Raw genomic sequence first — 288,358 nt, 5'->3', positions numbered from 1 at the left:
AAGGGTCACACGAGTAAAGTGTCCACATACTGGACGAGCTGCACATGGCAGGAAGCGGCACGTGGCAGACAGGACACACACAGTAAAAACATGATTTTCCACACACGGATAGAAGCAAGTAACAGTACTCATTGGGATGCACAGTCTGTCGTAAACTCACTCCTGTCCTCTATACCTTGAAGGAGCAAGAAAGAGTAATCCAAAAACAGTTCGATGTTTTTGAATAAACTGAGATGAGAAGAGTTTCTTGGAGTTTTCTCACAAGCACTCAGAAATTTCCTCACAGGACTCCATTCTTGGACAGTGTTCCTAGAAAAGAACAATTTGATTTCTCCATGTCCTCTGACCAAAGCATGTGGTGTTTTCTGCGATATGGTCTCGCCATGAAGCTCCGGTGCACCACCCACATCAGTTTTCAGTCAACAGCTACAGTACGAACATCATCGTAAGGAGGCAGTGTCTCAAATTAATATCAGCACCACTCGTTGAAGATGCTTTCTTTTTCCACTCTATAGTTTTGGCTAATGACAATGTAGCTTTGGACACACCTGGACTCCACGGCCTCGAGCCTGAAGAGAAACAGGTGCAGGACCGTCCAATGAGGCAATGAACCCAGGCTAAAATCTCAACACTAAAAAGCCAATATATACCTAAGGAAAGTAGTGAAGGCCAACTATGGACCCTTAGAATCCTGAGCTACAGGTTGAGGTGAAAGTAGCCCAGGTATAAGCATGAACCTAAAGATGCAGAAACTCAAATAAGAGGCGTTTCCTGGTCTAACATGGACCACTGTCCTGCCAAGGCCCAATGCAGAACAGAAGTGTGCCTGGGGACAAATTCTGCAGTGAAAGAGGCCTGCACAAAAATAAATAAATAAATAAATAAATAAATAAATAAATAAATAAATAAATAAATAAATAAATAAATAAATAAAATAAAATGAAATAAAAACTAAAAAATTGAGTGCACTAAAAGTGGACGCAAAAGAAGCCCAGACCCAAATCAGGAATACATTGGGTCCTGGGCCAATCCCTGACCATGAAAACAACCAACTAACCAAACCACCAAACCACCAAACAAACAAACAAACAACCCAGCATCACAAAGCCCCCAGACTTGAGCTTTGTTTCAAAGGTTACCAAACTGGTCAGCTTTGCCAGCTCCCTCTATCCCTGATAGGTGCGAAGGACTCAGGGTCTTCTTTGTAACGTGTTCCTTGTAATAGGATGGATCATTCTACCGACCTGTGCGGCTGGTGTGACAATGGTCAGATGGAATGCAGACGCAGACGAGGCAACCCGAACAGCCTGGCAGTGAAAGTGTTAATTTTGAGAAAAGAGAGAGAAAGAAGGAGGAAGCAAACTGAGTGGGGCTTCAAAACGTTGACTCCAAGTGTCAAGGGTTGAAAAGGAAACCCCACATAAAGCCAGGCCAGAGCCCAAAGGAGCCTCCAGAGAGTGCCAAGGGGGTGGGGGGGTCGGTGGAGAGGGGGCCCAAGAGAGCACTGGTGTGGTGGGGCAGGTACCCACGTGGCACTCTCCACAGGGTAAGAGCTACGGGAAGTGCACAGAAGGCCGGCCCGGTGGGCTACTGGGCCAGATGGGGACCGGGCAGGGAGGAGGAGGCGTGTCTTGATGTGTGCCTGGGGGCATTCCTTGTTCCACCAGACAAGGACTGCAAGGCAGAGTCCAGGGGAGAGGGGGCGAGCAGGGCAGGCAGCGGGTATGTGTCGAGCAGGGTGGGCTGAGGAGCTTGAGAGCAAGGGAGGAAGGGGACGTTGCTGCGCGCGCGTGTGCAAGTTGTGAAGAAGCAGTGTGAGTGAGCATAGGGTTTGTTGTCGTTGGGTGGGCAGATGGTGCAGCCCAGGGAGATGGGTGCTGTAAAAGAGAATGAAGGGAGAGGGCTGATGAGGTTGCCAAGAGGGGTAGGGTAAGGCAGGGGGCGAAAAATGTGTAGTCCAGGCTGGCCTCGAACTCATGATCCTCCTGCGTCTGCCTCCTTCAGCAAATCCTACCGGTGCGCGCCACCACAACCGGCAGCAGGAACCGCCGACACGAACCTAATCGAAGCTGCCCAGCGATGACGTGTACACACACGACACGCCCACACGACACGCCCACAGGTCCGCAAGCCGCCACACCTGCTTCCCACCCGGGACTCACTCGCCACACGACACGCTCCCCAAACCACGGCGGCCTTCACAGAACACACACACAATCGCCGCCCGCCCTTCACACACACACGCACGCGCATCGACGCACACACGCACACTCACACGACCGCCCCTCCCTCGGTCCCCTCTCCACTCCCCGACTTGCCCCGATCTCCGCCGCGCGCCCGACCCCTGGCGGTCGCGACGGGAACGGACGCTCCCTGCGGACCAGAGCCCCGGCTCACCCACTCGCCGACCCACCCACTCCCAGGCCGGCCTGCTGCCTGCCCGGAGCTCGCCCACCTCCCTTCTCTGGGCTCCTAAAGCACGCTCCCGCCCGACCCGCTGACACCCAGCCCGCTCGCCCATCGCCCGTCTCTACTCGCTTCTCTTCCCGCTCCTGCCCTGTCGCCATCCATACTCGCTTGGGAGCCAACCTCCGGGGAGTGATCAGAAGCAGCTTCTTCTCCACCCAGCTCAAGCTCTCCCTGACACTTCTCCACACCTCCCCCAGAGAGCCCGGGGCTCAGCGGACGCACCCCGTCCCCCCCTGTAGGTTTCCTGGCCACCCGTGGGTTCGGGATCCACACGCGTCGGGGAGTGGCTGCATGGCAGCGTGGGTGCTGGGAGGTGATGGGGGTGGTCTCGGGTCAGTGCCCTGGACCTGGATTCTTGCCTGCTGGCGACAGACAGGTGAGCAGGCAGCTGGGGACACCCTACGGGGGACACCGCTCACTCTCCCACACTCCCTTCCCCACAGTTCCTCCTGAGGACTCTCTCCCCTTAGATGTCCCCGGGGCAGCAGGAGGTGTGCGCTAGGGGATGTGGGGGACCAGACAGGGGAAGGCCGCCTGACCGGCCCAAGGCCCGAGCTCCCAAACACAAGTCAGGGACTTTCACCACCAACCACTTTGGTAACCTGCTCCAGTGGTGCTCTTCACAGCGGCCTGCTGCTCCTGCCCCTCTGCTATCCTGCAGGCTTCGGGTGCCTTTAAGTGTGTTAACACCCTTCCTGCTCCCCGCATTGGAGTCCTGCTTCCTGCTTCCCGCTCCCTGCCTTGCACTCTTGTAGGCCCGGTCATTTTCACCGAGGACTCCCTCAGTCCTCCCAGCTGTTGCAGATCCGTTAGGATGGTACAAGATCCTCCAGTCCTCTCCTGGTTTCTTCCGGCCACCTCCTCTTCCACGGAGGCTGGGCCACTTTTCTCCTCCAAGCAGCTGGTCAAACAAGTTTCTTCCAGAGTCGGGTCCATCGGAAGGCTTGAGAGCGTCTGGACCCTCTCTCCCTTGGAGACAGCCTCTACCCTGGACGCCCAGCCGTGCATGCCCTCTGGAGAGGTGGCAGAGGCCACTAGACAGAGGGAGAGGGACAGGTCTGCTCCCAGCTGGGAACCCGTGAACAGGAAGGCAGTGTTGGATGAAGCCAGCTCCTAGCTGACTGGATCTTGCCAGGGACGATTCAGTTCCATCCCAGAGGCTTAGGGTAAGGAGAGGTCCTAGTGGAGGGATTGGCTCCTCAGAGTCCAGGTGGGAAATGGTCACATACACACAAACAACACACATATACAACATACACACAGACACACACACTCACACACCTGGAGTGTGTGCCAAGTGCCTGATGCTTTCTGAGGCACGACCCTGTCAGGCTTGAATTATGTTTATTTGAGTCAAACTCCCTGTGACCTGTGTTGGGAAAGCCAGGCAGAAGAAAACCAGAGATGCGTGGGTGGGGACCAGTACCTTCCCACTCTCATCGTCACTACGGAGAAAGCTGGCAAACTAGTCCTGAAATGTTGAAGGATGGGTGGACGCATGGATGCACGGATGGATAGATGCATGGATGGATAGTTGCATGGAGGTATGATTGCATGGCGGGAGGGAGGGATACATGCCTCGATGGGTGGGTGAGTGGGTGAGGACCAGGTGGAAGTAACTAACACAGGAGGAGGTGTGATCAGATGAGAGACCAGAGTCCTGACTCCCTACAACTGGCAGTCTTTGCAGTCCACTTAGGGGCCTCTGACGGTCATGGTGGGCAGACTGCCAAAGACTGGGGTGCTGGCTCCTGGCCCTGGAGACTGGCTGGTGTCAATGTGGTCCTTTGGCTGGCCCAGGACATCCAGAAGGGGAAGAAAGAGCTGCAGAGCTGATGGATGTCTCAGGCCATCGTTCTCTGAGCAGGAGCAGGAGAAGGAAGAGGCATGACGGGGGGTGGAGGGGGGGGGGTGATGGACCCATCCTCTCACCCCTAAACCATCACCTCACCTTCTCTTCCTTTGCTCTTCCTTTTACCTATACCCCACTCCCTCCTCCCCCATCTCCTGATCCCTAGCCATCAAGTCCTGCCTCCCCACACACCTCCTCTACTCCAGTTCTTCTGTTGCGTCTTTCCCTTATTCGTCTCTCATTTTTAGTCACTGGCTTCTTTGGATTGGCTGTGGTTTTGACTCAAGGTCTCATTGCGTGCTGTCTGTGGGTCTGGATCTTGTTGCAAGGCTGTGCAGACAGATCTGGAATGGAGTTTTAGTTGATTCTCCCCGCCCCCTGCCAGCCCCCCACCACCACCTCCCCCACCTCCCCACCCCACCCCCACCCCACCCCCTCAGCCTCTGCCTCCTGTGCAGGAGGATGGTAGGTGTGAAGACATCACCACACCGGCTCTGCTTTCTCTCCTTGGTGAATCTCTCTGTCTCTCCCTCTCTGCTGTTTCTTTCTTCTGGTTCCTGACTTTCCTTGTCCTTTTGTTTTCTTTTCTTGCCCAAATGGTCGTGTCAACCAGTCCAGGGTGTCCTCAATCAAAGTCGGTGGTTTAGGGGCTGTCAAAATACTTAGAGGTAGTGAGCAAAGGAAACACCTTGCCAAGGATGTCTCGCCTAGGATAAGGTGCTCTGCATGCGCTTCTGTGGAGACACAGCTTGGATCTTGGTGGTGAAAGTCCCTGACTTGTGTTTGGGAGCTCGGGCCTTTCCCCTGTCTGGTCCCCCACATCCCCTAGCGCACACAACCTGCTGCCCCGGGGACATCTAAGGGGAGAGAGTCCTCAGGAGGAACTGTGGGGAAGGGAGTGTGGGAGAGTGAGCGGTGTCCCCCGTAGGGTGTCCCCAGCTGCCTGCTCACCTGTCTGTCGCCAGCAGGCAAGAATCCAGGTCCAGGGCACTGACCCGAGACCACCCCCATCACCTCCCAGCACCCACGCTGCCATGCAGCCACTCCCCTACGCATGCCGATCCCGAACCCACGGGTGGCCAGGAAACCTACAGGTGGGGACGGGGTGCGTCCGCTGAGCCCCGGGCTCTCTGGGGGAGGTGTGGAGAAGTGTCAGGGAGAGCTTGAGCTGGGTGGAGAAGAAGCTGCTGCTGATCACTCCCCGGAGGTTGGCTCCCAAGCGAGTATGGATGGCGACAGGGCAGGAGCGGGAAGAGAAGCGAGTAGAGACGGGCGATGGGCGAGCGGGCTGGGTGTCAGCGGGTCGGGCGGGAGCGTGCTTTAGGAGCCCAGAGAAGGGAGGTGGGCGAGCTCCGGGCAGGCAGCAGGCGGGCCTGGGAGTGGGTGGGTCGGCGAGTGGGTGAGCCGGGGCTCTGGTCCGCAGGGAGCGTCCGTTCCCGTCGCGACCGCCAGGGGTCGGGCGCGCGGCGGAGATCGGGGCAAGTTGGGGAGTCGTAAAGGGACAGAGGGAGTTGGAACCTGAGAGAGAGGCTGTGTGCAGACATTGATGGGGACTGTGAGTGTGTGTGTGTGTGTGTGTGTGTGTGTGTGTGTGTGTGTTCCGGGAAAGGCCTTGGGGACAGGGATGATCCATCTATGTAGCTGTATGGAAGCACTCATTCCTGCTGGGTCAGGTTTTTCAGGTGTGACCAGTTGTTAGAGGATAGCCCACATCCCTGTAAGTAATTCCCTAATAGACTCATTGGTTCCCCCAGAGTGAACCTTGGTGGGCTCGTGCCTCAGTTTTTCTTTGGGACTTTAAGAGAAAGTGGCTTACATCTCCCCAGAGAATGAATTGTAGCAACACCCTCCCTTGCACAGGTTAGACATCGCTGCCCTGATTGCTGCCCTGATTGCTGCACTTGGATACACAAGGATCAGTGTTACAAAACAACTATTCTAGATTGGGAGGAAATGCTGCCCTGATTGCTGCACTTGGATACGCAAGGACCAGTGTTATAAAACAACTATTCTAGATTGGGAGGAAATGCTCCAGGGAGTGGGGTAGATGGTAGATGCAGCGATAGTGTGTTTGCAGGTCTTAGAGGCTTGGAGTGGTTTGCTGTAAGCCAGTGCACTTCCTTGGATTTGGTTTACCTCCTGTGTGATTATTTCTTGAAGGTTAGCCCTTGGAACAGTGCTCTTTCATGAGCTTCTAACAGAGTCCCCTAAAGCAGAGGCTGCTCTGTCTAGCTGGAATTTATCATGATAGGGGAACTGTTGTGTGCAACAAGAGGGGAAACTTCCTCTCCTTGAGTCCAGAGGCTCCTACCTGGTTCCTCAGAGGTCTTCAAAAGACTTTATCTTACAAATAAAGAAATCTTTTTCCTCTACATGTGCGTGCTCATTTTGCTGAGAATGAAATCCATATCTACAATTGAGTTTTTATATGTGTATATATGTGTGTGCAGGTGTACAAGTGTGTGCATGTGTGTAGAGGGGGAGATCAACCTGAAGAGTTGTTCCTGCCTCCACCTCCCAGCACTAGGATTATAAGTGAACACGACCATGTCTTGTTTTTTGTTTGTTTGTTTTGTTTCTGTTCTTGTTATTTGGAGTTCTGGAGATCAAAATGAGTTCTCAGATTGTAATAGCAAATATATACTAACTGAGCTATCTCCCCAGGTCTTACTACTAGATACTTTTGTTTGTTTGTCTGTCTGTGTTTGTTTTTGTTTTTTTTGAGACAAGATTTCTCTTTGTAATAGCCCTGGTTGTCCTGGAACCCACTCTGTAGACCAGGCTGGCCTAGAATCCCAGACATCCCCCTGCCTCTGCCTCCTGAATGCTGGGATTAAAGGTGTGTGCCATCACTGCCTGGCTTGTTACTAGATTCTTAAAGGACTCTGGTTTTCATAGAGCTAGGTCCCTATTGCCCATCATGTCACCACCACACTGATCAAAAATGTGTGTACCTTATCTGAGCTGGAAACTGGGCAGCTGCTTTTAAAAATACTGAGTTTCTGTAGCCCAGTCAGCAAAGTGCTGCCCTAGCATGTGAAAGGCATTTGGTTCAATCATCAGCACTAGTAAAACCAGACTTGGAGGCACATGCATGCAATCCTGCACTTGGATCAGAAATTCCTCTGTACAGTAAGTTCAAGGCCAGCAGATGTTCACCAAAATCTGCCTGCCTTTCTTTACAGAACACTCTGAATCTTACAAGTGTTCAACCAGAATCTGGAGTTTCAAAACGATTCTTTCAGTTCTTGCCCTCAATAATTCCCTCAATTGAGAGACCTAGAGCTCCTTAACCAATCATTTTCCGCAACATATCAAAGCACAGGTTTGTAAAAGATCCCCTCTCTTTTCTGTTCCCTTCAAAATAACAAGCTAGGGCCAGGGCCAGTTAGCACTTTGAAGGCGTCTTTCTGAAAGCTAGTAGTTCTTTTTGTTGTTGTTGTTTAGTTCTTTTTGTTGTTGTTGTTTAGTTCTTTTTGTTGTTGTTGTTTTGTTTGGTTTTTCGAGATAGGATTTCTCTGTGTAGTTTTGGTGCCTGTCCTGGATCTCGGCTCTGTAGACCAGGCTGGCCTTGAACTCACAGAGATCCCCCTGGCTCTGCCTCCGGAGTGCTGGGATTAAAGGCGTGCGCCACCATCACCCAGCTAGCTAGTAGTTCTTAACATCTTTTAAACACCCTTAAACTCAGGTTGCAGAGATGGCTCAACAGTTAAGAGTGCATCTTGTTCTTTTAGAGGATCGAAGTTTCCCAACACCCACGTTAGGTGGTTCATAACTGCCTGTAACTTCGGCTCCAGGGGATCTGACACCCTCTTCAAGTGCCCAAAAGCACTGCACTCGTGCGCACAGATATGCACATAATTTAATGACAAAATGCTTTTCAGTCCTCAGCATCCAAAAAAAGAAAGCAAACAAAAGTCATTGCTCTTTGGGATTCTGATGAAGATGATGTTTCTACTTGTCCACACTCACATATGTCCAGACATTAATTTTGAGGGTTTGGTTCACAGACCCCAGACTACAGAAACTTATCTTCTCCTTCCACTTTTTTTCTATGTTCTGTTGTCCCATTTTTGGAGCTGCCCTTAAGATGTAAGGCCTCCAAAATTGCCCTTCCCCCTTCGCACCAGGCATTAAAATCTGTAGTCCTCTAGACAACACTTCCCACAATAGAAAACACATACAGTGCATTTGACTACAGATATTTGAGAAGTGAAAGTCATGCACATTTAAAATTGAGCCAGGATGCTGAGCCGTGGTGGCGCACACCTTTAATCCTAGCACTCCGGAGGCAGAGCCAGGTGGATCTCTGTGAGTTCAAGGCCAGCCTGGTTTACAGAGCGAGATCCAGGACAGGCACCAAAACTACACAGAGAAACCCTGCCTCAAAAAACCAAAAACAACAACAAAAAAAAAAGTTCAGTGAGTAGACAAAATAAATGAATAGAATAAAATCACACCAGGCTCACAACTGTGGGTAAAGTATACAGAAACAAAGTACAGCATAATGAAGATCAAAAATGTGAAGTAGTGGGCTGGTGAGACTACTTAGTGGGATAAGGTACTTAGCCTGATCACCTAAGTTTGATGCTTAGAAGCTACATGGTAGGAGAAAATTGATGCCTTCAGGTTGTCCGCTGGCCTCCATATGCACTCTATGGCATGTTTGCATGGACACACAAGTAAAGTAAGGGGAAAGAGTGAGGTAGTGGTTACCAGAAACTGGGAAAGGAGGAGATAAGGTTGGTGTGATGGCTATCCTTGGTTGTCAACTTGACTATATCTGGAATGAACTATAATCCAGAAATGGAGGGCACACCTGTGATCTGGATCTTGAGGCAGGAAGACAACATGGCATTGATTTGGATGTTGAGATGAGGTGACACAAGCCTTTAATCCTGACCTTGAGACAGGAAGGCACACTTTTAATCTGGGCCACACCTTCTGCTGGAAGCCTATCTAAGCACAATGGAAGAAGGAAGGCTTCATTCTTCACCTGCCTGTCTTCACTCTGGCAGCTCATCCAATCCTTCACTGGCATTGGGACCTACTTCTTTGGGATTTCAGCATCTACAGAAGACCAGCTGGGACACCCAGCCTCATGGGACTGAGCAACTACTAGAGTCTTGGACTTTCCATTCACAGCTAACCATTGTTTGACTGCAGCCTTTAAGTCATGCCAATAAATTCCCTTTGCATATATATAGAAAGATTAATTCCATAAATTCTCTGACTCTAGAGAACCCTAACTAATATGATTGGTTAATGTGTAAGAGTTCAATAAGGGGGCTACATATGAACTCCGGAGTGTGGCCTAGTTAACGATCTGCTATTGTAACTAGAGGAGAAGAAAATGTTTGAGGAGATAGCTGTCTGCTTACTCTAGTGTGGTGATTGCACAAGGTACACATGAGTTGAAATGCCACAGCGTATCCTGTAAATGTGGACTTACTATGTGTTGACTAAAGCACACAGTGTAATGTATTAGGACAGTGTCTCTCTCATCTTTTTCTGTCTGCATTCCTCTACGAGACAGTGCGGTGCTGTTCATGAGAAACCTTTTCTCTTGCAGCCAACTAGACTACAGACACTCGAAGCAGCTGCGTGTGAATCTGGGCATGGTGCAACATCACAGAGACTAGATTTGATTTGCATGGGATTCCCAAACTTAAAATGACCCTGAGAAGAGACTGAGCAACAAGACCCTCCACACACGCCTTCTGCCCCGTTGGGCTGCCCACTCCTTCAAGGTGCTTCCCAGTGTGGACAAAGAACGCAGCAGCTTCCGGTATTTTCTGCCACTGCTTCCAAGTTAGTGGAGCCTCCCCTTCCCAAAGCTTGGCTTCCCAAGATGGCATTTATTACTTGGCAAAGGCCACCCCCTTTCCCAGAAACACTGGACTTGAGGGGGGCTGCTCTTCCACGATGGTCTGGCTTAGCCTCAGAGGCAGCTCCAAGCTCTGGCAGGGTTGGTAGTGGTGAGCAGCACCTGGGCTATGAGGCGAGACCACAGAACAGCCCTCGGGCTGAAACAAGGGTGCCTTATGAGATCTTTTCTTCTTCAAAGTCCTTCTGTCACCTCTGTACTGGTTTCTTTCTGTTCAGACCTCTTGCCTCATTCTTCGGTCCCAGAAGCTCTTGTGGGTAAGATTTGCACATGCCATTTCCCATGCATGGTGGTGAGAGGAAGGGCAGGAAGGAAGCAGCCTCACTTCCGGCCCGGTTTGGGCCCCTCCTTTGCTGTCACTCAAACTAGTTGCCTTTCTGGGTCTCACTTCCGTTGTGTGTAAAACAGAAGAAGCTCGCAGAGGTCCAGATGATTTCAGGAAGCTGTCACTGTCACCCCTGGGCCACTGTGCTCACTCTGTTTGCTGGCTTTTTGCTTGTGCATCTGACTTATTTATACAAAAATTCAGCCAGAAAGCTCCTTTGCTCTATGGCTGTCCCTCAGCATCACCTCCCTGTTCTTCTTTTGTCAATGGGTGAGACACTTAACACTGTTGAGGCTGGAGGGTCTGACAGGGAACACACTTCAGGAGCCAACAGAGGTCTAAGGTTGCCTACCCCCATTCCACCCTCTGTTAGGATATTGTATGAGGGAGGTCCTGGTGGGTAGAGCCGAGGTGCCCCACGGCGGGTGAGAGACAGAGACGCCATGCAGACAGCGCTCAGTGAAGTTTTATTTGGTGGGGGGAGAGAGAGAGGAGAGAGAAAGAGAGAAAGAAAGAGATAGGGAGGGAGAAGGGCGAGGGGAGGGGGGATTCGAGGGTGCTCACCTTGTGGGAGGGAAGCAGAAGAGAGGGAGAGAGAGAGAGAGAGAGAGAGAGAGAGAGAGAGAGAGAGAGAGAGAGAGAGAGAGAAATGGATGGAGTTTTTCCTTAGAGAGTTTTATGTCTGGACACAGGGTGACATCAAGGGGCGGGGTCAGAATATTAATACTCTCAGCATACCTTGGGCTCTAAAAAACATATCATTGTAAACAAAGTCAAAGACTATTGGTTAAAAGCATTTCCTGGGCTGGCAAGATGGTTTAACAAGCAGAGGTGCTTGCTCCCTGGGACCCACACTGCAGAAAGAGAGACCCAGCTCTTCCTAGTTGTCTTCTGGCCTCCATGCAAGTGTTGTGGTACATGTGTACCCACACAGACAAAAGATACACATGAATAAATAAATGTAATAAAATAAAATAATAATGATAAAAAACACTTTCTACTTCTGTTGGCTCACTCCATAATCCCAGCACTTGGGAGGCTGTGGTAGGAGGATTACCATTAGTTTGAGGCCAGCCTAGGCTATATAGTGAATTGGAGGTCAGCCTGGAGAGTGGGAACCCATCTCAAAAAAATAAATGTGCGTTTCATTTGTACCAAATGCTATGCCCAGATTGCGGGGACCCCCAAAAGGCTACCACAGAGACTGAATCCCATATGTAAAAGCAAAGAGCCTTTATTTTCAAGCTTGGAGCTTGGACTCTCTGTGTCCAATATGGCGGTAAGAGCAGAGAGCCCCGAGCCCAGGCAGGGTGGGGTTTCTATCAGAGCAGAGGTTGGGGTGAGGGGATTTCCAGGGTTCAGGACCCTGATTGGCTGACATTTGTCTAGGTAGGGGTATCTGTAAAAGGGAAATAGGTGTGTGCTAGGCTCAAGGACATCTGGTGATCTTATCTAATCTTTCTAAGGGTTGGAACATTTTGGGATGTCTGATACTTCCCCTTAGATGCTGGCCCACCCCTGGGTGGGGTCAGCTTATGGCTTTTCCTATAACCAAGTGTCGCCAGTAAGCCTGTCACAGAAGCTGTGTCTGGGGCTCTAGGCCCGTCATGGCAGTTTTGTGGTCAAGCTGTTTTGCCGCTCCCCCACCTACCCCCACCCCTCCCCCCCTCCCCCCCACAACAAACCAATTTTTCATCTCTTCAAATAAACATTTAAAAAGGTAAATGGAGAGCAGTTCTGTGTTTGAATGGCGCCTCAGATCTGTAAGCTCAGTGCTACTCAGCATTTTAGAGGCAGAATGATGGTTAGTTAGAGGCTCGCCTGCCTTAACAGAGAATTTCAGTCCACTCAGAGCTACATAGACCCCATTTTGAAAATCAAATAGAGGGGTAGAGAGATGGATCCGTGGTTAAAAGCATTTGCTGCTCTTGCATAGGACCTGGGTTCAGCTCCCAGGACTCACAACCACCTGTTACTCCTATCCTGGATGATCCAGTGGCCAATTCTGGCCTCTAAGGGTGCCAGGCACACACACTGCACACAGACGTACATGGAGGCAAAACATTCAACACCGCCAAGAATGTCTGCGTTATTATATGTCACAAAATGTTACATTTTAAAGAGACTTTTCAGTTGGTGCTGGCTTGGTAAGCAGCCATTCCAAGTTCTGTCCTTTACCTAGAAAGCATACTAACTCCCTAAGATAATCTATCATCTCACAATTTTATCCCATCCTCTAACTCACGTCCTTTTGAAGAAAACAATTGTATCGATACAACTTCCTACTGGCCGGGCGGTGGTGGCGCACGCCTTTAATCCCAGCACTCGGGAGGCAGAGCCAGGCGGATCTCTGTGAGTTCGAGGCCAGCCTGGGCTACCAAGTGAGTCCCAGGAAAGGCGCAAAGCTACACAGAGAAACCCTGTCTCAAAAAACCAAAAAAAAAAAAAAAAACAACAACAAAAAAAAAACAAAAACAACTTCCTACTGTACCTTGGTGTTGTCTTTACCTTAGCTAGTTTATTTTTGGAGTGGGGTTGCTGAAGCTCTAATTCAGGTCTCAACACAAGCTAGGAGAGTTAACACTGAATTGTATCTCAGCCCTGTTTTTTTTTTTTAAGAGTGCAGGCCTGCAACATGTGGCCCCAGCTGGCTTTGAATCCCTGGGCTTAAACAGACTTGGACCACCGCAGCAGGCTTCCCTGTAAAGCCCCACACAGAAAGCACGGTGGCAGGAAATCACACTATTTATGGGTTACTTGAGGGTAGAGGTTGTTTCCTTTGTGTATTCCTTGCCAAAGTGCTTGCCAATAGCAACCAGTGAATATCTGTTGACAATCTCCTTGTTAAAACTGGTGTTTATGCTTCCACGTAAACACTAGAGAAGGGGGAAGAGCTCTGGGTTAAGGCGTGGACACTTCTACCTTCTGAATTCAGGTCCTCAGACATTAAAAAAGATGGATGGCTGAACCAGAAAGCCCCTGAATACACAAATGCTCACACATTACATAACCATTTGGAAAGAGTGGTATCCAACAGCCTGTACTTAGGAAGTCATCAAAGCAGAAGAATTCACCAATCCTGCTGCCGTTTTTAACACCCCCAGCAGCTTGGAATCTTGCTGATGTTCAGCTTGAAGATCTGATGATCACATGAGTTTTTATACTGAGTTTTTGTATTAATTTTTTTGCTTTGATTTTGCATTTTGAAACCGAGCCTCAAGCAGCACGGGCTGGCCTCAAACTGGCCTTGAATTGATGTTCATGCCTTTGGGCTTTTTCATGTTTATGAGTTTATGTGTCTATATATTTCTGTATACCATGTGTGTGTCAGATACCTGCAGAAGCCATTAAACAGGTGTGAGCTGCCATGTGGGTGCTGGGAATTGAACCTGGGTCCTCTGGAAGAGCAGCCAGTGCTCTTAACCACTGAGCCATCTCTCTAGCTTCCCCTCTGTACATGTCCTTTAACATGGTAATCTCATTGTGATGTCTAGATTGACTTGGAACTTCTAGACTCAAGAGAACCTCTCTTCTCAGCTTCCCTAGCGCCTGGGACTACAGACCCATACACCACTGTACCTGCTACCAACCTAGACTCTACTTATAGTTGGCAATATGGGTACTTAGGAGAGAAACCATTCATTAGTTTCTTTATGGAATATTCCTTTACACTATCTGAATATGTGTCGCTGTGATTGGTTGAATAAAGAAGCTGACTGGCCAATAGCTGGACAGGATAAGGTTAGCAGGACAGCTAAACACAGAATGCTGGGAAGAAGAAGGAGGGGAGAGTCAGAGGAGTCGTGATGAGACACAGAGAGAAGCGAGATGGACATACTGAGAAAAGATACCAAGCCACATGGCAGAGTGTAGATACAAATAATGGTTAATTGAAAATGTGTTACCTAGTAACAAGCCTGAACTATTTGTAATTAATATCAAGCCTCTGTGTGGTTACTTGGGAGCAACTTGCAGGATAGAAACTTTCACCTACGCTTTTTTTTTTTTTTTTTTCATGTCAGAGACCAGAAAGATGGCTCAGGGGGCAAAAGCATTTGTGCTGCAAGCCTTGCAGGTTGAGTTCCATCTCTGGAACCCACAGAAATGTGGAAGGAGAGAACTGTGAAACCTCAGTAAAACTCCCCCCACTCTATCCCCTACAGACAAAGAGAAGCTTAAACCAGGATTCCTAAGTGTAGATAAGAACTTAGACCCCTTTTTCCCAGGTGGCTGTATCTGCTACAGGGACTTTGATTCGACCAAAAGACGGAAAAAGGGAGGCGGGTTGAAATAAATTATATGGTCTGTGCTTTTAAGAACTAGCCTCACAAAGAAAGGGGAGTGCTCCTTTCAACCTCCCTGCTGTGTGTGAGAGATTTCGAGCCTCCCTGCTGAGCCTCCCTGCCGAGGCTTGTAAACTTAGAATACACCTCACTTTTGCATTCTGTACCTAAAGTCTCCAGTGGCAGCTCTGGGGACTCGATCTGGGCATAACACAGGCCAGTTTGGGCTATAGAGATCCTGTCTCAAAACCAAATGGGATGGGAATATGGTGGCACATGCCTTTAATCTCAGCACTGGAGATAAAAGACCCAGACACAGTTTCCCCAGAAACCCAAAAGAGCTGAGGAAAGAGATATCTTAAAAATAAACAAAACTGAGTCAGTTCCCCCTTCCTGGAGAGGGTGAAGTCAGGTGTTTTCAAAAGAACAAAGTCAGGATTTCTGATGGTAACCGATTAACCACGAGATGCCCCTCTCCGGAGATAATATGACCAGACCCCGGAGATGGGTTGTAAAACTCCTGACAGGGCAAACAGATAAGCTAAAATAAGACAAAGTCCAGGCCCGGGAAAAACTGGACCAATCAAGGATGGACCTGTACTAGCCTCCTCCCCTCTAAGAAATTTTATGGGTTTTGCCTATAAAAACTAACTTCCCCAAGAAAGAGTAACTCCTCCCTGCCTCACTGCCAGTGAGTTGAGTTCCCTGTCATGACTTGTAGCAGAATAAACCTTGCTTTTGCATTCTGGTACGCTCGTCCTCGGTGGTCTCTCTGGGGGTCACGATCTGGGCACAACAAGAACCAACTCCTCACTGTTGTCCACATACATGCCATGGCACACCCTCCTCCATAACAGTAAGTTTAAAAATAAAATAAATAAAAATAAACACTCCCAGGGACTAGTGACATGGTAAAATGGCCGATGGGTAAAAACACTTCCTGTGCAAACCTAGGGACTTGGATTTGATCTCCAGGACCCTCAGGGAAAGAAGAGAACCAACTCCTGAAAGTGGTCATCTGATTTTCACTGTGTGCCCATACACACACACACACACACACACACACACACACACACACTTTAAAAGTACAAACACAAGGGCTGGAGAGATGGCTCAGAAGTTAAGAGCACTGGCTGCTCTTCCAAAGGTCTTGAGTTCAAATCCCAGCAACCATGTGGAGGCTCACAACCATCTGTAATGAGATCTGGTGCCCTCTTCTGGCCTGCAGGGATACATGCAGGCAGAATACTGTATACATAATAAATAAATAAACCTTAAAAAAAAAGTACAAACACAAATGAGCAGCTCAGGACACTGTAAGGCTAATGACATGAACACAGTTGTGTATCCAGCATTGAAGACATACTCAAATTAAAAAATAATGTGTGGCATGCTAAGTTTACCAAAGAAAGGGAAGAAGGGTCCTTTTTTTGTTTCCAGAATGGAGGAGTCAACAAAAGAATCTGGCTCCGTGAGATTGTGATTCAAGGAGAACTCTTTCAGTTAGGGCCAGAGCAGGTACACTCAGCAAGGCACCATCATAGACACAGGGGAGAATCAAAGTGGGAGATCATCAGAAGAAGTGCGCTCTGATGTGACTGGAAGTCCTTTTGATGTCTCTAACAGCACCAGCATCAATGCCTGGCATAAAGACCTCTTCCCAGGAACCAGACCTCAAATCTAGCAGGAGCTTTCATGGCATTGCTGTTGGGCACATTAGCAGTGGGACAGCCGAATGAGTGGAAAGTCATAGTCAAAGTGACATGTTACTAATTCCTTCAAAAGCATTGGGCCTTGAATAAAAACCAAACTCTTTATTTGCTTTGCTGAACTTACCTGTATTTAGATTTGGGTAAAGACAATCGCTCTAGTCATTTTCCCGATCTTCTCAGGAAGTTGCATGGCCGTCAGGTTCGTGTTTTGCATGTTTTCTAAATTACTCAACTTGAAATATTAACTGAATAGAGGTGACATTGTGTTTCAACAACAGTAAGGAAGTCTTTGCCGTTGTCTTGAACTCATGGTAGGCGACACCTTATGCACAAAGAGAACGAACACGAAACAAGACAGTTTTGTAGTGAAGGGCAGTCTGGAAAACGATACTGCTCTGCCTCAGCTTCCTCATCTATAAAACAGAGACAAGGGGCTGGAGAGATGGTTCGGTCAATGGGGTGCTTGCTGCAGAAGCATCAGGACCTGATTTGGAGTCCCAGCACACCCCCATCCACATATATACACACAAACAGGCATGCTGGGCATGGTGGCACAGGTCTTAGATCCCAGCGCTTGGGAGGCAGAAGCAGGCAGAGCTCTGAGATTGAGACAACCTGGCCTACATAGACTCTGTCTCAAAAAGGGGGTCGGGGAGGCAAGATTTGAGGGCTGAAGAGATAGTTCAGTAGTTAAAAACATTTGCTGCTTTTGCAGAGGGCCAGGGTTCGAGTCCCAGCACCAATATCAGAGCTTACAACCACCTGTAACTCCAGTTTCAGGGAATCTGGCCTCCTCAGACTCCAGGCACAAAACGAATTTGGTGCACATACATACATGCAAGCATATAATCACACACATTTTAAAAATTTGTTAACACAAAAACAAAACAAAAAGCAAGTGTCCAGGAGATGAACGCACATGTGTGAACACATAGCACACAAATACACAAAACCAGAGATAATCACAAGATAATAGCAATACTATAGTTATCACCAGTAAGAAATGCCACGTTTGTTAAATGTTAAACAGCACACGTCATTGAATAACAGGTGCATTGAATAGCCAATGTGTTCTACCTGTCAAAATACTTACCTTGGACAAGCTATTCTTATGAATATGTAGCCATGGGCTGTGTATATTTACAATCAAGTGAAATGCTCACAAAATACTTTTTGGTTTTCTGTATTGCTAGTACATTTCCCCCGTGACAATCGCCTTGCTTTTCAAACTCTCTGCAGTCCACTGGGACACAGACAGCTGAGGCTAATGAAGACAGGTTGGCAAGTGCATTCTTGCCAAAAAAACAAGATGATCGAGAACCACGGCCCATGCGTGTGTGTGTGTTAGTGTGTGTGTGTGTGTGTATGTGTGTGTGTGTGTGTGTGTGTGTGTGATTTTTTATATGGAGAAGCCTTTCAAAACAGAAGCATCCCAGGTACGGTTAAGCAAAGGCTGCATTCTTGTAAAAGTATGGGTTGAATCCAACACTTGAAATTTCACCCAGTATCTGGAGATAGGGAATGTGGATAGGATTAGTTGGACGTGTGGTGGGGGGAGGAGGGGATAGGGTCTTCAACACGGCTACAATGAAGGTGTCATCTTGAGACACATGTGGGGAAAGCTCAGCTGTCAAGTTCACACACATGGTTGTTGGCATACTTACAGTCTTGATGGCTGGACACACAGTTCCTGGTTTCTCTGTGGTGCTGCTCACTACGTGGCAGCCGGTTTTCTCCAAAGCAAAGGGGTGGGGGAGGAAAGCGCAGAGGGAGGGGAGAGAGTCCTTAGAAATGAGTCAATACAAGTTCAGGCCACACACCGGAGAAGGGACTCCAAAAGAGCATGAGTAATGAATAACAGGAGGCAGGATTGTGACATAATGCTTTGAAATGACAAGTGTTTCAGCAAGATCTCTCTTAGTGTCTCCAGTATATACATGTAAGTATGAATATGGTGGCTTTTAAACTGCTCATCTTTTTGAAAGGGCATTACATCTTTTTCTTTCTTTTCTTTCTTTCTTTCTTTCTTTCTTTCTTTCTTTCTTTCTTTCTTTCTTTCTTTCTTTCTTTCTTTCTTTCGGAGCTGAGGACCGAACCCAGGGCCTTGCACTTGCTAGGCAAGCGCTCTACCACTGAGCTAAATTCCCCAACCCCACATCTTTTTCTATGATATAGATTTTCTTTGGAAAGTTTATTAACATTGAAATATGGTCTTAACCATTGCCACTCTTTGGCTTGAGTTATGGGTTGAAGTTGCATATGCAAACCTTAATCCTAGTCCATTTCCTTCACAGTTGAGTTTATCTCTGATGGACACTTTGGCATCTAGTCAGATACTGAAGCAACTGTAATATTTATACCATTAAACAAAGTTCTCCTTTTGAAGTAGAGAGAACCTTTCTAGGATGCCAACTATTTTGGAATTTGGAAACTTTCCCTCTCAATGTTTTAAATTCAGTGTCTAACTTAAGGATTAATAGTTCTACAAGGTTGAGTGACCAAGCTCTGTTTTCAGAGGTCTCAGCAGCCTCAAATGCCCCCCAGGTTAAGAAAATCCTTATCAAAATCTGTCAGTGTTAAGATGGAGGTAGGGGGTGGTGCATGCCTTTTATCCCAGTACTTGGGAGGGAGAGGCAGGTGGATCTCTGAGTTCGAGGCCAGCCTGGTCTACAGAGTGAGTTCCAGGACAGCCAGGACTACACAGAGAAACTCTGTCTCGAAAAAAAAAAAAGAAAGCCAGTGTGCATCAGTTTGGATCAGCTGTTATAATTGGTTAGAGTTTCCATTCAGATACCATCAGCAGGGCCTGCCACACTGTCTTTCTTCATTAACAAATACACTTGACACTATGATTGAAATGTATATGTCCTTTATTATCAATTTGCTTTTGCAACCTTGGAAGGGGCTTCCCCCCCTTCCAATCTTCACTAAACCTTGACAGATTTTAATTAATTAATTAAGCTTTGTTGAGGTGGAACTGAACCATGACATAGGTGCTAGGAACTGAATCCAAGTCCTCTATAAGAGTAGCCAGTTCTCTTAACTTCTGAGCCATTACAGCAAACTCTTTTGCCTTTAAAAAATTGTATCTAGCCGGGCAGTGGTAGCGCACATCTTTAATTCCAGCACTCTGGAGGCAGAGCCAGGCAGATCTCTGTGAGTTCAAGGCCAGCCTGGTCTAAAGAGCGAGCTCTAAGACAGGCACCAAAACTACACAGAGAAACCCTGTCTCGAAAAAAAAAAAAAAAAAAAAAAAAAGGTTTTATCTAGTGCCTAGCTGAGTGTGAAAATAAATTGGTGAAGGCACTTGCCACTAAGCCTGATGATCTAAATTCTATCCACATCATGGAAACAGAACCAGCCCTCCCAAGTGTCCTCTGTCTACACTCCAGCAAAGCCATGTGTACACCCACACAGATACACACAACCACACCAAGTAAAGTAATGTAATTGTAAAACTAGAGGCTACAGAGATGGCTCAGTGTTGCAGGTGGGTATATACGCAGGAGGCAAAGGCAAGCAGATCTCTGCCGGTTGGAAGGTTAGCTTGGTCTACATAGTGAGTTCCAGGACAGCCAGAGCTACACTGAGCCAGGGTTATATGGAGAGAGACACTGTCTCAAAGGAGAGAGAGAGAGAGAGATCGAGATCTATGTAAACACTGTTAATATTTTTTTGTATTATCTTTGAGATTCCCCCCCCCCCCATCCATACACAAGTATATGTCAAAAAAAATTTTTTTTTTTGATTTTTCGAGACAGGGTTTCTCTGTGTAGCTTTGCTACCTTTCTTGGATCTCGCTCTGTAGACCAGACTGGTCTCGACTCAAAAAGATCCACCTGCCTCTGCCTCCCAAGTGCTGGGATTAAAGGCATGTGCCACCACCGCCCTGTGTCAAAATAATTTTTAAGGGGGCAAATGTTAAATGCTTATACAGAGAGTTTAAGGTTAGCCTAGGCTGTGTAAGGATTGTCTGTCTAAAAAATCCAAACTGGAGCAAACCAAATCCAGGCAGTGCATCAGGCACATAATCTTATGCTATCAGTATCTGGGAAGGGTAGCTTCTGCTATAAGGGCTTCCCCCTGTGAGGTTCCTGCCCGGCTCCATTTTTAAGGCAGGAGCCATTATGCTGTATTGTTAAAAATAAGTTTCTATTTACTGAGTTGCTCTGTTTCCTGGAACCTGACCTTCTCCAACCTTGGCTTGTTTTTGTGAATACCCTTACCCTCCCTGACCCTCCCTGACCCTCCCTGAATCCTCCTTAATCACTTGGTGACCACATGATGGCTTTTTTTGTTTTTTGTTTGTTTTTCCGTATTTCTTTATTGACCCATTGTCTCTCTTCCGTAAAACTACTTGTGATTTTGCTCCTTAAAAGGGGCCCAAGGAATGGATTCAAGGTTGTTCTCTTTAACCCAATTTAGGAGGCAGTCACTGGCCAGCTCTTTGGTGCACCCCAGTAAAAAAATCAAGCTTGCTTCAAATTTGGCTCAAATTCTGGTAGTGGTCTTATTCTACAGGAGTGGTGGGATTGACACCTTCCTCCATAATAATTGCTTACAATGGAAATTCACTGCTGTTTAACAGAAATTAATATACTTTTTAATAAGTTCAAAGCTAACTAAAACATAATGATTTATTTTTGCATACCGTTTTTTTTCTTTCCAAATACTTTGAGGGTTGATACGTGTGTGTCAATCTTGCCAAAAAAATACTTATAAGCAAGTGGTCTATTTTAAAAGTTTTCTATTGACCTCAATTGCTGTCCACAAAAGCTCAAGTTAGTCGAACAGGGGTGTGGGGGGAGACAATGTTAAACAGCTTAACAATAACCCACAACCTTCGGACCAACTAGTTACTATAGCATGTTTCTGAGTATTTATAGTCCAATTCTAAGATCTTTTATAAGTAAGGAGATTTTTCAGGATGGTATGGCACAACCATTAAAAATAAAATACATAAAATTACCACACTAAATTCAACGAAAATGAAACAAAATTATACTCTCACAAGTAAGGACTTTGAGAATTAGGTTAATCACCAAGCTGTTTTGCATTTCATTTTTTACAAATGCATTGTGGGTAGAACCTAGCTAAATATGAAAGTAAACCCGGAGGCTGTGGGCGGCCACGAGGGCTGCGAGAGTCAGAGTCCTGCTGGGAACTCTCGCCCGGCCCCAATAGGTAGGGCAAAGCGAGGACACTGAGTCAAGAGCCTGCTCTGACGGGAAACGTGGGGCGGGAGGCAGAGCCACTGAGAGCTGGAAGTGTCCCGAGGTCCCACGGCGTGGTGGTGAGGGAGCCTGGCCTTTGGGGGCGGGGCCTGCGTGTCACCGGCGAGCGGGGTCCACGCCTGGTCTGCGAGGGTGGAGGATGAGTCAGGTCAGCAGGTGTCGCCAGCAAGGCTCCGAGCTTCCTCTCGGTTATTTCAGATGCCTTCTGCAAGGTTCTGCGCCTGCAAAATCCCCTTTATGAAGGGTTTTCCCTTTTAAATCACCCCTTATATTACTCATGGCTTCTCCACCCACTGTAGAACTGAGAAAGTGACTTTTCGAAATTTTAAATATTTATAACAAGAGTCCAAGGACAAAGGGAGAGACTACCTACACTGAAGAGTTATTTACGCACATAAACACTGCCACTGTAACACAAAGTTATATTCCATAAAGAGAGGGCGTTTCCCCTGAAGGTGTGGGATGGACCTGGGTGGTTTTGTCACCTACAAATTAAGCCTTGAAGTTAAAATATGAAACAAAGCTCACACTCAAGCCCTTGACGGTGTCCGACTTTCTAAATTCTTTCTCAGAATGTGTTTGCCTTTTTTGTTGGTTTTTGTTTGTTTATTTAATTCCTTTAGAACTGTGGGGCTGGGAAAGTGGCTCAGAGGTAGGGCACGTGCCTAGCATATATGAGTCTTGGAGTCCCTAGTCATTGAACACACACACACACACACACACACACACACACACACACACCCCTGGGGGGGGGATTTTGTTAAGAGTTCTTCCACTGATTCAAAATAAAGTGGTTTATTGAAAATATTTCTTAGGGTTTTCCTAGTGGGTTGATGTTCTTCCTGTGAAGGCAAGGCCATCGAGTTTTTTCAGAAAAAAAGACCCAGGGGTCTTCCTAAGTCTCTACTGTAATGAATGGGGACACTTTGGAAATGGGTCATTAGGGATGAGCTGGTAATTTCAGAAATATGAATAAAACCCTAAATTTAAATTAACATTAAAAAGTTGCCCTAGATAAGATGGCAGCGCAGGGGCTAGAGATCCCTCCACCACGGCAGTTGCTTGCTGCTCTTGCAGAGAACCGAAGTTCAGTTCCCATCAAGCAGCTTATAAGCACTTGTAACACCAGCTCCAGAGGACTCCCTCCTCTGGCCCCCAAAGACCTGCCCTCACTTGCACATATCCACAGAGACACATACACATAATTACAAATAGAAAAAATAAAACCATTGGCTGCTCTTCCAGAGGACCCAGATTCAATTCCCAGCCGCTCACCACTGTCTGTAACTCCAGTTCCAGGAGATCCACCGCCCTCCTCTGGCTGCCTCAGGCATTGCATACATGTGGTACCCAGACATACATGCAGGCAAAACACCCCCACACATAAAATGATAAAAGGTTTTTTGTTTTTTAAATTTAAATGGTGGGACCAAGAGAGGGATTTCTGAAAACTAAGATAGCTGACTCAATGATTTTTAAAACTTAATTTAGCAAAAATATTAGGAATATTGTCAAATGCTTTGTCTTATTTTCTTTTTAAAAAGTTTTGTTTTATCTATTTATGTGTATATGAGTGGGTGGCATACCCTTGGGTGTAGAGGCCATAAGAGGACATGAGATCCCTCAGAACTTGAGTTAAAGGCGTTTTGTGGGATATCTGACTTCTTATGTGGGTGCTGGGATCCAAACTCTGATCTTCGTAACTGTATCCACTGTGTCCTCTCACCAGCCCCTAGATCCTATATTTTAAAGATATGACAGCTTTATAACTGTGGGGATTTTGTCAAATAACTAAAATGGGAATTTAATATTAATCATAGTAGTTTATAACTTACTATTAACGTATACATTTCTTCATATTATCTCTGTAAGTTCCAGGCCAGCCAGGTCTACAGAGTGAGACCCTGTCTCAAAAGACCCGACAACAACCACACTGTAGATTCAATATTATGTGGCCTTAAAATGTTCTTCATATACATGGGTGTTTGCCTACATGTATTTATGTGTACCATACATAAGTCTGGTGACTACAACATAGCTTTGAATTCCCTGAAACTGGAGTCACAGATGGGTGTGAGCTGCCACATGGGTGCTGGGAATTGAACCGGGTCCTCTGGAAGGGCAGCCAGTGATCTTAACCACTGAGTCATCTCCCCAGTTCCTCCCTTACTGCTTTTTAACTTTGGAACAGCAGAAGGCATCCAAGCTCTTTGTCACAATGTTACAGGAATGGCCTCTAGCCTGGTTCTAATAATGCTCCCCTACAAAATCTCTCCAACTGGGCTTCCATCATCTACATTGCTCTAAGCTCTACTATCTTTCAAGCTCCTACCAGGATGGCCCTTGGGGCTCAGATTAATGTTCGGTTAAACTGCCTTTTCTAGTCCAAAGTTCCAAAGTCTTCCACCACATTCCTTAAAAAAAAAAAAAAAAAGTCAGGTTCTTCACAGTAACATCCTGCTCCCGGTACCTACTTCTGTATCAGTTACTACAGTTGCTGTGATAAAACTCTTGACCAAGACAACCTATTTGGGTTTATGGTTCCAGAGCGGTAATAGTCTATCAGAGTGGGGGAAGAAGCATGGTAGCAAGCAGCAGGCATGGCTGCTGGAACAGGAACAAAAGCTTACAAATAAACAAACAAAATGACCGAAAAATAGAATGGCAGCAAAAAACAAACAACAATAAATAAACAACAACAAATAAGTAAATAAGGTAAAACCAAATTTTTTTTTAAAGTTTTTATTTTATGTATATGACTGTTGCCTGTTTGTGTGTCTATGAACCACATGTGTGCCTGGTACCTGGAGACCAGAAGAGGATGTTGGATCCCCTGGAACTGGAGTTACAGACAGTTGTGAGCTGCCATGTGGGTGCTGGGAACTGAACCCGGGTCCTCAAGAGCAGCCAGTGCTCTTAACTGCTGAACCATCTCTCCGGTTTCTGATTTCTGCCAACTTTTGTAATAAAAGATATAATCAAGGGTCATGAGACTGAAGGGTTCCCAACGTCCTCTTCAGATATAAATTGGATTTTGTCTCATTCTACATGAAAATATATCAAAAAGTCGTAGGGAGCAGGACAGGATTAGGGACCTGGAATAACTGGTTAAGAAGTGGTTCTGAAGACTTGGGGACCTTTGGTTCTCTGAACTGCTTACAGCCTGGGACTTAGGACCTTACAGAACTCATCACATTACATATTCTAGCAGTGGCTTGCAGAGACGTTCTGAAGGGAGTACAGATGACTCTGTAAGTATATACTTTTAGAGGAACATAACACAATTTGTTTTCTAGCCCCAAACCCTGAAAATAATTAGGCAGGAGTTCAGACAAGTGCTAAAAGGAAGTTGTTTCTGCTGAATCTAAGTGGCTTGAAAAAAAAAATCAATTTCATTCTAATCCAACGATTCTTCCTGATTTATTGAATAGTAAAGTAAATGACCTTGTCAGCATTAAAAGTAAACAAGGCAAAAATTCAATGCAACCTTCCAAAGTCAAATACAACAAAACAAAATTAGGAGACAATCTTTAGGAATGCTGGAGTGAGCAATGTGACCTTGCTCTTTGGAATTCTTATTTGGTCTGATTTGCAGTTCTAACATATGTCTGACTTGTCTGGGGCCTCTTCTACTTTGGCCTCTTTTGTCCCGGCCCAGCTGGCTGGCTGCCTTCCCTGGGATCTGAGAAAGACTTACCCACCCAAGTGTGGGTCAGGGTTCAGTTTTGTCAGCACATAGAAGGTAGAGTTCATCAAGAAAGTGGAGGGGGGAGTGGAGAAGCAAAAGCTGGGTATGGTGGTGCACGCCTTTAATCCCAGCACTTAGGAGGCAGAGGCAGGTGGATCTTATGAGCAGCCTTATCTGTCCCAGGCCAGCCAGGGCTGAGACACACACACACACACACACACACACACACACACACACACAGAGACAGAGACACAGAGACACAGAGAGTGAACTAGATGCTCTATGCAAGTCTCAGTGGGAGTTTGAGGCAAGAAGGATGTGATTTGAAATCTAGCTTGGGCTGCATAGAGAAATTCTGTCTCCAAAAATGAAAAAAAAAAAAAAAAGGAAGTAGACACCATTCATAATCTCATTTTTTAAAGCCATGGTATGGTGTCTTGTTTTGTTTTTTCTTGTTGTGGATTGTTAATCCCAAAGATAGGAGGAGAAAGACCACTGACCCAAATCATCATGGCCAAATTAATTAAAGCAAGCAGTTAATTCAAGCAAGCTCTTTTGCTCGCATACACAGGCTGCCTCCCACTAAGTTAGGGTTTGAGAGGTCAGCATTGGACATGAGAAAGACAGGCTTTTATAGCTCAGGGGTAGGTGGTTTCCAAATGGGGGATTAGGTGGGCAAAATAGGCAGAATTACAGAACATAAACATAACAAATTAGCCCCTCCAGACATGACGGCAAGGTGTCAAAACAAGGTGGTAGTAGGTGGTCATGTAACCATTTGAAACAAAGGCAGGGTTACATGATGGTTCTAAACAACCTTTTGAAATAAACCCATGGTTGCCGTTCCTGGAACAGGCAGTACAGAACCATTTGTAGTTAAGGTCACAGGTGGGGCACAGCCCAGTCCTTGAGAAACAGAGGCTTAATCGTAAACAGGAATGAACCTAGTTTGTCTTTGCCATAAGATGGCTTTTAAGCCTAAAATGGAGGCAGGCTGGTTCTTCAGGAAGATGATTTAAATGCCATCTTCAGGAATAATAACGTGACAATGGTAACTTCGGATACGCCAGAGAAGAACCATGGCAGGAAGCCCACTGGAGATGTCGTAATGACCACTGGGCAAAAAGGTGATGGCAGCAGTGACTAAAAAGAGAAAAAGTGGGGCCGGAGAGAAGGCTCAGCAGTAAGAGTATGTCCTGCTCTTCCTGAGGACCTGAGTTCAGTTCCAGGCATCCCTACCAAGTGGTTCACACCCTCGGGTAACTCCAGCCCCAGTGGGAAATCCAACACCTCTGACTCCCACAGATGAACACACACAAACACATAATTAAAAATAATAAAAATTAGAAACAAAGGCAAGGGCTGGGGAGATGGCTCAGTGGTTAGGAGCACTGGCTGCTCTTCCAGAGGGCCCGGGTCTGATGCCCATCTCAGCACCCACACGGCGGCTCAGAAGCATCTGTAACTCTCCTTCCAGGGATCTGATGTTCTCTTCTGGCCTCTGCAAGCCCCATGTAACATGTAGTGCAGACAGACATGCAAACAAAACACCCGCACACATAAAGTATCAATAAATAAATCTTTAAAATAAACCAATAAATAAAATGAGAAAAAGTATGTGTGAAGCAACTGGAGATGAGGAATCAGTAAATCTTACGAATTTAGATGTGGAAGGAAGAAAAGATGAAAAGTGAACGGTGATGTGGAGCTCTGCTGAATGGCGGAGGGTATGTTATTCATTTCACCACAATTTATGGAGTACCTACCATCTTCACGGCACTTAGGGACTAGTTAGGGGAGACAGACTAAAAAGTCAAATAAAGACCATTCATTGTCTGTTAGGTGGCTAAGAGTTGTAGGGAAAGTTCACCGAGGATGTGTGTGTGTGAGTGAGTGTGTATGTGTGTGTGTGTGCACGTGTGTTCGAACATGTGCTATGAGTTGAACCCAAGATTTTATGCATGCTAATCTAGACCTCTACCACGGAACTACATCCCTAGGAAGAAGTCTTTTTAATTTAATTAAAAATAATTTTTTCTGAGACAGTCGCACACCAGGCTTCAGAGGGGAATTTTAAATAAGGAAATGGCTGGTAGTGGCACGTGACAGTCAGGTGGGTGTCTGTGAGTTCAAAGCCAGCCTGGTATATATAGAGTTCCAGGACAGCCAAGACTATATATATATATATATATATATATATATATATATATATATATAGAGAGAGAGAGAGAGAGAGAGAGAGAGAGAGAGAGAGAGAGAGACACCGTGTTTCAACAAAACAAAACAAAACAAAACAAAACAAAACAACAAAACCCAATAATCATAAATAGAGAAGTAGGGCTGGAGATGGCTCAGTGGTTAAGAGCACAGACTGCTCTTCCAGAGGTCCTGAGTTCAAATCCCAGCAACCACATGGTGGCTCGCAACCCACCTGTAATAAGAGCTGGTGCCCTCTTCTGGCCTGCAAGGACACATGCAGACAGAACACTGTATGTATAATAATAAAATCTGAAAATAAATCACGAAAACCCTGCCTAGCCATTGGCCAATCAGCTTTTTATTAACAATGAGAGCAATACATATTTATAGTGTACCAAGATTATTCCACAGCAAAGTAATCTACTGGGGACCTATCCTGAGCAACTGATAATTCTTGTTAAGTGGGGTGACATCCCAAAGGAGGTTGAATTTGAAGTTCTGCTGGCCACTGTTCAGACATGGTTAAGCTCTGCAGGCTTTGCCCGCACACAGAATTGTTGAAGCCATGGTTAACTTCATTTGAAATTCTACAGGATAGAGACCTCACAAACAGGGTAACTTCAAGGAACAAAGCCATACAGCTACACATTGGTAAGTTTTCACAATTCTACAATCTGCAAATATGTATTCATAGTCATTCTTTGCTTTATATACAGATTGTTTTGAATTATTATTGCTTTAATATCAGAAATCTTTGCCTGGCATTTTGTATGTCACTTTTAATATCTAAGGATGATAGCTGTAGGAAAGAATATACAGTCAGATGCCATATATCTTTTAAAAACCTACACATGTTCACTGAAAGATGACTTCTTAGTGGTGGTAAGTACCAGGACAGAGGGAGATCACAGAGTATTTTTTACCTGTAGAGTTGTATATTCTGCATTATTTGAATTTTTACAATAAGCATAGATTGCTTTGTAATAAAAAAGATATATTAATATTCAGAACTGAAGTTGATGACATTGACAAGAAAAAATAGTATTTCAAAGCACATGAGAGCAGTCTGGTGACAGAGTCATCCATCACTGTTGATTCCTGCTTGTGTGTGTGTGTGTGTGTGTGTGTGTGTGTGTGTGTGTGTGTGTGTGTGTGTATGTGCTGCAGCATTGTTTGGATGGGGAAAGATCTACTACCCCTTGAAAGTCCATCACCAGCAAGAGAAGGGGTGACTGAGGGGTGCTTACATAGGTGAGGAAAATCTTGTAGAAGATGCTTGATGGAATTGGGCATGGTGGGGCATGCCCATGGGACTCAGGAAACAGACTGAGTTCACCATGGTCTACATAGCAAGTTCCAGGCCAGCGAGGGCTACATAGTGAAATCCCAACTTAACCACAACACCAAGGAAAGACGGAAGATAGCCATGCAGCTGGAGGCTGTGCTTTGTGCCGCGGTTAAGAACATCACGGTCAGGAAGTACAGCTCAGTGGTAGATGTATACTCTGTGCATGAGGCCCTGGGTCCACTCCCTAGGATGACCAGAAAAAGAAGGTTATGTTTAGGTTCACAAATCATGACTGCTGGTCAAAATGGGAACAGGAACTGCTGAAGTATGTTTTACTCTCGGAAGTGGCGTTCTCACACTGGAGTGCTCATTGTGCCCCTCCCCTGAGTAAGTAGGTCTTCTGAGACCATTCACAGTCAAAGGTAAGCTTTGCTTTTCTTTCTGGGTGAATGCTTTAATAAATATTCAATAAAAATGAGTTACTGGAAAATGAAATGAAGACAAAATCAAAACCCCAAACTACAAGAGCCTGGACATAGTAGTATGTGACCAACATTTGGGAGGCAGAAGCAGAGGCAGGAGGATCTCTGTAAGTTCAATGCCAGGTAGGGCTATGTAATCAAGATTCTGTCTCAAAACTCTACCTCCCCCAATAAAAACCTGACCAAACAAACAAAGCACTTTGGAGGTGGAGGCAGGAGGATCATACAAAGTAGTTTGAAATTGGGAGGAGAGAGATGCTTTTGCTTGTCCTCGCTGGTGAGAGGGATGCTGCCAGCTTCTAGTGCTTATGGTGTATCTCAGTGTTGGTGATGCTCCTTTGGCAGAAGGGAAGATTTTCGGACCTTTGTCCACAGACTGCACTTTGGGAAGACTGAGCTAAACATGCTATATTGAACTCTGACCCAATAAGGTTACCAGGAAAATCACAATCAGATTTTCAAATGTTTTGAGTTTTGAGGTTTCTCTCTATATAAACAATACAGTAGAAGAAGAGGGCGAAGGAGCTTCAAGACACAACTAAAGGACAGGTGTGGTGGCACAGGCTTTTAATCTCAGCACATAGGCAGGCTGATCTCGGTGAGTTTGGTGCCACTCTGGTCTCTATAGAGTTCCAGGTTAGACAGGGCTAGCTACATAGCAAGATTCTATTTCAAGAACAAAACAACACAACAAAAACCACCAGCAAAACCCACTACCACCACCACTATCACCAAAAAAACCCAAACAAACAAAAAAGATGCAATCACAGGAAACATCAGCCAGGCTGGGCGGTGGTGCAGACTTTTCATCTCCGCATTCAGGAGGCTAAGGCAAAGGGATTTCAAGGCTTCCTAGGGCTGAGTAAGAGGAAGCTGTCTCCAAAACAACAAACAAAAACCTATGAAACTTTGTTTCAAAAAGAAGAACAACAAGAAACAAACAAACAAACAAAACCCTAGCCCGAGAGATGTTTCAGTGATTAACTGTATTGCTGTTCTTCCAGGGAACGCAAGTTTGGTTTCCAGCACCCAGGTCAGGTGGTTCAGAACCAGCTGAGACTCTAGCTCCAGGGAACCCGACACCCTCTTCTGGCTTCTGAGGCTACATACCCACATGCAGATACATACACATATACACATAATTTGAAATAATAAAAATTAAATTTACTCTCTGTGGTGATTTGAAGGAAAATGACCCCCAAAGGGAGTGGCACTATTGGGAGGTGTGGCTTTGTTGGAGTGGGTGTGGCCTTGGAGGAATTGTGTCACTGAGGAGGCATATTTTGAGTCTTGAGTCTCATATATGTTCAATATATGCTCATATATGCTCCAGCGTTGCTCAGTGTGATACACAGACCACTTCCTGTTGCCTGCAATACGTAAGTCCAGCCCCAGCAAGCAGCAGGACTTGGCAGCTTCAGCCGCGTGGTTCTGGCTTTAGAGTTAAGGATAGAAGAAACGGGTTATAGAATTTGCCTCTGAGCCTAAGCAAAGCTGCTGAGGCCAGGCATGTGTGAGGGTGTTGGCATTCTGGCCCGACCCTTGGGGACCTAGCCTGTGTCCTGACATAAATCCTCCTTTAAGGAAAAACCCCTCCCTTCTTCCTCTTCCCCTTCCTCCCTTTCTTGCCTCGAGGTGTGCACGCCTCCTCTTTCCCTCCCTTTCTCGTTCTTCCTCTCTCTCTCGTTCCCTTTCCCTCCCCCACTCTCTATCTCTCTGTTGTAATAAACTTCTACGTGGATGCCGGGCCTGGGGTGTGAGGAACTTTCCACTGTGCCACGCCACCAGCCGCTGCGTCTGCGTGGTGTGTCTCCCTCACCCACCGGGACACCTATGATGGAGTTTCTGGTCCCCCGAGGGGGTCCTGTTCTCAGAGTTGGGCCACACCCCAACTCACCCCTTTCTCCTGTTCCCATTTCACCCTGGGACCTTTCCCTTGTCACTTCCTTGCCTTCCCAGGAGGCAGCCTTAACCGCTTTATACAAACTTGTTTTGTTTTTACCCACGGAATGGCTGTTTTGTTTTGGTTTCTTTACTGAACCCGTATTTGATGCTAGAAGAGCTTCAATCAAAATCATTGTTTTTAAGGCTACTTATTGTAGACTGTTAGAGAACATAAGTAAATAGTCATCTTATAAATACTCAAGTTCTCTAATTGTAGTCATGCTAAGTACTGATGTAACTAATTACAGGGATAAGCTTTACTTAGTCCCTTGCATATGTTTTCAGGGTTGAGCTTAAAACAAGTAACTAGAAACAGAGTTTGTCTATTCAGATATACCCGGACAGCCCTCAAATACTTCGGAGATCTGCAGAATATGGCACTTAAAATGTTTAATTAAAAAGCTTTCGTGCCGGGCGGTGGTGGCGCACACCTTTAATCTCAGCACTCGGGAGGCAGAGGCAGGCAGATCTCTGTGAGTTCGAGGCCAGCCTGGTCTACAAAGTGAGTTCCAGGAAAGGCGCAAAGCTACACAGGAAACCCTGTCTCTTGGCAACACCTTTGTTTCCTCCAAAGAAGATGGCTGGGCACAGAAGAATCTCTGCTGGGGGATGTCTTTCTGTATGCTGTGAATATGTGTGGCTCCCACTGGATAATAAATAAAGCTGCACTGGCCTATGGCAGGGCAGGATAAGGTCAGGCATACATTCAAACTGAAGACAAGAGGAAGGAGGGTAGAGTCGAAGAGACAAATGCCAGCCCGCTGCCAAAGGAGCAACAAGATGTCAGCAGACCGGTAACACCTTGGCCACGTGCCAACAGATAGATTAATAGAAATGGGTTGAGTTAAGTCATAAGAGCTAGCTAGCAAGAAGCCTGACCCATAGGCCATACAGTTTTTAAATAATATAAGCCTCTGTGTGTTTACTTGGGACCAAGCAGCTGTGGGGTGTGGGTGGGAGAGATTCATCCCGACTGCAGGGCCAGGCAGGACTGGAGAAACTTCTGGCTACAAAGTTTCCTCCACCCGGAACTTGCTCCAGAGTGGCAGCACCAGCCACTGAGATGGTCGTGGAAGAGGCTCCACTGTTGCTAGGGCCTTCTTCAGACCACGGACAGCAGGACTCTGGGAACCCATTGCCTCACTTCTGCCTAGACAAGACAGGCTGGTCCTTCCCACAAGTTCCTACCCCACAACTGTCAGATCTTCTGAGGCCTGGCAGTTCCAGGCCTGGCAGCTGAAGACTGATGTTGTTTTCTTGAGACCTCTGCCCTCAACGACCATGGAGGACCCTTTGGTGGCCGTCTGGGTAGCCAGTAGGTAAGTCTCTGTCACTTTCAATTGCTAACTCAGGTAAAATGTATCCCTCTCAGATCTCTGATGCCATTTGACGACCAGGCTTTGCTTCAACTGCCTTCTCAGTTCTCTGTGTAAAATTCACAGCTTCATTCTCTTAGGGCTAATATTGCTATCAGTATCTCCTGGTGAATTAGATAAAAAGAAACAACTTTAAAGTTTGCTTATATGAGCCGGGCGGTGGTGGCGCACGCCTTTAATCCCAGCACTCAGGAGGCAGAGCCAGGCGGATCTCTGTGAGTTCGAGGCCAGCCTGGGCTACCAAGTGAGTTCCAGGAAAGGCGCAAAGCTACACAGAGAAACCCTGTCTCGAAAAACCAAAAAAAAAAAAAAAAAAAAAAAAAGTTTGCTTATATGAAGATAGGAAAGTGGTCTCACTTCTGTTCACTTACTTATCTTTCTCAGACCTGATGATGTTTGCCAGGTTTTTGTTTTGTTTTTTGTTTTTTTGTTTTTTGTTTTTTTTATTTTTTATTTTTCGAGACAGCGTTTCTCTGTATAGTTTTGGTGCCTCGCCTGGATCTCGCTCTGTAGCCCAGGCTGGCCTCGAACTCACAGAGATCCGCCTGCCTCTGTCTCCCCAGTGCTGGGATTTCTACCCGGTGATGTTTGCCAGTTTTAACAGCTCTCTCCCCCAACTCCAAGGTTTCTGTGGATTTTACTGGTCCCAGCTTTTAGAGACAGGTTAGCATTAGAGAGGGTATGGAAGCCTCCCTCCTCCTTCTTTACTCACCCAACCACTTCCATTCAGTAAATTTCCTCTGGTTGTAGATTTAAAGATGTGTTTCACTGGGCTGAAACCAGGCCCTAAAAAATGTTCATACCTTTTATCCCAAAGCCATAGCCTTTTGCTAGGACACCAAGATATAAATCTGTTCCAGTTGTTTTACACACGTACAGGTTCCTGCATACGTTCACCCCTCCTGCCAAACTTGTGCCAAGACCAACCCTCAGGGGCGCTCCAGGTACGTCAGCCCCTGAACGAGCTCCAAGGATGCCAACCACCAACCGAGGATGCCAACTGGGATGGACGCATCCCCACCTCCAGAGAAACAGCAGATGTGATGGCTCCTGTACTCCTAAAGAACACATCATCCCTCAGTTCACTGCTGGTGCCACCTCTCCAGGCTCAAGCGGACACCTGCCCAGCAACCAGAACCTGGTTTCCAAGATGTCCCAATAAAGGGCATATCTGCTCTCGTGTCTCACTCATTCGCCCTTGCCTCTTCTGTACAACCAGGGAACTTCTCTGTCCCATTCTTTCTGGCAGTTATCACTCTTCCCATGGCTAGCCATGCTCATGAGGCCAATGATTGTGGTGATATTTTATTTGTGCTGAAATGTGGTGATATTTTATTTGTGCTTTGATAAATAAAGCTTGCCTGGAGATCAGGGGGAAAAGGCCAGCCATTTTAAGTAAATAAAGTCAGGCAGGGTTTCTGTGTGTTCAAGGCCACACTAGGGAACAGAGTCAAGTATGGTGACACATGCCTTTAATCCCCAGTACCAACCATAGAGACCTGGAGGTCTGTACAGACAGGCAGTGACAAGGAAGTGAGGTAGCTGGGCTAAGAGCCAATGAGAAAAGCAAGGCATATAAAGGCATAAGTAGACAGGAAGTAGCTCGCATTTGGAAGCTGCAGGGTTGGTGAGGTAAGGTTGGCTGTTGGCTCTCCCTATTTCCCTGATCTCTAAGGCTTTCACCCCTATATTTGGCTCCGTGTTTTTTATTGAATGAGACCATTCAGAAATTCGTCTACAAATGGTAACGATCTATTTTTTTCTACTAGCAACCTGCCTTCTCAGCTCCCTTAAGAAACAGATGCCTGAGGTCTCCACACCTGAGATATCATGACTCCATGATACAGCCAACTGAATGCTTCTTCACTCACACCTCCTGCCATGCATAATCCTGACTCCCACTTTGCCCCTTGTCAGCAGGAAGCAGTCTTGAGAATTCAGTGCCCTTATCCTCCAACTTGCTATCCATAACTCACCTTTTTATAATAATCAAAACTGAGGAACCTTGGCATGCTGACCCACCCCTTGGGGACCTGCCCTGCATCCTGACATAAATCCTCCTTTAAGGAAAAACCTCTCCCTTCTTCCTCTTCCCCTTTCTCACCATGAGGTGTGCCTGCCTCCTCTTTCCCTCTTTCTCCCCCTCTCTCTTTCCTCCTCTCTCCCTCTTTCCCTCTCTTTCTCTCTATCTCTCTATTATAATAAACTCTCCATGTGGATGCTGTGGATGCATGGTATGAATGACTTTCCACATGCCACAGCCTACTGCCAAGTCTGCATGGTGTGTCTCCCTCACCCTTGGGGCACCTTGGCCCAACCCACCAAGGCCTCCCATGCACTGTGTCTTTACAAGGGGCTTCCCTGGATGGAGGCCTAGAGAAGCAATGAAGTTGAAGCCTGGATTGCCTTGGAGACCCTAAGATGTTGGAGATGCTAGAGCCATGGGATACCTGCTGAGGAGAGCTGCTAATAGGGAGTGGAAGCAGCCCAAGAGAAAGAGGTGTGTTGGAGTCAACAAAGCTGAAAGGAGCTGGAGATCCGAAGAGTGTTTTGAAATGAGACGTGGAGATGCAGAGTTTGGAGTTTTCCCAGTTTGGTTTTGGTCCAGTATTTCTTCGTTATGCTCCCTTCCCTACATTTTGGAATGGTAATGTATATCCTGTGCCATTATATGTTGGAAATATGTGATCTGTTTTGTTTTTAATTTTTATTTTATAGGGGATTACAGTTAAAAGATTGTATGAGTCTCAGAAGAGACTTTGGACTTTGAAACAAGTTTGAGACTGTTATAGATTATGGGGACTTTTGAAGTTGGACTGAATGTGTTTTTGCATTCTGATATGGCTACAAGTCTTTGGGGGCCAGGTAGTGGAATGTGGTGGTTTGAAGGAAAATGGCCCCCGAAGGGAATGGCACTATTAAGAGGTGTGGCCTTGTTGGAGGAACTGTGTCACTGTGGAGGCAATCTTTGTGGTCTCATACATACTCAAGGTTTGTTCACTGTGATAGACATACCACTTTCTGACGCCTGCAAGATGTAGGACTCTCAGCTACCTCTCCAGCACCATGTCTGCCTGCATGTTGCCATGTCCCACCATGATGATATGGAATGACCCTCTAAACTGTAAGTGAGCCACCTCCAATGAAATGTTTTCCTTATAAGAGTTGCCGGCAGTCATGGTGTCTCTTCACAGTGATAGAAACTTTAAATAAGACACCCCCTGCCACCCAAAAGACCCTCAAAACTGAGTATGGTAATGTTTGTCTGTAATTCCAGCTCTTCAGAAGTGAAGGCTGCAGGGGCTAAAGTTTAAGGTCTGGAAAGAAAGAAAGAAAGAAAGAAAGAAAGAAAGAAAGAAAGAAAGAAAGAAAGAAAGAAAGAAAGAAAGAAAGAAAGAAATGTAAACATAGGCATGACAGTATCTTATTGAAGTCTGACTTGGTCCCTGCCTGAATCCTTTTTTTCTATTTCTTCCTTCCTTCCTTCTTTCCTTCCTTTCTCTCTCTCTCTCTCTCTCTTCCTCTCTCTCCCTCTCTCTCCCTCCCTCTCTTTTTCTTTCTTTCTTCATTCACTCATTTTCTTGTTTCTATTTTTAACTCAGCTACTTTCCCCTTGCTTGTATGGCAAGCATTACCAACTAAGCCATCTCCCGAACCCTGCAAGCTGTCTGTTTTGTGGGATTGCAAAGCTGAAAGGCAGAACTTGGCTCCTATCTACTCATGGATGAAAATGATCAGGAAGAGGGAAGAAACAATTCTGAAGAAGCATCTAGCGCAACTGAAGAGACAACCACATCAGGCTTTCACAGGAATGACTGAGAGAGATCCTGCACAGCAAATCTCAATGCTATGTTAAGTCATTACTGTCCAGAAAGCTTTTACCCTTCTGCTCCAATCTTGCATGGTAAGGTCCCTGTATCTGGTGCTACAGACCTCCCCCCAAAGAATCACAGCATAGACCCCTGAAGCTGGGAGTGGAGCTTCCATGCTTCTCCCCAGACATCAGAGATGACAATCTGAGGAGAAAGGAGCATGAGGCAGGGGAGCTGGGGCAGACCCCTCTATCGGGGAAGCAAGCCCTTTGTTAGTTGGCAACTAGAGGGGACCATGTGGACGGCATGTGGACGCACCAATATTGAAGAAACACTCCATCACGTCACAAGCCTTTCATTCTTGAGATTACTTCCCTTTCTTCCATCACTGGCATGTGTGAGTCATGATCTCAAGCTCCCTGAGGGGATCCTGAGTGATTCTGAAATTCTGAGGCAAACCGTGAGAGGCTGGCTGTACTTGCATTCTGAGTAAGCGGCAGGTGCCAGGGAGCCAGCTGCCCGGAGGCTGGGGCCAAAGAGCATCCTTAGACAATACAGAAGCTGAAAAGTTTCTGTGCCCAAGGGAGGGAGGGAGGAGGGGAAGGGATGTATAAACAATACACTGCTTGGCTGCTGGTAGCTAGCTGCCTGAGGGGAGAACTCTGCTCTAATTCAGAATGACTTCACCTCCGCTCCTGTGTGACTCACTCCGGCAGCTTTACTGCTCCCAGCTGAAGGACTGGAGAGAGATTGGCTGTTGGTCACTGGTCATCTCCTGTACCTGAGGCGTGGGCAGACCTCAGGTAAACGAAGAGAATGAGAACAATTTCTCTCCTACACACTCACAGCCAAGATGGCCAGATAAACTATAAGCAAAAAATTCCCACAGATGGGGCCAAGTGCTATGACAAACTTTTTATCGAGGATGTGGGAACAGAGAGCGAAGTTGCTACTTCTGCCTTGGGAACAAAGACATGGTCTTTAGTTTCCTGTGGCTCCTGATCCTGATGCTCCATGTTGGGTACTCAGCACTCAGTCACAATGGCTGCTGTTAGGCCCTGATCAGGTAGCAGACACATTCTCAGCTTTTGTCTTTCCGACGCCTTCATTCATATTATCTGGTTACTACTGTGTCCGACTGCATGGTCTTAACCATGAGTGTTGAGCTCTGCTAAGTTTCCTCACAATACACTATAAAAATACCTTTTTGCCCAGTGAGTGCCTTGTACCACAACTAACCTATATCTTATACAGTGTGCCATTCATTTCTAGAAGTAATTCATTCACATAAATGTTCCTGTGATCATTAAAGTTTCACACTAGTCGTATTTGGAGGAGGAATCTAGCATACAAATCCAGTTTCAAGCAAACAATCCTAACACTTACCTGTGACAACATATGCGATTTCTTCCACTGTTCGAAGAAAACGATGTATGATGAACACCGCCTATCTCTGAGCACTCCTCTCCACCCCCACATTAGTTTTACTTTTTTTCCCTTGTTAAATCTGGCTACAAGCTAGGAGTGTATGCCTGTAATCCCAGCTACCTAGGAAGGCCAAAACAGGAGAATGACAAGTTCAAGACCAGCCTGGCTGACGAAAGTGAATTCTTATCTCAAAATAAGAAATAAAAAGGGGGTGGGAGTGGATGTCACTCAGTGGTAGTTTACTTGCCTAGAATGTTCAAGCCTTGGGTTTAAGATCCACTTCTGGGGGGGAAGGAGGGGGGAACTCTCTCTTTCTAGAGTTGGATTCTTTGCAAATGAGCCCTGTGACTCAGATTTGCCTGACTATGTATTTGGGGGGACTTTAATAAAAAGCTAGTCAAAACAGGATCTTTAAAGTCGTACAACTGAAAGTACAAAAGGCACAACTTAGCCTTTGATGGTTGGATGAGACTTTCTAGTCACTGGCTTCATAATCCATAAGCATCAAAGTGAAGGACACAGTGGTGACGTGATTTGCAGGCGACATTTCTGGGTCTCAGAAATGCATTAAGTTTAATGGAATGTAGCATTTTCTTTAATTCAGAATGGGAAAATATAAAGCATCGCTTTTGCATCAGAATCAGTGTAATTCTCTGAAAGAACCCCTGGGAAAAAGTATTCTAAACGCATTGCATCATTTTATAGACGAAAGCCATCAGAGTGCAACTGGTGTGTGACAGGCCAGGCCCCTTAACCACCCAGGCTCAGCTACCTTAGCCACAAAAAGATGGACAAGGGTGTGTGGACCTGTGAGTCCTTTCCCACCCCAAATACACTATAGGAGTCTAATAAGTGTTTTAAGTGAGTAAAGGTTCTGCCCAGGAAGACTGGTTTGCCAGAAATTCCACAGATGGTCAGCTACTGCTCTTTATAGACAATAGGTTTAGATAAAAATTCTGAGCATAAAAAAACAAACAAAAAACCAAAAAAAAAAAAAAAACAAGCCAGAGATTAATTAACAAAACACCTAAAAAACAAAAAACAAAAAACACTCCATATTAAAACCAAGTCAAAGCCGGGCAGTGGTGGCACACGCCTTTAATCCCAGCACTCGGGAGGCAGAGTCAGGCGGATCTCTGTGAGTTCGAGGCCAGCCTGGGCTACCAAGTGAGTTCCAGGAAAGGCGCAAAGCTACACAGAGAAACCCTGTCTCGAGGGAAAAAAACAAAACAAAACAAAACAAAAAAAACCAAGCCAAACCTCTAAGTAGTGCATTTCATTTTATTTTTAAATTAATTTATTTTTTTGACACTGATGATTGTGTGTGTGTGTGTGTGTGTGTGTGTGTGTGTATTCCATCATACCTGTATGAAGGTCAGAATGGGCACCAACTAGTGAGTGTCAGTTTTCTCCTTCTGTCACGAGGGTCCCAAGGGCTGAACTCAGGTCATCAGCTTGGTGGTAAGTACTTTCACTTGCTGAGCCATTTTGCTGGCCCAGCAGTAAGTTTTAAGTATCTATCCATCCACTTTTAAAATCATAGATTAGTTTTATTTTTCTTACACATTTATTTAGCTTGTTTTTCTGGCATAACCAGATAGTCACTGAAGGAATGCCAATTCCCAATTTTTATTACTACACAGACTTTCCTTTTTCCAAAATGGAGAGTTATTCACAGCAGGGTGTGGTTGGCATCTCGTACTTATTCCAGTGTTCAGGAAGCCAACACAGGAGGATGGCTGAAGATTTGAGACCATTCTGAGCAACATAGTGAGTGACAGACCAAGGAGGATTACATAGTTAGACCCTGTCTCAAAACAAATAGTCCCCTAACTAAACAACAGTAACAAACAAAACAGCAACCACTCATTACTACCCCATTTTATGGATGGAATTGTCTTCTCTAGATGGCTCGTTGAAGTCCTAACGTCCAGTATCTGTGATTGTGATAGTGTCTTTAAGGGGATAATGATTAGGTTGAACACTAATCCAATATGACTGGTGTCCTCATAAAAAGAGGAATAAAAACAGAGAGAAGAATGCCACCTGCAGACAGATTGAAATAAGATACCACAAGCCAAGGACCACTTGAGGTGACCAGTCACTGAAAGGGCAGGAAGGGTACTCCCCTTAAAGGCTTCAGGGAGATCATGGGCCTCACATGACTCTGGCTTAGACTTCTAGACTCCAGAACTGTGAGAGAATAAACTTTTGTCAATCCACATAGTATTTTTCTTTGCTGTTCTTGTTTTATTTGTTTGTTTGTTTTTTGCTTTTGTTTTTGAGACAGGGTCTCAAAATCATGTAGCCCCGAATGACCTGGAATATGCTGTGTAGACCAGGCTGATGCTGAACTAGCTGCAACCTTTCCTGACTCTGCCTCTTGTGTGCTGGCGTTATAGGCATGCACTACAATTCTTAGCCAAAATGTGATTCTTTATTACAGCAAAATTAAACCACTGCTCATGTTCTTGTGGTTGACTGGGCTTCACTGAGTCAGTTTCACTCAGAATATCTCAGACGATGGGTGCGGCTGATTTAGTCTGAGTTTGGACTGCATGTTGAAGACATTGCCCTATGGCTGCCATTCAGTGCTAGTTGGCTGGAACATCATCTGGAGGTGCAGACTAGAACATGGCCTCTCCATAGAGAGTGCATTTTTCTTTCTTTCTTTCTTTTTTTTTTTTTTTTGTTTTTTGTTTTTTCGAGACAGGGTTTCTCTGTGTAGTTTTGGTGCCTGTCCTGGAACTCACTTTGTAGACCAGGCTGGCCTCGAACTCACAGAGATCTGCCTGCCGAGTGCTGGGATTAAAGGCATGCGCCACCACCGCCCGGCTAGAGTGCATTTTTCAAAGCTTAAAAATGCTGGAAGATCCTAGACGTGGTGATGTAAACCTTTAATCTCAGTACTTGAGAGGCAGAGGCAGGTAGATCTCTGGGTGTTCAAGGCCAGCCGGGTCTACACAATGAGTTCAGGACAATCAGGGCTACACAGTGAGACTCATGTCTCAAAAAATTCTGGAAGAATGACTCTTGACCATTATCAAGAGGCAGGGAGGAGAGCTTTCAGGACCTGAAGGCCCTAGGTGGAAACTGGTGCTACATTATTAGCTCTGTTGTATTCTACTCAGTCAAGCCTACAGGGAGGTCTTGGTGCAGCAAAGGATATGGATTGGGATTATGACTGCAGTACGCATTCTATCACAGTGGATCTCACCTGTGGGTCTCAATCCCTTCAAGGAGTCACCTAAGACCATCAGAAAACACAGGTGTTTACATTAAGATTCATAAGAGTAACAAAATTATAGTTATGAAGTAGTAACAAAAATAATGTTGTATGCTTGGTGGTCACCACAACATGAGGAACTGTATTAAAGGGTCACAGCATTAGGAAGGTTGAGAACCACTGCTCTAGCACATTGATTCCCTATGGATCTACTAGAAGCAATGTAGCTCACTTTAAGCTCAACTATTAGCAACTTAGGGACACTGAGATATTCTTCCCTCTGAGAGTAACAAGGTTAAGTTGTAGAAAACATTATTCTTTCTTTAGAATACTTAGTGATATGTTGGGAGCTAGGAAAGCTACTGAGGCCCCCAAAGTTTCTAATTTTTAAATTAAATTGAATTTTATTTTATTTGTGTGTGTGTCTGTTTGTCTTTCTGTCTGTCTGTGTCTATATGATGGGGAGGGTGCCATGGTGAGCATGTGGAGCTCACAGGAGAACTTTATGGAGTTGGTTCTTCTACCTTTATGTAGGTTTCAGCGATCCAACTCAGATCACCAGGCTTGTGCGGCAAGTACCTTTAGCTACTGAGCCATCTCAGTGGCCCCCAAATTTCTAGATCACAGGGCAGGTCTTCATCGGTCTAGGGTTGTAAGATGACTTGCTAAACGGTCTTATTAATAAAAAACCCAGAGCCAGATATTGGGGCGAAAACCGAGAGATCAGAGGAACAGGACAAGCCACAGCCAACCTCACCTTAGTGACTCCTCAGCCTCCAAAGAGACCTACTTCCTGTATACCCACACCTATATGCCTTTCTGTCCCTGCCATCTCACTTCCTCTCTCTGCCCAGCTACATCACTTCCTCTTTCTGCCCAGCTATGTCACCTCTTGTCTGTCTGTAGACTTCCAGACCTCCATGGTTAGTGTTGGATAAAGGAGTGTGCCATCCCCACCTAGCTCTGTTCCCAGTGTGGCCTTGAACTCACAGAGATCTGGATGGATCTCTGCCTCCTAAATGCTAGGATTAAAGCATATACTATCACTGCCTGACCTCTATGTTTACTATAGTGGCTGGCTTTTTCCTCTGATCCTCAGATAAGCTTTATTGGGGTACACAGATAAAATATCACCACATGGGGTTATAACTCAGGAGACTGAGGGAGACATGGCCTCTCCTCTCGGTTTGGAACCATTTATTTCAAATGCTGCACTGAGTCTGATGATGCCCAGGCGTTAGTAGGTTTCCTAGTGAGGCTCTCTGAGATCCTCTCCTGTATTTTGACACATTGCCAGAGGACATGTAGGTGACACCTCTGATCTCTGGGGATTTTGTCATGGCGGCAGTGTTGCTGCTGCTGCTGCTGGTGGTGGTGGTGATTGGGCTGCCCTCTTAAAGTCTTGCCCCCGAAGTCTTACCAAGCATATGTACCAAAGCTATCGATAACTCTTGCTAGCGCTAATCTCATGGATGCAGTGCATTAGGAAACAACCACAAGTGCAGGCATGTGGGAGACTGAATGAGGTCTCCTTAACTGTTTATCTTTGGGAGCCTTTTGACCTCCTCTATACAAAGGCCTTCACTGTGTCTCTCATGTGGTCTTCTCTTTAGATCTTCTGAGTGCTCTTGCAGCCCCTCATCTGGGGTGAGCAGAATTTGTGGGTTGATGAAAAGGTGAGAATGAAAGAAAACTCAAGAAGGAGCACTAAATCCCAGATATGGTAGTAGTGTCGCCAAGTGGATCAGAGGGCATGCAGATGCTAGCCTGGAAGAACATCCACCTAGAGACCTCTGACACTGTAAGCAAGCCCCTAGTGATGGGTTTTCTTGTATAAGAGCTGCCTTGGTCATGCCTCTCCACAGCACTGGAACAGTGACTAAGACACTGCTCTTCCAGAGTTCAGTTCCCAGGACCAGCTCACAGCTGACTGTAACTCCAGATCCAGGGTATTCAAAACCCTCTTCTGGCTCCTACAGGCACTTGCACACATTAGTGCCTATACACAAAGAGATGCACACGTATACATATAAATACAAATAAAATAAATAACAAAGGAATAAAATCATTTTTAATAAAGTGAGAACACTCAAGGAATGGAGAGATTTCAGCAGTTAAGGGCAATGGTGATGCACGCCTTTAATCTCAGCACTCAGGAGGCAGAGGCAGGCAGATTTCTGTGAGTTCGAGGCCAGCCTGGGCTACAGAGTGAGTTCCAGGACAGCCAAAGCTACACAGAGAAACCCTGTCTCAAAAACCACACCCCCTAAAAAGGCACCTGTTCAGCATCTCTTGTAGAGTTCCCAGCACCTACATAGTGGCCCACAACTGCCTGCCTGCAACCCCCGTTCCAGGGACCTTCAACCCTTGTGTAGCTTCCTTGGCAGCAGGCATGCATATGGTATACATATACACATGCAGGCACTCTCGAGTACACATAAAAATTTAGAAGAATGTTTTTAGAGTTTATGTATATGAGTGTTTTGCCTGCATGTATGTATGTATGTATATGTATGTGTGTGTGTGTGTGTGTGTGTGTGTGTGTGTGTGTATGCTACATGAATGCCCAGTGCCTATGGAGACTAGAAGAGGGCACTGGATTCCCTGGGACATAAGTTATAGACTGAGAGCCACCCTAGGGTTCTGGGAATTGAACTTTGAGCCCCCTGGAAGAGCAATACTGAGAGAGAAAAGGAGGGGAGGGAGAGAGATCTGCTTAAAAATATGGGAAGAAAACACAATAGGACGAAATTTAGGACATATTATTGAGTATCTTACCATAGTTGCCTCTATTTTTAAAAAGTGAAGTTGGGGCTGGAGAAATGACTCAGTGGTTAAGAGCATTATGCCAGATTCTATGCCCAACATTCACATGGCAGCTCACAACCATCTGTAATTCCAGTTCCAGGGGATTAGAGGCGCTCTTCTGGCCTCCCTGGGTACCAGGCATCAAAGCGGTGCACAGACATGTGCACAGGCAAAATGTTCCAACATGAAAAACATAGAAATGGAAAGGGTAAGTCCAAATCTAGGTGTGGTGACATACATTATGCCAGCATTTGGAAGATAAAGACAGGAGGATTGCTCTGAGTTCTACACCAGTCTGGATGCATGATTACATAGCAAGTACCAGGCTACCCGGGGCTATTCAGCAAGACCCTTTCTTAAAAATAAAATAAAAAACAAAAGCGAAGTCAGTTTGACAACATGAATTTTGTCGCATGAGCAATAGTATTCTATCAGTTATGTCAATTTTAAATTCCTGGTGTTGGTAGTTGTAATGTAGAACTGTAAGGAAAAACACATGAGGCAGTCTAATTTATCCAGACTGGCCTTAAACTTGCTGTGTAGCACAGGTTGGTCTTGAACTCCTAATCCTCCTGCTTCTATCTTCTGAATGCTAGGATTATAGGAATGTGTTATCATGTCCATCTGGGAAGAGTCTTTTTTTAAAGGAAAACCATACTGAGTTATTTAAAGGGCAGGAAGTTTATAAACATTTGTTAGCAAATGTTTACTTTCAATGTCCCTAGAGAAAATGTTTGTGTATACATTTATCTACCATCTATGTATCTATGTGTTATGTATGTATGTATGTATGTATGTATGTATGTATGTATGTATCTGTCTATCTATCACCTATCTATTTATCTATCTGTTTATATGTCTATCTATTGTAAACAGAGAGAGACAGAGAAACAAGAACAATGAAATCGCTACTGTGGTTAAATATTAATACTGGGGAGTCTGAGCATTCTTTATACTAGTTTGTTCATTTTTTTCTCCATCAACATTTTCCCCAAACACAAACAAAAACAAAACAGAAAGTTTAATGCATGGTATATAAGACGTGGAGCAATGGGGAGGGTTGGTAGGGTAGAGGAAGTGTCTGAATGTGTATGTATACTGACATGGGTAAGGAGCAATAACAACTCAACGGTATTAATTCCAAAGAAATTGTTAATCATGCACTCTAATTCTGTAGTTGCCTCAACTTCTCAGATGTTTTGAGAAGCGATCTCTTTGCTAGTTACAAAGACATATAATTAACTAAATCAGAACAGAAAATGAAAATATTCTGTTTTTTGTTATAGCAATTGTGAAATATATGTAAATCTGAGCTCAGAAGGAATTAATTTGACTAATGTAGATGTAAAATCAAAACTAATAGTATTATAATCCTCTTAAGGACCTGCATTTGTTCCAAATGCTCTTATCACATGTTTGTGGGGACATAGGACACAATATTACCATTAACATACTTGTTGGGGGGGATAGTAAGTCAGATGAAGGAAAGACACTGGCTGTATTATGATTGTCTTATTTAGAGAAAATTCATGAGGAAAGACAGCCATGCCAATTGTAGGGTTTGAACTGCAGATCTGGGCACCTGACCCCCAGAGCAACATTTCATTTTTTTGAATGCAAGGATATGGACAGAGCATGTGGTCCTGATTTGTATCAGGGAACTGGAGGCTTATAGATGATCCCCTGCCTCAAAGGAGACAGAGCACCCCTAATTAGTTAACATCTTATTAAAGTCTGGCACCATCTGCTCTGAGTGGACCTCATCAGGAAAACAGACAGGGCAGGTTGTTTATGTAACACATATTAATTAAATGTCTTCTATGCATACATAGAGCACAGTGCAAAATCACAGAACTGCAATGGAGAATAAAATAAATAGGGTCTATTGTACCAGGCCACTCACAGGCACTCCCATGAACCAGTTTCTCCATCTTTAAGAGGGGAACCTCCTTTCCTCATATAGTAAACGTGAGATTTAAGGAACTGATAGACATGAAGGAAGCAGTCTACCCTTGGCATATATCAGGTATCCCATAGTTGTTGAGCCCCCCACTCGCACCTCTGCCTCTCCTGCAGGGGCTTCTCCTGTTCCCCCCACCTTTGATCTGTACTTTAAATCTTGCCCACTCTTTTTTGTCAGGATAGCTCCACGGACCCCCAACCTTTGACCTTTTGCTGTTACCTTAATACAGGGGACTTAAGAACATCTGAACTTGCTCTTTACACTGGTACTAAAGCCACTCACTACAAGACAAATGTTTATTTGGTTAGGAAATCCACTATGTAGCTCTGGGTGTCCTGGAACTCACTATGTAGACCAGGCATTGACATTGAGCTGACAGAGATCCATCTGCCTTTGTTTTCTGAGTGCTGGGATTAAAGGCATGAGCCACCATATACTGCCCATATGGTTTTAATATGTAAAAGATGCTTGGGCTGCAACAGGGATTTCATTGTAGATTTTACCATGGTTGTGCTACTAAACAATGTTCAGGTTTATTAATTTTATATGTATTTGAGTCTTTGAAACGGTTAGTTCACATGCCTGGGAAAAATTCATGAAATGAAGTACATATTTAATACTAGAGTAAAGTAACTTTTACATTACTAGAATGTCAGGGTTCTGATCTAAATCTGTGTTAAAAGAAAAAGAACTCCAAGAAAGCATACATAGAAGAAAAAGAAAAGAAGAAAGGAAAAAAAAAAAAAGAAAATAGAGGCAAAGTCACTATACTTTTAAAGAGTTCAAGGGAAAATATCTACTGTTTTCACTGGGATCCAGACCTTTATGCATCCTGTGAAGCCCTGGAAAGGTTGGAGACATGTCAGGTCAGGAGAAGGTTAGGAAACTGTACGTGAGCTGGAGGGGCAGCCAGAAAGCAATGATAAGGTGCCAATGGGGTGCAATCGCAGGCAGCCAACAAGCTTTAGCTGACTGGGTCAGACAGGGAGGAAATCAGATCTTACAGCCTTTCGCTGAAACCTTAACCCAACAGAATCCAGACTCTGCTTACTATGGCCCCACTGATCTGCTAACCATATTGATGTTTTCTGTGCAAGAGCTTTTCCTGAAATCACGTTGATGGGATGGCCACTGCCTAACAGAAGGCTGCTTAAGGCTCTTCTGTCTTTTGAGTTAATTCCTCCATCTGCCCTAGGCTGAAACTCTATGCGAAATGTTTCATAATTGCTTCAGGATGATTCAGGTCTTCATGAAATCAGAACCAGTGCAAAGAGCTGAGACCAAGCAAAGACGTGCTGGAGAAGAATGTGATGATTTGAACCACAAACTTAGATTTGTTTTGGTTTTGGTTTTTTGATACAGGATTTCTCTGTGTAACAGCTCTGGCTGTCCTGGAACTCGCTTTGTAGACCAGGCTATCCTTGAACTCACAGAGATCTGCTTGCCTCTGCCTCCTGAGTGCTGGAATTAAAAGTCTGTGCCACCACCACCTGGCTTAGATTTATTTTTTTTTTAAGCATAAGGTTGCATACAATGCTGCTATACTGTTCTTTCATAATCAAAGCAGACACAGTATTCCTTCAGTTTTTTAAGTTACATTTATTTATTAAGGGTTGGGGACATAGCCTAGTGTTAGAGTACTTGCCTAGTATGTGAGAGGCTCTCAGTTCTACTCCAACACCACAAACCAAAACAAAGCTATTACTTAAGTGTGTGTGGAAAGGTTGAGGGAGTGTCTCACCAGGCCAGATACAGTATTCCATTTAGCAGATGTAACTTCCATTACCAGCAAGATCTAATCTGTCAGAAAGCATGGAGTTTGAACTTGACTTCAGAATTTTGCATTTTCAAGACAGGTTATATTTCTGAAACTCATCATATATTAACAACATCATCTGTCTTTCCACTTCATTTGATGACCCACAACACCCTAGCATAAGATTACAAATTCTTGGGAGGTGCTAAAGCCATGTAGTTACCTATGTACACTATTTTGCAATAGATGCTTGCTGTTGATAACGCTTTAAAACAGGAATTGGGGGCCAGTGGAACGGCTCAGCTGGCAAAGGTGCTGGCCACAAAATCTGTCCTCTGAGTTCAGTCCCTAGGGCCCACACGGTGGATGGAGAAAACAGACTCCTTCATTACTGACGTATGCACTGTGGTATGGGCACAAATATAAGTAAATCAATAGTAATGAAGAGTCGCTGGAGAGATGGTTCACTGTTAAGAGTGCTTGCTGCTCTTCTCAGGGACCTGAGTTCAGTTCCCAGAACCTACACTGACCAGTCACAACCGATGTCACTTCTGGCTCTCTCTTCTGACTTTCATGACTACCCGCTCACACAAATAAAATCTTTTTTGGGGTATAGGGTACAGAGAACTTTAGAAGAGGGCATTAGACCCCCTGGATTACTGAAGATTGTGAGCCTGGGTCCTCTGGGAAGGCAGCAAGTACTTTAAACCATGGGATCGTCTCTCTGTCCCAGGCAGTGGACTTTATTAATGGTATGTGGGTGAGCAGGGCTTCCTAAGTCCCTTTCTTTCTTATGGAAGTCTGGCCTGGAAGCTGTGGGGGAGATACTCAATAATGTGTTAGGGCAGAGTAGGGCAGGGAGTCCCCAGCTGCTGAGAGCCTCTCTGTTCCTCTCCTGTTCTTGCTGGGGTGGGTGGCCCAGGGTTTCTTACTTCTTAAGAGACCTTAGAGTCTGTGGACTCTGTTGCTGTAGCCAATTTTGTTGTCATACCAGGAAATTAGCTTGACAAAGTGGTCATTGAGGGCAATGCCAGTCCTTGTATCAAAGGTATCACTTAAAGGTTAAAAATCACAGGAGATAACCTGGTCCCCAGCATAGCAGTCCAGGGTGCCTTTTAGGGGGCCCTCTGACGCATGCTCCATTACCTTCTTGATGTAATTGTATTTGGCAGCTTTCTCTAGGTGGTGAGTCAATCCAGGACAGACACAGTGGAGGTAGGAGTATGGAAGGCCATGATGGTGAGCTTCACATTCAGCTCTGGGGTGACCTTACAGCCAGCAGACATGGGGATGATGTTCTGGACAGCCCCATAGCCACCACACCACAGTTTCCCAGAGGAGCCTTCTGGATGGTGTCGTGTTGTTTAGCTTTCTCTAAGATTAAAACCTTCCATGTTGGAGGGGAAGCTCATTAAAATATAAGATGTTAGAAATAAAACAACAGGACATTCTAAGCAGAGGTGAACCAGTCTATCCTGCAAGGAAGTTAAGCTCAGGGGCTGAAGTCTCTGAAACTGACCAGATGCACTAGTTCCCCATCCCCTCAAGGACTGTTGATAGACACTCTCAGATAAGCTGAGCTTCCAGGAAGAAGCAGAGACCAACTGAGTTACCTGAAAAGTACCCTCTCCAACCTGTTGAGCTACCTGCAGGCTGTGCACTGTACTCCAGGTTTGCAGCTTTCACAATCTGTCCCTCATGCAAGCTGTCCAAGTCACTTCTGCTCCTGTGACCCCTCACCCATATTTCTGTAAATAACCCCAATAAGACTCATTGGCTTGCAAAATTAGACTTTGCCAGTATTTGTACTTTGGTCTGTTGTCAGTTTCCTATCTGGAGTGAGTAGACATTTGTTCATGTCTCCCCCAAAACAGTGCTACACAATACAATGACAGCTTGGGCTGTGGTCATGACTCATTTGATGATACTCAAAGTTGTCATAGATGATCTTGGCCAGGGAAGCTAAGCAGCTGCTGGTACAGGAGGCATTGCTGATACTCTGGAGTAAGCTGTCATACTTCTCATGGATCACACCCACCACAAACATGGGAGCATCAGTAGAAGGGATAGAGATGACCCTTTCGGTTCTATCCTTCAACTAGGTCTTGGCCTTCTCCACAATAGTGAAGATACCAGTAGACTCCATGTATAATTGACACCCACATCATCCCATCTGATGTTGGTGGGATTTTTGTAAGCACTGGTGCTCGGATGGAAAGGTATCGGCAGTCCAGGTCCAAGGAATGCCCCAAAGTCACTGGAAGAGCAGGCTCTGCCCCAGGGAAAGGTTTCCCCAGTGTAAGTGTAACAGCTCTGCTCTGGCAGGGGAGGGTTTCCCCAGCAAAATTGTTACAGCTCTGCTCCCCTCCAGTCTGGCTCTGGTGAAAGTTGTTACAGCTTGGCTCTGCTCTGGCAAAAATGTTACACCTACACAACAAACCTCACTCAAGAGGTTATTTATTAAGAATCCAGGAGGGTGGAAGCAGCAACAAACTGAGCAGGGTACAGAGCTTATATAGGATTTCTGGGGAGAGAGAGGGTTGGTAGAGCTTTCCAGGGTGGTTTGAGATTAGTGGGTTTTTTTTGTGGCCTGATTCTGGTGGGATTTCGTGCTCAGAAACCTTCAGGGATTGGTGGGATTCTGCAGCCTGGCTGTGGGGCAAGCTCAGGGATTGGTGGGATTTCAAGCCCTGGTCTTGGGGTGAAGTCAGAGTCATGGTGTTTTTCCTTGGCCCAGGTCTCTGGTCTAGCTAGGCTGGGCAGGGTGTTTTCCCTTGGTCCTTTTCACTCTACAATTTTAACCCTGGAAGGTGGAGATGGCCTTCCTGTTGAGGAAAAGTTTCTCCTTCTTAGCCTTGACTGTCTCAGGTAGAAGAGGTACTGGTTCTCTCCTGCTATGAAAAAATTCATACTGAGCATATTTAGAGGATTCTTACAATATCTTGGCAATGCTTTTAAAAGATCATTACTCACTTCTGTTGTGTTTGCCTTTAAAGAGGGCGCCTCGTAGTCAGTCTCTGTGTGTGTGTGTGTGTGTGTGTGTGTGTGTGTGTGTGTGTGTGTAAGCCAGAGGTACTTAACAGTGTTTCCAGTGTTTCCTTCTTTGGTTGCTCTTAATACTCATTTACTTACTTATTTGCTTTAGGCAGGGTCTCACTAAACCTGAAGTTTAACCATTTGGCTTGGCTGGGTGATCAATAACCTTCTGGGATGTCTTTCTCTACCCCTCTCCATCTCCGTGCTGGGGCTACGGGTATCTGTGACACAGTGCCCAGCTTTCTATGTTGGTTCTGGGGAATCCTAACTCAGGTCCTTATGCTTGCACTGCAGGGATTTTACCCGTGGAGCCACGTCCCCAGCACGGAGTCTGTTTGTCAGTGTTCTTACCCTTCACTGTATGTTTTAACAGTAGTGAAATGATTTGGGGCAAAGATAATGGGAATGGAAAGATAGTCAAGTCCTGGAGGAGGGATGGAATTCTGAATTAAAAGAAAGACTACATAAAAAAATGTGTTCATGTGTTTTAGGTTCTTGTGCTGTGAGGTGACACTAGGACCAAAGTAGCTCTTATACAAGAAAGCATTAAATTGGGGCCTTGCTTCCAGTTTTAGAGGGTTAGTCCATGATAATCATGGTGAGAAGCACGTGAACATGGTGCTGGAGCAGTAGCTGAGAGTTTTATATCCTGAACCTCAGGCAGCATGGAAAGACAGACTGGGCCTGGTGTTTGAAACTTTAAAGCCCACTCCCAGTGGCACACCTCTTCCAACAAGGCCACACCTACTTCAACAAATAGTTCCACTAACTGGGGACCGAGCATTCAAGCATGTGAGCCTATGGGGGCATTCTCATTCAAACCACAATGTGGGTGAATGTGTGGGTATACGCACACACCAATGCCATGCATATAATCAGAGGACAACTTGCAGAAGTCGGTTCTTTCCTATTGTGTGGTTTCTAAAGATCAAACTGGTGTAGAAAGCCTTGGGGGCAAGTGCCTTTACCTACCAAGCCATCTTGCTGGTCCTGCATTTTATTTTTTATTTATAATTTTACTACTGAACTATATCCCTATATAGTCCTCCTGCCTCAGCCTCCTGAGTACTAGACCCAGTTTCTTTTTATTTTTATACCTCACAAGGCACAAGCACTGACCAAGTGGACTGGGTACAAGTGCTCAGCATGGACAGTGGTCATAAGTATCTTACATAGCTGCATTGATGTCCCCTTAACTGTAGATGTCCCTATGGTGCCAACATTTGTCCTTAACTCTTATCATCTGAGCTTTTTTGGCTCCAACTTGTTAGGTGCTTTGGTAAAGAAAAATCTACTGTCAAAAGAGGTAGGTCCGTCATCATGTAGGAGATACAATTGCTGAAAGCAATTTCAAAAGGCTTTAAAGAAAGTTTTAGCACTTAACGATGTTAGCCTTTTAAAAGTGTGCTGTCCCCAGGTGCTGGTGGTGGTGCACCCCTTTAATCCCAGCACTAAGGAGGCAGAGAAGGTGGATCTGTGTGAGTTCAAGGCCAGCCTGATCTACAGAGTGAGTTTCAGGATAGCCAGGGTGTTTACACAGAGAAAACCTGTCTCAAAAAAAACCCAATAATAATAATAAAAAAAAGTGCTGTTGATTGATTCTGGTCTGTTTGTTCATGAATAAGCATTGTCATTTTGTCATACTTCCTGGTAACTGGTATCTTTAGTGCTAGCTTCCATGAATTGACTGTCATTTTAATGAAATGTCAGGTCAGGTGATAAATGTTTGATTTAGTTGGAGAACCTCAAGCCTAGAGAGAAAAAGAAGTTATTGTTAGATTACCATAGTAGATAGAGAAGTTTCACATTGTGAAGGAAAGCAAATTAGATTTAGAAAGAGCAACCAGATATCCCAGTTTGACAAGCAGTGGGGTGTGTGCTGTTTGCTTCACAGTACAGTTCCTAAACTCATCCGAGTCCCTAGGAACAGCAAGTGGCCCACACCATGTTGTACATGCTCTATTATGTCCTTGTGCTTCTTGGAATTTTCATGTTTTTTTTTTTTCATATCAGATTTGCAAATTAGAAGTTCTCTCAAAATGAAGCCAAGTAAAAAGTACATGGGAAAGTGGGTTTTGTTCTGGGGTCTGTGAGAGTGACAGACTAATTCTACCAGGAGAGAGAGGGCTCTTGTTTTTTCTTAATTATACCTTCTTATATTCTATGTTTTAGAATAAATATATCTTTTGTAATCTAAAGGGTATTATTTTAAACCAGGCACGGTGGTACACTAGGGAGACAGAGGAAGGAGGATCAGGACTTCAGTAACATTCTCAGTTACATAGTGAGTTTGAGGTCAACCTTGGCTACAAGACGCATGTCTTATTTAGGATTTCTACTGCTGTGCTGAAAGATGGTGACCAACAGTAACTTGGGGAGGAAAGGGTTTATTTCACTCACTTCCATATAACAGTTCATCATCAAAAACAGGGCAGGAACTCAAACAGGGTAAGACCTGGTGGCAGGAGCTGATGTAGAGACCATGGCAGAGTGCTGCTTACTGGTTTGACCCTCCTGGCTTGCTCAGTCTGCTTTTTTACAGCACTCAAGACCATCAACCCAGGCCCCACCTACAATGGGCTGGGCCTTCCCACATCGATCACTAATTAAGAAAATGCCCGCCAGATTTGCCTACAGATATTACAAATATTACAGAGCATTTTCTCAATTGAAGTTCCTTCCTCACAGATGACTCTAGTTGTGTCAAACTGGCATAAAATCTAGCCAGAGCAAGAACTCATCTTAAAGAAACTAACAACAAAAGACTGACAAACTGGTGGGATAACTCAGGAGCTAAAAGTGCTTACATGCAAACCTGATGATCAAAGCCCAATCCCGGGACCCAAGGGAGAAGGACGGAACCACCTCCACACCTGGGGCATGTGCCCATACTTCACACACACACACACACACACACACACACACACACACACACACACACACACGGAATGGTATTTAAAATATTCATCTATAACAATTAATGAATTATATAGTTTTAATTTTCAAAATTATGGGACTACATGAATATAGCTTTTTTGTTGTTGTTGTTTTTAATTTCAAGACAAGATTTCTCTGTGTAGCCCTGGCTACCCTGGAACTCATTCTGTAGACCAGGCAGGCTGGCCTGCACTCACAGAGATCCACCTGCCTCTGCTGAGTGCTGGGATTAAAGGCATACACCACCATGGCCCAGCAAATATAGCTTTCTTGTAAAGAAGTTAGGGTAAGCCAGAAGGCACAAAGCTGAACCTTCCTCCCTGTCCCTTCCCCTTCTCTCCAGAGGGGACACTGTTTTGCATGCATATATTCACTTCTCTTATGTGTAAGTGGGACTCCCTGCCTCAGCAATGCTAGAAACTGACCTTAGGACGTTACACATGCAGGGCAAATGTTTTAACAGTGTCATACTCTCACTTCCTTCATACGGTTTCATAACTTACCTTTTCCATCTCATAGCACTCCTTGGAGCTCTCTTACTAGTATATATAATTTACCTGAGGTTTAATTAAAAAACTTAAAAAATTTAACCTTATTCACCTAATAGCATCCATTTTAATAATGGCATAACACATAGTAACAGTATAAAGTATATAAATGTGTAATAGCTGTCATACTTCACGTAACTAAAACCTGGATGATGAAGCCATTTCCTATTAATTATAAACAATCATTTGCAAATTTACATGGCTTTCTACTTCATCTAGCTCCTCTTAGAAGCTAGCTTTCACATACACACTCACAAATTTGGTGTTCTTTACATACACTTAAAAAAAAAAAATCACCATCCTCCCACTGAAGTGATTGCAAAAGTTTGTACAACATGCCTCTATAGTATTTTCTTTAGGAATCCTCAGATTTTTTTCAGAAAAGCCTAAATATCTTTTCTAATGTTCCAGGCCTTCATAAACACTGCTGCAAGATACCACATGCAGCATAATTAACTGATTTGCAAAGTCTAGTTATTCCTTTTTATCTGCCCATCACTATAGCCTAAACTATCTTGCTTAATTGGTGAATGCCATCGTGGAATTAAGGCAATGCTGATTCACTAGTATTCGTTCAGCCTTTCTGTTCTAACCTAGCCTTTACACTTAAATATGAACAAGCCAACAATATAGAAGCACTTAGCTCTGCTCATCTTTCAAATGACAACTCTTAGCTCCAATGATATTTTCTATGCAGAGGTACATGTCTATTTCAAGTACTTTTGTTGTCTTACTCATTCTAGGTCTCGTGCTTTTTCTGGAGCTGGCTAAAATGTCCTTTTTAAAAAGTTATGTATAAATATTTAACATTTTTTACTTCCAAACCCCTAACAATTTTCATTACAAGTCTTGGATTTATTTAGAAGCTCCATCTATACACCAATGGTCCCTAATGTCGTTTCCTTGATTTGTCCGCTAAAAAATGCTATCACACTTAAAGGACAGATGAAATAGTAACACAAACTTAGGGATAAGCAGTTACCTCTTGAGTTTAAATTGTTTACTGAAAAAAAAGAAGCAAGTGTAAGTTGCTGATGTATTTGGATAGAAGCATTTTTACCATGACAGGTTAAAATATTGATAATTGGTATGACTGCTAGGGTCTGTCACATTCTAGAGCACTCTGGGTAGACAAAATTTGTTTTTATTTGCATATGATTGCATTTTCTATCAATCTTATAGATTGTAGGTATACTTCTCAGCATTGAATTGTTTCAGTATACATGAAGGACTAGATGCTTTGTTGGCTAGTGGTGGTCAAGTTGGCTATATCTGGAATTAACTAAAACCTAAGAGGCTGGGCACATCTGGGATTTTTCTCTTTTCTTGTCTTTTTTTTTTTTTTTTTTCTTTTGTTTTTTTGAGACAAGGTTTCTCTATGTAGCTTTGGAGCTTGTCCTGGAACTTGCTCTGTAGACTAGACTGGCCTGGAACTCAAGAGATCCACCTGGGATTAAGGGCATGTGACACTACTGCCCCGAGGAATTTTTTTTTCTTAATTAAATCATTTGACTTTTGATGTGGATCTTTTGAAGTGGGAAGATATACCTACCTGTCTTCGCTCTACCTGGTGACAGTAGAGCCACTTCTTCAGGTTTCCTGTGTGTATTAAAGGCCAGCCAAAGACATCCAGGCTTGTGGACTGAACTACTGGATTTTTGGATTTTCCGTTGGTAGACAGCAATTGTTGGACTAGAGGGACTACAGGCTGTTAAGCCAGTCTTATAAATCTCGTGTGTGTGTGTGTGTGTGTGTGTGTGTGTGTGTGTGTGTGTGTGTATTCAGGCTATCAGTTCTGATCCTCTAGAGAACCGTGATTAATACAGACACATAACTCAATTTCTAGTGTTACAAATTCTCATTCTGAACTCCTCATTACTGAATCTGTTTTTACAGGTCTGTGGGATTTTGCCATACAGATGCATCTTATTAAAAAGTAAATTCGAAATACCTTTCACTCCGCCGCCAGAAATCCAACGGGGAAAAGTGTATACTAAACACATTTCCAATTCCTCTGGGTTGAGATGGGTTGACTCCCAAGATGGTTTCTAACCCTTCACAAATGTTGCAATCTTCCTTACGCTTCCGTGAGACAACATGGGATAAGCGATCTGAACGCGAAAGTTGTTAATAAATAACTTGAAACCTGACAAGTGCCGAGAACCATAAACATGGCTTGGAAGGCCTTTCAGGGAAATCTGAAATCACCGTCATGTCGCTTTTTTCTCCAGTCGCCGGGGCTCTAGGAGCCAGGTTCGCTCGCCAAGGCCGCCGAGGGGCCGAAAGGAACCGTACTAACTTTGTCTGCCTGGTGGTGTCAGCCACGAGGAGCGCGGCCCGCCCGGCAGGACATCCCCCGCGGGGCCCGCCACGCGTCTTCCCCTCCGTAGCGCCCACAGAGCGTGGGACCCCAGGCCCAGGACGTGCACGCCACAGGACGGCGGTTAAAACTGTTACCACCCCCGAGTTTTGAACTATTTCAAACTCGGCTCTGGCGCCCGCCCGTCCCCTCCCCCTCCCGAGAACGGCTCGGCGCCTATTCCCGCCAAGAGCTGGCCCGCCCTCCGGCCGGCTCCCGCCACCCCGACCTCCCCGCCTCCCGCTCGCAGCGGGCTTCGGTCCCGCCAAGCGCCCGGTCCCCCGCCCGCCTGCCCACGGCTTTCCTGAGAGGTAGCCCCACGTTGGCGAAAGAACAAAGACGGCGACCGGGGCGCTTCCACCCAGCAAGCCGCGTCCCTCGGAGCGAGCCCTGTCACTCGCGCACGCGCTGCCGCCGGCGAGCCTCGCGCTCGCGGGGCTGGGGCTCGCCCGGAAGGCTCCCAGCACCCGACGGGCTCTCTGATTGGGCGGGCGCCGTCTGGCCTCCGCCAATCGGGGCGGCGCTTGATTGTGCAGGGGGGGGCCAAATAAAAGCGATGGCGATTGGGCTGCCGCGTTTGGCGCTCGGTCCGGTCGCGTCTGACACCCAGTGGGACATCGAAGGCAGTGGAGTCCCGGCGGCGGCGGCGGCGGCGGCAGCGGCGCGTGGGGGCGGCGCGCGGGAGAGGCGCGGGCTGGCGCGCGGGGCGAAGGTAGCGCTGGCGATCGGCGGCGGGCAGTCAGGGATCTGGAACGCGCCCCGGGGCGGCGGCGGCGGCGGCGGCGGCGACCGCGGGACCTCCGCGCGGGTGCCCGGCCAGTCTCCGGCATCGCCCAAGCGGGGCTCACCCGGGCGCCGCTTTTGTAGGCGCGGAGGGAGGGAGGGCGGGCGACGGGAGACCTTTCCGGGGTGGGGGGTCGTGAGGTGCGGGTCGGTTCACGCGGTCCCACGAGTGGGCTGTGTGGATCCCCGGAGATGCGGGCGGGTGGGAGCCGGGGGTGGGGGCTTGTGTCCGGGAGCCCGATCCCGCCGGGCTGGGGCTGGGGCTGGGGGCGTTCCTGTGGCCGATCGCGGCCGGCAGCTCCGAGCCTCAAGCCTCCTTTGTGTGGCGGGGCGGCGCGAGCGCCCGGGTGGGACGGGACATACACACAAGTTGGTGGGACCGAGCCGAGAGTCCGTACTCAGACAAAGGACAGACTGTGTCTCGGAAGGGGAGGGGAGGACGCGACACTCGGGGCTCCCGCCGCGCGGGTGGGGGCGTGGGGAGGCGCGGCGGGAGCGCGAGTGGGCAGGGCTCGTCCCTGCCTGGCCCTTGCTGGGGGGCGACCGACTAGCGCCCGGCCCTGCGGCTTCGGGACTGCGTGCGCCGAGGAGGGAACTCCCTTAGCCCTGGGGCTGACATTTCCCCGAGAGCCGGGAGTGTCCCACCGCCTGGGGCAGCTGGTGTCCTCGCCGGGCTTTGTGCTAAGTTCGGTGGAAAAGTCGAGCTGTGCTCCCGTCTCTCGGTTGTGTTGGCGTGGAGGGCTTTCTGCCGAGTTCTCACTTCATTGTACATCCCCCCTGCACGCACCAGATCTGGGCCGCGGGGCTACTTTTTGAAAATGGGAGAAATTGAGAAAGCACGGGCTTTCGGAAAACTTGGTGAAAGCCTTGTGAGTTCCACTTTCTAAAGAATCGTTATCTTAAAAAAAAAAAAAATACGGGCCGTTTTGGCCAACTTGTGTTCGTCTGAGAATGGCGACAGGTGCTAACGAAATCAACTGTCATTTACTCAGCGATTATCCCCCAAATCTCCAGGGGTTGAATGTGGAAGAGATGATAGAACTAGATGGTCGAAATAAAATGCTCATGAGAAATGTGGGTTTAGACTGTAGAGTTGACAGTTTCTTCTTAGTGGGTCATGTTTTCCTTGAACAATAGCTTTGGTGAGTCAGAAAAGACGTTTGTTGCCTAAGAAATTCGAACGTATTCTGGTCACAATTCAATGAAACTTCCTTTGTTTATCACATAGGAGCTGTAGAATCTAAATTGACGTAGAAGTCTGTCTTTGATATTTAACATACTTTACAACAACAGTTTCAAGAAAATCGTTATCAATTTAATTTATGAATTTATGGAGTTTTAATGTCACATAAAACATTTGAAAAATATTTTAAAATACTAATGCTGTCACAGTTGAATGTAATTTATATTTCTGGCGATTTTAAAATTTATTTTCTATTACCTTTCACTAATGAACATTAGCAGTGAATTCCTATTTAGAAATAAAATATAAAGCAGTATAATTCTAAGTAATTATTCATAATTTTATTTGCAAGAACATGGAAATATTTAGGTTATAATTTAATTTCCTGTTCTTGTTCTCTCAAGTTGGAAAAGGATTGGATTCTGGTCGTAAATGAAAAGAATCCTTCCTTTTCTCTTTCGAGGTGTGTTAGAGGATGAGATATTTAAAGTCCCAGAAACAATTAGGAAAATTGCATCCTAAATTTTTATTTTGATGGGACTTGAATATATTTCTTTATTAAAAAACAAAGAAAAGAAAAGCACAGGCTCTTCTTACGGCATTGTTTTATCTGATGAAAACCTAAAGTGTGTCTGCTGACTTACAGCTTCATACAAATGGAGACAAAGAAATGCAGTGTCGAATCTCCATTGCTTCTGCTTTGTAGAGGGGAGCATCCCAGAACAGACATTCCAGGTGCTGCTTTAAGTGTTGAAACTGTAAAATAATGTTTCTATTTATATGAAAATCCCACTGATAATCTCATTCAGTATGGTGTGAGCTAGTTGTGTAGAATTTTGGTAGAAACTTGGGTGTTAGAATTACAAAATTCCACTTTGCCTGAACATGTGATTTGTTCTGTAGTTGACATTTGCTGTCCTGTACTTGCCACAGATATTTCTTAAAACCTCTTTGAGAAATTGGTAAGATTTTTGCCTTATGTTTTGGTAGGATTGAGAGTGTGTTTAGGCAGTCTACATAGTTATAGAAAAGAAAGCCACTTGTTGATTTAGTGTAGTTAGAAGGGTTCTTTTTGATACTGATTTTCTCTTGCATGGATACATGTAACCATTATCTTAGTGTTGGTCATTTAAAGGTTTTAGGCAGATTTCCCAAATCACAGAATTTTCCCAAACCCCAAATTCTTTTGCTTTAGGATGCCCTTCATACTTTGAGGTTATATGCTCAAGAAGTTTAACTTTATTTCATTCTTAGCCCTTAAATAATAAAGAAGAAAGTTGATTTGCTTTTTAAAAACCAACAAGGAAAATTTCCTCTGCCGATACAATGAATTATGGTCTAATCAGAAATGGTTTATAATTAGCTTTGAAGTCTTTATGTCAGTATAGACGGTGAAGAGTTTTTCTGTGAATTACATAGAAGTTATGGGTTGGTGAAATCTTTACAGTGGAGCATGGGTAGAAAGGAACAATACATTATTAAATCAGGAGAAAGATCCATCAGATTGTGTGCTTTATTTTGGAGAGGCCATCCCAGAGTTCCTAGGGTGTCAGGGTGTCGTCCCCCCCCCCTTTTTTTTTTTAGTTTCTCCATATAACAGTCCTGGCTGCCCTGGAACTCTTTGTAGACTAGAGATCCACCTCCCTCTGCCTCCCAAGTGCTGGGATTGAAGGCATGCACCACCACTGCCCGGCTTCCCAAGCACGCTGATGTCTCAGGGCTTTATTCATGCTTTTATTATAGCATGTATCAAATTGTTCGCTTGTTTATGTGTCACTGTATAAGTGCCTTGGGACAGAGGTTCTATCCCAGTTTTGTTTGTATGTCTAATTCCTAGGTTGGTAGTTTCCAAAGACTAGGGATTTTAATACTCAAATGAATTAAGGAGATTGGAAAGATACAGTGAAATAATTGGGCCTTTGAGTGCTGGGCTTATAGGCACATGCCACCATGCCTCACTTTTCTTTCGTTGAGATCAGGTCTTGATTTGTAGCTGTGGCTGACCTAGAATTTGAGGTCCTCCTGCTTCAGCCTCTTGAGTTTATAAATGTGTAACCACCGTGCTCTGCTTTTCCTTTTTTCTTTTTTTGAGATAGATCTTGCTGCACTGTTCAGAATGGCCTCAAACTATTGGTTGTCAATGATCTTCCTGCCTTAGCCTCCTGAGTAGCTAAGCTTATAAGCATGTGTCGCTGTGCTGTGCTTGAAGGTGGCAGGTCTTTTAACTGAAAGATATATTGTTGGAATTAATAAGTTCTTTACTGTAATAATTTCAGGTAGGTTTTGAACCTAAAACTGAAGGAAGCAGTGACAGTGTAATTATGTCACTGATTGGGTTATTCTTCACCATTCTTTTATGGTCCTAGATACTGCTGTGTGCTCTGCAACCCGCTCTTGATTCCTTCTCAATGGCAAAAGTAGAGATAAATCTAGCAGTATCTCAGAAGTTAGAGCTCATACATTTGTTTTTTCTTTTTAAAAATTTTGTTGAGCTGTCAAGATAGCTCAGTGCTTGCAGCCCAGTCTGATGATCTGAGTTTGCTTCATCCTGGACCAACATGGTGGAGAGAACTGTTTTGCAAGGTGTCCTTTGACCACCACACCATACCACACACACACACACACACACACACACACACACAATTTAAAAATTAATTTATTTGTTTGTGTGAGTACATGAGCATGCGCTCACCAGAATTGAATTTCCAATCCATTGGTGCTGGAGTTACAGGGATGCCTGGCTTTTATCTGGGTGGTGATCAGAATGCAGGTCCTCATGATTGTGTAGCAAGACTCATAACTGATGAGCCATCTCTTCAACCTAATTAGCTAATAAATTTCTAAAATGGCTACATAGTTCCATACCATAGCAGGGTATACCTCTGTGACACAAAAGTATGGCAGAAACGAAGTGAAATAAGGAATTTCTGCATAATGAACTCAGGCACTGTATAATGAAGTTTTGGTCAGTGAGACCATGTATATGAGCATAGTAGTACAAGATTATTGTTTAATGACATTGTAGCTGTTTAGTTTGTATAAGTATACTCCAAGTGTTACAAATGTATCTCTGTCATTAAGCCATTTGTGACTGTGATATTAAAGTGTCTACTATTGCTGTATTTCTTAAAAATAGTAGTGATGTGTTAATTTATTTTTAACTCATTTATCAGCAGATGACCAAACAAAATACAGATGACCAAAGCATATATACAGTAAGATATTCTGACATAAAAGGAGTGAAATTCTGATACATGCTATAAAATCTTACATGAACTTTGAGGACCTTCTGCTAAGTGAAATAAGCCAGAAACAACTTTTTGTTTACTTTTAAGATGCATTTATGTTTATTTGATGTGTTTTAGTGTTTATTTGCATGTATGTATGTGTACCATGCTTCTGCCTGGAACCCATGGAGGCCAGAAGAGGGCCTTCCTCATATCCACTGGCCCTGGAGTTACAGATGGCTTTACGAATTGCCATGTGGGTATTGGAAACAGAACACAGGTCCTCTGGAACAGCAGAAAGCTCTCTTAACTGCTAAGCCATCTCTTTGGCTCATATTTATTTTTTTACTTAATTTTTTTTTTAATTCTTAAAAATATAAGCTGGGCGTGGTGGCGCATGTCTTTATTCCCATCACTTGGAGGCAGAGGCAGGTGGATCTCTGAATTAAAGGCCATCCTAGTTTACAAATTGAATTCCAAGGTAGCTAGGGCTGTTACACAGAGAAACCCTGTCTGGAAAAAAACAAAAAACAAAACAAAACAAAGCAAAAAAGATTTAAAAATAAACAAGTAATTACATCGTTTTCCCCTTTCCTCTTTCCTCCCTCTAGTTCCTCCCATGTACCCCTCCTTGCTCTTGCTCATGGTCACTTTCTTTGTGTGTGTGTGTGTGTGTGTGTGTGTGTGTGTGTGTGTGTGTGTGTGTATTTACTTAAACATATAAACACAACCCGCTCAGTCCATTTAGTGTTATTTGTATGATTTCATTTGTTTTTGGATAACCAGTTAGGGTGCTCATCCCTGGGGAAGATTCTCTCCTACTCTCAGCATTCTTCAGTTGCCTGTAGTAATTTGTTTAGGGGTGGGGCCCTGTAAGATTTCCTCTTCCATGTTAATATGTCTATTGGCGGTGTACTTCTTCAGGCCTTATTTAGGCAGTTGTATTGTTGAGATATCATAGGTGAAGACGCTTCCTTGTCACTTCTAGGAGACAATCTCACAGCAGACTAGAGTCTTCCTGCCCCCTCTTCTGATGCCTTAGGTGCAGGAGCTGTATTGTCCATGTGTCAGTTGAGGCTGGGCACCATAGGATCACTTCTTCTCTGTACTTTGACTTGGTGTGGTTTTCTATAATGTTTTCTGTCTGTTGCCAAGAGAAGTTTCTTCAGTGAATGCTGAGACCTGTGCTTATCCCGCTAGGCTCTGGTGCAAGAGGTGCAGGACCTAGATGAGCTGCAAGGGTGACTGCATGCCTGGATGCGGCATGAGAAGGATCTCTTTTTTTGAGACAGGATTTCACACTAGAGACCTTGCTGGCCTGAAACTTGCTATATCAGCCAGACTGGTCTCAAACTTTGGATGATCTTAATGCTTCCTCCATCTGAATGCTAGTATTTGTAGGCATGCACCACTATACCAGCCTTGAGACAACTTTCTATGTGTGAGTGGGTATTTATAGAGAGCCCAGAGGTTGACATCAGATGTCTTTCTCAGTTATTTTTTCATCTTATTTTTGGATAAGATACCATACTTGAAAGAGACAGTCTTTTAAACCGTACATTATATGGAGCTCACTGCTTGAGCTAGGCTGTCTTCTAGTGTAGGGATTACAGACATTTATTGCCAAATCCAAGCTTTTTTGTTTTGTTTTGTTTAGTGTGGGTGCTGGGGATCTGGACCTGGGTCCTTATGCTTGCATGGCAAGCACTTTATTGACTGAGCGACCCTTATAACCCCCTTGAATTAACTTTTTACAAGGCTGAGTATGTAGCTCATTAGGTAGAATGCTTGCCTAGCATGCATGAAACTGGGTTGGACCCTAGCACTGCATAAAACCAGCTGTTACAGTACCGCCTTTAATTTTAGCAAATGGGGGCAGGTGGATCATAAATTCAAGGTGATTCTCAACTTCAGCTGTGTGAGAACTCATTTTCAAAACAACAGGGCCTACGGTAAGATGGCTTAATGGCTGTACAGGTGCCTACAGCCAGGACTGATGACTTGAGTTCCGTCTCGGGGACCCATGTGGCAGAAGGAGAGAATCAGCTCCCCTAAGCTGTTCTCTGACCTCTGCGTATGTACTGTGTGAATGCACATGCCCATACACATAATACGTGTACACACAAAAAAATATAAAAAATGTAATTAAAGGAAAATAAAAAAAACCCTCAAAAACTTTTAAAAGCCCTTTCAAAAAGGATTTATTTTTGTTATTTTTAATTATGTGTATGCGTGTGGGTATGTACACGTGAATGCAGGTGACCCCAGAGGCCGGAGATGTTGGATTCCCCTGGAACTGGAGCTCAGGCAGTTGGGAACTGCCTGATATTGGTGTTGGGAATTGAACTTGGGTACAGAACTTGGGTTCATGCTCTTTCTTAACTGCTGAGTCCCTTTAACAACTTTTATAGAAAACAGAACCCAAATGATCCCATTTATATGAGGTAGCTAGAATAGGCCACTTCTTAGAGACTGAGTAGAGGTTATCAGTGCTGAGAAGATAGGTAAATGAGCTACTGTTTAGTGAATAGAGTGTTTGTTCAGAATTATGAGTTAAGATAGTTTAACAGTATATTGAATATATTTAGTCAGCCTTCTAGATCTAGATTCAGTTATCTGCTTGAAAATACTACCAGAAATAATTTGTGTTGACTGTGGAACAGCCATGTTTTCTTGCTACTTTTCTCTAAGTAATACAGTGTAACAGCTGTATACATAGTGTTTGTACTATATTGGGTAGTATACATAATGCAGAGATGATCTGAAGCATATGGGATAGCTAGGTTTTGGGGTATGGGACGCTGAGGTAAGAGAATCCCTTGTTCTTGAGTTTCAGACCAGCCTGGGCAAAACAGTGAGACCCTATCTCAAATCAACAGCAGTGGGTCAGTGAAATGACTCATTTAGGTAAAGGTGCTTGCTGCCAAGTGTGACGACCTGAGTTTGATTCCTGGAGCCCATATGATGTTTCAGGTGGTTGGGAGCTGCCAGACTTGATTGCTGGGAACTGAACTCAGGCCTTTGCAAGAACAGTATACATTCTTAATATCTGAGCCTTTCCAGCCTCCAAACATCTTCTAAATATAAATGGCAACCGCTATTTTATTTGTTTAAATTTTTTTTATTATTTTTAGTTGTGCGTGTAATTGTGTATGGATATGTGCACTTGAGTGCTGGAGGAGGCCAGAGGTGAATTCTCCCGGGCTGGAGTTTTAGGCTGCTAGGAACCAGACTCAGGTCCTTCCAGTCCTCTGCGGGAATTGCTCATGCTCTGAGCCACTGAGCCATCTCTCTAGCCTCTCATCTATTTTTAAAGGTATTTTATTTGACAATTACACACACACACACACACACACACACACACACACACACACACACACGTACGTACGTGTATTTTGTTCATATTTACTCTATTACCCTCTCTTATCCCCCTCCCTTCCCTCTTCCCCAACAAGTTCCATTCCTGCCTTTGCCCCTCCCCCCTTTGAATAGCTTATTGAGCTTAATTAGGGTTGGCTGCATGGACATGCATGTGGGATTTACTGGAGCATGGACAACTTAACCAGTATCTACACAACTGAAGAAACCTTCTTTAGTAACCATTAATTTCCAATAGCTCCTCAGCTAGGGATGGAGCCTCATAAGCTCCATTTTCATTTTTTGAGACAGGGTCTCATGTAGCTCAGGCTAGCCACCTTTGAATTCAGATCCAAGTGCTGGGATCAGAGTTATTTGCCAACATGGCCAGCTACTTTATTTTATGTAGAAAATAATGACAAGGGCTGGAAAGAGAGCTAGTGAGGGTAGAGAAAGATGAACTTGGGCATTTGGACATTGGATTTTGATTTAAAGTTCTGATCTCCCTCCACTTCTTGTTTGTTTAGGGCAGCATAGGGAATCCAACCTAACTTCCTGTTTGCTGCCACTGGGCTACACACCCCAGTCTACACGTTGTTTTACGTAAGGTCTGCAAATTAAGAATATTAACTTTAAAAAAGTTGTAAAACATTGCTACCCCCTCAAGACAAAAATTATGTAAGGGAGACGGCTGTGTCCTCTTCCAGCCTAGAAGACTTGCCAATGTAGCAGCTCTGCAGAGGAAGAGTTGATGTCCTTTTCAGCACGTGCTGCCTTTGTAAAGTGGAGTGGGCTTTTAAGTGTGGCTCTCTAATCCTGTCCTCTGTTCTTCTCTGACAGACTTCAAATGAAGTGGTCACCCTTATATATCCTTTGTCTTTATTTTTATTTTTTTAAAAACTGTGCGTATGCCTTTGCTTGTGTCATGGTGTGTGTGTGGACTCAGAGAACGACTTACACAGCTGGTTCTCTCCATCCACCTCTATGCGGGTTTTGGACTCAGGTTGCCAGGTGTGTGCAGCAGGAGCCTTACTGGATGAGCCGTCATGGCGTCCCTCCCCCCAGGTGTCTTTTGAACACTTGAAGGAGAGCTTCCTTTTTGAGGTGGTGCACATTCCAAGCTTTTAGTATTGTCACATGACTTCCTAGAAAGGCATTCAGTTTTCGGTTAACAGTTACATTGTACTGAACTGTGATTTAGATACAAGGCGTGGGTGTGGAAGGTACAGTTGGAGGGGTTTTGGCAAATGTATATATACGCCAGCACTGCCACCTCATTCACAGTGCACCACTGCCGTCACCTGTCCCACAGCCCCTCAACTACTGATCAGAGTTGTTCTGCCCCGGGAATTTACATTAATAGAGTAGATAGACTGTGTTCTTTTGTGACTGGCTTCTTCCAGTATATTTATTAAAACTTAGAGCGTTCCGTTACATGAATTTTCTAGTTTTTTTTTTTTCCCCCTAGTCTATTGATGGATAAATGGGACTCTTTAGTTTTTGGCTATTAAGTAAAGTATCACGTGGTAAATACTGATTTCACTTCATAAGAGACTGCCAAGCTTTCCCAGGATGGTTGTGCCATTTATGTTGGCAGTTTCAGTTCCAGGGGAAATTGCACAGGGGCTACAGTGGCCCCAGTCCTCACTGGCTTTGCTATTGGGAGTCTTTCAATGATGGTCGTCTTGGCTGGGTCAGAGAGATGCTTCAACACTTAAGAGCACTGGCTGGAGGACCTGGTTCAATTCCCAGCACCCACGTGGCAGCTAAGAGCGATCACTAAGTCCACTCCTAGGGGATCCAGTGCCCTCTCTGGTCTCTGCAGGTGTTTCACACACAAAGTACACATACATACATGTCAGCAAAATGAGCCATAAAATTAAAAATAAATGATGGCTATCTGATACGTTAATTATCTTATAGTAATTTTGATTTTCTGAGGCAAGGTCTCACTCTGGCATAGGCTTGCCTAGAACTTACTGTAGTCCAGGTTGCCTTTAAATTTCATCCTCAAATATTTGATTGTGTTATACTATTTTCATTCTGTAAAATATCAGCCTGTTCTTTGTGACACCTAATTTTGTCCCACCAAAATATTTAGCTTTCTGTAAGAAATGCATTGCCTGCTGGGCAGTGGTGGTGCACGCCTTTAATCCGGGAGGCAGAGCCAGGTGGATCTCTCTGTGAGTTTGAGGCCAGCCTGGTCTACACAGCAAGATCCAGGACAGGCACCAAAACTACACTGAGAAAGAAAGGTATTGCCCTTCCTTCTTGTGTAATGGAGCTACCTCTGTAGGTGGTCATACCATTGTTGAGCTTAATTTTGCCATGTCTGCAGATTCAAGTAAGAAACTTGTAAAGCTAGCATTCTGGGTAATGTACAGAATAAACATTATTTATCTCCATCAGTCAATCAGTCATTCAGCCTGTCAAGTCTTCATACTTGTTTATAGGAAATACAGCTCCTATGAAGATACCCAAGGAAGCTAAGCATATGCCTTTAATCCTAGCACTGCCTCCAGGGAGGCAGAGGCAGGCGGATCTCTGAGTTTGAGGCCAGTCTGGTCTATTCTATAGAGGGAGTTCCAGGACACAAGAGAAACCCTGTCTGGAAAAACAAACAAACAAAGAAAAAAAAGAAAGATAAGGAATGAAAAGATTGCCATGAGATAATCATTTGCTTTTTTTCTGGATTATTTTACTATTTTAACATGTCAAGATGCTGTATAGTCTGTGGTTCAAAATACTTTCCATATCCCAGGGGAATTAGAAGGCTCTTCAGTTCAGAGACATGTGTTGCTCAGTTTTTCTCATTTGCAGTCCTTTCACTTAAAAAGTTCATCTTCATGGCAGAACGTAGAAAGGGGCTTTGTACATGGAGGCACTAAGGAGAGACAGGACAGGTTTACATTGGCCAGAACCCTGCAGACTTGAAAGCTCTTTTCTGTAGCAGAAACTCAAATCGTTGTATATTTATTTTTTCATTTAAAAAGTTCTTTAATCCATGACAAACATCTTCTAAAAATTGAGACGTGGTGCTTCACTGAAAAAAATCTAGTCCCCTGGCCCAGCACCATAATGCATCCACAGCTGGCTAGAAGAGTCCCTCATCTGGGCCTGTGTTCTCCTGTGGGCCACTGGGCATCTATGCTTAAAAACCCAGAGCAGTGGTCACTGGGTAACACACACCCAGGAGGCCCAGAGCAGTGGTCACTGGGTAACACACACCCAGGAGGCCCAGAGCAGTGGTCACTGGGTAACACACACCCAGGAGGCCCAAAGGCCCCCAAATTCCCAAATTCCCCAGGAGCAACTATTTCCCACCCTCCCACTGGGAAGACTCTAAGAGGTTAATCCGTCTTTATTGAAGGCCAGCCCATACTTCGTTTGTTGGATTAGCCATGTCCACCTGCCCTGGCTGAGGCTCAGACAATCATCTCCAGCTGCTGGGCATACTCCATGATCTGTTTGGCCTTCTCAATGGAGAGGATGATAGTGTCTTCTGGCTTCTTCTGCTGGCCGGCAAAGCAGTAGTAGTTGTTAGGGCCTAGGACCCAACCTCACTTCTTGGCATAGTCTGTCATCTTTTTGGGTGTGTTGAAGAAGAGGATTTGGATAGCTTCAGCAAAAAGGATCGAATCATTATTTAAATATTGCCCTTCTTCCTGAATGTAGAGTCTGTAAGGGGGATCCAGCAAATGGGATTTACATGGCCATTCTCTACCACATAGTGAATTTTGCTAACTTGTTATTTTATTATTACAAGAATTTCATTTAAGTACTCATTAGACTGTTGATTAAAGCCAGAAAGTTTTAGAGATCCCAGCCATGAAAAAAAAGGGGCAGGAGATGGATGGATAAAGAACCTAATTGACAATTCTGCAAACTTACCTAGTGATCAAGTGTATTCATAGGAACCAAACTTAAGCAAAGTGTTTCAAGTTATCTTCAGTGAGTTAAATAAAGTGTCAACAAGACAAAACATTTTATCTGTTTTAGTGCCTTTTCTTGTTTTAAACCACAAAAACCCAGAAGGCTGGAAAAGAAACAAACCAAAACTAAGTGAGATAGTTGCTGTTCTTTAAGGAGTGGGAGAGCTGCCATCCATGTCACTGAGGTCTCCTCGTGTTTGAGGTTAGAGTCTGTGGTGAAGTTTAAGTGTATGTAGTGTGTAGACATGTGAGTGTAACCATGTGCCTGTAAACGATAGAACTCATTGTTGAACCTCTACAGTGCCTACTGTAGATGAAATCCCTAAGTGAAGCACTACTCTTTAAATTGCTAAAAAACAGCACAGAACAGTGCTGGGGATATAGTTTGGTGATTTAAATATGTGCTTAGTATACACAGATCCCTGGGTTAAGTCCACAGTACCACAAACAAAACCAAAACAAAACCATGTTTCTATTTTTATTTTTTAGAAAGAAATATATGTTAAAACACTTACATACTTCTACGTGCCTGTGTTGTGCCTGTCCGTATGTACTGCATCCCATTGATGCAGGAGCCTGCAGAGGTCAGAAGAAGCATATGATCTTCTGGAACTGGAGTTACAGATGATTGTGAGCTGCCATGTGGGTGCTGGGAACTGAACCTCTGTCTTGTGCAACAGCAATGAGCATTCTTAAATGATGAGCCATCTCTCTGGCCCCTATTTGTTCATTTGTGTTTTTTTTTTTTGTTTTGTTTTTTGTTTTGTTTTGTTTTTTGAGATAGGGTCTTACTGTATAACCCTTGGCTGGCTTGGAACTTACTGTGTAGGCCAGGTATACTCAAACTGACTGATTCTCCTACCTCCCTGCCTACTGAGTGCTGGGTTTACAGACATGTTTACCATTTTTTAAAAAGATTATTTTTGATTAGATGTATGTGCATGTCTGTGTGAGGAATATATACATAAGTGATGGTGCTTGCAGAGACCAGAGGCATCATAGCCCCTGGAGCTTGTGTGCAGTTGTGAGCCACCTGACATGCATGCTGGGAACTGAACTTGGGCCCTTTGTAAGAGCAATAAGTACTGTTAACAGTTGAGCCATCTGTCCAGCCCATATGTTTACTATTTTAAAGTGTATGGTTCTGTAATGTTAAATATATTCACACTAATGTGTAACATATCTTTCGAACTTTTATCTTTTGTCCACAACCTTTGGAAAGTACTTTTTTACTTTTTGTTTCTGTGAATTTTTTGATTCATAAGTTGGTGTGAAAAGAATCGTGTTTTGGGCTGAGTTTCAAATCATTATAACTAGGCTCAAACCGTTAATTAATCAAAATTGATTACCATTACAGTCAACACATTTTTTTGCAAGCAATTTGTTTATTTGTTTGTTTGTTTTGAGACAGGGTCTAGCTATATAAGGCTGGCCTGAAGCTTAGAGATAACCCTCTGCCTCTGCCTTCTGAATGTTGAGATTAAAGGTATGTACCACCATGCCTGGAATAGAAATAAATTTCATTCTTTCTATAGTGTATAAAACAAAACAAAAAAAACCTTGTGCTCCAGTGTATGGATTATAATGCATCAGGATTAATTCCTGAGTTTTCAATAATGCATTGATGTCTCATTAAGGAAAGAAATAAAAGTACTTCTCTTCGAGTTGGTTAATCAAGAGAGTGGTTATTCTACTTCATACTGTCTTCTGTCCTCTGTCTATTGCATGAGTCTGAATCTGTACCAGCCCGAAGGGCTGTCTTGTGAATCTCTCCCTGTGTCTGTTGTATGAGCTGTGTATCTGTCCTATCAGCTGTATAGGTAGGTCTCTCCTAATGAAAAGCTTCACTCTGTATTTATTGAAATGCACAGAAAGCATCACATGGTGAAGGAATAGGATGCTTGAAAGAAATCTTTAACAGAGTTTTACAAGGGATTAAGTGACTGGCTCCAACTGACCCAGATAACAAATAACATTGCTTATCAACCAATAACTGCAAGTAGTAGCTTTCAACCTTTATGGCAGAGTTTAGGAAGTTGCTTTCAACTTCTGTATTTGCTGCTCTCAGGAAATGACATACATGTATAACTCTGGGTCAGGGGCATGGAAGAGGACATAACTTAAGATTCCAGCCATGTATTAGGTTGTAAAAGTTGATTGCATGGGAAATCCAGGGTAAGCAAGGTTGGTTGTTACATTGTTCTCTTGAAGGCAGGTAAACAGTTTGAGTACACAGTAGGCTAGCAGTCTTAAGTGACCTCAAGGTATATTATTAACTTGGGTGTGAGGTCCAGCAGAAGTTCCAGCAGTCTCTTAGGATGGAAGAGATATTTTCAGAATTGCTACACTCTGTGATTTGACAAACTTTTGGAAAATATTTCTTGCATCCTGGCTGTGGAAGTGTTTTCCCTCCAAGAAGTTGTTGAGGTACTTGGTGAAGTGGTGGTTGATGAGTGAAAGGTCAGGTGAATAAGGTGGATGAGGTAAAAGTTCATAGCCCAATTTATTCAACTTTGGAAGTTTTAGTTGTGTGATGTGCAGTCGGGTGTTGCTGTGGAGGAAAATTGGGCCCTTTCTGTTGGCCGGTGCTGGCTGCAAGGGTTGTAGGTTTGGGTGTATGTGGTTGATTTGCCGAGCACACACATCTTGGACATAAAGATTTTTTTCCAGGATTCAGAAAACTGTAGTGGATTGCACCATGACCATAACCTTTTGGGGCAAGATTGGCTTTGGGCATTACTTTGGAGCTTCTTGGTTGTTCATAATCGTCCTTTTTTTTTGCATATCACAGTCAGATGGGGAAATAGATGCATAGAGTAAGAGAGGAGAGCAGCGTTGACTTTTTCTCAGCTCATGAGGTACCCATTTACTGAATGCTTTCACCTTTGCAGTTTGTCTCAAATGCAGATGACCTTTGGCCGGTCTGCACTTAGTTCTGTGGCAGCAGTGTCTTGTGTGGTTGTAGGAGGTGCTTCAGTCATTGTTCTCAGTTGGCTTTACCAGCTTCCCAAGCCAGTCACTTCGTTCCTCATTTTCCAGGCTGCATCTCCTTTGCAAATCTTGTTGGACCTCCAGATACACTCTTGAGCAGTTACTAGGTGAAATGTGTGTTGATATTTCAAGCTGTCTTTGTTGCTTTATGACCCATTTTGAACTTGAGTAGGAAAATCTCTTGAATTTACTTTTTGTCTAATATCATTTCAAGTAGTACAAAATTAATCTAAATAGCAAGTCATCGAAAAAGACTTAAAGCAAGAAGTACACATTAAAATGATGTATAACAGAACCACATTTATTTAACAATGTGTTACAGGAACACAGGACAAATTTCAACAAGTTAAAAACTGAAATTACCTTTGCATCAACCTAACACTTTAGTTACTTTGTGTGAATGGAAATCGCTGATTATCTGTTCTCCTGTGGATTGGCTTGTTTTGCTTAGTGTAATGTCCTTGAGGTTCATCTTGTTGTAGGGTGTGTCACATTTCCTTTTTTTTTAACTGAAAAAAAATGTGATATTCTTATCATAACTGCTCCTCTCCACCCATCTGACTCCACACCTTTCTATATGTGTCTTTAGAAAGCAAACAGGCAAAAAACAACATAAAAACAAAACAAAAAACAAACAAACAAACAAAAACCCCAGAATTGTCTTTTTTAAAGGCATTTTACTATTCCATGATATACATAAACTGTGTTTTAAAATCTATTATATCATGTGCCAGTGGACATATGGGTAGTTTCTACCTTTTGGCTATTTTTAATAGTGCTGCAATGAATGTTGGACAAATTCTTCCTACTGCTCTGAATTTCTTCCCTCCTAACCCTTCTGCCTTGAACTCTGGATCCTCTTGCTTTTACCTCCCACATGCTGAGATTCCAGGCCTTTGGACTATACCTGTGTATGGTAGGAATTCCTTTGGTTATGTATTCATATGTGAGACTGTTGGGTCACAAGGTAATTCTCTCTTTAATTTTTGAGGAACTTTTCAGCACTATTTTCTATGAGTACACTATTTTATACCCCCACCTTAACACACCTCCTCCTACACAAAAGTTTCAGTTATGTAGCCCAAACTGGCCTTGAACTCAGTATGTAACCCAGGGTGACCTTAAATTTATGGTTACCCTCTTGTCTCAGCCTCCTAACTGTTGGGATTACATGTGTGCACCACTATACCTGCTAAGTATTTTGGAACCGAGTCTCCCTACTTCTCCCGTGCTCATCTTAAACTCATGATCTTCTTGCCTCCATCATCTCCAGGGTACTAGGATTGCTGGTGTGTGTTGTCATTTCCAGTTTACTTTCTGTTCTTTGAATAGTGGTCCTCCAAATGAGCATGTAAGTTTTGTTGTTTTTAGACAGGGTCTCACTGTGTAGCTCTGGAACTCAATATATATTCCGACTGACCTGGAACTGGAAGAGATATGCCTGCTTCTGCCTTCTAAGTGCTGGTGTAATACCACTGTGCCTGACTTGCTTGTTTTGATTTGCACTAGAGCTTTTCAACATCTTTTCACATGCTTTTGCTCTTCAATATTTTACTTTTTAATTTGTTGAAAATCATCCATTTTAGTGTAGAAGTAAACCTACACTTAAGTGGGGAAATGCAGTTGGAAGCTTTCCTGTGTCCCGCCTGGTCCCGCAGCTGCTCAGTCCCAAGTAAACACACAGAGGCTTATATTAATTACAAACTGTATGGCCTATGGCTCAGGCTTCTTGCTAGCTAGTTCTTTCATCTTAAATTAACCCATTTCTATTAATCTCTTGCCACGTGGCCATGGTATTACCTGTCTGCTGGCATGTTGCTCCTTGAGCGGCTGGCTGGCATCTCCCCTAATTTCCACCCTTCTCTGTCTTCAGTTTCAATGTACCTCCTAACCTTATTCTGCCTTGCCATTGGCCAAACAGCTTTATTTATCAACCAATGAGAGCAACACATTCACAGCAACACATGTACAGAAAGACATCCCACAGCAGGGAAAGTAGCATCTTATGTATATATAAAAAAAATTGTGTTGGGTGGGTGAGATAGCTCAAGTCAATAAAGTACTTTTCATAAGCATGAATACCCAAGTTTGACCCTGAGAATCCATATAAAAAAGCTGGGTGTAATGTGCATGCTTATAAAACAAGTGCTGGGGAGGCAGCCTAGCCTCATCCAGTTTCTTGTCTCAGAAAACAGGGCAGTTGGTGCCTGAGGAACTACACTCAAGGTTAACACAGGCTTGTGCATACATGCATGCACACCTGCACACACACATGTACCCGTATGAACAGGCACACACACATACATGCAGATAAAATTTGCATCTTTATAAGTTCTTTTAACTGGTCTATCATTTGGTAGCAAAAAGCTATAGTACTATTCATGAAATTCTAATTTAAGATGTATTATATTCAAATTGCTTTATAGTATATATAAGCAAAGTTAGCAAATTATTTTTATTTTTATTTATTTATTTTTTAAAAATATTTCATGTTCATGGTGTTTGCCTGCATATATTGTGTGAGGGTATCAGGTCCCCTGGAACTAGAGTTACAGACAGTTGGGAGTTGTCATGTGGGTGCTGGAAAGTGAACCTGGGTTCTCTGGAAGAGCAGTTAGTGCTGTTAACTGCTGTGCTGTCTCTCCAACCCCAGCAACTTTATTTTTAATTCCTAATGGGTTTTATAAGACATGTGGCCATCAAAAATATTTAAGAGTCAGCCAGGTGGCACATGACTTTAATCCCAGCACTTGGCAGGCAGAGGCAGGTGGATTTCTGAGTTCAAGGCCAGCTTGGTCTACAGAGCTTTCCAAGACAGCCAGGGCTACATAGAAAAATCCTGTCTTGAAACCTCTGACCCCAAACCAACAACAACAAACACAGGTATGGGAGCTGAAGAGATGACTCAGCTGTTAAGAGCACTGGCTGCTCTTCAGAGGACCCAAATTCAATTCCCAGCACCTACATGGCAGCTCACAACTGTCTGTAACTCCAGTTCTAGGGATCTGTCGTCACCATCACACAGAAATATATCAAGCAGAACACCAATGCATAAAATAAAAATAAATAAATCTTTAAAAAAGTATTTAAGAGTCAGGAAACGTGAGGGAAATAACCTTTCTAGATTGGTCAGTGAGGACTTGTAAGTGCAGAAATGCTGGTGAACAAGCATAGAGGAAGTTAATGTCAGAGTTATCCCATTTCTCCCCTTAAGTATTTCTATGTCTGTGGAGTGTTTGCCTACCAGAAAAAGAAAGCTTAAGTTATGCATAAAGATGATGCATAGTTTCCTGTTTTTTGAGAATATGGTCTCATGTAGCTGAGGCTGGTCCCGAACTCCTTGTCCTGCTTGTATGCCTTGCTAGTGCCCTTCTTGGACTGCGGCACATCGTGGGGCTGATGCTTGCCACGTTTCTTACAGAAGGTCCAGCGGGTCTTAGGTCATTCACCGTGTTTGTGGGGTGATATTGACACAGAAAAGCCAGAGTATTTTTAAAGGAAAAGACACTGAGAATATTGTAATCATGCTTCTTTTGGGTTTGGATTTGACCTTATTTAGCCTGGTATTTAGTTAAGAGCCATGGTTAGAGCTGCGAATTTAGTTGGAAAGATAAGTGTAGTTCATGTAGTTTATCTCAGTTTTCCAGTCAAGTAGAAAAAGAAACATTTATTAGGAAGAGAAAATAATAATAACTGCTGTCTTGAGTAGCAAGAACTTTAAAGAAGGTATCGGGGCCCCAGTACTAAGTATTGGAACTTAGTTTGTTTCAATTCTCTTAGTTTCCTAGCTGTTGGCAGCTGGGTGAGGAGGATCAGGAGTGTCAGTTAGGCAGAGACTTGTCTTCCATGGTGTGGGTTTGCATCTGATTTCCTTAGGAAGAATGTGGAATCCTTGGGCTTGTGTTGTCTGGTCACTGAGAGGTAGAACGCAGTGTTCTGACCACTTCATAGGGGCTTCCATCACCATGGGACAAAAAAGGAAGATGGGGAAAGCTCTTGGTGGAGAGCAGAGGTAGCTGTTCTTTGTGATGATGGTAACAGAACAGGCTTTGAAAAGCTGCCCAACATGAACTGAGATGTAATTGTATACATAAGTAGTATTGTATACATAAGCAGTATGTCAGATACCATCAGTAATTGTTAGAAAACCTAATCCAAAGTAGTTTATAGTGTGTGTTGGGGGGGGTGCGTGTATTTTTTGCTCTTATAACTGAGCAGTTATTAAAATTGATTTTGCTCTTTTCTTGGCGGTAGGGCTCAAGTGTTCTCACTAGGACAGCTCACCCAGGATCCTAAGTGTCCCTGAGAATCTTACTCCTTTTCTCTTGATTTCTTGGGAATTGGGCCATTTCTTTTCCCTTTGTTTCTTTCTTCTTCCCTCCCCTCCCCTTCCCTTTCTTTTCCTCATTTTTCTTTCCTTTCATTTCCTTTTTCCTCATTTCTTTCTGGCTTCTGCATGGAGAGTCCAGGATGTCCACTCTTCCCTTTTTTCCTTGTAGCAGAGCTAAACCTTACAAATGATGTGTTAGGAAGATGCAGGAGTACTCACTCTCAGTTTAAATTACTAATAAACCTGCATTTGTTTTTAAGTCCATTATTACTAGACACAGAGACAGTCACTGAGATTTTTATAAATGAGTAAAACCCTGTTCTTGATAGTGACAAATTTATTTACAGTGGGGGTGGTGTACAGAGAAAATTCTGATTTTAAGTGTAAATATGACAGTGGTAGAGTTTGGGAATTGTGGAGGAGTCAGTTCTTCACCTTCTGATGGACAAGAAGCTGCGAGACCAGGACGGCACCTGAAAAGAAAGTGTTACTTTCAAAGGCGTGTGGCCCGGGACTCACTCCCACCTGTGGTTTCTTCCCTCTCTGTTGCCAGTCAGCTGGGGACTAAGTGATCACTTTTGTTCTGTCTCCAGTGTGGTCTAAACTGGTCTCCTGCTCCAGAGATGGCTGGGTGGTGGCACTCGCCCGGCCACATGGTTACTCTTTCAGTTCCTCCATCCCCGCTCCTGTTTCGATATGGCTGCCAGCCTAGTCTCTTCAGAATGTGAATCACCCCACCTCTCCTTTTACTCAACACTCTGGTGTCCTATTGCTCTCAAGGTACATTTGAAAATCATACCATCTTATACAGCTAGACAGAAATGTTCTTGTAATCTCTTGAAGACACAGTGTGGTTCTAATACTCGTATAAGAAAATGTTCTAGAAAAGGACACTCACTGGTTTAGACTTCAGGTCCGGGCTCTAGTATGTGTTATATGTCTGAACTATAGCTAGTTTCCACAGTCACACATGACTGGCTCAGTCTACAGCTAAAGATAAAGTAGGAGCATTTCCTTTGCGTTTGCTGTCCTTTTCTTTTGTTCACAAAACCCTACGTGTGAATGAAAGTAGCACCAGAGGCAAAGACTCCATCACAGTATTTGGATGGAGAAGTGTGGTCTGGTGTGTGTGTGCGGGGAGAGTGATTTATCCTTATTTAACCAGGCTGGCCTCAAAGTCAGAGATCTGCCTGTCTCTGCCTCCCAGGTGTTAAGATTAAGGGCATGCACTGCACCTGACCCTCATTTGTCCTTCTTATCCTGTACATTTTCTACTCTTAGTGCTTGTGAAATGCACCTTTTCACTTTAACCTTTTGCAACTACAGTGGTCCCTGTATATCTGAGGGGACTGATTGGAGTAGCCCTTTGGATACTGAAATCCGCGGACTCCTTATATAAAATGGCGAGATGATTGACATAGCCTGTGCCTGTCTTGTATGTACGTCAGTGATCTGTGGTATACTTACAGTAACTAATACAACACAGATGCTATGTAACCAGTGGCTGCGCTGTTTGTTGTTTAGTCCTGTTTAGGGAAAGTGGCCAGAAGTTTGTGCATGTTCACCATAGAGGGGCTTGTCGTAGGCCTGGCTGTGTGGTGAGTGGACAATGCTCTAAGTGTTGGAGAGTGCCTGGGAATCTGTGGAGTGGCCGGGACTATAGCAGACTTATATGTTGTCTTCTTCTTCTTCTTCTTCTTTTTTTTTTTTAATCGAATGCATAGTACTTGATGTGTAACAAATTCAAGTTTTGCTTTGTTTCCTGTTTTCTGGAAATATTTTTTTCTTGAATGTTTTTGATCAGAGATTTGTTAAGCCCATAAATGTGAAGCCTGGATGTGAGGAATGTACCAGTTATATGTTGCTTCTATAACAGCTTTTAAAAAACGTATTTTATTTTGTATGTGTGGGTGTTTTGCCTGCATGTTATATCTGGGCACTGTTTGTGTGCCTGAAGCCTGAGGAGGCCTGAAGATAGTGTCAGATCCCTAGAAATGGAATTAAAGGTGGGTGTGAGCCGACATGTGGGGAATTGGACCTGGGTCCTCTGGGAGAGCAGCCAGTGCTCTTAATAACCAAGCCATCTCTCTAGCCCTATAATAGCTTTTTAATAACTAAAAACTTAATGTTTTTGAGATGATATACTGTGTACCCTAATAAACTTGTCTGAGGGTCAGAGGACAGAGCCAGCCACTAGATAGACAAAGAGGCCAGACAGTGATGGCACACACCTTTAATCCTATCACTCCGGAGGCAGAGATCTGTCTGGATCTCTGAGTTCCAGGCCACACTGGAAACAGAGCCAGGCAGTGGTGCACACGCCTTTAATCCCAGCACTGGGAAGCACACACCCTTTAGGGCGGAGAAAGGTATACAAGGTGTGAGGGAACAGGAGCTAAAGCAGTTCAGCTGAGACCCTTTCTGGTGGAGACTCAGGATTTCAGTCAGAGGATCTGTGGAGCTGGTGAGGTAATAGGTGGTGGCTGTGGCTTTCTCTGCCTCTCTGATCTTTCAGCTTTTACCCAATATTTGGTACTGTTTTTTTGTTTTTTTTGTTTTTTTTTTTTTTTTATTAAAAGACCATCTAAGATTCGAACAACATGTTTTACATTTTTTCCCTCTAAAAATGTGACACTTAAGGAGTAAAAACTAGCTTGTGATATAGCATATATAATTTCTGTAATGAGATCACAATTCTATAAACCCACTACTATTTAGGGTTGTAGACTGTTTATAGATAAAAATATGCTTTAAAAGATGTCATTAAATGAGTGACATTCAATGACACATTTCCAGGATTTAACCATACAGAACATACAGGCATTTTTTGTTGTGTCAGATTGCTTGGGATTAAAAGATCATATTCAACTGATGAGATAAGTGATTTTAATATGAAATCATTGCTTTTAGAATAATCATGGGCCAGACTGGGAAGAAATCTGAGAAGGGACCGGTTTGTTGGCGGAAGCGTGTAAAATCAGAGTACATGAGACTGAGACAGCTGAAGAGGTTCAGAAGAGCTGATGAAGTAAAGGTAATTTTCATCTTTTACAAAGTTGCAAATACAATTGAAAGATTCCTCCATTCCCCAAGTGAAATAGGATGACTCTGAAACGATACATTTTCAGTCAAGTTCATATTTACAGTGAAATCGATGAAGACTTGAAAGCCATGGTCCTTGATCTCTCTAATTAAAAGTACATCATGGTTGCTTGGTATAGTGGTGTGTGCCTTTAATCTCAGCACTTGGGAGGTAGAGGCAGGAGGATCAGAGTTCAAGATTGGGCTGATGAGAAGGCTCATCAGGTAAAGGCACTTGCTGCCCAGCCTGCTGACCTGATTTTGATCCTTGGCACCTTCATGGTGAAAGGAGAGAACCAATTCACACAAATCCTCTGACCTCCATCAAAGTGCTGTGGCATGTACACATCCTGGGATGCTCTTTAAGTGAATTTGAGGTCAGCATGAGATACATGAGATCCTCAAAAATGAAAAAAAAAAAAAAAAGTGTATCATGCTCATTAATGGTAACAAATATTTTAGTCTAAAATTATTTAGCCTGACTGGAAATTAGTCTTTTCAGTATACCTTTGCACTGCTTGTGTAGACTCAGGGCCCAAACACAAAGACATTTGTTTCTAAAGTCATTGTGATTTCTGAAATACAAAGTTAAACAAAGAGAGGATGGAAATAATTTCCTGTTCCCTCTCACTTACAGTGAAGTAATAGGAATGATGTTTTTGTATTTATTAGAGTGTGGGAAACTAATGTATAATAAAGTCTGTGTACACTTGAGGACATGGTCATGGTATTGGAGGATTCACTAGGTTTTAACCTGCTTTAGAGATGCTACATATTGTAACAATGGTCAATTTGTTTGTTTTTAAAAGACTATGTTTAGTTCCAATCGTCAGAAAATTTTGGAAAGAACAGAAACCTTAAACCACGAGTGGAAGCAGCGAAGGATCCAGCCTGTGCACATCGTGACTCCTGTGAGCTCCTTGCGCGGGACCAGGGAGGTTGGTCCACACAGTGTTGTCCTAATTATCCACACACTTGGCTTTTTCTTATTGGGTTGTTTCCTGCTTATTGGGAGGAAGTCACTGACGTCAGGAGGTCTGTTTCACTGCTGTTGGTTTCCGTGTGTATGAGTGGCAGCCTTCTATCACACTGTCAGCAATGCCTCTAACAGTTCATTCAGAGTGTTGAAGCCTGTGAGACTTAAAAATAACTTTGAAATCAAATCTCTAAAATGCTCGTCAGTTCAGTATTATTTAGAGCAAGGCTTTCTAACTCACAGTTGCTTTCCTCTGTCTCCTTAATATAAATTAGCCACATGGTAAGAAAGACTTCTTCTCATATTTATGAGCTTAGGAAGGTTTTTATTATGCCTTTTGTTTAAAGGCTAAGGCTTGTATGAGAATTTGAAAAATTCAGTGTTGAGATTGGTGTTTTCCACCTCATTTTCCGAGTGAGGTAGAGCTTAATCACCTTCAGACAATTTCCTATTTTCAAAGAAAAGCAAAAAATCCTATGGTAAGGATAAGGAAAGGGGGAAATGTAATTATGTTATAGTCTCAAATGAAAGTCCTATGGTAGAGTCTATAAAATGCTGCCAGCAAGATGAGGGGGATGACAAAGGTCTAAACAGGAGAGAGTCATTGTTAGGATTCAGGTGTGAGCATTCCTGTTTAGGTGCCTGTTTGATGTAGAAAGACATGGTGTCGGGTATTACATGGAAACTGAAGGGAAAACAATTGGGATAAGATTATAACATTGTAGTCAATTATGAGCGCATAAACATGGGAAACATCTATTTGTTCTAAAATAATTATCCAATGAGAATTTTAAAAATATGCCAGTGTTATAATAAACAAGCCATAATTGCTTTCGTATGAGGCTTGTGGAGGTGGTGCGACACTCAGGCTTCCAAGACTCCTGTGATGATGCAGTAGCTACATACATGATCCTAATGGTGACTTGGATTATGTTAGTGGTGGTGTGGTCTTGGTGAGAAGACATAATTTGGGAAGGCTTCTAGTTATTTATAGTTTGTTAGGTGATAACTCTTTAAAATCTGACGTATAATTTCATAAGTACGTGTTTTATACTGACACCTTCCCTATTATCTCATGCAAATGAAAGAGTAGACATTGGAGGTAATAGCGTTCATCATCTGCAGGGTAAAGGGTACTCTTCGATGCCTATGAACATTCTAAGACAGGGCTTTCAGGTAATTCTTTTGCAAGGTTTGTTTATTTAAGACTTATGTTTGAATGGGGTATGGTAGCCCACATCTGATGCAGGCAGATATCTGTGAGTTCAAGTTTAGTCAGGGCTACATAGTAAGACACCCATGTAAAAAATAATTATTTTATGTGTATGTGTTGCTTGAATTGCTAAATGGTCTTTTAATAAAAAACCCAGAGCCAGATATTGGGATAAATGCTGAAAGATCAGAGAGACAAAGGAACAAGCCACTGCCACATCTCACCTCGCCAGCTCCACGAATCCTCTGACTGAACGCCTCTGAGTCCTCAGCTGAAAGCTCTCCAGCTGAAAAGCTTCTAGTTCCTGTCTGCTCATGCCTTATATACCTTTCTCCGCCCAGCCATATTGCTTCCTTCCTAGTGCTGAGATTAAATGCGCGTGTGTGTGTGTGTGTGTGTGTGTGTGTGTGTGTGTGTGTGTGCTTCCCAAGTACTGGGAGCAAAGGCAGGAAGGAGATCTCAAGTGCTGGGATTCAAGGTGTGTGCCACTACTGCCTGGCTTCTATGTTTAATTTAGTGGCTTGTTCTGTTCTCGGATCTTTAGGCAAATTTTATTAGGGTACACAATATATCACCACATGTATGAGTGTTTGTCTGCATGTAAGTAAATGGCCTGTATGTACCCCGTGTCTGTAGAGATCAGAAGGAATCTAATCCCTGGAAGTGGAGTTAAGGCTGGTCATAAGCTGCCTTGTAAGTGCTAGAAACTGAACTCAGTTTTTCTACAAGAATAGCAAGTGCTCTTGATTACAGAGTCGTTTCATTCAGGAGTAAATTATGAGTTCTTTAATTACTTCTCTCTCTCTCTCTCTCTCTCTCTCTCTCTCTCTCTCTCTCTCTCTCTCTCTCATACACACACACACACATACACACACCCTACTGTGTCCATTTAATGTTGCTTGTAGATTATACTAAGTTTCAGATATTTTTGTTTGTTGCCAACATATTTTTATTGACTCTTTGGGGATTTCACATCATACACCCGTATCACATTTGCTTCCCAGTCCTTCCCTGCCCACTCTCATCCTTGTGACCCCGCCCCCCCATATACTCGCTGGAGCGTGTGGCCTGCCCCTTAAATAGAACTGAGTCCTTCCCTTCCTGCACCCCTGCAGAAGCCATCTGTTGTGGAGAGGGACAGTTCAGCATCCTATCTCAGTTTTTAAGAGTTCCCTTCCATGGCTTCCTGTTTAGGCTGTTACTGTTTTTGTGGGGATGGTTGGCTTGGAGGTAGGGGTTGTCACAGAAGTCTTCCATGTCCTTCCTTCTCAACTGTGCATCTGTAGGCATCAATATCACTGCCAAAGTAGCTTATTTGTTCTTTAGATCACAAACAGGGCTCAAGGTTGTAGTAGGGCCATTGACTCAGGCAAGGCCCTCAATGCAGCTGGGATTGTTTGTGGACGTCAACATGGTTTCAGGCCACAGCGTAGACCACAGACACCTGCCTGGTCTTTGGTGGCAACACAGCCATAGACATCAACAGAGACCTGGCCACAGTAAGGCCACAGACCCAGACATGGCCCTCAGCAGCAGCACAGACATCACCATGGCCTTAGGTGGCAGCACAGGCTATTCTGATCAGTATGCACCTCCCTTGCAGCAGCGTGGCCCATGGATATCAGCATGGTTTTAGGCAGTAGTGCAGGCCAGGAACCTCCACTTGGCCTTTGTGGTAACACGGGCCACAGACATCAACTTAGACCTGGCTGTAGCAGGACTTTGGACCCAGACTTGGCCCTCAGTGACAGCCTGGACACCACCACGGTCTCAGATGGCAGTGCAGGCCACAGACATAAATGGATTCAGGCCACGGCACAGGCCATGAACATCCGAATGTCATTAGATGATAACGCCGTCCTTGGACATCAAACCAGATCTTGGCCATATCAGGGCCATCGACCCATACAGGCCCTCAGCGGCATAATGGGACACGATGGTCCTTTGAGGAGGTCCACTTGGGCAGCTTGTTCCGGGGCTGAGTCTGCGTCTGCTTAAGCTCCAGGCTGCTACACATGACATGATCCACCATGGATCTCAGCCCTAGGGCTCGCACTGCTCTGCTCCTCCATCACTTCCATCACTCCCTCCCACTCTTGGGAAGGCCAAAAGAGGGCATCAGATCCCCTGGAGCTGGAGTTACAGGCTGTTGTGAGCCACCAGACACAGATCCTGAGAACTGAGCTCAGGTCCTCTGTAAGAATCATAAAGGTTTTCAATGGTTGAGTCATCTCTTTAATTCCTTTCTTCATTAAAAAAAAAAAAAAATTTCTGACTTGAAGACAGTGACTATGTTTTGCATTCATTTTGGTCTTCAGATAATCTTTTACAGAATTATCCAGCATCAAGTAATACCAAAGGATATATACCTATTGCTATCATGTAGTTGTTTATCAAAATAATTTCTAAATGACTAGCTTTGTCTTAACAACTAGAGAAACTTGAGTCTTCATTTTGTTTTAATTGTTTTTTCCTAGGTTTAGTAAACAAATTGGCATTACTCTTCATGTTCTTAGTGTAGTTCTCGTATATTTGTTATTTTTTTTCCCCACTAAAAACTATAAAATATATTTCCTTCAGTGATTTTGTTGTAGCTCTAGCTGGCCTGGAACTCACTATTGTTGACCAGACTGGCTTCCAACATGGAGCTCCATCTGCCCCTGCCTTTTGAGTGCTGGGATTAAAGGTGCATGCCACCACGCCTGCCCTTCATTATTTTGAATGTAAATTGTTTTTGCTACTGTGAATGCCTTGCTTAGATAATGCCTGTCTGCTTGGTAAATGACATGATAAGTAATTTAATAAAATAACCTGCCATGTATATTTCTAGGAGAATATGTGTTTGTAAACATCTGTGTCTCATGAGAAGAGTGAGAATTTTGGTATGCAGTTAAATGTGGGGTTGTTAGAAATAGAAATAGCATTAGTAGTTTTTATATTCATGAAGAATTTAAAAACTTTTGGCGTTTTAAATATATGTAGGTTTGTTCTTTCTAGTAATTGAGGTGATTAAAATTATTTGCTTATATTTACAGATAATTAAAACAATAGTTCTATTAAAATAATAGAACATGTAAGTGCAATTTAAACTTCTATTGAAGAAAAACTGGGTCTAGTTTACAGGTATTTAAGTACTTGATTCCATGGCTTATTGCCTTGCAATGTACTTCACTCAGGTGATTATAAAGGGAAAGCTTTAGTTATAATTTGCAAAGAAAAAAAAAATCCTGTTGTAGCTAGGCTGTTAGTGTTCTTCACTCCCAAACACTACCATTTAGCAACATCCCAGTCCTCAGATACAGTCTTAAGTTTCAATACAGTAGCATATTTCTTGTAAGTCTTGAGATTATAAGAACTCAGGATTTTAAAGCTGGTGTGGTGGTACCTGTCCTGAATCCCAGCAGAGGTGGGTTGCCTAGGACTGCTACAGTCCCTGCCAACGCGCTTCCCTGCTCTGCAGTCGGCGGCTTCTCTCTCTATGTTTCCAGCTTAGCTTGCACCCTGAAACTAGGCAAGGAAAGACCATTTGAGAGATGCCTTTATTGTGCTTGATGTTATGTCAGGGAAGACAGCACAGGAGAATGTCTCCTAGCCAACTCCCTGAGCCTGAATAGCCTGCTTATGTAGCCGAAGAAAGGGTGTTTGGATCAGTGTCAGGCATTTGTTTTGGACCAATCAGCCTGCCTCTTAGCACCAATCCCTGTCATGGAAGCTTTCATATTGTACCAGTAGTGTGTAGCCTTGTCTTTAGCTACATACAGTCCAAGTAGTCCCTTGGTTAGATGACTTGGGAAGAGTGATCCCTCTCTGGCCGAGATGAAATTGGTTGCAATTCAGTTTATTTGGGGGGTTCATCCAGGCTTGTGATGGCAAAACGTCTGGTACTATCTCAAACAGCCTTTGGGAGTGAGGGTTGCTGAAATCAGCTGAGATCCATTCGGATGAGGCCTCAGAGGCTTCCAGTTTGAGGAAACAGGATCAGCTGAGGAGTTGACGAGGTGAGGTTAGCTGTGGCTTATTCTGCTTCTCTGATCTTTCAGCGTTCACCCCAATATCTGGCTCCAGGTTTGTTTTTATTAATAAGACCTTCTAACAATTTGTGCTACAGAGGGCTATCAACTATGATCATGCTGTCGTTATTTCAAGATGTCCTAGGTGTGACTGAGGTAGCTGGCACTGGCATTAAGGGTAATTCATTAGGTTTTCTACTCAGTCCTTTTTGTTTAAGACAGTCAAGGCAGCAAAGGATTCTTCAACATTTAGGGAGTCAAATTATCTCATTCCCAGCTGGCTGCACTTTTAGGAAACACAATTTATTTGCATTTTCTGAAAGAATGCACTTACTTTTTCAATTTTATTTACATATTTATTCATTTATTTTTATGTGTGTATGTGTGGCATTTGCGAAGGTCAGAGGACAGCTTGTGGGACTCGGCCCTCCACAGTGTAGATTCTGGGGATTGAACTTTGTCTGTCAGGCTTGATGGCAGTGTTTTACCCTGAGAACGTCTTTATAGGCCCACTACTAGTGATTTTAGACAGATTTTAATCAGTGCTTACCACTTGCTTAATGCCCCAGGGAGAAATAGTCCCCTCTCATCTGCCTCACTCACACTACCTTTTTATGAAGTGTCTGTTTTCCTCTATTCTCAACACAGGACATCGCTAGTCTGATAGATACATGTTGCGTTACAGTTAGTTTGCCTTAACTCAGTGAAGCTGAATGTTTGCCTGCATGTATGTGCATCATGTGCATGCCTGTTGCTTTAGGAATCCAGAAAGGATGTGGGATTCCCTGGAACTGGAGTTACAGAGAGTTGTGAGACACCATGTGGGTGATGAGAATTGAAATCAGGTCCTCTGCAAGAGCAGTCAGTGCTCTTAACCACTGAGACATCTCTTTAGGCCCCATTTTCTTTTTTTATTTAAAAGATTTTCCCCCCCATTTTACATACCAACCACAGTTCCCCCTCCCTCCCCTCCCCCCACTTCTCCCCCACCCTATCCCCATCTACTCCTCAGAGAGGGTAAGGCCTCCCACAAGGAGTCAACAAAGTCTGTAGACCCCATTTTTTAAACTAACTTTTTTCCCTCCCTCCCTCCCTCCCTCCCTCCCTCCCTCCCTCCCTCCCTCCCTCCCTCCCTCCCTCCCTGTGTGTATGTATGTGTCTTTGTTATAAGGTATTTTTAAAATTCTATTTTATGTGTATGAGTAGTTTTTGCTTGCATGTATGTCTGTTCACCACTTGTGTGCCTGGTGCCCATGGAGGCCAGAAGAGGGTGTTGGGTTCCCTGGTCTAGAGTTATGGGTAGTTGTGAGCCATCGTGCAAGTTCTGGGAATTAAACCGGAGTCTGCTTAAAGAGCGGCCAATGCTCTTACCCACTGAGCCATCCGTCCCCCCCAGCTCCTCTGTTACTTTAGTAATTGGCTACTTTGGCATCTGGTCTAAGTTAGATTGAGGTCTTCATACAATTGGGATTAGAAATAGTAGTGTTTTTTTGTTGTTGTTGTTTTGTTTTGTTTTTGTTTTTTGTTTTTGGAGCTGAGGATCGCACCCAGGGCCTTGCGCTTGTTAGGCAAGCGCTGTACCACTGAGCTAAATCCCCAACCCATAAATTACCCATCTCTTGGTTTTCTCTTTTTGGTTTTGTATCCTAACAACCATCTAACCCATTAGGAATTTTCGTGGCATATACAGTGAGTGGAGGTGGGGTGTACTTGTTGTTTAGCTGTCTAGTTGCTTCAGCACTATTTTGACTAGTCAGTCAACAGTAGAGAGCACTTAATTATCTGTTGGCAAAATCAGCAGAAGCTGCCGACCCTGCAGGGTCTCCGTACTGGAACCCAAGTGTAGCTCACTCTGCAGTTGTGACAGCCTTGTCTGGTCATGTTTAGTGGCGCTGCTCTGCTCTGTTAGTTTTGAAACAGGTTTGCTGCCACAGCTTGTGGATAGCCTGAATCATATAATGCTCTGTTCAGGTTTGAGTGTCTTTCTTTTCGGGAGTAGTGATGGTTTAGTTTTCTGTCCACAGTGCCGTTATTGAAGTAGCTACATGAGACTGTGTGTAGACATGCTTTGATGTCTCGTCTGTCCTCTGCCCTCCACTCCTGCTTTCCTTTGTTTTGAGTGTCTTCATTTTCCCCCTGTGGTTTTGTTTTGTTTTGAGACAGGGTTCCATAGCCCAGGCTGACCTTGAACCCTTGAACTCCTTATTCTGTATCAAGTGCTGGGACTATAGTCATACACCAAGCCACCTAGATTTTTGAGTATTTTGTAGTTTATGTCTTAGGACTATGCTCTGTTTGTGATCTTCAGTGTTTTAACAAAACTGGTTTTCAGCAGAGCAGTATATAATGGAGGATATGTTTTAACCTCAGGGCCGTAGCCAAATAGACTGTCTTGGATTTTATGGTAGGATTAGGTTTGTTGGTTATGATGCCTTCATTTAGGGTCAAGCTTTTGAAGAAGGGGATGAAAGAAAGAGCATTAAGGAGTCTAATTGTATTAGTCAGGGTTCTTTAGGAACAGATCTTATATAGTGAATCTGTCTGTCTCTCTGTCTATATAGAGGGAGGATTTATTAGACTGACTTACAGCTGTTGTCCAGCTAGTCCAATGACTGTCTACCAATGGAAAGTCTTAGAATCCAGTAGTTGTTCAGTCCGTGAGGTTGGATGTCTCAGCTGGTCTTCAATTCCCAAAGAAGTAGGCTCTAATGTCAGTGAAGGAACGGACTTGCCAGCCAGAGTGAGAGCAAGCAGGCAGAGAGCAAGCTTCCTCCTTCCACGTCCTTTCTATAGGGGGCCAGCAGAAGGTGTGGCCGGATTAAAGGTGGATCTTCCCACCTTAAAAGATCCAGATTAGAAGTGGGTCTCCCCAGTTCAAATGATTTAATTAAGAAAAAAATCCCTCATAGGTATGCCCAGCCATTTGGGTTTTTGTTAATTTCAAGTGTAGTCCATTTGACACCAAGAATAGCCATCACAAGGCCACCCCTTGTCAATGTAACACACAATCATATTTCCTTATGTCATCCTTAATTTCCAAATGAAAGCAATAACTAGGTCATAATTACACCTAACATGATATAACTATCCCTCATACAAACACATTATAAATTTAGAATAGGTAGCAATGTCCCTTGAGGGACATTCTTTTAGTATCTCAAACTTAAATATGATGGCCATTGATATTCTCTTAATTGATGTTACAGTAAGTACATGCATGATAAAGAACTGGAGGAGAGAAAACACAAGTATCTTTACAAACACACTCTAAACAAATACATCAGAACTACTTGTGTAAATTATAATCCTTGTCTCTGCATCTGGTTGTGTGGCCTTAGCTGGTATTTATAACTACCTTCCTCTACTACCCATTCTGTATTTCCTCCACGCTCAGCAAGCACCTCAGCAGGTCTTGGCTCTTCTCCTGGAGGAGTGACCCATACTTTCATTCCTGAAGGGTCTGTGCCCTTTGTCATCTTGCCTGAATTAGGTTGTTGTAGTTTCCTATTTTTTATTGTGAGCCTAGCCTTTAATGGCTGAGCTATCCCTCCAGCCTGGTTGTTGTAGTTTCTAATTGACTTTAGTCATAGGGCACAGTAGCACCAAGAGATGCCCTAAAGGATCTCCGGCACTCAAGACAGAATCTTTCTTTCCTCCATTTTGGAGAAGCAATCCAGTTACCTCTTGGTAATCTGGATCAGCCGCCTCCTCTAACAATGTTATTCCTTTCTTAGCCTGTTATTCCTCCTTAGCCTCCCAAAGAGGCCAGGGAGAAGTCTGAGCTTCCAGATCAATGGAATGTTTGTTGTGTCTCCTAGCAGAACTCCCCACTCTGCCACCAGATTTCTAGGCCAGTAGAATTTAAGGTCATGGGAACAGGAAGCACAAGTTTTCCTAGTAAATCACTAGGGATGATAGTGAGTGGAACTATTTCCTTTTCCGCCCCTTGATTCCTGGAGCCATAGATCCTGACTCTGGGAGAATATGTATCATATATTGGATGCTGATTCAAAGCATATAGCATATTCTGGAGAACCTGCCTCAGCCCTCCAGGCTACTGCTACCTAATTGGTGCTCTACTGGTCTTCAAAAGGCCACTCTATCTATCAGGCCAGCTGCTTCAGGATGGTAGGGAACATGGTAAGACCAGTGGATTCCATGATCTTGGGCAACTGTTGCACTTCTGGCTATAAAGTGAGTTCCTTGGTCAGAAACAATACTATGGAATACTAAGACAGTGGATAAGGCATTCTGCAAGTCTACAGATGGTAGTTTGGGTAGAATCATTAGGTAAAGGAAAGGCAGATCCATAACTAGAATAAGTGTGTACTCCAGCAAGGACAAAGCATTGTCCTTTCCATGGAGGAAGTGGTCCAAGAGTCAGCCTGCCACCAGGTCACTGGCTGGTCATCCCGGGGAATGGTGTCATACCGGGCTCAGTGTTGGTGTCTACTGTTATCAGATCTGGCACTCAGCAGCAGTTGTAGTCAGTTGTTCAGACTTGGTGAGTAGCAAGCAGTCCATGTTGTCAAGCCCATGTACAACCTCCATCTCTGCCACCATGGCTACTTTATGTGCCCATTGGACAATGACAGAAATGGCTGGGGAAAGAGAAAGAATGTCCATAGGACGAGTCATCTTATCTACTTGATTATTGGACTCCTCCAGCTGAAGTTACCTTTTGATGAGCATTTACATGAGACACCAAGTATTTTCACACCCTTCACCCATTTGGAGAGATCTGTCTACATACTTCTTCTCCAGATCTCTTTCTTACTAATCTAATCATGCTCCTTTCAAGTCCTTGGCATTCAGCCAGTTCATTAGATACAACCCATGAATAATTGTACACTGGCCATTTCTCCTTCCAAACAAAACATGACCATGTGTATTGCCCAAAGCCCTGCCCATTGTGAAGATTTTTCCTTTGCCAATGTCCTTCAGAGTTGTCCCAGAAAGGGGTGGTAATGCTGCAGCTGTCCATTTCTGGGTGGTCCCTGCATAATGTGCAGAATTGTCAGTAAACCAGACTAGTCTTTTCCTCAGTCAGCTGATCATAGGGAATACTCCATGAGGCTATATGTGCATGCTTAGGAGCAGACAACCTAGTAATAGGAGTAGAAACCATAGGCATTTGGACGACTTCTTGAGTAGCTTGTTTGTGCCTTCAGGACCTGCTCAGGCCTGACCATGTATTTACCTTCCATTTGATAATGAATTGCTGCTGTGTACATCTACTTTATGGCTTGATGGGTCAGATAACACCCAGCTCATGATGGGCAGCTTGGGCTACACAGTAACTTGGTGGCCCATTGTCAAGTGTTCAGTTTTCACTAAAGCCTTATAGCAGGCCAAGAGCTGTCTCTCACAGGGAGAATAGTTGTCTGCAGATGATGGTAGACCCTTGCTCCAAAACCCCAAAGGTCTCATTTATAATTCACCTATAGGGGCCTGCCAAAGGCTCCAAACAACATCCACATCTGCCACTGACACTTCAGGTACCATTGGGTCTGCTGGACCATATGGTCCAAGTGGTAGAGCAGTCCGCACAGCAGCCTGGACTGTTGAAGAGCCTCCTCCTGTTCCAGCCCGCACAGCAGCCTGGACTGTTGAAGAGCCTCCTCCTGTTCCAGCCCGCACAGCAGCCTGGACTGTTGAAGAGCCTCCTCCTGTTCCAGCCCGCACAGCAGCCTGGACTGTTGAAGAGCCTCCTCCTGTTCCAGCCCGCACAGCAGCCTGGACTGTTGAAGAGCCTTCTTCTGTCCCAGGCCCCACTAAATCTAGCAGCTTTCCGAGTCACTTGGTATATGGGCCATAGTAACACACCCAAGTGGGAAATGTGCTGTCTCCAGAATCCAAACAGACCCACTAAACATTGTGCTGCTTTCTTGGTGGTGGGAGAGGCCAGGTGCAAGAACTTACCCTTCACCTTAGAAGGAATGTCTGCATGCTCCACACCAGGACTCCTAAGAATTTCACTGATGTTGTCAATGTAGTAAATCCATGTGATATTTTGCAGAAGAGGCAGACAGTCATGATCTCTTTGAACTAAGTTATGACACGGGGTTGGAGAGTTAATAGATACTTGAGGTAAAACTGTAAAGGTACTATGTCAGGGGTTGGGAGTGGGAGCACATTTTCTACTGAGATGAAGAGACTACTTCCTCAGGTGAGGTAAATCGACTCTTTGAGAGTCTGAGGATTCAAAGTTCTCTGCTTCAGTGGGATCCTCCCACACATCAGCATCCCAAGTTAATTTTATTCTTTACTAATTAGTGCCCTTAATTTTAACACTGAGGCTGGGATTTGAATTTTCTTTGCAATCTGTCAGTCGTATACTAGGGGCTTTGGTTTGATTTTCTACAACTTGAGCTCTGTGGCTGCTGGAGAGAAGATTCTCTTCCAGGGCACACTTAGAAACCTTTATTAGTGGTATTCAGCCTTCCTAATGATGACCATTTAATACCGTTCCTCATGTTGTGGTGACTCACAACCATAAAATTATTTCATTGATACTATAACTAATTTTGCTACTCTTATGAATCATAATATAAATATCTGAGATGCAGGGTATCTATGTGACTCCCAAAGGGGTCGTGAGCAATAGGTTGAGAACCACTGCTTTAGGCTGTATGTACCTCTATCTGGAGCTGGTCAGTTTTATCACCAAGTTCATTGTTTTCCTTAACTAGATTCTGAGATGCTAGAAGCTGGTTAATTTTATTATGAAGCTCATTCTTTTATTTTGTCAATTTATCCAGAGATGCTAGGGGTAGCCAACTGGCATCATCATTTTCCTTATTTCTCCACAAATTGTCTAAAGTTTTATATACAGAGTTACTGAATCCATTGCCTCTCACATTTGGTGAATCAGGATAACCAAATGCATTTGTCTCCTTAAGTTTGTAAAGTAGTTCACACTATGGGCTTTCAATACCTCCTGAGCTTTGAGGAGAGGCTTCAGTAACTAGAGAGGCCTCAGTAACTAGGTGATACTTAAAAGATTTATCCTTGTACTTCTGTTGCTCTAGAACCACTTCTGGTACTAAAATCGGGATTAGTCAGGGTTCTTTAGTGGGAGAGAACTGATAGAATGAATGAATGAATGAATCAGTCAGTCTGTCATCTGTCTGACTGTCTGCTGTCTATCTGTATGTATGTATGTATGTATGTATGTATCTATCTATCTATCTATCTATCTATCTATCTATCTATCTATCTATCTATCTACCTACCTACCTACCTACCTACCTACCTACCTATATAGAAAGGGGATTTATTAGAACGGCTTACAGGCTGTGGTCCAGCTAGTCCAAGAATCCAGTAGTTGTGTAGTCCATGAGACTAGATGTTTCAGCTGGTCTTCAGTGTACACTGGAATCCCAATGCTCTAATGCCAGTGAAGGACTTGAGAGCAAGCAGGCAAAGAATAAGTTTTCTTCTTCTATGTCCTTATATATAGGCTGTCAGCAGAAGGTGTGGCCCAGATTAAAGGTGGATCTTCCCAGTCAAAAGATCTGGATTAGAAGTGGGTCTTCCCACTTCAAATGATTTAATATAGAAAAAAATCCCTCACAGGTATGCCTGGCCATTTGGATTTTAGTTAATTCCAGATGTAGTCAAGTTGACAACCAAGAATAGCCATCACACCAATCCTCCTGAAAGGCTGCATATAATCTTATCACTCAGGAAGCGGAGGCAGGAGGATTACTATAAGGTTAAAACCAGCCTGGTCTCAGAGAATCCCATGCCAGCCAGGACTATACAAAAACCCTGTCTCAAAACAACAACACTCCCCCACCCCCACCCCACCCTGCCCCATACACACACCCTGAAATACCGTGTATGTTCCTACTAGGAATAAGTGTAAGAAGTGACATAAGATGAAAGTGAAATTCAAGATAAATAGCCTTTTGTTATTCGAGAGAGTCTCCAGTCTGTAATGGCTCTTTGACATAAATGTGTAACATCAAAAATGGAAGCAATTTACAATCTGGAATTTATTCCTTAGCTTAAATACTTGCATGAAGATGTTAGGACCATTCTTGTTTTTATTTCTGACCCTCTTCTGTCAAAGACCCTTGTTTTTCTTAAGACTGTCTCCTCCATTTCTCCTCCTCCTTCGTCCTTAAAACTGCCTATGAAACTCATGCGTGCTCTTGAGCTTCCTTAACGCGTGTTACTGACTCATTCTGGTTTTCTTCCTTCCTGTTTCACCTTAAAGTATTCTTGAATTTAAATTATGTATACTGCCCTTGCCAGAATGCCTAGCTAATTAAAAACTGGCGTTTGCCAGATGTGGTACTGTATGGCTTTAATCCTAGCACTCAAGGGCCAGAGGCAGGAAGATCTCTGAGTTCAAGGCTAGCCTGGTCTACAAAGCAAGTTCTAGGCCAGTTAGGGCCACAGTGAGATCTTATCTGAAACAAACAAACAAACAAACAAACAAACAACAAACACATCACAAAAACTTGGGTTTGCTCCCTTTCTTTCTTTAAGTCCTGAAGAAAAACGAAGGTAGTTTCAGAAATAATCTCCAGCATCTCTTTGGGTTGATAGAAGCTGATGTCTGCTCCTTGCTCTCTTCTGGGCTGATGGCCTTCCTAGAGTTGATAGTAGCTCACATTCTCTTCTGGGGAGATGGCTTTCTTGTACCTTCTTTGTTCTCATCTGGAGAACTAGAAGTATGTTTGAAAATATTGACAGTTCATTGTGTCTCGGCGTGAACTAATGAAATGAACCATCGAGTATCCAAGAATGTATGATTACACACTTGGTAGCTGGTGGTAGAACTCCCTGTATGTTTTTGAAGCTGAGCTTAACCGGCCTCAGGCTAAGGAGCACTCAGAGGTGGGATGGCTGTAGCTGTTGTCCTTTGGGATGTCCTGCCTAAAACAGGGTAGTGGTGAATTTTAAAGTCAACTTTGGTAATGCCTCTACCACAGTGCTTGGCACACAGTAGGGTGTGTTAATTTCTGTCCCGTCCCTGCAGGCCATTCACCTGCTCTCCCTCTATGATTTTCCATAACACAGTTTTTACTTGGAACCAGCCTTCTGCCAAGAGTCTCAGTTTGGTTGTGTACTCCTAACAACTACTATTTTTGGCTTGACTTCCCTCTCCAGCCACACAGTCACCTATTGTACCAGCTGGCTGATGTAAGTCTCCAACCTCAGAGGAACCTTGTTACTTAGCAGTAAGCTGTGTTTCTCTGAAAATGTGGTATCCTTCATAACTAGTTTTCTTTCTTTACCATTGTTGATGAATCATTTGTATTAATGTCTTGTGTGATCCTGAAATTGGAACTAGAATTAGAAATTTAAATTGCTAAAGTCGGCCTCCTAGAGCACAACTGAACAGGTAAGAATTCTATGGAGACTTGCAACAGTTTTTGGCCTGCTCTGAGCGATATGAGTATTTAAAGTATCGAGGGTGAAACACGTTCAAAGAAAGTAACTGGCAGTTTTGTATGATGTTCCTGTAAGTCAACACGTAAACATTTCCTTACTTGTTTTACTTGCACATGCTGTGGCATTTCAGTATCATTCATAAGGAAGAAGTATAACCATGGTTATAGCAGGTTAGTGGCTAAGGGTAGATAGGATCCAGAGGTGTGCAGAGCTCAGGTCGGCGTTCCACATAGGTGTTCTGGGAGCTCTGGCTGAACTTTCTGTTACAGATCATCAGCAAACGCAGTCTGTTGATTGCATAAACTTGTTTTGAGATACTGCGCTGAGTATTATTTTGAAGCAGAAAGGGAAAAACCATACCTTTCCCTCAGGTGCTTATGTTTCATCCCTTGAGGACTTTGGATGACTCAGAATTGAAGTGATGGGTCCTGGAATGGGTATCTGACAAAGAGATGGGACTGGAGGTGTGGTACTTTGTGCTGTAGCCCATGCCTTTCTGTTTTCTGTGCTTCTGTGAGTTCTGTTTATGGTCAACCCAGCTTTTCATTTAGTATGTCCAGAAAGTTTTCTGCAAAGCCATCATCCCCCATCTAGTGGTTGAAAAGGATATTTAACTGTCTAACTTTACGTGAAGTCTTGGAATCACGTGCTGAAACAGGTAAGTCAGAGCTGGAGAGCTAACCTGTCTCTTTAGGCTTTAAAGGGAGCTTCTGTGTAGAATTAAAGCCTCAGAAATAGGTTATCACCACCAAATATAAAACAAAAGTCAATAAAAATGGTTTTATATTTAGGACCACTGGATAGTATGTGATGCTTTATCACGTAATTATAACCACCTCCATGCCTACACTTCCCTAATGAATCAGGGTGAACACAGGAGGCTGTGTGAGGAGTAGTGGAGGAGGAGAGTGGTTGGAGAGACGCTGCTCTGACCTTGTGGGGTGTCTGTTCTGTGCAGCAGATACTGTTGCCTGCTATCATGAATTGGCCCCGTGAGCTTCTAACATAAGAACTTTAAAGAAGTCCTTTGTATCCTGCCTTCTAAATTTACTTTCTGACTAGGAAGATATAACTTCTGACCCCTGGTCTCATTTGTGGGTTGTGATGCCAAAATTATATCATAAAGTCATAACGAAAACTTTTTATGATCATATGTATAAGCAGTTACTTAGCACAGTGACTGAAACATGGTATGTGCTCAATAAATATTAGTTCCTGTTGTTTTTTAATTAGCGAATGGAGGGATGAGGCTCTGTGTATGAGGCCAGTTAGCAGGAAGAGCACATTAACAAGCCATTCATACCTTATTCACTTGACTTTGAACTTTTGGCATTTTTTTACTCTTGCCTTTTTGGAAAGCACATTAGTAGACATCACTGTCTAGTTCTTTGGAACTACGTGGTCCTTCTCTTTTGCTTCTGTTAGGAAGGGGTCATCTTTTGCAGTGAGCACTCTGGTGGTCAGAGGACCCCAGCAGCTGTGTATAGCTGAAGGCTCGGGTGGCCTGTCTGCCACTGCCCTCTCCTCATCCAGTCCTAGTCTTGCTGACTTGGAAACACACTATAGAAAACTCAGACACTGACTGTATATGCATGTGCACATGTGACTGATATGGGTTCCTTTTATTCTCTTCTATTTTTATTATTATAGATCATCAATACACATATAGGGTATTTTTGAGATGGCCATGGAGGCTTGATATTTGAGAACAGAACTCTTAAGAAAAGCTGGGCTTCTCACCAGGAAAGAAAGTAATGTGGTTATCAGAGCACAGACTTATACCATGTTTTTAGAATCAAAGTTGCAAAAATTTTAACAGTTTTAAACCAGTATATTTATTGAAGTCACTGTGATAAGAAAGCATTACATCACAGTTTAATTGGCAGTTTTTTTCCTGTGTAATACAGGAGAAATATTATGCTATGAAATCGGATAGAGTGCCTCAGTTCTGTAACAGGATTCCTATGAGATCACAGTTGGATAGTCTGTCTTGCCTTGGACAAACAGTTTCAGGAAGGAGAGACTGGCTACAACCGTTTCCTCACCCAAGCCCCTAACCCCACACCTGTAAAGGGTTATAGCTAGCTTTGCCCCTGGCAGACCCCTCAGTTTCTTCCTCTTGAGAAGCTGTCCTTCACTGTGTACACTAATAAACAGTTCTATCTTCTGGGGGTCAGATCCTGTCTCTTTCTGCCTTCTGTCTCTTTACGCTGCTTCAGAAATCTACCATGAAATCACTATCACCATAGATGATAGAAAATGGCATTTCAGTGGACTAGAAGGTGTAAGCACTCTACAGGTGAAGTATCGTGACACTGTGTAGTGGGTAGAGCAGTGTTAGGGCGGTCAGACTTGTGCTTACGTTACAGCTCTATGTATGTAGGATCTTGGGCAAACTACTTGTCCTCTCTCTACCTTAGTTTTCTCACTGCAAAGCGGGTCTTAGAATGTTGTAGTAAGAACTATGGTGAGACATTTATTGTGTTTCATGCCGTGCCTTGCATACGAACACTTAGAGATTATAGAATTGATTAGAATTTTTGCAATTGAAAATCAAATCTGTTACTTTTAATGCAGTATTTGATAATAGAATATAAAGTATGACATTTTTAAAAAAGGAAGATGAAGATAAGAAAGGTTAGACACTCATAGTGATGTCTGCCTAGGATCTTAGCATCCTCAGCACCTTGTAGGCTGAGGAAGGAGGACTGTGAGTTTGAGGACACAAACACAAAAAAAGATATAACATGCTAATCAAAAGGAAAAGTTAAAGTGTCTGGGTCTAGTTGTACACGCGTTGATCCCAGTACTCTGGAGGCAGAGGCAGGTGGATCCTTGTGAGTTCCAGGCCAGCTTGCCTGGTCTACAGAGTGAGTTCAACAACAAGAACCTGTCCTAAAAAACAAAAAGATAACATTCTTAATCTTATGATTTAAGTACATAGTTGATATATATATGCTTGTGTGGTCAGAATTTAATAAAAGCTCACTTTTTTAGAGAAAGCTTAACAGCAGCAGATCAGATTTCTGAGGCTAATAGGGATGTTGTTTTTGATTCTAACTGTTAATGGTAAGTATGAGAAAGGCTGGAGGGATTTGAAACTTGCAAAACCTGGAGAAGTTTTTTTTCATCCTTAGAGAAAAGAGGATTCTTTTTGGATTTTATGAGCCTTTCCATCTTAGGTAAAAATTCTATTTCAAGTTACTTAAGAATTCAGAATCTGTTCACAGTATGGTGACCATAGTTTAAGGTTGATCTTTTTATTTTTAAGAGGAAATTTTATTTATGTTCTATTTTAGTGTTCAGTGACCAGTGACTTGGATTTTCCAGCACAAGTCATCCCATTAAAGACCCTGAATGCAGTCGCATCGGTGCCCATAATGTATTCTTGGTCTCCCTTACAGCAGAACTTTATGGTATGTAAGTAATGTAGCTTTTGTTTGTTTGATAATGGATTTGAATAAGAAACATGGTATTTTTTTTGTTATGATGCTAAAGATAAAATATAAAGATAAAATAATTTTTAAAATCCACCAAAATGATAATCGCTTGGAGCTTTTTTTTAAAAATTAAGTTTAAAACCATTCTTTTCCTGCATTCTCCACAAGAAAAGTAGAAGTAAACACATTAACAGATGAAGTTTATAGTTCTTATTCTTTAAAAGTGCCATCAGTGGCCTGTGACCTCAGCCTGACTTTTCATTTTATTAACGGAGAGCTTGTCATCAAACAGTTTTAAGGGAAGTTAAGAGCTAGTGGCATGCCTTTATGTTTGGTTGAGGCCAGCCTGCTCTGCATAGCAAGTTCTAGGACAGCCAGAGCTACATAAGACAGAGACTTTGTCTCAAAATTAAACGGAACAACAGTGTGTGGTAATGTACACTGGGAACTACTTGCAGGATTTATAAAGCACAAGTTAGGTCATGTCTATCCAGAGAACAGTAGCCAAGCTCTGGTAATACAATGCTAATATTTAATTCTTTATGGAAATAGAATGAAGGAAGGTAGAACAAGAGAAACTGAAGAGTGTATTCTTGACTTGTATTGTTAAATAAAAATACACATTTTGGGGCTAGGGAGATGGTTCAGTCAGGCATGGTGGTATAGGCTTGACTTGTAATACCAACATTGGAGAGGTGGAGACAGGCTCCTTGCTGGCAGCCAAGCCTAGTCAGTAATCTGCAGTCCAAAATCCCAAATAACTCAAGGTGGATGGCTCCTGAGGAACAATACCTAAAGTTGGCTGTTGGCCTCTCACATACATGCTCACATGTACCCACATGAGCACGTGTACACGTGCACGCACACATACATACACATGAAAAAAAAAGAAACACACAAAACAAAATCACCATAGTTTTACTCATGTGATGTATATAATAAAATGTTGAGGATTTCTTGATGAAGTTAGAGAATTGCTGTATAGAATTGCTTGCTAGAAGTTTTTGTCTTTTTTTAAAATAGTAGACATTTGTAATTAATGACTTTTCTAACACTTCTGACAGTGGCAGTTAAAGGTAAATTTCAGTTACTCTTGGGAAGTTATGTTTACTTTTAAGGCTTTACTAAGAAATACTGTGTTTGAGAATTATTTTGGTACCTTAAATGAGGCTTCATATTTTCAGATTGGAATTGTGGAAGAATCTAATGTTTAAAGTTCCCAGAGAGTAGTTTGGATCATTTTTGGGCTTTGCTGGTCACTAACCAAAGCAAATTAGATGGCTGTTATGGCTAGCATGTGTTTTAGGAGCAAAGTTAGATGATTACCACTGAGAAGACTGAGAAGACAGAGAAGACAAATATTTAATTTTGGCTTACTTTCAAAAAAATGGACTCGCTTAATTTAGATGTGAGTTGTGCACGTAAAATGAAATGAAATGAGATGAGTGTAGATATGCTTGGATCTGAGACAGAGTGTGCAGATATGCTTGGACCTGAGAGAGAGTGTGTGGATATGCTTGGACCTGAGAGAGAGTGTGCAGATAAGCTTGGACCTGAGAGTGTGCAGATATGTTTGGATCTGAGAGAGAGTGTGTGGATATGCTTGGACCTGAACAAAAACATTTTCCTTTTATACCTCAGACTTTGTTTTGTCTCAATTTTCATTTCGTTCTTTATCTAAACTTTTGATAAACTCAAAACTTGTTATCTACTGATCATTAAAAAAAAAAAATAAATCTTCTTGTTTCTTAGTTGCCTGATGGTCACCTGTGTATCTCATGGTCTTTGCCAGTATGGTCTTTCCTGTTGATTGTTGTTATAGTCTAGTCCTAGGCTTGTAACATTTTAGTACTTGAAATATTCCCTGTGTCCTCCAGTGAATCTTAGCCAGTCTGCCCTATTTTTCAGAGTTAATTTTCTAAAACTCAAAATTTAACCAATACCTTGTTTAAGGGCTTGCACAGGCATGCCATAACTTAGTTTCTTTATACCTGCTTCAGAAGCATCCAGTCTTGTATGGTTGCTGTCATTTTTATCCTTTTGAAACTTCTCTTCTTTCTATCACTGTTGGTTTTTTGTCCTTTGTGTTCTCAAGTATTCTGGTCTCCCTACACTTTTCTTTGGCCCTTCCCAGCTATCTGTTACACTTTGATGTAGACTTACCCGTCTTGTTTACTAGCATAATCAACTTTGATGTACGACTTGTTCATCAAAGTATTGAAATATTTTCTGTTGCTATAGAATATTTTGATTTTACAAGCATAAATCCTTTTGGCATAAACTTTAGCAGGACCATTGATACTGTTTCATATCTGTATCATTATTTTTTTGTTGCTGTGATAAATTACCAAGACTAAGGCAACTTATAGAAGGAAGAATTTATTTAGGCTTGTGTTTCCAGAGGGATAAGAATCTATCATGGCAGCCAGAGGTGTGGTGGCTGGAGCAAGAAGCTGAGAGATCACATCCGCAGCTGAATCACAAAGCAGAGAGAGAGTTGAGGGGAGAGGGAGAGGGAGAGGGAGAGGGAGAGAAAGAACTCGAAGTGGAGTGAGGCTATGGAATCTTAAAAGTCTGTATCCAGTGACATGCTTCTTCAAGCAAGGCTGCACCTCCTTAACCTTCTAAAGATCACTACCAGCTGGGTACCAAGTGTTCAAATACATGAGCCTATGGAGGAGATTTCTCATTCAGACCACCACAGTATCGCCTAGAATTTTATTGGATTGAATGTCTTACTTCCTACATCATCAAATGAAGTCAATAACTCTTTACTTTTTTTGATGAGTATTTATAGTTTATTTTGATAAGTCACATTCATCAGTTCTATTACAGATGCCTCAAATTTTATTATCTGCAATAGGAATGTCTTAAACTTGCTGTCTAATGTAACCTGTAGCAGTTTCCTTTCTTAGAGGTTCTTAGGGAGGATTGCATGTGAGATTAAATATAGTTAAGAGTTTGCTCTAGAGATCTGGGGAAAGACAAGTGCTCATGGAAAATACTGTTCTTAGTTTTCTCGTTGACTTCTGTGTGGTACTGGGAATTGAGCTCAGTCTTCAGCATGCTGAACAAGTGTCTCCCGTTTAATGAGCTATATTTACAGTATTTCTCACATTGAGGGCTTAAACATTTTGTGTGTGTGTGTGTGTGTGTGTGCGTGTGTGCACATATGTACATGTATCTGTATTTGTGTAGCATGGCAAATATATGGAGGTCAGAGGACAGCTTGTGGGCAGTTAGTTCTTTCTATCACCTGAGTCTCGGGGAGGGAAATCTGGTTGTCAGGCTTGGCAGCAAGTGTCTTTACCGTCTGAGCCATCTCTGGCCCTCACAATGAGTTTTAAAAAAATATTTCAATAATTAGAATACATCTGGTTTTAATTTTTTTAACTTTTAGGTGGAAGATGAAACTGTTTTACACAACATTCCTTACATGGGGGATGAAGTGCTAGATCAGGATGGCACTTTCATTGAAGAACTAATAAAAAATTATGATGGAAAAGTGCATGGAGACAGAGGTGAGCGATGTGTATATTCTCTTGGGGGCTGTGCTAAAGACTCAAGATGCTTGGTTTCTTAAGCATAGGGTTTGTAAAAAAAATTTTTTTGTAATAAAATTAATTTTTGTGCTTGACTGTGAAGGACTAGCCTGGGCTTACAGGCCTACATTTTTAGTGTTTGTGTAGTGTTTTCATTGGAGATCTTATTTGCCACTTGGTAACCATCAGTAACTGGTTATGAGCTGTAGCAGCAACAACATGTAGATTTTATAGGATGGAGTGTGTGTATTTGGTAAGCGTTAAATAGTAAAATTAACTAGGCTTAAGGTTCTATTTATGGGATGTGTGCTTCAGAAAGCCTCCCTGCTCAAAAATGCCTTTCTTCAGGGCTGCCATAGCTCCTGAAATGGAGTCAGCAGAATCCTGGATTCAGGTTTTTGTGTACAGGAAGCTCTCTTGATGGTTTAGAGAAGGGAGATGTGGTCATATTAAGTGGAGAACAAGGTTTGAAGTAGCTGGTCAATGACATAGACTGGGAGAAGGCTAAAGATTAGGCGAATAGTGGGCCCTGGACCGTTTGGGGAGGGAGTGATTCCTGAGAAAGCAACAGGTACTAAAGATAAATGCTGTTTTCTTTGCTGGCTGTGAAATGATCTCACTGGCCTCATTTGCCCCTCATGTTACCGTGCTGTGCTGATAGGCCATGGCTGCTCTTCCAGATTAGGAAACACATACACAAACTTTTGTCTTTACACTTTCCCCTCTGTTTCTGACTGACTTTCAGAATGTGGATTTATAAATGATGAAATTTTTGTGGAATTGGTAAATGCTCTCAGTCAATATAACGATGACGACGATGATGATGATGATGGCGACGATCCTGATGAAAGAGAAGAAAAACAGAAAGAACTAGAGGACAGTCGAGATGGTATGTTGAAAACTAGTTTTTTATATGGGCCTTACATTATTCTTTAAAAAAAAAAAGTGTGGAGCCAGTGATGGCTCAGTGGTAACAGTGCTTACCATCCAGCTGATGAGTTCAGTGTGATCCCTGGGACCTACACTGTGGAAGAGAAGAACTGACTCTCCTAGGTTGCTCTCTTATCTTCACATGAGTGCACACTGTGGCATATATACACCCATACACATACATGTAATAAATGTAAAAAACACCCCATGTATGGGCAGAATGTAATCCCCTCTTTCTTTTGTTAAATGTTATATCTTAGTAGTATGATCAAATATTCTCTGCAGCATTTCATTCTCCACTGGAGCTTCTTGGTTTTCTTTGCCCAGCAGAGGAACATGATCCATTTTGGGCTTTGCTGAGCAATCATCATAATCATCTTTATCATAACATCATGTATTATGTATATTGTATGCTAACTTCATATGCACCAGCTCACTTCTCCTTCCACAGCTCTATAATGTAGGGGTTGCTGTCAGATCCATTATAGATTGGAAATGGGTTTAAGGAGGCTTAAAGGCCCAGGAACTTACTGAAGAGTGCAATATTGGGAAGAAGTAGAGGCCCGAGCTCCAAGTTCATGACCTAGGCCTGACTTCAGAGCTGTAGTATTGTGTCTGCACTTGTTACGGATTATTAGAAACCAGTCCATCCTGCTGTCCTCTACTCAACAAGCCTAGTATTAAGGCAGCATAGTAGAATTTAGGGGAGAATTGCAATTTCAAAAGGCATGTATTCTTTATAACTCACCTTAGGGGTCAACTGGATGATTGCAAAGTTCTGCCATGCTCCTGGCAGATCTGAAGATGGGTTAGTGATCATCTTGGACACAAAGCTATTAGCTGCAAATAATCAAAATTGGGGGGTTCTGTCTTCCAGCGCTCTTAAAACGCCTCCTATTTGAATTTCATGTTTGTCCTTCAAATGCTCCACAGGCTTTTCCATTAGAAGTAGGGGATATAGGGCTTGTTGGCACATGCCTGTAATCTTAGCACTTGAGAGTGAAGGCAGGAGAGTCAGAAAGAAGTTCAAGGTCAGACTCAGCTACATAGTGAGTTTTGTGCCATCTTGGAGACACTAGGCAAGCCTCCCCCACAAAACAAAACAAAAGCCCCAAGCCAGTCATAGTCAGAGACAGTAGAGGAGAAAGGCGGCCTGGCGAGATGGCTCACTGGTAAGAGTGCTTGCTGAGCAAATCCCGATGCCTTGTGTTCGATCGCTGAGTAGAAGAGCACTGACTCAAAGTCCTGACCGCGCGCACACACACACACACACACACACACACACACACACACACACACACACCATGGTGCGCACACTCACAATAATAAAGCAGTCATCAAAGGTTTGAAGTCAACCTGGTCTACTTAGTTGCAGGCCAACTAGGCCTATATATATAGTAAGAGACCTTGTCTCAAAGATTACTCCCCCAGCCTCCCCAAAAGTGAACCAAAGTTGACAGTTTCTTAGAAAATCAGCTTTGGGCCTGGCAGTGGTGGCGCACGCCTTTAATCCCAACACTGGGGAGGCAGAGCCAGGCGGATCTCTGTGAGTTCAAGGCCAGCCTGGGCTACCAAGTGAGATCCAGGAAAGGCTCCAAAGCTACACAGAGAAACCCTGTCTCAAACAAACAAAAAAATCAGCTTTGTTGAGATACTGTGATACAGAGACAATGAGATTGAAACTTGTTTCTTCCTTATCACAATTCACTGTTTAGATAAAGAAAGTTGCCCACCTCGGAAATTTCCTGCTGATAAAATTTTTGAGGCTATTTCCTCAATGTTTCCAGATAAGGGCACAGCAGAAGAACTAAAAGAAAAGTAAGTAAGTTTTTTTTTTTTTTTTTTTTTTTTTTTTTTTTTAAATATAAGGAAGTCTTGCATGTAATTCATCATCTTGGTTTATTCTGAATGGAATTGCTGTATCTGATGAACCATTCCATAGTTTACAGCTCACATGATATTTCAAGCATGATCTCTCCCTTCCCTTTCTCTCTCTTGTCCACACCCCCATTCTTGTATTGTGTGTTATAAAATAAAATGTTTATTGCATATAGAATAAGTACACATATGAGTATTCATGCATACAATAGACCCATGTACAATTTACACTAATATATTGTAGGAAACCTTTTCTAGGCACTGGTAGAGATTTTTATATTTAATTCAAGCTAATGTAATGACCTCTTCTGTGATGTACCTGAATTGTATTAATGAGCATGATTCTTGCTTTGCCATGCATAATACATGATTGGTTCTTTGTATAAGTAAAGATTGCTATGGGTTAAATCTTTCTGTTGTGTTTTAGGTAAGGTAAACATTAAAAAAAAATTAAAGCCATGGAAACCTTTTAGAAACTTTATTTTTTAAAAAGTGATTTTTCTTTTTGCTTTACTTACATTTTTTTGTTTGTTCACTTGATGTCAGATATAAAGAGCTCACTGAGCAGCAGCTCCCGGGTGCTTTGCCTCCTGAATGCACCCCAAACATAGATGGACCAAATGCTAAATCTGTTCAGAGGGAGCAGAGCTTGCATTCATTTCATACGCTTTTCTGTCGGCGATGTTTTAAGTATGACTGCTTCCTACATCGTAAGTGCAATTATTGTACGTTTTCATTTTCTATCTTTGTTGTTGAAATATGGATTAAAGCAACTTGAAAGAGTTGCCATTATCACAACTAGAATGTACTGTAGTACATTCTTGTAGTAAAGGTTGAGCAATATGTTAGAACCCTGTTCTGTTATTTTTACCTTTCTTGAGGATTCCTCTGACGTCCTTTGTATACATCTAATTCCAGTCATTGCTTCCCATTAACTTGGAGTACAGGTCAGTGACTCTTCATGAGGCTACTTTATAATGAAGTTATTATTGTGAAGGAACTCATAGCTCAGAGCAATATTGCTGATATTTCTGAACAAGTTTTATTAAGTAACAAATGGCTGAAAAGGTATTTATATAAACAAGCTCTTGCCTAGTGTTAAAATATTTCTTTTTGATCCTCTGAGTAATTGCTTCATAAGCACTTGCATTTCAACACAAGCAAAGCATAAAATATTCTTAGTATCAGTATGAAAACTTACTTTTCCCTTGACATTTCTAGGGAGTGAGGTTTCTTAGTAAACTTTCTAGGTAACTAGAATTTATTTTGTGTTTTTTGAGCCTGGGTCTCACACTCAGTATGTAGCTGAGGCTAACCTTGAACTGCTGATTATCCGGATCTACCTGCCTCTGCCTCCTGAGTGCTAAGATTAAGGTCTGTGCCCCACTTTTGGCCAGTGGTAACACTTACAGCTGTATCGTTCTCACCTATTTTAAAAGTTTGGCTTTATCTGTGTATATTTGTTGCTCCTTTCCACTTATAATTTGTTGTAATAACATGTATTTTGGCCTGGAAATATTAAAGTGAGTGTGTGTGTGTGTGTGTGTGTGTGTGTGTGTGTAAGAGAGAGAGAGAAAGAAAGAGAGAAAGAGAGAGAGGAAAAAAAAGATTGTAGTAGTATAGTTAAATGATATTAAATTAGAAGCACTTGAAATAGGTTTCTAGACTTCTAGCTCTATCTCCGCATCGGAAGTGATGCTTTGGTAGTTTTGCTAGCTTGTAAGTTGTCTTAAATTTTCCTGTCCATTAGACAGTGAGTGAATGCCTTATTTGGACCTGTCAGTGTTATCTTCAGTAAACTTGAAATGAAGTTACATTAAAAGAATAAAATAATAACATGTTCGAGTCGCGTCATCCACTGCCTCTGGCTCTAAGTCTATGTTCTTTTCCTTGACTATCCCTGAGCGGTGGAGCAGGGGTGCATGGAGATTTCCCTTTTAGGTCTGAATGTGCTTTAGTCTCTTAGTCTCTGCATCTTGACCAGTTGTGGGTCTCTATGTTAATCACATATACTACAAATAGAAGCTTCTCCGGTGACGGTTAAGAAATGCATTAACTTATGGTTATAATCATGTTATTAGGAGTTAATTTAATATTATCTCCATTTGATAAAATAATAGTATTAGGCTCTCTTCTTCCCTAGGGTCCAAGACTAGTCTAGCCACAGATTCTTGGCCCAACAATGGTGCCAGATATAGGTATCACCTTGTGAAGTGGGACTTACATCCAGTCAGAAAGTGGTTGGCTTCTCTCATGATGCTCCCGACACCACAGCAACAATGTTATGTCTTGCCATGTCAGTCCTAATAGCATCTTGCTGCATTCACAGCTGGGAAGATGGGTGATTACTTTCCCCCTGCATTAGAGTGCATAGCCCCTTCCTGCACTGTGCATGCTAGTCAGTAGGGATGAAGCTTCAGGTTAGTGCCAGCTTGATAACATCATGTTCTATGACTCAAGTATGTGGTCTCTTCAGCAGTAAGGTCTTCTCAGTAGCATTGGCAATAGCCTGTAATGTTTGAGGGCCTATGGGACCTCACTGCTCAACAACTCCAAAGGAGGTATCCTGTTCCTGGCACTTGCCTTTTTATTAGTTAGCCTGTGTTGTCTAGTAGAGGCATTGTTGCCCCATTATAGAGTAACTCTAGTTTACCTTATTTTTTGAGTCAAGATTGCACAGTCAACCTAGAGTTCACCTTTTTGTGTTCGCTGACTGTACATCAAGCCCCTGAGAACCTCCTTATCTCTGCTTCCCAAGTGCTGGGCTTTCAGATACATCCAGCCACACTAAGCCGTTGTAGAAGGGCTGAGGATCCACGCTCGGGTCCTCATCATGCCTGCATAGTATGCAGTTTACCTACTGAAGCCTTCCCCAGCCCTGAGTCAGTTCTCTTGAAATGAGTTGTTTAAAGTTTGTTTAATAATAAAAGGTCCATAAGTAGGGTTAAATTAAAAAAAAAAAAAAAAAGAATTAAATGTATCATTTGGCTTTCTCTACTTTAAGATTATAAGGCTCCCTGCTTCATGTTTTAAACTTTGCTTTCTTTCTTTCTTTCTTTCTTTCTTTCTTTCTTTCTTTCTTTCTTTCTTTCTTTCTTTCTTTATTTATTTATTTATTTTTACATTTGTTCATTTATTTTGGGGGCTGGGGGGATATGTGCGCTGTGGTGCTTCTGCGAAGGTCAGGACAAGTTTAGAAAGTCAGTTCTCTTCTCCCATGTGGGTTCTGAGGATTGAGTTCAGGTTGTCAGGCTTGATGGCAAGCTCCTTTACTAGTACACGGAGCCATCCCACCTGCCTACTTCTCCTTTTTAAAAAGGTACACTTGTATATCTTTCTGTGCAGAACTTATTCTGGTGGGAATATGGATCCAATTCCTTATCCTCATCTACAAAATTATCTAACTGTTTGGATCATTTGTGGAGAAGTTCAAGTCATTTGCGATATAGTATTTCTCTCATTGCTTATTATCAGTGTGTATTTATTTATTCATTGAGCCAGCTCCCCAGTCCCTGGGTTGGTTCTCAGTTTTAGGTACCTTTAGTGTGCCCATAAGCCTCTATTTACAACACTGGCTCAGTGATTTTGCATGTGAGCACACATGTTGGTCATGGTGTGAGTGTGGAAGTCAACGTGTTGGAGTTGGTTCTTTCCTTCCACCATGTGGGTTCTAGGGATTGACCTCGGGTCATCAGACTTGGTGATAAGTGCCCTTATCTTGCTGATCCTTTTAAGTCTATTTTAAGAGTAATTTTTTTGAGCTAAAACAAATCCAAAACACCAGAACGTGTGGTGTTACTGTCTGTAATATCAACATTATTGAGACAGAGGCAAGTTTGCTAGCCTAGGCTATATATCAAAACTTTGGTCAAAACTAAACCAAAACAACCGAAACCCAACTACCATTAAAAAGGTATGTTTGTGGGGGAACAACTTGGGAATTTAGCTCAATGGCTGAGCCTTGCCTAACGGGGTCCTGGATTGGATCCCTAATATTTGAAGGGAGAAGATAGAGAGGAGCCTTTATGGAAAAAGGTCTTTACGCACAATACCACCAAAAAACTCCAGCCAAAAATCCCACAAAGTTATGTTAATATCACTTATTTTTAGCTAAATTAAGATCAGTTTCATCTTGTGTAATTTTGAATAGTTTGTTTTAAGCATTGGCCTTTTTTTTCTCTCCCTGGAGCTGAGGACCGAACCCAGGGCCTTGTGCTTGCTAGGCAAGGGCTCCACCACTGAGCTAAATCCCCAACCCCCGCCTTTTCCATTACATGAGAAAACAACCAGTGAACACACCCTAGAATTGAATCCTAGCCATTGGGAGGTTCTCTCTAGAGTCTTAACAAGTAGAACCATTTTCAACTCCATGCTTAATAAATTGACCTTCCTCTAGAAATCAAGAAATTATGTCAGAGCTAAGTATCGTGATATACATTTGTAATTCTAGTACTCGGGAGGTGAGGCAGGAAGAGTGCCCAGAGTTTAAAGCCAGCCTGGGAAAGATACAGTCCTCCTATCTCACCCCTCCCCCACAAAACCCCTCCCTACACAGAGAAATTGTAGATGCCAGAATATTTTTTATAAAATTAGGAAGTCTGGTTTCCTTTTGCAATATTTTTTGCCTGTTGGAGATACTAAACACTCAAGTTAAATGTTTATAGTTACACTTTATGCCCATCAATCATACTTGCAAGGGGAAAATAAGGATTATGAATCATTCCAGAGTTTACCATGTTTCTACCTTTCTTGGAGGTTGGAAGAAGAGTGGAGAATACCCTGTGATAGATGGAGAAGAAGTTGTAAAAAGTAGACTACATACTTGAAAGATATTAGTGGGTTTTCCAGTGGATCTGGGGAAATGAAAAAGTACACTTTTTATAGCCACATTCAGATACTTTGTGTTTATTCTACAGCCTTCCATGCAACACCCAATACCTATAAGCGGAAGAACACGGAAACAGCTCTGGACAACAAGCCTTGTGGAGCACAGTGTTACCAGCATCTGGTGAGGTTTAGAGCTTTGTTTCTCTGGAGGGCTCATGAGAACTGTGGTGGAGGTGGTGAAGCGGCGCTAAAGCTGTCTGCACCCGTACTTACATATGGCAGGCAGTCTTCTCACCCTTGTTTCTCCTTAGCTCTGTGCTGCACAGTGTAGTCTGTTAATCTCGCATGACTCTTGGTTTATCTGTGTTATTTCTGCAGCAATGTCTCTCGGTCTTTAGGATCAAGGACTCTCTACAAAGTTTATGAGAGTATGAGGCATAGATAGCCCACGTAGACACCAGAAGCTCAGTTAATTGTGTGCAGACGTTCCTAAGCATGGACGTATCCCTTCTGGGAATGTTTTAGGCCACTTGCAGTTTGAGCTATATCATAGATCCCACAGACTTTCTTTTTTTAAGTGATAGAGATTAGGAGTAAGGGATTAGGAAAGTATGAGGCAGGAAAGTTGTTTTTTACGGGTACTATCTTATTTTTTACCATTTCCCCTCTTTGAACCAAGCCACTCCTACCTAGGAACTAAGTGGGCATATATTGCCTGTTGGATTTTGGACAGAAGATTCACTCAATGGCACCTGCAGAAGGTATCCTATTTTTAAGCAATTTGGTTTTTGTAGAGTGAAGTATAAAACTGTTGGCTCCTTTCAAACTTTTCCCTTCTATTTCCACTAAAAAAATAAAAAAATAAAAAATACAAAAAGGAATTCCTGAGCACTGTTTTATATTCTTTATAAGGCAGAACTTTATTGGCTCATCTAAAATGTCTCTGTGGTCTCTTACAAGCCATGCTCTTACCATTGTTTTATACTTTCTGAGATTGGATTGTGATACTTCAGAATGCAAAATGTAACCCTTATCTTGTTCCTAAAAGTTCTTTCATGTCTTCCTGTGGCTTTGCATCCTTCACAGGAAAAAATATTGGATGTTTTAATAGTAAGACCGGAAGGGACTAAGTCATGCATGTATATGTTTTGTGTTCTTGTATACTTAATAGTACCTTTAAAGAGATATGTATTATTTTAAACTTTGAAATAGGAAGTCTGACTTGACACACTTTAGTATGTGAGTCTTTTGATAGAGATTCTCCTTTAAGTGTACTGTATGTATATGTAGAGAACAATACCTTTATTATGCAAAATACTCTTATATTTTAACTATGTTTTAATTTAACATATTTTACAAATTCATCATGTAGAACTGTCTTGCCTGATTTTTGCATCATTAGAACAAAATATTGAACCTTTTTTATGTTTCGAAAATCTTGAAGCTATCAAAAGCAGACAGAAAGTGGTTGGGTGTGTTGATATACAAATGACTGTGCTGATGGGTACTGTGATAGATATATTCTTGAGCAACTCTGTTATGCAATGTCTTCTTATTCTAGTCCACCAAAAGAAGGGTTAGAACTTTACCCTGATGCCTCCATTTTTCATTTTCCAGGAGGGAGCTAAGGAGTTTGCCGCTGCCCTCACTGCTGAGAGGATAAAGACACCACCCAAGCGCCCAGGGGGCCGCAGAAGAGGAAGACTTCCAAATAACAGTAGCAGACCCAGCACCCCCACCATCAGTGTGCTGGAGTCCAAGGATACAGACAGTGACAGGGAAGCAGGGACTGAAACTGGGGGCGAGAACAACGATAAAGAAGAAGAGGAGAAAAAAGATGAAACTTCCAGCTCCTCTGGTAAGACACAGCCATGACTGGGCTTCGTAGGTTGAACTTTCTGAGAGTTAAGATCTTCTGATGCGTGTGTTGGGGACCAAACCCAGGTCCCCTCTGCTAGAGCAGTACGCTCTCCTAACCACAGAGCCATCTCCAGGGCCCTTACCTCCCTCCCCTTTCCCTGCTAAGATCGGAGAGTTCTCTCAGCGGCACATAGCTGAATTGTTTGTGCTCTCTCCCCACTCCACCACCTGCCATCCTCATCTGTCTGGGTTCCTGGAAGGTCTGACGCAATCTGTTCTTGCCGGTGTACCGTTCCCCGCCCATCTCTGATGGAGCGTGATGAAACTGAGATACTTGGTGTTAATCTTGAGGACCTCTGCGTAGTTTCAGTTAGGGAGAAAACAAGTACTGCTGCTGGGTGTATCGTTTAGTGACTGAGTTTTAGTTCTTTCAACTCCGTGAACAATATCATAAATGATAATAGACCCCATTTGTGTTTACTTGCTAATAAGTCTGTGTTGAAAGAAGCAGAATTTCATGGGTCCTGTGGGGGAGGATGAAGATCTTTTTGATATTGTTTCTAGCTTTACTTAATTCTAAAATACAATGTTTTTACTTAGTTCTAAAATACAGTTAAGTGCCTTCTGTTTTTCTTCAGCATATCCTGAATTTTGCTTGTTCATATTGTTTAGTAGAGTGTGTGTGTGCGCACGCGTGCGTGTGCGTGTGCATGTGTGTGTGTGTGTGTGTGTGTGTGTGCACTACTATGCCATGGTGTTGGTGTGAATGGCAGAGCACAACCTCTTGGGTGGGTGCTCACGTCCATCTTATTTGAGGTAAGGTCTTTTGGTTGTTCTCCCTGCATACACCTGTGAATTGCTGGACATTCTCCCATCTCTGTCTCATTTCCTTGTAGGAGCGCATCTGCTATGTGTCTGACTTTGATGTGGTTGAGAGGATTTGAACTCTGGTCCTTGTGATAAGAGCTTTTACCCACTGAGTCATCTCCCCAGCCCCTTAGTCGCCATTTCTTGACTAGTGCTAACATTGGTTTTGTAGAAGCAAATTCTCGGTGTCAAACACCCATAAAGATGAAGCCAAACATTGAACCTCCCGAGAACGTGGAGTGGAGTGGTGCTGAAGCCTCAATGTTTCGAGTCCTCATCGGGACTTACTATGACAATTTCTGTGCCATCGCTAGGCTGATTGGGACCAAAACATGTAGACAGGTAAGCATATGTTTTCCAAGAGATTTAAACACAGGGCTAATAGGTGCTCATTGTCCAGACTTGGAGTCGTTTGATTTCATTCTGTTCATCTTCTGAAGGGAATTTGTTTTTCTCCTTCCCTTAAGAAAATTAAATCAGGGGTTGGGGATTTAGCTCAGTGGTAGAGAGTGCTTGCCTAGCAAGCGCAAGGCCCTGGGTTCGGTCCTCAGCTCTGGAAGCAAAAAAAAAGAAAGAAAGAAAGAAAATTAAATCAGTAGTGTTTTTTAGCTGTGTTTCAGAGTTTCCCTAGTTTAGAATTCAGTTTGGATGTGGTAGCTTTAAATACATAGAATTGAAATTTTGCCAGACTCTAAATTTAGCTACGTTCCCAATGTGATGGGACAGCAGTGATTTCTCCCATGTGTCTTGCCTGTACCCTACATACCTGGCACTGTCACCAGAGAAACAAACATTTCCCCAGAATGCAAAAGCTGTTCATGTTACTCTGCCTCTGCCTCTCACCTAGGTGTATGAGTTCAGAGTCAAAGAGTCCAGTGTCATAGCACCTGTCCCCACTGAGGATGTGGACACTCCTCCGAGAAAGAAGAAAAGGAAACACCGGTAAGCCTGCTGAGGAGCTGCTGCTGTGTGGGGCAGGGCTTCTCCCATGAGCAGGAGTCAGTTTTCACTTGATTGTAAGAAAGCTTTCAAACTGCTGTCAGATGTAGGCCTACAGAAATCTCCTCCTCCTGATGGTTGCTGTTACTTTTGTGTACAGTCACTTCAGGATATTTGGCATATCAAGTCATAAAAATTTTGGTTACCACATCCATTGGATTTTGGTTGAGAAAAACATATTGCAGTACAGACTACGTAAACAGTTCCTTTACTGTTTGTTATGGAATGTTGTAAGACGTGTTCCTACTGTGCTCTCTGGGCCAGTGGTTAGAAGTGTCTTTTATTCTAGGAGCCTGGATTTTCTAAGTGTGCCATTACATTCTGATATTTAAAGTGAGCCTCATCTAAGTCTGTGGCTCTTACCTCTCACGAAGGCTTACGGTGAATAAGTGTACAGAATGCTTTTGTAAATGTAGAGCCAGGGAAACCATGATTGGATCCCCCATCCCAAACCCGCTGTTTTTAAAATGGAAAGTGTAGTTGAGTAAGTAAGGAAGCTGTTAAATTATGCTTCAAAAATTCAGTATAGGCCCATAGTGTATGTGTTGCATTGCTGTTGTAAATCATTTAAAACTTTACAGAAATTTTCCCATGGGAACATGAATTTAGGCTTTCACAGATGCTTCTGAATTTTTGGTTGAACAGTTTCTTACCATGCAGTTCAATTGGGTGGTTAATGATGCCTGAAATTATAGGGAGTGTCAGTGTCCATATAATGCAGACAAGACTAAATCGGTAGGTATGCACAAGGCCCCCTTAGTCTTATCCAGGCAATGTGGACAGGTACTTTCTTGCAGACTTCTGGGCATGGCACCGCCACCCGAGTGAGCATGTTCCAGGTCAGTGTGAGCCGACAGGTAGTGTAAGGCTCCCCGTGCCTTTCAGCACTGCTACGCTAATTGCACAGACAGGCCCGCTTAACCAGGTCTCGGGGATTTGCAGCAGGTTGGCCTTGCACCTTCACACTGAAGTCTGTTTTTCTTTTTTCGCAGGTTGTGGGCGGCGCACTGCAGAAAGATACAGCTGAAAAAGGGTCAGCATCTTCCCGTTTACCCCCATTATTAGCTAAAACTTCTTTTGTCTTCATTTGTTTTAGAGTAGGAACTGGATTGAAGTTTTGGTTATTCTGATTTAATTGACTTCTACTTAGCAAATCAATTTAAATGAAATGTGTCTGTTGCTCTCCAGTTATTGCTGTTCAGAAAGTGAAAATGAGTCGGATGGAGTGAGTTAGTGAGAAGTGGTGAAGTAACATTTTGGCAGGGGGGCTGAAATGTGAAACCAAGTTTTTAAGCACTTGGGGGCGGGAGGTGATTTTTTTTTCCACAGGAGTGTGTATTTCAGTAAAGGCAGCCAGTAAAGGATGTTCCAGAGGTAGTGGGGAAGAATGTCTTGTTAATTGTGATGATCATTTCCCATCTCCCTGGATTCATTGGCTGCGTGCTGTTATCTTTACTCAGACGGCTCCTCTAACCATGTTTACAACTATCAACCCTGTGACCATCCACGACAGCCTTGTGACAGTTCGTGCCCTTGTGTGATAGCACAAAATTTTTGTGAAAAGTTTTGTCAATGTAGTTCAGAGTGTAAGTATTTGTTGCTTTGGTGCAATTGCATGAGAACTGAATAGGCCTTTGGTCAGCAGCTGAAAAATGGTGATTTAAATGAAGACCTAGGGACTGGGATGCTCTGATGGCTGGCTTTAGGAAAGCTGCTTAGTCTCAAGTAGTCAGTGAGCGTGTATGTGCTGATGTCCTGTCAGCCTCTTGGGCAATGTGTGTATGTGTGTGTGTACACACAAGTCAGGCGAGTTGTAGTGGTGGATTGGACTTGTCTGTTTTTCTTCGGTCATTTGAATGACAGTAAAGAGGCATAGACTGTAAGGAAGGGTGCCCAAGCCTCTGTGGGCACCAGAGGAGAGAGTTAAGAGGGGTTCAGTGCTCAGAGTAAAGGAAAGTAGCAGAAGGGCAGTAGGTCTTTAGAATGACTTCACGAAGCTGTACATAGAGTTTGCATACCAGGGGATGGATGAGAAATAAACACGGCTTATTACAGTGGTTCTCAGCCCTCCTAAAGCTACGACCTTTTAATACAGCCCCTCATGTTGTGGGGACCCCCAGCATAAAATTATTTTCGTTGTTACTTCATAACTGTAATTTTGCTACTGTTATAAACCATAATGTAAATATTCTTGGAGATGAGTTTGCTGAAGGGGTTTCGACCCACAGGTTGAGAACTGCTGGCTTACTGGCATGGTCCAGGGCCATGAATACCATTCATTCCAAGACCTTCCCTCCCCTGTTTAATTTATCATAGAACTTAAATCCATATGCCATTTAACAAGTATGAAATAGACAACAACCCAGCTCTTTCTCAGTCCAGCAGCTTCATGTGTGCTGTTCCTGTTTGCTCGTCTCGACAGTGGAGTAGCAAGGGAAAGGTGGTGAGGGTTTAAATGTCATTCATGTGCTCAGCAAGACACTGGCTGCATTCCTGTAAAGGGTTGTGATAGAGTGATGATTGCTAGGTGTGATGGTGATGGTGATGAAACTTATCCCCGAAGGTCAAAACCGATTTCCTGGGTGCCGGTGCAAAGCACAGTGCAACACCAAGCAGTGTCCATGCTACCTGGCTGTCCGAGAGTGTGACCCTGACCTCTGTCTCACATGTGGAGCTGCTGACCACTGGGACAGTAAGAACGTGTCCTGCAAGAACTGCAGTATTCAGCGGGGCTCTAAAAAGGTAAATAAGTCGTGTCTGGAAACTTGTTGTTGTTTTGACAGCATCTTATGTAACCTATGCTGTCCTCAGACTCACTATGTAGCTGAGAATGAACTTGAATTTCTGATCCTCCTGCCTCTCTCTATCTTCTGAGTGCTGGACCTATGTATGTTCTTCCATGCCTGATTTTATTGGTGCTGTGGATTGAACCCAGAGCTTTGTGCATGATAAGTACTCTACCAACAACTGAACTTCATCCCCATCCTTTGGAAGATGGCTCTTTAGTCTTGGAGATTTTATCTGGGAATAACAGAAGTAAAAGGGTCCTTAAAGGTGCAGCTGGGGAAGAGAGAGATGCTCAGGTGTTGTTGGATAATGCAGGTGTCATCCACTCCCCGTCCCAGATTTAAGGTGTGGTCATTTGTTCCTCTTAAACACTCATTTTTGACTGGACTCTGACTTCTGAGCAGCTCTCAACAAGAACAGCTTACGTCTTTTGGCCACCTGTTCCTGGCATTTTTCTTTGATTTCATTCTCTTGGCCATAAGTTTAGTACGTTCTGCAGCTTCCTCCTTGTTTTTCTTAGTGTGTTGTTTCTTCAGAGCAGCACCTTGGTGTTTGTGTGTCAGGACACATGGAGGAACAAGGTGCTGAATCTTGGGTGCTGTAGTCCTCAACTTCTTACCTTTTTTGTTTAAGGACTTTCCGGCAATGTATTGTCAGGCATCATCTTTTTTTTTTTTTTTTTTTTTTTTTTTTGTAGAGCTGAGGATCGAACCCAGGGCCTTGCGCTTGCCAGGCAAGCACTCTACCACTGAGCTAAATCCCCAACCCCCGCATCATCTTTTTTAGAGAGATTGAAAAGCTTTCAGATCCTACTAGCTCTTTTGGGCTCCAACCACTGAGACACAGTATCTGTCAGTCCAGGAGTATCCTTCTCCCCTTTTTAAACAAAATAACCAAGTTGAGATCACTCAGCGTGGCATCCACAGACAGACTTGAACTTGCCCTTTCCAGTTCTCCTTTGTCTGTAACAAGAACTCCAGCTCAAGGGCAGGTGCACACTTGGCTGGGGTCAGGATACCTTGTTTCCTGGGAAACTCTGTTGTTGTTCCCACCCCTGATCCAGACCACAGAAGCCTTCCATTCTTCACTCAGAGCATCAGCAGCTACTTCTGTGGCCGTGAACTTCTCATGGAACGTACAAAGTTTGTGTTCATAGTCTATTCCAGTTAGTGTCTGACAGCTGGTGGCTGGAGAGCAGATACCCAGCTTTGTCTTGACACAGCTAACCACCTAAAAAGAGCTAGTGCACTCTCATATTTCCCATAAAATAAATGCTTTACTGGATGGCAAGATAAACCTGAAGTTCTGAGAAGTAGTCAGTAATGCTATCAGAATTGAAATAGGAATTATCTAGTATTTTAATAGTTGATTCAAACTTTCTTGTTTTATTAACACAAAGACATTGTGTCTCCTTAATGGAAACAGATGGTGCCTTCTATCAGAGTGTACAGGCCCATTCTCGTTGTGTTTGTGTGTTTGTTTGTTTGCTTAGGATCCTTTCTGTGCATAGTAAAAGATGGAATTTCCTTCAGCAAAGTTCTGGAGACTTCGTTCTTGATCTTTAGTGTCCCTGAAAAGAGCCAGGCATGTGATGCATGCTTGCAATCCCAGCCCCCTAGAGAGTGCATGAGGCGGAAGCTTATGTGTGAGCTGTATCGTAAGACTGTCTCAATGCACAAACACTCTTAAAGTCTTCAAAATGCCCCATCCAGCAGTTATGTATTAGAAGCCTGGGAATTGCACATAGGTGATTTTAAATGAGTAGCCAGGGAGTAATTACTGAGCAAAGGAAGCCTGAATGATCTGTTAGACTAGGAAGACTCAATAGCTTTCTTTAATTAATCCTTTCCATCACAATAGCTGATATTATTAGCTATCTGATATGTAGCAGGCACTGTTTGAATACTTACCCCATTTTACAGGTAAGGAAACCCAGATTCATAAGACTTGCTATGTGATGAGATGACTCAGTGGTTATAACCCAGTACTCATATGGTGGGAGTAGCTGCACCATAGCATGCCATGAATTAAACAAAAAGAATTGTAAGTACTGGAGCAAGAAACACTCTGGTGTCCTTTGTCCCCACTGTCACCACTCTGCCACTTCCCCTGCCCTGTGTGGTGATGGCACATCTCAGGAGCCGTCACATGGTTGATAGCACCCTGATATTTCCATTTTAAAGCTGTATTTATATGTATGCATGTATATATGTGCACCACATGTATGTCTGGTGCCAGCACAGTTCTGAAGAGGGTGTTGAGTTTCCTGGAACTAGAGTTAGGTTGTGAGCCACTGTGTGGGAGCTGAACCTGGGTCCTTCCCAGGAGTAGCTAGTGATCTTAACTGCTGGGTCATCCCTCCAGCCCCAGATCACCGCACTCTTCAGGATCCTCTTTGAAATCCTGCCATTCGGCTTCTCTTAGCTTTCTTTTTTCTTCCTTGGGTTTTTAAACCAACACTGTTCATAGAAGATCTGATCTGGATTAGCTGTGCAGTGATTTTCTCTTTGGGGTTTGAGATCATTTTATTTTAGGTGGCTACATATCCATTTAGGTCATCAGATCATAATGATGTTGTCTGAGTTTGCTCTGGCACATTTGTTCAGAACAAACTCTCTCCCTTAGTGTCCTGGCCCCAGATTTGCCATTGGGGGATAGATCTACCCTTCCTTCAGCTTGTTCGTAGAGTGGGCATGACGTTCATGCTGCCATGTCTCCTTGGTGACACCTTTGCCTCAGAATAGAACTCTGTGGATGTAGCTTCTACCGCCTGGGTTCACCTGGTTGTTTCCACTGACGAGTTAGCTAATTTTGTTTCTGACCAGGAAGGTGATTGGGAAATTCACCTGACAGGGGTGGATCAGAATAGGAAGAAAGAAGTTTGGATGATCTGGGAATCCCTGTAAAGGTCACAAGAAGGTTCTCCGTGAAGCGTGCTAAAGAACTGTGATGAATAGTTATCATGTCATCCAGGCAGTGGTGGTGCACACCTTTAATCCCAGCACTCAGGAGGCAGAAGCAGGCAGATCTCCAAGTTCCAGGACAGCCAGAGCAACACAGAGAAACCATGTCTCGAAAAGCAGAAAACAGTGGTCATCTTGGTCTTCTCTGTGAGATTGATGAATCATGATATTCTTCATGGTAATTTTCTATGTTATTATGAGAAATTGCTAGAAGGAAGCTTCTTTGGAGGACATGGCAGGGTCTCCAGAAAATAAAGACCAGTAAAGAACCAGAATGTGCTGAGGACCTGAGCAGGCAACAGAATGCACTTTGGGAAATAGAGGGAAAGATCCGAGGAGAGAGGTTGGAGTACTCACATTAAATTTGTTTCATCAACCAGCTGTGGTGGTATACCCATATTCGGGGGCAGCCACCCTTAGTGACACCATGTCTCAAAACCAAGGTCTGGAGAGATGGTGCCACGGGTAAGGAGCTTGCCTGTAGCCGTGAGGACATAAGTTCATACCCCAGCACCCATATTAAAAACCAGGTATAGCCATGCACTAGTAACCCCAGTGCTGGTGGGCCTGGGGTCTAATTGAAACAGCTCCAGGTTCAGTGAGAGAGATCCTGTCTCCAAAGAAGTAAGGTGGAGAGCAATAGATCCAATACCTGAAGGTGCTCCTGACCTGCACATGTGTCCACACAGGCAAACAACACACATGTGCACACACATGTATACACTACACATACACACACTGAACCGATAAATAAAAGTAAAATTTTGTGTTTCTCAGTTTTGCCACAGTGATAAATAGCTGAGAAAACACTTAAAGGAGATAAAGTTTTGGGTGCTAGCATTTCGGCACATGGGCACCGGCCTCTCTTGCTCTTGGCCTGTGCATAGTGAGGCAGAGCATCGTGAGCTAGGTAGCCATCCATGGCACACAAGATGCACATTTAAAAGACATGCTGCCAGCGACCACTTCCTCCAACCCGAACTCACCTAGTCTGCACCCTCCAATAATGAGTCCATCAAGAGACCCATCTCTTAATTAGTTCAGAGCCCTCACAATTCAGTCACCTCTAGGTGATCCGTCCACAGGCTGGGGCCCAAGCTTCCGGCACATGAACCTTTTGGATTGTGTTTGGTTGAAAGTGAGTTAGTGGGGACTGGAGGGAAGTGAAAGGGCAGTGATCTCACACACCTCCCTCACTGAGTACCCGAGACACCAGAGGCCCGGTTTGGTTTGTTTTTCCTGGAAGAGGGTATTTATCCTGAATTTTGTTTAGAAACATTAATAGTTTTCCAGACACACTTGGCAACTTCATCCCTATCAAATCCGCTTGGGCATTGAGTATTCCCCTCGGACGGCCTGAGGTTTGAGTGTGGTCATCTGTTTTCACTGTGCAGCCTGCTCGTCCCAGTCTGCCTTTGCTCTGGTCTTACGTGATTGCGCTTCTTCTCTAGCACTTACTGCTGGCACCGTCTGATGTGGCAGGCTGGGGAATCTTCATCAAAGATCCTGTGCAGAAGAATGAATTCATCTCCGAGTACTGTGGAGAGGTAAGGTGCTCCTGTGTGATCCAGTGGTCTTGTGTAGAGTAGCAGCTTGCATTACTTTGGGCAACTCCAAGTTAGAATGAATTAATACTGAACACCCCGTAGCCCGGACTTCTTTGTGTCTGTAGATGTGGTTTGTGTACTAACTAGCTAGATTGCTTTAGCTCTAGTCATGTTTGCCCTTTATTATCCGGAGGTAAGGGGTTTGGGAACAAGCGCTTTGCTGTGTGGAGTTGGTCCTACTTAATTGGCAGACGAGCTGATGGGGATCCAGAAACAACAGCATTATTAACTTGACATTTTTAGTTGTAGAGCTGAGGGGAGAGTCACCAGACAGCTTCAGAAAGTTACAGTTTGCCTTGTTTGTACTCAGCAGAAAGATGACGGAATCATCCTCTCTAGGCATATTGCTTAGGACGTAGAAATCTTTCTGATTGGAATTCTTAAAAACGTCTATTTTGGGGCTGGTGTGACAGTTCCGAGGGTAAAGACACCTGCTGCCAGGTTGATGCCTGAGTTTGGTCCCCAGGACCCACGTGGTGGAAGGAGAGAAATGACTTCCACAAGTTGTCTTTTGACCTTCACACACGGGGCACGAGTGCACAAGCACACACACACACACACACACACACACACACACACACACCCGTAATTATTAGATAAAATGTAGTCAGATTTAAAACTACTTTACTGTTGTACATTGCCAACCAGAGAAGAGAATTTGGCTTGATCCCCTCAGGAGGGACCAGCATTCTGTTGATTGGCTTTTCATGTCCTAACTGGTGTGACCACTTACTCCAAAACAGTCTCCTCCTGTGTCTTCCTCTTTCAGATCATTTCTCAGGATGAAGCGGACAGAAGAGGGAAGGTGTATGACAAGTACATGTGCAGCTTCCTGTTCAACCTGAACAACGGTATGGCCGAGCCGGCCCTTAGCTCCTTGGGGTTGGAGGGGACCTGAGTTTGGAGGTCAGCAAGATGCTGGGAAGGAGGCACCTGCCCACAGGACAGCTCCTGGGGTTTCCTATCACCAGGCCTAGGCTCAGGGCTGTGTGAGGAGACAGTGAGCACCAGGCTCTCTGTCACAGACCCCGGCTGTCAGGGCACATTGTATCTCCCACTGCTCCCTGGACTTGGCCTGAGCATTACAGCGCCCTCTTCGGTCAGCGCGTCTGACCTGGGAGGACAGGCAGCGTGTGGACAGCACCTTGTGGCCCCAGGATGTCGCCCACAGCTTGTGAGGAAAGCAGCAGCCGCCACAGCCTGGTCTGAAAACGTGTCTGCTCAGTAACCATCAGAGGGACTTTCAGCTGGGCTGGTAGAGCAGTTTTGTTTTGATTTGAATGAAAATGTTCCATAGAAATATTGTAATCTTAAATGTTAATATGCCTACTTTTTGGCAGGACTACATTTTTAAGGCATGTTTTGCTCAGCAATATATAATTGAGAAGTCATGGCATTTGAGAGCCACATTTAACAATCAAGGATTCATTTTAATCTAGAATAGCATTTTCTTCCAAATGTCATTTCATATTGAACGAAATTGAATGTTTTATTTGCTTTTAAAGTCAAATCCTGAAGAACTATTTCTAAAACCATAATAACTTTGCTCCATGATTGAAATTAGTCACTGGACTGTTTGTTTTTTCTTTTTAGATTTTGTGGTGGATGCAACCCGCAAGGGCAACAAAATTCGTTTTGCTAATCATTCAGTAAATCCAAACTGCTATGCAAAAGGTAGGCTTTTAAGTTGGAATTGCTAGTTTGATATAAAATTCCTTTTTTTTTTTTTCTTTCTTTTTTTTTTTACCAGCCAAGTGGTAACAGACTTCAGCATCTTGGGGGGTGGGGGGTGGGGGGTGGGGGGAGGGGCACTTGCTGTGTGAACGGTCAGCCTCCCATGGCCTGTCTGCATGCTCACTAGCCCCATGTTTCTCTTTCCAGTTATGATGGTTAATGGTGACCACAGGATAGGGATCTTTGCTAAGAGAGCCATCCAGACTGGTGAAGAGCTGTTTTTTGATTACAGGTTGGTAAAATACACTTTTAGTATCTACAGGCTTTCTTTTCCTGTTCTGTGGGCTGGAGGTGAAGGGTATTTGTAAGATCTTGGCAGATCTGCCATCATTGGAGGGGGCATTCTTCTAATTGGCCAGTCACTATTTGCTGTGGGCTCCAGCAGACAGTTATCCGTTCCCACTGTGTGCGTTCTTGTGTGTTAACTATACAACGCTTATTTGAAAAAAATAACAAACCCCATGCAGAAAGCTGCATTTAGCACCCTGCTGTTGATAACTGGCCGTGACCCCTGGGGCTTATTATGTCTGGAGTCACATCTGTATCCTACAGCACCCTTTCTCATTGGTACAGTATGTGTATCTTTATTGGTAGCATATTGTATCTTCATTGTTAGCATTACTCTGTGGTCACTGTGGATTCTTTCTGGCCAGGTGGGCCAAACCTAACCAAACAGTTACTTAAGTATGATCTGGTAAAGATTTCTAGTTAGAGAATTCTTTTTTTTTTTTTTTTTTTTTAAGATTTATTTATTTTTATTTTATGTGCATTGGTGTTTTGCCTACATGTATGTCTGTATCCTCTGGAACTGGAGTTACAGACGGTTGTGAGCTACCATGTAGGTGTTGGGAATTGAACCTGGGTCCTTCTGAGGAGCAGCCAATGCGCTTAACCCCCTGAGCTATCTCTCCAGCCCCTAGTTAGAGAATTCTTTTGGCCCAATATCCATCCCACTCAGAAACTTAAGTTGTGCAGATGAGGGCCTGTGTGTGCCTAGTTCTAGGGCATTGTGGTGTACAGCTGGAGAGAATTAAGTGACACCTGGGGATTGGAATAGGGTCCTCGTGGGGAGGTCACAAGTGGCTTTGTCTCATGCTTGCTCTAAGTGGGCCAGGGTTAGAGGCAAAGCTGTCCATCTTCCTTAGTGGTGGGACCCTCAAGTGCCCCTCTTGGCGCCTACTTTCTGAATCAGCACAGCCAATGGGGTTGCTCTTTGGCACTAGCCATTCTTTCTGAATCATGATTTTGCTTTTGCAGTATTAGACCCAGACGTCACAATGTGGAGTTGCCTCAGGGCAGAGTGCTGCAGAGGCACAGAGAGGGCTGGGGGGGCGGAGGGGGGATGCTTCTAACACAGGCACTTCTCATCTAGTAGGTGATCAGTGACAGATGCATGCTTCCCCTTCTTGCATGCAGCTCTGTAATGGGGTGGGGTGTGTGTTTTAGTGACATAGTTCTCTACATCAGCAGGCTTGGTTTTCCTAATACTAGACAGTAGACATTTCTTGTTTATGTTGTTTCAGATACAGCCAAGCTGATGCCCTGAAGTATGTGGGCATCGAAAGAGAAATGGAAATCCCTTGACATCTGCTACCTCTTCCCCTCCTCTCTGAAACAGCTGCCTTAGCTTCAGGAACCTTGAGTACTGTGGGCAATTTAGAAAAAGAAAATGCAGTTTGAAATTCTGAATTTGCAAAGTACTGTAACAGTAATTTATAGTAATGAGTTTAAAAATCAACTTTTTATTGCCTTCTCACCAGCTGCAAAGTGTTTTGTACCAGTGAATTTTTGCAATAATGCAGTATGGTACATTTTTCAACTTTGAATAAAGAATACTTGAACTTGTTGACTCACTTGTCATAGAGCGGCATCAACTGATTCTAGAAAGACCTCGTTCAGTGAGAAAACACAAACTTAGCTTTGCATTTCCAGTTGTCTATGAATCTTTAGTAACTAATAAACATACTGGCATAGTGGTTGCCTAGATACAGTGTTACCATTGCCTTTTCGTCTTGAGTGAACCTCACTGATGTGGGTTCTGGGCATTCAGCGAGGAAAGTAAGTCAGCAGGAGATGGGTGGAGCACATTCCAGTCAGCTTGTACCCCAGGGAAAGCTGATCAACCTCCAAATCTGCTGTCCATATGCAAAATGATTGTGGTTGGACTAGGTTATTTCTAAGAACCTATACATCTTAAATTCTATAGTTTAGACACAGTTGAAGATGCTGGCAGGCAGGCAAGTGTAATGATTTATTCCAGTACTTGGAGAGCTAAGGCAGGAAGGTCCCAGAAAAAGAGAAAACACACATAAATAAGCTGACTATAGTTTAAATCTCCAAGGGGCTTAAAACAGCCCCCTCCAAATCCCCACTGAGCTGGGGACCTGGACTTCCTTGGCAGCTGGTCACAGAGCAGTACTGTAACTGCTTGGCACCCTCCAAGGCATGCTTACGGCTTCAGTGTGGAGATGTTCACAACAGCTCAAAATCAGTCCTCTAGGTTTGTAATTTATACCAAGTTACATTTTCTAGAGTTAGATATGATTTGTATTTATAAAGGTATTTAAAAAACCCTCACTTTTACATAATACACTAAAACTCACATTGTTAATTTCCAAGATAGTTTCCGATCATATCAATTCACAAGGTGTAGCAACTTGGATCTTTGATTGATATAAATCAGGAGGGGTTTTAGTGACCATGGCTCCTCTTCATTCTCCACTTGGCACTTGCATGGATTGCCCTGGACAAAATGGGTAGCCATGGTTAGCTGCTGAGGTGGAGAACACTTTTTTTTACGCAGTTTTTTAAGATAACCCAATAGCCTTCCTTGTTCAAACAGGCAAGTGGAGCACATCTGTTCAGTATAATGTGGGACTGTTCAGGACACCCCACAGAGTGTGTGGCATCAATGGTATCTACTGACATAGCTCATCTGGCCATGGTTCTCATCTCCAGATATCAACAGCTGGAAGGAAGCGTTCAGATCGAAGTTACTGATGTGTCAGACACAGGTCATATTGGTAGAGCATTGATTTGGAGAACTTGTTATAGTCCAGGTTGGCTTGAAACTTGCTATGTAGCTAGCTGAGAATAACTGAACTCCTGAGCCTGCCACTACTACCTCCCAAGTGCAGGGACCACTTACAGGCACTCTTTTGGTTTTAAAAATCATGGTTAGAAGTCTACTTTTTAAAAAAATCTTGATTTCGTGTGTGCCTGTGTGCCACTGTGCATGCATGTTTACAAGAGTCAGTTTTCTCCTTCCACATTGTGGGTCCCTGAGCTCAAAGAGGTCATCAGGCCTGGCAGTGAGTGCCTTTACCCACTGAAAATTCTCACTGGCTCCATTTGATAAGCTTCAATTCCAGATAGAGCCAGTCAGCTTTAAGGGCATGTATGGGGGGCGGGGTATGGCACAAAGCCTGTCCCATGGGTAAACCAGTCTGCAACACCTCATCCATCCAGACTGATGACCGGGAAAAGTACCACGTCATTGCTCGCCAAATTCAAGAGACTTTATAGTTTGTGTTAGAAAGTAGTTATTTACCTAGAAGCACTCCTTGTTTTTCAATACTGAAAATCACCTTATCTCTAACCTTTACATGTCCACTAGAAGGTCTGACTTCCATTTCTGCCCAAGTACTTGACCACTGCTGTGAAGACAAGGAAATTAGGTGATTACAGTTGTTGACAGGTCATCAAGACAGTCTGGATGTGAACATTTTGAAAGAACTTAAGCATTCTGTTACTTAATTCTGACTGGAATTAATTTAAAAAAAATTGTTTTTACACTTTGCCCTTTGTTATAAATGATTCCAGTGAGGGCCATATATAGGTCTACATGGGTAGTGTTAGAAACAATTCCACACTCCCCTGGTTAGACAGGCGTTATTTGGTTTGGATACCTGCATGAACTGAACCCCTAAAGTCTCGGCTACCCTGACAGCTGTGTCAGCCTATTTGATTTTTTTTTTTAACCCCAAATCTATGTTTCTAAAAGAAAAGCAAGCATTGATGTTCAGTAAAGAATGAACACTGTAAGATGCTTGATGGTTAGATTTCAGGATCCCGCTCATTCAGTAGCCTGTTCTCATCCTTTTCTGGAGCAGGTCTTCAAGCTCCCTCAAAGGCAGTGACCTGCTATGCTGTGACCCCTTGCCTGGTGGTCTCAGGTAAGAGTAAGCGGTGGTGGCGCACGCCTTTAATCCCAGCACTCGGGAGGCAGAGGCAGGCGGATCTCTGTGAGTTCGAGGCCAGCCTGGGCTACCAAGTGAGTTCCAGGAAAAGGCGCAAAGCTACACAGAGAAACCCTGTCTCGAAAAACCAAAAAAAAAAAAAAAAAAAAAAAAAGAGTAAGCCATTTCCCCCAGCCCTGTCAGCTGGTTTCAGTTAAAAGCCCAGCTCTTTAGACCACAAGGTTCATGTGTGGTAGGGGAGAAGGGTGTGGAGGTGCAGACCTTGGCTTTTTATTCAGCCAGCCTAAATAGTAGTTTTGCATCCTGGCTGCCCTTACGCTCACTCTGACTCCCCATCCCATAAAAATCTCCATTCATGTCTAGCCCTCCAGTTTTTTGATCCACCACAATTAGCCTGGGCCATCTGTGTGACTGCGTTTGGAGCCGCGGTCCTTCTGAGCTCAGTAGGCGGTCACACAACTGAAGAGTGATTCCCATTCCTGAGAATCTTCTCGTAGCCAACAGTTCACACGCGAAGGGCGGTCGTGATGACCCTTCAGTCTCTGGCCCCCACAGCACTGGATTACAGGGACAAGTGAGACCACATCTGCCTTGTGTGCACAGGTGCTGGGATCCCAGGCTGCACAGGAAGCTGAAGCAGGCAGACCGCTGAGCTCCAGGCCAGCCAGGGCTACACACAGTGAGACCCTGGAGAGGGAGAGACAATAGCAGGATTCTAAGAATGGATAGCTGGGGGGAGTTTAGGGTAGGGGAGGTGAGAAGGGCTAGGATGCTAGTGTGGACTCTGAAATGTGTAACAGGTCCTTGTGATACTGAGGGACCCTCGAGGCCACCGTGAACTCTGTCCCTTCCACCAGATGGTAAATGACTCATGTTGGAAGAGGGGAACTGGTTTCACAAGTTCCTGAGGAATGCTGGCTTTTTGTCTAACCGCCAGAAACCCTCCTATAGTTCAGGCTGAGCTCATTTCTGGATATTTGGACTACCTTTTGGAGTTTGGGACTTAACAGATTTTTTTTTTTTTTTTTTTTCTAGACAGGGTCTCATATATATCCTTGGCTGACCTAAAACTTGCTATGTAGATCAGACTGGCCTTAGATTTAGAGATCTGCCTGCCTACTCTCTATAGCCTCAAAAGAAAGAGTATGTTACCTGTTCCTTCTCCCTTACTGTGATAAAACACCACAATCAAAAGCTGACTTAGAACAAAGCTTATTTGGGCTTATGGTTGTAGAAGAAAGAGCCCACAGGGTGGGAAGAATGGCGGCAGAGCAGGAAGTTAAATGAACACATTATAGTCATCACTGTTCACTTACCAGCAATCTAAAGTGAGGTGAAGCCCCGCCCTAACCCAGCCTACAGTCCAGTTCCAGGTACTTAAAGGCACATTTCATCCTGGTACAACCCAAGAGATCCCAGCCAAACTGCCTTGACTTACAGGGTTTCTCTGTGTAGCCCTGGCTGTCCTAGAACTCACTCTGTAGGCCAGGCTGGCCTCGAACTCAGAGATCCACCTGCCTCTGCCTCCTGAGTGCTGGGAGTAAAGGCCTGCGCCACCACCGCCTGGGCTCAAGACAAATTCTTTTTTGTTGTTGTTTTTTAATTTTCTGGAGCTAAGGACCGAACCCAGGGCCTAGCAAGCACTCTGCCACTGAGCTAAATCCCCAACCCCTCAAGACAAATTCTTAAAATGGACCCATGGTATTTACAGTGTTTGTCTCAAGACATAAAAATGAACTGTTAGAAGGATAAGCAAGCTGTGAGCACCATTCAGTTTAAAATTAGTAGGGGAGTTTTCAAATCATGTCTGGAGCTCTGGGGCCCTTTAGGGTACAGGAAGGCAGTGAGGTGGCTGGTTCGCTTGCTTTTACCTGGTTTAGATACTGAGAGTCTTAGGAAGACTGTTTATAAGTAGACACACTAAAAGGCATGGAGTGATGGGGTGTGAGAGAGCTTGCCTGTAATCCCCAGCACTAGGGAGGCAGAGGCAGGATCATGAGTTTGAGGCCAGCCTGGGATACCCAATGAGACACTATCTTAAAGTGAAGGGCTAACGATGTGGCTCAGTGGTACAGAACCTGCCCAACATAGCAAGACTGGGATCAATAAGGACAGCTGTGCCTTCTACCCCAGAAATCAAACAGGGAACTACTACTACTACTACTTGAGCTACTTGCTTAGAATTTAGCATAGGAATGGGTCAAGGGTGGCTAAGCATTGCTGACTGAGAACCCTGAAGGCATCCTTAGCATGAGAATGAAACCCAGAGGTGACAGTGACAATCCCATCCTCTGCATTCCTCTCGCCCTTCAGCCAGGAAATGGAGATTGGGGACAAAGGTCAGTGCAGTGCCTTGTGGCAGAGTCCTTGGAGGTCTGAGGATGCTCCTGAGCTGGACTGGATCTGAGGAGGATGTGAGCCTTGAACCCTGGCCTGGGCCCTCCTGGGGACACCCTGGGGTGAATATGGCAGCCTCCTTGGGAGAGCTTCACTAGGAGGGACAAGTGGGAAGGGCTGAGCACCCTCCCTGCTGACCTAGGGAGTTACCAATACTTCAGATGCGTCACTCTTTACAGATTAGAACTGTAACCAGTGAGTAAGTGCCACCTCCTGTCGCTCGTCAACCTCGGTGCTGCGGAGGCCACAGGCCCATGTTGGTTCCACTTCTGTACTCCAGTTCTTCTCTTACTAGTGGTAACACAGCCCAGTTTCTGCACCTGTCTTAGTATTTAGTCCCTGCACATCGTCGGCAGCAGCAACCTGGAGTCACGGCGCTGAGGAAGTCTCAGAAACAAGAGTCAGTGCCCAAAATAACAGGGGCCTTAAAAATTAAGATCTTAATCTTCAATCCAAAGAATGCAGCTCTTTTGGATTCCAGGAAGACACTGGGAATATACACTTGCACAATCATTAAATCTTTTATTTACATATAGAAATTGGTAAAACTTAAAACAAAACCAAATGCAACTTGTACAGAAATCCTTTAATTTTCTTTATTTTCACACATTAAAAAAATGAAACACACTATACAAATGGTTTTCATAGCAGATTACACATGGGTCCATTCAGACTCGCTCTCAAGTGCTGCCTCAGAGGACAGCTGTTAACCAGGGGCCAATGTATTGATTTAAGTGCAGTAGCATGCAGCCTCAGCATGGAAGGTTCGGTTCCCCTCTGTCCATAAGTTAGGGTAAATGGCATTGGCGTTGGTTTACTGACTGAAATGTGTCAGTCCTGAGCAGTCCGGCTGTAGCCTGAGACCAGCTGGTGGGAACTGTGGTCTCAGCTTTAAAAAGGGAGGTCCAAATGGCGGCAGGCTGGCTGCTATGAACGTGAGCTGCTTCCATTCTATTCCGTGGACTCTGCTGTGGGTCACAGACCCTTGTAGAAGGAAGGGTTAGGCCAAGTAACTGTAGGTGTCCTTCTCACCATCAACTCGTTCCAAATATTCTTTCTCGATGAGAATATCAATGCATTTCTGGACATTATTGTAGGAGAAAGAGGGAGTGAAAGGGAAAAAGAAATACAAATAACCATCAGGCCAGAGGTCTGTCTGTCACCTTCACGAGGTTACACTCCACTGAGAGCTCAGCAAGAAGCAAATCTACCTGTCTGTTTTCCTGAATGCAGTCCTTCAGGAAGGCCTGCTAAGGCGGCTGGCTGAGTACCCTGCCTCCCAAGTCTGCCCTAGACATGAAGGCGCAAGGGCTGCAGCATATCTAGGCCACAATCTGCTTTTCTAATAAAGCCTGGCTGCCTTGGGCAAGGCTCTGTGCCATCAAATGTCCGAAGCATAGGATGGATGGGGAAGCAGGACCCGAGGACATGCTAGTACTGTGTTAATAGGTCCCTCAGATATTGTGGGCCTCCTGACTGCTGAGGACTCACCACCCAGTTCCACCCTCTGAGCCTCCCCAATGGTGGAGGCTTACCCAGGTAGTTTCAGAAAAGGAAAGACCTGCTGAGAATCGCCAGCAGAAACTAGGCAAATGAGATCATTGGTACCCTAGTTACAGGGTCGTATGTTCATACAACGCAATCCCTGCACAGCAGCGGGAATGAACAGTGTAACCCAGGGTGGTCCCCTCCTACTGCCAGGCAGGTCCTCACCAGCACATCAGAGCACCCACTGCCCACTACTTCCTAGCAAGCCAAACCAGCCAAGGCTACATTATGGTTCACGAGCTGGGACAGCTAATTGCCACAGCAATGTGGGCACAGGGGAGGACACGGGACGACTTATTCCTTCTCAGGGTGTCCACTACAAAGGTTTACGACACACCTCTCTCCATAATGGTTTCAAGAAGGAAGACAGGCTGACTGTCCTTTGCTTAAGTTTCTTGTTGAGTAAACCAGTTCCCGTTTTCATCAAACAGTGAGTAACCCTTTTGCTGAGTCTTTCCTACCAAGAGAAGGATAGCTACTGCTCTAGCTCCTGTACCTTGATCACTGGGACCCGAGGTTTGAACCTGGAAGACAGCTGAGTGAGGACTTCGCCAAGTAACTGCTGGTGTTTCAGGACCTTCCTCATTTTCATGATTCTCACGATGGCGGCCTATGCAACCAAGAGGGAAAACGTGCTTAGAGCTTTACAGCTGAGCAGGAGTGTTAAAGGCAGCCTGTACACAGGCCACTTCAGCTCTACTTCCATGCACAGGGTAACAAGCACCCTACAGATCAGAGGGTGCAGGCAATCAGCTCTCTCCTCGTGTCAACCCTAACAGAACAAACATTACAATGTTTCAGCCAAGGGGCTAGAGCATGGCTCAGTGGTTAACAGCACTGGCTGCTCTTTCAGAAAACCTGGGTTTGGTTCCCAGCACCCCACAAGGAGCTCACAATGCTCTAACTCCAGTTCCTGGAGATCCCCCCCTCTTCCAGCCTCTGGGGACACTGTCATGCACATGCCCTTATATACATATAGACAAAACATGCATTTGGAATAAACCTAAGTCTTTAAAACGTGTTTTGGCCAACTATAAAGCACTACAGAATAAAGAAAAGCTCGCTCACTGAGGCCACAGACGCTCCCCACCCTCGCCCTCAACTCCACTTGTTTCTCTCAATCTGCTGGTATTTATCTGTTCCCCAATATTTAGGCAAGAAGATAAGACTATTTCCTCTGGGTACACAGGACACTTCATGCTCAGACACCAACGTCCTGGTGTCCGGCGTTGTCATCTTTGGCCATCTCTGAGCCCTGTGTCGTTCCGGCAGCACTTGCCAGTCAGCACAGACAGAGCGAGCAACACTTTCTCTAAGTGTACAGGGCAGACTCGGTTCAGTCACCTGAATCAGTAGTTTGCGGTCTTCCTCTATATTTTTGTGTGTGGTTTCTTGCTCCTGCTTCTGTTCAGTTTTCATTGGTACGTTGATATTAACCCTTAATTTCTTACTGTCAAGACAATAGAGGAAACAGGTCACTGAAAAGTCCACTTCCTCTCTTTCAACACTGTAGGTTTTGCTTCCCTGGCCTGGGGTAGAAGGTGGTTTACACTCATCTCTTCTGCATCATTTCTACCAGGCACCTGGGACTTGCCCCTCTGCCAATGCTATGTAATCACCACAGGGCTGTGACTGAAGTGACATTTGATTCCTCACTTTTGTCAAGTGTAATAACACCAAAATAATCTGACATAATGGTCTAAACATTCTATATGAGTCACTCAAGAAGACTTATTTTCAAAATAAAGAGAAAACCAAAACAGCATCACACAAAGCAACATGGAGGACCAGCAGGCGGGCAGTCACCAAGCCCTCTGAGTCCAGTTCCCCTGGCTTGGGGATAAGACCAACAGCCGTGTATTCCATTTTTCTTACTTTTTATAACCAAGATATAACTTTATTAGGGTGTCTGGCTTCAATTCCACCTCATCAACATTTGCATTTTCATCTTCCAAGACCTACAAGAAAATAGCTGTTACTAGGCACATCCCAGGGAAAGGCTTTCTTTTAGCTTAACACAAAGTACACAGACATACCAGCAACTTCGACTTCAGTAAAATCTGTAGGACTTGTGCCAAAATATCCTGCAATTAGAGAGAAAAATGGTGAGCAAGAAGGAAGACACTTCTTTCCAGTGGCTGTCCCAGAGTCAGCCCACCCCAAAGCAGAAGGCACCCAGAGAAGGTGACATGACTTGTCCTCAGAGCTTCTTTATGGCTTAGAGCACCCAATAATCAAAGGCAACAACAGTTTCCCACGAACACTGGACACAAGGTGCCTGCTTCTTCAATGAAACCTACACGAAATTACTCACGTCTTCAATATCTGAAGTTTCACAAGAAATTTCTGTGGTGCTGGGGATCAAACCCAAGGCTCTGTGTAAGCCAGGCAAGTGTTCTACTACCTCAGAACATGCAAATGAAGCACCAAAGCTACACTGCACTCATGAGCATGCTGGGGCTCAGTGGCTTTAGTGAACTCAATGCGTCTGTGACATCTCATCTGTAGGCAGCAGCTGGTCTGGTGATTCCAGCACCATCAGCCTCATGGGCACTTAGTACCTCACCTGGACTTTACCCAACACTAGGCAGAAGTTCTGCCCTATTCATAATGGCACCCATGCTGGTCTGAGGCTACGCAAGTAGCTTTGTCAGAGAAGCGGCAGCACACATGCAAATGGATAAAGTACTGACACTTGCAAAACCTTGCAGACAGAATATACTAAGTGAAATAAGGCAAGCACAGAAAGACACACACAGCTTCATTTAACTTGTATGCCATTTCCAGAGAAGAGTCCACGGAGGTTAATGGGTGTCAGGGACACAGGGCAAAGTGGGAAGGTAGAGTTGTCACTGCTAATGGTTAGGGTTCTACTCTCAAGAGATGGAAATGTTCTGGAACTGGATGTAGTGCAGGCCATATACAATTGTTTACTGACTAAACAAACAACTTAAATGGTTTATGTTACATGGAATTTCATGCTATTTGAACTGCAGGAGAATACAACTAATAGGAAGAATAGTAGAAAAATAAGTCAAAATTTAATCTCAGAAAAATCTACTTGGAAAAAAGGATAAGAGATGGTAAAATGAGAGAGAGCCAGGTGTGGTGGACACCTGTCCTCTAGCACCTGAGATGCTGGGGAGGAGGGTGATGAATTTCAGGTCCTCCTTGGCTACAGATGAGACCTTGTCTTAAAGAACTGGTTACATGAATGAAAGGGATTCACACACAGACACACACACACATACACACAGAGAGGCAGACAGACAGACAGAGTGACTGACTGACTGACTGGGTTTAAAAACAGGGCATTTCATAATGTCCTTACAATGCCCGCATAAAAGCTGGTAGGGATTTGGCTGAACTGGCTACCACCGTCACAAGTGCTAGCCACCACATCTGACTGAGTACCATCTGTTTTCTCCAAAAAACTTCCTCCCAAACTATAAATAGTCGAAAAATCATTACAGTGGCACATGGAGTTTTTTACAAGCCAGATCTTAGTGCCACCAACCCCAAGAATGTGCTGGACGCCCCTCACACTAGCGTGAAATAAGTCAGGTTAACTTTGGAGTCCCATGAACACTGCCAGGTACATAGCCTTCCCTGACACAAACCATGAGTAGTCACTGGTCTCGCTGGCACCCAAGGTCTGTCCAGAGGTCCCAATGAAGAGCCCTCTGTGGATCTGGCCTGGTCTCTGGTGCCCTGTGGTCAGACGAAGCTTACTGTTTGGGGAGTTTTGTTTTCTTTTTTCATGCAGCAAACATCTGTTAAGTCAGACACTTGTCCTCTCCTCTCTCCCCAACACCCTATGATAAAGCCATGGCGACTTGAGTAGAGAAGGGCAGGAGTACCATCTTAATCTGCGTGCTGTCCGTCAGTTGCTGTACAGTGTAGGCATCTTCTGTGTTGTACTGAAGCAGGATCGCCATCTGGAATGTGGATGCCTTCAAGGCCCCCAGAGAAAAGAGAAATGTGAAACATGGAGAAAGGCCTTCCCAGGTACAACCGACTTTCACAAAATAGTCTTCAGATGCAAAACAGAAAAGGGAATACAAAACGTCACACGGCCAGGTAATGTACAGTTTCCTTAACGTCACCTTCCAAACACTGAGAGGACTTTCAGTTTTCTCCTGAAAAGTGTCCTCTATCAAAGATAACTATATAAGCATCTCCACTCTTATTTAAATACATACCAGGTGTAAGACATTAATCACGAATTATATTTTTATGCACAGAACAAAAAAGATTTTTTTGGTACACACCATGTATATATTATGTATGTATGTATGTATGTATGTATGTATGTATGTATGTATGTGTGTTCAGGTTGATAGAGACCTCCAGACCAAGTATAATGGTTACCTGGTGTTAAGTACCTCATCAGTGTAGGGGTTGAAAAGTTAAACTAGTGAGTAGTTTGAGTCAGCCATTCTAATGTTTAACACTAAAAGGAATTTATATATTGTTACCAGCTCCCAACCGAGACCATCTCATGGTATGACATAAGCATTACTGGGAAACACACCAAGTACAGAAGTTAAAGTACAAAGAACTCAGACTGAAAGAAAAGGTCTTAACAGAAAATTTGGCTCCTGCAACATACAAGCTATGGTGGAGTGTCAGTGAAGCGGACCCCAGCCTCCTCATCTACAAGTGCAATCAGTCCCTTAGCTATCGGTATTCAGCACTCCACACTAAGGTGTCTTACCAGTGTGAGGCTGCAGAGAGCTGTGACTAGAAGTTGACAGGTGAAATGTCAGCTTTGCAACCTGTCACCAAGTGTGTCAGGCAAGGGGCATGCCAAACACCACCAAAGACACTCTTAACTCAGAACGGAGAAGAAGAAAATCGAGGTTCAGAGTAAGGAGGTAACTTGCCCGCCCCCCGGCAAAAGAATATGAGTTCAGCTCACATGAACATGACGAACATACTTGACTCCCTACACTGTGCTGTCAGAGGATGAACTACATTCCACTGCATGAGTTACCTACCTGGATTTCTATAATTTGTTTTATCATCACTTAGTCTATTACATTTACATAATAAAGTAACCCCACCCCCCAAATTTAAAAAGATGATTTTACCTGCAAAGTATATCTGTTTTTGAAGCAATTAGTGACTAGTTCCCCTTTGGACAGTTGATACAACCACGTCAGTTTTCTGCCACTGTGACGGCTGGCGTAGAAAGCTGTGAACCGCTGATAACTGCGCTCCAACTGGACAAAAGAACAGTGCTATGTGGCATCCATGGCGCTACATTCTACAGTCAGCATTTCTAAAGATGGCTCCCTGCCCCAGTGCTGAGAACAAAACCAGTGCTTACAGAGACAAGATGTCAGGGGCGACTGTCTGGTGAGTACTGGAAGGCACTGGACACGAGAACCAAAGTAGGTTTCTACTTCTAGCCCAGTAGGTACCAGAGAGCTCATTGTGCAACCAACACGATTCTCCACTTTATCAAGTAAATCAACACTGCTGCCAACGGCTGGCCAGCCTTCCGCTCCACCCCAGTCCCATCTCACATTCTCCAGGAACACTGCTTATTGCTTAGCACAGCACTGTGGTCAGCACACTAACGGCCAGGCCGTCCCCCACCCCACCCACCCAGCCGCACAGCCAGGCCCCGACTCTTACCTCTGACGGCAAGGCAAACGTGCAAGACTGCTGGAAGGGCCACGACCCGGAACTGAGGACCTGGATGCTGAAGTCCACTGGGAAGGGGACACACTGAATTACTCACAGATGTGAAAATTCTATTGTTTACACACAGGCAGCAGCCAAAATTAAAGAAACTATATTAAAAGTCTTGCTTAAATATAAAATTAAAATTTTACCATAAAGAGTTTCAACTTATCCAATTAAAATTAGTAAAAAATAGAAGCCTAACATAGTGGTGCACACTTATGATCCCAGCATCAGACAGAGGAGGACCACAAGTTCCAGGCTAGTGGGCTACACAGCCAAATGCTTGCTATCAGAAACTCTGCTGTTAAAGGTTGAAGAACAGGAAACTGCTTTCCTCTGGGGCAATAGTTTCCTACTTTACTGTCAATGCAGAGTTCCAGGCTGGTCTGTCTTGTTCAATTTCTTTTTTTCTTCCTTTTTGTTTTTGGATATGAAGTTCAGCCTGCTCAGGCAGTGTGTGGTGACCAGGAATGGTTTAACAGCCCCGAATACAAGGATCTGGAAAGCTCAGGCACAACCAACTACCTCCATCACAGCTTGTGTACCACTTAGTACTGTGAAGACAGACATATATAACCTATGAATTAGGACAATTTCATCTTCACAGACAGCTTAGATGTCTACTAGCAAAACTGTTAAGCTTAATGGTGATAGAAGTTCTGATAGGGGAAGAGTAAGATTCTCCAACTTTCATCAAAAACACGAGAGAAGAAAATAATCAGAAATGTATCCAAACTAAGGTCAAAGGAACACAAGACAAAACAAGCCCACACATCAGCAAAGCCCAAGTCAGAACACGTGACTTGGCATCATCTGGTCCCGACAAAGGCTGCCATCATACCATCCTGGGAGTCAGGAGGAGAAGCCACTTAATTTGTAAGGAGAAAACTTAGTCTTTGGAATGCTGACACCATCTACCACCCTCACCCCATATTCTGACACTTGTCTCATCCACAATGAAGAGCCCCGAAAAGTCCTTCTATGAGCACTCAATACTCACAGTCCAGGGGTTCTGAATTCGTTAGGTGCTTTTTGAACTGTTCATTCAGGTCTTTGCTTACACCAATGTCTTGAAACATTCGTTGAAGTTTGGAGGTGTACTCAAAACCACAAGCTTGCTGAAATGAACCCAGGCAACTGTCTCATTAATTTGTAGAGAAATACAAACATATAATACAATGCATATAAGGCAATTTTAGGGAATCAGAGTACAATATATCTTTAGTTGTATGAAACTACTACTAGTAACACTTAGTCATCTCTTATGGTATAAGCATATACTGATTAAAATTAGTATGTTACAAAAAGATCATTAAAAACTGAACAGTAAGTTTTCAATATGCAATAAGCATACTGCAGCATTTAAAGCGAAGTGTTCTACCGCTGCGGTAGATTATACCTAGGAAATGATTAAAACCAGCTGTAGTGACACACATCTGAGAGAACTCAGGAGGAGGTAGAGGCAACAGGATCACACATTTGAGGCTAGCCGAGGCTGTCTCAAACGCCCCTCAAACCACACCCTTCCAGGTCCCAAATAATGTTTGTCCCTTATCCTACTACCAAACTGACTCCTTCAGAATGTGCCTGAAGCTTAAACCTCTGGGCTGGAAGTGTTAGGAAATGGGCCTTTGTGAGTTCCTGCATGTAGGGCTCTTATCATGGGCTTGGTGCCTCTTTAAGAGGATGCTCCCCGTTGAGTACTCTGCCAAGTGCGGTGGTTGACTGAGCCAGGAGGGCCCTCTTCAGGAACAACAACTAATACCTGGATCTTAGACTTCTCAGTCCCCAGAATGGAGACTTTATTTCTCTGCCTAAGTTACCTGGTCCATGGTATTTTGTTTTGACAGCTTGAGCTAAGAAAGCCACTAAGGGTCCACTCAAAGCCCAAAAGGTTGAGTGTGTGGGAGGCAGGTGAGGATGAGGAAATGGTGAGCAGAGCCCAGCGGAGAAGGGCTCCCCAGATCAGAAGGCCCTGAGACGGGGTTTTGAAGGAAGGGAAGCATCGGCGTGGCTGGGAAGCAGGGCTCACACGCAAACTCCTCTGCCCGCTGACAGCAGAGACTAGTAACCCCAGCACTAAAGCCTCAGGAGTCGGCTCTCCAGGAAAAGAACAGCACCTTCAACTTGGAGATCATGCTTGCTTCGGCATCGTCACTAGCACTGTTCTGATGCACCAGTCTCTTGGCAAGCATCTTTGCATAGAACTTCTGAAACACATCTTTGTCCTCGATGTACTTGAAGACCACCATCTGGCAATGCCAGGGAGAGAGCACATTAGTGAAGTAAACTCACAGCTGACTATCTCTGGCTACCGCCAGGAGCCAAGGATTGCTTGGTTTTGGGTGGGCCTATGTACCAACCTGTACAGACAGCATAAATTCACCCCAGAATGTGTATAAGAACTGCCAACCATTCCTCAAATCCCAGTTGGTTAAACTTGACTTAGCAAGAAGCAAAGTACTAGCTAGGGCTGGAGGGATGGCTCAGTGGATTAGAGTACTTGCTGTTCTTACAGAGGACCTGAGATCTGTTCCCAGCACATGGTGCCTCCCAACCATCTGTAACTTCAGTTCTGGGGGATAGAACACCCTTCTGATCCCCTCAGACACCAGGCATACATGTAGTGCATATACATACACATATGTAGGCAAAATACTCATATGCATATAATAAAATACATCAATTTTTGACAAATTAAATAAAATAAAAAAGGAAGCAAAGTACCAACGCCAAAAGTAGCAACTCAATTTTAGGAGTAAAGCCATAAATTCAAAATCATTCGCACATCTCAGACCCCATGTAAACAGCCTTACAAAGGGCAAAGGGCAATGGGCGATGGGCGTACCCAAGAAGCACCTTACCACTTGATTGAGGGTGTCTTCCAGTTCCGCTTCTTCCGGGTTCTTGGAACTGAAATGTCAAAGAGCAGCATGTTTACAAACAGGCCAGCAGAGGTGCACACAGACCACTCTGGCACACCGGCAGGGCTACATGTGCTTTCAAGTATTGGGTGATGAGTTGTCAGACCAGCTGACGAGCAAGGGGAGGTCACTTTCCTTTCATACTGACCCCAATCATGGAAGAGAATATAAAACAGTCACAATATCTAAGACGAAAATCAACAGAAGTTAATTATATTATAAAGTTTTCCTTTAAGATAGCCCATTTAAATATCAGTGAATGAGCTTCATTCTTACAATTCCTTTCTACAATCTGTATACTTTTACTTTTAAAAATAAAAAAAGCACATATAGTTTCTGTTTAATGGCCTAATAATTAAAGATAATGAAAAGGTACAAGCCATGGGTGAAGTGTGCTTTTATCTGTGGTCATATCTTTAAAACAACTGATTAATTTCTTCTATGGATATAATTAAGCAAAGGCGAACTAAGGGTAAGTTGGTTCTTAAAAATATTTGTAGAAGGATCCTGTGTAAAATAAACTGGTTTGCCTCAACCCTAGACAAAGAACTACAGACAACTAAGGAATGCATAGAGCAGGAGAAACGGTCTTCTCCAGAACAGCATACCAGTCGGTTATCTAATCCCAAATGGTCAGCCCTAAAATTGTATACATACTCATTATACAGACTGAACAGGTTGTATCTATGTATTTAGGAACACACCACCACCACCACCACCACCAATAATAATTAAAGAAAAGAAGCCATGAATTTGAAATTCGGTGGGTGGGGGTGTAACATGGGAGGGGGTTTGGAGGAGGAAAAGGTAATTATATCATAATCTCAAAAAAAAAAAAAAAAAAAAAACCAGCCACAAAACAACTCAACTCAAACATAAAATGAGCTGGTCACCTAACAATCTCTAAAACAATGTTATGATTTGTTTTTGTTTTGAGATATCCCATGCTACCATCCAACTCATGGAAATCCTCTTGCCTTAGCCTGAGTGCTGGGATTAGAGGTGTGCACCATCCCATCCACTATGAAAAAGTGTTTAAGAGAGTTGGCCCAGAGAGCCTGGCCCCTCCTGCCTTGGCAGGTCAGGTAGCTTCTCTCTCTTCATGCTCAATGCCAACTAGACTCTGCTCACCAACACATGCTTGTTAAAGGCACACCTGAAATGTCTCTACCATTCCGTTTTAATAGCCGGAACTAACTGGTTATAGACTATTATGGGCACACCACTGTTTGTCCTGTCACACAGACTGAGTAGCTCTGTATTTAAGTCACTTAATCACCTACAACGGCCCGAGAAGCAGCATCAAGTCTTAAGAGACACCAAGAGTAAACTCCTTTTTCCAAACCAGCAGGATGGCTGAGTGAAGGTGCTTGTCACCAAGCCTGATGACCTGAGTTTGGTGCCAGTGTTTTCACATGGCAGACGAGAGAACTGATTGGGCAAAGTTGTCCTCTGACCTCCACAGATGCACCATGAAGCATAGCCCCAAAATAAACAAACAAACAAACAAACAAACAAACAAATAAATAAATAAATAAAACGTAACACAAAAATTAAAGCCCTGACTGAAATAATGTGACTAGAAGAGATAAACAATGCAGCAGGCCAGCATGACAAACACAGAAAGATAATCAAGCGCTCACGTCCCACTGGCTTTGGGAGGATGGCTTTCTGGCAAAGCTAAAACCCCAGCTATTTACAAGTAATTAATTTTTAAAAACAGAGAGCAAGTGACCTTGACTCACTGTTTGCCCAGCCTGTACTGAGCAGACAGCACAGTTCTCTAAGCACAGCGAGCTGTCGGGTGTGCTACTGCTGAGCGACCGCCACAGTCTGCGGATGCCACATGGCCTAGATTTTGCACAATTATTCTCTGGTCACTGATGAAGGTGACTTGTTAACTTAAAAAATCTGTGTATGTGTGTGTGCCTGACTGTCTGTATGAGCATTACATGCGCACAGGAGCCTACGGAGGACAAAAGAGGGCATCACATTCCCTGGAACTAGTATCATAAGTGTTTGTGAGCTGCCCAATGTGGATACTAAGAACTTAATCCAGGTCCTCTGCAGGAGCAGCAAGTGTCCTGAACAACTGAGCCATCTCTCTGGCCCTGATAGTGAGACTGACTGTCACTGTTCACACTGGCATCTGTGGGTGTTCTCTTAGCCTTAGAGTGCTGTGGGATGTTCTGTATGGCAAATGTGTTGCTCTGATTGGCTAGTAAATAAAACACTGATTGGCCAGTAGTCAGGCAGGAGGAAGTATAGGTGGGACAAGGAGAATTCTGGGAAGTGGAAGGCTGAGTCAGAGACATTGCCAGCCACCGCCATGACAAACAGCATGTGAAGATGCCGGTAAGCCACAAGCCACGTGGCAAGGTATAGATTTATAGAAATGGATTAATTTAAGATATAAGAACAGTTAGCAAGAAGCCTGCCACGGCCATACAGTTTGTAACCAATATAAGTCTCTGTGTTTACTTGGTTGGGTCTGAGCGGCTGTTGGACTGGTGGGTGAGAGAGATTTGTCCTGACTGTGGGCCAGGCAGGAAAACTCTAGCTACAAAAATTAGCTTTTAAAAATCTAATGCATTGACCCCAGAACCAGTACAGTGTGGGGTCTGTGTCCCTTGCATAGCATTTGGTGATATAACATGTGGGGCACCGAGGCAAACTTTCAACATTTTTGGACCAAAAGAAACTGTGACAGGGAGAGAAGCTGAGGGGACTAAGGCATCCTGGACAAGTAATGGGAACATACCAGAGGAGGAAGCCTTCCTGACCATACCTCCTCCATCTCTAAACACAGGTAAGAAGATCAGGAAAGTGTCAGGGAAGATATAAGGTGATGAAAAGGAAGAATGCACAGCACCAACACATGACCAGATGAAAACCAAACTTTAAAGTACAGATGGCTGGACACGGTGGCACTCTGTAAATACAGTATGTGGAAGGCTGTGGACGGGAGGACTGGCGGGAGTTTTGAGGCTAGCTTGTGCTATGTAGCAGCTCTGTCAAAAGCAAAGTTTGTAGAGCAACACATGAGCCAGACTGCAGTATTCGGTCTTCCGCTCTTCAGAAAGCCGGTGGGGCTGACGCAGGTTGCAACAGATGTGATGCATCACTGGCGGGTAAATGTTACCAAATACTGATTCCTTGTATGAAGACCGAGGTTTAAATCAGGGTACTAGGAAACACACAAAACCAAGTCAGTACCTTTTCTTCAACAAGGAGTCACAGTACCGAGCGAGCAGCTCCGGGGATTTACTGGATGACTGGGCCATTTTGGTAACTGCATTGTTGTTTATGAAGCGACCGCAAGCCTGTGTTATAGAAAAGACAGTTAGAGAAAAGGTGTCCTGTTCATACACACTGACTAGGCAGCACAGTGACACGCTCACCTTATCAAGTGCAGCCACAAAGCCGGCGTCATTGTTGAATGCTGACATCACTAGGGCGTTGTACTTTTTATGAACATCCAGAACTGTCTGCACATACATCTTGGGGTCCTTAGGTGGAGGGAAAACCAGAAACAAACAGGAATTAAAGTACATATTCTTGTGCAGCTCTAAGACATTCTACAGGTTTAATTACATCTTCAAAGACATTAATATGATCAGAAATACCTTTGGTCCCACCAATGAAGCACACAGGACATTGTGTTTATGTGTAAAACGAAATAATTCTCCAGATTAAAAATTAAATACCTTAAAAAAAAAAAACTGAGAGAGATCATGGAAGTCTTTTCTTTTTCAAAATGACAGCAGATCTGAACACAAGTAGGGGATACACAATGGCAACTGTGTGGCCAAGGCCAGGGACAAGCACTGGGAACTTCGGGGTGGGCAACAGGAACTCTTCAGACAAAAGAATGCAGTGGAGGATTAGTCCCTGGGGAGAGCATGCTCCATGCTAAAGGAGACAGGCAGTACTGGTGGAAGACAAAGGAGATGGAAGGATGGAGGAACTACACAATATCAAGTGGTTTTCAGCAGTCAGTTTGCCAGCCAAGGACCCATAACATGAGGCAGGTACTGTCTTCAGTGTCCATCTTAGATGATTAAGCTAAGTTACACTTCTTACTAAAGTAAGGGCCAGCACAGCCAGGCAAGGACTCAGGTAGATGACTCGAGTCTGACGTGTTCTCTTCAGCTTTCAGAATGGAAAAGGTCCAGCTGATGAACATATGGCAGAAAGGCTCTTGACTAGCCCTTCATAACTCAGGAGCTATAGGTGCACAGAAGTGAGATATTCTGGCAGTGCCTCTAAATTCCTGATGTGTGATTTCACTGTGGATACTTCTGAGACAGCATTTCTCTATGCAGCCCAGGCTGGGTTACAGGTGTACCACTGTGTCCAGACCCCAGTTCCTGACACACTATCTTGCACAATTCAGGAATGAGAAAACAGAAACCCTTGCATTTTTGATAAAATTTGTTTTAAATTAATAATGGGTAAAAACAGAACCCTATTATGCAATTATTCTCTATAGGTTGCAGGTGTGTATGTTTAAAAATATAATAAATGCAAAATTATCATGAAAAAATATAGTGATGATATAATTTCCCTGAGATGGAAAGATGGTCTTTACCTGATCTAATGAGATAATGTGGCCCCTGTCTCATGACAACTATTCCTGTATGTTGCACAGACGGCACAATTCTAAAGAAAGCATCCAAGAGCACCTACAAGTTAAGCATGCACACACCTTACTTCATACGGGTTTTCTTTTTTAAGCACTGCATTTTTTTCCTTTGCTTGATTCAATTTTGGTTTGTCATTAGAGACAATATTACTTTGGTAGATTCAGGTTTTACACTGCTTTCTGATCTCACATTAAATTACTACACAACATCCATATGTTCTTCCTTACAATTTCCACAGTCACTGGTTTTACAAAGAACTCTAGCCTACAGTGAGTATCCAACCACAGGAAAACGCAGTAACCACTACTGGTCCACTTAGATCCCACATGGAGGTTAGCATGCTTGCAAAGAACCAAATGAATCTCAAAACTGCCAATTTAAAGACTCAAGATTGCTTATAAAACCTGCTACTTTGGGGACTACTATGGTGATATTTTGTTTGTGGTCTAACAAATAAAGCTTGCCTGAAGATCAGAGGGCAAAACCAGCCACTAGTTAGCCATAGAGGGCAGGCAGTGGTTGGCACACGCCTTTAATCCCAGCACTAGGGAGGTTGAGACAGGAAGTGATATGGCTCAATGGAAAAAGGAATATAAGGCAGGAGAAGACAGGAGCTCAGTCCCTTTCGGTTGAGGATTTTGTAGAGGTAAGAACTAGTGGCTGGCTGCTCTGCCTCTCTGATCTTTCAGCTTTCACCCTAATATCTGACTCCCAGTTTTTATTAATAAGACCAATTAAGATTCATGCTACAGACTACCAGTCACAGAATTCATACACAGTATATTATGTCTATAAACAGTCTAGAACTTAGAGAATGACTGAGGCTTAGCAGTGGAGGGGTGACAAACTCGTTTATTGAGACGGCAGGTGACGAGCCTGCAGAGTCCTTCCCACACGCTCTCACCTCTCCCTGGGCTGACTTTTGCCTTCACCTCCCAACAGCAGCTCTCCTGCTACGTCTTGACAGACTGACTTTGGGCATCAGTACTGACTCCACATTTACTCTTCTGTGATAGGAGAATTAGAACCCTTTCTTTGGCTTTTTCCACTTCTTAAATTTTTCCCTCAGACTCAGGATTTGGAAACAAAATTTTCAGTAAAATGCCCCAAAGAAATTCCCATATAGAGATGCAAAGCTTTGCAAAGAATAAAGCAGCCTACAGACTGATTCTAGACTCTTCATAATAGAGAAGACCTAGCAGAGTATGGCTGAGGTGGTGGAACTGACAGGAACCCATAGAATAATGTGTGCCCAGAGAGCGAGCCCTGCAAAAGTGGTTTTAAGAATTTCATTATTGCCGGGCGGTGGTGGCGCACGGCTTTAATCCCAACACTCAGGAGGCAGAGGCAGGCGGATCTCTGTGAGTTCAAGGCCAGCCTGGGCTACCAAGTGAGTTCCAGGAAAGGCGCAAAGCTACACAGAGAAACCCTGTCTCGAAAAACCAAAAAAAAAAAAAAAAAAGAATTTCATTATTACCCTGTGGATGCAGGACATGCTTGAATATGGAGGAGGGCTGCCACAGCATTAGTGTGGAGCGAGATGACAACTCTTTGGGGTCAGTTCTTTCCTTCCACTGTGGGTCCTAGGGATCAAACTCAGGTCGTCAGGCCTTTGGCCTCCTTCACACCAAGCCATCGAATCAGCCCTGGTTTTTTGTTTTGTTTTGTTTTTTTGTTTGTTGAGGCAGGGTCTTTCATAGTTCAGGCTAGTCTCCTATGTACTATACAGCCAAGGGTGGCCTTGGGTTTGATCTTCCTGCCTCTGCCTCCTGAGTGGCAGAGTTACAGGTATGTGGCACCATGCCTGGCTTTGGGGAAAAATTTTAGGTTTAAAACAAAATGAACATAATAGTGGTAAGTCTGGTTCACATCCACAACAGTACACAAGAGGTTTCTTTTCCATATAAAAAAAAAAACTCCTCTCGGTTCCCAAGGGATCTTATTCAATACCCATGATATAAAAGCCGTTATGACATCCAAGACTGACAGTTCTAACATCTAAAGTCACCACCAACCTTGCACAACCTGCCATTCAGAGGCCATGTGATTCTGTAGTTCCTAAGCTAAAAATGATTACGTACACGTACACACACACACACACACACACACACACACACACACACACACACACACGCGCGCGCGCGCGCGCGTCACTGTCACTTCATCTTAGTTGTTTCGACAAAGCCTATTACTATTCTTACAGCCACTCTTACTAATTTCAATCACTTTCTACATGAAGCAATGTTCTGAGTAAAAATCTGGTCTTGTCAAGTGCATGGTTATTAGTAATAATACCCTTAGTGGCTTTCCTTGTGCCCTTAGGGCAGAGTGACATGTTTACATGCTCAGCCCCCTCTCCCTTTCCAGACTCTCCTCCAGTCCTCTGCCTTACATCTTAGACTGTGTTTGTTTACAGTCACTGAAGGGCTGTCTGGGATCTCTTTGCCTGGGTGGAAAGTGACTGGGAAGACAATCAGCAGTGACCTCTGGCCTCTACACGCATCTGTGCACACACGTGTAAACATCCCCAGTTCAAATGCACACACACACAAGTTGGACCAACACTGGTCTTCAAAAAGGCCCGAGTCAGGCACTGGGGCACACACCATAGGAGGATGACCTGGGAGGCTGAGACCAGAGAAGGCCGTACAGTAAGACTCAAGATGCCACATCTGAGAATCAGCTGTGATACTAAATACACACAATTCCTAGTGACCCAGTACTATTCAAGAATACTGTCAAGAGGTAAACTGGGATTCTATAGGTTTTTAAAGAACCATCTCTTATTCGTCCTAGGTATCAATTTGTATTCCTTCTAAACAATTCTTTCAACCTAAGCCTAGAGCCACTTTGAAGGGCAAAGTTTTCACCTGCATTTTCCATGGGCCCAGGGGCTAATGACAGCCAATTGTGACACTTGTTTCTCCGTCAGGAAGCAGTTAACCATACACTACAGGGATACATGGATCCCTCCTCAACACTGACCTTACCTCTGGATAATTTGTCTCTGGGAAGTTAAGGGGAAGAAAGTTTGCTCCCAGAAAGAAGCAAACACATCATACAAGCATCTGGGGGCAAAAAAAAAAAAAAAAAAAGTGACCCTTCTCCACAAGCACCTGGCCTTTTGAGTAACTATCTCCACAGAAATCATCTATCTCAACATAAAGCCATAGAGTTTCAGAAACACACACCCTGACCACAAACCATCAACTGCAGAGAAAGGGGCAATTTCACACAAAACTTCCTTATCAGCCACCAAACCACCCCACCCCATGAGTGTTCAGGAACACACACACACACACACACACACACACACACACACACACACACACACACACACACATACTTTTTGAGATAGGGTCTACACAGTCCTGGTTGTCCTGGAACTCACTATGCAGGCCAGGCTGGCCTTGAACTCACAGAGATCCACCCACCTCTGCCCCTTGGGTGCTGGGATTAAAGGTGTGTGCTGGGATTAAAGGTGTGTGCTACCAGCCTAGCTATATAATTAATTTTGATATTAACTAATTGGAGAAGAAAAGGGAAACAAACATGAGGCTCCACACACTACTTAGCACAAATTTATACTTTCTTAATGGACTTTTTTTCTCCGACAACAAGCAGAAATAAGATTGCGTGTGGCTTAAAGTCTAAAACAGAGACAAACATCATTACTGCAACCTCTGTTGCTCCTTTTTGCTCCAAACATTTATGTCTGGCCCATGAAAGAGCCAGCTCTAAGTTTCAGACATAATGAACAACTTCTGGGTTTGTATGTTAAGGTAGGTTCTTACTCTATAATCTAGGCTGGTCTAGAACTCACCAGGTAGCCCAGGATTGCCTTGAATTCATGGCCCATCCGACCAAGGACAGGCAGCAAGGACCAAGTCCAGTGACAGGTTTCTAACTGGCCTTGAACCAGCCAGGCCCGCTTTAGCACTGTCGGTGCACAGCACGGTTGGCATGGGAATTGAGTCTGATGTGGTATAAAGACTTCCACAACGAGATTGCTTAAGGGGGATTAAAATATTCTTTTTATTGGATAAAAAAAGAGTATCCTGGATATAAAAATGACAGCTTGGTCAAGCTAGATTAAAAAATTATTGTATATTTTTTCTCTTTTTTTGTTTCATGACAAGTATCTTTGTTCTCCTGTGGTTACAGACCTATCATTCACAAATTTAGGATAAGGGATGGCTTAGCGGCTAAAGATGTGTATGCTTTTGCAGAGGACCAGAGTTTGGTTCCCAGCACCCAAGTTGGGTGGCTCACAACAAATACTACGACCTTTAAGAGTTATGACACCTTCTTTTGGCTGCTGTGGGCACTGTACCTATGAGCACAAACCCACTTTTTGATACAGTGAAAAATACAAACACATCAACAAACAAGAAGTTAGAGAGATCACTCAGCAGCTGGCTGCCCTTCCAGAGGATCAGGGTTCAGTCCCTGCACCCACATGATGACTCACAACCATTCATAACTAACTCCAGTTCTAGGGGATCTGAGGTCCTCTCTATTGACCTTCTCAGGCATACAAACATTCAGGCAGAAACACTCATATACACTAAAACAAGACAATAAGGAAAAACGAGATTATCAATACTTAAAAAGGTGCTGGAGAGGGATGGATGTGGTTGTGCAAGCCAATAATCCCAGCACTCAGGAGGCAGAAACAAAGAGGCAGGCGGATCTCTGTAAATTCAAGGCCAGTATAGGCTACATAATGAAATTCTGTCCTTAAAGGAGAAAAAAAAAAGATGCTAGAATAATTTAAGGATTTTGTGAACTTCATCCTTTCAAAAGACCAAAATAGGTTCTCTGAGCATGTCAGTAAAATCTTAACTCTCTGTAATTACCAACAAAGATGCACTGCATACACCTGCAGTTGGCATGTGAAAATAATGGGCTCAACTGCTTTTAGCCAGGCACTACTTACATTTAAAGCAGCTTCTCCACACTTCTCAATCGCTGCAAGACCCTGATTATGAATATGTGTTTCTAGGAGTTTTTTCAATTCTCCTAGGCCATCCTGAATTCTAGATACAAGATTATACATGCGGCCCAAATCTGAAAGAAAAAAGGAGCCAATTTTATGCATGGAAACCAACTGTGCACACCTATTCTGCTCACTATATACTTATATCAAGTGAAAGATACTGTGAAACAAGAAACCATCTAGTTCTGGTGTGCTTTGTTAAAATCAATAATGGAGTCAGATCATTAGAAGTTTATTTCTCCTTTACCATGAGAATCCACTAATGTAACAATAGAGAAAAAGTACTCAAATTTTGCCTTCTAAAATCCTAATGAAATACTATTTATGTCCCAAAAGGTACTAATATATTTGTTTGAAAACAAATAAACAATATAGATACCCACTTCAACCATAAATCATGGAGGGATCCCCAAACTATTCACGTCATATACGTGCTCAATCTATGATGGTTAAAGATGGAAAATCCTAAATCCCAACAGCGATGTGACTGAACCACTAACAGTTCCCACTAGCACAGAGGAGCAATTAAGGGAAGAGAAAACAAAACAAAAACATCTTTTCACCTTTTTAAAGAAAGAATACTCAAAAGAAAAAAAACAAAAAAATCTGCCCACCATTGCCAACAAAAGTATATGGAGCAAATTCTACTCACCTTCATTCTTGTCAGCATCCAACAAATTCTGAAACTCTGTGTGGAAAATTTCCAAGTGTTTTTCGATGAGGACCTGCTCACATTTCCGTGCTAGTTCGTCTTGTGTGCTCTCATGGAGGTAAACCTGCACTCTCCGCTGCTCCTCAAGCAAACGAGCCTCAGCCTGCAGAGAATTCAATCAAATCATGCATGGTTTGATTCACTTTTAAAGAACTAGTACGTGAACAATGACAAATTTGATTCACAAATCTGCTCTAGTAAAGTATGATGAAGCAAGGGAAAAGGACTTCAGACTGGAGGGTGACTAACAACCAACAACATCAAGCCTCTGGTGTGCTCTACTCTCTCTGCAGCACAGGCACTAATCTTTTAAGTGCTCTACAAACATTATTATAATTAACAGTTCAAATGTCTTCATGTCATTTTTCTTTGGGTAAATGGTATTTCATATTTTGGAGGGAATGCCCCACATCCCTGTGACCATGAGAGAAACCTACAGGTCCTTTCCAGTATGTGGACACTCAATTAAGAAACACTACTTTGGTCTGAAAGCATCTGAAATAAAGGGTCACACCAATATAATCCTAGAAATGACCACTCAGAAATAATAATCAGCAATGAGGAAAAAAGAAAAAAGAATTAACGAACAAATAAACACTGTGGCCTTCTCTTCCAATCACTGAACATGCACCTAAAAGCCCATTCGGCCACTTGGGAATCTCAATGTCTTGGATTTCTCTCCAAGAAGAGAGGCTAACAGGCAATATAACACAACAGAAACCCACGTAAAAGACAGTATATTCTAGAATCTGTCACCAGAAACGTGATACAGAAGTCACTGAGGATGTGCTATATTATCAGAGTAAGCAAGAAATTTCAATGATAGTAGTGAATTAGTCACGTGATCTGAATAAAAAAAGACAAAAGTTGTATTTTACTCTCCAGTGACCTCTCAGATTTGGTATAACTGTGGATAAATCTGGAAAATTACCATTGGAACTGAATAAACATTCAATACTGAGAAAACAACTGACTAGGCAAAGCTTGGACCATCAAATGGGTAGTTATGAAACTACAGGAAGCAGCTAGAGCCACAACACACACTAACACACACTTGGCAGAAAGCTAAACATGCAAAGTAAACTTGAACACAGTTAACTGCATATGCATCACCCAGCCTTAACACAGAATGACCTCTATTCAACCAGACGTCTATCCAAAAAGCCAGAACGAGGGAAAAGATAAGTCACAAAGAAACATGAAAGGTTTGAAGTTAGAAATTTTTAATTTAATTTTTATTTATTTATTTATTTTTTGGTTTTTCAAGACAGGGTTTCTCTGTGTAATTTTGGGGCCTCCCGAGTACTGGCTGGGATCAAAGGCATGCACCATCATGGTCCAGCTAATTCTTAATTAAAATTCAAAATATGCTAAAAATAATTTACAGTACAGTTGATAAATATTATCCACTAAAATCCACTAAATTGTTACTGCTTCAGTTCAAACAAAAGAGCCACCCCAGCCCCAAAGCCCACAGCAGCATTCCAGTCTGTAAGTGTTCCTGGCTGGTGGGTCTGTCACTATGTACTTCAGTCTTTAATTTGTACTTGTGTTTCTTGGACTACAAAGTTCTTCTAGAACAGAGATTCCAAGTTCAGGCTCTGCTGCTGAGTGCCAGGCTTTCATTCCACCTGACACTGAGGAGCAGAAGCAGATCTACTAAGTACCACTCTTCCTGTTTTATGTTGTGCCCGGTTCTTGGAAGAACACAGGTCACCCTGGTCACCCTGGTCAGAAGGCTAGGCTTTGATGTCCTTGTGGATTCTCTCTGGGGACACTGACAGTTGATAGAGCTTCCTGCAGGGGCCAAGTGGCAGGAAACAGGAAGCAGGTCCCTAACCTGAGACTAATTTGTGGCAGCAGGTATCTTTACTGCCACCCACATCATGTACTGATCATGGAACACCACGATCATATTCAAATGACTAAGTACCCTAGAGTTCTGGAAAATGACGGTGATCAATTCCATTAGAAGCAATTCTAAGCAAAAACAAAGGGGCAGAAAATGCATAACTGAAAGGTTGGTGAGCAAATTAATGAAATAAATTGTTTTATGTGAAATAATGTTTTGGCTACATGTATGTATGCAGACTATGTACCCACAGAGGCCAGAAGAGGTTGCTGGAATCCTCAGAACTGTGGTTACAGATGGTTGTGAGCTACCATGTGGGTGCTAGAAACCAAACCCAGGTCCTCTGCAAGAGCAACACCTACTCTTTTAACTGTTGAGCAATCTCTCCAGCCCACATTATTTTTAAATAATAAAAATATTAGGAATTTAGAATATTCAAACAAGTTCATGGACAGATCAGTCTCAATCACATGAGACAGATTTTAAAGTGTTAATATGGCTTATAGCTGGTTTAGCCGTATTAAAGCCATCATCCTTGGATGGACCAGCAATTATCAAATGTTTGCACTAAAATACTCCTGACCACAGCAAAGTGAACAGAGACCCCCTGGGGACTGTGACTACCTAGCCCAAATAGGCTGTTGAAAGCAGGGTATTTCCTGACAGCTAATCTTACCTCAGTATTATTCTCCTGACATGTATGTATTCTACCTGATTGTTTTAATATAAATGTAATCTCTCCTCAAGTGACTGAGGCTGCCAACCTTTATCTCTGGTGGCTCCTGGCCTGCCCAGGCACACACTGGGGACTGAGGTACATGTGTAAGGCCACAGCCCTCCAGCGGGTTTGCTCTGCTGCACTTGTCTAGAGACCCTTTCAGTACAGACAGCTAGTACACACACACAGACAGTTTCAAATCTCTTCACATCATTTTAAAAGTAAAGCTTGCCAAGTCCCCAATATTGCCTGCTGCTATTATTCCTGTTTCACAGGCAAGGAAACTAAGGAACAGAATGGTCAAGATCACCCTTTAACCAGTTCGAGACACAAGGATGTAAGATTTCCGCTGTATGAGATAAAGTATTCATGTAGCTAAATTTATACACTGTTTGTTTTTAGAGTCTAAACTATGGATTTCCAGAACAAGATAGAAGTCATGTTTAGTATGACTTCTAAGTGGGTCAGGACTAAATCTTTAATGCTTTTAGAGAGCTTCCTAGAAGCTGGGCACAGGCTGGATTGCAAACACCCTACACACCAGACACTGTTATTCTTGAAGTGGCCAAAGTTTAAAAAAGATTTCCTTGTTTCAGTGTGCAGGAAGCACTGTCCTAAAACTTGTTTTCTTTGTGCAGCAGACATCACCACAAAGCATGAAGAAGTCTATGAAAGATAGGCTGGCACCACAGTGGTATGCAACATGGAGGAAGGTTCCATTTTAAAGACATAGTTTAAAAAAAAAAATCACTACTGGGCTGGCAAGGCGGCTAGGTAGGATAAGGGTTGTTGCTGCTAATCTTGATGACCTGAACTAGATCCCTGGTACCCATATGGTAGAAGGAAAGACCCACTCTACATGTATGCTACCATGACACACATACACCTGTCTATGTATATACATGCACACGCAGGCATATATGTGTACACGAATACACACAAAATAAATGCAAAACATTGAAAATAGGTCTCTTCAGTAAGAAATCTGTTTATAAAAACTACACTGTCACACTACAAAATTAAATAATGGCCAATACCACAATTCAAAACATGTTATGTTTCAAATACTCTTAGGGAGCGAGCCAGGTTTCAGTCACATACAAAATACAAAGAACTGCTACTATCCCACATATACAATTGAACAGTCCCACTTCAGTTGGATTTTGAGTTATCAGAAATGTGTAATTGAGTTTCAATTTCAAACTTAGAAGCCCTCTTATATCCATGGTATAAGTATACCATATGAAAATGCACTCAGAACACCACAAACTGGGCATGACTTTTCCTGTAAGTCAGAAGCAGGGTGGTTGGGCTTATATTTCCTTTCTTTAAACACAGAAGAAAAGACTTTGCAGTCCATTTCCTGCCCAAGAGAGGGCAAAGCAAGTTTTAGAATTGGTATAAACCAGACTCTTGAAATTTAGTACATGCAGGAGAGGAGTCACCAAACTCTACAGCCTGTTGGAAAATCCTGCTGCATGTTTCCTGTTTCTTTGCCAGTGCTATGACTGTGTTCGTGTTCTAACAGCAGAGCTGAACAGTGGCAGAAGAGATCATACATAGCATACAAAGCCTAAAGATATTTACTGCCTGGCACTATACAACAGAAAGCCTGTCAACTCCTGACACAGTCATTCCTCAGACCCGACATCCAGAATACCTGAATTTCCAAGAAAGAGCAAAGAAAAATCCTATTACGAGTTCATGGAAGCATCATGTAGTAAAATAATGCATGTAGGATATATGGCTCTACCAAGTCAGAATTTAGATCCTCCTTCCTAATATAATCTTGAAGACTAAGCTATAGATTCTTAGGGAATATTTAAGAGAAAAGCAGCAAAAATAAATAAATATTTAATTAAAAATCGAATCTGGGGTTATCTGCTTAATACTTTCTCATTGACAAAATTTTGAGGTCCACTAGCCAGACACACTCATTCATGATTATCAATCTGGAAAGTCCCTTGGAGAGTTCCAGGAGCTAGACCTGCTCGACACTGTGTCAGCAGTGCCAAGCCTGACCTGTGAGGAGCACCGCACTGCCAAGAACTCACTGGAGGAGCAATGACTATTTAACTTACATCTACTTTACATACTATGTTTAAGCTTACCTTTTTCATATATTCAGTAACTGGGTTCTGCTGCAAGAATTCAGTACTTTCTCTGGTATAAAATCTCTCTGTGTCAGCCAAAAATTGGGATTCAAAGGATTCTTTATACACTGTTAACGTAGGGCCCTTTGCAAATGCATCGTCTTCATTCAGCCCCAATTCCACTAGAAATAAATATGAGCTATATTTCAATTATCCCATTTTTGTTATATTTCACAGACAATACTTCGGTGTAGCATTCAGTTTAAGTTACACTTGAAAGATCAATGTGAAATGGAGGGTTGTAAGGTAACTGTTATTCACTAGTATTGAAATATGCTTGTTTCAATAAAAGAAAAACAAAACAGTAAACTCTAAGATGTATAGGAGCAAATCACTCCTACCTGGGCCACATTACCCAAGTTCAGTTAGAGAAAGTTTGTATTTCCAAAAGTGATCTACATGTTGCATTATAAACGGTCACAGAAATGCAAACCCACCTGAGCTTCAACACATCATTTAGTCAGTGTCTCAATCTCAATTTTTCAAGCTGATAGATTTTTAGTTATCATTTAGCTCAAAAACAATCACATTACATATAAGCATTTCCTCATGAAAGCAGCAAAGGAAATAATTCAATTTTTTCAATCAAAATTTCCTTAAAGTACAAAGATTAAATAACTTATGCCTTAAAAAATTACTACTTAAAAGTACCTTAACGTGGAATATTACTGAAAATATTTAAATGTTTTTCATGAATGTTAGAGAATTATCATAATTACCATGTGATATGAGAACTGAATAAAGACAAATTATTTACCATAAGATTGTACAACTCCACTAATCAGTCTCGTATTGATGGTTTCGCCATTTCTTTCTTTTTCAATCAGTTTTAAAACAGCATTTGTTACCTTTAAGAATATGGAAAAAAATATTAGGTAGACATATTGCAGGTCACAATGTATCTTACATATCCTTTAAACATTTAAAGCCATTAAATAATACAAGGTAGCAAATATTTTAGGGGTGGGTATGTACATGTGTGTACTTGCATGTGGAGACCAGAGGACAGTGTCAAGTCCTGCTCCCCAGGAGTAATCCACCTTGTTTTTTGAGACAGTCTCCCACTGCCCTGGAGCTCACTCAGGAGGCTAGGGTGGCAGTGGCAGGGAGCCCCAGGGGACCGCCTGACCTTACTCTCCAGTGCTAGGGTCACTACTGGGCATCACCACACCTGCTTTCTTCTGTGGGTGTGGGGCTCTACCCCAGGCCCTCACGCTTCCACCGCAAGCACTTGACCCACTGAGCCACATCCCCAGCTCAACAAATACTCTTGAGACAGTCCAAAGGCTTGAGAAGACAGGATAAAGGTGGGAATTTTAAAAGGAAAACCACACACATTCCACAGTAGATACCTGTTTATTCAATGGCCTGAACAAACAATCTCTCCACGTCACTAACGCAAGCTGGATGAAAAAGGAGAAAAGATGTATTAAATAACTGTATTTCCCTATGGTTCCCCCACAACTGGTCAGACAATTTGAATTCTTAATTTTACCAAAATTCCTGATTACAACTTAGTAAAAAAATCTACTACCACAATGAAATCAGAGCCACCCTGCTGTGGGATGTTCTGTATGGCAAATGTGTTGCTGATTAGTCAATAAATAAACTGATTGGCCATTGGCTAGGCAGGAAGTGTGGGCGGGACAAGGAGGAGAATAAAGCTGGGAAGTGTAAGGCTGAGTCAGAGAGACACTGCCAGCCGCCATGATGACAAACAGCATGTGAAGATGCCGGTAAGCCACGAACTACGTGGCAAGGTATAGATTAATGGAAATGGATTAATTTAAGCTGTAAGAAAAGTTAGCAAGAAGCCTGCCACGGCCATACAGTTTGTAACCAATATAAGTCTCTGTGTTTACTTGGTCGGGTCTGAGGCTGTGGGACTGGCAGGTGAGAGAGATTTGTCCTGACTGTGGGCCAGGCAGGAAAACTTCAGCTACACCACCCTCTCAAGTTAATCACTTTGCACAGATGTTTACCAGCTCACATTTTAACAGTGAAGTTGAAAAAGAACATTCTGATTTAAGGTGGGCACTTGTATCAGCTCAAAAACCAGTAGCAGATTCAACTTATCAATGTATTCCCTGGATCCAACAGTTTTCGATCAGATATACCTGATAAAAGTAATTCCAGTCACTACCATCGTTTCCTAACACATCAAGATAAATTGTAGAGAACATAAAAATCTTCCATCTTTTCTATCTAAGAGTGTGTATTTTAAATGCAGTTTCTTGTACATAAATTAAAACCTTCCATTGTACTTATGTCTTCATGTGACTATGTGTGAGACATATATTTTTGTGTGTACATGCTCACCTGTGTATCTGAGAAGGTACACACATGGATAGAGACTCAGGTATTCCTGAACCATCCATTTCCACAGCCCCTGATATATGCATTTTAACATGAGTGTATAAAAACCACGGTCCATTTTCCATTCCTAATCTTCCTACAAGTGTTATACTAAGATTAATTACTGTAAAAATGGTCTCTGAAAGAAGAAAGTTAGAATTTATACATGATTTTTAAACTGTTGGGAGAGTTATTAGAATGTTCAAACAGAATTGAAATTTATAACACTTTATTTAACACATAAACTGTCAAGAAATTAAACATAAATGCCATTATCCCCTCCCCCAATTTAGCTAGAGATAAAATTAAGTTTGTAAAAATATGTATTTTTGAAAATATTACATATAAACTTAATCTATGAAAAGTATTTTCCAAGTAGTGTCTCCAATAAAATAAAGACCATAAAAGTAATATTTAAGTTTTTTGTTTGTCTGTCGTCCCCCTCTCCTGTGTCCTACCACCACCACCATGTAGTGCTTGCTGGCTATGTGTGTAGACCAGGCTGGCCTCACAGAGATCCCCCTGCCTATGTATCCCAGAGCTGAGATTAAAGGCGCATACCACCAGGCCCAGTGTTATTAAGAGTTCTTGCCTGTGGTATGCAAAAGGTGCTGGAAGACTGAGCTTCCCTGTCTAGGAGAGAAGCAACTCTGCTCCCCTGCCCCTTCAGACAGGAGTATGGCAGCAATGAAAACACGAGGCTATGGTTATCAGCTTCTAACAGAATCCTACACTTTAAAAAACTATTTGTCCAGCCACATCCTTAGCAGACATAATGCAGTTCTGGATGATTTGTCGCTTCAAAGGAATAGAGTTCAAGAGCAAAGAAGGCCAAGAGGTAAACCAAAGAAACTTCACAACAGGTTAGCATAACCAGTCTTGGGGTCAGAACTTCTTCAACACATTAACAATGAAATCCACTTAGATTCTCTGCCTGACCTGGAAGGAAACCAACAACCTTCTCTAATTAAAAAGAGAGGAAAAGGACTTAGAAAAGAATCAAAGCCTTATAATTTGTCCTAAGTCACTGCATGATGAAGCAGACACGTGTGCTGGAGGCTCTGGGCCTAAGACAAAACCACAGGCTGCAACTGTCCCACTGAGCTTGGATACAAACTAGCAAATGACTGGAGCAGGCTCTTGAGGCAGCACACTTGGGACACAGATGGGAAGAGAATTTATGGTGGTACACTGCTTTTCCAAACAGTAGCTACACTATTTGTTGAAACAGAAAGTGAGGGTTTTGAAAGCAGATTTAAAAAGTAACAAAGGTAGCTGATTCTTGTCTAACACAGTGTCATTATGTAGGGCTGGCTGGCCTGCAACTCAAGAGATACCTGCCTGCCTCTGCCTCCCTAGTACTGGGATTAAAAGTATGTGCCACCATGTCTGGCTGAGTCTTGAGAAACATTATGTATCTTGGTGCTTTCTATTTACACTGTTTTAAATGTTGAACAAAGCACATGAAATGTGGAAAAGCAGGAATGACCTTCAGTAGTCTGTGATGTTTCTGCAGAGCATACACGTGGAACTTCAGGTCAAGCAGTTTCCAAAACGAAATCAACCAGAACCTCGTGGAGTCCCACTCTGCAATTCTGAGACAAGGGAAGCATACCAGCCATTTCTTGATGGACAGGGTTCAAAACATGTTCAATGGGATAAACATAATTTTTGAAATATATTAACGAAAAGAAAAATACAAAAACCTTAATTCAAAAAACTGAACCTAGCAAATGTGGTTAAAACCATGTAACAAACGAGGTGTGGTTTAGTCCCAGAATTTGGGAGGCAGAGACAGGCATCTGAGTTTGACGCCAGTCTGGTCTCTGTAGTGAAGTCCCACGCCAGCCAACGCTACAATGATACCTTGTTTCCAAGAACCCAACAGAAAAGCAAAAACACAGAACCTCCAGCAAAAGCCTATGTAACTACACAATAAAGTGTCACTGTGAAGTCAATCTGGGACCTGCATCTGAGCTGTTTTGGGTTTTTTGTTTTGTTTTTGTCTAATTAAATTTTCAAAAGCAAAGCAACAAAATATTACTATTATAACACAGCATCAGAATTTGACATTTTAATAAAACTGACCCCAAAAAGATTCCATCTGACAGACATCCATGAGCAGACTAATGTTTTCAACGAGTTCCCCCCAACCGTTCTAGAACAATGATTCTCCTTCACTCTGCTTACCTGGAGAAATATTTATGTTTGTCTATTTATTTATTGTGTGTGAGCATGCATGTAGAAACCAGAGAACAACCTCTGTTGTTGTTCCTCAGGAGTCATCCACCTTGTTTTTTCAGACAAGGTCTCTTATAGGCTTGTTCTTGTCCAGAATGATAAGCAGGCTGGCCAGTGAGCTCCAGGGATCTGCCTGTGCCCGCCTCCTCGGCAAGGGATTACAAATGTCAGTAACATGCTTTTTTTTCCACACAGGTTCTGGGGGATTATCTCAGGTCCTTGTGTTTCCAAGGCCAATACTTTATTGACTGAGCTATCACCCCAACTCTGTGGAACTTTTTATCTTCTTTATTCTTTTTCAGACAGGGTCTCATTTAGCACAAATTGGCCAGGAATGTTATGACTCAAATTTATGATTCTCTTGCCTCTTATTTCCCAAGTGCTGGGATTACAAGTGTGCGCAGTATAGCAGGCTGAACCCAGGACTTCAGACATACTAAGCAAGCACTTTGCTACCTGACTCCCTGCCCCTACCTGTGGCTCATCTCAAGTTTAGAAAGAGGTCTGAGAATCTGCATCTCTATCATGTTTTTGGTGATACTGATGGGGGTCAGACTCTGAGAAACCAGAGGGTCTAAAACAAAAACCTTGAACACTAACAAAAAAGAAAAAGAAAAAAATTAATTCAGGGTCCTCTGAATTCAGGGTCCTCTCTCAAACACAGAACTCTCAGCCCAAGAAAGTGTATGAGGACTCAGTCAAGAGCTTAATCCTCAGATTACCTGGTTTGGGGTTAACTGCCAGCATCTAGGATTCTAGTGCTAAACTCAAGCAGTTCTAGGCAAAGCATGATAACTGGCCAATTAACTGAAGAGACTTTAAAAGTAAACACAGAACTGTTCAACTGTCTGTTACTGCTGCAATTTCCCAGCTCTCTACTTTTCTTGCCACAACACACACACACACACACACACACACACACACACACACACACACACACACACACACACTTTTTTTTTCCTGGAGCTGAGGACCGAACCCAGGGCCTTGCAAGCACTCTACCACTGAGCTAAATCCCCAACCCCTCCACAACATATTTAAATGTTCTTATTCTTTAAAAAAAAATCTTACTGAATAGATTTCATATATTCCTTTCCGTCCTTCATCACATTCGCGGCGAACCCAATGTCTATTGAGGTAGGCACAGATTCCATTCAGCACTTTGCTGGAGAATCGGTAATCTTCCCACTGCTGAGTGTAGAACTTCAGTACACTCTCATCCATTAAGTCTTCTCCATCCTAAAAACAAGTACACTGAGGTTTGTCACATGATCAAGACAAACTCATTGAAAAGCTACTGCATCAAAATACATGAATACATATGGTTATAGATGGGTTCTTATAACTGCTGTGTATGAAAACATGCTAATATAAATTCTCACAAGAACACTAACAAGTTCTTCTTTCATTACCAAATTAAATTGGAACTTTTCATGGGTTGAATACACACATGCAGTCACAGAGTGCACCCTAAGATTTCAGAATGCAAATATAATTTTTCTTTTTTTCATGCTTTTTCTTTAGCACTGGTGACTGAACTTAGGCTTGGTCTAGTGCTAGGCAACTGTTCTACTTTTAATTAAAGCAGGGTCTCGATAAGTTGCCCAGGCTGCCCTTAAACTCAAGTGTGCAGCCCAAGTGTACACCTAGAACCTGTGATCCTCTTGAGTTGCTGGGATTATGGGTGTGTCCACCATACCCAGGGGCAATTTCTTTACCCTGTCTCCTTTTGTGCTCATATTTCCAAGGCTGGCCTTGAACTCACAATCTGGCTGATGATGACCTTGAATTTCTGTTCCTCTGCCTCCACCACCTGAAAGCTAGGATTATAGGCCAGTGCTGGAATTACAGGTATGTACTTCCAATCCTGCTTAGTTTAGTTTTTAAGCAATTTCTTCTTGTTAAGGAATCTACCTCCAAAGCATCTCTATGTGTGAAATCTTTCCAGTTTTAAAAAAAAAAATCAACCTATCTTATTAACAAATTATAATGGAAGCTAGTATACTCATTAAAAAAATATGGACAGCTTCACCAATTTGTAAACTTACAAAAATATTCATCTTAAATGTGGCATTTGTTGCATTTTTGTAACAAAAACATAATAATACAACATTTCTTCTCTAACAAAAGCTCAGGAGGAAAATAGGAAGTTATCAAAATTATTTTTACTTTAAACTCACCAATTTTTATTTGGACAAAATGAACCTGAAAGATTCTTAGGTAGTAATGACATCTGCACTGTCCTCCCCTTTAAAAACATGGCACTACCATTTATCGAGGCTGTGCTGAGTGTGCCAAGGAGGTACAGTAAAGGCCAGGAGTAGCCTAGTCTAGCTCCAGCCTCAGTGTCGTCTTCACACGGGAAGCCACAGCCCAGCAGACCTGTAGTTCTCCATGTAACAACATTCAAGTGACCCAAACATCTGTGTAAATACCTGGCCACACCCAGGCACAACCAAAGGTTTTGTTTATTTAAATATAGTGAATTTTAAAACGTAAGATGACCTATTCTAGGTGGAAAATGAAAATATGTTGCTGATGGTTAGCTACTGAAAACAGAACATACTTTGCTTACAAGGCTTTATTTGCAAAGTGCTGTGAATACAAAGGACAGGAGCTGTAGCAAGACACTTCATGTTTAAGAACATGAAAGTGGAACATTAATTATAACTTGTCAGGTAACTACAGTCTGTTAGAATAATGTTTCCACTAAGCTTGTAAAATAATTAAGAAAAAAAAACACTTTTTGCAGCATGCAGAAAATACTATATATCTTCAACATAAATTAAAAAAAAAATTAAACTGTACACACAGAAGAGAGTAGAGAGTAAAAACGCCTTCACTGATTGAAGACATCCACACCAGATGAGGGAGCTATCTGCTCACCCAATGGCTGAGAGTAAGGCAACCTACTTCCTTTGTTACGGAACAGACTACTGAAGACCAAAGGCAGAAGGCTAAGGGAAAAGATTCATCATTGCCCAATCAATGGTTTGAGCTAATGAGCTTTTAAATCACAGGCTGTAGGTAGTTGTATTGATAGCCAACCCAGTCTAGGCAGAGTGCCAATCTAAAGCAGTGAACATGACAGAGATGACAGCCATGGCAAAATCATTGCATTTAAGAAAAAACAAAACAAAGCCCTTTTACATGCTTAGTTTATCAGTGAGACATCTTACCTTGAGAAGATTTGTCAAGTAATTCTTCAAAAACTCCTTCAGTCGCTTATATAACTCCAAGCCGACAAACTGAGCTCCCCCAGGAGTCTGCCCCTTTTTTGACTTGGAAGGAGGGACTCCAGCTCCCCGGGCTTGGTTGGACTGATGCACACTAGTACAGTAGTTATAAACATGACTTGGAGAAAGTTAAGGAGATTAACACATACCATAGATGCTAACAGTGACTAACGTGAATGTATTTCCTTCTGTTTACATATATTTCTAATATATTGATCAAAACCTGCTAAAAGCTAGAGTAGAAAAAGATGTCATTCACACTAATGATAAAGTTAAAAGCCAGCAAGCCCATTCACAAGGATGTCCACAGGCCTGGAAAACATATGGATATTCTTGAAATACTGCCAAGAAAAACCCCAGACCTCTAAAGTTGCTTATCATGACTATTTTGTGGAAAGTGTCCTGAAAACTCCCAACAGGTTGGAAAGGTTGCAAATGACAAGGAAAAAATAATAATTGCATTATTTAGTTTAAGAAAAACAAAATCCAATACTAATTAAAGACAATGGCGCTTGCTACGAATAACCTCCAGAAGCATACATCTTAAAACTGACTATTTACACTGTGTATAAATAACTAAAACCTTACGATGACTCAGAAACGGGTTTACCCAAAAATACATCCTGAGAAGGAAAGCAAGGGCATGCAGTAGAGCCACCTCTTAGTACAACCACAGAGTATCGATGTCTAAAAGTGGACAAGAGCGGCAGGTCCACACACCACTGTGAACCAGAGGCATGGAAATGACAGAAACAGAAGCAAAAGGCTGAACCAGCTGCCTCTAGACATAAGCATGCCAGGACGTGGGGATGGGGAGGAGAAAGCCAGAGAACTACCTTTGTGACAACTAGTACTGTCAGACAGGGAGAGCATTAAACAGGATACACAGTCACAAAACATACTATTTTGCTGTATTTAAGAATTTACGCCGGGTGGTGGTGGTGGCACATGCCTTTAAGCCCAGCACTAAGGAGGCAGAGGCAGGTGGATCTCTGTGAGTTCCAGACCAACCTCGTCTACAGAGCAGGATCCAGGACAGGCACCAAAACTACACAGAGAAACCCTGTCTCGAAAAACAAAAACAAAAACAATTTACTATATAGATACTTTAAACATAAGTGGGTAAAAGATTATTTAATAAATGACATTAAGTCCCATGCACAGTGGGACAAACACAGGAAACAAGGTAAGGCGCTGGAGAGATGGCTCAGCTCAAGAGTCTGCCGTGCAAACCTCAGTCCCATCTCAGCACCACAAAAAAGGCCAGGGATGGTGGCACTGTAGTAGGGTAGACAGGATCGCCTCTGCGGCTTGTTAGACGGCCACTCTAGCCAAATAATGAGTTTGACACATGGTCTCAAAAACCAAGGTGGACAGTGACTGGGGGAGACAAATGACATCAACCTTTGGCCTCCAAACGTATGTGTACGTGCACCTATGAATGCACATGCATGAACACACAGATACCATATACATATATAAAATATAACGATATATATTTAATAAAATAAGTTGAACTTCAGAAAACAAACCTAACTGAGGGATTGGAAATATGTCCCAGTGGTTAAGAGCACTTGTTGCTCTTCTAGAGGACCCAAGTTCAATTCCTAGAACCCTAGTCAGGAGGTTCACAACTGCCTATAATTCCAGTTCCAGGGAATCCTGAACTTCACAGGCACCTGCAATGTGGCATACAATCACACAACCATAAATAAAAATTAAAACAAAACAAAAACTCAAGAAACAAAAAACTATGGGCTGGAGAGATTGTTCAGCCATTACTTGATTAAGAGCACTGGCAGCTTCCAGAAGACCCAGGTTTGATTCCTAGCACCCACACAGTGACTCAACCACATGTTAAATCCAGTTCCAGGGCACCAGACACACTCTTCTGGCCTGTATGGGCATGTCACATGGTACACATATACTCACTCAGGCTCATGCACGTACATATAACAAAACAGTATCTTTTGAAAAGAATGCAGACAACCCACAAAGTAGAAAATATTATAAACCATAATCTGAGAAAGGATCATAAGTAGAATAAAGAATTCCTAAAATACAGTAACAAGAGGACAAGTAATTCAATTGGACATAAGCAAAAAAGAACTAAAAGATATATTAATGGCCAATAAACACATGAAAAGATGCTTACTAACATTAACCACCAGGAGAATGCAAATCAAACCACAATGAGTTACTACTTCATGTTCATTAAGATGGCTAAAATTAAAAACAAAGTAAGGATTGGCCTGAATGGGAAGAAACAGGAGCTGCCATATATTGTTAGTAGGTGAGCAAAATGATGCAATTACTTTATAAGTCAGTTTTGCAACTATATCAACAGACACAGACACACACACAGAACTGCATTATTCATAATAGCCAAAAAACAAAATAAAACAACCCAAATGCCCACCAACCCATGTAAAGACAAAATGTGACATATATTGGAATAATTCTACTATAAAAACAAATGGAATGCTGATATATGGTAGAAAATGGAAGATATCTAAAAATACACTAAGTAGAACACAGCTAGTTATGTTATTTTTAAATCAAAAATAAAGTACAACATGACAAAAAATGAAACACAAGAATAAAGAGGAAGCATAACATTTAACAGTAGAAATAAAAAAAAAATCTAACAGGCAGTAAAACAGAAAGCTTTATGTTGCAGACAATGGGTTGATTGTACAATACTAAGTCATCCACAGACCATAACAAATCTACATGGTGACTTTTTAAACACTGGGTTCTTTTCCAAAGACCCCCCTCAAAGTTTCTTTGGCAAGGAAGCTGACAGGAACCTAAGCAGTGATCTAGGATTTTCTCTTAGAGGTCTGTTGGGGTTTCCTACTAGCAGCGGGTGGGAGACAGTGTGGTTATGTTACACAGCCAAGTTGGGTTCAGGCTCTGAAAATGACTCTACAACTCTCCCAACATCAGAGAAATGACTCGTTTTCTATGGGTTCTTTGGGCTTAATAGGAATGAAAGTCTGTAACAGGATCTTGTTGGTGGCCTCGAGGCACCTGCCTTATGCCAGGCCTGGTGAAGGATGGCCCTAGGAGAAAAGGCCTCCTCAAAGTTCATCTCCAACTACCCACACTTCACCATTACCTGAAGGGAGGAGGGGTGCAGTGTTTTCCCCACGTTCACCAGTGCTGAAGGGCCCAGGCTGCCTCAAATGGCTGATACCCACAGCATTGCATATTACTACTTCTCATGTGTACACATGGGGCATCAGCTCTTTACTTCCAATTATTACAAAACTCAAATCATTTCTATTTTCTAAAGGGAAAACCCAAATAAAGCAACAAAACTAAACACAGCTACTTTCCACCCACTTCTACCCCAACGACAAATTAAAAACGGAAACCTGAACTATTTCTATTGACATCCACTTAAAAGACTGTACTGGACGTTGCGTTAAACACACTTCCTGTTGGCCTAGCAATAAAGTGCAGCAGCAGAGGAAAGCACAGTAGCAGAGGCTTCCCTACATGCATGAGACCCTGGGTTCAATTCCTACCACAACAAACCGAACCAGCTTCCTGACTTCATCAGCGTAATATCAGACTGACAAGTCATAAAACAGCTCTTCAAGAGGTCAGCAATTACACTCAGTTCTGAAAAGAAACAGCCCACCAGAGCAAGTAATACATCTTATGGCATATTTCAAAAGCAAAGGTTACTTGCAATTGAATGTGACAAAGTACAAAATTTTTCTTATAATTTTTTAAGAATTCATCTATTTTTATTTTATGAGTATGTATGAGCGCCTGAATGTATGTCTGTGTACCAAGTCTATGCCTAGTGCTTACAGAAGACAGAAGAAGGTACTGGGTCCCTAGAACCTTCCAGGTAGTTGTGAGCCACCATGTGGCACTGGGAACCAAATCCAGATTCTTAGATCAGCCAGTGCTCTTAACCACTGAGTCATCATTCCAGAACCCGTTTTATAATGTTTAATCTCAATATATACACCATGCATCAAGTTTGGAAGGAAAGTAGTGAACATACCATATCTACACTAATAAAAAACAAAAGCAAAAAAAATCACACATTGACCACTTACATGGCAATAATTTCTGTGGAATGAGTATATCTATATCAAGAGTTATATAGGAAATATAAAAACCATTTTAAATGCATGTTTACACTGAAAACATACAAAGAAAGGAAGAGAACTGTTTAAAAACCATCTCCAACCCCAACACTGTACAAGCAGAGCCACCTGTAATCCACACAGTACAACATGCGCATTATCTGCTTCAAAAGTAGGCGAGTTCGCGCAAGGTAGTATCATATTTGACAACCTTCAGAGCATCTTCTCAGTGGTGCTGGGAATTGAAAGCAGCACTCTGGGCAGCTGGGCACAGGCTCTACTACTGAGGTACACATCCTTCCCCATTTATTACACATCTGATGACTAATATACAGATAAGACAGAGGCTGTTTTCTGTTGTTTCTTATTATCAAAATATGAAGAGCCCTGAGCACATAATTTAGATACAACTATTTCTTTAAGGTAGAGTTAAAAGTTAAAAAGCAAATAAATCGATGAGCCATCATGTATTTTTATCTCTTGAGGTGTGTTTCTAAATTTCTCTCCAAAAAGATCACAATACACCCATCTGTACTGTGGGAGCTTAGCCCACCTCTCTCCCTAATATCCCTAATACTGGCTATGAACAGTTCCTTACAACTATTTTCCACCTGACTAGATTTTCTAAACACCTCACTTTAACCCCTTATTTCTTTAGAAGTCACGAGGTTGAGTATTTTCCCATGTGTGCTAGCTACATTTCTTTACATGAACTAGTCATTCCCTTCAGAGCCTTAATTTATGTTTGCAGCACTGGGATTGAACGTGAGACCTCCCATGCCAGGCAAGTGCCACAGCATTCACTGTGCTGCATCTTCAGCTCCTTTCTGTTTACTTCACTTAAGTTGCCAAGACTGGCTTTGAACCTGCCTCTGTAGTTCAAGCAGGACTTAAACCTGTAAGGACCCTTGCCTCAGCTTCCTCAGCAACTAGAATCAGACATTCGTGGTGTAGACTTGGCTGAGTCATATTCTAAACTTTGGACAAATATAGACCAAGCAAAACAGCAGATCAGTTGATAAAGTTCTAAAAAACGTTCCTATGTTTAAGTTCATTTGATGAAAACCATGCTAGTAGGTGAGCAAAGTAAGACTCTTAAAGTACAAGATGAAACATCCAAATATATCTGTTGGTCAAAAAGGATGGAGATCATCAACAGTCCATTGTGAAAACAATCTGCTATTTATTCTGTTTGATCTGCTCTTCTGTAATTATTTTCTCCAAAGGAAAACAGAAATCTACAGTAGGCAGGCAGAAACAGGAAGCTGTCACCACCCGCAATACTCCTTCCCACCCCAAGTGCCTACAGAAGAGAATGCAAGGAAAACTGCAGATCTGAGGAGCAACAGAGCCAGCAGTGAGGAGGCAATTGCCAGGTTCTGTAGCATTAGGGACAAGCATGTGCTGCAGAAACAAGAGCTAAGCACACTGGGTAAAGGAAGCATTCCAGCCCAAATGGTACACACTCTATGCCATCACAAAACAGGTACATGTGCTTATGTTAAGACTTGCTGAGTGAGGTAAACAGTCAAGGCCGAACATGGATGAGACCCTTACAGGACTGCTGGGAAAAAGACGACTTTAGGAAAACTGGCTGAGAAAACTATTCAGTTCACAACACTGAGAGAAAACAGAAAGGGCAGAGCTTTGAGAATTCATTCATCAGGAAAAGGAAGACATCAGCACAGTACTGCCTCAAGGGATAGAGCTCAGGAGGTCTGAATGCCGCATCATGAGGCTTTCTTCCCCAAGTGCTGAATGAAAGACGACAGGAAGTGAAAACAGGAAAATCCTGGGCAAAAGCTTTGATTGCTCTACCTAATGAAACAAGATTGTGTAAACATAGTCTTCCTGTCATGCCTGGTAGGCAAGCACTCTACATCGAGCCAGCCCCCTTTCTACTTTATGACTGATGAAAGGGCTAGTTTGAAACCTACGAGTTGCTGTGCTGTTACAAACAGCTGGACAGTTAGGATGTTCTTTTGATTTCTGTATTTTAATGACCTTTTATACATGTAATATTAAGCAGACGATGAAATGCTGCTGAGGGTCTCATGAAGAAAGGCCCAATTTATGAGTGAGGAATTTTTCTCCCATGTCAAAGGCCGTTCTTGAAATGTGGCTCTGTTACTCAAGTTTTGTTTCTTGGTTGTTCCACCTACTCTAGCACTCAAAATAATTTTTACTGAGTTGACCTCTTTCTTCTGGAATGGAACTCTCCATTCCAAGTCCAGAGCAGTGGCTTCTTCTGTGAATGTGCTCTATGGATGAGTGCCTCTAGTACTTCCACTGCCTGCTGAAGTTCTCTGTAGGAAAATAAACATTGAATGCTTTTTGATCTTTTTTACATTAGAATTTTTTAAAAACTAAAAGTTTCCTGAGCCCAGCATAGGGCATTATATGTAATATCCCTAAGAAGTGAATATGAAATTTCATCACTTAATTGAAGTTCAAAAGGAAAGAAATCTATTATTTTTCATCTATCTAGAAAATACTTGATATTTCTTTAAGCATAGACAGTTTCTACTTCCTCACAGCCCTACAAAAGCAAAAATAATCTATCAGAAAAAGAACTGACCTAATTTAGTGACAAATTACATACTAAGAAATTTTGGGCTGTTGAAGTTTATACAAAAGCTTGTCAACCTGAATCTGACCTTAGAACCCACATAAAGATAGATGGGGAGAAGTACCTCCAAGTTTTCTTCGGACCTCCACATGCACACCATGGAAAGTATCCCTTCCCATATCATGCAGGCACACTCACACAAATTAAACAATCAGTTTAACAATTTCCCAATCAATTTAAACAATTTCCAGGGCCAGGCATCTATAATCCTAGCACTTGGTAAACTGAGGTAGGAGGATCAAGTTTAAGGGTAGTCTGGGCTGTAATAGTGAGTCCATTTTAAAAAGGAAAAAGTATATATATATATATTCTGCACAAATGGATCAGCAATGATGTTTCCAACCAGTCATCATGTCTTACCACTGAAATCAGCCTTTTAGTCTATTACAAGCAAGTCAGCCACAAGTCAGACCTAGCAAGCCAAATCCCATGAGACATGCTAGTCACTCATCTGGCAAAGTCTCCGTTTTCCTTAAACATACCCAACATATCTATGACTCAGCAATTTCTCTTACAGGCATCTACCCAAGAGAATGAGAGAACATATGGTCACCCAACAACTAGGACATGGTGTTCGTAACAGTGTGCCTAACAGCAAACACATGGAAATAACAAAAGGTATCACTAAAAATGAATGGATATGCACAATGCAAAATGTCCGCACAGTCATGAAGGAAATGAAGCTCTGATTAATGATGGAAGGATGAAGCTTATGATCATTCTGCTAAGAGAAAGGTACCAGACACAAAAGCTATATGCTATACAACTGTTTACAGACAAGTCTGAAATAGACAAATTCAGAAACTAGAAGCGGCGGCGGCATGTGGATTCAACTGCTAATGAGAACAAGGAGTCTTTCTGGGGTGATGAAAATATTCTAAGAGGGCTGGAAAGTTAGCTCAGTGGTTAAGTGTGCCAGCTGTGCTTCCAAAGGACCTGAGTTCAATTCCTAACACCCATAAGGCAGCTCACAGCTATCTGTTAAGTCCAGTTCCAGAGGATCTGAGACATATACATGCAGATAAAACAAAGTAAAAATTTATATATATATATATATATATATATATATATATATATATATATATATCCTAAAATTAGACACTGATAATTGCATAACTAACTATACTGAATACTGCACTGCATATTTCTAAAATAAATTAATTTTTAAGTGTATACTTCAATTAAGCTGTTACTACTTTAAATTTTCTTTTAAAGATTGTATTATTTGTATCGTGTGCCCAAGGAAGTCAGAGGAAGATGCTGGGATCCTCTGGAGCTGGAGATACAGGCTGCTTGCTGTGAGAGCTGCCCAATATGGATGCTGGGAACTGCACTCAGGTTCTCTGGAAGAGCAAAAAGTGCTCTTAACCAACCACTAAGCCATCTCTCTAGTTCCAAGCTTTAATTTTATTTTTTGAGATATGGTCTCACTGTGTGGACCTGGCTGGCTTGGAACTTGCTAGGTAGACCATGCTGGCCTCGAACTCAGAATTCAGAACTCTGAATGCTGGGATTAAAGGTGTGCATACCACATCTGGCAGCCCCGTACTTTAACCAATTATTTTATGTTTATTTTAGTGTTGGGTGGGATGGGGTGGCACACATGCCCCAGTGTACCTGTAGAGGTCAGAGGGCAACTTACAGGAGTTGGTTCTTAACTTCTACCATGTAGGATCCAGGGACGGAACTCAGGCTGTGGAGCTTGGCAGCAAGGGCCTTTATTAACTGAACCATCTTGCCAGCCCAAAATTGTTTTTTTCTTTAACTTATTTTATTTTTAATTATGGTATACACCTCTGTCTGTGTGCATGTGAGTGCGATTGCCTGAGGCGGCCAGAGAAGTCCAATTCTCTGAAGCTGGTTCTTGGTAGTTGAGAGCCACCCAACATGGGGGCTGGGGTCTGAACTCAGGTTCTCTACAAGAAGGGTATGTACTCTTAATTCTGAGGCATCTCTCCAGTGCCTCAAGCTGCTATTTTTAAAGAAATCCTACAGTAAAAATATATTTAAGTGTAAAAACACATGTATACTATACATATACATACACTTTAATTTGGATAGTTTCATTTATCTATGTTAATTTTTTTAGTATTCTAAAATTAAAATGTTTGAAATGTTTCAAAACCTATTTTGATAAGTACTGATATAACTATAGTTTTAAACTTACATCCCCATTAAATGAGCAACTGTAAAGTCCTGGAATCAGTATCAATCTGCTCTGTTAGCTGAGCATCATTCATTCATTCATTTTATTTATTTATATATTTAAGAAGGGCTTATGTAGCTTTAGCTGGCTTTGAACTTGTTATGTTGAGGATGGCCTTGAACTCCTGACCATCCTGACTCTACCATCCTGGTGGGATTACAGATCTGAGCCACCAAGCCTGGCTGGTGAGTTCTAATTTCAATTTTATATGTGTATAGAATCAAGAAACTACACATTAAGGGCTGGATAGATGGCTTAGTTGTGTACAATACTTGCAGCTCATGCAGAGGATCAGGGTTCAATTCCCAGCAGTCACTGTGGTGGCTCACCATCACCCATAATTCCAGTTCCTGGAGATCAGATGTCCTCTTGGGGCCTCCTCAAGCACCAGGGATGGATGTGGTGCACATTGCATACATGCAGGTAAGACACTCATACACAGTAAACAAAAATAAATCTTTTAAAAAAGTATAAATTTGTAGCTAGAGTTTTTCTGTCTGGCCCACTGTCAGGACAAATCTCTCTCACCTGCCAGTCCCATGGCCGCTCAGACCCAACCAAGTAAACACAGAGACTTATATTGGTTACAAACTGTATGGCCGTGGCAGGCTTCTTGCTAACTGTTCTTATATTTTAAATTAATCCATTTCTATAAATCTATACCTTGCCACGTGGCTTGTGGCTTACCGGCATCTTCACATGCTGTTTGTCATCATGGCGGCTGGCAGTGTCTCTCTGACTCAGCCTTCCACTTCCCAGAATTCTCTTCTCTGCTTGTCCCGCCTATCCTTCCTGCCTGGCTACTGGCCAATCAGTGTTTTATTTACTAACCAATCAGAGCAACATATTTGACATACAGAACATCCCACAACATAAATTTAACTGGGTCTGAATGTACTAACAGTAGGAATTATGCCTTTTATAACCTCATAACCTGTGCAAGAGACCGCATAGTCCTTCATACACGTTATGGACTGTTTGTGATAGTTAATTGTGGAGTTGCTGGGGACTCAGGATCACCTAGATGAGGAGCACCTCTGGGTGTGTGTGTGAGGAATTCTGCACGAGGATTAACCTTGGATGTGAGCAGCATCACCTCATGGCAGTAGAGCATCTCTGGACTGAAGGGACAGAGGAGCAAGTGGATCCAAGCACTCATCACCTGCTTGCTGGGCACACTGCTGCCCGCAGCTGCACACTCCTGCTACCACGAGCTCCTGTCACATCTCTCTGCTGTGATGACTGACTGTGCCTGTGAACTATCAACACACATACATCCCTTCTTCCCTTAGGCTGTTCAGTCAGAGCAGTCAGAAAAGGAGCTACTGTACTCTTAGTACTCTCGAATATTACTAAGGACCAGCCTTAATAATCTTCTTCCCAAGGGCTCAGAAGAAAGGCTACGAACGGCGGAATTGTTTTCAGGAAAAGACTCTCAGTACCCCGAGCTCTTAGTCCATTGGTTTATTCTTCTGAGTCAGTTCTCTCTCTACACAGCTTCTATTCTGCTCTCGTGCCTAGCTCCTTTCTTGCCTGACTTCTCTCTACATTTATCTGTTGTCCCCTCTAAGTTCTAACTTAATCCTCTCATCTTAGTTCTGCCCCATCTGGGTTCTCATCCATCTCGTTCTTACCCATCTTAGCTCCTCTCCCATCTCCTTCTCTCTCGTCTTGTTCTTCCCCATTTGGCTCTTCCTCATCTTCCATCTCATTCCCTCGTACTCTCTTCTAGCCCTTCAGTCTAGTTCTTCCCCATCTAGTTCATTCCTCTCTAGTTCTTACCATTCTCTTTTCTCTTCTCCATCTCATTTTTGCTCTGAAAATAAAATTGCTTTTTATCCCTTTGGCTCTTATCTCTCCAAGCTATCTCTGCTCCCACAGTTTCTGGCGGGGACCAGGGGTGGGGGGTGAGGGGTGGGGAGGAGTGTGCTCGGTCACTAGGCAATTAGCTAAGCAACTTCCGTCACAGCTAGATGTACCTATAAGTAGGAACCCTTTAGTTCTGAGTTAATTGTTAAGGGTGGATCTAAAACTAGAGATAAGACTTTGGAAAGGAGAAAGTTAAGCTTAATTAGCACATCCACCAGGTCTTCTCAAACCAATAGTCTGGATGCCTAAGTCTGTTCTTAGAGAGTACAGAGGTATCTCTGGTAAGATAATTTCGTCCATCCAGGGATGGTCCTGGCCGGACGCTGCTAATGACGATAATGACAGAAAGGCCTGCAATTAGGGATCCTGAGTGCATTGCTGCACAGAGGTTATCTAAATATTCCTTTAGTAGAGGGGAAATGGTGCCAACAAATGATGGAAAAGCTACGATAGCATATAAGAAACTCATAGCAGGAGACAGCTAATAATCAAAAGCCAAATATCAACAAGACTCCTTGAGCCTGACCTCTGGAAGGCCCTCGTCTTCTTCCAGGTATTAGCTTGTCCTAATCAGATGAAATCCCACTTCATGTATTTTTGTGGCTTGCAGCAATTACTGCATTTGTAAAACAGAACCACAATAGGCAAGTTTTTGTTCTATGTGCGCCCTTCAGAACTGTACATGGTTTTTACCTGGTAAAGGACAAATGGGAAATATTTTATGACTTTGTGCACCAGACTGTTTCTGATACAACCAAGCTACTCTCCTGTAACATGAAGGCAGTCACAATGAGCATTTAAACATGCTTAGGCCAATACTGCACACAGAACTTTCTACAATATGGTCTACTGGGAATCTCAAAATATGGCTATTATTGCTAACAACCTGAATTTTAAAATTATAGTTACTTCTTAGTGTTTACAGGTGTGGTTCTCACAGGCTCATTAATTTCAATGTTTGTTCCACAGTTGATGGAACTGTTTCTGAAGGATTGGGAGGTGTTGCCTTGTTGGAGGTGAGTCACTGGGAATGGGCTTTGGGGTATCAAAAGCTCATACCTTGCTCGCTCACCCCCAGCCCCTCTTGTGAATAAGATGTGAGCTCTCAGTTACCAACTCAGCATCATGTCTGCCTGCTACCATGCTCAGCAACATGATGGTCATGAACTCACGCTCTGAAACTGTAAGAAAGTGCCCATTAAATGTCTTCTTTTCTTTTTTCTTTTTTTCAGAGCTGAGAACCGAACCCAGGGCCTTGCGCTTACTAGGCAAGTGCTCTACCACTGAGCTAAATCCCCAACCCCAATGTTTTCTTTTCTAAGTTGCTCTGGTCGTGGCATCTCATCATGGCAGTAGAAAAGTGAAAAGCAACTAATACAACAGGGCACCTGTTGTAGGACCAACCACCAGATGGTGAAATCTACTATAAATTATGACAATGTATTTGCATATAATTCACCTGCATCCTCACATTACGCTTTAAATCATCTCTGGACTACTATACAACACCAATGCTACACAACAGTTGTTATACTGTTCAGAGAACAATGACAAAAAGGTCCACATGTTTAATAGAGAGCTTTTTTTTTTTCATATATTTTCAATCAGTAGTTGGTTGAATCTATCAACATTGAACCCTTTGATATAAAGGGAGGCTATAAAGCTGACAAGAAGCTCAGCAGGTAGAAGTATTTGCTGCCAAGCCTAAAAACCTAAGTTTGATCCCCAGACCCGGACTGTGCTGGCAGGAGAGAACTGACTCTTTCAAGCTGCCCTATGACCGCCACATGTGCACTGTACACACTCAAGTGCACACACGCACTCATATGCACAGTCTCTACTAAAAAGCAGGGGCTGGGGGAGGGAGCAGGTATGTTTCAAATCTCCAGGCACTAACCAGAACCACCTTAAATAACTAACCAAATTACCTCCACTGAAAACAGAAAGGTAAAACAACAACTTGTGATTTTGTTATAGACAAACAAGGAAGGAAATATGACATAACATTTCTAATAATTAAACTAAATAATAATAAATTAAATAAACTAAATAAATTAAATAACATACTACTACATAATCACAACTCTAGACACACCAACCACAGCTCAAGCAAGAGGATACGTGTAGAGCTCCATGTATCTGGACTTCGCCATGCTTTGTCTGGTGTACACTTGCTGAATCCCAGCTCTGAGGTCATCCCAGATCTGGTCAAGACCAATCTGCTTCAGTCCATGGGGATTCTGACTCCTGTTTGATGACATTATGAGGGATGTTCTGAAGTTGTCCAGTACAGCAACCCTTGTAAAGACACAGCTAATTCTCCATTAGTTGAAAAAAGACAGTATCATTCCAAATGTATTCACAGCAGCTCAGAAAGACTGTTCTTTAGGTGTAGAGAGTAAAATCTCATTGCAGGCAAACCTGAAAAGGAAATAAAGGAGAACTGATCAATTCTAACTTTCTGGGGTAGCTAACAGGGTAACCCGATGGACAAACAATCTCTGAGTGTCTGCAGGTACTGCAGACATTCTCGCTTTCTACATGGAAATAAATGCACTATAGGTCTGTGTGTGAAACATGTTTAGACATTTCATCCAAAATCATTTAACTATTAGTTAGTGCTCTGGAAAAAGTTGAGAAAAACAAGCAGAGACTGTTGTCATTCTTTCCCTTCTAAGGTCAAAGGTTCAAACACAGCACTGGACCTTTCTAACAGTTAGACAAACTCTAAAGGAGACACAGCAGAGAACGTGCTGAGGAAATCCCCAGAAACAAGTAGGACAAGCAATACCACCTTACTAGCTGCCTGTGAGTTTTAGGAATTCTTCACTTAGCACTTGACAGAAGAGCTAACACGGTAAGAGTGAAGGTGAAAGGACACAGGCTTTCTTCTAACAAGGGAATCTGGGAGGAATTAATTATCAAAATTCACAATGTACCTTGGATTCAGGAGTACTGGCTTTGGAGCTTAGCTCACACCTTACTAAGCTTGAACTTCCTAGCCTGCAAATGGGGGCAAATTACTTAAATTTGTAAAATTTAAGGATGATAACATATATAGAATATTTGATAGTAAATACTTACCAAGTGGTTACATATTTTTAATATGGTAATATTATAATACTATGGTTATTATTTCTAAGTGTATGGCGCTACCTCAAAACACAATCTGTGATGTTCCTGATGTTGTACTTAGTTGGTACTTCACAATGTACACATACTTTAGAATTGTTCATGCATAGCACATTAAAATGTAGAGGTTTCAAATAAGTATTTCTACATGCAAATAAAAAAAAACATTGAGTTCTTTTAATGAATGGCTTCACAAAATAAATGTCACTGAAGTAAATGGAATGAGAGATGTCAGCACAGGCTGCTACTCTCCAAATCGGAGCCTGAGATACCTCAAGTCATCGAGCACACTGTATCTCCTGATCAACATTACAAGGTTCCACACAATGCAAGGCCTGATTAAGGCCCTTGTAGGTCGTGCATATAGATTAAGTTTTTGACTACTGAAACTTCAGTTATCTCTAACATTTATAATGTGAGCTATAGGGCTGAATATTTTATGAAAGCAAACCATCCTTCCTATCCTAAAAGTATTTTATTTCATACATTCCAATGTTCAAATGTGAAATGTAATCAATACAACACAAGAGTCCTTTAATATAAAGAAAGCAACAACTCAGCAAATGTTTCCTGTACAGTTTCAATCTTTTGTTCACTTGGGGGAATCCCAGTAACACCCCGCTTGATGATATCAGCACTTGGACTGGTGCTGCCACCTCCTAGCATCAACGGCTACACTTACCTCCCCATCACTTCGTGGCTAGTTCCCCATGGGGAACTTAAATCCACTCAAACTAGAATCAACAATGCAGTTACTTCTAATTGTTCCCAGCAATGAAGGAAATTATTTTCTACCACTTGAATTATTTCTCCGTAAGTAACCCAACTCAGAAAGTGGGAAAAGCACCGTATCCACCTTTCAGGACTCTTGGAAAGACTGATACAGAGTGCTACTGATGCCCTCAAGGACACGTCCCATCAATTAATTTTGTTGTTTCCTCATCCAGTGATCACCACCATCTCTCTCAACTGGACTCTCACACATCTGTCCATCTGTACCAGGCCCTTTTCCCTTTTTAAAGCAGCGGAGCCTGAAACTGTCCTAATTCCTAATAAATGGTCAATCCCAGGACCACATGATTCCACAAGCTGTCCTCTGACATCTACACATTTGCATACACAACACATTTCCATCCCAGCATAAGCAATATGCTTCCCATATACACACTCTATGCAGTGCTTCCTGTTGTCCCCTTTTGGTATTCTGTGCTAATTTCTAGTAATTCTAGTAGTATTTATTTCTAACTGCTGCCCCCTTTTCTCTAGTTATCCACACTGACTATCTAACATTCATAACAATCAATCAGAGGTCCCCAAAGATTTCCAAGTCAGTATTTATATAATAAAGGACAACCTTATCTTACATTTTTTAATAACCCCCAGAGAGCCTCACACCAGTATGTTGTAACTAATATGGCAGAGAAATCCAAATCTGAGTCTGAAAGGAACTGTTAAACACAAGCACACTGCAGAAATGTCTGAAGGGCAGATCGAAAGCTGGTCCAGTCCACAGTGTAGGTGGACAGTTTTCTTAAGTTACAGGCACTGTGAAATAAAGAGCAGAAAGCCAACTGGGCTGACATGGTATTTGTGATCCAGGCCACAAAACCCAAGGCCAACCAAGCAGTGAACTCTGTCACGGCTTCACTGGGCTTCCTGACTGGCAGGAAAGAGGAGGGCAGGCAGGACAGGCAGCTTGTAGCTAGAGCTGACCCATATTTACTTACCTCTGAGCAGTCTCTCCACACAGGACACCTCAGCAAGTTAGGGTTGTCCACCAGACCGCTCCAATAGCCAGAAGAGGCTGAGGCTTTAGTTTGCTAGCCTGGGTCATGTGTGTGCAAATATAAGTGTGTATGTGCTTAATCGGCCTTTACAACACTCAATGCTGAATAACTGACTGTAAAACTGGAGCAGTAAAGCAAAATATTGGTATCCACAAATGACTGGCTTATTGCCACTGTTGATTTTTCAGAAATATACTATTTTACCAACTATACAACCTCTATCTTGTAACTAAGTCACCAAAAAACCTGAAAATTTCCAATTTCCTAAATCAGAACTCAGGTAGCTTTAACTAATAAGTAAAAAAAGTTTCTTATCACAATCCAGAAGGCTTGAAAACTCTCCAAAACTCACAGTTAATTTCAACAAAATCTTAACAAGACACACTTAGGAAATCAGGCTGTTTGCAAGCACTACTGGCATTACAGGATTACCAGTGACAAAGTTCCCCAAGTTGTGGAGAACACATAACCTGCAGATCTGCAGATTTAGGTTGCCAATGAGGGAAGTGATGCCAGCTAAGGCAGCTAAGGGTGGGTCCCTTACCACTTCAAGTGTTCTCTAGGAACCCCAGCCATACAGGCTCCTTCCAATTCCTGGAAGATGCACAGGTCACATACTCCTTGACAGGCAACCAAGGCACAAAAGATCACCAACCAGGGACAGAGAGAGACGGCAGAACCAGTTGTACCTTCGTACACTGGCACATGAAGCCTATGTGAATTACAACAGCTTCCTGTCTTCACCTTTGTCTTGAGAAACTAAGAAAAGGGACTGGAACACAGCAGTAAAAAGAAACAGGTCTCAGAAGAGGCTGTATACTCAAGGAGCAGGACAGTCTTCACTATGCTAGGCCGGGCGATCTCAGAGCCATCAATTAACTAAAGGTCAGAAAGCTGTTTGTGTTTCTTCAGACATCACTCCCCTGAAAACAGACCACCAAAGAACATAAATTCTTAAGATTTTTAAGTGCATTTCTACTCAAAGGCAGAATCCATAAACCTTAAGGTAACAACTATGTCCTCATCTCAATGTTCCCTTAAGCACTCCAAAATGACATTTCTGCCTTCAGTTCTATAAACTGCGACTAAATATACTTAGCAGATGCTGTTGCTGAAGCCAAAGCTGAGAAGTGTTAAAGTGAGATGATTCAAATCAGGGTTGTAACAGGAACACAAGAATTAGAGATTTTCAAGAAAAGACTGTAACTGCTTTGGTTAGGTTGATTGTTGCTGAAAAACAAAAAGAAAAAAACTAGCAAGACAAAATGTTATGGCACTTTCTAAAAATAAAGCCACCAGTTAATGAAAAGTATATCAACAATCTGCGTTTAAATTAAACTAAGATTAAATTTGCTGTTCTAGTTTGGTCACTTATTGTGCATTCTTGGGTGTGGTGTACACACGTGTGTGCATGAAGGCCAGAGGTCGATGTGGGATGTCTTCCTTAACTGCTCTCCACCATACACGCTGAGGCAGGCGGTGTCTGTCACTTAAACCCAGATTGCCAGTACAGCTAGTCTAGCGAGCCAGCTTGCTCTGAGGATCATGACTCTGTCTTCCGGTGCTGGAAATATAGGTGGACCACAGGATCCTCCCTCCAGTGTTTACCTGGGAGCAAGACTCTCAATTCTGGTCCTTACATCTATGTGATAAGTGATTTACCCAGTGAACCAGCTCCCCAGCCTTAGTACAGTAACATTTTAATATGTTACAAATTTAAATGATCCTGGGCATTACTCAATAAAATTATTATTCATTTTCTATTTCTTTGTCAAAAGTATGCACCCTGGCTTTTAATTACAGTGTGACTTATACTCATGAAATGTACAGTAAAATTATTCAGACCTAGAGAAACTCCTACATGTGTACTACAGATTTGTGTAGAAGAACGAGGACAGCCAACACGTCCACCAACAGAATTCACAAATAAGTTATGTGATAGCTCATGAATTAGTTACTCATTTCATTCCTATCACAAAATACCTGACATAATTTAAAAGAACAATTCATGCTAGTCACGGTTTCAGTGGTCTATCAGGAATCATGGCTGGTAGGTGTGGCTGAGTGCTTCAGGAGTGGTCTTCTCCCTTTGCTTAATCCTTCCTGGAAAAGCTCTCACAGATACACTCAGAGGTGTGTTTTACTAATGTCTCAGGTACCTCAATACAATTAAGCTGATAATTAAGATTAACCATCACATGACTACTCCTTATCAACCTGAGACCCAAACTGATCTCCCTAAACAGTCCATCCCTGGCACTAATAACGCTCATACCCATCTCATAATGCGTAATGCATTCAGTCCTCCAAGATTTTTCACAGTTCCAACACTGTTCAAAGTCCAAGTTCAAAGATTATTCTGACCCTCAAGGCAAACTCAACTGTGAGCCCCTAAAAACTTAAACATCAATTCTAGGATATAATGGCACAGAACACTACCGCTCTAAAAGATAGGAAATGGAGATACAGAAAAGAAGGACAGGACCAAGAGGAAGCAAATCTGAGTCATGCCCACCAGTATCTAGAAAATGCCCTGTGTCAAAGGCTTCAGCAACTGTGTCTAGAGGATCTTCCTACTGTGGGCCACCTGGCCTGTTAGTCTGGTTTTGATCTGATTGTGGCCTACAGGTTTCCTTGGAAATGTTCCATGTCCTTGGCATCTTCAACAGGTTCAGATTTCACCTTCAAGTTTTATGTACTGTAGGGACTAATTGAAGGGTCTTCTCATTCCATCACTGGTTGCCTGGCCTTCCAAGCTTTCCTGTGAAATCTGGGTGAATCCGCTATGATCTCATATTCCAGAGCATTTCCCCGTGCCTGAAAAGTCTGCACCATGCAGTCAAAGTCTGTCAGCTCAAGCAATAGACTGAGGCCTTTAGGATAAAAGTCACATTGGCCTTTTGAGTACTAGACAGTTAAGCATGGTGAGATAAATTCTAAGGTGTCCCTGTGGGAGCAGGGTACCCCCATAAGTAGTCTTCTCAAGGGAAAGCCAACCAAATTCACTCCTTCACACCCTTGAGCCTGTGATGGGTGGTATCTGGCTAATTCTTATGCCTTCAAAGTATTTTTCCTACTGTGCCATGTAACATTCTTAGCTTACTTTTAATACTCTAATCTCTTCAACAGCCACATTTCCCCTTGGCCTCTACTTTACCTTCATTTCTTTTCTGACAAAAACTACAAAAATTCCAAACATTTGCACTCTACTGATGTGGGATAATGTTTTTGTACACTGGTTTAATAAAACACTGATTGGCCAGTAGCCAGGCAGGAACTATAGGCGAGATGAGAGATGAGGAGAATTCTGGGAAGAGGAAGGGGTGAGTCAGGAGTCACCAGCCAGATACAGAAGCAGCAAGATGTCAAGGCAGAACTGAGAAAAGGTACCAAGCCACATGGCTAAACATAGATAAGAATTATGGGTTAATTTAAATGTAAGAGCTAGTTAGTAATAAGCCTGAGCTAATGGCCGAGCAGTTATAATATAAGCCTCTGTATGTTTACTTGGGGGACGAGAGCGGGAGAGATTTGACCTGACCACCGGCTGGGCGGAACCCAGGAAAACTTCCAACTACTCTACTTTTTGCTGATAGTTATCTGTCTACTTGGGCTCAAAGCAACCAGCAATCCTTCAGCCACAGCCTGAATGCTGGCCTGCCTTGAAACTCCTCTGCCAATTAGTTGGTCACCATTATACTTAAGTCTCCCAGTCTCAGGACACAAACAAAAACACAGGCAACTTCACTGTAAAAATCCCATCTGAGACCTCCTACGCAGCCTTTCCTTCCTTCCTTCTGATGGGTCTTCTACCTGACTTCCCCCTTATTTAAAGGAAGGCTCTGTTATCCAACTGAAAATGAGGAGAGCATCAGTTTCTCTTTAAACTACTTACATATCATATACCCTTCTTCATTTTCTCCCTGGGCCCTCTGAAAAGAGTTTCTTTTACAGTCCAAGTCTAGTCTCATGACTCATCTCTCCACCTTCAAACAAATATCATTTCTTTATTTCCCACTCTGGTAAGAGAAGTGGCTTTGATTCCTCTTGTTCTTATCCCAACATAAAGTCAGTTTTATTATTTTACTTTGCCATTATCTCTTATATCCAGTAAGTCTCTTTATACCCAGTGCTACTAGAGACTGGACATTATCTCCACCTGAGTCATTAAGGATCCTCACTGCTCTCATTGTCACCAATCTTGCCCTTCTAATCAATTTTCCACACTGCTGCTCCAGGAAATCTCTATGGAACGACATACACATTTTGTTAAATGACTTAATTCTAATGATTTTCTACAGCCTGCTTTTGATGACCCCTCTCCCTAACCACTCAGACCATTCCATCATGTAGAACTGTCCCACGGTTACCAAGCACAGAAGAAAAGGAACTAATATTCACTAAAGGGAATTGTGGTGATATTGTGTTCCCCAATATATTGTGCACCTTAATAAACTTATCTGGGGTCAGAGAACAGAACAGACACCAGATAGACACAGGAGCCAGAAAATAGTGGCACACACACCTTTAATCCTAGCATTCTGGAGGCAGAGATCCATTTAGATCTCTGAGTTCAAAGCCACACTGGAAACAGCCAGGCATGGTGACACACGCCTTTAATCCCAGGAAGTGATGGCAGGAAGCAGAAAGGTATAAAAGGTGTGAAAACCAGGAACTAGAGTCTGTTAAGCTTTGAGGCTTTTGAGCAGCAGTTCAGCTGAGATCCATTTGAATGAGGACTCAGAGGCTTCCAGTCTGAGGAAACAGGATCAGCTGAGGAATTGGCGAGGTGAGGTTAGCTGTGGCTGGTTCCGTTTCTCTGATTTTTCAGCGTTCACCCAAATACCTGGCTCCAGGTTTGTTTTTATTAACAAGACCTTCTAATAATTCATGCTACTTCTGGCACCTACTTTCGTGGTACAAATTTGAGAAAAAGCTACTTGCCTGTGTCCTTGTGGGCCCCAGCTCAGACACAAGCTACACGTTGCCAGTTGTGGTGGCACACGCCAGTAGGACTTATTGAAGGAGGCAGAGGCAGGAGGATCCCGAGTTTGAGGCCAGCCTAGGAGGCTTGCTAAGGAGAAGCTTCGGCTGGGATAGAGCCACAAAAGGTGGCGGTGGAACCATAGAGGCAGCGGCTGGGGCTCTGAGTTGCTGGCTGCTTCTCATCCTGTTGGTGACTGCGGTGATGCTGCTACCTGGGATGAAGGGTTTACTGCTGCTTGTTCAGAGAACAATTGCCAGGACCATCATGTTACAAGAGAGCATCAGCAAAAGTCAATTTGGAGAAGTTTGGCGAGGCAAGTGGTGGGGAGAAATTGCTGTGAAGACATTCTCTTCTAGGGAAGAATGTTCGTGGTTCCGAGAGACAGACATTTATCAGACTGTGATTGCTCCAAACCACAGAGGAAGCAAAAAAAAAAAAATCTGCAGGGAACCATGACCATGCCTAACAGCAACTCTGAAATCTTTAAAAGGATAACGGGACCCCACAAAGATGATTCCACATGAACTATGGTAAAGCCATTAAGCTGATTAACACCAAGGAAAGATCGGCTTTGGACTACAAACTGCTCAGGACAATTTTGAAATGGCTAGCTGAGATGATCCAGATTCACAGACAACTCGAGCAAGGACTTGAGACAAGTCCTACATTTTCCCATTATGCAGAGACTGAACAACAAATGATACAGCTACTTTTCCCAGGACTTGACAATTAACCCAAAAATTTTCTTTTCAGGATCCCCTAAAGATGTCTTCACCCCCAGAAAGCAAGAAGTAATTTAAAAAAAATGACACCCACATTCCCAAGAGGTGGGGTGGGTGTTTTTTGGTCATTCAATGGCTTATGGATAAATGCTATTATTTATGATGGTTGGTTACAAGTTGCTAATTGTTAATGGTCAAAAAAAAAAAGCTAAACAAAGGAGATTAGATACAGGGTTCTTGTTTAAAAAGAAAAAGAAAAAAGAAGATATAGAAAAGGGTAGATCATTGAATCTACTCTGAAAAAAGGGACGATATAGAAATAGTAAGATAAAAGGTAGATTTTTGGATCTACTCAAAAAAAAAAAAAAAGAATATGAGAATATGGATACGATAAGATAAACAGGGAGATTATTGAATCTACTATTAAAAAGGAACTACTTGGCCAGGCAGTGGTGGTGGTGCACACCTTTAATCCCAGCACTTGGGAGGCAGAGGCAGGCGGATTTCTGTGAGTTCAAGGCCAGCCTGGGCTACAGAGTGATTTCCAGGAAAAGGCACAAAGCTACACAGAGAAACCCTGTCTCCAAAAAAACAAAACAAAAAAAAGAACTACTTGTTTTATATAGGATAAGTAATGAATATTTTTTATCTGAATTTGTCAAATGTTAATGGACTGGACATTGTTGATACATATTATGGAGTTTTTTGTCTGAATCTGTCAAATCTTAGTAGACTAGACACTGTTAATGTAATCCTTGACACTATATACACTTATTGGATATAGTTTTTCTTGTATTAGTATAAGCTTTTTTAAATTTTAGACAAAAAGAGGAAATGTGATATTGTGTTCTCCAATATATTGTGCACCTTAATAAACTTATCTGGGGTCAGAGAACAGAACAGACACTAGATATACATAGAGGCCAGAAAATGGTGGCACTCACACCTTCAATCCTAGCATTCTGGAGGCAGTGATCCATTTAGATCTCTGAGTTCAAAGCCACACTGGAAACAGCCAGGCATGGTGACACACGCCTTTAATCCCAGGAAGTGATGGCAGGAAGCAGAAAGGTATAAAAGGTGTGAAAACCAGGAACTAGAGTCTGTTAAGCTTTGAGGCTTTTGAGCAGCAGTTCAGCTGAGATCCATTTGAATGAGGACTCAGAGGCTTCCAGTCTGAGGAAACAGGATCAGCTGAGGAATTGGCGAGGTGAGGTTAGCTGTGGCTGGTTCCGTTTCTCTGATTTTTCAGCGTTCACCCAAATACCTGGCTCCAGGTTTGTTTTCATTAGTAAGACCTTTTAAGATTCCTGCTACAGGGTATTCCACTAGACTGATCCAAACAACACTTTTTGTTTTGTTTCAGAGGCAGGGTCTTGTCGTGCTGCCCCAACTCAAGAGCTTCCTCAGCGGCAGGTATGCATCCCCATACCTGTTTTGATAGCTGCTTCGGCTAATGTAATCCTTACAATACCTATACTCTCTGCGTGGCACTATCTACATCTTACAAACATGGAAACTCAGTCTCAGAGACATTAAATATTTGCCCAAATCAGTACTACTGAATGGCAAGAATTTCAACCTAAGACTTGAAACTCTAGAACCTATTTTCTATCCCCCACATGTTGTTTCCCTAGGAAGGTGAGGCCTCTTACTTACTCCACTTCCTCAAGGAGCCTGTTTCCAAGAGTTACTCTTGCCAGCAGCAGGTGCTCCCAAAAGAACCATGCAAAAAGACAGCTAAAAGGCTTCATGGTGCAGGTGTGCTGCCAAGTGTACTTGCTGCTGCCAAGTGCAAGGTCAGAAAGCTCTAACTGCACAACCTTGTCTTTCACTGTACTTCTAAAACTACACAAAACTTTTGTTTGACTAGTCATTAATTAGTTATTTTAATTGAATGTAAAATAATTTAGTTATTTACCATTTTTGTAAATCCACTTAAGGACACCAGAAAAGGAACTGGAATGTTGTAAATACAACTTGCGTATTCAAAAATTAGCATTCTTTTTGTACATCTATTGAAGACAGCATTTACTATTTTACACAGGGCTACATAATTTCAGTACTGAAATTCAAGGTCATAAAGCTCACTTAAAGTTGATCTCTTTTAAACACAAAGTGGAAGGAACTTCTATTCAAACAACTATGATTTGACAAGAAGCACATAAAAATGAAATCAGGATTGACACTGTGGTTCGATGGTAGAATGCTAGGTTTTATCCCAGCACAACCAATTTTTAATAAAATCCTAATGAAAGATTATTAATTAAAAGATATTAGTCAAGCTTTATCTATAACTCTTTGGGCTATTTCAAGGTTTTAAGTCAATGGCTCTGAGAGAAGAAACATAAATATGTGTCCAAAGGAGAATAAATAAATTCTGCTTTGAAATAAAGTCTGCTTCTTGAACAACCAAAATCAAATCAAGTCCCAGAGATCTCAGAAATACTTGCAATGCCTTATTTTATCTCTTTCCAAGTTAGCAAATATCTACAGAATTTAAGGAAATGCTTAAAGCAAATTTAGCATGTAGTTCATCAATTCTAATAAGTCATCTACCCCCAAATTTAAAAAAAAAAAGTCAACACAAAAATGTTTATATCAATGTCTGTGGCACAGTGTTTATAATACCCAAAAAGTCAAAAAAGTGTAACAACTCAAATAACCATTGGCCAACAAGTGAATGATAAGCAAAATATAAGGCAGCTCTACTATTAAATATTACTAATAATTTAAAAACATTAAATACTGGGGGTGGAGAGATGGTTCAGTGGTTAACAGTCCTTGCTGCTCTTGCGAGGACTCATGTTTGGTTCTTGGCACCCATAGGGCAACTTACAACCACCTGTAATACCAATTCCATGTGATCCAATGCCCTCTTTTGGCCTCCAGGGACACTGGAACATACGTGGTACACATACATAAATACAGGCAAAACACCCATACACATAACATGAACTTTTTTTAAAACTTGAAAAAATGAAGTACTGATACAACATGGATGAACTCTAAAAATATATCAATCAAGTGGATGTTAAGTACAAAACACCATACACAAGTAAATTTTTATATTGTGTGAAATGCCCAGAAGGAGCATCTCTAGATAGAAAAGTGGGAATGACCGAAAATAGGCACAGGTAATCTTTTAGGCTATAGAAACATTCTGAACTGGATGTAGCCTTGGCTGCAGAACTCTGACTTTCCTAGAGACAATTTAATTGTAAATTTAAACAAGTGTAGTTTAAGGTATATAACACCTAAACAAAGCTATGGGGGGGGGGGACCCTAGAGAGATAGTTCAGCAGTTAAGAGCACTGGCTACTCATCCACAGGACCTGCGTTTGGTTCTCAGCACACACATGGCTCTCATAACCATCTTTAACTTTAGTTCCAAGGGATCCGATGCCCTCTTCTGGCACCCCTCGTCACCAGATATACATACAGGTAAAACATTCATACACTAAAATAAAATAAAATAAATCCATCCCCAGGGGGTGGAACAAACAGATGAGGGGACAACCGAACTTAAACATGCTAGTTTTAAATTTTTCAGTGAGTTTCGTTCATTCACAGAAATGAAAACACAGCCACAAGATGACTTAAGTTCTTCATACATATGTGCTTTAAAAGTCAGATTACTGAGCACACCAACTTAAAGCTTATCCTTACCAGTAGAGGTGTTGATTATGCCCTGCAACAATAGGTAAACAGGAAAAAGGACAATTTCACAGATTATGTGATGTATATAGTTTATCACCCTACTAAAGACATAGATAACAATGGCAACACAAGTTCAGAAGGGAAGGAAGGCTTGTCTGGCCACAATGATCAAGAAAGAAGGCTTTCAAACTAAATGCTTTGTATCTTTTAGCAAGGGTGACCAGTATCTCCACAGCGCAAGTACAAACAGGGAAGTACAGTGAACGGGGTAAATCATGCAAGGCTGAGGGAAGAATGTGTGCAAAAAGCTGCGAGAGGCAGGAAGGTACATTTGTGCTAAGTGTGCACAAGGCCTTTGATCTGTAGCTGTGAATAGAAAAGGGTTCCACCAACCTGAGTTTATAAACGTTGGTCTGACAACTTGTGAAGTGAGAGGACACAGGCAGTGAAATTAACAGAGACCGGAACAAGAGAACTGAGATAATGGCTCGCTACCCACATCAGCAATGGAAGACCAAGGCCAGATGAGAACGGCAACGTAGAGAAAGAATTACTACGGTAAGTGAGCTGGCTGTGTGAGGGTGGTACGAACAGGGAAGGAGAGGAAGGCGGGAACAGCTGCCTCAAGCCTGCACTTGCAAACCTCCACCAACTTCTCCTTCAGTCCAGGACAGACGACAGCACTATTCCCATGCAAGCGGCTGGAGAGAGGGCTCCGCTGCTGTCAGGAAGGTTTGAGGCTCGCAGAAGACCACAACTCCCTGGAACTTCAAGTCCAGATCTGACGACGTCTCTTTCTGGATTTGGAGGGAACCTGTATGCACACATGTACATACACCTCTCCCTATATACACAAAACTTGAAAGAAATAAAAATAAATCTTAAAAAAGTCAATCTAGCTATAACTCATAGACTGAAATCACAAGAAGTTGTATATTCAAGTTTAGTCACTGCAAAAGACTAGCAATTGGTCAAAAAAAATCCACCAACAGGGGACAAGAAGACCTCCCTTAGCTATGTCCACACCATGTGGCCTGTGCAATTATGCAAAGGAATGAGGGGGGCCTCTGGGTACTGACCACACAAGGATTTCTTAGCAGACCTTAGCTGATCAAAGAGGGAGACCTTTTATGTACGGAGGAGAGCAAACCCCAACATACAGGTACAAATGTATTTGTTTTTAGGAAGATAAATAAAAAATAAAAAATAGCCACCTTCCGAGGAAGAAGGGAAGGGGAGAAGACTGGGGAGCTGACGTGAGAGACCGCAGTGGGTCCACGGGTAGACCGCAGGGGCCGCAGGCTGACGGAGGATCTCAGTGTCAACGTGCTTCTGTGAAAGCCAGATGTGAGCTCGGGGAAGAGAACAGACTCCTGAAAGCTATCCTCTGACTTCCATCTGAACATGCCTGCACCCTCTCACACTCACTCATACAGTGATGAATTCAGGGACACTGTGAATGAAGAGAGAAAATGACATCTTTATTTTCACTAACCTGTCTGCAATGTGGCAATCCCCTGACCATGAATGCTGGCAACAGACCACAGCATTTTCCAGTGTTCTTCTTTAGTAAGTAAGAAACTGAAGTAAAAGCTAGGCAGTAGTGGTGCATACCTTTAAACCCAGAACTTAGGAGGGAGGGAGGGAGGAAGGGAGGGAGGGAGGGAGGGAGGGAGAGAAGGAAGGAAAAGAAACTGCAATGATTTTCACTGTCCTGTGACAGTTATTGCCAGTATCATTTATACCCAGCCATTTTGAGATTACAGTAGTTAAGAATCTACTTATTAGCTTTTAAGTGGGAAGTAAATGTCTCAGATAGACAGGTCTGTTACATATGAACATTTCTCATGGTCCAAAAACAAAATAAAAGAAATAACAACAACAACAACAAAAAAAAAAACCCACAAAAATTGGGCTGGAGAGAGAGATGGCTTAGCAGTTAAGAGCACGGACTGTTCTTTCAGAGGACCTGGGTTCTATTCCTGGCACCCATATGGTGGCTCATAATCATCTGGAACTTCAGTCCCAGGGGACCCAACACCCTCCTCTGACCTCCTCGGGCACCAGGCACAACTGTGGTGCACATACATACATGCAGGCAAAACACCTATACACATAACTTTCAAAAATTAAATAAAAATGTATATTGTAAGAGCTATAAAAAATAGCTGCCTGTATGGTCTCAACCAACTGTGCCCTGTTTAGGCAATCACTTAACAACACATTAAAACAAACATGGAGCTCAAAAGTGTGTTATTTCACAACAGTTCTAGACCAGCTAAATGATCAGTTAGACACCTATAAGTGGGTTTCCGTGAAACTTTCTGAGTACTACATCGAACACTTATGCTGGAAGACCTCAAAAGTAAAGAAGCCCGCAACAACCTCATATGGGCAGTAAGTTATGTGAAAAAGCATGAATGGAGAATGGAGATCAAAGGGCTTAATTTTACATCCATAACTTTGAAAAGAACACAAAAATGAAATGCCCAAGTAGATAGTTTAAAACAACAATAGAAAACCTGGCCAGTGTGATGGCTCAGTGGGTAAAGGTCTTTGTGCTAAGCCTGATGACTTGAGTTTGACCACCTGTGCCTTATGACGAAAGGAGAGACCCAATTCCTGAAAGCTGTCCTCTGACCTCCACAGGGTGTCATGGTGTGCATGCCTGCACCTGATAAATGTCAATATAAGTAAGCATAAAAGAATAAAATATGAGTGAGGTAACCCAGACTCAGAAGGACAAATATGGTATGTACTCACTCATAAGTGGATACTAGATGTAAAGCAAAGGATAACCAGACTACAACCCACAGCTCCAGAGAAGCTAGCTAACAAGGAGGACCCTAAGAGGGACACATGGGAAGGAGAAATGGATGAGAGCTCCATGAGTAGACTGGGGGTGGGAGAGACAATAGAGGGTAGGGGATAGGGATGAAAACATAAGGGAATGGGATGGTCAAGCTGGAACAGAGACGGAGTGGGAGAGCAATGAAAGAGATTCCATGATAGAGGGAGACATCCTGGGGATAGGGAGAAACCTGGTGCTAGGGAAGTTCCCAGGAATCCACAAGGATGACCCCAGATTAGACTACTAGCAATACGGAGAGGGTGCCTGAGCTGGCCTACCCAGGTAATCAGATTGGTGAATACCCTGTCATCATAGAGCCTTCCTCCAGTAATTGATGGAAGTAGATGCAGAGATCCTCAGCCAACTACCAGGCCAAGCTCTAGGAGTCCAGCTGAAGAGGGAAGAGGGATTCTATGAGCAAGAGGCATCAAGATCATGATGGGGAAACCTACAGAAACAACCAAACCAAGCTAGTGGGAAGTCATGAACTTTAGACTAACAGCTGTGGAGCCTTCACGGGACTGGAGCAGGCCCTCTGCATAAGTGAGTTGTGTGGCTTGGTCTGCTTAAGGGGCCCCCTGGCAGTAGGATCAGGATCCGTCCCTGGTACATGAGCTGGCTTTTTGGAGCACATTACCTGTGGTGGGACACCTTGCACAGTCTTGATGTAGGGGGAGGGGCTGGGACCTGCCTCAACTGAATGTACCAGGCTTTGCTGACTCCTCAATGGGAGGCCTTACCTTTTTGGAGAAGGGGATGGCGGGGGAGGGGGAGATGAGAGAGGGATCTGTGGTTGGTATGTAAAATGAATATATTTTAAATAAAATAAAAGAAAACATAAAACTGAAGTTCAAAGAAAACCACACTTCAAGAAATAAGCAGAAATGTACAAGTACAGGCATGAGCCTGGATAACATCTCCAAAGTGTAAAAGAAGAACAGAGATGAGGACTGGCGCTTACAATGGAAGCCGCTGAGACACAGGCTTTTCTATGTCACACTGGACACAGAAAGCCAGAAACACAAACCAAAGGAGAAGAGTTAACGTAATGAGTGCAACAGCAAAAAGGTTGAAAACACCTATCAATGACAAGATCTATTTTGAAAAAGTCTCGACTACATACAGTAAGTGTCTGGAGATTGGTGACCTTAAAAAATGTTGCCCCAGATGAATAGCCAGTGGTAGAGTGCTTTGTACAGGGCCCTGGGTTCAATCCCCAACACTCATGGTGCAGGCAAGGGGCTCTACTAGAGTGAAGCAAGGAAACCAGCCAGAAGCCCAGTGGAGATGGAAACTAGCCCACTCAAAACAATTGTGAGAAGAGGATGGTGGACTCCGTTGCTAACAGAAACAGACACTGCCTTTTCCGATACTGCTGTCACAGCTGGATGCCCAGAATACCTCAGATGTGAGAGCTTATTCTCACTCCCCATTACACTCTGACACTAGAATGAGATACCAGTTAAATTCTGAAGCTAGAATGGAAGTATAACTTACAAATAAACGGGTAGATATGACAACTATCATGCCTCAATTACCAAAAACAAATCACATACCTTATTAAAAAACATAAGCAACCCTTTCTGCATGTCTCACGGCTGAACTTATGTGACCATGAATTCATAGCCAGATACAGAACAGACCATATTCTGCTACAGCGTGTTTGTGTTTCTGCCTTCCACTGCCTTAAACAAGTCCTTTTGGCAACCCTCAACACTGTGACCCCCCACTCAGCTCACCACCAGGTGGCATTGAATAAACACACCAATTGCTGCCTAGAAGAGACAAACATGGCAAAAGGTTAACTGTGACTAGCAGACTCACCTAGAAGTTAACAGTTGGGTACTTCCACACTGACAGTTTTAATTGTGTTCACTCATGTTAAAGTAATCCTTAAAAATTAAACATGGGGCATGGGAAGGATGGGGGGCACTGTTTAATGGATTCAGTTAGTTTTATCAGATGAATAAGCTCTGGAGAGCTACTATACAGCATAGTGACTGTAGTTAATAACATACTGTACACTGGATACATGCTGGAAAAAAAAAGAAAGAAAAAAGAGAAATGCCAAGGGGACATCCTGAAAGTTCTTACAAAAGGATAAATATGTGAGGCTATTGATATCATTTAGAGTTTGACTTCATCATTTAATAGCACTTAGGGGATCAGAAGTATAATATCTCAGTAGTAAGGGCTAGGATCTAGCATGCATACGGCCCTGGGTTCCAACCCTACTACCACAAAGCAAAGAATAGCTATGCTGTATGTCATAAATACAAACAAGTTTCACCTTAAGAAGGTCAGGGAGGAAAATGAAACAAATTCTCAGAACCAATGTAAAGATTAAATAAGACACTATAGGCAAAAATATAGCTAGGACATAGTAGGAACCCTCCCTACAAATGATTGCTTTCTTCCTTCTAAAACTGAGTGGTAGGAGATGTTACTTATAACCCATGAGCCTCTAATTCAGATGCATTTAGTAGAAAATGATTATAATCCACTAAACACAAGGGCAACCCGAGAATGATGAACTTATTCATGTAGTATTTGTAAAACTTTCCTTAAAAAGGAAACTAGAGGTTCATTGATTTGTATACTACACTTGTGAAACACACTTGTATTTACAAGACAGAAAACATTAGTAAACAAAAGCTACTATTTAATATTAAATGTTATTTTCTTTACTTAATTTGAAATTAGGCTTTCTTAATAATTATTGCTATTTGGGTAATCAATGTTTTATTAAGCAGGTTTTACATTTATACCCATTATTATAAAAATGGAAAATATATTTTTTTTTCTATTGCTGCAATAAAACACCCTGACAAAGCAACTCAAGACAGGCAGGCTTTGTTTTCTATCATTTCAAGGGTGCAGTCTTTCATGAAGGGAAGGCATGGCGGCAGGAGTATGAGGCAGCTGGTCACACTACATTCACAGTCAGGAAGCAGAGGCTGATGAAAGTCTATGCTCAGGGAGCTTTCTCCTTTTTATTGAGTTCAGGATTCTAGCTGGAGGAATGGTACTGCCCATCCCAAACTACTCTAGATAATTCCTCATAGATGTGCCCAGACATTTGTTTCTATAGTAACTCTAAATCCCATCAATTTGACACATGTATGTATAATGATTGTCTGTAAACAGGGGTTTCATGAAAGCAAAACCACTGATCCACAGGTCCATGGTTCTATGAGTGGAGTCGGTGCCTGGTTGACAGCTCACTCTTCAACACCCAACAGTAGCCGGCACAATAGAGATGTTCTAGGAATACTGGTTAGTTAAGTACTCTAAATACTGTGAGAACACAATTGACTCTCTGAGGATACTCTGCAGAAGACATGTACCCACATGTTGACTCAACCATTTTTAACTCCAGTTTCAGGGGATTCAACACTTTCTTCTGGCCACTGCCACCTAGCACTCACATGATACACATGTGGGCAAATACTCATACACAGAAAATAAAAATAAGTCATTTAAAAAGTGGGAGAGATAGTTATTCAAACAAGCTGTACAAACTATAAAACTGATGGTATTAGAAAGTTAAGAAAGAAGACCATGACCCACAATCCTGAGGGAAGTCAAGAGCAAATAAATATGTATTTTGAGCTTCACAGTTCTGTCCAGCTCCTACCACTCTGAAAGCTAGCCGGTGCTGAAATCAGGTCCTCAAATGTTTACAAAATGAATCCAGCAGCCTTCTACTTTTGATTGTTGTTTTTCTTCTGACTGTAGAACATTTACACAATCATTCTCTCAAACATATATTTTCAACTATGGAAAATCTCAGATATCACAAAGTATGTTATTTGCTCATAGGAATACCTAGCAATTAGTAAATAATATTTGTTCTCTTAGAACTGGTAGCAGAATGATTATTAGAAGAATATCTCTATTAAGCCTAAATATCTATAAAGCATTAAAAATTACTTAATTCATATTGAAGTTTATTTATTTATTTATTTTTTTAATTGTTCTTTTTCTTTCTCAGCAGAGAGAAGACTCCAGTGACAGAAGGTGGTCTTAGCTCTTGGCTACTGCTCTCTGACCTCTGGGTTTTTACCTCTGCATTTGGCTCTGTTTCTTTTATTGAATAAGACCGTTTAGAATTACATCTACATTTGGCAACCACAAGGCAAGAATTCTTAAAAAACCACCTGGCTTGGCCCGGCTGCGCCCGGCTCCCTGGCTCCGCTCGGCTCAGGCCCCAGGCCTGATCAGAGCACCCGGTCAGAGCTGCATTCCACTGTAGCTGTAAGAGGTTACCCGCAGCTGGAGCTACTTGCAGCCAGATTGCCAACTCAAAAGGCTCAGGCTTAAAAAAGCTGGTGCTACGAACAACTCAGGCCCGAATGGGCTTAAGAGGGGTATTTCTGTCTCTGTCTCTCTCTCTCTCTGTCTCTCCACAAACACACTAGGTAGCTGTTTAGAAATTCCCTCGGAGCCGGGCGGTGGTGGCGCACGCCTTTAATCCCAGCACTCGGGAGGCAGAGCCAGGCGGATCTCTGTGAGTTCGAGGCCAGCCTGGGCTACCAAGTGAGTCCCAGGAAAGGCCCAAAGCTACACAGAGAAACCTTGTCTCGAAAAACCAAAAAAAAAAAAAAAAAAAAAGAAATTCCCTCGGATTTCTACTGTTTTACGCAGACTTGGTAAGTCAACTAAGATATCAGATATTTTAAAAGGAAAAACTACTAAAAGAGAAAATTTTTTCCACATTAAAAAAAAATGGGTATTATTTGTACATTAGAAGAAAATTGGTCTTTGTTTGATAAAACTTTAGGCAGTCTGAAAATGGAACAATTATATGAGATTAATGTTGATGGGATGTACATTACACCAATTATGCATATTATTACTTTCCTTATTCTTAACCAAACCCTAATTCTATGTCGAATGGCAGCCTTAAATGCATGGGACAAAATTGAGAAAGCAGGAAAGAAAACTGAGTCATTCACAAAAGTTATACAGGGCCCAAAAGAATCCTTCATGGATTTCTTACAAAGACTGACTTCAACAGTAAATAGAATGGTCCCGAATTCAGAAGCTAGCCAGATAATAATCAAATCTTTGGCTTTTGAGAAAGCGAAAGCAGCATGCAAGAGAATAATCAGGCCATGAAAGGCAAGTTCTGCACCCTTGGAAGACTGGATTAGAGGCACTTTTAATGTTGAGTCTCGTGGCCATGATGATATGTGGATAGGAGGCGCAATTTCAAGAGGTTTGAGGAATATCAGATGTTCTGTATGTGGAAAGCAAGGTCATTTGAAAAGGGACTATAAACAGGGCATTCCTAGAAACAATGTTTCTTCAAGGAACAATAGCAACAGAATGCCCCTTCCTTCTGGAGTATGCAGAAGGTGTGGTAAGGGTAAACATTGGACCAACGAATGTAGATCAACAAGGGACAGGCAAGGTAATCCTTTGCCTTGGGTCAGGAAACTCCCAGAGGGGCCTCAGGCATGTTCCCACAGCAAATCCAGTTCAGACCTTACCTGTAGTTGTAGAGGAAACCCCTACTCAGAGCAATTAAACAACCAAATGCCTAATGAAACAAATCAGGCTGCTCGGGATGATGAAACAGCTGAGACAGAGAGAACAGGAAATTCAGGAGAAAACATAAAGAAAATTTTTTGGCAAACTTCTATAAATGAACAAAGACCAAAATTAACAATAAGAATAAATGATGTTTTATTGTCTGGTCTGCTAGACACAAGTGCTGATGTGACCATAATTGCACAAGAATTTTGGCATCCAACTTGGCCTCTCCAGGAGGTAAACGTTCAACTGTTAGGAATTAGAACATTATCTCAAGTGAAACAGAGTGCAAGATGGCTCAAATGTATAGGTCCAGAAGGACAGAGAGGAAAATTAAAACCATATGTGGCTAACATAGCTATGAACTTATGGGGTGAGACCTGTTACAACAATGTAATACTCAGATTAACATCTCTCCAACCTCCGAAACAAATCATAAACTAACACATGTTTCTGAGAGAAATATTAGAAGATATTATTCTAATGAGTGGTCACCAGCCATCCATGTCATACAAGAACAGGGCACAACAACTGATGATCTTCCAAAGACACCAACAGCTCTACCTTTAAAATGGTTAACAGATGAGCCTGTATAGGTTCAGCAATGGCCTTTAACAACAGAGGAACTCCAGACTTTAGAAGAGCTGGTAGAAGAGCAGTTAAATGCTCAGCATATTGAGGAATCAACCAGCCCTGGAATTCTCCTGTATTTGTTATTAAAAAGAAATCTGGTAAATGGAGAATGGTAACAGACCTTAGAGCAATTAACAAAGTAATTCAGCCAATGGGCTCTCTACAACCTGGAATTCCTTTGCCTACTCTGTTACCAAAAGAGTGGCCTCTTATAGTTATCGATTTAAAAGACTGTTTCTTTTCAATACCCTTACAAGAAAAAGACAGAGAAAGATTTGCTTTCACAGTGCCTACTTATAATAATTCTCAACCGGTTAAAAGATTTCAATGGAGGGTCCTCCCACAGGGAATGTTAAATAGCCTAACCCTGTGCCAATATTTTGTACAACAGCCATTGGAAGTGATATGTAAAAAATTTCCTAAATCTACAATTTATCATTATATGGATGATATTTTACTAGCTGACTCAAATGCAGATACTTTAGAAAGAATGTTTAAAGAAGTAAAGAAAATTTTGCCTTGCTGGGGATTACGAATTGCTCCTGAAAAGATACAAAGAGGAGATTCTATTAATTATTTAGGATATAAAATAGGTCTACAAAAAATTAGATCCCAAAAGGTACAAATTAGGGGAGATCAATTACGGACTCTTAATGACTTTCAAAGATTATTTGGAGACATTTCTCATCTAAGAACTATTGTTGGGGTAAAAAATGATGAACTAAATAATTTGTTCAAAACCTTAGAAGGTGGCAAGGACTTAAATAATCCAAGAGAATTATCACCTGAAGCTGAGAAAGAATTGGCCTTAGTAGAAAAGAAAGTACATGAAGGACATGTGGATCGTACCAATCCAAAGCTGGATTGCATTTTGGTTATTTTACTCTCTAGGCATTTTCCTACAGGAATTTTAATACAGAGGGAAGATATTATATTGGAATGGATATTTTTACTAAATAAACAGAATAAAAAATTAAACTTACGTGGAAAAAAATCTCTGACTTGATTTTGAAAAAAAAATTGAGACGTCGTCAATTAGCAGGAATAGACCCAGCAGAAATTGTCGTACCTTTAACTAAGGAGGACATTGAAAAATTATGGGCAGTAAGTGAACCTTGGCAAAGAGCTTGCAGTAATTTTTTGGGAGAGATTAACAGCAAATATCCCAGTGATAGAATTGATCTTATAAAGAGAGCTGACTGGATTTTGCCTCAAACTATTCAGGAAACACCCATATCTGGAGTTTGTACATTTTATTTTTATACAGATGCAAACAAACAAGGAAAGGCAGGTTACAAATCAGAAAATTTAAGTGGTTCAAAGTCCTTATAATTCAGTTCAAAAATCGGAATTATATGCTATTCTGCTGGTATTAATGGATTTTTCAGAACCTCTCAACATAATTACAGACTCTCAGTATGCTGAAAGAGTGGTATTATATATTGAGACTGCAGAAATTTATCCCTGATGATTCAGAATTAACTTCACTATTTATTCAATTACAAGATATAAATCAGGAATAGGAATCATCCTTTAATATAACTCACATCCGATCCCATACCGGTCTGCCAGGCCCTCTAGCACAAAGTAATGATGAGATTGATAAATTATTGATAGGAAATGTGCTAGAGGCCTCAGAATTTCATAAGAAACATCATGTCAATAGTAAAGGTTTAAAAAAGGATTTTTCCATAACCTGGCAACAAGCCAAGGAAATTGTAAGGAAATGTCCTACTTGTTCCTTTTACAATCAGACACCATTACCAGCAGGATGTAACCCAAAGGGTACTCAGAGGAATGAAATCTGGCAGATGGATATGTTTCACTTTGCAAAATTTGGAAAATTGAAATATGTACACCATACCATTAATACTTATTCAGGATTTCAATGGGCAACTGCTTTGAGTTCTGAAAAAGCTGATTCTATAATCACTCATTTGCTAGAAGTTATGGCCATCATGGATATACCTGCACAAATTAAAACTGACAATGCTCCAGCGTATGTCTCTGTTAAAATGAAACAGTTTTTTGCTTATTACAATATAAAGCATATTACAGGTATACCACATAATCCTACAGGCCAAGCAGTTATAGAAATATCAAACAGAACTCTAAAGGATATGCTAAATAAACAGAAAGGGGTAACAAAAAACCCCAGAAATAGACTGCATAATGCTCTATTAACTTTGAATGCTAATGAGAAAGGAACAACAGCTGCAGAGAGACACTGGATAATAGAAAAAACTAAAGAATTAAATCAGCCTATATACTTTAAGGATGTGCTGACCTCAGAATGGAAACCAGGATATGTGTTACGTTGGGGACAAGGTTTTGCTTTTTTTTTTCTACAGGAGAAGGTAAGCTGTGGATACCATCAAAATTGATAAGGGTTCGATTTGAACAAGAGAGACCTCTTAATTAGAAGAGGTGACAGTTCATTAACCAGGGTGACCATCCAATTTAAACTAACTTATACCATTAACACATGCCTTTTCATTTAATCAGATATAACTTGCCAAAAGGGAACCTCCCCAAAGTTAGTCTTGGGGAAAGTTTTTGTTCTTGTCTTTTAGGAGAAATAGGGCTAAGGAATCTGAAGAACACTGGACAAATGAGACATCTGAAGAAAAAGGACAAATCATCTAGAAAAAATGTCCCAAGAAAAAGAGAAAAATGGCCTATTGGTATATCATCTATAAAATTTCCTAAGTCTACCTAAATGTTTGTTTCTGCTATTCTCTAAAAACATTTAACACAAATGGTCTTCTTGTAGTCCCAGTTCAATTAAAAATTAAAGCTGGCTTTGGAGTTGGAGAATGGCTCTCTCCTTCTTTAAACCCAACTCCTTCTTTAAACCCAAGCATGTTGCTAAAAAGAAAATGCAAACTCCCTGTATCACTCCAGAAGAAAAAGCCATCTTCTGATATGGGACGGGAGAAAAAGCAAAAAACAAAAACAAAAAAATTAAGGGACTATTCTATTACTACTAATCTCAATTCTTTGATTCTATTCTGATTCTTTAAACTTTTCTTAAAGTATAAATTTTATATCAAAATTTATAAGATTTATGTATATATATATTTTTTTTAAAGTTTGTTAAGATATTAATGGTCATATAGAGTACTAACTAATTCTAGAAAAAAGACTTCAATTAGCTGCCTATACATGTCTTTGTGTTCAAGTTTTTTAACAGTTTTCTGCAGGAAAAGGCCTAACATCAACTGAAGTCTCCGGGAAGAAGATGGGGCCCCACAACAACAACAATTCCACATGGACAATAATAATACCACTAAGCTAACAAACATCATCTACAGATCAGCTTTGGACTACAAACTGCTCAGAGCAATTTTGAGATGGCTAGCTGAGATGATCCAGTTTCAAAGACTACTTGAATAAGGACTTGAGATAAGCCCTGAACTTTGGCATTATGCACAGACTGGACAACAAAGAATATAGCTACCTTTCCTAGAACTTGACAATTAACCCATAATTTTTCTTTTCAGAATAAAGATGCCTTCACCCATATCCAGCAGGAAGCAATTTTAAGAATCCAACACCCACATTCCCAAAGAGGTGGTGTGGGGTGGGTGGTTTTTGGTCTTTTAATGGATTTTGGATCTGGGACAATTTTCATTGTTTAGGAGAGTTGGTTACAAGTTGTTGTTAAGGGTTAGGAAAAGGGCTAAGCAAAGGAGATTAGATTTCAGGTTCTTGTTTAAAAAAAAAACAACCAAAAAACAGGATATATAGAAATGATAGAATAGAGGGTATATTATTGAATCTACTCGGAAAAATAAAGAGAAGATATAGATATGATATAGATAAAAAGATAGATTATTAAATCTACTTTTAAAAGACAATTACTAGTTTTAAATACTTTACATTGGATTGATTTTTGTATATTGTATACAAATTATATATACTGAGATTGATATTGTTAGAAAATGCCATACGTATATTTCTAATCTTGTTCAAGATATTGTACTTATACCATTCCTTTAACAATGTAGTCAAATTTGCTGATCCTTGAATGTTATTATCAAGTATTAGGATATAAAGAAACAAAAGTTAGTAGTTAGACATTACAATCGAACTTGTAGTCATATTAGGTGTGTTTTCAAGATCGAGCAGATATATATTTTAGACAGGCCATCTTCAAACCCTTCAGAGATCTACAGAATATGGCATTTAATATGTTTTAATAACTTGGATTTTTTTTTTTTTTTGACTATGAGACATGTCGGCTCCTGGCAGTACCAATCTACTTCAGAGAAAATATATATGGCATTGAAGAAACTGTATATGGAGTTAACTTTCATTGTGGCAAAAGTTCTCCACTGGACAACAAAGTATCCTCGAATCGACTACTGACAAACAGGACAAAATGGACAGACAGGACATGAAACAAAGGACTACTGATTCTTGCCAATACAGTGTGGTTGTGGCTTTAACAAAAGGCATCTTCTGAGGTCAGGACAATATGGCACCATCCCTGAAGTGGCCTTTACAATCCGGAAAAAGTACAGTGCCTCTTTCTTCGAAGGCAGCAGCTGAACTGGCAGTGGACCGGTGGCTTCTGATGTGCAGTGGAACAGCAGCTGAAACAGTTACTCTTGAAAGAGTAACTAAGGTGACAGAGTCTAACCTCTCAATAGTAGACTGGCATTTAATAGAGGGATGCGGAGAAGAACGGGATGCCGAGATGAAGCCACACATACAACCCAAGAAGAATGGACAGCTGAATTCAAAAAACATCAACAATTTCCAGAATTTAAAATCCTGAATCATGACAGGACACAAGTGGAATTCAGGTGTTTCTGGTACATGGACTACACTCACCAAATGTGAGGTCAAACTGTTGGCCTTGTGTACATTCTACTTAACAAATGAGTCTGTCAGATACACTAAGCCTATATGCTGAAGATGCCCCAACGCTGTGGAGAAACCTTGGGTGACTGTCCAGGCAGCTGGCTGTTTTTGTCATCTCACACCTTTTTTGGAAGCCACTTGTGTGCACTTCCTGTTTTTATTTTTTTTAGGTAGTATTATTTCCTTCTTAGGTCTCTGAGGGAGTTGAAGATTAGATAGTTATAATTAAAAATTCGATAGTTATAGTTTTCCTTGTTAAGAATTTCAGAAAAGAAACTCACTAAAGAGGTGTAAGTGTATAAATTTGAAAGACATTATAAGATAGTTCTTCTGTTAGTAATATAAGTTAGGATAAAAGTGAATCAGGTACATTTTGGTCTTACCAAAATAGGATAAATAATGGAATTATTTTCTCTGAATTTGTCAAATGCAAATGGACTAGACATTGTTTAGGTATTTATTGCTTGTATATATTATATAGTTATTGTACTTATCGTATATAGTTTTTCCTATATTAGTTATAACTTTTTTCCTTTTTTCCTTTTATTAGAATAGAAGGGGGAAATATGGTGATATTTTATTTGTGCTGAAATGTGATTTTATTTGTATGTTAATAAATAAAGTTGCCTAGGGATCGGAGGTTATAGCCATTAAGCAGAAGTTTGGCAGTGGTAGCACACGCCCTTAATCCGATCATATGACAGGCAGAGACTGTGTGTTCAAGGACACAGCCAGCATGGTGACACACACCTTTAATACCAACCATAGAACCTGGAGGTCTGTATAGACAGGCAGTGACAAAGAAGCCATGTGGTTGGGTTTAGAGCCAATGAGAAGGCAGAACAGAAGGGCAATAAAAATACAGACACACCGGCAGTAGGTCTCTTTCTCAGGGGACGGCAGCGGCAGTGGGTGGTAAGAAGGTGGTCTCAGCTCTTGGCTACTGCTCTCTGACCTCTGGGCTTTACCTCTGCATTTGGCTCTGTTTCTTATTTAATAAGACTGTTTAGAATTACATCTACATTCCAATGATATAGACCAGAAATGTTATGTATTTTATTGCTAAGCATTTTCCTTTAATATAAGGAGAAATGGAATTATATTTTATTATGATCATCCACCTATAGCATACATGTTCAAATTGAGAGCTATAATCCATTATTACTATATAGGTCAGGAAATCGATTTAGTAAATAGCAACTGGGACTATTTTTTAAAGAATAACATAGGAAATAAACAGACCTTATAGGACCTAACAAGGTATGGATTACAGGTTGAGGATTCCTTATCCAAATGCTCAGAACCAGAAGTGTCTTTTTTTTTTTTTTCTCTCAGACTTTGCAATGTCATTGGCACATATAAGATATCTTGGATGTGGGATTCAAATCTAACACCAACTTATCTATGTTCTGCACACACTTTACAAAACATAGGCTAAAATGAAGGTAATTTCATATAGCATTATCAGTGTGCCAGTGTTTTGACAGTGACAATTCACACGAAATTCAGTGTGGAATTTGGCACATTGAACTAGTCCTCAAAAAGTTTCTGATTTTAAGCATTTTAGATGCCTGCTGAACTATAGAAATACTACAAGAGTATTTTGAGGCAAACACAGAAGTGTTTATGGTACTTGAAATCCTCACCCAACAACTCACTAGCAGATCTCTTCACTGCTGAGTCTTTCATTGTCTGTAAGGGGACAGTACTAGTTTTCCAGTCCAAATGAAGTAAATAAATGCTGCCCGTCAATTTCACAATACCTCTAATATGATGACATCAAGCCAGTAGTGCCCTCAAATTCATACCAAAATGTTTCCAGCAGGTGTATGATCACGGTCCCTTGTTCCTTTCCCTTTCCAAGGCTTGTGCATGAGAACTGCTTTGGCTAAGATTAGTATGCCATGACTGAGGCAATGAACTCTACTTCAACTCATAGTCTCCACAGTCCTACTCGGTCAATTTCAACTGTTTCATGCGCACAGTGACCACTTGGTCATGTGGCCAGTGAGTACTAAGGCCTGAAAAACTACCTGCTCAACAAGAAGAATCTGAAAGAGATACATCATGAGAACATGCAGCTATTCATCACCTTATCAGGGTTTTCAATTAAAGACAAAACAACAGCAGCCTCCCTCTCCTGGTATTCTGCTAAAATAAGTCATCTAACCCTGAGTTGAAAACTCATCCGGCTCTCCTTAGTTAAGCCAACATTCAAGCATACTTCCTCCTATTCCACTACAAATTAGCTGAAAAGAATACTTCTTTTATTTCAATGCTTATTTGTATTTGGGGGGTGAGGAGGTGGACATGAACACTAGACAAGCACTCTATCACATGGCTATATCCGTAATACTTTTCACTTTGGGGCAGGTCACTAGATTGCTGGGCTGATCTTCCCACGTTGGCCTGCTAAGTAGGCCAAGTATTAGATCTTCACACCAGACCCAACTTGGAGTTTTACATTGTTTGATTTGAAGACAATTTACTATTGTACTGACCCCAAACAAAGAAATGAGGGGTTAAGTGCACTCCCCATTCTCGTGAGATTCTCAGACATGGATAGTAATCCTGGAAACACCCAAGAGTTCAGAGTAAGTTCGATGTCACCTCCTGCTGTCACCCATTCTAGGTATGTGATCGTGCTACATTTACAAAAAGACATCCCATCTGTGTGTATGTGTATGTGTATGTGTATGCGTGCATGTATGTGTGTGTGCATGCTAGAGGGCAACCTTAAACCCCCAGATGGCATCCACCTGCTTTAGGTTTTGTTTGTCTTTGAGACAATCTCTCACATTCTGCAATACCAACTTCCCCTTAGAAGATGCTTTCCAAATAGATAAGCCTCCAACATTTTGTACATGAGGGAGATTTTTCTTGAACTGCCTGCTCGCGATCAAGATGTGTGGCTTTCTTTTCAATTACAAAATCTTCTTCACAGCTTGCATGACTTGCTTTTATCTGTCAAAATACGTGAGTGTTAACTAGGGTTTTGTCTTTATAACTAGACCCAGGCTGACCTACCCTCCTGGGCTCCAATGACCCTCCCACCTTAGGCTCTCCAGAAGTTGCAAGGAGTGTTGAGGGGCAGAAGAGACACACTAGCAGCTCATCTGCAATAATTGAGTCTGGCCCTAGATTCACTCTCCAGTACCAAAAACCAAACTAAAGAACTGTGCTGTCTGTATTTTAAATAAGCATAAAGCACACCTTCCACATGGAAGGTGTTCATGACGTCTATCCTTACACCAGTTGTAACTGGTGTTGCACAGAGTGACACATTGTCCTTACTGCTACACTTGTTTAGTGTAGGGAGCCTCAAAAATAAAACAACACTGATGACTGGAACTAATGACACAGACCTACAATCCCAGCTACTAAAGAGGCCAGGGAAGCTTCCCCAAATCCAAGGCCAACCTAAGCTGCAGAGAGAGTTCAAGGTCAACCCAGACAACTTCTAGAAACCTTGTCAAAATGGGGGAAAAAAATCCAAAAGGGCTGGAGATAAATTATAGCTCAGTAGTCATTTGCTCACCATACCCAAGGCCCCAGTACACTTAATAACAAAACTACCATGGAGTCAGTAATTTTGCTGTCATGGAACTTGCTTCACTTGTTTGGGTATTGCTCAAGAAAGGCTTTCAAGCTTATCTTCAAGTAGCTTATTTTGAAAACCATTATTCATGTTTCCAGGTGAAAATATACTTAAACAAAAAATAAAGAACACTGAAATTACAAAATCCAGATTTCCTCCCATAGTTTTAGCAGCACTAAAATTTTATTATGAGGGATTGGTGAGATGTCTCATCAGATGAAGGTACTTGCCTAATGATCTGATTTAGATCTTCAAGTCCACATGGTGGAAAGAGAAAACCAACTTCTCAAAGTTGTCCTCTAACCTTTTCGTGTACGCTATGCCCTTGTGCATGCAGACACATACATACACAAGATTTTTTTTTTAATTCTGAAAAAGCAGTTAACAGGTAGAATGAGTCTATTCATTATAAAATCAAAACAAACAAATCAAAACTTTGGAATCTAATCCAAAGTGATCTAATACATTAAAAACAAAACAAAGGGGGCTGGAGAGACGGCTCAGCAGTTAAGAGCACTTGTTGATCTTGCAGGACTCAAGCTTGGTCCCCAGCGCCCACATGGAGTAGACGTTAACTCCAGCTCCAGGGAACACCTTCTGCTGGCCTCCTCTAACACCAGGCATATACACAGTACACATATCCTGTCTCAGTCACTGTCATATTGCTGTGAAGAGACACCATGACCAAGGCCACTCTTACACAAGAGATCATTTAATTGGGGGCTTGCTTACAGTTTCAGAGGCTTAGTCCATTTATCATTATGGCAGGGAGCATGGTGGCAGGTAAGAATGATGCTGGAGAAGTAACTGAGAGTTCCATCCTGATCCACAAGCAGAGAGGTGGGGGAGGGAGGGAGAGGCAGAGACAGAGAGAGGGGGAGAGAGGGAGGGAGGGGGGAAAGGAAGGAGAGAGGGAGAGAGGGAGGGAGAGAAAGAGGGGGAGGGAGGGGGAAAGGGGGGAGAGGAAGAGGGAGAGGGAGAGAGCGAGCAAGCATGCATGCCTGGTCCTGGTGTGGGCTTTTAAAACTTCAAAGTCCAACCCCCAGTAGCAACACACTTCCTCCAAGGCCACACCTACTCCAACAAAGCCATACCTCCTAATCCTTCTCAAAGAGTGCAAATAGCAAAGTCAATTATACCCAAAACATGTACCAAGCTACCACTGAAGAGCTAACAAACAGGCAAAATTGCTCCATGAGCTATATGAGTCTTCAACATCCCTATACTTTCTCTTCTTTCTGTATCTCTTGAGTCCCCTAGTAGTAGCGACCTTCCTCTCTCTACATAATTTTCTGAGGTGATCTTTCATCACTGTACCAAATAAGAAGCACTCAAGTTGAATTTCAGTAGACTATCTGACAACCAGCATTATCCATTTCTATGACATGTGTCAAAGTCCAGTTTCAACCAGGACAGCAAAGATGGATTTCTTCCAATGTAAGACAATGCAAGAAGGAGAAAGCTGAGAAACAGCAGCCAGTAAGTAAAAAAAAAGTACATATTCAGCAAGTCTTTGGCACAAACCTAGTGCTGAACACCAGTGTTCCTGTAACATTAACCTGTAAGTAAGGCGTTTAAAGACTTTTAATCTTGGAGATGGGCAAGTCATTACCCTGTACTCTCTTCGGTCTCTCTCCTAAACCAGCGTTACACTTCCCAAAGGTAAGCCTGGCATCTGCACCCATTCCTAGGATTCCATTCAGGACTTAGGAGTTTGCTCCATGCAGGATTCCAAACCATTCCTTCTAGTCTGACCAGAGCAGGCCTCTTCCCAACACCCAGGAAGAAAGGTCTAAGCTCTCTCACCTTTTCTCCGAGTCGGGAGTTTAAGATGTCTACCAGGCACAGAGAACTATTTTAGTGTGTATATAATTAGTGTATTCTATGTAGTAAAGGCATTTCCCCCTTGATATCTGGTGACAGTTGCTGTGCATTTTATGCACATTTCTGTGTACCTATCTTCTCTAATTCCCACTGTATTTCTAATTTAGAGTTATCTTACCTAGATAACTCATTAAAACCAGAACTTTGAGTTTTCCAAAGCATAAACTGTTTCAAGTAATTAATTTTTCCTAATTTTTAGTAAGTTTTATTACTATACAAGAAGGTATTATAGCTTCAACATTCAACTTAAAATGTATCTCCTATTATTAGGAGTTATGAACTAAGAAAAAAAGGATGGGATGTTCAGTTATCACCAAGGAAAGTAAAAACTCAGCTAGCTGCCCAGATGGCTCAGCAGGGAAAGGCACCTGCCCCCAGGCCTGGTGATCTGAGTTTTATCGCAAGAACCCACATGGTAGAAGAAGAAAACTGAGTGTTACAAGTTTGTCCTCTGACTTCCACAACTGTGCGGTAGCATGCCTGTGTACATACTTGTGTACACACACACACACACACACACACACACACACACACACATTTTTTTAAAGGAAAAGAAAGGAAACCTCCACTATGAAGGTTATTTTAAATAATAAAACATCAAAAAAAAGTGAGCTTCATGAGGTTAAGACAGTTAATGGAAGGGATCTGAAGTATGTGAGGGATGAGACAGGGGAATGAATGAAAACAGAAGACAGAGAACCTGACCAAAGAATCAGGCTACCAAGTCAGACATTTAGCCCTACTCATTAACACATGAAAAGGAGGGGCAGGTCAATCAAATACCAAGCCATTTCTGTACTGAAGAAGCAGTCATTCTTCTATCACTATTTTCTTAGGATTTAATGCTTTTGAAAATTATCTCGTGCTGGGAATGGAGCTCAGTGGGGAGGGCTTGCCTAGCATACAAAGAGTTTAGACTCCCCTGGGTTCCATCCCCAGCACTTTCTCCCAAAGCTCCCAAAGAACCAATTCGCTATATTGTATTTTCAGTTGTCCATTTATAAATACATGTGCACTATAAAAAATTGGCAAAAAATATAAAACTAAAATGAACCACTTCTTAAAGATAATCACTAGCATGTAGTTATCTTCCAAAAATGAATACACTCACACACCAAATTCTGTATACATACTAATTGTTAGTATTTTTGCACTTTAATACTCAATACAGTATTACAGAAATGCAAAGACCTATCTAAACAATAATCCCAAACTGTAAATGAGTGTCCAATAAGAAGGCAGTAAATCAGGCGGTGGTGGTACACTCCTTTAATCCGAGCACTTGTGAAGCAGAGGCAGACAAACAGATCTCTGTGAGTTCAAGGCCAGTCTGGTCTACAGAGTGAGTTCCAATACAGCCAAAAGCTACATGGAGAAACCCTTTCTCAGGGGGAGAAGGCATTAAATCACATGGGGGAGGTCATTAATTTATTATCACTTTTTATATTGTCAACAAAAACCTTAAAATCAGGCTACCTATTTCAAATTATACGTAATCTTCAAATTTTTTGTTACACAGTTTGCTCTTGAAAAATTATATTTAGTTGGGGCTGAAGAGATGGCTCAGCAGTTAAGAGCAATTCCTGAGGACTCAGGTTCAGGTCTGAACACCAACATGGTGGCTTGTAACTCCAGTTCCAGGAGATCTAATTTTCTCTTCTAGCCTCTCTGGGCACTAGTCACACATATAGTACATACACACATATGTATGTAAACACCCATACATGAAAAAACCTTTTAAAATGATACTCACTTATATTCTTTGTAGGCACACTTCTCTAGCTTCTCAACAGAAGCGGCTTATTAAGAACATCACAGATCCCCCTCTAGGAAGATGGCTAGTGATGCTGAGGTTCTCCCACGTTTCCCACTCTATTTGCCCATTGCGATTTTTTCCATGTGAAGAAATTTTTCTCTTCCGTTAGTTTATAAGCCTTCTTTGATAGTCTAAAAAATATATCTGTTTGCAAAAACACTTTCTTAGTTTGTCATTTGCCTTTAATTCTGTCTATAAGATTTTTGAGGAAGTTTTATAATTTTGAAGTAATTGGAGAATCTTCTTTAAAGTCTGTATTTTTTAATTATGCTTAAGTTTCTCCACCCTGAGGCTTGAAATTGTTTTTTGGTTATTATTTTTCTAAAAAATATTTCAAAAGCACACAAGTCCACCTAAAATCACTACCATTTTACAACTTTAATTACTTATACCAGTGCACACTTTATACAGACTCAAATTGGCAGCTTGTTTTCTAAAGTATTTTCTGACACAGGCCTCTAAAAAATTAGCTTATTAACTGGTTTTAAGAATTTCTGCAAGGCTAATGAGTCATGACATTACACCCAATTTAACAATAGCCCCTAAGTTCCACAACTATTCCTGTCTACACCATCAGTGCCTAAGTACTCTCCAGTGTTTTCTGAAGGATCAGGAAGAATAAAGTCATTCTTGGGAGCCAACCAGTTGTGTATGATGCATTCTGTTGTAATGATCAGACAGCAATCTTTAAAGGCGCTATCACTTTAATCTCTCCTAATCTTCCTCTACTTTCATAGAAATAAGACTTTCAGGGTGAACCTTTGGTTAAAAGTTTAGATCTGGGATCACCATCTTGCTCTCACCTCCCACCTGGGGCTTTACACCTTCTTAGCCTTGATGGAAACTACACGAAGTCAGTCCAGGACCCTTCTATTTTCTACAAGGAGGGCTAAACATCAGTACTTACACTTTGCAGGGCTCTGCAAAGATTTGAAATGGAAGGACGTACATGAATGTTGACCTGAGCATTGTGCTAGGTGCTAGGGTCAGATTTGTTCCACCTGTCCCTGGGTAAAGGTCAGTTTAGTGGAAGAAACCACCAAGTGTCATCAGAAGGTTAAGCACTGAGATGGTACCATAGACAGGATATCATGAGGACCCAGGGAAAGCTCCTAGACAGGATGGCAGGGCCAGCTTTCCTGAGATGGAGATGCATGAGCTGACAAGTGGTAAGAAGGAAAGACAGACATGAAGTTCACCCAGAACACAACACAAGTGCAATCAAGCTGAGGCATGAGGAGAAGCCGGAGAGCAGAATATCTCTGTCCAGGCGTCCCAAGGGAAACATTAAAAACTATCAAACTTGGGCTTTTTGTAACTCTGGTGGTCAAACATGAATGGTATGTTATGTTCTATAAGGTACTTCTCCAGCGTCCATTGCTTGTGTTCAAAAGTTAAGATATTCCCAAGTTATCCATATACTTTAAGGGCTTAAAGAAAACTTAGATGATATCACTTAAAAACCACCTTAGGGCCGGGCGGTGGTGGCGCATGCCTTTAATCCCAGCACTCGGGAGGCAGAGGCAGGCGGATCTCTGTGAGTTCAAGGCCAGCCACCCAGGTCTACAGAGCAAGTTCCAGGACAGGTTCCAAAGCTACACAGAGAAACCCTGTCTCAAAACAAAACAAAACCCAAAAAAACAACAAAAAAAAAACACCACCTTAGGATCTTGCTGCCAAGACTACAGAATTGAGTTTGGTCCCTGGGACCCACAAAATAGAGACTAGACTACCGAAGTTTGCCTTCTGGCTTCCACATGTGTGCTGTGGTGCATGCACATGCAAGAGTGTGTGCTTAAACATATAAAAAAATGTATTTGGAGCTGTCCCTTAAAATAGATGGTTAACAGCTTTTTCTCCAGGCATATCTAAAAGATAATTTCAAAATAAAACCACTGATCCTCAAAGACTATCCTATGATTTCATTGCTAAGGGTAGAAAGAATATGCTTTGGGACTTACGGAGGGCTCAAACTGTAAGGAATTCATAACTTTTGGGGCCCTATCAAATTAAATCTGAAGGCTGCCAAGCAACTGCTGCTGGACTTCAAGTGTGCTCACTTGAACTTCATTCTCCACATGCTTACTTTCCCACAGACACTTCTGGGCTGGCCTATCGTCCCAGCAGGAAACAGTCTTAAATACTAACCTGCTTTACTTCAAAGGCAAAGGGGTAAAAGAATTTTGCTTAAATAAATAAATAACACAGAAAGTCTAAATACTGACCCCTTAAACTAGAATTACTTATTTCATACTGTTTGGATTTCCACAACTAAAGAAACCCTCAACGTTTTCCCCCATAGGACATAGTAACTAGTTATGGGGAGACACAAGATTAAGACGACAAATTTCACTCTAGAGAAGCATGCAACACAGTAATAAAGTTTGCACTCTTAACCAGCTCAACAGCAGCCATGACTGTTTTCTGCAGCCAAAATTAGGGAGAGTAGTAAAACCCTTGGGTTAATTTAGTTAGTCCAAAAAATTCATTCAAGAAACCACCAAGATCATGTTCTATGTTATTTGAGGGGTACAAAATAAAGGACTTATTCTGTCTTCAATGATTTCATAGTCAAAATGTATGGGAACTAAGCTTGCACTGACAGAATTAATTAGAGCAGAAGGTGGAGTTCCTAGAACAACAGAGTCTATGTAGTGTCTAAAAACACCTGGCCAAATCAGCTCAGCCCTCAGAGGTAAGTGGCATATTAGGAATTCGGGCCACACCTACCAGGGCCTGACCATAAGGCTCAGAAAAGATATATTTTACAAACTAATGACACATATCTAAAGTTGTTTGGCTTTTTTAGTTTTTTAAATATGATGCCAATGGCGGCGGGGGGGGGGGGGGGGGGGAGGCTTTTATAAAAAGCACTTCAGCCTTTCCTCCCAGGCTTAGTAAGTGCTCCCCTATAACCTCCAAAAATGGGCATAATAGAAGATAAAACAAGTCAGTCTTGCATAGTCAGAATTTAAAATGAGATATAACTGTTTCAACTTACTATGGGAAGCAACAAATACACGCGTTAAGTAAAAATAAAATCTAACATCCTGAAACCTTGTCAAACAAAGAAAAACCTCATATCCTTATTATCTTAAACTGCACTGGCTTCTTCAGTGTGTCAGGTTTAGGCCCTAGAAGCTTAAAGTAAAAAGGAACTTAGTTCCTCTTCTGTCACCCCAGTAAGTGCCTTTCTAAATCGGTGATCCACACTCCAGCTTTTGGCTGTTTTAATGCTACTCCAGCAAAGAGCAAGTACACAGAGAGCAACAAAACACACTTGGAACAACTTGACTGTATTTCAGTACGTGTGGCCTTGCCACAAACCCCCAACGACTGCGAACTAACTACAAGCACCAACAGTGCCCTCGTCGGAGAGGGGAATCTTCTTTTTGGCAGACCCGGCTCCCTTAACTTTGGAGATCAGGCTCAAGGAATGAGTGTGCGTGCGCGCGTGCGTGCGTTCCTTGCTTTCTTAATGAGCTCCAGTGTGTCACGGTGCACAGGTGACAGGAAGAGGGGGCTTTCAGGGCCACGCGGGATTTAAGACTAAGAGGAGCGCGAGCCCCGGGCCACCGACTCGGTCCGCCTGGCCCGGCGCCCGGTTACCTTTGGGGGTCAGAGCGCGCGCTCCCGCCGGGCCCGGGGGCGCGCCGAGGCCGCCGCGCTGGGCCCAGCCCGACTCGTGAGCGCTGGCGGACGCCCCGGGGCTCCGTGCGTTTGGAAAAGCACAGCGCATCTCTGCGCGCCCGCCCGGCCACACTCCCGGAGAGAACGGAGCCCCGGGCACCACTGTTACCCAATAACCATGTCCCGCACCGTCGCAACAATGCGAGCCCCGGGTTCCCGAGAGCACGAGTCCCTCGGCTCCGAGCCGCCCTGGCCGAGCGGAACCCGCAGGGCCGAGGGGAAGGGAGGGGCGGCGCGAGGTGCGGAGGCCGGCGCCACAGGCCGCGGTGAGTCCGGCTTTTTCCCAGTGCGTAGCCGGGGCCTGGCCCCGCGAATCCCGGCCCAGGCCAAGCTCAGGAGGCCGGGTGACTCAGGCCGGGCCTGCCGGCTCCGCTCCGCCCTCGGCGTCCTACGCCCACGACTTCCCCGGCCCGGCCGCCATTCCGCCTGGCCGCGGCGCGGCGCCTCAGGCCTCGCCGGCAGCCCGGGCTCGGCCGCCGCGGCCCGAGTCACTGCGACACCGAGGCTCGGCCGGGGCCTGCGCTGCCTCCCGCCGCCGCGGCCCGAGCCGCTACTCACCCGCATCTCCGGGCGCCCCCCGACGCTCGGGCGACGGCGTGTAGTGCTCGCGGGGCCCGCCGAGGTCTGGCCGCGTCCCTCAGCGCCCGGGCTGCCCCGCCTGGAGCTGCGTGCGACACGGCGCCCGCTCCTCCTCCTCCTCCCCTGCCCGCCTGCCGGCCCTCCTCCTCCTCCTCCTCCTCCTCCTCCTCCTCCTCCTCCTCCCGCCGCCGCCGCCGCCGCCGCCGCCGCCGCCGCCGCCGCTGCCGCCTGCACCACGCAACCTCCGCCCTCTCGCCGTCCCTCCGCCGCTCCCCGCCCTCCCGGCTTCACCGGCTCTGGCGACCGCGGGGCGAAGCTGTGGGGGAGGGAGGGCCGGAACGCACCGCCATCGGCGTCCGGGGCGGGGGAGCCGAGAAACCGTCGCCGCCATGGCCCGGCCGGCGGCGGCGGCGGCGCGGGAGGGGCACCGAGACCGCCCTCCCGCAGGCCCCGGCCGACCCTCCGTGGCGAGGCCCCCGCTTGGCGCGGGCATTTCTACCTGCAAACCATGGCCCCTGCTTCCCGAACGCCGAGCCGGGCACCGCCGGACGCGCCGGATCCTCCGCCAGGTTTTCCCGCCGCCCTCGCGTCGGGGCGGCCTCTCAAGTCCCGGCTTCCCGCCACTTCGGACTTCTCGTGGGGGCTGAGCTGAGGTTGGGGGCTCTGGCCTCTGAAGAAACTTCCGGAAGCAGCCGTGCGAGAGGGGCTGCGATCTCCCCTGCCCGGCTCCTGCGCGCACAGCCCCGGAGCTGACATGGACCGCAGCACCCCCGGAGCCGGGTGTCTCCGGCCCTGGAGTGGAACCAGAGGCGATACCCCCGACCGCCGGAGGAGACAGGCACATGGGCCGGCCGGCGGCCCCCAAATCAGCGCAGGCTCCAGGGGAGCGTGCCTCTCCGCCCCCCTTCCTACCTGCAGGCCTTCCTTGGGGATCCCCCTGCCGAAAGCGCCGGCTTGCCCACATACCACGTGTCTGTGTGTACCTCCCTCTTGAGTACTTTCTCCAAACTTAAGCAGGCTTCCTTCCCTCCTTAGATCCTCTTCACTCTTAATCTCCGTAAGGTTCAATGTTGGGTATAGTTGGAGTTTGCGATGCCAACCTGGGATGGCATGAAACAGTATTGTTTTTACACCTGAGTAATCTCACCCATTGGAAATCAGCCGCCGCCGTCGTCTTGTGTTTGTGATATTTAATTGTAAGTTTGGTAAACCCCCCCCCCCCCCCATAGCCACAGCTGAGAGGCTGGAGAAAGTAGATTTACCCCGCACCTACTTAGAGGCGGTTGTTTTTAAATCCGGATTCAGATCTGCCATCTAGTTCCCTGAGCAAGTGAGGAAAGATTTTCAGTTAGCCCATCATCTGGGCAAAAGATGAGTTTGGTGTTAATTTCCTGTTTTCAGCAAACGAGAACACTGCAGATTCTAATGGACCTTCGGGGCAGAAATCCTCAGCCGACTTGGCAGTCAGTCCCACGTCCACAGCTGGAGTTCCTTTCAAAAGGAACGTCCCACCGGTGTGTCTAGTCCCTTCTGTTGAACTGTAGCTTTTTGTCAACATCTATTAAATATTTGTGTGTTGTTTTATATATGTACCCCAAATTACACTATCCTTTCGTTTGTCTTGGGCAACACCTCAATAACTCAGTCAACAGAATGTATTTAGTAACTTTTTTTTTGGGTAAGGGTGGAGATAAAAAAATTGGAAGGTTTGTCCCTTGTATATTTTGGCTTTTATTTTAAACTGGATTCCCATATGTTCAAAGATAACAGTTTACCTCCTCTTCATATTCCCTTTATTCTGTATGGTCTCCTGTTTTGGGGATTTCTCACTTCAAGATCTGAGTTGTGTGCATCAACTTTGAGGGCTTCCTCCAGCCGGTTTGGCCTTAAATACAAGTACTTAGTCCCACTGAACCCACTCCCTTCTCACGGTCTCCATTCCTTAAGTCTCCATTATCTGCTGTCAGCAGGGTCATCTTCGGTGGCTGGACTTGTTCACTCACCTATGTCCACTTTGCAAGCCGATTGCATCTGTTCTGAGCAGATAACCCTACCAAACAGGACCAAAAGATACAGTAGTAACTTTGCTGCTCAAAACACCCTTCATCTTCTCTGTCTCAGCAAAACTGGCATCTTTCAGGATGAGCCAGTTGGAAAGATAGTGACACCAGAGTCAAAGTTCAGAACGGTCTCAGAAGGCTTTAGCAGGCCAAAGCCAATGAGATTAAAATAGAGCTTTGTAAACTAGAAACAGCAATGGCGTTGGAAAAGCTCAAGTTTAGGTGTAAGCAGCTCTTTTTTAAATACCTCATTGCCAGCTTCCCCTGTGTGTCCTCAGCTGTGCCGTGGAGACAGGGATTATTTCTTAGTTTGCTGGTTCCTTCAGCATTGTACTGAGGAACACTGAAGCCTGCCCAAAGCATGTCGACTACCACTCAGAGGGAAGAGCACTGAGTCGCTTAACAGCCATAGGAGCGATTATTCTAAGACTTGGGTAAGGCACTAGCCATCTGTGCAGAGTAAGTGGATTTCACGGGTTGGTTTCCGAACCGACTTGACTTTGGATTTACCCAGAGATATAATTACTAATTCAGGGGCCCCTTCCAGATCCAAGAACCAAACTTGGGAGGAAAAGAGCAAAACCAGAATCTGATACTAGCAGAGTTTACATTTTTGTCTTAACCATTGTTAGCTGGGTAGGTTTGAACAACTTCTCAGTGTTTTATCTCCATCTGATATGAGGATGGTAATAATAATAACGTATGGAATTGTAAATTAAACATTGACAGATATTGCTGATACTGAAACTTCTCTATAAAGACCCAGAGCCTGAGTGGGAACCACAGGTTTAACGAACCATTCCTGTTCTGCTATCCAAATTTCAAATGTTATAACCCTAATATTTTCACTAGTAAGCTTTACAGTATATTCTAATAAAGCTCAATTGTTTTGAGGCAGTGTGATTTTTAATTTATGTGTATGAGTATGTTACCTGCACATATGTGTAGGCAACATATGTACCTGTATTATCTGTGCATTCCTGGTGCTGAGGGAGGCCAGAAGAGGTTCCAGTTCCTCTGGAACTGGAGTTACAGACAGTTGTGAGCTACCATGTGGGTGCTAAGAATCGAACCCAGGTCCTCTGCAAAAATAAATGCTCTTAATCTCCTGATCCATCTCTCCAGCCTTCAAGATAATTGTTAAAAAGGAATAGGTTGGACATAGTGGAAAATGCCCTTAATTCTAGCACTCTGGAGGCAGAGTTTAAGGCCAGCCTGGTCTACATAATTCCAGGCCAGCAAGGTCTACAAACTGAAATTTTTTGTTTTGTTTTGTTTTGTTTTCATTTTGTTTTTTGAGACAAGGTTTCTCTGTGTAGCTTTGCGCCTTTCCTGGAACTCACTTGGTAGCCCAGGCTGGCCTTGAACTCACAGAGATCCGCCTGGCTCTGCCTCCCGAGTGCTGGGATTAAAGGCGTGCGCCACCACCGCCCGGCATGAAGTGAGGATTTTTTTTTTTTTGGTTTTTCACTGAAACATTCTTTAAAAGAGAGAGAGAGAGAGAGAGAGAGAGAGAGAGAGAGAGAGAGAGAGAGAGGGAGGAGAGAGAATCAGTCAGGTAAAATAGATTTTTTAAAAAAGTGTTTTGTGTGTACAATTTTGAAGACTTTTTTGATTACATATATATGTGTTGAGGGGATATGAGTATGTGCATGTGAGTGCTGGTATCTGGAGGTCAGAGGTATCGAATTCCCTGGAGCTGAAGTTAAAGCCCAATGTGGGTGCTGAGGACTAAACCTGGGTCCTCTTCAAAAGTAGTACATGCCCGGTGGCTGGAGAGATGGCTCAGTGGTTAAGAGCACTGGCTGGTCTTCCAAAGGACCTGGATTCTATTCCCAGTACCTACGTGGTAGCTTATAACTGTAACTCTAGTTCTAGGGGACCCTACACCCTCACATGCAGACAACACCAATGCTACTCTCCCACTCGTATGCTCTTAGTGAATCTACTGTCTCAGTCTTCCAAGTAGTAGCACACCATTCACAGGTATTTACCACTGATTACCTCAGATTTCTAATTCTTACATAATCCTATCACAAAAAATTAACAAAAACCACAAATGCAACATTCTAAAAAATTCAAAATGTATTACTGGTGCTAATCTGTAGAGTGCTGTGCTACCACACCCTGCAAGAAATGGGGGGGGGGAAGCCCCCAAGCAGGACCATCCAATAAGAGAAGCTGCAGTCTCTGAAGCCCCCAGACTACAGCCTCCATTTCCTTAGGTATTTCCAAAGAGTCTTACCAGCTCTGCAAAAATCTGTACAGGTTTTTTTTTATACCAAAGTTGTTGAGCTGTGCTTGAATTCCTGTTCTTAACTAGACAATCACCCAAACTCCACACATATGCCTCACACATCATCACAAGATAGCCATTGATTCATCCCTTCCTCCTTTTCTTCATTCCCCCTTTTCCTCCTCCTTAATGCATCTGTCCTTGGCACCCTTTTCATATTTCTCTTTTAGCTTAGCTGTGTTCTGTTCATCTGGTTATTTTTGGCTAACTATTCAGACCACATTTCACCCCCTTTGTGGAGTATTCCCAATGGAGATGCCTAAATGTTTGCTTTTTATCTTTGGATGATATTCAGAGAAAAACAGGAAGAATAGGATAGTAGTCTTTAAGAAGATTAGGAGTCTTTTTTTTTTTCTTTTTCTCATTACTTTCAGGAGGTGTATAACTTTTCTCTCTGGCATAGTGTCATAGTTACTTTTCTATTGCTGTGAAGAGACACCAGGACCAAGGTGACTTATAAAAGAAAGCATTTAACTTATAAAAGAAAGCATTTGCTTATAGGTTTTGAGGGTGAATCCATGACGATCATGGTGGGTAACATAGCAGGCAGGCCTGATGCAGAAGCAGTAGCTGACAGATTCCATCTAATCCATAAGCCGAAGGCATAGAGGAAGCTAACTATAATGGTCGGGCTTTTGAAACCTCCAAGACCACCCCAGTACCACACCTCCTCCAACAAGGCCACACCTCCTAATCCTTCCTAAACAGTTCCACCAACTGGGGACCAAACATTCAAAAACATGAGCCTATGTGAGCCATTCTCAATCAGACCACCATGCATAGTAAGTTTTGTCATTGTACTTATTGTTACGTCTTCAACCTTTAGATTCTCCTTTAAGGACAGTCTTTCATTTCTTTTTATATTTCTCTGTGTGACATGTGAGGACATTTTTGCCTCTTAGCTTGTTGGGCTCTCCTTTCCCATGATGACAGCACTCTCTGGTGTAAGCTTTTTCCTCGGAATCTCAAAAAGGGACCAAGTCCAAAAGAAAAGTGCTGCCTTTGGAGGGACACAGCATGAACTAGTTTGTACTTTTTTTTTCAATATTCGTTTGGGGTGTGTGTGTGTATGAACCACATGCATGCAGAGGTCATAGAGGGCATTGAATCCTCTGTAACTGCAGTTACAGGCAGTGTGAACCGGTCCGTTGGTACTAGGAATTGAATCCAGGTCCTCTGCAGGAACACTAGGTGCTCTTAACTGCTGTGTTAGTCCCTTTAAAACCAGCCCTTGCAGGCTTTAAAATTAAGTTTATTTATTTAATCCAAATTGTGAAAGATACATTATTCATGTTGTTTTAAGAAAAACCAATTCCTCTTGAAAAAAAAGTGCCTGCACATATGCTGTATCTACACAGAACAATTCAGCCAGAGAAGTATCCGAAGGAAGCAGGAAAGCGATAGAATAGTACCACGATTTCTTCCCCTTCAGACAGCCTTCAGCTCTTTGAGGAAGCAGGTTTTTCAATCTCCTACATTAATTAGAAAAAAATCCATAGCTCATTTTGGTTCATCAAACGTCAGCGAAGAAAGATTTCTCATGATGTTTAAAGGTAACGAAGTAAAATACAAAGCCAATGTTATCCTGACAGAGTGACAAACTGCTCGAATTTGAGGAACAGAATTAATTTCTCTTTTCCTCCTTCTCCAGGTCTTTCTCTTTCCCAGGTGAGTTCCTGCTTCAGCTCCCTGAGTAGCTGACACTAGCTGTGTGCCACAGCACACCTGGCTTTCAGCTCAACATCCAAGTCACCCAGTGCAAAAATTCCACTCCCGATTACTAAATCCCTCATGCAAACAAACACAAATTCTAAATTCAGATTTAGAATTGCACTAAAGATCCCAAAGTACTATTTCTCAAAGACTCGACGGTTAGTCACAGGTTCATATTAACCAGCTGAATCGGGTTACCTGGCTTCTCTCTCGTGTAGATTGGTAGCAACTGAAAACGAAATGTTTTGGGCAAATCAGGTTTGGCAGAAACACCAAGTGCCTCAGGCAGGCTGAAGGCCTTGTCAAAAGATTCTGGAAAGAGGATACAAGCAAGAAGGGAATGAAGCTGGGCATGGTAACTCACACCTAAAATCCCAGCTCTGAGGAGGCTGAGGCAGAAGGCTTGGCTGTAACTTGGAGGCCATGCTGGGCCACAGAGTGAGACCTTGTCTCTTAAGAAAAAGATTGTAGGAAAGGAAAAGATTCAAAACATTAATGTGGCCAGTTTGGGGTTTTGTGTATTGCCAGTCCTGTTTTCAGACCCAGAAAAATGCTGCTGTAAACTAGTCATTTTGAAATCCGTCATTTTGGGGAAGGCAGCTAGCTAATTGTCATGACATTATTTGACTGGATTTATGAAATTTCATTTTCAAGTGATTGAGCTTAGTCTGGATGAGAAACTGAGTTCCAGGACAATGTTCTAAAATCACTTCATTCAGGATGCTGTATGACCCTCTATGCAGCAGACTTGCTTTGGGGCCACCAACCAGCTCCCAAATCATGACACAGACTTGTTATTAGTTATGAATGCTCGGCCTTGTCTTAGCTCTTGTTTTAATCTGTTTATCTACGTTTTGCCTCAGGCCCTCTCTTTCTCTCCTTCTCTTGTTCCCCTCTCTCTTCTCTCCTTCTATTTGTTCTCTCTGCCCACCAGCCCTGCCTATCCCTCTCCTGCCTAGCTAGTGGCCATTCAGTTTTTTTATTAGACCAATCAGGTGCCTTAGGTAGGCAAGGTGAAACAACAACACATCTTTACATAGTTAAACAAATATTCCACAACACCTCTATATTTCAATTACTGCTCTTCACGTCAGACACCATTCTCCTATGGTTTTCTTGTATTGGGTTCTTTGGAATACATCTTTGTTCAGACTCTACTAGTGAATGTTAATCTTACCCAACAAATAAGCAAACGAAAACCACCCTCATGGAAACGTGAAGTAATGCTTGACCAAATATTAAGACACTGTCATGAAAGATTAATCATTGGACTGAGCAGAATGCTCTGGACATAGCAAATAGAACTTGATTTCTCTATAAAAAGATGGGCTGGAGCCGGGCAGTGGTGGTGAATGCCTTTAATCCCAGCACCCGGGAGGCAGAGGCAGGTGGGTCTCTGTGAGTTCAAGGCCAGCCTAGTCTACAGAGAGATCCAGGACAGCCAGGGCTGTTACACAGAGAAACCTTGTCTCAAAACTGAAAAGAGAGAGAGAGAGATGGGTTGTGGGTGTAATTCTAAATATTGGATGCAAGACCTCTGAGAAACTCCCTTACCCTGAACTTTCTCTGTCAAACTCCACTCTGCCAGAAGTGGAGTTTCAGTTTGGAACCACTAATGTCCTCAGCATGCATGTAACATTTGTATAGTACATCCTGAAATATCGAGTTTTTATTGGTGGATATTAGAAAGAACATTCTAGTCACAAGTAATTAAATATTTTTTTCAGGTCATAGCACATTTGAGCAAGGAAAAACTTGATAGCCCATTGTAGTGGTTTGAATGAGACATCTCCCATATTCTTGGGGATTTGATGCTTGGTCTGAAGTTGGTGACACTGTTTTAGGAGAGGGTAGGAGGTGTGGCTTTGCTGGCGGAAGTGCATCACTGGGGGCGGGCTTTGAGGTTTCAAAGCCTCCTACCACCCCCAAATCCCTTGCTCTATTTCCTGCTTAAGGTTGATGTGAGCCGTCAGCTGTTCCTGCCACCGAGCCCGGTACTTGCTGCCACAGTGTCCTGCTGTCATGGTGATGGTCTTGTCCCTCTGAACGATAAGCCCCCAAAACACTCTTCCTTCTCTAAGTTGCCTTGGTTGCAATGTTTTATCGCAGCAATAGAAATGTAACTAATTACTCATCGCCACTATTTGCTTGTATGTTTTAAAGAACAGCTTTACTGTTTAGAGAATATGCACAGAGGATTCAAGGAATTTCCATGACCTAAGAGCTTGGATTCTTGGTCTGTATGGTCAGTTGCTTTTAATGTTATAGTTACTTTAGGGATAGAAAAATAAGGCACAAGGAGCCTGAAGATTGGGGTTGTCAATAATCAGAGACTAAACAAAACAAATATAATGGGCAAAATTAAAATTTTCTGTTCTTGGCAATAAAGAGACCTCTTTGGAATTTGTAAGTTTTCTCTGACCATTTTTTTTCAAGAATGTGTATCTAATTCAGAGTTATTAATATATAGAATATATAATATAAAGAATGTGTAGTCTATCAGCTAGTTCTGTTGAGTGAGCTCAGAAGTCAGACCATTCTTGTTCCATGAGTGCCACATATTATTTGGCTGAAAATGTCACAGAAATTTAGAGGCATGTCATTAGCTACTCTCCATCTCAGCAGCAGCAAGGTTGTTGGCAGGGGTTGGTTTCACTGAGCATGAAGACTCCATCAGTCTCTAGTCTGCCTCTGTGTACAGCAAGAATTAAACACCCAAGGGAAATGAGAGATAGGAACAAGCTTTGCAAATGTTCCCCATGAATAACTTGGTAAGTGGAGCAGGAGATCAGAGGTAGGTAGAAGCTGGCCATGGTGGCACACATCTTAAATCCCAGCACCTGGGAAGCAGAGGCAGAGGCAGAGGCAAGGAGATCTCTGTGAGTTCAAGGCCAGCCTGGTCTATGGAGCGAGTTCCAGGGCAGCCAGGGATATACAGAGAAATCCTATCTCAAAAAAACAGAGAGCTGGGTGGTGGTGGCGCATGCCTTTAATCCCAGCACTCGGGAGGCAGAGCCAGGCGGATCTCTCTGAGTTCAAACCCAGCCTGGTCTCCAAAGTGAGTTCCAGGAAAGGCGCAAAGTTACACAGAGAAACCCTGTCTTGAAAAACAAAAACAAACAAACAAACAAACAAAAAACAGAGACAGAGAGAGAGAGAGAGAGAGAGAGAGAGAGAGAGAGACAGACAGACACACACACACACACACACACACACACAGAGAGAGAGAGAGAGAGAGAGAGAGAGAGAGAGAGAGAGAGAGAAGTAGAAAGTCAGCAACTCAATACCCAGAGCACCCAAACTTGGCTCCTAGTTGTAAACTTTCCCATTCTCTTCTGTTGCATTTCCCCAGCCCCTCTGTGCTAGGTATTTTTCTCATTGTTGTGATGAAACATTAAGAAGCAACTTAAGGGAGGATTTATTTAGTCTTACAGTTCAAGGATGTATAGTCCAACATGGTGAGGAAGAAGTTTGAGGGAGCTGGTCACATGGGGCACCCACAACCAGGAAGTAGAAAGTTCTGAATGCTGATGCTCACCTAAGTTTCCTTTTTATTCCGTATAGGATCCTAGCTCATGGAATGACACTGTGCATAATCAAAGTAGATCTTCTCATCTCAATGAGCCTGATCTAGATATTCCCTCACAGGCATGCCCAGAGGCTCTTAATCTAGGTCATCTCTCACTGGCTTGTCCAGAGGCTTGTCACCTAGATGGTTTAAATCCAGTCATATTGACAGTCATAGTAACCATCACACTCTTTTTACCTATTTTTTTCAGTGCTGGTAGTCAAACCCAGGGCCTTATACATGCTAGGCAAGTGTTGTACCACTGTGCAACCCCCCAACCCTTAACTTTAGTTAAAAGATCAGCACTAGGTAATCATCCATCCCTAGTCCCTAGCTGCTAAAAGATTCCTGGCTTGGTTTCCTTACGTTGTTTACTTGAACACTGCACAAGGACTGGTATTGTGAAGGTACTGCCAATGGCACTAGAGGGAAATGGCAACTGGTTCAAGTTGACTCTGAGTCACAGATGCCTAGGACACAAGCCCTCCTGACCAATTGGGGGAGTAGGTGTAGAGAGTAAATACAAAACTGTCAAGATGTTTTTTCTTTTTAAATCCCAGGATGTAGCTGAAGTTTTCTCTGGTCCTGCCCAGCCCCATGGACCCTGCAGCTGCTTATAAAATAATCACTCAGAAGCTTATATTAATTAAAACTGCTTGGCCATTAGCTCGGGCCTACCACTGACTAGCTCTTACATTTAAACTCAGCCCATTTCTGTTAATCTATATGTTGCCACATTTTTCATGGTTTTACCTGTGTGCCATTACATGCTGCTCCCTGGATGGCAGGCTGGCATCTTCTTGTTCAGCCTTCCACTTCCCAGAATTCTCCTTGTCTGTTTATCCCACCTACACTTTCTGCCTGGCTACTGACCAATCAGCATTTTATTTATCAATCACAGCAACACATTCACAGCATACAGAACGACATTCCCCCATCACCAGGATGTTCATGTATTGCTAGGGACAGACATAAAGTAACACCTACCCCTCTGTGGTTGTTTGAATGTAATTGGTCCCCATAATCTCATAGGGAGTGGCACTATTAGGAGGTGTGTTGTTGGTTGTTTTTTATTCTTGGCTCTTTGGGGTCCCCTCATCCAGCTTCCAAATAAATGTCACATGGAGGCTTATTCTTAATTATAAATGCCTGGCCTTAGCTTGGTTTGTTTATAGCCTCTCTTAACTAATTATCCCATCTACCTTTTGCCTCTGAGCTTTTACCTTTCTCTATTTCTGTATACCTTTTCTTTCCTTCTTACTCTGTGTCTGATCGTGTGGCTGGGTGGCTGGCCCCTGGAGTCCTCCTCTCCTTGTTCTCTTGCTCTTTCTTCTTTCTTCCCAGATTTCTCCTTTTTTAAATTCTCTCTGCCTACCAGCCCCGCCTATCCTCTCTCCTGCCTCGCTATTGGCCATTCAGGACTTCATTAGACCAATCAGGTGTTTTAGACAGGCACAGTAACACAGCTTCACAGAGTTAAACAAATGTGACATAAAAGAATGCAACACTGGGCTGGAGGGATGGCTCAGCCATTAAAGGCTAGACTCACAACCAAAAATATAAGAATGCAACACATCTTCACACTATTAAACAAATATTCCACAGCACAAACAAATATAACACATTTTAAAATAATATTCTACAATAGAGGTGTGGCTTTGTTGGAATGGGTATGGTCTTTTTGGAGGAAATATGTCATTGTAAGGGCGGGGTTTGAGGTTTCCTATGCTCAGGATTCCACCCAGTGTCTCAGTCAACTTCCTGTTGCCTACAAGAAACAGCACTCTCAGCTCCAGCATCACATTTGCCTACATGCCTTCATGTTCCCCATCATCATGAAGATAATGGACTGAACCTCTGAAACTGTAAGCTACCACCCCAATTAAATGTTTTCCTTTATAAGGGTTGCCGGGGTCATGATGTCTCTTCACAGCAATAGTAACTCCAAGATATCCTCCTTCCAAGGTTCTAATGATAAACTGAAGCACAGCTATACCAAAATCCACTGAGGGGAGCCAAGGAGTTTATTGGTCCTCCTCACAGAGCCTAGGTGAGGAGTTACTTACAGGAATATGAGCATTCCTCCCACAGCTCACAGCACCTGGAAAGCCTTACCCAGGAGAGGTGAGGTCTTCCCCATAGCTGCACAGATGGAGCCCCACCACAGTCTTCCCAGGCTAAGGGTAGAGTTGCCAGATGGTAGGGAGCTACTAGATACTTTCCTCTGTGTGTGTGAGGGCAGGGAGATGTGGGCAGGGGGTGCTGTCAACAAATTCAGCTGGGATTACTACTTTTTTTTTCAAGAGGGCACAGCTGAATGCCCCAAGATGGCAATTGCTAGGCTCAGTGGAGAGTCACTTATGACACCATGGATTGGGGAACAGAGTAAAGCCTTTGCTAAGATGTATTTCTTGAATGAACCCCTTGCTGACTGATCTTATTTCCCCTTTTCTCCTCCCCAAAGCCAAAGAGTATAGTGCAAAGTGAGATGTAAACCCACCAAGGTTGTGCTTCTTATCAGCCTCTGGAGCTGTGTACATAGCATGAGATGGAAGAGGCACCATGGGACAAAGTCAGGCTGGGGTACCCTCACTTACACCCTACACAGAAGACAGTACAGCATCCTTTCTGCCCTCCCCACCTCAGGCTCTGTATGGAGCGAATGGGCATCTTTCAGCATGGCCCCTAACCAAACAACCCCATTCTTCTGAAGGCCCAGAGCTCACACCTGTCAGCAATGTCTGCGCCTCTTACAGTATTAAATGTTTTCTAACAGCCAATTGTTTTGGAGTGGACCTATGGCCCCAGTGTCAGTTACATAATTTTCCCTGGTCTCCTTTCCTTGACTCTTTTCCCACACACTGTAACCTGCACTGGGCAGGGGATCTTAACAACAGCATGCCCTGCACTTTCCTTCTTTGGAGGTTTGCTGCTTCTGTCTTGCATGCTCCTTACCCACCCGAGTCTATCGAACCATTGCCCCTCCTTGTCCTTCAAACCCTAGGTCATTTCTCTTCTTGTCAGACTTGGGAGAGTCCTTGGGTGGATGGGACTCTCATCTTCCTTTATATGCTTGGGATACTTTGTCTGGACCTCTAGGAGAGTCTTGTCTGAATCTCTGTCTTACTACTCATTAGCTTTCTTGTCTGTTCATCTTATATGGTCTTCCACAGTGCAAAGAGTTTTAATTTTGATAATGTCCATTTTGTCCAGCTTATCCTCCTATTCTGTCAAGTCTGAGAACTGTTCTCACCCTAGACTTTGAAGATGTTCTGTAGCACGAATTGTTAGAAGGTCTTATTAATAAAGACAAACCCCGAGCAGGTAGTGGGGTGAACGCTGAATGATCAGAGAAAAAGAGCAAGCCACATCCAACCTCACCTTGCCAGTTCCTCAGCTGATCTTGTTTCCTCAGACTGACAGCCTCTGAATCCTCATCGAATGGATCTCAGCTAAAAATTTCCCTAAATATGCTTTACTTTTTCACTTATTTAATTGTGTGTGTGCACATGTGTGTGTGTGCACATAAATTTGCATACACTACAGCACACCTGTGAAGGTCAGAGAAAGACTTACAGAGTCAGTTCTCCCCTTCTACCATGTATATCTTGGGGATCGAACTTAGGTCATCCAGGTTGGCAACAAGCACCTTTATCTGCTGAACTTTCTTTCCAGTCCATAAAACATATAGTTTTATGTTTTACCCTTGACTGTGGGATCCATTTTGGGCTAATTCTTTATTTTGGGATGTGGGGTTTAGGCCAAAGTTTGCTTGATTATGGATATCTGATTGCTACATGAGTATTTGTTGAAAACGCTGTCTCTCTGTTCCACTGAGCTGTGTATAAGGGCTTTCGGGACCGGTTCTCTCTCTTCTCTTTCCTAACAACTTGGTTATATTGCCTTGCATCTAACCAAATGCCTGCCACATAGTGCTTCATCATTTCTTGTTGAAAGGCAATATTCAATGACTTCTGACACTGTATGATTGCTGGGTTAGCTTTTAAGATTCTGAAAAGCAGACTTGGATGTCTTTGCATCATCACCCTGGGAATAACCTTTCCTGGGGCCTCCAGATGCAGAAACTAGAGTCCATACAAGTCCTGCATGTAACATGATGATTAGAATAAATGACAGAGAAGAACTTTAAGATGGAAGGAGAAGGCAGGCAATAAGAAAACAAGAAAGTTAGAGAAGATTTCTCAGGAATTTACAAGTTTATCATGAAGCTTTTTCCTAGTCTTTCACTTTCCAATATTTGCATCTTTACATACATATTTAATAGGCCTTCATTCACTATGCTAATAGGTAATGTAAAAAGGAAGTTCCAAGTGACAATACAATATGACAGTCAATGTTTTGAGATTTTTTTTTTTGCAAATCATTACATAAGGTATATAAATATCATTTCCAACATGCTTTCTGAAAATAGCACTTAGCTAAGAAATGGATTTTATGAACATGTCCACTTCTCACTCTGACCTGTATTAACAAATATATGAATGCAAAGAAGTTTTGCTTGTCTTAGTTACTGTTCTATTGCCTGAGACATCATGACCAAGGCAATTTATAAGAGAAAGCATTTAATTGGTGGCTTGCTTACAGTTTCAGAGTGTTAGTCTATCATCATTATGGTAGGCTGCATAGTGGTAGGCAAGCAGACATGGTACTGGAGAAGTAGCTGAGAGTTCACATCTATTCCAAATGTTGCCGGTGGTGGGGTTGGGGAGACTGGGCTTGGCATGGGCTTTTTAAACCTCACCCCTGCCCCCAGTGATATACCTCCTCATTAAAGCTACACCTCCAACCTTCCCAAACAGTTCTACCAAGCATTTAAATATATGAGCCTAAGGGGGCCATTCTCATTCAAACCACCACAGCTTATTTGTCTAATTTTAAAGTCTGAAACAATATGGGGAGGCAAGCAATCCAGGGAAAAAGCTACATTGCGTCTTGTGAACATCATGTCCACTTCACTATTGACTAGAAAGTCACCAACCACATATTCAGAGGAAAAGGAACAAAGCAAAAATTGGACCCCACTTAACAGAATGGTGTCCATGTATTAAAGCCACCATAAAGAATGATACACCTGGACTGCTGTCCCAGTTTAGAGGTGAGGCTTCTGTCAGCATGCCACGGACAGATGGGTGTAGCTGAAGTTATCCTATTCCTGCCCGGCTCCCATGGCCCTCAGACCCAAGTAACCCTCAGACCCAAGTAAACACATAGAGACTTATATTATTTACAGACTGTATGGTCTAATGGCTCAGGCTTTTTGCTATCTGTTCTTACATCTTAAATTAACTCATTTCTATTAATCTATACCTTGCCACGTGGCTCATGGCTTACCGGTACTTTACATCCTGCTCCTCATCGCAACGGCTGGCAGCGTCTCTCTGCCTCAGCCTCCACTTCCCAGACTTCTCCTCCTCTTTGTCCTGCCTATACTTCCTGCCTGGCTACTGGTCAATCAGCGTTTTACTTATCAATCAATCATCCACAGCAGATAGGATAATTTTATCTATACAAATTGTGCTTTTAAAGGATGGCAACTGACTTTAGCATAACTCATGCCCATGTATGGTCACATAGTCTCAAGTTCCAGAGATCAGCTTGTGGACATCTTTGGGCATCCATTATTCTGTCTACCACACACATGGTTATTCACAGTCCAAAGTGCAGTCTAGATGGCTCACTGGCCTCACCTACTTGCAGAACACCACTCCTACTTTCCCACTCTATCCAAGGGACTTTTTTTCTTTAATTTTTTTTATTACATTTATTTATGTGTGTGTGTGTGTGTGTGTGTGTGTGTGTGTGTGTGTGTGTGTGTGTGTGTGTCATGGCACATTTGTGGAGGTCAGAGGAAAACTTGTAGGAGTCAGTTCTTTCCTTCTATCATATGGGTCCTGGGGGGTCAAACTTAGGTGTTCGGGTGTGACAACAAGTGTCTTTACCCATTTCACCATCTTACTGGTCTCCAAGAGACTTCCTATATTCTCTTTGCCCACATGCCCTTCCTCATTGGAAAATACCTGTGATAATATTTTTTTTTTTTGGTGATGTGACAAATTCTTGATAAAAACAAAAGAAGAAAGACTTATTTTGGCTCATAGTTTGTGTCCAAGGTCAGCTAGATCCATTGCTTTGAGACTGAGGTGAGGTCAAATATTACAGCATGAGCAAATGACAGACACTGTACATGTGGCAGTCGGGAGCAGAGGGGGAGAGGCAGGAAGAGGCTAAGGACAATATCTCCTTTGAAGCATGCCTCCAGGAACCTATTCTCTCCAGCCAGGCTTGAGTTCCTATCACCTCCCCATTACGCCATCAAATTATGAATCAATCAGTGGATCAACTCATTAAAGAAGCCAGAGCTGTCATTATCCAATCACCTGTCAATGATTGAATCCATCATCAGGGACCACGCCTTGAACACACCAGCCTTGGAGGGTTTGAAATACTTTGTCTAAGTCTCTTTTCATTGTGTTACAGGTTAATTACACCAGAGAACATACAGGTACTCTTAAAGTTGAATAGAAAGTCGGTATGCTGTCAGGTGATCAAGTGGGGAATGCCCAAATCATGTAGCCCCAAGCCTCCCTTTCCTTTTCCTCTTATATACAAAACCACGTCCTGGTTGAACTGTTAGTGAGAACAGTTAGTTGTAACAGGGCCCCAGACCTTAGTAGGCCCCAGAATTTAGCATAACTGGCTCCATGATGGAAGTGCCATTCAGGCTGTAAAACTCAGCACATAGACAGCACCACCTGCCAAAATGAAGACCAAGACCTAATCCATCAAAGTCCACAGTTCTGGGAAAGCCTCTAAATGTATTGATCTTACTTTTTGGTTTCTGTAGTTCTGTATCTGTCCAACTGTACTTGTTAACTGAAGTATGTCAACCTAAAATGTGTGGGTTTTTTTTTTTTTTTTTTTTTGTGTGTGTGTGTGTGTGTGTGTGTGTGTGTGTGTGTGTGTGCTTAAAAGTTCAACTTGAGAAAGGCTTGGGGCTACACTGGGATACCAAACTCCTAGTGCAGCCAGCTAATAAAGACTTTCTACTGACTTAAACCCATGTCTCAGCAGTCTTCTCTGGTGGATACCCCACAATATAGTGAGATTCAAAATTACAGAAGCCAGATGAAACCAAAAAGCCAAGTTCACACACCTCGGGACTTTTCAGGATCCTGGAACTGTGAACTAGGTTTCTGACAGATTGGGTCTTTGTTCCTGTTTGGCAGGTGTTGGGGCCTACATGCTGGATTCCAAGGTCAGAAGGGTGCCTTTTACATGGTGTCAGCTGTGCTAATGTGCAATGTGTCAGGGCCTTAGCACATTCCCCACTGGTTTTATGGGTTTATAGTCAAGTTGTGGACCCATCTTGGGGTGGGGGTATGTCTTCCTCTCAGTATTAACAATTTTCCAGAATTTACTCTCTGTTTCATATAGTTAAATAGACAGTTGAAAAAGCAGGGTCCTATAGTGAGGGCTAGGAGCAAAAGGATTAATGGCCCAGTAAATGGTCGCAAGTATAGTTAACCAGGGGGACCAGGAGAACAGGGATCAGTACCAGTTATGAGATTATTACCATCTCTTTTCTCTTTCTTAAGGTTATTTCTGACCATGGCTAACCCCTTCTCCATTGCCATACAGAGACCTCCTTGTTTCACAAAGAGGAGGTCCAGACTTCTTCAATTCTGAAGAGCAATCTTTGCTAAGGCTTCTAGACAAGATGTGGAGTTTTCTCAATGGCCTAGATCTTTGTTTACTTGAGCACTGAGTTCCTTGAAACTCTTATTCCCCACACTTAGGGCCGAAGTTCCAACTGCAGTGGAGCCTGTGATGCCTGCCCCCACTGACAGGGGAATGAGAATGGGGACAGCTTACCTTGTACAGGGAAGCCCATTATCTAGACTTAGGGAGGGTCTACATTACAGATGAACACACGTGGTATAATATGGGGATGCAAAGCAGCGGGGATTCCTCCATTGCAAACAACTCAGAAGACGAGCACTTGGTTAAGCCATTAGTGCAAACAAGTCAGGTAATTTCTGGGGTCTGGAAATACACTTGACCACCATTCCTGGTGTTAACCTGCTGTACATGGGTATAGGAATATGCATAGGGGGAGGACTATGTAGGGAGTATCTTGGGGCATTAAACAGGCACCCTTTCTTTGGAGGACCCCAGGGTGAGCTTAGGTTGGTCCCATTTACAGTTGCCAACATTAGAAGTGGAGCTCATTGTTTGATTAGTTCTAATCCTAACATAATATAGGGGTTGAAGTCCAGGCATAGCCAGCAGTCTTACCTAAATCTGGTTGAGAATGTTCAGGAACAGATATACTCCCTCTAGCATCCCAAACACTGAGGGGCTGGTTTCTGCTGCTGCCTTTTTACCCCCACAGTTACCAAAGGATTTCCTGGGGAAATTGGAGTTTGGGGGCTTGCCACCTTAAGGGGACTTGTATTCCAGGGATACCAAGATGGACTGATTTGGGCCGATGGCCTGGATGACCCTAATTGAGGTTTACTTTTGGTAGTAAATAAACTGCCTATTCTCAACTATTCACATATAACCTGGTTCCTAAGGTTCTGCCAGTTCCCCAATAAGAACTTCAGTTTCCTACCAAGCCTAACCTTTATAGATAGGAGATTGCATTGCCCAAGACCAGCAAAATAACACATAGTTTGTGATGGTTTTCTCTCTAGACTACGAAGGGGTCAATATGCCTCCAGAAGGGATTGGTTTTGCAACTCCACTGAGCACAGTGGTATTTACCTGGCTCTTGGCAGTTCAGAGGGCAGCAGGGCAGATATAGTATTGGGTAGATTGGAGCCCTGTTTCAATAGTGCACCCACAACTCCAAGAGCATGCTCTTTGCATCCTCTTCTCCCAGTAGACTCTGGATGTAATATTTTACAGAAGTCCACCTGGAAGGTAGGCTGGGTCTCAGTGAATAGATTAGCTATAAGCTCCCCAGATTTTACTCTTTCTTAATTCTCATACCCAGTGTGGTGGTTTGAATATGAAGGGCTCCCCTAGGCTCATGCATTTCAATGCTTAGTCACCAGGGAGTGGAACTCTTTGAAAGGATTAGAAAGATTAGGAGGTGTGGCCTTGTTGGAGTAGGTGTGGTCTTGTTGGAGAAAGTGTGTTACTGGGGGTGGGCTTTGAGGTTTCTGTGGTAGTTTGAGCGTAATTTGCCCACATAATCTCATAGGGAGTGGCTCTATTAGGAGGTGTGGCTTTGTCAGAATGGGTATAGCCTTATTGGAGGAAATGTGTCACTGTGGGGGCAGACTTTGAGGTTTCTTCTGCTCAGGATACTGTCTAGTGTCTTCCTTTGACTTCCTGTTCCCTGCAAGATGTAGGACTCCCAGCTACTACTCCAGCACCACATCTGCCTGCATGCCACTATGTTTCCCATCATGATGATGATGGACTGAACCTCTGAAACTGTTAGTGAGCCACCCCAATTAAATGTTTCCTTTATAAGAATTGCCATGGTCATAGTATCTTTTCATAGCAATAGAAACCCTAAATAAGACAGTTTCAAAAGCCCATTTCAGGCCTAGGCTCTCTCTCTCTCTGTGTCTCTGTGTCTCTGTGTCTCTGTCTCTGTCTCTGTCTCTCTCTCTCTCTCTCTCTTTCTCTCTCTCTCTCTCTGCCTGTGGATCAAGATGTAGCTCTCAGCTACTATTCCAGTGCCTGCCCAAATGCCGCCATGCTCCCTGCCATGATGATAATGGACTAAACCTCTGAAACTGTAAATGAGTCTCCAATTGTCCTGGCTAGTTTTATGTCAACTTGACATAAGCTAGAGTCATCTGAAAGGAGGGAACCTCAATTGAGAAAATGCCTTCATAAGATTGGGCTGTAGGCAAACCTGTAGAACATTTTCTTAATTAGTAATTGATATAGGAGGGCCTAACCCATTATGGGTGGGTAGTAGTAGTATCCATGGTCTGTGGGTCCTAGGTTCTATAAGAAAGCAGGCTGAGCAAGTCATGATGAGCAAGACAGCAAACAGTACCTCTCCATTGCCTCTGCATCAGCTCCTGCCTCCAGTCTCCTCTGTTGAGTTCCTGTCCTGGATCCCTTCAGTGATGGACTACAATGTGGAAATGTGAGCCAAATAAATCCTTTCCTCCCCAACTTGCTTTTTGGTCACAGTGTTTTATAGCAGCAACAGAAACCCTAGGACATCAATTAAATGCTTTCTTTCATAAGTGTTACCTTGGTCATGGTGTCTCTTTACAGTAATAGAACAGTGACTAAGACACCCAAAGTCTTGGCTTACAAGGGTTTTGGACCTTTTTCATGGGGAGACAAAGAAGACAAACTAGAACAACCACAGTCAGTGCCCATGTCCGTTTTTATCCGTAGTGGTTTGGATGACCTGGTGACCACCCATGTCATTGTCCTTAGTAGCCTCCTTCAGCTGGATATGGTGGAACCACAGGGAGACACTAGTGACCTTCACCACTGAGAAGGTAGTTAGGACTGCAGGATATCGGTCTTTCCACATTAGTTCCAGGCTCCAGATTGGAATCTTCTTTACCCACACAAGGTCACCAGGCTGGAACTTGTGGGCAGTCTCAGACACAGGTAAAGGCATAGCTTCTTGAGTCATCTGATGAATAAACTTCTGAGCATGTTAAAGGTCTGTGAGGAGGGAATGGTTAGTAATTTCACTGCCTCATGAACATCTCATAGTTGGGGTGGGGGGGGAGTACTCCCAAATATAATTTCAAATGGGGTAAAACTCTTAATACAGGGTGTACCTGGCCTTTAGAAGGGCAAATGGTAAGAGGTTGATCAAATTTTCACTGTTTTCAGGGACATTTTAAATTAAAGTTTCCTTCAAGGTCCTATTCATCCTTTCTATCTGTCCTGAGTTTTATGGCCTCTAGGCACAATGTAGTTTCCAATCAACATTTAGGACCTTTGCCAGATTTTGGGAAACTTTAGCCATGAAGGCCACTGTCAGATCCCAGTAAGAAGGGCAATCCAAACCTAGGAATAAACTTTTGGAGGAGTTCTTGGTGACCACTGAGGCTGTCTCTGTTCAGATGGGATAGGCTTGCACTCATCCAGAAAAGATATCTATGAAAACAACAAATATATATACCTAAGAGCTGTGGGTTTTATCCCAGTGTTCTGGGAAGTGCTTCCTTGGGTGCAGATTCCTTCTGGGGCTTTTCTTCCTCCTTTGGGGTTCACCTGTGCACAAGTGGAACACTTGGACACAGTGTCTTTGACAAGATTGTTTAAGAGGGGTGTAATATCTGTTCCTGAGCAATTCAGAAGTTTTAGATGTCCCCAAGTGGGTGGCCTGGTGGAGTTTGGCAACCATTTGTCTTCCGAGAGCAGCTGGAAATAAATGTCTCCCATCTGGCAAGAACCACTACCCATTGTGTCCTGCTTGGCTTCTTCCTTTTCTGCGCTTTTGGTTTCTTCCTGTGTGTAGCTAGGGATACGGAGCAACTTGGGTTTAGGCAGGGTGACCAGGATTTGTAGATGTCCCGCTGGTTCTAGGACTGCCTTTGGGGTGGTTAAATCTGCTGTCCTGCTTCCTTGAGCCTCTGGGGATTCCCTTTTTTGATGCCTTTTGCAGTGGACAATGGATGACTCTTTTGGCAGCCATATGACCTCTAGTAGGCCAAGATTTCTTCTTTGTTTTTAATTTTCTTTCCAGCTGAGGTGAGGAGTTCCCTCTCTCCCTGTAGAGGACCCCATATACATGGGCTATGGCAAATGCATACAGACCATCTGTGTACACAGTGATGACTTTGCCACCCACACCCCCTACGCACATGCAAAGAGCCTGGGTTAATGCCAGAAGGTTGGTCCTTTTTGCTGACATCCCTCAGCTGAAAGACTGGGTCCAAACTGTGCTGTCCAAGGTAACAACTGTAGCCCCAACATACCTGATTCCATTCTGAAGAAAACGGTTCCCACCAGCGTATAGTAACTCTTCCACTTTTTGCAGCAAGACAGTTGTTAGGTCAGGTCTGATGGATTGTACTGCATCACTGACTTCCAGGCAATTGGGGAGGGGTTCTGCTGGGTTATTGCCTGGCAGAGTGCTGGCTGAAGTTTTACAGAATCAGTTACAGGGTTGGTCTCATCTTGATAATGTGTTATTCAGGCATAGGGACATCCATCTCTCTGGGATCCCCTCTCAGGAGGACCTCTATAGAGTGCAGGGTGGTTGGGAACAGTTCCTGGCCCAAAATCAGTTTGTCAGCTTCCTTATTGGCATAGATGTGGTAGTGGAAACTGCCCTCAAACAAACCAGTCAGCTGGCAGAAACAGGATCAAGTCTTTTGGATAGGTAGGCCATTGGCCTTTTCCAGAGCCCCAGTGTCTGGGCAAGGACCTTTTTGTGATACTCTGGGACTCATTCACATACAAGTACAAAGGCTTAGAGACATCTGGAAGGGCTAGTGCTGGTGCAGAAATGAGGGCCTTCTTCAAGGTTTCAAAAGCTCTCTGTTTAGAATCAGTCCATTGGAGTGACTGGGTGCTACTGGTACTAGCACACAATGACTTAGCAGCTCTGCAATCCTGGGCATCCATAAGTGATGATACCCAACAACCACAGAAATTTCTTTGCATGTTTCTTTGTCTCAGGCATAGAGATCTATAGGACTGCTAAGATTCAGCCCTGGGAGAGTGTTCAGTTTGCCTCCTTTCAAGTTGTACCCAAGGTAGGAGATACAAGGTATACACAGTTGGGTCTTCTTGTCTAAGATTCATGCCCTAGGGCCTGTAATGCCTCTAACAGGTCCTCAGTGGCCTTCTTACATTCCTTCTCTGTTTCTGAAGCTATAGGAAGTCATCCACATACTATAACAGGTTGCTCTCTGGATATTTTTGCTGGAAAGTCAGGAGGTCAGTACCCAAGGCATCATAAAAGAGGGTAGAAAAGCTCTTGAATCCTTGTAGCCATCTCATTCAGATCAGGTGGCTCACAAATCATCCCTTGGGGTCTGTCCAAAGACAAAAATGTGTTGGCTTATAGGTGCTAACAGAAGGCAAAAGAAGGTATCCTTTAAGTCCAGAACTGTGTATACTTGTTTCTCTGGTGGCAGAAGACTCAGGAAAATTTAGGAATTAGGAGCTGGAGATGGATGGTTTCTACCATTTTGTTGACCTCTCTGAGATCCTACACTGGTTGGTAGTCTTGGGTGCCAAGTTTTAGGACCTGCAGCATGTGGTCTTTCAAAGAGGAATAGAAAGGAATAAGGATCCCTGCTTCCTGCAGCCTATTAATGTGTTTAGCAATCCCCTGCTTGGCTTCCCAGCTCATAGGATACTGTTTGACCTGAACTGGGGTAGCAGTACTTAGTAACGGGATGACAATTGGCACTTGATGAAAACCCACAATTCTGGTGGGTTGGTCTTAGCCCAGACCCCAGTGTACAAAGTCTGTAGCTATCCTGAAGTTTGAGTGCCATTTTCAGGTGCTGGACTTGGTTGGAGGAAGTACTGGGGGCAGGTCACAAAATACTGGCTAAGGGCTGAGTAGGATTCAAAGTAAGACGGGTGGTGGCCTCCCCAAAGGATATGGTTCCCTGTAGTTTTTGTAATAAATCTCTCCAAATTACAGGATGGGGCAATCTGGAATGACTAAGAAGGACTGAGTCATAGTACCTTGTCCCAAATCCACCATCTAGGAGGTTGTCCAGTGCAAGAGGACAGTCTGTCCAGTAGCCCATTGGACAGTTATCCATTGAGCTATCAGTGGTCCAAGTGGTTCTGACCGAGTGGGTCACTCCTGTGTCAACCAGAAATTTAACAAATTTGCCCCCTATCTTTAATGTTACCCTGGGTTCTTGGGGGCTCAGTGGAATGGAGCCCATCCCTGCCAGTTTTCACTCAAATGAAGAAGAGAGAATCCTTCTTCCCTCTTCTGATTTGGGCATTCATTCTTCCAGTGATCTTGCTTACAATAAGCACATTGGTTTTTTTCTAACCTCTTCTTTTCCCAGCTTCTCTGGCTTCCCTCTCTGGGATCTCCAACTGTTCTCCCTGAGAACTGCCACTACTGCTTGGGTAATCTTTTATTCCATTTTTCTTTTACAGATTCATTATTGGGGAAATTATTAAGGCCACTCCACGTAGTTAAATGGAAGATTTATTTTGTGGGGTAACTTACAAGTGAATGGATAGTTTACAGAGTCTGGAAAGGGCGTGGCACAGTCCGGAGGTGTTCTCTGGAGAACTCTGCTTGGTCTACCTCCAGCATCCAGGGTCCAGGAACCAAGAGAGCCGGTGCATCCAGATCTAGGGTCTTCAGGGTCCTCCCTTGGCCCCGCCTTGTAGGCATGACAATTACCGAAGCCTCAGTGGGGGCTGGAACTTCCAGATCAAAGCTGGAATGGCTACCCACTACAATTCATGGTTATTACAAACCTTCCTGAGCAATCTCCAATAATTGAGACCTATTTATACCCTCAAACCCTTCTAACTTCTGAAGTCACTTTCTAATATCTGGGGCTGACTACATAACAAAAGCAATATTGGCCACTCATTGGTTTTCTGGTACATCTGGTTCTATGGCAATGTGCAGCCAGTAAGCCTTGCAGAAGTTCTCCAAGAACCCGCTCCAAGCAGGTGATTCATAGGGCTCTTGTATTTTTTTTTGTTTGTTTGTTTTTTGAGACAGGGTTTCTCTGTGTAGCTTTGCGCCTTTTTCTGGATCTCGCTCTGTAGACCAGGCTGGCCTCGAACTCACAGAGATCCGCCTGCCTCTGCCTCCTGAGTGCTGGGATTAAAGGCGTGCGCCACCACTGCCCGGCCGGCTCTTGTATTTTTTTTTTCTGCCTGTTGCAGGATGCAGAAATATGTAGTAGGAATTCAGCTGACTATGGCAAAGCTCTACCTGGAAGAGGTCAATGGCCATTCCAGAGGATAAAGCTAAGGCTTAAGGAGTCTTGGTGGTATTGGCTTTTGAATATTAGCCATTTCCTGCTATAAATTTCATGTGTGCTATTATAGCTTTCCCATTTGGTTCTTTTCCTATGAACTTCTAACAATGTGGTTGATCATTCATTGGGCACAATTTTTCCCTATACAATTAAGGTATTTGGATAACTTCCCCCAACTGTGTTGACAACAGTCACACAGGCAAGACTTCTTTTTCCAGGCTTTCCCCCCCCTTTTTAGCATTAGAATCAGATATCTGCCTTCTGTAATTATCCCCTTTAGCAAGTATCCAGGGCCAGGGCCATCTCTGGACAAAAGCGTTTTATTTGAGATACCTTTCAAACATCCAAGGACAAACTACAGATAGATCAGCATCCAGTCCCCTGCTAGTCTCCTGAAAATAAGGTAAATATACATACTGAGACAACCACCAAGGCTGTGCAGATGTTTGGTGCAAAGCCTTGTTTCTTGTGCAAATTCAGCTTAAACCCTCCTTTCTCCCATAGCCCTAGTGGTATCTCTAGACTTCCCCTTTAACAATTAATTCAGAACAAAAGGGCTTTTCCATACCAGGTACATCAAGCTGTGACACAGGCTGCCAAGCTACCCCCGCCTTGCCAGAAAATGTCACAGCTGAGATTAGGCTGAGACAGATATGGCTCCAAAGGAAAATAAGGCAGTTTTATTTTCACCTGTGACTTGGTGAAATATGGGCCCTTACCATTTTAACTAACCACTTCTAAGAATATAGTTCAAGCACATAAATTCCCCCTTTTAGATCCATTAACTGAATTTAGCCCTCAATTGATTCTATTTCCTATTAGTCACTTGCTTTTTGGGTTGTAAATGACAGCTGACAGTTACTGTTTTTTGTGTGGATCTTATCACCTCTCTATTGACCCTGAAAGAATTCAAGCCATGTAACCTTGCTTTGGCCAGAGCATTGCTGATTGTATGGGTAGATAACTATAAATCTCAGAGACCTGGAGGCACTAGATTGGAGAATTAAGATGGGAGAAATTAAGTTAGGAAACACTAGATGGGAAAGAATGAGATAGAAAGAACTAAGATGGAAAGAACTTGGATGGGACAGAACTAACATGGAAAGCACAATGAAGATAGAAATATCAGGCAGAAAAGGAGCTAAGTATGAGAGCAGAAAAGAAGCTATGTGGAGAGAGAACTGACTCAGAAAAATAAAGTGAATGGACTAAAGAGTTTCGTGTATGTAGATTCATTCAAGAATCCCTCAGATTAATTAATTCGCTGCTGGTAGCATCTCGTCTGGAACTCTGAGAAAAGACTATAGAGGGGCTGGACCCCAGTAGTCTTTGATATTTTCTGAGACAGGGTTTCTTTGTGTAGCCTTGGCTGTCCTGGAACTGGCTCTGTAGATCAGGCTGGCCTCGAGCTCACAGAGATCTGCCTGTCTCTGCTTTCTGAAAGCTGGAATTAAAGGCAGGTTAAAAAAAAAAAAAAAAGAACCTGGCCTGGGGTTCTTGTATTATTTCACTCACCTTAGACAGATTGCTAGTTTTCTAGCAGCTGCCTTCAATCCTCCTAGAAGGGCCTGGCAGAAATTGTCTAGAGCCTCTTTACCTTAGTATTAGAGTCCCTGTCAAGTTGGGCAGAGGGGAAAATCCGATCAATTCAGGCTGCACCGTCTGGCAGTGATCTGCATGCCTGAGTTGCAGCTTTCCTGCTCTCTAGATAGATTCTGTCCTGCTCTTCCTCATCCATGAAGAGGGTGGCCGTAATTTTGCTATTGTTATGAATTGTAAATACCTGTGTTTTCCAGTGGTCTTGGGCGGCACCTGTGAAAGGGCCTTTTGACTCCCCGAGGGTTGCAATCCACAGGTTGAGAAATACTGAGTTAGTGGGATGTAAAACTACAAAAGCCAAAAGGCAATGTGAGTCCATTTAGGGACTTTGCTGGATCCTGGAACAACAGACTAGGTCTCTGATGCGTTTGGTCTTTGCTCCTGTTTTGACAAATGTTGGGGCCTACATCCTGAATACTAAGATCAGAAGGATGCTTCTAACTGGGGAAGGGGTGGTGGTGTCTGTTGTGGTAAGGTCTCAAGGGTCTGTTACAACTGAAACTTGAAACTTTTCAAGGTTGCTTCCACCAAGATTTCAGTTTTCTATCGTGATCACAGCGCAGGAAAGAAGATCTCTCTGCACTGTCTGGCTTCGAGTTGTCATTTCTAAGCTCCTTGTCTCCCTGCTGCTTAGTGTCTATCATCTTGACCCAAACCTAACATATCCGGGAAGAAGGGTTCTCAGCTGAGGAACTGGCTCCATTATATTGACCCGTAGGCAAGTCTGTGGGGGTGTTTTCTTGATTAGTGGTCAATATGGGAGGCCTCAGTTCAATGAGGGTGGTGCCATCCCTGCACAGATGGTACTGGGTTGTGTAAGGAAGCAGGCTAAGCCAGCTATGAACAAGAAAGAGGTAACACTCTACCGTGGTTTCTGCTTCAGTTCATGCCTCCAGCTTCCTGCTTTGGCTTCTGTCGGTAGACTGTGACTTGGGATATGCATGTCAAATAAACCCTTTCTTCCCCCAGTTGCTTTTGGTCAGACTTGTTTTAGCACAGCAATAGAAATCTAACAAGACAATCTCTTTGCTCACTGTCATCTTCTCTAGAGAATCATGATTCACCCCCGCCTTGTTTAGTCCTGACGTTTATCGCTCATGTCTGTTATTTTCCATTTCTTCCCCCAAACTCAGCATTTCTATTCATTCTCCTATACTTCTTGGGTACCTCTGAGAGCATGGAGGTGAGTTTCCCCATGCAGTGTCCTGAGCTCCCCTCAGCCTCAGCTTTCTTCATCAAATTACTTAGAGTTGTTTCTCCTAGGAAAGTTGAAAGGACAGCACTCCATGCTCCCATCATAATTCCCATTTCATACCTCACTCCTACAATACCACATCACCATCACTGAATCAACAGTAATACTTACTATAATTTCAATTGATTAAAACACTTTCCCTTTCTCCCAAAGGGTAAACCAAGAATCACCCAGCAATTCAGCAGTTCTGTATACACGCTCTAAAGAACTGAAAGCCAGGCCTCAGACAGACGCTTGGCCCGCCTTGTCTATAGTAATGTTACTCATTTTAGCCAACAAAAGTTTCGACCCAAGTGTTGACTGCCACATGAGTGGATAAATAATAAAATGTGGCCAGTCTGTAGGGTAAGGAGCAAGGCCACTATGACACAGGCTACAGCATGGATGAGCCCTGAAGAGATTGCGCTAAGTGAAACAAGTCAGACGTAAAATGACAAATAGCACATGATTCTGCTTGTGTGAGATAGCCAAAGGGGTCAAGTTCACAGAAATAAAAAGTAAACTGGGGGGATTTCCAGGAGATATAGGAACAAGAAATAGGAAATTATTAGTGAATACAGTTTCAGTTTGGAAAAATGCAAAGCTCTGACAGTGGGTGGTAGCAATGCTGAAACAACATTAATGTATTTTGTGCTTCCAAACTACGCATCTAAAATGGTCTAAGTGGTAAATTCACACATCTCCCTATTTCTAGGCACATGTCTCCCATGGTCTGGAGCTTGTATTTTTTTTATTAGTTTGTCTTTTTGTTAGTCAGTTGTAAGAGAGATTTATGTTCTCTTCTGATTTTGAGACAGAATTTCACTATGTAGCCATGGCTGGCCTGAAATTTTCTGCTACCCATATGCTAACCTTGAACACACCAAGATTTGCCTGCCTCTGCCTCCTGCGTGTTGGGATTAAAGGTGGAGACTCTCATAACCAGTTTATATTCTGGATATAAAACCCAGGTATATTTATTGTAAATATTTCCTCCCACTCTGCAACTTGTATTTTGGTAATTTAATTAAATTATTCTAATAATCAACTTATCTGAGATAAAATCTTTCTGTGCTGCCCAGGCTGGTTTTAAATTTGTGGACTTCAAACAGTTCTCTCACTAAATCAGCCTTAGCCCTGCAAGTAGGAAGGAGCACAGGTCCACATCACCAAATCTAGCTTCCTTTTATTGTTTTGAACTTTTTTTTTCGGTGCAGAAAACCTTCATTAAAATGTACCTGACAAAATGAGATATTAACTCTCTTAAATGATAACAAAAAGCACAAAACAAAATGTTTCAACTGCAAGAATATGATGCACATACATTAAGTTTGCATTTTGTGCATGTCACTGTTTTAAAACATAAATAATTTAACACTGAGGATATAAATTAGTTTTGCTTAGATTCATCATAGGGTGTCTTTATTTTCAAGACTGGGTCTCACCCTGTAGCCCAGGCTGGCCTTGAACCATCTGTGGTGGTTTGAGTAAGAATGACCCCCATAGGTTCATATATTTGAATGCTTATGGAGTGGCACTATTTGAAAGGATTAGGAGGTGTGACTTTATTGGAGGAAGTGTGTCACTGGGGTAGGCTTTGAGGTTTCAAAAGCCCAAGCCAGCCCAGTGGCTCTCTCTCTTCCTGCTTCCCATAGATCCAAAGTAAAACTTTCAGCTACTTCTCCAGCATCATGTCTGCCTGCATGCTGCCATGTCCCACCATGATGATAATGAACTGGACCGCTGAACTATAAGCCAGCCACCCAATTAAATGTTTTCTTTATAAGAGTTGCCGTGGTCATCGCGTCTCTTCAGAGCAATAGAACACTAAGTTAGCATCTTTCTGCCTTAGCCTTGAGTTAAGCATACCACTACCCCCCACCACCACCACAAAGTGGTTTGTTTTGTTTTTTGGGGGGGAGCAGTCTCACAATGTAGCCCTTGCCTAGAATTTAATATGTAGACCAGGCTAGCCTTAAACTTCCTATGTAGTTGAGGATGGCCTGCTGTGGGATGGTCTGTATGTCAAATGCTCTGATTGGTCAATAAATAAAACACTGATTGGCCAGTGGCCAGGCAGGAAGTATAGGCGGGACTAACAAAGAGGAGAATTGAGAGAACAGGAAGGTAGGAGGAGACACTGCCAGCCGCCACCATGACAAGCAGCATGTGAAGATGCCGGTAAGCCATGAGCCACGTGGCAAGGTATAGATTTGTAGAAATGGATTAATTTAAGATGTAAGAACTGGATAGCTAGAAGCCTGAGCCATTAGGCCAAACAGTTTAAACTATATAAGTCTCTATGTGTTTACTCGGTTGGGTCAAAGTGGCTGTGGGACTGGCGGGTGAGAGAGATTTGTCCTGACTGTGGACCAGGCAGGACTGGAGAAAACTCCAGCTACAATGGCCTTGAATTCTTGATTCTCTTGTCTCTGCTTCCTGAGAGCTGGGATTATAGGCATGATCTACCATACCTGGCTCTAAAATGCCTTTTTGAAGAACGACCAAAAAAAAAAAAAAAAGTGACAACGTCTAGTTTATCCTTTCATGTATTCATTTTCCAAAAATGCTCTCACCACAATGCACACACACCAGCATTACTTGTGGTGGAAAAAGTTGAAACATGCATCCATCTGAACACAAATACCACAAGGCCAGAACATGAACCTGGGCAGGGGCTTCAGAACACATCCCTGATTGTGGGAGCTTGGGTCAGAGACTCCAAAGTCGGAGCAAGAAGAGGGGGTGGGAAGCACAGGAGAAAGGCACAAAACTCAGGACAAAGAACACACTGCAGAGCAATGCGCCTGCCAGGAGAATGTCTTTATCCAGGAGAACGTCTTTATGAGAAGCTTTTCATATTGGTTTCTTCACACATCATAACATGCTTTCAATTTTTCTCCTAATCTTCATGTGGTTTTATCATTTAGCTTTATCACAGAATGGTATTTTACTCTCTGGATATACATAACTTATTTATCCAGTAACCTAAGTCTTGATTGCTTCCAATCATGAAGTGGAGGAGCTGGAGGGAGTGAGGAGTAGAGAAGGTGAATATAATGAAGGACATTGGATTCATGTAAGAAATCATAAAAAAACATAGAAATATTATATTAAAACAATTAGTAAATGTTTCTTTGATGTTGTTTCTCTCTCTCTCTCTCTCTCTCTCTCTGTGTGTGTGTGTGTGTGTGTGTGTGTGTGTGTGTGTGTGTGTAATCCAGAAGAAGACGGGGTATTCTACTTTACACTCTCTGTCTTATTCCCTGGACACAGGGTCTCTCACTGAATCCAGAGCTACACTAGTGGCTAGCAAGCTCCAGGGATCCTCCTATCCCTGCCTCCTGCACCGCTGAGGTTACACTCATGTTTTTGGCTACACCAACTTTTTACATGGATGTTGCACATGGCACTCTTATCCACTGGACCATCTTCCCAGGCCAAGAAGTTACTACCATGACTAAAGTTGCCATAAATGGTCTTGTGCAGGTTTCCTGTATGATTAAGTTTTCAGTTCTTTTTGGCAAATACCAAGGAGTTGACAACTGGATTGTGTGGTGTCCTACTTAGTTTCAACTGTCAATGTGATGCAGCTCAGAGTCATCTGAGGGAGTCTCAACTGGGAGATTGCTCAGATCTGATTGGCCTATTGCCCTGTCTGTGAGGAATTGTCTTGATTGATGATTGATGTGAGAGGGCCCAGCCCATAGAGGGCAGTACCACCCATAGGTAGGTTATTTCGCCTGTATAGAAAGCCAACTGTATGAGCCAGAGAACCAGCCAGCAAGCAGTGTTCCTTCCTTTATGGTTTCTGCTTCAAGCTCCTGCTCTGAGTTCTGGCCTTGACTTCCTTCCGTGATGGACTTTCCCTAGAAGTGTAAGCTGAAATAAACCCTTTCCTCCTCGAAGAGGCTTTTCAGTCATCACATTTTTTTTTTTTTACAGCAACAGTCAGAAAAACAGGATTATCAGATAAATGTCTAAATTAATTCTCCAAGTAACTTCTAAAGTTATCAGATAAATGTGTAAATTAATTCTCCAAGTAACTTCTAAAGTGGCTATTGGAAATTCCTTTCGAAAGTTACTATTTGTGATTTAAAAATTTTTCTGTTTATGAAACTATTGCCTAACCAAGGTCACAAAGATATTGTTATGGTTATCTTTCTTCAGTGAGTCATTCTGACTACTCATTTTGATAATTTTGGATTGTGGTGTGAGGCTAGAGTCCAGGTTTCTTTGTGTCCATAGGTATATCCAACTTTTGTGAACACTATTTATAAGCAACAATCCTCCATTGACTTGCTTTAAGACCTTTGTCAAAAATCAGTCAGCCAGCGTGGGATTTATCATCAGGCTGCAAGTGTTCTTCAGTGCTAAAAGGAATTAGGATTGGTATGGTGAGATGGCTCAGAGGGTGTGTGTGCTTGCTGCCAAGTCTAGGATCCCTGGGACTCACATGAGAGAAGGAGAAAATTGATTCCTGCAAGGTATCCTCTGACTGCAAATGAGTGCTGTAGCAAGCACATGCCTCCTCTCCCCCACCCCCAGATAGATAGATAGATAGATAGATAGATAGATAGATAGATAAATAAATAAATAAATAAATATATGTGAAAACCAACAAGTCAGTCAACATAATACCCTCCATTAACATAACAACAACAACAACAACAACAACAAAACATTTCCATTAATGCAGGAAAAACACCTCACAGAATTCTTATCTTTCACGATAAGAATATCCAAGCAATGGGAAACCACTGGGACCATCCTGGGCAGGAGGCAGGCCAGATGTGAGAAACACAGCTGATATCAGGCTCCTGGTGAAAAGCTGACAGCTTTGCTGCCAGGACAGGAGTGAGACAAGGAAACCTGCTCTTCACCTTTCATTTGTCAAGGGAATGGAAGGTCTGGCCAGAGCAATCAGACGAAAAAGCCATCTGATCCGGAAATGAAATAAAACTATTTCTATATACAGATGATGTGATTTTAAAAGTAGAAACCCTAAAGAGTTTACCAAAAAAAATTGTTTTAGAGACAATAATAAACTTAACCTAGTTGCAGGACACAAACCCAAGACTTGAAAATCAGTTGTATTCCGGCCAACAACCAATAACCCAGAGGAAATGAAGAAAGAAACTCCAGGGGCCTGGGGGGATGGCTCACTCAGTGAAAGCCTTGTAAACAGGAAGGTCTAAGTTTGATCCCCAGAACCCACATAGAACAGGAGGCACGGGGGTGTGCACTGTGATCTCAGCACTAGGGAGACAGAAGCATCCCTGAGGATCACTGGCCAGCCAGTCTAGTCTACGCAGAGAGTTCCAGGCCAGTGGGAGGCTATGTCTGAAAACAAAAACAAACAAAAACAAACAAACAAACAAATGGATTGTTCCTGAGGAACAACACTCAAAGTTGGCCTATTTCTTCCATGACCTTCTATGTACATGTGACCACACACACACACACACACACACACACACACACACACACACATGCATTTGCATTTCATTTACAATGTCTTGTTTATCCTTACCCTATAAGGCACCATCCTGAACACGGTGCCTCTTCCATTAGTTCTTGCAATCAGGGAGTATTGTCTTTGAACTCTGTTTTTCTTTTTGATACTCTAGACTTTGACTAGCCAAAACTTTTTGTATCTCCTCAAACACTTACAGCCAAACTGTTGATTTCTCTAATGCCGACTGCTGGGACTTTGAATTTTTTTATTACATTTTATTTATTTGTTTGTTTGGGCATGCCATGGTGCATATGTGGAGGTCAGAGGATGACTTGAGGGAGTTGGTTCTTTTCTTCCGCCATGCAGGTCCCAGGGATCAAACTCAGATCATCAGGCTTGGCGGCAAGGGCCACCTTACTGCCCTAAGAGTTAGGATTTGGATTGGAATTTCTTCTCTATGATTTGAATCTGTTTGTTTCTCTACATCTTTACCACAGTCAGCACCCTTAATAGAAGCCAGTAGGAAGCAGTTACCAGCTGGTCCATCTACCTTCTCCTTGGCTCCTCCCCAATCTCTTACTAGCACAGGGAGTGCTAGTCTCAAAACATGTATCTGCTCATTTCACCTACTTCAAAGGTGTCTCATTATTCTTGTCAAAACATTTAATGATATTGGTGCACAGGTACTGACTCATCAGAACAGGTCAGCATCTTGGAGAAGCATTTTTTTTTTTATCCCTCCCACTATTGCGATAGGCATCACCACTTTGGCTGCTAACTCCCCGGGAAGTCCAGAATGGAGATGGACACCTATGGAGACAGCTGTGAGGTGTAGGGTTGGAGGGGACAATGACACCGGGGTAGCTCAGTGTGACAGCTGTCCGTCCACTGTCATATTAGTTCCTTTTCCTGGTGCAATGACCAAACACCTGACAGGGAACAACTCAACAGACAAAGTTTATTTTGGCTTATGATTTCAAGAGATACAGTTTATTACCATAGGGCAGGGCACCGGGAGGAGCATGAGGCAGCTGGCCATGTTGCCTCCGCCGCCAGGAAGTACAGAACGAACAGAAGGTGGGGTCTAGCTATTAAACCTCAAGGCCCATCCCCAATGGCCCACTTTCACTAGTGAGGCTCCATCTCCTAAGGGTTCCATAACCTTCCAAAAAGTGCCACCAATTGAGGACCAACTATTCAAACACATAAGTCTATGGGGGGACATGTCACATTCCGAACACAAGAACTGGCATGGAAATGGGCAAAGCCATCACAACATCATTGCCACACTGGTACATAGTGGCAGTCCTTCAGACTGCTTCCATGGCCTCTTGTGATCTGACGTCTGTCCACATTCCTAGTTTCATCTCCCACCCCCTCTGCTCCAGTCACACTGGTTTTCTGTGAGTTCCTCGAAAATATTTCACTTCCACTACACAGCTTTGTATTTTCTGTTTCCACCCTCCTTCTTCTGGCTCACACTCATCCTTCCTATGTCTTAGCCAAGACTGAGTCTTCAGGAAGCTCCTTTGACTCCCTCAGGAATGAAAACTTCTCCAGTGGTTTTAATTAAAGCCCGCATAGCCCCAGACCTCCCTTCTTTCTAGCAATCATCTCAGCTGATGTGTTTATGAATGTATTTAGGAGAGTATTCAGCAAATCCTATTTTGTTTGTTCGTTTTTTTGTTTGTTGTTTGAGACAGGGTTTCTCTGTGCAGCTTTGGAGCCTGCCCTGGAACTCACTCTGTAGGCCAGGCTAGCCTTGAACTCAGAGATCCACCTGCCTCCGAGTGCTGGGATTAAAGGACAAATCATATTTTGTAACCTCGAGTGTTGAGGAATTTTGTAACCTCGAGTGTTGAGGAATTTTGTCTCTTTGTTTACCATTGTATCCCTAGTGCCAGCGTAGTGACTGCCATATCCTATGTGGCTAACAAGTACTGAAAGAATGATTGACTAAAAAAACTGAATTCAGAGTGTCGGGTGCAGCAACATACATTTATAATTTCACTATTTTGGAGGCTGAGGCAAGGGGCATATGAATTTGAGGTCAGCCTGGGCTACATAGTGAGACCTTGTCTCAAAAATAAAAACAAAACTCCAAGAAAATTCCCCTCCTCCCCGCCCCACAAAAAAACAAAAACCCAAAAGACTTCAGTACTTTCCCTGGCAAGTCCACTCTTTCCAAATTCCCCATCTTGGTCCATGACATCATCTACCCGGTTATTCTAGTGAGAGACTCAGAACTCTTCCCAGATTGTTCCTTCCTCACTGCACCATTCAGATGGACACCAGGTCAGTTCTTCCTCGTGTCCGCTTCCTCCTTAGCTCGAGCTGTATCATTTCTCCTTCAGGCTAGAGTAGCTTCTCCAATCTCCTCCTCCTGGATTTGAGTTTGCCATCCCGTTCGTTGGGTGCACTCATACTGCCCTTTGGGTAATCCCTGGAGTCCGATCTCCATGTGAAATACCTCAGAGTCAAGTCCAATGTCTCTTATGATTGATTCTTGTTCACCTGAATCAACTTGTTCTAGGCCAGTTGTCTTGGACTTCTTACTGTGCATTTCCTATATTCTTATATGATTTCTGTGAGAATGACCAACCCTGGACACAGAACCCATGTTTCACTCATTTCTATTCTTAGGACCCAGCATCATGGCTGGCAATGAGAGCAAATGTTTGTGGTACTGAAAGGAAATGAACAAGTTTTATTTTTGTCTCATTGTGCTATCTGTAACAAATATGTAGCCCAAGGGACACTGCCTATAAGGATGACTATCATGAAGAAGTGGATTAAATATTTATAAATTTAATAGAATACATCTAGAAAAGTATTCAAGTAAGAATGACTATAGTTTTAAAGGTTTGATTAGTTTTTAAGATTTATTTATTTTTATTTTATGTGCTTGAATGTTTTGTCTGTGTGTATACTCTGTGTGTGCCTTGTGCTTGCCGAAATCAAAAGAGGGTGTCTGATCCCCTGAAACTGGAATGTATGAATGTTTGTAAGCCATGTGGATGCTGAGAATTGAACCCAAATTCTCTTGGAGAGTAACAAGTGCTCCAAACCCTTGGGTCATCTCTCCATCTACAAAGGTTTGATTCTTAAAGGAGTGGTTGTTTAGTTGTGTGAGAAAGTCGCCTATGCAAAATCACATCCTGTGACTCCTTGGGATAACAGGACAATTTGGTGATGATTTAAAAATATCCTATTTCTGGAGATGAAGAAATGGCTTGCAAGTTAAGAACACTGCCTGTACCTACAGTTCCAGGGGACCCGAGGCCTCTGCAGACACTACATGCCTGTGGTTCATGTACATATGTGCAGGCAAACACACACACACGCACGCACGCACGCACGCACGCACGCACACGCACATGCACACGCGCACGCACACATGTACATACTACACAAAATAAAATAAATATTTTAAAACAAAACATTATGGTTCTCTCTGTATATAGGTGGAGGGGAGATTTAACAGTATTGGTGAGTATGGCATAGCCTTTCTATTTACTTATTTTTTGAGAGGTGGGACAGGGAGTATGTGTGGACACGCAGGTGCCCTGGAGTGTGCCTAGGTCAACTTGTAGAGGTTGATGTCAGTCCTCTTCTTCTGCCGTATGAGTCCTGGGAATCCATTGCCCACCACTAGGCTTCATGAAAAGCGCCTTTCCTGGCAGAGCCACCTTGCCAGCCTAGGCTCGTCTTTTCCTAAATTCTATATTTATACAGTTTTCCTGTTCTCCATATATTGTTATACTAGGAATTTACAGAGTTCTAATTAGGTGTTTTTATTTGCTGTTCCAAGAGGCTGTGTTTAGAATGGAAATTAAATTTAGGTGCAATTTAGGGTGTGGCTGGAGAAGCCTGCAGGCAAAAGTATCTGCAGTTCGACACAAATGGGAAGAAATGGTGCCAGCAGGTACACAACAGACGCAGACTATTTAAGGGACAAATTCCCATCTGCTGAAGGCAGCTGGTCCAACAAGACGGACATAAAAATCGAAAGGAAAGGGCTGCAGAGACACGGTATAAATCTCCTTTCAACTGGGGGAACTCTAGCCAGGAGCTATTTTAGCAGGGTGTCTAGGGAACAGCTGTAGTACACAGGCTGTATAAGACGCCATAATTATAGCATTAGAGAATCTGACTTTTCCTAATGTGTGGTATGAACAATTAGGATGATTAAGTGATAATTGTTTCAGCTTTCTAACCAGAAAGATGACTTTGCATCTGGAGGCAGGTAGAATGGTGACTGGCTTGGTGCTGATTTTCATGCTCAGCTTGGACAGCCCTGCTGGAATCAGTGTCTAACCTCAGGCTGTGTCCTCAGAAACAGGTCACCTGTCTTCCAACGGTCAGCAGAAGGCACTAGCACATCAGGGCCCCTCCCTTCCTCTCTCTCTCTCTCTCTCTCTCTCTCTCTCTCTCTCTCTTTCTCTCTCCACCTCTCCTTTCCACCTTTTTATTTCCTTCCCTCATTCCCTTCCTCCCTCCCTTCTTTTCTTTCTTCCTTCCTTTCCTTTTTTGAGACAGGGTTTCATTATATAGAGCCCTGGTTGGCCTAGAACTCTCTCTGTGTGTAGATCAGGCTGATTTTGAACTCACAGAGATCCACTTGACTGTGCCTCACAAGTTCTGGAATTTAAGGCCTGCACCACCATAGTAGGCTGATTTTTCTTTTTCCTTTCTTTTTTCTTTTTCCTTCCTTCCTTCCTTCCTTCCTTCCTTCCTTCCTTCCTTCCTTCCTTCCTTCCTTCCTTCCGTGTGTGTGTGTGTGTGTGTGTGTGTGTGTGTGTGTGTGTGAGAGAGAGAGAGAGAGAAAGAGAGAGAGAGAGAGAGAGAGAGAGAGAGAGAGAGAGAGAGAGAGACAGAGAGAGAGAAGCAGGGTCTTACTAGTTAACCCAGGACAACAATGAGCTTGAGATCCTCCTGCCTCATCCTCCCAAGGGCTCAGTTATAGGTGTATGCCTTCTTACTTGGTAATGGACAGATTTCTTATTATATGTGGTGGCCTTAACAGGCTGACAAAGACAGAGTTGTCACTATTAATTTTTACTCTCAATGAAATCTCATATATTGGCCCAGATGAATATAATTTTGATTTAATTTGGGCCTAACATAGTTAATAGTTGTCTCAGTTACTTTTCTATTGCTGTGACAAGATGTCATGACCAAGGCAACTTTTAAAAGACTTTATTTGGATCTTACAGTTTCAAAGTGTTAGAGTCCATGACCTCCATAACCTGAAGCATGGCAGCAGGCAGGCAGAAATGGCGCTGGTAGTAGCTAGGAGCTCATATCTTGATCCACAAGCATGAGACAGAGAAAGATAACTGGGAATGGTGGGAGAACTTTGAAATCCCAAATCCCACCTCCAGTGACACACCTCCTCCAACAAAGCCACACTTCCTAATCCTTCCCAAACTGTTCTACCAACTGGGGACCAAGCCTTAACATATGAACCAACGGGAGTCATTCTCATTTAAATCACCACATCATATACCATCTTTGTAAAAATCATTTAAAAACTAAATTTGCATTACTAATAACATTTCGAAGGGAGTAAATTATTTTCGGGCACTCTATAGTATTCAGATGTGTCACTTAGATGTCATTGACTGTCTTGCTTACCAAATCACTATTGTCTTTCATGACGTAACTTGTAGGAGATAGAAAATTGCCATACAATGTCCATTTTTCATGTCAATATACTTTTAATGAGTTAGGCGTTAGTGGTGCATATCTTTAATGCAAGCACTCCAGAGGCAGACGCAGGCAGATCTCTATGAATTTGAGGCCAGCAGGTAGATCTCCATGAATTTGAGGCCAGCCAGGTCTACAGAGCAAGTTCCAGGACATCCAGGGCTATACAGAGAAACCCTGTTGAAAAACCAAACCAAATAAAACCAAATAGAACAAAATAAAACAAACAAATGAACAAACAAAAACTAAATACGCTTTTAATGGAACCCATTGTATATGCTTAATAAAAATGCTCATTACTATTAGGGATAAAAATAAATACTAAAAAACCAATAATCTGATTAGCAGCCTAAAACTATGTATATTTCTGGTGCTAGTAGAGGTCAGAAGTGCTGTGGGATGCTCTGCTGCGGCCATACAGTTTATAAGCAATATAAGTCTCTGTGTGTTTACTCGGTTGGGTCTGAGCGGCTGTGGGACTGGCGGGTGAGAGAGATTTGTCCTGACCGTGGGCCAGGCAGGACTGAAAAACTCTAGCTACACAGAAGAGCATGTCAAATCCTGTAGAACTTGAGTAACAGACCGTCGTGAGCCTCCATGTGGGTGCTGGGGATGGTATCAGGGTCCTCTGGACACACAGCCAGTGCTTTTACCAATGAGCCATCTCTCTAGTCCCATACAGGTTTTTTCTTTTGAACATAACAAAGATTTTTTTACAGTATAAACAGTCCCGTGATTAAGAATTGTGGAGCTTCAGAGAGTCAGAAGTTAATGCATTGTGAGTTAGTGAGGGTAGACTTAGAGGATGTCTGTCGCATGGGTGATGTTGTAGTTTGGATTATGAAATGTCACCTGAAGCTTAGTGTGTTGAAGGCCTTGTCAGTTATGCAAAGACTAAGTTGGTGTTTTGTGGAAGTATTGGATCATGAGTGATCTGGCCTAATCAATAAGCAAATCCACTAATGGGTTCATAATTTGGTGGCATTGTTGGGAAGTGGTGGAAGCTAGGAGGTGGGTCCCAGTTGGGGGAAGTAGGTCATAGTTTTGAAGGTTATATCTTGTTTCAAGCCTTCCTATGGCCCTTTGCTTTCTGACCACCATGCAGTGACCCACTTTCCTCCAACAGTGCTTCTTGCCATGATGCACAGCCCTAAAAGCAATGTAGCCAGGCTCCTACAGACTGAAACCAGGAACAGAAATAAGCCCTTCTCCTTATGAGTTGCTTTCTTTGATTATTCTGTCACAGTGACTAATAACTTTCTCACACCCACCTGTAACTCTTGTTCCGGGAGATCTGATGTCTTTTCTGACCTTTGAGGGCTCCTGCATATACCCAGTGCACATACATACACTTTAAGGCAATACAGGCTTCCAGGAGTTTCTAAAGGACTTTTCTGAATTTATTTTCAGTTACTAATTCTGATTTTGTTGTGGGCGCACTATGTCAGAAACATGGGTGGATGTGTTTGTGTCATTTTAGAATTTATTTAATAATAATAACTTCACAAGTGACATTGAATTTGTTGGTGATAAATCACTAAGTAGCCCTGATTTCACTCGATAGTGTAGCTGTTAGCATTCATAGCCTCTTTGGTTCCAGTCTCTATGGCTGACATTAGCTCTCAGCTCACTCAGTGCGTGTCACACAATTGTATGTATTAAAATGGCTAAGAATGGGTTCAGGGAGCTACTGCATTCAAAGAGACTGTACTGAAGGCAGAGGCAGAGAGCTGACAAGAAGCAAAGTATCAGAAGTACCAGTAGGTGGTTTGGATGAGGAAGGCAGGCCGGCAGTTGTTGAAAGGTGAAGATCTGGTTTAAAACTCAAGGTAAAGTCAGGCAAGGCAGCGAGGCACAGGGCTACAGGCCACCGGGGTGTGGGTACAGGGCAATGTGAATGGGCCATATCAATCAGGGGTACCATGCTGAGCTGTAGCCCCGGGGACAGAGGTCAGAGCTCTGGTCACTCGTCAGTCTGATGACACATATACTACTAGATGGTCTGATGTAACCATACCCTAGTTTAAGGGGTCATTCCTTTTATATGGTCCAAATCTTTGTTGTTCTGATATGTTTGATAAATTCATTAGCCTATTTTTTTTCTGATTGTGTGTGTTGCGTGGGCATTGTGTGTGTGTGTGTGTGCATGTGTGAAATTGTGCATTTATTTCAAACACAAAAATGATGCCTGGCAAAAACATGGTTGATTTTGAAAGTTGTCAATGAACAAAATGTGTAACGAGGAAGCAAGAATGTCAGTTAACAAGTGCTATTTGACCTATGAGATACTGGTTTTCCTGAAAATGTAGTAGAAAATAAGGAATGTATAGTTCTGTGCTGAGGGCACAAGTTGCCCACTGTGTCTTATTGACTTACAACTTCAAAGATTTACTTATGTATCTCTTAATTATGTGTATGTGTGTGTCTATGTGTGGGTATGTGCCTGTGAGCACAGGTACCCTCAAAGGCCAGAGGTGTCAGATCCTCTGGAGTTACAGGAAGTTGTGACCTAGATGCTGCGATGTGAATGTTGGGAATTAAACTCAGGTCCTCAGCACCAAGAGCACTACACATTCTAAACCACTGAGCCATCTCTCCACCCATCTCTTTAAAACACTACATCTTTGGTGATGGTGAGATAGATATCTTAGCATGTGAAGGTGCTCACAAGTCATCCTCTGACCTCCACACACATAGTGTGGTATGCACATACCACCCAATAAAACAGAAAAAAAATGTTTTAATAAAATTTTACACCTTTGAATTACAGAGATTCAATTTAATTAATACTGATTTTTTTCTAATGTACAGATGTCTAACTGCTTTGTAAAGCAGGCAGAATAATAATATAGCATCATTCCAGTAATCACATGCCTAAAAACTGGCATCAGTACCAAGATGTAAGCCCATCTCAAGGAGGCAGATGGGTATCCGGAATATCTTGCAAGATTTTATTTTAGCAAGAACAACACAGGTAAAAGAAACGGCATACCATGTTACATTAAATATTGGACTACTTTAGTTTTAGTTTTTTGTTTTGTTTTGTTTTTGTTTTGTTTTGTTTTAAGACAGGGTCTCATGCAGCCCAGGCTTGTTTCAAACTCATGATGTAGCTGAGGATGACCTTGAATTCCTGGTCCTTTTGCCTCCACCTCCTGAGTGCTGGCATTACAGGAGTGCACCGCTGCATCTGTTTTATTCAGTGCTGGCGATCAGCTTTGTGCTCACTAGGCAAGTGCTCTACCAACTGACTACACCCCTAGACTGTAGCTAGTTGCTTTGGAATCATCAAATTTCAGCCTCACTTTAAAAACAAAGGCCTATTTAGCAAGATTATTAAATGAACACATGTACCAGAATTCACATCCTAGAATACCAGGTTAAATGGGAGACATTATTCTAAGATGAGTCAGGAAGTTCTGTTCCTTCTCAGCATCTGTGATGGGCTTTCAGTTGACATACTTTTCTCTCAGGTTATCCTAAGCCACTGCCTCCCCCTCCCCTCACTCCTTCAGGAATCTGACTTCTCTTTTTCAGAATCTTAAGGGGATTATTTGAAGAGTTTTCTGATTTCCTTTTTTTTATGTTATGTGTATGAGTGCTAGCCTGCATGTATGTTTGTGCACCATGTGCATATCTGGTACTCTTGAAGGCCAGAAGAGAATGTCAGACCCTCTGAAACTGGGACCACAGATGGTTAGCTGTCTTGTGAGTGCTGGGAACCAAACCCAGGTCCACTGCAAGCTAAGAGCTGTGGAGCCTTTGGTCTAGCCCTCTAAATTCCATTTTGCTACTTGAGAGTTGGGCATAGACAAACTGGATCCCCCCTTGCATACTTATTTTCAGCTTTTCTTGATGGAAGCAATAAAGAATTAGTGACGGAAATGGAGAAACAGAAACACCTTCCTGGGACTTGAGAAGCCATCCTTTTTTTTTTTTTAATTTTTATAGATATCTGGAACACTGCATTAGTCCTCATCATGTTCAAATGAGAGGCAACAGTAGAATACATTGACTTTCCCATGGAGAGAGCCTCACTGGGTAAGGTCCCCTCTAGTATGGGTTTGACGTGCCAGTGTTTTCTTGCCTCCTGACTTACTTTCACAGGTTCACAGGTGAGAACATTTTACTTCAGTGAGAAAGTTAGGCATCACTCTGTGCTATGGCTGGGGCTAGACACATGGTGGTTGTTTACTTGCATGCACAAGGGGCAGAGTCATTCTTCCTCAGCATTTGTAATGAAAATGGAGTCAACGCTGCTTATAAAGATCAGTCACTCAGGACAAAGCGGGTTGAAAGCTACTCTTTGCACAATGGGAATGACTTGGAGCAGGGCCCGGCCTGGTTCCCACTCAGAGGTTATAATGGACAGTACCTTTGAAGGCCACTGTTCAGGGTCACAGGTGTGGTCCCTAAGCCGTAGTGTATTCACCAACACTTCAGATCTGAAGTGTCCAAGAGCTGTTACTTCTTGACACCTTAAGAGGTGAGCATATACAAGGTCTTTGTCTCTCCAATTCGTACAATTTTTCTCTGGAAATTATTTCTGGCAAGAATAAAAGTTTTATTTTGAATGTCCTCAAGCTACGATACAGCCAATTTCTAACACTCACTGAAATCTTTTCTCTTATTTATAAGGGACATCTATCTCATTTGCCTGTTTAGCTTTCAGCCCCCCTTTACTGATGGAGAAAACCCCCTTTGCCCTATCTGTCAGTCAACAGAGTCAGCGGGGACTAGCTCATGAGGGCCAATGTTTAAGGCATCTTCTCATGAATTTGGATAACCCACTGCCACACACAGTCGTTTTTTAACATTAAATTGTATCTAAACTCATTACTTAAGACAGGCATGGTGCCACACACCTGTAGTCTCAGCCCTTGGGATGTAAGGCAGTAAAACTGCAGCAAGTTCAACACACTGTGTTAAAAACAGAAGGTGTGGGGGCTGGAGATGTGGCTGGGTTGGTGGGATGTTTGCCTGGCATGCACCAAGTTTGACCCTCAGCAGGGCATAAACTGCACATGAAAGCACATGCCTGTAATCTCATTTGAGAGGTGGAGACAGGAGAATCAGGAGTTCAAAGTCATCTTCAGCTACATAGAGAGTTTGAGGCCAACCTGAGCTACGTGAGACCCTGTCAAAAAAAAAAAAAAAAAAAGGTTAATCCTATACTCAGAAACCATCACTTTGTAATTGTTTTACTGCATTTTCTCGTGCTTTATCAGAAAGGTAGAGCTACAGCAGGGCGCACCTCCTCCTGGCTCAGAAACTACATTGGTAACTTGAAACCTGTCCTAGCACAAGATTTACAAGGAAGCTGAGGAGCTTTACAAAGGAGGATCTTGTCCACCCTTGTCTCAAAAGCATTCTATCAGGCATTCCCCAGCACACACTTCTCCGTTCACATGGTTCCAATAGTTTGACCACATGTAACACGTCCAGGGTACACTCATGACCCCTCTGAGGTCACTAAGTGAGTTAATGTAAGCTGGAAGCTGTCAGTAGTCTTTTTGATCATCACAAATCCACAGCTGGCTCAAGATGGAAGCGAACACAGAAGGAAGCAATGTGGACAGTGGAAACGGACTCTTCATGATGTCATTCAACATCTGGACCCAAGCTTGTCTGAAGCGATAGCACTCTAAATTCTTCTGTTACATGAGTCAATCAGCTGTCCTCTATTTTTGGTCTGTCACTGAAAGCTAATGAGCAATTTTCTACAATTGAAAGAAAATTGGGGTTGTTAGTAAGTTATAAAGAAAACAACACAGCCCTAGGATAGCTAAGCATGGTGGGGAGCACATGCCTGTCATCCTAACAGTCTAGAGGCAGGCAGATCTCTATGAGTACAAGGCCATACTGTCTATATATGGGTTGCAGGCCAGTCAAAGCTACACAGTGAGACCCTGTCTCAAATAAACAAAACAAAAAACAATGGCATGATACTTGGAGTGATGGTTACATCCCATAGTTTTCCTGGTGGAGCCAAATCCGTACACTAAGAAGACTGCTGAATTTGTAGGTTTTCTGATTGTCCTGGATGGCAGAATATTTGGTTAGATTTGTTTATTGAGATCAATCCTTTCATCATCCTAACCCCGTAGGCACCCTGTGAGAAGTCCAAGCTCCCGGGGAAACACCTCCTGTGAGAACACAAGCTGTCACACAAACTCGGTGTCGAATCTTCGTGAAAAATGATAAGGCTCAAGGCTGAAAGTACATGCCGTTTGTGGAAGGAGCCTGGAGTACAAGATCAAAGACTGGTTCCCTAACCCGGGTTTTCCCATGATTTGAAACCAAGTGCCTCACATCCACAGGTGTCAGTGTTCTGGAAAGTGAGGAGGTGATGCCCAGGGAAGCCAAGGCTGTTCATTACCACCTCAAACTCTGGGATTCTGCTCTAAGCCTTTGAATTACACTCTTTCTCCAATGTTCAAACCATTTCTCTCAAAGCAAAATGAAACGGTTGGGTAAATCACATTTCTGGAAAAAAGGCTCATTTTCACACCCCCACCTCCACCCTGAGACAGGGTAGATATGTATGTAGCACTGGTGGTCCTGGAACTCACTATGTAGACCAGGCTGGCCTCTAACTCGCAGAGATCCTCCTGCCTCCGCCTCCCCAGTGCTAGGAATACAGGTGTGCACCACTATGCTGACTCCATTTTCACCTTTCTAATCCCAGGAAAGGGAGTAAACGTGACAAATGTCTTCAGGATGGAGGTTGTGGGGGGAGGGGAGCTTTTGTAGTCTGTGTTCTGGCTTCTCGTGCGTCTGGGATCACAGGTGCTATTTAAATTAATAAAAAGGCATTTTGTTAAAACATGCACCTCACACCTGCTGTGTCACAGGCGCAGGGTTCTCCTGGCATAATGGGACAGTTTCATGACCTGACAAGGAAGGCAGACAGAAAGTCACAGCTAGAGGGACACAGACAATATGTCCCTGATTTACTTTCCCCAACAAATGTCGACTAATTTGTGATGACATGTTTAGGAAAGTAGACATTTTGGATTTGACATTCTCAATTGCTTGGGGCGTGACAACTTTGCTTAATCGTTATTATCAGGACAAGAAATTACATCCTGTCCTCATCCAGTTAAGGACAAGGATGATAAACGGAGAAGTTACAGCTTTAGACAAAATGAGGAAGACACCACTACCTCCCCGTGAGGACGCTTTGGCTGAACGGACTAGGGGTCACTTCTGGAATTATCTTATCATTTAATTCATTTTTTAAAAAAATTTTGTGCATAGCTGAAAATAACTTGATTTCACTTTCATTCTTCAAAACATGTTTACTTATTCTTTGACATTTTCATACATGTATACACGGTATCTTGATCATATCCACCCCAACTCCCCCTCACTCCCTGTCCCCACCCGTATCCTCTGAAACAGTTGCCTCTCCTACTTTCACTTTTTTTAAATAGCCCGCTGAGTCCAAGTGTTGCCTATATGAGCATGGACAACTTACCAATGACCACATACTCACTTATGCTTTATTGTCAACCTTTAGACACAGGGCATGTCTTCAGGAAAGCTAGAAAACTCTCTCTTCCATGCACTTGAAGTTGTGACTTCTATTATAGAATGAGGGCCAATAAACTTTTTCTGAAAAGGACCAGCTGGCAATATTTCATGCTTTGTGAGTTTTGTGCTCTGTCTGAACGAGCTCATTCTGCTACTGTGGTAGAGAAATATCTATGGACAGCACATAGATTAATGCAGGCAACTGTGTTTCAATAAAATTTTATTAATTAAAAACAGATATCAGTCTGGCAAAACATCTTTCTTTACCCATTCATCCACTGGTGTGTGTGTGAGCAGGGGAGGGTGGAGGGGGGTAGGTTGGTCCTGTATCTTAGCTGTTGTGACTAGAGCATCAGTAAATACTGTACCCAGTAAATATGCACAATCAGAAAATTTTCAGTGTTTAAGCAGGTGGAAATGTTGATTACCTGGTTTGATCGTTATACATTGCACATATGTATTTATTATCACATAGCCCATACATTTGTACCACTGAAGTAATAATAAAAAGGGAAGAAAATGGGTAAGGAAGCTACTGAGGAGAACTGGTAGCTTCTGCCTCCGTGGGCGAGGCAAAGGGGGCTGACTCAGCAGGGGAAGATGCTGGCTGTGAAAGCCTGGTGACTGAGGTAATCTCTAGACCCCCCAAACCAGATGTGGTGCACACCTGGGGCCCCAGCACCCCTGCAGCAAGATGGGGGAGGGCAGAGACGGGGGAATTGCTCAGAGGCTCAGGGCCAGCTAGCCTAGCATGTGCAGCAAAGCAGCAGAAACAAGAAACCGTTCTTCAAAAAGGTGGAAGGTGAGAAGTGACTCCCCAAAGTTGTCCTCTGACGACCACATGCATGTTATGGCAGTCCTGCACATGCAAGCACACACGCACATGCACACACACACACACACACACACACACACACACACACACACACACACACCTTACAAAAATGAAACACTTCACTGGTAGTATTAATTCTCCCCTTTATTATAAATTATCAACAGGAAACACCAGTAAGATGATGTAGCAGAAGACATATTCATCAAGGCTCCTGGAAAGGCGAGTGAGTGACTTCCAGTTGTGGGATTTGTTTGTCATGCTGACTCTTATTTTGCTCAAGTAAAATCTCAGGTCTTGCCTGACCTTGGCAAGACATTGCTAGATTCAAAGTTCCGTGAAGTAAGCATTCATTCTGGAGAGAAGAAATAATAACAGGTTCTTCTCTCTCTCATTGGCAGCCTGGTGCAAGGCTCTAACATTTTACTTAATTAAACTGTAAGGCTTCCCCTTTCTTCTGGTGGCCAGGGAGAAGGGAAAGAGAATCACACCAGAGAGTAGCCACGAGCAAAAGAAACCCTGTGGGATCGTAAAAAATGTACTGTGGGAATTTTATGTGTCACTAATTGTATGTACCTTTTTCTTTTGAGTGTGAAGGTAACATATGGTTTCACACATCAAATGCAAATATACAAGTAAAGAATTGAGTTCCATAATCCATCTTGCCCAGTCTCTCCTAGATTTTATCTTCCTGTCCCAACAAAGTCTGTGCCAGGAGGATCTCTATCATATTTTCTGTTTCATCCAGACTTCTTAAGTGAGATATGTTAGTCTACAAACTGCCTCTCCATTCCATTTCCTTTATTAAGATTCAGTTAGTAGATGGGATATTACCTACAGGATCCTCTTTCAAAGTACGGACTGCTGTCAGATCGACTTTTCTATTACCCAGACTCCTAATTATGTATGTACCAGGAAAGGTATTTAACTAACTAAACCCTCAAGTATTTTTACTACATGGATCAGACTGGAATGACAGTGACCTTTTGACGTCCACATCTGTGAAAGGAGACTAAGAAAATTAGAAAGCGGCCGTGGAACTGACAGAAGCTTAGTGATAACTTCCCTCACATCCTGAGTTGACAGAGAGGAACCCAGGCTCAGAGGAGGAAAGTGATATGCACAGCTAATTAATAATACAGCGTGGTAGAAATCCAGGCCTTCTGGCCCATAGAGACATAGCACCCTGCATTCCTCCTGAGGAGTGGCTCAGCTGGGTGCTTGTAGGAAATGGGAGCAGGCCTGCAGGCAGCAGGGAGGCCTTGGCTTCTTCTGGAAAGGTCCCCTGTTCTCGGAGACAAGAGCACAGCACAGCTGCTACATAGCGACCTGCCTGGGACACGGAGGGAGTGTGCCATGAAAGAAGTTCAAGCTGGCCTTCAGCAGCATATGTGGGCCTGTTGCTGTCACATTCTGGGGTGCCTCACGGGTTTTCCAGTGCTCAAATCTATGAGCCATTGGACTTACTTCGGCTATCCTATGACAGTTTGGGAAAGAAAGGAAATTTAGACCACATGAAGAGTTTAGCAATATTTCTTCTTAAAAGGTTGGAGATTACTAACAACAACAACAACAACAAAACATATCCAACTACTATGTGTGCTACCGTAATTTTGTAAGATCCATAAATATTTAGTGTCTTCATCTCTTCTCTAGTCGCTGTGATCAAGAGTAGTTTAAGGGAGGAAGGGCTTATTAGGGCTTATAGTTCATGAGTGGTCCATCACGGCAGAGAAGTGAGGCAGCAGATGTTTGAAGCAGTTGATCACAGGCCGTTCACTGTTGGATGCAGAAAGCAGTGCATGGATGCTGTTGCTGCTCATCACTTTTCTCCACTAGGACCTATCCAGGGACTGGTGCTACCCACAGTGGGCAATTTTTCCTACCTCAATAAAAGCAATCAGCAGTGATGGTGCAGTTTAATCCTAGCACTTGGGAAGCAGAGGCAGAGGCAGGAGGATTTCTGTGAGTTCAAGGCCAGCTTGGTCTACAGAATGAGTCCCAGGTCAGCCAGGGCTACCAAAAAACTGTTACAAAACAAAACAAAACAAAACAAAACAAAAAACCCAAAAAAACAAAAAAACCAAAAACCAACAAACAAAAAAACCCAAAAAACACAAAGAGTTCCCTCCTCAGGCATGCCCAAAGGCTTGTCTCTCAGGCAATTCGAGATTCTGTCACACTAACCATTAATTATACTTAGTAGTCTCTAACATGATTTTTTAGCTCATTTCCAGAATCATAATTCATTCATAAATGAATATGTTACATAGATGCATATAAATATGTGGGTATTCACATAACATAGATATAAAGTACATGTGTCTTACATGTAGATATGATGTATATATCTATAGTATGAGTATAATGGTAATACATGTATAGTGTTTGTATGTGTACATGTATAGATATGCACATATAAATAGTACACCTATGTTACATATATATATTATGTTTATAGAAGACATGTATGCATTCCATATGTATATTATGTGCATATATATATTTATATGTGTTCACATGTGTCATAAAAATTTTACCCACTTATGAAGACAACCTTGGAAGTTAATAATTAAGATGTTGGAACTTATTGTAAATATGTATACACATACATATCTAGATTATATATGAATATGTGCAAATTTTTCTTTCTCCATATATGAAGATACTGTGAGGCCCCTCTTCCTCTCTCTGTGTGTATGTATCTGTGTATAATGTACAATCTTCTCTCCATTTTTCTTCCTTTTCTTTACCATTGAGAAGTTTGGGAGGAAAGAGAAATGGGAAGGAAGAAAGAACATAACTAGATGGTCCAAAAGATACACAAAGATATAGCTCAAAGCTGGAGTGCTACCTAGCATGGGTGAAGCTCTGGGTTTGATTCACAGCACCACCCAAACAAGAAAGCTAGAGCATCGGTATGAAAAAAATAAATGCTTAAACATAGTGATGCTCCTTTGGAATCACAGGTGTTTTGGATGAAGGCAAGTCATTAGGAAAGATCACTGTAATATGGAGGAAGTGCTTTTTCTTTTAAATTTTTATTTTATGTGCATGGTTTTCTTTTTCACACCTGTGTTTCATACCCATGGTGGTCAGAAGAGGGCATTAGATACCCTAGGCCTGGAGTTACAGAGCATTGTGAGCTGCTAGGTGGGTGCTGGGATTCAAACCCAGGGCCTCTGCAAAATCACCAAGTGTTCTTAACTGTTGAGCCATTTCTCCAGCCCTCTTATTTTGTTACTTTCTAAAACCAATAGTATCTACTTCACATTGAACGCCATTAGAGCAAAAGCATTAGGAAGGAAGAGCCATTTAATGAGAGTTGTCATTGACCTCCTAACAGCTTACTTGAAGCATATAAATAATTTTAAGTGGAAAGAGTTGTCAGATATGATTAAGATCAGAGTCTCACATTTATGCAGCACACAGGTTATCTGATGACCACAAAAAGAAGTCAGGGTTCTCTGTAGTGAAGTGTCTCAGGAGCCTGTTCCATGAGGGTGTACTGCAGTAGGGACTCTGGATCATGAAGTCGTCTTGAGAAGAGCATGCATGGCTTTCAAGATAAGAGTCCCTGAGCGAAGACAGGAGACGTGATTTTAAGATTTGCTGGATGTTCAGTTTCTGAAATGAATTGCATTATTTCCTACTGCTTGAAAAACATTGACATGCATCCTGAGAAAAGAATAGCTTGGTATCATTTAATTCAGTCATGAAACATCACTGAGAACCTCCCATAGGCCAGAAGCTCTTCAAGGTTCTTGGGATATAGTGGGGAACCAGAAGTCCCTTCTCCAAAGACCTGCCTGCTCTGGTGTGGAGATAGGCAATAAGGCACAAAGCAAAATGATTCTAAAGGAAGCAGAACTCACCCCTGCAGCAGCAGGGAACAGTGAAGCGCAGATAGAGCCGCGTGGAGTGCACCACAGAGGATAGACATTCTCCATGGGAGGACAAAGCCTGTCATCCTACAGCAAACGAGTCTGAGCTGAGGACTGAAGGAGGAGAGGCACTTCTGGCAGAGTGACCAGCAATGGAGAAGGCACAGAAGAGGGACATCGGGGTATATACTAGGAACCAAAACAGAAATGACTAGTGTGGTTGGAGAAGAGATTTAGAAGAGAGGGAAGACCAGTATGGGAAGGGGAGAGGGATCGGGGGAGACCATGAGAGCTGATTATGTTAGATTTTATAATAATCAGAAATTTACTTTAAGAGCAATAGGAGACCACAATTACACTTTTAAAAAGGAAGTGACATGATAAAATTTTACTTACTAAGGACTTTTTTTTTTTTTTTGGTTTTTCAAGACAGGGTTTCTTTGTGTAATTTTGGTGCCTGTCCTGGATCCTGCTCTGGCTCTGCCTCCTGAGTGTTGGGTTTAAAGGCATGTGCTACCACCGCCACTACCACATGGTTTAATAAGGATTTCTTGATGGTAGTGTTAAAACTAGGTTAGAATTGGGGCAAGTTCACATGCAGAGACCATCCTGGAGTTCTGCAGGACAGATGGAGGAGAGATGGTGGGTGGCATGGTGGTAGGTAGGGTAGTGAAGGCTTAAATGAGAGCCAACATCTTCTATGTGCAAACTGTTCTTTGAATGCTTTTTTGATTGGTTGATTTTCTTGAGACAGGGTCATGCTAAGTAACTCAGCCTGGTCATGAACCTGATACCTTCTTGTCTTAGCTTCCCAAGTGCTGGAATCACAGGCCTGTGCTTTTATGTCTGGTGCTTTTGACATGCATGAACTCAGAGAATCCTAGTATCCACACGAGGAAGGTTCCATTATTATCTCTTATGTTGTATCCGTGAAGAAACTAGAGAAATGCTAAGCTACTTTGCTGTGGAATATTAGTTGGAGATGTGTTGCATTTGTTTATGCTGTGGAACATTTGTTTATGCTGTGGAACATTTGTTTAATGATGCAAAGTTGTGTTGCATTCTTTTATGTTGCATTTTTTTAACTCTGTGAAACTGTGTTACTGTGCCAGTCTAAAATACCTGATTGGTCTAATAAAGAGCTGAATGGCCAATAGCTAGACAGGAGAAAGGATAGGAGGGGCTGGCAGGCAGAGGGAATAAATAGAAGGAGAAAAAGAGAAGAGAGATAGAGGAGTGAGAACAGGAGGAGAGAGGGCACCACGGGCCAGCCACCCAGCTACGTAGCAAGCCAAGGAGTAAAAAGTAAAGAAAGGTATATAGAATAGAGAAAGATAAAAGCCCAGAGGCAAAAGGTAGATAGGATAAATTAAATCACACATGGAGGCTTATTCTTAATTATGAATGCCTAGCCTTAGCTTGGCTTATTTCTAGCCAGCTTTTCTTAACTTATCCCATCTACCTTTTGCCTCTGGGCTTTTCCTTTTCTATTCCTGTATACCTTCCTTTGTTTCTTACTCTGTGGCTTGCTGTGTAGCTGGATGGCTGGCCCCTGGTCTTCTCCTCCTCCCAGATTTCTCCTTCTATATATTCTCTCTGCCTGCTAGCCCCGCCTATCCTTTCTCCTGCCTCGCTATTGGCCAGTTCTTTATTAGACCATCAGGTGTTTTAGACAGGCACAGTAACACAGCTTCACAGAGTTAAACAAATGCAACATAAACAAACATAACATACCTTAAAATAAAATTCTACTACACATGTGATATGTGGGAGCTGGGTGGCAGCCCCCTCAAAGAGCAAAGAGTAGAAAACAACCAACTACATGACTTGCTTTGCCCAAAGATTGATCTGGGATTGAAACCCTAGTGTCTGACTATAAGTTTCACATTGAGGATCTTGAGGTAGAGGAAGAGGTCTGGATAATGATTGGTTGCCAGTGCCATCTTCCCCTAGGAGAAGAGGGAGGTTTGTTTTTGTTTGTAGGAGATTGTTGAATTAGAGATGTCACATGGAGATACCCAAAAGGGTTACAGATCTACTGCTCCGAAGCCAGGTCAAGACTTGCAAAAGCACATTTGGAGACATCAATGCAGATTGTAACCAGAGCCAAGAATAGATGAAATTGCCCAGAGGAAGCATTTAAGATGATTAGGGAAGCTAGTCCCACACCCCCAAGGGACACTGACATTTTAAGGGTGGGTATGAGAAAAGTCGCTTGAAAATGAGACCAACGGGATGTGGCTGGAGAAGTCTGAAGAGATCAGAGGAATTTAAAGTCATAGAACTCAAGGGAGGGAATGTTTCCCCCAAGAGAAGGTCTGCAGGCCAGGTCGAGGGCTGCCCAGCAGGTCAGGGCTGAGATGCTCATGTTAGGCTTGGCAGCAGCCCCTGAGAGGATAAGCAGATGGGCATGGGAAATGTGGACAAGGAGGGTCCGTTGGCTCAAGAGGGGACAAGAATGGGGGTGGTTATGGGAAGCAAGTTTGTTTGACTTTAAAACTATAAGAACCATCTGTCTGTGTGGCTGAGGGGATGGCTCGGCTGATAAAGTCCTTTTGGCACAAGCATGAGGACCTGAGTTTGGAAGCCCAGGACTCAGGTAGAAAATCAAAAGTGGTATTCTGCACCTGTAATCCCAGTTCTGGAGAGGCAGACAGGAAAATCCCTGGAACTTGCTGGCCAGCCAGTCTTGATGAATCAGTGGGTTCCACATTTACTGAGAGACACTATCTCAAAAAATAAGGTAGAAAATGATACAGGAAGGTATCTGACATTGACCTCTATCTGGTGTCTACCCCATGAAAATGTACATATGCGTACCCTACTATACCCCTCTACGCACAGATACAGAACCATGTATATGCATCTACTTCAGTACTGCCACTGACCAAGTCCTTCAGAAGAAGATACGTAAGAGGGAGCAGAGAGAAGGGAAAAACAAAGCAAGTATTCTTTGGAGAGGAGATAGAATTCAGGGCATAGATATAGGAGAACGCTTTACAAAGAAAGTGTGTCCACTGTGAGTGGATGAAGGTTTTATTTAGGTCTGATGGTGTGAATCTGTACATTTCTCATCAAAGGACATCAAGGGAGAGGCTGTGGGGCTGAGTTTGAAGAGAGAGGATAAAAATGTGAAATAACTAGAGTGGGCATTCAGAGAGCAGAGTACAGAGAAGTCGTGGCTGGCTGGCAGCACCAAGGGTCCACGCAGAGGGCAGTTATGAACAGGTGACAGCACCAGTCTCCAAGGCTATCATTTGTTCCCAAACGGAGCTTGCAGCCTAGGTGGACAAGAAGATCAGAAACCTTGGCTTGATACCAGTTGAGTTTTGCCAAGTGTCTGGGAAAGTGGACCGTGGAGACGATAGAACAAGAGAGTTGAGGGTCTGCAAGGGATGAGGTGAAAGGGTGAGCCACAGACCTCTGCAGGATGGGGAAGTGGGAGAGGGTGGGTTCATACTCAGCCTCTCTGATGGCCTCCTTCCCTCTAGGCTGACTGCCCTGGGCTTTGTGCTTTCATTTGCAAGTAAGCATGCTGGCTGGATTCTGATGAACATCCTTTCCAGTTCTCAAATTCCATGGTTCAGTTTGGCAAAAGCTTAAGTACTCTCCGGATATAAGTGAGGGACATTGCCAACTTCCTCTAGTCGCTGGGACTAAACAACCTTCATTCTGCTGAGGAAGCAAATTCCATTGATCTTCCCAGACCATTGATGAAATTCTTTAATTTTTCCTACAACGATATGCACAATGTTCAAAGCTCTGCCCAGAAATCAAAAATAAGCTTGTTGTAGCTGCCAGCAATCCATCCCTGCCGGAAGTTTCCCAAGCTGAACTTGGTTCAATCCAACTCCAAACCAAATTTTATTTCTGAGTGTCGGCTTTGCATAAGTTCCTGGGATGGCAGTTGTAGGAGATGCAGAGACAAGAGGATGGGCCATCCCTGTTCTCTTAGAGCTGAGCGAGAAGGTAGTAAGTCTGTGTGCAAGGGGTAGACGTCTTTGCACTCAAGTCAGGTAAGGAAGAATGATTTCTTTTTCTGTTTTCTTCAATAACTTAATGTCTGTTTTGAGCCCTATATTTTACCAAATGGAAATAAACTCCCGAGGGGTCCCCACCACTTTTGGAGTTGTGCCTAATTCTAGGGGCTTGCATAATCTGAAAGCACTAGGGAGTTGCCTTTCTGGTCCTGACAAACAAACATGGTCAGCATTGCCTGCCACACACTCTGTGGTTTTACTTTATCAGCACATGTGGGCAGCCATGACAGTGCACTCTTCAATCTAGAAGGTCCCTTCAGGGTCTACTCTTTGAGTTTTCTTGCTACTTTTAGCCTTTTGGGGGTTGCATGTTAATCAGCGCCCCTCTTCCTCTTATGCTTAAACACACTACATACTGATTTTTTTTTCAAAATGAGGTCTTACTCCCACCCTGTGGTTGTACCTGGAGCACAGGGCAAAATGCATTTAAGCTTTCTGCATTTGCTTCCATCTTTCCTTTTTATGCCTCATTTTAGAGACTCTAGTTTGGGGAGCATGGACATGTGAGATAGGGAGTCCTATTAAAATGATGTCTGATTCCCTGTCCTTTTGCCTTGCCATGAGCCATTTCTGTCGATAGGAAGCTCCTCTCTGTCTCTTTTCCACCCTCCCACATCCTTCTTATGTAACACGCACGAAGTGAATAACTGCTTGAAGATGGTGGAGAGGTCAATGCAGGGAGTGATTTCCTTGTGAAAGAGTGTGGAAGGGAAACATGGAAGCTGTGGCACCCAGGCAGAAACAGGGTGTTAAGAGATGGACAAGCTTGGTGCTCTGCAGGTTCTAAGTGTATCAATAGAGATCGTTGTGTATACATAAAAAGCCATTTCCCTTTAAGTCATCTAAGAGGCAATGGGTCTGCTGGAAGGATTCTAGGCAGCCCACTGAGTGAAGAAGATGAGTTGAGAAATGCTTGAGAATGAGAGAGCCAGAGCAGCAGAGGTGCTTGTAGGGAGGAACTCAAGAGCCATCTGGACCAAAGTGGCTAGATCAGTTCTCACTATAATCTCATCCGGTGTGTTTATACTCAGAAGTGAGATCACAGAAGGCAGGACCAGATTATGTGGATGGGGGTCACACTACTTTCCTGGTGGGCAGGCTCACGTAACTGTACCAGTGGGCAGGCTTTCTCCCCCTAAAAGCTCAACAAATCCGTGTAGAATGGAAAGAAGCTGTCCTCCCAAGGCAAGGGAGAGGCAAGGAAATGTGGGAATGTAGAGAAGGAATGAGGACGTGAGCGCCATCCAGGAAACGAGGCAGGCTCAGAGCAGAGGGCAGGCCTGGAAGGCTTAAGATGGTTCTGATAGACAGAGAAAAGACTTAAAGACAGGAAAAGGAATGGATGCTCCAGGCAATAGGACTTGAGCAATGGCTCAGCCTTGGGGAATATGGCCCTGGTTCAGAACTGTGTGAGAAGAACTTCTTCTGGAGCCCAGTACATGAGAAGAGACGAGAGGTAAGGTTGATGGCAGGGCGACACTACTGGAGCCATAGTGGGAAATTAGAGAGCGTTGTGGGATAAACTGTATTCTTCCTCAACTTACGAACTGAATCAGTAACTCCTAACAACCTCAGAATATGACTATACGTAGGCCTAGGTGCACATGCGTCCAACCATTCAACAGTGTGACATGATGCTGTTGTCTACAAGGCTCATGTCTGAGAACTGTGCATTCAAGCTAAAAAAAAAAAAAAAAAAATTACAAGCAAAGTTTCATCATGTTTTAAATAAGTTCATGATTTTGTGCTCATTCGTAGCTACCCTGGGGTGAGTGTGGCCTGTGGACAGCAGGTTGGACACGCCTGTGGGAAGCTATATAAAGGGGTAATTAAGTTAAATTGATCAGGGTGGACACAATCCAATTATTATCGGAAGGGGAAACTGGGACACAGATAGGGAGTGAGGGCCAGATGTATATCCAGTGAGAAAAAAGCCATCTGCAAGCTAAGGCCGGAGTCCTGAAGGAAACCAGCCCCTCTGACACATTGATCTCAGACCAGGTTCATGAGGAAAGAAATTTCTATTTTTAATGATCATCCAGAGTGTGGCCCTTGGTTATGGCAGCCCCTAAAAAGGAAAATGGGTGCTTTTCTTATTTTGCAAACAATGGCTACCCATGAAAACTTAGATGATTAAAAAAAACCCTTTTTTATGTATATGGATACTTCACTTGTATGCATGTCTGTGCACCATGCACGTGCCTGGTTCCTTCAGAAGCCAGAAGAGGGGGTTGGATCCCCTGGACCTGGTGTTACAGATAGTTGCGAGTCACCATGTGGGTGTTGAAAACTGAACCTGGGTCTTCTGGAACAGCAAGTGCTCTCAACTCCTGAGCCATCTTTCTTTTTAAAGAAACTTTTTTTTTTCCAGCCATGGAAACTTTTTAAAGAGGGAAATTGCATAGTTAGATTAATGCTTCAAGAACATGGGTCTAACAACGGTGTAGGGGAAGGATGTAGGGAGGGTCAGGGAGCAGCTACTGCAGAAGTCTTTGGATGATAGTAATGATGAGGGGGAAAGAGGGGAGGGAGGGGTCAGCTATTTCAGAAATGAAACTTACAACCCTGGATGTCAAATTAATGTTGGAGGAGAGATTTTTCCTACCCTGTTCATGGGCCAAGAAGGGTAATAAAAGAGGATCCTTGGTAAGTAACAAAAAACCAATTCAAGTCACCTAAGGACAAATGGAATGAATTGGTTGATGATTATAAAATTCAAGGGATTGTGGTTGGCTCCACACATTCTTGGCACCAGGTGCTCCCACACTGTCTTTTTCTCAGGTCTTAGCACTGCTTTCCTTCGTGGGCTTTGCCTCAGTGCCTCAGATGTGGTCAGGAAAATGGTGGTGTCATCTTTAAAGGTCATAATCCAAGAAGAAAGACACCTTTTTACTCCCAGTATCTCTATGTTAATTCCTAGCCAGGTGCTTGTCTCTTAGGAGGCCCCGTTACTATGGACAGGGTGATGAGGGCCACTGACTGACAAGGCTTTGCCTCCTAGCAGCTCCATTTGGGTCACACTGGAAACTTTTGATAGTCCTGGTTGATATCCAGGGAAAAGAAGAGGAGGAGGAGGGGGAGGAGGGGGAGGAGGGGGAGGAGGAGGGGGAGGAGGGGGAGGGGAAGCAGCTGGTGTGATGGCCAAGTTCTTGGCCCTTCAGCCTTGAGGAGGAAAAGACAGGAGGATCTTTGGCACTTGGAGAGTTCCAGGTCAACAAGAGATCCTGTCTCAAATGAAAAAGGTGGACAGCACTGGAGGAATGGTATCTAAGACTGCCCTCTGGCACACGAACATGACACACATACACACATGCACACATATAAATGGAAAAAAAAACAGCAACAGAGAAGAGGGTCAGGTAACCATAGATATGTGTTTAATGAGTTAGACATGTTGTTTTTGAAAGTGCCAATACTGAGTCAGGAACTCCTCCTTCATGGCAGGCTTTGGGGAGTAGAAGGGAGAGGGGATGGCAGAGAGACAGACTGAGGTTGAGATTTACCCAGAGACCAATGCGTGAGTTTTCTAAGAAAGACAGTAGTGGGACTGGAGAGATGGCGCCGAGGTTAAGAACACTGACTCTTCCAGAGGATCTGGTTCAATTCCCAGCACCCTCATAGGAGCTCACAACCGTCTGTAACTCCAGTTCTAGGGGATCCGGTACTCTCTCCTGGCCTCTGCAGGCATGAGGTCACACACACATGTGCTACACAGACAGACATGCAGGCAGAACACTCATTTACATAAATAAATACAATTGTTAAGAAAGACAAGGGCAGTCGGAAAAGTGGTCTCTGGGCTGCCTACCATTATGGAATCTCTATATTTGGACAAAGAGGGAAGGATGAAAGCACTGGAGTGTTCAGACGGGAGAAGGCCGCTTGGGATATAGAAGTTTGTCACATCCCAGCAATTGAAGGATTCAAGAAAGCTGCTGGAATTGTTTTCAAAAGCAAAAGAGTAGGAGGACTGGAGGCAGGCAGGAAAAGGCAGGGGTTACTGGATGCTTGAGGTACCACTGGTGAACACCTAATGCTCTTTAGGTAGGGAGTAGCGTCATTAAAGAAGGAAGTCTGTGGTTCTGGAGAGATGGCTTAGTGGGCAAATGTGCTTGCTAACAAGTCCGAGGACCTGAATCCAACCCCCAGGATCCACATGGTAGCAGGAGAGAACTGACTGCTGCAATTTGTGCTCTGATTTTATTATGCATGCCATGGATTGTGTACACACAAACACACACACACACACACACACACACACACACACACTTAAAAAATAAATAAATAAAATGGAAACAAAGAATGGTGTTTTGCTTGTTCATTGGGCGGTTTCACTGCATAACCAGACTGGCCTGGGACTCACCATCCCCTTGCTTCTAGCATCCCTGTTAGCATTACAGGGTAAGCTTGTCTGGTAAATGATTACATTTTTCAAAGCATACATTTTAAAGAGCAATCATCAGTCATAAAGGTCATGATAAGGTAAGGAATCACAATAGACTCAGAGCTTTGGACTTTATTGGCATTGTATGACATAACTTACTAACTCCTGAGCATCTTCATTGGTCTGAGAAGGAAGGTGCTAAGGCCCTAAAGGGGTCAGGGACATGACATGCAGGTTTTCTGTTGGCTGAAGAGGAGGATGGTGAGCCCACCCCGGTATCTGGCCCATCTACAACCCTAGGTCCACCATGCTGTGTGCCTGAGGCTTCCTGTATCTGGAGGTCCGTGGTAGATGCTTCTGGAGGGTCAGGAGAGGAAAGCAAATGAGGAAGTAAGGCATCATGCCTGGGAAGGCCATGCTCCCCTGAGCCAGGACAACCAACCTTAGTTGGTCATTGTGGCGTGGAAACAAGGTCTAACATCGTCCAGATATGACTTCTAACAAAAGGGGATACTATTTATTTTTACATTTCCAAAAAAGATGTATTTTATTTTAAATTATGTGTTTGTGAGTATGTGCATGTGAGTGCAGGTACCTGTGGAGACCAGAGGTGTTAGATCCCAAGGAACTGGGGTTATTTGGTTGTGGTGGTTATGAGCTGCTCCGTATGGATGCTGGGGATTAAACTCAGGTCCTTTGCAGGAGCAGTAAGTGATCTTAGTCACGGAACCATCCATCTAGTGCCCCGCCCCCATGATTTTTTAAAAAAAAAACATGCAGCAGCTGATTAACAAAAAAAACAGGTTAAAACATATGATAGCTAGATAAAAAAGACAGGAATGAACCTACTACTATTAGTTTGCTAAGTGGACATATTATCAAACTTCCCTCTAAATTCATGTCTCTATACCTAAACGTTAGTGGATCTCTGAGACTTCATCAGAGAAGATTCTTTTTGCCGTTAGTGCAGACACTCACAACTGGTGTAAGTGTGGAGAATGAGTGTCCACGGAACGATCATTCACAAATGGGACAGCTATATCACACCCCTTCTTCCCAAAGCTCAGGGAGCATTGTGGAAGAGGGGGTGCATATTAATTACTGTTCTGTTGCTATGGCAAGGCAACTTATTTAAAAAAAAGCATTTTTCTGGGGGCTTGCTTACAGTGTCAAAGGATTAGTCCATGCTCATCACGATGGGAATCATGGCAGCAGGCAAGCAGGCATGGTACTGGAGTGGTAAATGAGAGCCTATATCTTGTCCATAAACTGGAGGTAGAGAGATGGGGGCTGAGCCTGGCATGGGCTTTTGAAACCCAAAACCCACCTCCAATGACACACCTCCTCAAACAAGACCACGCCTCTTAATCCTTTCCCAAATTCCAACCAACTACGGACCAAGCATTCAAATATATGAGGCCATGGGAGGCGGGGGGGGGGGGGGGGGGAGTGGTGGGGGGTTGGGGGAGAAGGAGGACATTCTCATTCAAACAACCACAAGATGGGAAGATTGTGAAAGGCTGGAGTGAAGCTGTCTTCTGGACATGACCGGATCACTGTGCTGACGAAGGCACAGTAGCTATGGTTACCTGCACCTGAGCAAGCCAGGAACCATTCCAGCATGGAGAGGAACGCGTGAACCCTTGCTCGCCCTTACCCAAGGAGCTCCTGACAGAGGTGGGAATGAGAGACAGTTATTTTCAAGGGTATGGCCCCTGGTAGGTTGACCACGCTTTTGTGGGTAGCTCCATACTCTTGAGTATGTGAGCAGCACAATTTGGATTCAGTGAGTTATAAACACCACCAATAGAGGATAGGAAATTGAGAGGGGGTAGGGAGGTGGGTGAACCTGGGAGGGGGGAGCAGAGGAGTGGGAATGAATATGATCAAAATACGTTGTGTGAATGAATGAAATTCTCAAAGAGCAAATAAAAATATTATATTGAACACACACACAGAGACATTGTTTGGCAAAGCAGACGTTTGTGTTAGGTTGCTAGTTGGTGACTTGAGCTGTGAATCTGGTGCTGGGCATAGGAAGAGTTCAGTGCCAAAATCCTTGGTGGAGAAAGTGTTCCTGTGGTCCTGTTACTGGAGCTAAGTCCTTAGGTCTAGAAATGATAGAGACACAATTCAAGGGATTCCAGGCAAAGCTTTAAATTTTTTTTTAAAAAAATTATTATTTATTTTATGTCTTTTCCTGCATGTTTGTCTGTCTGTGTACCAGAAGAGAGCATTGGATCCCCTGGAACTGGAGTTATGGACAGTTGTGAGCCACCATTTGGGTGCTGGGGATCGAACCTGGATCCTCTGAAAGAGCAGCCAGTGAAAAGGTTTTAAGACATCTAGTTGGGCTGAATGGAGATGCAGCTCTGACAGAGCATCAGGCCAAGGAAAGGGGGTGCTGCTAATATGGGAGGGAGTCCTGCCTGAAGGTTCTCATCTGGGTCCTTCATGCAAAGATAGAGTTCAAGTTCGCAGAGAGTGGCCCTCCCTGAGCTAGCTGGTCGGCTCTGGCTACTAGGATAAGGCAGGTTTTCAGGAGGTGGACTGTGGCTTGGACTGATATAAGCAGGAGATAGTTGAAGCTTTCCGCTTTTCTTTTCTTTCTTTTTTTTTTTTTCTTTTTTTCTTTTTTTTTTTTTTTGAGACAGGGTTTCTCTGTGTAGCTTTGCTCCTTTCCTGGAACTCACTCTGTAGCCCAGGCTGGCCTCAAACTCACAGAGATCCGCCTGGTTCTGCCTCCCGAGTGCTGGGATTAAAGGCGTGTGCCACCACCGCCCGGCTGGCTTTTCTTTTTTTGGGGGGGGGGGGCAGGGACTCACCATGTAACTGAGGATGACCTTGAACTTCTGATCCTCCTTGCCTTTACCTTCCAAGTGCTAGGATTACAGCTGTGCACCACCACACCCGGTTTATGCAGTGCCCAGGATTGAACTCAGGACTTTCTCCTATCCTAGACAAGCGCTCTATGAACTGAGCTACATGCCCAGCAGCTGTTGTTTGTACCTCTGAGGCTGTTTGTGAGCCCCACGCTTCCATTTATATCCATTTTTTGGCTTTGCTCTAAAAGCACAAACAGGTATGATTTCCTTCAGGGCCTCATCCTAGCATCCAATTGTTGTATCCGCTTTAGGTGGTTCCAACTGTCTTGGGCCAAAAACTCGGGGCGGCTCCGGTGTGCTGGCACAGAGTGACTTTTAACCATCTGCAGCTTGCATCTGAGTTTCCTGTCATCTTTTGTGTAAATCTGGAAAACTCTAGCGGTTGACATTCTATCCTTTTCAGAACGAGAGCTACTATGCCGTCGCGATGAAAACAGCACAGTACTGGAAACAAGGTATTGCCATCTTCGCACATGTGGCTGATACCACAGCATCTCATTCACCTAACTCTATTTTTGCCCTACTTGCTGTCTAGTTTTTTTTTTTTTTGTTTTGTTTTGTTTTTTGTTTTTTGTTTTTGGTTTTTCGAGACAGGGTTTCTCTGTGTAGCTTTGCGCCTTTTCCTGGAACTCACTTGGTAGCCCAGGCTGGCCTCGAACTCACAGAGATCCGCCTGGCTCTGCCTCCCGACTGCTGGAATTAAAGGCGTGCGCCACCACTGCCCGGCTGCTGTCTAGTTTTTATGTCAACTTGACATATAGTAGAATCATCTGAGAGGAGGGAACCTCAGCTGAGAAACTGTCTCCATAAGATTGGGCTGTGGACACTCCTGTAGGGCGTTTTCTTAATTAGTGGTTAATGAGGGAGGGCTGGTGGTTCTGGGTGCTCTAAGAGAGCAGGCTGAGCAAGCCAAGAGGAAAAAGTCAGCAAGCAGCACCTCTCCATGGCCTCTGCATCAGTTCCTGCCTCCAGGTTTCTGCCCTGCTTGAGTTCCTGTCCTGACTTTCTTCAAAGACGAACAGTGCTGTGGAAGAGTAAGTTCTTCCTCCTCAAGTTCCTTTTGGTCATGGTGTTTCATCACAGTAACAGTAACCCTAATTAAGACATCTATGTGCAATACAATGCTGCCAGACCTCGTTGGGTGTGAACTTAGCAAGAACAATGTGTATCCACACTCTTCAAACTTAGAATCGAGGAATCAGAGAAAAGGACCAACAGAAGCGAATGATCAAGTCTCGCAACTGTCATGTCTACTGCGCATATTCCCAGACTCATGGTACAACGTAGAGTAACAGGCAAACAGCTAACATTGCAACATTGTCACGGAATAAAAAACACTAAGGGAGCAAAAAAGAAAGTGGCCACATCTGGCATGATCTGAAGATGATTTGCTGGGAGATACAATGTGGGGCAAGTCTATAGAGATGACTGAAGGTTTGCAGTTCAGGGGAGGAATTTTTGTTTGACTTTTCCTGGGGAGTCTACTTCTGCTTAGTCCAGATAGAGATCAAACAGAAAGTTCCACCCGGGGTCAACTTGGTGAACCACGGATGAGAGGTCACTTACAGCAGCAGGAATAACTTGGGCAGCTGCATTGTGGAAAAGCCCTGCCCTAACGTGGATGTCAAATTGTGAAAATTGCATCACCTGGAATCCATGACCATCATGGGAGGGAGCATGGCAGCAGGCAGACAGGTGTGCCGCCGGAACAGGAGTGGAGAGCTTAGCTCTTGATCCTCAAACGCCCTATGGAAGAGTGTCCTAGCAGTTGTGACCTCTTATATACCCTGAAGGAGGGCAAGCCCTTCCGACCCTTCCCCATCTCTGCCCGGCAATCTTCACGGGTCCAGTCTCTGAGGGCTTTGTGCTGGTGACCACAGCTGCTTCAAGAGAGCAATAATCATGTCTGTCCCCCAGGGAACGTCACATGACCAGTGTGAATAGGTTTTCTAGGCAAAAGGCATAGCATGTGCAAAATCAGAGGCAGAAAGAACCGCCGAGTGTGCCAGGTACCTAGAATGAGAAACCAGACGTGGCAAATTCCTCAGAGGAGCTACAAGGAAAGTGCTCCAATGCTCTCTTTTTCATCATGTCCTGCTGTGCCTTGAGCCAGACGGGTGAGCATCTCAGGCATGGCAGACATTCCAGCAGCAGGGAGGTAAGAGCCTCGCCCTATATACACAGCTTTCTTTGCACTCAGCCTGGAAAGAAACTGTCACTATTTACACAGGCTTAGGGAGAAAATAGCAATACCTAAAGGCTTCTAAGTATTTATTTCACAGTCCATATTAAAATCTTGATATTTATTTGTTTACATGTATGTTTACACATGTGGCATTTGCAAGCATCCTTACCCCAGTACTGCTCTCTCACTGGACCAGGAGAAGAGATATTTTGAGGTATTACTTATAGTCAGCACTGTGATCATCCATCCACAGAGGAGCAACAGCTGATAGAGTGGAGCTGGTGAGTTTTCTTCATCAGAGGGTAGGCTGTGTTTTAAATAGAGTGCCTGTGAGCTCCCTCATCTGTTTACATTGGATTCTGTCATCCATGCAACTGTGGCTATTTATAGTATGCACAGCCAATTGTATGAGTTTGTCAAGAAGAGATAATGCATTTTACACTTAGCTCAGAGGAATTCATGTCCCTTAAGGTGCCTTAATCTACGAACTCTGTTCCAAGGAAAGCTCTGCTTTCTTTCTTAGCAGACATGTGCAAGAAGACAGTGACGTTATGCTTTGACCTGTCCCAGGTGGGTCCCCAGGGCCTCTTAATGTGAAGATCATGGGCCATAGGCCAGATGACTTCTTTTCTTAACTGATGCTAGTGTGGCTTCCATTAATTATATCATTATGTAGAGGATTTTGTGTTTCAAGGGATTTTAGACAGGGTCTCACTGTGTAGTTCTGATTGGCCTGGAACTCGCAATATAGACAGGGCTGGCCTCCAACTCACAGTGCTGAGATACACGGAAAATTGTTCATTTATTTTTATTTTACATGTGGAAGTGTTTTGTCTGCACACATATATGTATACTATGTGTTTGCCTGGTGCCTGTGTTCAGGCCAGTAGAGGGTGTTAGGTTACCTGGAACTGGAGTTATGCCAGGCTATGAAGCACCATATGGGTGCTGTGAGCTGAACTGGGTCCTCTGTAAGAACAGTAAGTGCTCTTAACCACTCAGCAATCTCTCTAGCCCCTCATGGCACTTTTTTTTTTTAAATCAGAAGAATTGATTTAAACATTATCTTACATTTATCGATAAAAAAAGTTATGTTGAATGAAACATGAAATCTGTTTAGCTGATTCCCTTGGACTCTCGTGAACCTGAGATGCCAGGGGTGTGGTGGTATCGAGGTGACTGACAGCTGTGGTCTGTGTGCATCCCAAGGGTCTTTGTGCTGAGGTCTAATCCTTGTAGTGAGGTACTAAGTGGGTGGAAACGTAACCTAACTATGGTGTTTAGAGGTGGCTTCTTGGGGGTAATTGACTAGATATATTGCCAGGGTGGAGATGCCATAATTGAATTTAGTAGCTTTGTAAGAAGAGGGAGAGAGACCAGAGGACACATATATGGTCTTCCTATGCAATGCCAATGGGATGTTCTGCAGCACCTAGGTAATGGCAGAAGTGTGGGAGCCCGTTCTCGGGTTCCTCGTGGCTTTACCCAGCAGGTCCACATAGAGGATGATTAGGACCATGGGCCTGAGTACAGGTGTCTGAGATGGTCTGCACTTGGCTGTGCTGGGGGAGGAGGTCTTTTGCTCCACCCCTTGGCATCTCTATAAAAACCCTGGGGCAGAGACAGTCGGGGCCCATTGGAAAATGTTCCAGGCCCTCTCGAGGCTATTTTTTATTTTCTATCTGTTTATCTCCGCAAGATTCTCCGCAATAAATCCTTCTATCTAATATTTCCTGCTGCTCACACTCAAGAAAACTCTGGGGAACTGTGGGGTTGGTGGGTAAACGCCCCACACAGAAGAAAGCCATTACCATATAGTCCTTAAGATTTCATTTCCAGAACTATGCACTGAAATAATCTTTTTCTGGACTAGAGAGATGATTCAGTGGTTAATAGCTCTTGTTGCTCTTGAAAACGACCCAGGTTTGATTCCCAGCATCTGCATGTTGGTTCACAAACATTTGTAACTTCAGTTCCAGGAGATCTGATGCCCCCTTCTGCCTCTTTGGCCAGCAGGCAAGCATGTGGTACCCCAACACACATGAAGGCAAAACACTTATACACATTAAAAAAAAATTGTAAAAAAACACCAAACCAAACCAAACAAAAAACCCCATACAATCTTTCTCTTTATGAAATATTCTGCTTCTAGTATTTTCTTACAGTAATAAAAAAGGACTGAGGCTCTGATTCATCCCAGTTTTAGTACTGAAAGCCTTGTGCTCCAGGGCTCTAAACCACAGAGTAATTCTGCCTGTCAAACCTCCACACTGGTCATCTTGGGTTGCCATCTGCTCTCCGAGTTAATCCTGCACTAGTCTATCAACTCAGGATCTGACTGAAGCAGAGGCTGATGGAACTCTTGTGTCATTTGAAAAAGTCAGTAATGCAGGGATAGGATGATTGACTAACAAAACAAAGACCTGAGGTTGAACTACTCACACATTAGGCTATATATGAAAGAGGCAGACAAGGAAGGAAATAATCCAAAAGCATGGGAGGAAGCACCTCGGAGGCTGGACACACTGGCTGGCATTTCCTCTGGACAGTGCCTGTGTGTCTGTAAAAGACTTACAGTAAGGACAGTGTGCAACAAAATCCAGCACAGAGACGTGACATTCCGACGTCCCACCCCTCCCTGTCCTCGATGACCCCCCCACGCCCATTGAAGGGGACTCTTCTAGCTACATATCCTCCTGCACTGCATTTCAATCTTCTTTCTGTATGTCATGCCCTTTAGTGACTTTTTCTTTAAGGACTTTGAATGAGACATTTCAAACATACAGAAAACTTGAGAATATTACAGTGATCTCCCATATGCCCACCACCTAGACTGGGTCGGTTGGAGATCCCTATTTTGGCTTCATTGCACGGCATTTGTCTCTACACTTTATATTTTATGTTTTGGACACCTGCCAGTGCAAGTTGCATAGGCTCTAAACAGCTGAGTCTCTCTATCTCCCCCCTCTCCAGTTTGAGCTAAAATTTAGAGACAATGAAATGTTAGCGATCTTAACTACATTTTTCTAATTAATTCTGACAAACTCATGAGTGTAACAAGCCCTCATCGAGCCCTTGAACATCAGCACCCTCTAAGAAGTCTCCCTCCTACCTCCCCTACTTAGTCTCTACTTCCAGCAGCTCCCTCCTGACATTTACTCAGGCAGTGCTATTCTGTCGATGCCCGCCATACCACAGATTGGTTTAATTTGTCCACTACCTTATTTCTTGAGATATTGTCTCTTAATTAACCTGGAGTTTGGCTAGGCTGGCTGGCCAGCAAATGGCTGGGTCTGCCTCTCTCTGGACACTGCCACAAACTCCGGGTTTATAGAGAATGCCATCACTTCTGGCTTTCCCATAAGTTAATGGGGATTTGAACTCAGGTCCTCACACTTGCCCAGCAAGTTCTTTGTGCACTGAGCCTTGTCCCCAGCATACAGTATACTCTTTACATCTGTTTCCCCCCCCCCACTCAGCATAGTGTCTGTGAGGTTTCTCTATGTTCATAGGTTTGATGTATTGCTGACTGGCCTTTCATGGGACTGAGAAGTCATACTTTATTTATCCTTTCTCCTCTTGAAGTGTATCTGGTCTGTTTCCAACTTTTAAATCTACACAAAAAGTTTTTCTGGGTGTAATTGTTTTGAGTCTTTTGTGGATGAATTTCTCCGGGGTAAATGGAATCACAAAGGCTCTGTTTCACAAAGCTTATAGGATGGTGGTATCCCCACAGCCCAGGCATTCCCTACCTCACCCCCTCTGCCATCCATTGTTCTCCCTTTCTTTTTCTCTATTTTCTTCCCTCACCCTCATCTTTCTTTTTTGAGCCATTTATTTCTTTTTCTCTCCTGACAGGGCACAAAGTCGTCTTGGCATTGTCTTCCTCCCCAAAGCTCCTTCTTGTGAGAGGCAGAATGAAGGGGTGATATTCCAGGTGCAAGGCAAGTGAGCCACCGTGCCCTCCAGACATGGTGCCGTCACTCAGCGGGACGGAATGCCTCTGGGGTCCACTTTCCAGCTCTGTCATCCCGCGGCCCATGGCTTCCTTTGAGAAGACACAAATCTGTCAGGAAGCAAAGAGACAAAGAGGGCAGGAGATGGTGACCTGAGGGCAAAACAGAAGCAAACGAAGAAATGACCTTCTGTCCAGCTGCTTGGACAGCTACAGTGTCCGAGTTCTCCGGGAGTCGGCCGGCTCCACCGTGGCTCTGGGTCTTTCCTCACTTGTGTGCTCATGATCAGCCTTCCCACGTGGCCCAGGCTTAGCCTCTGCTGCTGCTAACACCTGCATGAAATCCCTCCATGATATTTTCTCCAATTTGTGTATAGTAGTTTCATGCTTTAAAGTCTTTCAAGACAGGATGAGGAAACCTCAAGAGGCCCCTTTCTTGCCATTGATAAGGGCTTTATGGATCCCGCCTCGTCTTTCTAGTGTGACCCAGAAGAAGGGTGGTAACGGTAAGAGCATTAGGTCCAAGAAGTGATGAAACATCTGGGCTAACGCCATTCAAAATTTTGTCCAGAATCAAACCTTAAAAGCCAACCATAGCCTGGTGCCATAGCGCCCCCTGGCATACCTCATTGCAACTGCACTATTCATCTCCCAACCTCTAATGTGTTTTGATGTACTCAAAATGCACTCACATTTCACAACAAATTAATCGTAGTTCAAAAGGAGCAGAGTTCGGCTTTCAATTCAGGCTCTAGCAATCATATCAGTGATTATTTTGTGTCTCTACTATACCAATTAAGCTTATTGGATTCCAGCTAATTAAATGACTTAACTCAAAGATAAGGGAATTGTAGCAGACTCCAAAGATGGAATGGGCTCTAGCTTTCAAACGATTGTCTTTCTGAGGTTAGAGCATTTAGTTCCCTATGCTCTGTCAGTAGATGGCCTCTCTTGAGTTGAGTAAGCTGTTAAGTCATTCTGAGAATGTCAAGCGCTGTAACTTGAAGACCTCAGGGCATGCACCTGTGAGACTGGAGCACACAAAGGCTTTGGAGAGAGACCCTTCCGCAGCTGGTAGGTATGCTAGGCCTCTCATCTCTGTCATCTAAAATCCTCTCTGCCAGCAAGGGAGGGAGGACCCTACGCTAAACCCCATGTTTAACTCCCGAGAAGAAAGGCTTTGGTAGACTCAGCAAGAATGCAAGTTTGCCAACTTCAGAAACTGTGAGATTCAAGATCAAATAAGTAAGGTCAGGATCAAACTCTTAAATACTGATTTGTGTATGAGGAGGGGAAGGGAGAGGTGGGCAAACATCTTGGCTTGAGGCCAAGATGAAGTGAGCTGCAGAGGTGTATTAAAAAGTTAACAAGGGGCTGGAGAGGTGCCTCAGCTGTGAAGAGTACTCACTGTTCTTCCCAAGCACAGGGCCTTGATACTCAGCACCTACACAGCAGCTCACAATGGTTTGTAACTCCAGTTCCTGGTGGGTCTCATACCCTCTTCTGGCCACCCGAGGTACTGCACACACATGGTGTGCAACCATACATGCAAGCAAAACACTCATACATATAATTTTTTTAAACTCAAAAAAAAAATAAAAAAAAAGCTAACAATTGCCAATGTGGCCTTTTAATTCAAGCCTGGGTCATGACTCCCAGCATAACCCATCATAGTTAGTGTCCTCAGTTCATTGATAATTTTGAGAAGTCTATTCAGAAACACAGTTGAAAGGGGGCTCTTTTAGTTTATTGGAATGATGGGCTTTGGGGTTTTAAAGATGGTGTTTTCCTATGGCTGACAGTAATTTCCACAGAGGAGCATGGTTGTAAGCCCTCTGCAGCTGGTGTTTCCAGTAGCTAGAGGGAGATACATTTGTCCTGAAGAGAACCAAGAATACCACAGTACGTTACAGTCAGCCCTTTGAGCCGCTCAACTCCGGTTACTTCTTACAGTAAGTTTGTAGGATTCTGGTTGGTGGTGTTTGGGAGAAGTACATAGGATGGCCTCCTGCTGGTATAACTGATCTTAAGGTTATTTCTAGCAGTTGATTTCATTCTGTACTATTCATGCTGGATTTCTTTCCCCTGGTTAGCATTCCTGCTGACCTGTGAGCCTTCACTAATTCAATAATTCGACCCCCACTCACCTGAAGGATATTAGCTTCCAGATACTTTGATCTCAGCCCGTGTCTATTCTTGTCCATTCATTTCTAAAATGGCATGGGGTATCAGGGATATATCAGTGGGTCATCTGACTGCCGAGCAGGCCACATATCTCTAGCACCAGACCTACCCACTTACTTCCTACTGATAATCAGAGACAATGGAGTTCGGCTGCCTGCCTTATCTGCTGGCCTCTTAGTGAGCGTCACTGGCAGCAGTGATGGCTTAGAGCTGGGGGGGGGCGCAGGGAGGGGAGTGGCATTGTGTCGTAGAAGGAAGTGCCTCCACATCTGAAGTAGGGACCTGGGCATTGATAGTGACGAAGTTGTGGAGAAGGAAGTACACATTCCCCTGCTGTGTGACTGGAGGTGACAGCAAGTGGACTTTTCCATTCTTGACCCCAGGAACCACCTCCTCAGAAGATAGTGACAGAACAGCTTGTGTTTGAGGTCTTTTACTGCACGGATTTCACTCACTCCTCATGGTGAGCCCCATGGAGAGCTGAGCCACGTCTTTAACAGGCCTCCATTGCTCCTCAAGGAAACGGCTTTTTGGTGCAATTGGTATGCATCCGTTGGTTGGTACAGTATCTTTCTATAAAGCGTGTCCTTTGGCTTTTGTACTGTGGTGGGTAAAACCCCTTAGATCATAGATTCTTAACCTGTGGGACTTAACCCCCACAGGAGTCCCATATCAGATATCCTGCATATCAGATATTTATGTTACGATTCATAGCAGTAGCAAAAATACAGTTATGAAGTAGCTACAGAATAATTTTATGACTGTGGGTCACCACGACATGAACTGTATTAAAGGGTCACAGCATTAGGAAGAAGCACCACCTTGGACCCTTCTTAAGAGCGCTGAGGCACTGAGGGAACTGGGCAGATGCAAGCTTTGTCATTCTTTTTTTTTTTTTTTTTTGGTTTTTCGAGACAGGGTTTCTCTGTGTAGCTTTGCGCCTTTCCTGGGACTCACTTGGTAGTCCAGGCTGGCCTCGAACCAGATCCTTCAAGCCCCTGCTGCGGTGACCTCCTTGCCATGATGGACTGGACCTTGAACTGTCAGCTGAAATAAGCCCCTTCTCTCTTCAGTTGCTTTCCTGGGGTGTTTATCACAGCAACACGAGAGGACACTAGGACAGGAACTGCTATCAGAGGGGAAGTTGTTGCTGTGATAAACCTAATCCTGTTGTACTCAGGCCTTGGGATTGGTTTGTGGGAGGAAATAAAGAGGCCGGGTATGTGGCTCAGTTCAATCCCAGTGCCACCACAAGCAAATAAAAAGCTCCCCAAGCACTTCGATGCAGAGCATGTATGTAAATGTTCTTTAGAAGCCTGTTTTGAAGGTACTTAGAGGTGCATCAGTAGTTTGTGCCTTATTGTTTTAAAACCACGCTACTCGTTTATCCTTGCAGTGTGGATATTTGGGGGCCTCAGCTCTCCGCCTAGAGTTCATCTTCTTTGAAGGTTTTCCACTGTCTTGTCTTAACACACCACGATTTCTCCATCCAGTGTCCGTATGGCAGTGAGCCAGAATTGTCTTTTTCCTTGTGAATTCTGCAAGAACATTGACTGGATTTCTTTTACTTTATTATTAATTTTTTTGCAATTTTTAAATTTTATTTTATGTATGTGGGTGTTTTGCCTGTAACTATGTCTGTGTGCCATGTGTGTACAGTGTCTGAGGCCAGAAGAGGGCACTGGATCCTTTAGAACTGGAGTTGCAGACAGTTGTGAGTCACTATATGAATGCCGGGAACTGAACCAGGGTCTTCTGGAAGAGCAGCCAGTGCTCTTAACTGCTGAGCCATCTCTCCAGCCCCATTTTGTTTAACTTTAATTTTTTTTGTTTATATTTTGTTTAACGTTTTATCCCCACCTTTCAGTATAGTGCTCATTACTAGTTTTTGTTTGTTAAAAGACAGGATCCTGCTCTGTAGCTCAGGCTGTACTAAAACCTCTGAATCCTCTTGCCTCTGCCATCTGAGTGATAGCATTACAGGTATACACCACTACACCTGGCTCACTACATACGTATTATTTTAACTCCATGCACAGCCAAAGATGACCTTGAACTTCTGATCTTCTTGCCTTCAGTGCTGGCATCACAGGTATGTACCACCATGCCCATTTCATATGGTTCAGGGGTTTGAATTCACAGCCTTGTGCATATAGGCAAGTACTCTGTTGGCTATGCTACATGCCCAGCCCTCAAGAGAGAGTTGAGCGAATGAACTGGGATATGAGTACTACACCACATTACTTTGTGTTTCAAGGGTGCTATAGTTCTAATCAATGGAATTTGCTGTTTAAACAATAGTGATGGCATTCTTTAGCGTGGGTGTTTCTTGCAGCTCCTGCTTTTGGAGACTGTAGTGATAGTACCTATTCGTGCATGACTGGCTCTCCTTGTGTTAGCTGTTTTGGGTCCCTTTGCTCATATTTTCGAAGTCATATTCCCTTAAAATCATCAGGAACCTGTTGCAGAAAAGGTTCTGAGCAATGCAGAATGTCTGTGCAGATTTGGCCATACCTAACTTCATATGCTTCTTAGCTATGGTATTAGTCAGGGTTCTCCAGAGAAACAGAACTTGGAGACTGAATCTCTCACTGTATGTGTAGAAAGGGGATTTATTGGAATGGCTTACAGGCTATGATCCAGCTAACCCAGAAATGGCTGACTGTGAACAGAAGGCCCAAGAATCCAGAAGTTGCTCAGCCATAAGGCTAGATGTCTTCGCTGGTCTTCAGTATATGCTGGAGTCCTAAAGAAGCAGGCTCTAATATAGTGTTTCTCAGCCTTCCTAATGCTTTGGCCCTTTTATACAATGTTGTGACCCCAAGCATAAAACTACTGTTGTTGCTACTTCATAGTTGTCATTTGTTACTGTTATGAATCATAATGTAAATATGTTTGGAGATAGAGGTTTGCCAAAGGGGTCGGGACCCCCAGGTTGAGAACTGCTGGTCTATTGCCAGTGAAGGAACGGAAGCGCCAGCAAGGTGAGAGCATGCAGGCGGAGAGCAAAAGTTCCCATCTTCCATATCCTCATATGGGCTTCCGGAGGAAGGTGAGACCCAGATTAGAGGTGTGTCTTTTAAAGATCTGGATCAAAGGTGATGTCTTCCTACCTCAGAAGTCCAGGCTAGAAGTAGATCCAGCCACTTCAAACCAAGCAAAAAAAAAAAAAAAAATCCCCCACAGGTGTGCCCTCCGTTTCTGGATTCCAGTTAATTCTGGACATACTCATGTTGACAGGAATAGCCATCACAGGCACCTTTGAAGCGCCCATTCAGGAATTCCCTGCCTAATTTTCTTAGATTGGCCTGGTTTTGGGGCTTGTCCTGGTTTGAACTTGGTGTATCTGGCTTTCATTTTCAGACCTCCACCCATCCTTGAATCTGCTTTTCTGACTTTTTGCCTGGCCTTGGCATCTTCAAGCAAATGACCTCAGCTCAACCTGCCTGTGGCTTTGTTTCCCTGCCTGACAGGATGTGAAGGAACTGAGTTCTTCTGAGGAGAGACTGGCTCAGTGCAGTTCGCCTGAGGGGAAGCTGGCATCATGGCCGGGAAGAGACAGGTGTACTGTATTTTACAAATGAGTATTTTAACTTTACACAGGCATTGCTGTGATACGTTTGTCAACTTTTATTGTAAAACATTCCCATTGCCAATATTGAGTGGATTGTTCCAGAAGTAAGACAAAAAAAAAGTGGTTGTCTGTTAGTAATTAAGATTTGCTTTACTTTTAGTGTGTGTGTGTGTGTGTGTGTGTGTGTGTGTGTGTGTGTGTGTGTGTTTCAACTTCCTTTTCAAAGAGGAGAACATCTTACAATCTGGAAAACTTTGTACATATGTGCTGTTGTGCTCATTTTGTGAAGTCTGCTACCTGTTTACTCTACTGCCCAGAACACTACTACACTTTCCATACATCGTTCCACAGTATTTTAACAAATACTGTCCGTAGATATTTGCATAAATTACAGCAATCCTGGCTCTAGATCATTGGAAAGTAGCCATCTTTTAAACAACCAAAGCTAATGCCTAGCTTGTTAATAACGTGATTTGAGACCAGTGATTTCTTAGAAAGTCTTCAGGGAATATGTTTCACCAAACAAAACTAGCTATCCACACAGGGAAGTCTCTTCAGGACTGTCTAGTGACGCTTTTTCAGAATTTTAGATTTTCTTCTTTTTTATCACCTACTAGTTGGAAGGGTACGGAATTGTCACCCCCACCCCAGTGGTGCTGTAACCCCATACACTCAGACAACCCGCAGGACACCCAGCCTTACAAGCAAGAGCTGGCTGGCACAGGACCAGATGTGCAGATTCCTCATGCTCAGGGTGGCTGATGTGAGGAGCGCTGTCGAAAAGAAGCTGGCCTGGCCCAAATAACCACAGAGAGAACAGATTTCAGACAGGCGGTTTCACAGTTTCCCTTTTGTTATTTCTGCCAACTCTCAGCCACTGCTTTCTCTAGAGTTGAGCAAACCAGACAAATGAGCATTCTCAAACGCACTGAATATACAGGCCAGGGCTTTCGCTCGATGATCTTCTGTATATCAGTTTACCTTTCCACATCCATCCACTCAATTTACATTTAAATAAAGCTTTCAAATTAATTGCAAACTTAAAAAACAGCTACTTAGGGAAAGAAGGCGATTTTAAGAAAATAGGTTGTCTTAAAAAAAAAAGCGTTTCTTCATCTTTACGAGATTGAAATGACCAGTTTTTACAGGCAAGCAGCCTGCAAAATGTTTTTCATTCTAGCCACAGCCAGTTCTGATATTTTCTTAGAACCACTCCAAGGCAACACACCGGCTGTAAATATTTTGTTTTATGTGATTTTTTTTTTTATGAGAAAATCCTGAATCTCATTTGCTCGACTGAAAAAGAACCTGCTTGGAGAGTGTGAGCATTCTTTTTCACTGGTTTCCGTTTCTCTCCACGTGGCTCTGTTTTCCCGGCTGCCCATTTGTCCATATAGCCGGGGCCTCGCATGCACAGTGAGGACCAGTGAGTGTCTCTGTGTGGGGACCAGCTTACTTGTCAAGGCAGTGGAGGGCAGAGAGACGGGGCTGTCTCAGCCCCCATCCAGCTTTTGGAGGAATTAATTTAACAGCTCTGAGGACTCACA

General features: G+C 43.1%; 2 protein-coding genes across 12 annotated transcripts; one reads left to right on the top strand and one right to left on the bottom strand.

The window, feature by feature from the left end:
* Nucleotides 1-57,238: 57,238 nt before the first annotated feature.
* Nucleotides 57,239-124,383, top strand: Ezh2 (enhancer of zeste 2 polycomb repressive complex 2 subunit). Of its 9 annotated transcripts, none has more exons than XM_059257675.1 (20): nucleotides 57,239-57,324; nucleotides 79,326-79,449; nucleotides 80,306-80,407; nucleotides 98,403-98,519; nucleotides 101,944-102,064; nucleotides 102,831-102,974; nucleotides 104,731-104,833; nucleotides 105,440-105,603; nucleotides 109,810-109,901; nucleotides 111,338-111,578; nucleotides 112,620-112,789; nucleotides 113,295-113,389; nucleotides 114,439-114,479; nucleotides 114,907-115,032; nucleotides 116,010-116,188; nucleotides 120,648-120,743; nucleotides 121,573-121,654; nucleotides 122,397-122,477; nucleotides 122,685-122,769; nucleotides 124,061-124,383. In XM_059257675.1, the coding sequence occupies exons 2-20, from the start codon at nucleotides 79,333-79,335 to the stop codon at nucleotides 124,119-124,121; spliced, it is 2,217 nt and encodes a 738-aa protein (XP_059113658.1). In that variant the 5' UTR covers nucleotides 57,239-57,324; nucleotides 79,326-79,332; the 3' UTR covers nucleotides 124,122-124,383. The 9 variants fall into 9 exon arrangements, with proteins under 9 accessions (XP_059113658.1, XP_059113657.1, XP_059113656.1 ...); XM_059257674.1 differs by having other exon boundaries at nucleotides 105,440-105,618; XM_059257673.1 differs by having other exon boundaries at nucleotides 80,306-80,434.
* A 5,321-nt stretch (nucleotides 124,384-129,704) lies between these two features.
* Nucleotides 129,705-213,441, bottom strand: Cul1 (cullin 1). 3 transcript variants are annotated; one of them, XM_059257669.1, is made up of 22 exons: nucleotides 213,270-213,441; nucleotides 175,146-175,445; nucleotides 162,155-162,329; nucleotides 160,047-160,214; nucleotides 155,732-155,782; nucleotides 155,137-155,227; nucleotides 154,338-154,501; nucleotides 149,597-149,759; nucleotides 148,885-149,015; nucleotides 142,701-142,808; nucleotides 142,516-142,622; nucleotides 139,240-139,288; nucleotides 138,496-138,627; nucleotides 137,376-137,493; nucleotides 136,325-136,401; nucleotides 135,775-135,906; nucleotides 134,542-134,634; nucleotides 132,718-132,765; nucleotides 132,557-132,639; nucleotides 132,026-132,131; nucleotides 131,178-131,291; nucleotides 129,705-130,214 (listed from the first exon to the last, which is right to left on the bottom strand). In XM_059257669.1, exons 2-22 carry the CDS (start codon nucleotides 175,283-175,285, stop codon nucleotides 130,134-130,136), a joined length of 2,331 nt encoding a protein of 776 aa, XP_059113652.1. In that variant the 5' UTR covers nucleotides 175,286-175,445; nucleotides 213,270-213,441; the 3' UTR covers nucleotides 129,705-130,133. The 3 variants fall into 3 exon arrangements, with proteins under 3 accessions (XP_059113652.1, XP_059113651.1, XP_059113653.1); XM_059257668.1 differs by lacking the exon at nucleotides 213,270-213,441 and adding an exon at nucleotides 212,750-212,880; XM_059257670.1 differs by lacking the exon at nucleotides 213,270-213,441 and adding an exon at nucleotides 177,884-179,848.
* Between the last annotated feature and the right edge of the window lie 74,917 nt (nucleotides 213,442-288,358).

Source organism: Peromyscus eremicus, chromosome 3 (assembly GCF_949786415.1).
Source record: "Peromyscus eremicus chromosome 3, PerEre_H2_v1, whole genome shotgun sequence".
Classification (NCBI taxonomy): Eukaryota; Metazoa; Chordata; class Mammalia; order Rodentia; family Cricetidae; genus Peromyscus; species Peromyscus eremicus.
The sequence above is the reverse complement of the archived record's forward strand: the minus strand, read 5'-3'. Positions and strand labels throughout refer to the sequence as shown.

Excerpts from the sequence above, each read along its gene's own strand:
- Cul1 (XM_059257669.1), bottom strand. The coding sequence starts at position 175,285 with ATGTCATCAAACAGGAGTCAGAATCCCCATGGACTGAAGCAGATTGGT. Across the intron at positions 142,809-148,884 it reads GTGGAGAAGCTGCTTTAAAT|GACCCCAAGATGTATGTGCA; the intron begins GTAAGTAGTGCC and ends CCTCCACCTAAG. Across the intron at positions 134,635-135,774 it reads AAAACAGATATACTTTGCAG|GCATCCACATTCCAGATGGC; the intron begins GTAAAATCATCT and ends GGGGCCTTGAAG.
- Ezh2 (XM_059257671.1), top strand. The coding sequence starts at position 79,333 with ATGGGCCAGACTGGGAAGAAATCTGAGAAGGGACCGGTTTGTTGGCGG. Across the intron at positions 79,450-80,305 it reads GAAGAGCTGATGAAGTAAAG|ACTATGTTTAGTTCCAATCG; the intron begins GTAATTTTCATC and ends TGTTTTTAAAAG. Across the intron at positions 98,520-101,943 it reads CCTTACAGCAGAACTTTATG|GTGGAAGATGAAACTGTTTT; the intron begins GTATGTAAGTAA and ends TTTAACTTTTAG.